At 37.7% G+C, this 288358-nt stretch overlaps 10 protein-coding genes across 25 annotated transcripts in view; 3 read left to right on the top strand and 7 right to left on the bottom strand.

Moving 5' to 3' along the window:
- Positions 1 to 2039, bottom strand: part of LOC306852818 (UDP-N-acetylglucosamine transferase subunit ALG13) — a 2790-nt gene extending 751 nt beyond the window's left edge. Inside the window, exons 1-2 of the mRNA XM_079389914.1 lie at positions 1539 to 2039; positions 1231 to 1393 (exon numbers count right to left, since the gene is read on the bottom strand). Of these exons, the coding sequence (XP_079246040.1) occupies positions 1231 to 1393; positions 1539 to 1619 (244 nt within the window). The 5' untranslated portion in view covers positions 1620 to 2039. The remainder of the gene's footprint in view (positions 1 to 1230; positions 1394 to 1538) is intronic.
- A 1148-nt stretch (positions 2040 to 3187) lies between these two features.
- rap2c (RAP2C, member of RAS oncogene family) lies at positions 3188 to 7772 on the bottom strand. The gene is made up of 3 exons (XM_079391004.1): positions 6552 to 7772; positions 5415 to 5719; positions 3188 to 4177 (listed from the first exon to the last, which is right to left on the bottom strand). The coding sequence occupies exons 1-2, from the start codon at positions 6822 to 6824 to the stop codon at positions 5441 to 5443; spliced, it is 552 nt and encodes a 183-aa protein (XP_079247130.1). The 5' UTR covers positions 6825 to 7772; the 3' UTR covers positions 3188 to 4177; positions 5415 to 5440.
- A 3156-nt stretch (positions 7773 to 10928) lies between these two features.
- mbnl3 (muscleblind-like splicing regulator 3) lies at positions 10929 to 58245 on the bottom strand. 13 transcript variants are annotated; one of them, XM_079390801.1, is made up of 9 exons: positions 57494 to 57761; positions 44144 to 45232; positions 32152 to 32316; positions 31852 to 32052; positions 27000 to 27233; positions 22619 to 22769; positions 19135 to 19242; positions 18089 to 18183; positions 10929 to 14864 (listed from the first exon to the last, which is right to left on the bottom strand). In XM_079390801.1, the coding sequence occupies exons 2-9, from the start codon at positions 44315 to 44317 to the stop codon at positions 14862 to 14864; spliced, it is 1131 nt and encodes a 376-aa protein (XP_079246927.1). In that variant the 5' UTR covers positions 44318 to 45232; positions 57494 to 57761; the 3' UTR covers positions 10929 to 14861. The 13 variants fall into 13 exon arrangements, with proteins under 13 accessions (XP_079246927.1, XP_079246926.1, XP_079246924.1 ...); XM_079390800.1 differs by lacking the exon at positions 57494 to 57761 and adding an exon at positions 58138 to 58245 and having other exon boundaries at positions 11263 to 14864; positions 44144 to 45228; XM_079390798.1 differs by having other exon boundaries at positions 11263 to 14864; positions 44144 to 45228; positions 57494 to 57791.
- Positions 58246 to 58520: 275 nt separating this feature from the next.
- hs6st2 (heparan sulfate 6-O-sulfotransferase 2) lies at positions 58521 to 63114 on the bottom strand. The gene is made up of 2 exons (XM_079390193.1): positions 62251 to 63114; positions 58521 to 60543 (listed from the first exon to the last, which is right to left on the bottom strand). Exons 1-2 carry the CDS (start codon positions 62808 to 62810, stop codon positions 59697 to 59699), a joined length of 1407 nt encoding a protein of 468 aa, XP_079246319.1. The 5' UTR covers positions 62811 to 63114; the 3' UTR covers positions 58521 to 59696.
- Positions 63115 to 64523: 1409 nt separating this feature from the next.
- On the bottom strand, positions 64524 to 101325 carry gpc4 (glypican 4). The gene is made up of 9 exons (XM_079391279.1): positions 100636 to 101325; positions 78801 to 78959; positions 71264 to 71661; positions 69573 to 69738; positions 68813 to 68943; positions 68574 to 68720; positions 68339 to 68463; positions 67228 to 67400; positions 64524 to 67111 (listed from the first exon to the last, which is right to left on the bottom strand). The coding sequence occupies exons 1-9, from the start codon at positions 100787 to 100789 to the stop codon at positions 66891 to 66893; spliced, it is 1674 nt and encodes a 557-aa protein (XP_079247405.1). The 5' UTR covers positions 100790 to 101325; the 3' UTR covers positions 64524 to 66890.
- Positions 101326 to 108647: 7322 nt separating this feature from the next.
- On the bottom strand, positions 108648 to 239313 carry gpc3 (glypican 3; the record flags this gene model as incomplete). The annotated part of the gene is made up of 10 exons (XM_079390647.1): positions 108648 to 108826; positions 116681 to 116908; positions 128653 to 128857; positions 148674 to 148785; positions 157941 to 158066; positions 158320 to 158577; positions 161430 to 161572; positions 174770 to 175458; positions 228871 to 229032; positions 239157 to 239313. The coding sequence occupies 10 exons, from the start codon at positions 239311 to 239313 to the stop codon at positions 108648 to 108650; spliced, it is 2259 nt and encodes a 752-aa protein (XP_079246773.1).
- A 5714-nt stretch (positions 239314 to 245027) lies between these two features.
- Positions 245028 to 246256, top strand: ccdc160 (coiled-coil domain containing 160). Its single transcript, XM_079391270.1, has one exon. The coding sequence runs from the start codon at positions 245266 to 245268 to the stop codon at positions 246178 to 246180; it is 915 nt and encodes a 304-aa protein (XP_079247396.1). The 5' UTR covers positions 245028 to 245265; the 3' UTR covers positions 246181 to 246256.
- On the bottom strand, positions 246250 to 253397 carry LOC306853681 (calcium-binding protein 39-like). Of its 2 annotated transcripts, XR_013782761.1 has the most exons (10): positions 253184 to 253397; positions 251872 to 252040; positions 251627 to 251791; positions 251378 to 251496; positions 250881 to 251049; positions 249871 to 249930; positions 249687 to 249752; positions 249203 to 249346; positions 247338 to 248942; positions 246250 to 247124 (listed from the first exon to the last, which is right to left on the bottom strand). XR_013782761.1 is itself a non-coding variant. In XM_079391269.1 (9 exons), the coding sequence occupies exons 2-9, from the start codon at positions 251986 to 251988 to the stop codon at positions 248751 to 248753; spliced, it is 1032 nt and encodes a 343-aa protein (XP_079247395.1). In that variant the 5' UTR covers positions 251989 to 252040; positions 253184 to 253397; the 3' UTR covers positions 246250 to 248750. The 2 variants fall into 2 exon arrangements, 1 of the variants encoding a protein (XP_079247395.1); XM_079391269.1 differs by having other exon boundaries at positions 246250 to 248942.
- Positions 253398 to 254525: 1128 nt separating this feature from the next.
- On the top strand, positions 254526 to 263214 carry phf6 (PHD finger protein 6). 3 transcript variants are annotated; one of them, XR_013782715.1, is made up of 13 exons: positions 254549 to 254671; positions 256403 to 256563; positions 256830 to 256931; positions 257039 to 257172; positions 257259 to 257305; positions 257386 to 257549; positions 257694 to 257837; positions 258721 to 258825; positions 259468 to 259601; positions 262301 to 262430; positions 262642 to 262673; positions 262767 to 262793; positions 262946 to 263214. XR_013782715.1 is itself a non-coding variant. In XM_079390337.1 (11 exons), exons 2-10 carry the CDS (start codon positions 256432 to 256434, stop codon positions 262428 to 262430), a joined length of 1092 nt encoding a protein of 363 aa, XP_079246463.1. In that variant the 5' UTR covers positions 254526 to 254671; positions 256403 to 256431; the 3' UTR covers positions 262642 to 263214. The 3 variants fall into 3 exon arrangements, 1 of the variants encoding a protein (XP_079246463.1); XR_013782714.1 differs by having other exon boundaries at positions 254536 to 254671; positions 262642 to 262793; XM_079390337.1 differs by having other exon boundaries at positions 254526 to 254671; positions 262642 to 263214.
- A 1010-nt stretch (positions 263215 to 264224) lies between these two features.
- On the top strand, positions 264225 to 271338 carry hprt1 (hypoxanthine phosphoribosyltransferase 1). The gene is made up of 9 exons (XM_079390357.1): positions 264225 to 264344; positions 267462 to 267568; positions 267682 to 267865; positions 268088 to 268153; positions 268857 to 268874; positions 268967 to 269049; positions 269297 to 269343; positions 269943 to 270019; positions 270130 to 271338. Exons 1-9 carry the CDS (start codon positions 264318 to 264320, stop codon positions 270175 to 270177), a joined length of 657 nt encoding a protein of 218 aa, XP_079246483.1. The 5' UTR covers positions 264225 to 264317; the 3' UTR covers positions 270178 to 271338.
- Positions 271339 to 288358: the final 17020 nt, after the last annotated feature.

The raw sequence follows: 288358 nt of genomic DNA, 5'->3' as shown, positions 1-288358 counted from the left end.
CAGATATTACGACACATGTGACCCTGGACCACAAAAACTATTTTTTGAAATTGAGATTCATACATCATCTGTATGAACAACAGCTGGATAAATAATCTTTCTTTCAGTGTATGGTTTGTTATGATAGGACAATATTTGGCTGAGATACAACTATTTGAAAATCTGGAATCTGAGGGTGCAACAAAATCAAAATATTGAGAAAATCTCCTTTAAAGTTGTCCAAATGACGTTCTTTGCAATGCATATTACTAATCAAAAATGAAGTTTGATATATTTAAAGAAGGAAATTTACAAAATATCTTAATGGAACATGATCTTTACTTAATATCCTAATGATTTTTGGCATAAAAGAAAAATTTATAATTTTGACCCATGCAGTGTATTTTTGGCTATTGCTACAAATATACCCCCGTGACTTAAGACTGGTTTTGTGGTCCAGGGTCACATATGAGGCCGGTTGCATAAACTTCGATTTTAAGACAAGTCTTAATAATTAAGACTCAATTTTTTCTTCAAGATTTTTCCTAATTGTTTAATAAAAAGGTAGATTGGTCTACTTGGAATTCGAAAAATAACACACATTACCCCCTTGGGTAACTGCTGGATGGTCAAACTAGTTTTTAAGACACAGTCTTAACATAGTGGCTAAGTTTATGCAACCGGCCTATGATCTAAAACTCATTTGTAGGTTATTATAAAGTCAACAACAACCAAAAATGTCAGATCAATGTTTTTTAATTGTTTAGATACCATGGATCCCAAATATGATCATCCTCATGCGAGGGAACCTCCCATTCTAAAATTTAAAATGCATCTATATATTTTCAAGTATAAAGACCCAATTTATACTGTGAAAAAAAATATTTGTAAATATTTAGTCTACCCCCCCCCCCACTATAGTACTGTTAGATGTATTTATTTTATTTAAAAATACAAAAATGTGTATAATATAAAATGCGCTCAAATATTAATCATGTGACTCTGTACTAGCTTGGCTTGCAGCCACCAACTGGTGAGATTTTTTAACAGATACAATTATTGCAGATATCTCACATTTTAAAGTGAAAACATGAATTTTTGATAATCTTATATTTATATCCGTCAGTATATCAACTACTGATCTGTTATCTGATGATTATTGTGAGTTTCCTTAATTTTCCTGCATCAAAAACAATAAAATGAATTTATGTTTGAACTGTAGTGTTTGGGCCAAAGTTAGCTCTAACCCACCAGCATGACTGATGACCAGATCTGAGTGTGTCATGTCCTTGGCGACCGAGTCTTTGAAACGAAACACCTGCAGTGTCAGTCCTGGACAGCTGTCTGGATCAGGCACAGCCGAGCCTCTGCCAACCTGAAGCACCACGTCTGTGTAGCCACGGTCGATTAATGCCTGCATTCACAAACAGGCATTAAAGTGAGCCAGGCAGGATGCATTAAAACCTCACGGCTTATTGCATACCTATATAGTATTTGTGAAATTCAGCTTTCGTTTCCCTTGCAGTTCTCACGAGGTTATTTATGAATGACATTCTTACCTTCACGGATTCATCTGAAGTCACGGCGACGATCAGATCGTCAAAACTCGTCGTCCCGACAGTTACAAATACAGTTTTCATTATATCAGAGTAGCAGGCTTTGCTAAATGTAACAGAAAACAGATGTGAACAAAAATGAATAGGGAAACATTGAAGAAAATGCAAACATGAAGGGTCTCTTAACACTCCATACTTCAAAATAAAAGTCCTACTGGCTTATAATGGACCAACTAGAGTCATGTGTATGATTTTAACAGAATATAGTGGTATATCAAATTATTTACTATTAGCCTTGTCAAAGGTGCAATTTATCTCTAAAATGACCCCCCCCCCTCCCTTCTTATTCCTCTGTTTTCTTTTTATAGGAGTGTTTATGCAGTTTGAAAAAAAAAAAAAAAATTACAATAAAAATAATCTTTAAATTTACATGACCCATTCCTTCACATATATTAAATTAAACATTGCACTTTATAAAAAATATGAAAATCATATCCTATTATAAAAAAACCACCCTCCCAATTACTGTAGGAGAACATGGGGAGCGTTGTAAGCATGGTTACTGGAAATTAAATTTTTCATAGAAATATGTCCTTTAAACACAGGCATATAAAAGCTCAAACAGTACTGCATAACTCTAATGACCCACTTAATTATTAGAACCTTTTATATTAAAAACCTATTCAGCACCCTTTAGGCAATCAAGTGGTTCAGTCAGGTGCCCTTAGAAAGTTTCCAAGCGGGGTGCAAAATGACTTAAAATTATTTTAATAAATAATAAAAATTCTTATTAAACTGTATAAATGTTAAAATAACTAAAAACATAAGATGTACAGTAAATACATTTAATTATTTAGTTAAAAAAAATTCTTGACATTTCTGAAATCACAAAATAAATTGTGGTGTGGGAGTCTTTGGGTCAAAACAGCTTCAAATGTTCATAAATTTCCTTTGCACACCTGAATTTGGATCCCTAAATGTCTTTTTTTATTTTTATAACTTTATTCTCTAAATCAGTGGCAGACAGGACAGTAAAATCTGGTTGAGTGACCTATGGGCATTCAGAGACTCACTCATGATCACAAGCCTTAAGTGGCTTCTGTCAAGTCACTCAGCCACAGCTATCTGATCAAGTGCTGCAGATGCTCATCATTCCAGCAGGTTTTCCCATCTCCACACAGAATGTTGCAGCTGTTATACTAATCATTTTGTTCTTGCATATCACCTAGACCACAGGCGGGCAAAAAGAATGAAACTTGGTTGCTTAACATTGTTGAACGTTCTTGAAGGCCCTCTCTTTTTTTGTATTTAGTGCTGTCAAATACTTTTGCATCTTATTTCTTTGTCTCTCCATTATGAAAAAATCTCTGCAACAAAGTCCTGAACTTCAGTCAGATGTGCACGACAAAACATTATGCATTTATGGCATTAGCCCCATCCATGTCAAAATGTAACTTTTAAAAAAAAAGCAAATGGAATGTTTTAGTTGGAAAATACCCTTGTCATCTACTTAACTTTGCAAGCAAGCAAAGCCTCTTTCTTCAAGCTCATCACATTTCAGACGTTGAGTGTCACCCACAATAAAACAGTTTGTTGGGAACTAATAATGGCTGATTTCCAGGCAATTTAAAGGTCATTATAAAAAGCCTATTGGAAGGTATTGCATGCATTGATTTCAAGTTCTTTATTTTGTTGTTTTGGTTTAAACGTCTCAAAAATGTCAATGATAACCAACTTTGGCATTTGTACATGTGCTTACAGTGTTAAAAGCCAAAAGTAACATCTGCAATACTGTGCTGAATGGACTGCTGACAATTTAAGTTTATATTGAAGCAGTTCGAAACGTGTCCAAAACAATGTAACTTGGGCACAAATGATATTCAAGAGACATCCTAGAAATGAAATTAAAATACAAGAAAAGAAAAGAAAAGTAAAGTAGAACTGACTCAACAGGGGTTTCAGACTGTAATCATTTAAGGCATCATCAATGCTGTACTTCAGAAACAACGCATACTGTAGTCACAAAAAGCAAAAACAGCCAACAGAATATAAAAATGCAATATTTATCTATCTCGGTAATTAAAGACTTTAATAAATAGAGTATTAGGAGAGAAAGCATACATACCAGTAGTTTAAAAAAAATCAAAAGGGGGGAAAAAAGAAACGTTAGATATTGAGGTCTCAAACCTGCATAATGGCTGTTACAGCTTAATAATTAGATATCAAACTTAATGTTAAAAGAAAAAACTGGGAACATTTACAACGGAGCATCTCCAGGGGTATTATAGCCCTGAGCTGACCTGCTCGTCATAACCCTTTTCCCTATATAAGAAAAATAGCTATTAATAGCCCTGTCACAGATATCCCCATTCCCAAAAGTTTTCTGTGCTCCAATTCTCAAACTTGATTTGTTTCCAGGTAACCAAAACATAACTTGAAGATATTGTATATGTGCTCTACAATCCAGACCCGGTGGATTTGAGTTTTGAAGACCCTGCGATGATTTATTTCCGGACAGCAAAGCCAAGCCTCGGCCAGATGTCTTAGGTGTCAGAGTTCAAGGGGCTCAGTGGCACAGGTGTGGCTCAGAGGGTCATACGATCAGAGACTGGTTCAAGAGAGCGTCCATCTGGATCATGTGTCTAAGAAACACAGAAATGACAAATGTGCTAAAGTCACAAGAAAAAAATTAAAAATTAATCCAAGAGTGGGCGTGGCCATATGTAACTTTAATGTGCTTGGGCTTCATTCATGTCTGGTTACGTTAGCTGTAAAAAACACTATTATTGCAAAATGGTATTTCTAACATTAGTTTAATTTCTTAAATTAAATCATCATTCTTAAAGGGACAGTTCACCTCCTCAAAATATGAAATCATCATTTACTCTTAAGTTGTTTGAAACCTGTATGAGTTTATTTCTTTGTTGAAAACAAAAGATGATATTTTGAAGAATGTTGGTAACCAAACAGTTGCTTGTAGTCATTAACTTCCATTGTATTGAAAAAAAAAATAATACAATGGAAGTCAATGGCTACCAGCAACTGTTTGGTTACCAACATTCTTCAAAATATCATCTTCAACATATCCCTTTAACACACTGATTTGTAGCACAAATGTGTATACCATTTACTGCACTTTATTATTATACATTTATCCATAGTGGCTAATGAATAGGAAGTTAAGCACATTCACAAAAAATAGCTTACTTTCAAGTTGAAAGCGAAGGTGGAAATTATATCTGATACTATGCATTGTCTTTGGAATTTAACTTCCAAATAAATTAACCTGTTTGATGCAAGATGATGTGTTTGACTTAGATCATCTTACATCAGCAAAACATTTCTATAAGACTATAAAAAATTGTTTACACAAAGACACCACTAAAATGGCACATCTGGGTCATCCTAAAATTCTCCAGAAGACCATTTCCTGTTTTGCGACATCACTTTCCATTCAGGATGTTAGGTTTTCCTCTTTATTCACAAGGATTGTCCCCTGTTCTCATGCGCCTGACTGCTAGTCTAGACAGCGCAATCTTTTCATTCTTCATCTCATCGGTATTGGGATTAAGCAGTTTTATTCTTCACGCCACATTCTTGGTGTGATCCAATGATAACAGAGTTGAGTCAGCCTAGATAGCTGCTGTCCTCAATTTTATATATATATATATATATATATATATATATATATATATATATATATATATATATAACCACACACCACAATTTTATGTAAAGATATTAAACATATTTCAATGTTTGTGTGTACAAAAAATCAATTTTGGAAAAATCAATCATCATGGACTCAATGAGATGTGAATGCACTAGAAAGCCTGAATGTTGGTGTTTTTTTTCCCTCATGGTTTTGCTCTCTCATACCTGGACTGAAAGTAAGGCCAGGACGCTCATTGCACAACACAGGCGGTGCAGCACTGCTCTTGCTTCTCGGGCAAAGTGGTGTAGTTCATCTGCCTCACAATCTCAGCGAACAGCTCATCAACCATGCTCTTGCTCTTGGCCGAGGTCTCTATGAAGGGGCAGCCCCACTCTTGTGCGAGGGCACGTCCGTCAGAACCCGCCACCTCCCGCTCGGACTCCAGGTCCACCTTATTCCCCACCAAGATCAGAGGCACCTTCTCAAAGCGCTTCACACGAACGATCTGGTCCCGCATGGGTCTGATGTCCTGCGGAGCAGAGAGAAGGTAATGTATAATATATAAGAAAGTTAAAACTCAGGACTCCAAATAAGTCAGTTTATGGAAAAAATGAACGCTCTTAAAGTTGCAATGAAATGGAAGTGGTGACAGATCTCTTCTTCCATACTGTGACGGATTAACGGATAAGTGAAACGGATTAACGAAAAAGACAAAAGGGCAGGGCCTTTGATTTAGAAAAACATAAGTGATGGCAAATTAGCTTGTAGGGGAGGGGTTTAAGCAGACTAAATGATGGGATTGTATAAACCGTTTTTAAAAATTAAACATTTACAATAACATCAATAACATGCATTTAGAATAGATTTTTTCTGCACTATATCTGGCTTCAAATAGAAGGCATGTTAATAATAACAATCATGATCCCTTCCAGTGCTGTTGTTCTTTACTGAATAAAATGCTTTTCTTGTACAAGTATTACAAAATGTTATGTACCTCATGTGAACAATGTGTGTGTGAATGTGTTGTGAGAAAGAGTTAGATAATAAAGATAAGTTAAAAAACAAACAAATCCAGAATGATACAAAGTGGGTGTGACCAGGATTGGGAATAGTGTATTTGAATATAAGAAGTTTCAACCTGTTGCATGTATGCCATAAACTACTTTTTAAAAGACATATTTTTGATTTCCTGTCATTCAGTTTGCCTAAGAGGGCTAAGGTTTGGTGCTCTCCTAAATCACAGGAGTTTCCTTGCTAGAGTGATTTTCTGACCTTAACTGTGGTAATAGAAGGAAGTATGTCCTAATCTAAACCTCAAGTCTATTGTACTAGCTGAGCCAGACATGAGATGTAATACTCACCTGAAATGACTGCTGATTGACAAGGCTGTAGACTAGAATGAAGCCTTGCCCATTTTTGATGTACAGATCTCGCATGGACGCAAACTGCTCGGTCCCAGCGGTGTCCAGGATCTCCAGCACCGAGGGGGACGAGTCCACCTCGATCTCCTTCCTATAGAAGTCCTCGATGGTCGGGTCATATTTCTCTATGAATGTCCCGGTCACAAACTGGACCGTGAGTGCGGACTTGCCCACGCCGCCGCTTCCCAGCACAACCACCTTATACTCCTTCATTTGGTCTGATCCAGGCTTAAGCTACAGCTAACTTTATCTGCTCAGCAACGGCCATAAAAACATAAAAATACCACAGCACTTCTTATAGAGGCGTTTTATGACCAAAACAACAACGGGGGAACACTTTTATCAGGTTCGAGGAAATCAAAGCCACAGATTCAACAGCGGACGAGAGTGTTTTCTCTGGGTGAATGTCTAGCTAAATCCACAACACCCCTCCATCTGCGCTCTATCGCCATTGGGATCCGTTCATCCGAGAGTTTGTTAGCCACAGAGGCGATGTAAAACACAAGTATTGTGTGCAGTCGTGTCCATGTTTGGCGTTCGCGTGAACGGAGCGCTACATGACTAGCGTTAGCTGGCTAGCAGCTAGTGGTTTTCAAAGAGAGCGATGCTGCACTCGCATAAAAACGGCCCTTTTCTGCTTTAATATCACTTCTGGGCGACGAATATTATCACCGGGTTCAGGTTTCTTGCTTTGAGATCCTTAACTCATACACATCACCTCGGAATCCTGCATTTCCTTCCCTTGTGCCTCTTTTCCCCGGCCCGCCTCTGCATATCGGCCCCAGACAGCGGCGGCGGAGCTCTTCTCTCACTCTAGCGTGAACGAACTGTTCGGCCGAGTCGAATCTTTCTTCTTCTTTCTAGTTCTACGACGGTTGGCATCCGAGTCGAATCTTTTCAGTGAATCGGTTGAATTGATTAACGGAGTACGCGAATCGGACTGAATTGGGCCCAAGTGGTTCTCGGGTAAATTTAGCCGGGATCCGTATATTTCAAACATGTTCAATTTGTAAGAGCATTTGGAAACAAAGTTTTTAATCAGCAAATAGTTGGTTATGATAAATAACTAATTTAAAACTGATAATTTTACTACTGATTAATGTAAACTATAATGTGCATTTACCTTTTACATGACTTTGTTTCATACACTGAATGATGAATGCAACAAACGACAATGGCACACTTTTGGGGACGTTATGACGCAATTACGCTCTGACACCAACGGATAGGTTTTTGAATCGGTTCTTTGAAATGAACTGTTCGAAAGAACCGATTCGCGGAAATGAGGCGGTCCCGCAGAGGAGCTCCTCTTTCTCACACGCCTCAAACTGACCAATAAACATCCGCCGGAAATCACATCACTCTAACAAAAATGTGAGTCAGAGGATAGCAATTTAAAAGAATTTAAATGAGCTTCATTTTTGTGAATCAATCCACTGTCATCTAAAAGGAAATTAGTGGCAAAAACTTGAAATTAGTATATCAGTATGTTTGCTAACTACCGGAATCTAATTAATTATTGCATGACTTATTAAATAATTCATAATAATATTGGTATTTTTGTTTTTAATGACTTTTTAAAAATATAAAACCCTCCAATAAATTCAACACTGAGACTATATTTACAGACAGATAAAGTGTTAACTATTTAGGCCTATGTATTTTATAATCTGAGGCCTCTATAGCTGGAAGGAAACCTAAACTAAACATGTCCAAGACACAATCATATTGTAAAATGAGCTCAAAATGAGCAATCAATGCACTGACTATATATTAATATCACTGGCAATTTAAAGCTTGTGCAATCATGAAGTGGTCAAAGAGCGGACTCACCTTGGGCATCAGGAAAATGTTACAACTAATGAGATTATCTTGGCATGTCCAGTGATTTGAATAGTTTTGTATTTGTACAGCTAATAAAATTAACTTAAGACACTGTAATTCTTAAATCCAATTATTTGTTTTGTTGAAGTCTCTGTAGGGCAGTCTGTTAATACAACCAGGAAAAACACACCAAACACGGTCCAAAACTGCCTTTAAGTGCTTTATTAAAATGTCAAACAAAAAGAACAGAAGTCTTAAGTATGTATATATTCCATACATTTATATATCGCAAAGGGATTGACAAGAAGCACAGTTCTTGAAGCACATACAAGCACAATAAGCTAAATAGAAAGAGAAGCATTTCATATAAAGAGTCAAAGCATTCAGTTTTATCTTGTCCTACAGTGGGAGAGAGAGGAATCTATTACATATGGCTTTGAAACAATGTAGACATTCTTTGAACGGTTCCACACACACAATAGCATTTACACAGGCATCGGCGTCGGTCACCGAACGGCCGCCGATGCCTTTAAAGGGACATAACCTCTGCATCGATGAGCGATTTCATTCGAAACTATACAGCTTTGTACAACATTAATGTGATGCTCCGGTCTCAGGGACTTCTACAGGTTAAAACACGAACCATTGACGTTAGGGTTCCAGTCACAGAAATGACAATGACGTGACTGAATGCAGGGCACAGTTAGGTGGAAGTCTAACCTCAATGGCTTTCTTGACAGACCAGTCCTTTCACATCACACCGAATGTTTAGGCACAGGATAATGGACAGCAGAAGAGTGTTTGTCGATTTTCTCTGTCAAGCACAGTGGTAAAAGGAGCACCCCTATGTTCGCATTCAGCTTCTGGATGCAAGTCGGGACCCCTTAGTCTATGCTAAGTCCTAAGTGCTACCTCAGCTTTACAATCAAAAGGCTGAGGACCATAATCGATTGGTCCAAAGGTGCGTCTATATGCAAGAACCTACAAAAGACTCAGTCTCTCCCTCACTAATAGGGCAAGTGCCATGGCAACAAAATTATTGGCTTCCAAAGCAACTGTAGAGCACAGAATGTACAAGTTTTCTTCAACAGAGGGTTCTGTCTGGCGATTTCACGTCGGATTTTGGAGCAATTTTGATTGAGGATATCCTGTGAGATTTTCAGGTTATTTGTTGGTCTTGGTGAGTGCACAAGAATGGAAAACTGAAACATGTTATTTTGTGTAACCTGCAGCAATGCTTTCCAGCTGCGGTCTGATCCTAAGGCGCTCTTTACGCTGCCCTCCTGGTCTTCCTGTGTAGGGGGCAGAACGTTATTACACCCCTCCCCCTTTTCATCGCGTCCCACGGGACTACACAGAAAACAAAACCGTCCGCATGACGTAGAGGTAACAAGAGAAACAATTTGGCTGTCCTTTGGTTTCTGGACCTCAGGATCAGACGCGAGCGGGCACAGTGCTCAGGTCGCTGCGTTTTTGTAAGCTACGCAAAACTACAAAGCCTTTTTTGACAATTTTCTCCGCAAAATGCAGTATCATGCTTAACGATGAGAACGAGGGCATTAGCAAACAGAACAAACAACAAATTCCTCGACACCCCAGCGAAACAGCATCTATCTCTTTGACAACCCTTTAAAAGGATAACTGTTTACCTGTATTCCGAACGATACAGACATTTAATTTGAATCTGCTCTTCTACATATATATATATTTATTCATCTATGTATATTCAAAATAAATTCTGAATATTTTGAATCAGTTATGTACATAAGTGCAAACAAGGTGAATAACACACATTCGTACACCGATGGGGTGACGCGAGTCACCAGGTCCCAGCACAGCTGGGGTGCAGTCTGGGTGGGCCAAAGGGGGGACAGACACTTAAATCAGGGGGCTCACGTATGGCTGATACCGTCCCGTTACTGACATCACAGGGCCGCGTTGCTTATAAAAACCGCCAAACCTTTTCAGACCAAATATGAGACTAGAAAGTCTCTTTCCCCCAAACTGATCCATCAGATTAGTTCAAAAGCTCAGATGCTGTTTACTTAAGATCTGGTTCTTATCTAAAAGTGATCAGCAACCCCAATAGAAAAATAATAATCATTAAAACAGAAATAACATATGATGTCTCCAAAGGGGCTTTGGACATAAAGTATCTCACAAGTCTGTATATATATATACGTTTATATATAATTTTACAAAATAGTCAATCATCTCTTTTTCCAAGACAACTTAAGAACACATTCCCTTTCTGAATAAGTTAACGTTGTACATTATTTCACTTGAAGTGTGAAAAAATTCACAATTAAGATATACAAAGGTAGCCATGTTGTAGTTTTGTTGCCATAGCAACAAGAACTTACTATCATAGGTAACAATGAATCTATCATTGTAATACATACAAATGTGAATATTGATATATAGATATATAGATTAAGTATTTTTTTTTTTATCTTAAACCACTAACTGCACAAACTATGATGTAGATTATTCAGATTATTTTAATTTCATGCGATGACAGACTTTACGATGTAAGGAAAGGTAAACCAAGTAACGCTAATGATCAAACTCAAACTACCATTGACAGCTGTGTCAAAACAACACACCGTAACATGACTGAAGTCGTGAGGGTATAGCTAAAACAGGTACCGTTACGAAGGTCAATAATGTGAAAAACTAGAATGACGATGACAATGCGTTTGTAATACGTACACATAGATTATTCTAGCTAACTACTTTATGCAGGTATGCACACTTCTTAAAAAGTGAGTTCTTAAAATGCTAAAGCCCCCGATGAGGCACATTGTTTTTTCTTTATCAAGTATTTCGTTGATTCCAGCTGAATTGCAGTTGGAGAAGGCATAATTCTTTATATGAGAGAGAGAGAGAGAGAGAGAGAGAGAGAAAGGAGCTTCTACACCTTGGCTGAATTACAAAACACAATCCAACACATCGATAAACAGTAGAGATCCTTCCTAAAGGAATCCACACGCACTTGCCCCAGTATTTCTTAAAACAACCTCAAAACACATGAACATTATACAGAGATGTTTACAATACAGATACTATTTCAGTTATAACACAGTATAGTATCACCTCGCTCTGATTTTGTCTTGGTTTAGACCACCGCTGTTATGCTGTATGATGTCGTTTTGCTTGTGTTTGGCCTAGATAGTGTGTGTGTGCTGATCAGCAAAAAAGTTGCAATGATGTTTTTAGGTCATAGAATCAGCTTTATGGCTCTCTCTTGGGGTTACGCCGCTGAAACAACATGGCTGTCCCAAAGGAGACAACAGTTTAGAGAAGGGTCTTTGAGATAAGTGACGAAAAACGCTTTTTGTACATCAACAGTGGATGGCATCGGGAGGCTTTCACTTCCTTGATATGTTGAGAAAGGTTGTAGTTTTGTTCGAGAGAGAGGCATCCAAAACCTCTCGTGACATTCTCTCTGTCTTAAATGTCACATTCATATATGCATGTAAAGGCCCGCGGAGGGGCTCGTAAATGAAGCTTTGGCTGATGAGGGCCTTTTCTAAGTGCCCAGTCTGAAAAGAATCAAAATTTCTTTTAACTGTAACATGTCTACACGAGAGCCGCAGCTTTCAGCTCACAGTCCAAATATTCAGATATCACGCGGTCATCTACGCCCTTGCATTTTAGAGTCTGCCGACTTTTCAAAGTAAGGACACAGTCAGTGATTTAAACCTGTTCGCACATGAACACAACAAACACAAGAACAACTTAAAGAGTTCAATCGGCCGTCTATCTTGAAGTCAAAATGGGCAAAGAAACTCCCCTAATGGATTGCAGGCCTCTGTGTATTGTCCGTCTGACAGTTTTCTTGTGTCCTCCATGGATAAACTATCAATAATGTATTACGGCAATAATCTAATAGAGCTCTTGGTTGGCAGAGCCCGGAACTCTATTAGCGGGTGCACACTGATGCAGTAATAAAAACAGCTGTTGAAAACCGCCCTACTGTCAGTTTCCCAACTGTAGGACTCGCCTAATGAATGGTAGCGATAACGGAGATGTTTCAAAACAAAGCGCAAGATGATAGCTTGCTCCAATAGATTTAGATTTGTCGCTTGGGTGGGCACATTTGCAATATTGCAATTTAAATCCATCTGGCTCATGACCTTGGCATGTCAAGGCCTGATTGTGCAGTCTGAGTGATTGGCACAGGGTGACCTGTCTGAGAGTCATTGGCACAAAAGCAGTGCACTTGACATGTCTGTGCAGGGGGCGCATATGCTGCTGAATACAGCAAACTAATGGGAGAGATGCTGGATATTCAAATCAGGTACCAGTTCTTCTAGAAAGGATTTTGCATATCTCCTTGTGATTTTAATGATTGGGATTTAACATATGTGTGCCAATCTGTTATAAACGAGTGTGTAAACCACTAAACATGCAGTTTAAAGAATCATTTTGGCAACTAATGGAGACTGAAAACTGATCTTATAGTACTCAGGGATGCATCAAACATGGCTGAACATACAGTGGAGACGAACAGACTGTCACACAGCAGGTGGGGCAGAGCAGGGATTTTGGCAGAGACAGTTCAGCCATCAGAAGGGGTTTGTCTACAAGAGATAGACATGGTAATAGGGTGAATCTTATGAAAATGTCACATTTCACAAAATTGGATTTTGCATATGCCTCGTTTTGCATTTTCATGACAATTAAACTACATTTCCATAATGCATTGTATGTTTTTGCACCGGAGCAATTGCATTTTTTCTAAATCCTGTGATTTTCACTAGTATAACATAGCAATTATAATATAATTGTTTTTAGTATTATACTTTGTTAACAACAGAATTAGAACAAATATAACCACGATACATTAAAAATGATTTTTGTGTAATTATGTAGTTAATTATTGCACATTATAGTGATGAAAGTGAGATTTGTTGCATAACAATTGTCATAAAAATTTCTTTCAGTTTTTTTTCTTCTGCTTTTGGGATGAAATATGATTTGGAATATGACTTTTTGACTGTTTTCACAAAATTCACCCAATAATTGAAGAAATGCAATATATAATCTAAAAAGCGAATAAACATGACTATTTTTAGAGCATTTGAATATCCAGGACATCAGACAATAAGAAATATTTGCAAGAAACTTTGAAGAACAAAGACCAGCTGGAACAAAAATAAAGTCCATTTCAAATGTTCTCAATGAGACATCTTATACATCCAGAAGTCCTGCAATCAGACATTACATTTCAGTGTGCATCACACTGCGCAACAAGAAGTGCTCATATTTAGTCTGCTTACGGCAGTTCTATTTTTAAAATGGAAGGTATGAGTATGTGAACCAATATTCTGTTTGACCGCCTCGATGTGGAGCTTGAAATGCGAGGTGAGATACTTCAGGCATGAATAGTAACACTTATCTCAGTAGACCAGTTTTAGACTGTTGGAAAGTCATTAAATAAATAATACTCTTTCAAGAAAACTCACAACAACACACATCCCTAAGTAGACGGAGGAACGACACATTGATTCTGAAAGGCTACACAGGTATACTTTCTTAGTCTATGATAAAATGTAAGTACAGAAGAACTGGAGGAAAAAAGACGTCCACACACTTGTAACTCAAAAGGCACGAACAACGACATTTTGAAAACCTAAATTAACGAAAAACCTAAATCAGTATCATGAGAATCAGTATCAGATTATCTTACAAAAGCATCAATCATTTTCAAATAACCTTTTTTTTTTTTAAATGTAAACATGAAATAAAACGTGCCACGTTCATTAATCATAATTAAATGTGAAAGAAATGACCACCACCACAACTATGTAAAATTTCATTAGGTGTCGCTCTCACACACTCTGGGTTTTCACATTCTACGACGGAGAAACATTCTGTCTGCTGATGATCTGCATCGACTCCACCTCTTACCGTACATCAAACAAGTCAGCTCTGAAATCTAATGTTCACCTCCAGAGAATTGACTCTTCTCAGCTAATTGGTTTGCATGTATTCGTATGGCTGTGAGTTACGAGAGCGCTCCATCTCCTGATTCAGCATCTGCGCGCTCCTTGCGTCTCCTTGCATCGAGATGGCATGCTTCCTTAAACAGTTGTAGGTCCAAGCTTAAGTATTGCCTGTTTCAATATCAACAAACCGCTGTTGACGTCAAATGAAGTGGGAATCTCTGATATGAGGATGAATGTATTGCCCGTTAAGGACGTACTGATTAGGCACACGTTTTGTTGCATTCATTTTTCTGTTGTTTGGGCACATGTTGCATGAGAGATGGGCCTGATTAGGTTGTGGGATTGCGGGAGAGGCTTACTGGATTCAGCGTCATTGGTGCAGCCACCAGGAGTTTAGGAACGGGACAGAAATGGGCCTCCATGGGAACGCACTGGAGGTTGATGGGGTCGGCGCTCAGTACCTCGGTGGCGTCTACTGGAAGACAGGTACAAACAGCCCAGAGATAAGGAGGTGAACCTCTCACGGTCAAACAAACAATATGCAAAGAGAATATAGTCAATTCTTATCTTATCTACTCCAACATCAAACACGCGGTTCATTTCGAAAATGAGAAAAAGAATTACAAGAGTATGAATAAATATTGTGCCATATGATCATATAATGCATCAGTTATCTTGAGACAGTGGGCGCAGACCTGCAATTCCACAATCGTAATTTTGCGAGACGTATTTCGGCAAAAAAGCAAGCGAAGCAGGAAATGAGTGCTGACATCTCAGGTCTGTGCAGCGTTATTGGTCTATACCTGAACTCCAGAATTACCATTACATGCTAAACTAGAGCTGAAAACCACACCGAACATTTCGGCAGCGTACATAATGCTAAACACAGGGTTCCTACGCATTTTCCATTTCAAAAATATACACAGACTTCTCTATGGATTTTTCAGACCATACTTCATAGTAAAAAATAAACGATTAAGGGTGCAACGATTAAAAATTCCCAATTTGAATTCACGATTTGATGCTCTCACAAAAACTAGTGTTACCAAAATGTCTCTACTCAGTACCGATATCATAAAAATTTCCTGGTTCTTGGTAACATAGCAAAAACTATTGGAACTATTTTATTTAGCTATTCAATAATAAAAAATATTTAAAAAATTAAACGAGTTAATTATTAATGCTAACAATAAGTAAATACATTAAAACAGCATGTTGCCTTCAAATATTTTAAAATTAAGAAAACATTGTTTTAAAAAGGACAAGTAAAAAGCTACTAATAAAATGAAGAACAAAGAAATTAATTATATAGAACAAGTGGCAAGTTTTCATTTACACTTCAATATTTTTTTTGTCCCGTCCACTGCTATGGTTATTATCACTGTGACAATCACAATTTCAGATTCAATCCCGCATTTAAAAGTGATTGTCACTCCTAAAAAAATAGCAGTGGGTAAAAAAAAGAAAGTTTTTCCAAATCAGGATGAAAAAATCATACTTTTACAAGGAGTTCTGCACTCTTGTGAAAACTCCCATTATAATCATTGAAGATGTCTACACTGCACAATGAATCTCTTATTTACATTGTGTTTACACTTTGTTGGTTACAACAAAAGGATCTGTGAGCGTGCATAATTTTAAGGCAGCGGCTACTTACACTAAGTGCAGATAGCTATAGATTCTATTTACACTATGTTAAAATAGCAAGATTTTCAGCTATTTATACTACTTATTGCAAATAGTGGCAATTATCTGCACCTCAGTATTGATACGATACTATATTTTCAACTTTTTGATTATTTCCTTCATTTTTATTGAAAATAAATTCCTTTCTGATGCGATATGAGATTTGAAAATGGAGAAAAAAAAAAAGTTCAGCAAAAGGCGGGTTCGAACTCGGGTTGATCGCGTCAAAAAGCACGCGCCTTACCATCTACGCCACTGAAACTGATATTGAACATGTGCCTTTTTTAGTGTTGACTATCCCAATCACACGTTGGTGGGCGGAGTTAGTGTAAATAGCCTTTGCTAACAAGGCGGGCTGTTTGCACTTAGTCCATAATATTAAAGCATGCGCTGACAAACAACTCTAGCATTTCGAGCAGTATTAAACTAATTCTCAACTTAAACATGTCTGGCCATTGCATTCATACACTCAACAGACATATCTGTGATTGGCTCAATGCTTCATAAACAATTGTAAATAGAAACGTTTGCCTCTCTTCACAAATACTCCAAGCACATGGGCAACAGATACACCTGAATAGAAATATTAATAATTCTGCTGAGCTAAAAATATAGTCTATAAACAAACTTTTTTCCATACTTTGTTTTCTTTTTTCTATACATATCTAGGCCCGACAATGACTAAAATCAAATTCTATACTTTTCCAAACTGCGTAGGAACCCTGTAAACGATCCACAATGTAGCTCGTTAAGAAATAAAGAGGCAAGCAAAACATGCCCCTTTTTCTGAAAGTTTGACCTGGTCAAGGTTGTGGCTTGCCTATGATTCTGCAGAACACATTACCTAAACAGACTACATGGTGAACTTTCAAATTTAAGACAATGAAGGAAGTACAAACAGAGAACTGTCATCCAAAAACAGACACCCACATCCTATCCACAGAAAAACGCAGAGGACACAAATACCATCTCACTCTAATGTGAGCCACAGAAACAACTTGCTCCAGTGCAAAATTCTTAAAACATGGTGAAGGGGGAAGAAAAGACAATGAACTTTTGAACTTTATCACTTAAAGGGATAGTTTGTTCAAAAATAAACATTCTGTCATCATTTACTCGCCCTAATGTTGTTCTAAATTTTCATTCTGATAAATTAAATCCATACCACTTGAACTGAACTTGAGAATCAAATCAGTCCAATTCTCAAAAAACTAAAAACATTTACACTTACATAAGTCATTTAGCAGAAGCTTTTATCAAATGAGCACAATAGAAGCAATCAAAAATAAAATAAATTCAAAATGAAGTAATTTGAGAATCAGATCAAATAGTTTAAAGAACGGAATCAACAGAAAAAAGATGAATTCAAGAATCATTTAAGTAATCTGGGAATCTAATCAAACATCACTGAAAAGAACTGCCTATTTTATCATATAAGCTAACATTTAACTTCAGAAGACTTGAAGCCAAATTGAACAGTGCCTTTTTGTTGTTTTTTTTCTCAATGTGGTCGCTATAAACTGTTGTTGTATGGAAAGAACTGGCTAATGATTCATTATTAATATCTAATGTTGTGTTCCATGGAAAAAATAACAGCATACAGGTTTGGAACAACATGAGGGTGAGTAATTAATGACAGAAATGTTATTTTGGGTGAACTATCCTTTTAAATGTAGCTATTTGCTCTCTAACACAGTGAAGACACTGAAACAGACAGACAGAGATGTGAACACACACACACACACAGACACATGGTGGAACTGGGACATTGTGCTAAAGAGGTAAAGAGGCTCCTCGCTGGTCCATAGAGAACTCAAAGACTCAAGGTCGTCATGTTCTGCCATTTGGAATCAGAGAACAACTGCATTAACATTATCTTTACTTTTATAACACCTTCAGAGATTGCATTTAGATTTTCAAGTCTACATATAAAAATAAAAGCATTTTTGTCTATGGACCAGAGTTGGATGCCTTACAGCTGTAAAAAGGAGAGGCCAAAATGAAGGGGCAAACCTGGTTGGAGGTGGCTGATTCAGCAAAAGGAACATTGGTGACTGGGGTCGTAGCCGACGAAACAGTGGAAGTGGTGGCACCGTGCATCATGGGAACTTTTTTCAGGCGAGTCAGACAAGAAACAAGGGAAGGGGGAAGGTGGAGGGGAGGAGGAATGTTATGAGTACCATGACATAATATGCCAGAGGAATAGGCTGAGTCATGGCAACTACGTTTTCATGTATTGCAAAGATGATGTATTCACTCAAGTACAAACATGCAAACAGAACTTAAAAACATTTTGTTTCATTACCTTATAGCTTAGAGAGTTTTATCCGATCACCATTACATTTAGATAAAACTATTAAGGGTAAAATAAAAACATGGCCGTCATCAAAATCACAAACATGTGGAACAGACGGGAACGTCTGACTGTCATATTTTGATGGGGGCCGGAGAACGGATAAATATACAGTAAGGAAAAGAAGGGGAATGTAAATATGCAGTTCATTCCCATTCAAATTGCCTTAAAATAATATGACACTTTACTTCTTTGGTTTGGAGGTAACCTGATAATGAATGACACAAATGTTCAACAACACTTGTAAATATGAATTAAGAATTTAATCTAATAAAACCAGCTAATGTTAAAGAGATAAAGGTCATATTATAAGGAAAAATGCAAAGTAACACAGCATGATATGTACACAGCAAGTGCATCACAGATGTCAAATAATGTCATCAAAATACAGTAAATAAAAATACAGGCATGCGCACAGGCACACACTGGCACACTCACTGGTTCAGCACAGGTCTAGTGTTTTGACTGGATTGTTACCAGCTAAACGACTGTTAAGGACAACTTTAACTTGGCCAGCTAAAAATTAAAAAGAGATCATTGTTCGTCTATGGGCATGGAAGTGTGTGTGCAACTGCATTTCTGCTAGGCTTTGTTTGGGATTTTTAACACTGAAAGTGAGCAGGGGTGATTTCTACCCTTCTAAACAGGCAAATGGGAAGTTTGTGTGTGTGTCCATGAAGGGAGGGGACCTAGACTCTACCCTCACCAGTATGTCCAGGCCCTGACAGGTACCGGCTTTGAGGGGCCCTGCAGCTGGTCCAGTCCTGCCTCTCCCAGCGGCCCTCTGTTATTGGGCCTGGGGGTTTGAAAAAGCCTATAATAGATTTCAGGAGGTGAGGGAGAGGAGAGGATGAGGAGGAAAGGGCACAAAGAAAAAGGAACCAGTCTTAATGAGTCACTCTGAAGGCTTTGGCCTTGCTTGTTTGTGCCCGCACTGTGCTGTCAGCTGCACACGAAATCACACGCACACATGCATGCACAAACACATACGACAAGCCGAAATAATGAGCAAATGATAAGAAGCGGTGAAACCAGACAGGTTGGGTGTAAACGCAGTGACAGACGGGATAGGGTTGGGCCTCCAGTTTGAGACCTAATGAGGGAAATGATTATGTAAGGTGCACATGTTAAGCTGTCCTTGTCATTTTCAGTATTGACCATTACATATATCTTGTATTGATATTATAAGGTGTTTCTTTAACTATGAGCACTTTTTTTGTCTTTTCTCCTGAAAGTCAATAGTCATATATTGACTTTAACAGTATTCTTTAACACTATTCACTTAGCAGCTAGACTGAAAGTGCTACACCAATAAAGTTTTTTTTTCCAACTTTTATTTATTTATTTAGTCATAATGTGTTAAAAAATTATATATACGGTTGATTTCAATGAATGATTTGTAATTATTTTCACAATTATTAAGAATTGAAATGAAAATGGTTTATGGTCATTTCGGTTTATAATATTATTTCTTTGTTTAGATTAACCATACATGTGAAATGTAATTCATATTGTTTCATTTTATGATGAAATTTCATTATTTAGTTTGAATGTCTGGGTCAGGTGTAAAACAATGTAATCTACCTATAATAGACATGTGAAAAGTAGCAAAACTGAAGGATGGTAATGTGACGAGTGGGGCGGGGCCAAGATCCGTGGGAGCGGAGCGAGGCCGGCGGACCAGGCCTGACCTCTCTTGTCTTGCACTGTCGTCGCTCCTCCTTTTATCCTTCCGGAGCTCCTCCGTGGGACTCCAGACTGGAGAGTGGCACAGGTGTCACTCATTATCATTAAACTCCACCGGCCTCGCTCCGCTCCCACGGCTCTCGGCCCCATCCCACTCGTCACAGGTAAGTTTTAACAAAACAAAGAAAAGCAAAAGACCAAACCAAAGAAAAACCAAACCAAACCAATCTACATATAATAGACATGTGAAAAGTAGCAAAAATGAAGGGTGGTAAGTTTTAACAAAACAAAGCAAAACACCAAACCAAAGAAAAACTGAAACAAAACAAAACAAAAAACGAAACAAAAGTGCCCACAGTTGAAGAAACACCCACGATACACTGCTGGGAGTGGATCACCCTCCTGTCTGTCACAGATCTGAGATGCTGCTGTAAGGAAACCGCTGATCCAGAGAGACTGGGAAGTGACCTACCAATGCCTCCAGATGGAGCCATGCAGAATACGGAGCCTGCAACACCATGCACAAAGAGCCCAGGAGAAGAGAGACCGAGGAGGATGGAGGAGTGGAAGAGATGCAGAGAAGGGGGAGTGAAAGCAGCATGAGAACAAGACAAAACAACTTTAGAGTTAGTGACACACAGCGAAAGAGCGATGACCATCATTATGGGCGACATGGTGGCGAGATGAAGACATGGCCACAAAGCAGGGAGAAACCAAGAGGAAATGAATCACGCTGGTAGAAAGATCCTCATCAGGAGGGGGATGTTAACCTGGCTGCCAATCCGTTGTTGTGCTGCTGATACACTTTCTTGTCTGTCTCATCAGCTGATTAGCCTAATGCTAACAATTCAAGCCTAATGCTTGATTTTTGCAACAGCATTCACAGCACATTTACATTTCGAAATGTGCCTTATATTGGAGTTAAACAGAAAATTCAGTGGGATCAAATCTAGGACTGTTTTACTGAATCAGGAAGGTGCAAAATATATTAGCTAGGCTATGATACAGCCATTGTTATGTCAATAGAAAAAAGCAATTTTACAAGTAGAGAAAACTATTTTCTAGCTTTAAAATAACATGCACTGCATAATCAAGCATAAATAATTTATTTAAAAAGTTAAAAGGGCCCATTTTGATTTCATGTTGCCTATAAAGACCTCATGAAATGGCAGTTTTCTTTCCTGCGCTGATATATTTCCTACTGAAACTAAATGTTTGGTTGGGGTATTTTTATACCGCCAATAAAATGTAGTTTACGTCACAGCTGTGAAACATTATTTGCTACACGGTAATGTTATTCAACGGCGACATTTTCAATCTAGGGAGCATCTTATTGGGAATAAAATCTGTGTAGTACAAAATAAGTCATCAATTTTATTTTTTGGTTTATTTTTTTTTACAGAAGAGAAAGACTGTACATTTTAAAAGCATATATAGGAAGCACTAGCATATAGCTAATCTCAAAAGTAATCAAGTGCTGCAGGGGTTACATATTTTTGCAGAAAACTAGTTAGCATTTTTAGTCCAGTTTTATCATCCTGGGAGATCTTTTAAGATATGTTGAATAAAGCCACTTTTACTTGGCTTTAAAAAAGGTGGTTAACAAGTGGCTAAATAGGACTACAGTTAACAGTTTTAATGTTTGGGACATTAACCGTCATCACACCGAACAGGTAAACTAATCTACGCACTAGTCTGCCTTTACAGCCTCATTTCAATAATAATCACTCTCTTGCTAGCTATTCAAGCTTATATTGGGGTGTAGTTTATTTATAGCCTATATTTAGCCTTTTACTTCTGGCGATTGCATTTACGCTTCAAAATTCAGTTGTGTTCATTTATGAAGATTATCATGATGAACAAAATGTGTAAGGGTTATATATCATAGTTTGTCACAGAGCTTATTATCTGCAATTGTCCAAAACCAAATGAAAAAACCTATTGGGTTCTTGTCAAGGGAACCAGAGTGATGCTAACTTATGGGCTGGCCTAGAAAAAAAAAGTCAATTACTGCAGTGCTCTAGATTTGGACTAAAAGCCACAGCACTCCTATTTTGATTTCACTAGGTCTTTAAAACTCTCTGCTGGGTGGCAAACGTACTGTAACTATCCACTCTTTATAAGACCAAAGGGTTGCTGCTACAGTCATTTAGGCAAAATACAATCTAGATTTTTTTATTGATTATGTGAGAACAGTGAACATAGTACAGTGCAGCATCAGAAAAAGAGTAGCTAATGCTCAGGTGCAGGTGCATGAGGAGACGTGGGACTGTATGCATCATGGGACTAATTAGCATGACATGTGCATAGGGTGGACTACTACGAGATAAAGAGAGCAAGTGGGCTTACAGGGAGAGAGATGGCAAGCAGAAAAAGTGCTCAAGTCCTCGTCTAGCCGGGCACTTTGTCTTTAAAGTGCTGTATGTATGCAAGCCAAAGTATTACAGGAATACAGTGATATTAGAGCGCAGCTCAGGGGGAATCATCTGTCTGCGTGAGCTCACCTGTGGGAATGAACGTTGGCTGCTGCAGCTGCATGCTGGCTAAAGCCTGCTGGTAGTGGAACATGCTGGGGTTGAAGACGGCAGCCGCACCGTTAGTCTTCTCCAGGGTCTGTCTCTTTGGTAGCTGTTGCATGGCTCCTGGTGGCAAAGCCTGAAGTGATCGGGATGACAAAGAAGAAAGAGGGAAAAAAAACAAAACAAAAAGAAAGATGGTGGGCAGAGGGAACGTTAAACATAGCCATGATACTGAGCTACAGGAAACTTTGTACTGTGTTCATGTCCGTTCATGATAATAAATCTGACATTCTGTGCGTTTGTCATTGTAAGGGTTGCAAACCATGTTTTATAAAGAAATTTATAGAGATATACATTTTTAATTAATGGTATGCTGTGCTTCCTTCTCTGACAAACGTCTGGGAGTGCTTCTCCATTTTTCTAAGCATGCAGCCTTGCATGATTAAGAGCGATATCAGAAAGACCAACTGAGGTGAGGCGTCTTTATCGGCCTCTGATAATTAAACACAGAATGCTCAGTCTAGATGAAGGCATAATGAGGAGGATGTACGGCTGTCTTCCACTGTGTAATTCTGTCTGAAGACTGATATGCAACATGATAAGAGCAAGGTCAGCAGGAAAGAGGATATCTGTGATTCACTAACCGAGGGATGATGGGAGGAGCAGTCCGACTCCATGATTTACAAGAGTGAACTCAATCCCACAACCTAATAATAATGTACTGTACTGCATAGAGCTCAACAGTCGGGCTCCTGAAGTAAAAATCTCAATCCAATTCTCCACAGTGAGACTGATATTAAACAATAATGCATAAACCTTTCAAGAAAGACCACCTATGAGCTCTAAGGTTATTAAGACGGTGGTATATGTTTCCGTAGGTTGCATATGCCAGTGATTTAAACTTCACTGAAAACAATTGCTTAACTTCCGAATTAATTGCAGATGAGGTATTGCACTACCCACAATTCTGTAGCAAGATTCACCAATCAGAAGTTGTTTCCATGGCAATGAGAACCTGAAACCCCACAAAATACTCTATTATTGTTACTCAGCTACTTATCTGGTTAGTTATGAATAGATGTTGCAATGTAAGAGTAAAAAACATGTTTTCCAATAAGGAAACGCATTAAAAAGTTAATTAATCACGCACCCTTATGTCATTCCAAACCTGACTTTCTTCTGTGGAGCATTTTTTGAGAAATGTCTCGGTTTTTGTCCATATAAAATAGAAGTCAATGGTCACCAATACGGTTTGGTTTCCAACATTCAGAAGAAATAAATCCATACAAGTCTGGAATGACATGAAGGTGAGTAAATGATGACAGAATGTTCATCTCTTTAAAACTAAATATTCTTTAACAGTACATAATGGAACAAGTATTCATTAATCCCTCATTAAAAGAAGATATGATATTAAATTCCTAACCAATGCTTATAAGATTAAAACTATTTTCATGTAATGGCATATTTAACCTCTAAAACGCACATGTTAAAATTTTGTCTAAATAAATGAAAAATAAATATTAAAAACTAAAATCAATCATTGGTAGCACTTTATTTTAAGGTGTCTTTGTTACACGTTACATGTACTTACTTACACTTAATTATGCATAATTACATGCAAGTAACCATAAACCTAACCCTAACCATATAGTAGTTAATTAATATTACTCTGTACTTAAATATATAATTACACTGTAACAAGGACACCTTAAAATAAAGTGTAACCCAATCATTTTAAATGCTACAATCTGAATTTACACCACATTATAATGTACAGTATGAAAATGGATATTTATTTTGAGATTTGCTTTTTTTCTTATTATGACAAAGGTAATCTAAATCTATAAAAATAGAAGAAATGAGCATGAACAATTAAATGTCCAATATTAATTAATATGTAAAGAACTATTATTGGATGACAAGCAATATGGAATTCATATAAACTTATTTTGCATCTCTATTAAAGATGCATTCTTGCGTCGTTTTTCAGATTTTCAAAATCTAATCAAATGTTAGCGATTCCTCTCTGAGCTAGTTGGTTTAGTTTCAATTTTCAATTTTATGAAGTGCCTGTGGAGAAAAGTATTGAGAAATCTACTTCTAGAATCCAGACTACAAATGTATTCAGTTTCATTTCACTTCTAAGACAATGATTAGTTTACACAGAGATTGTGGCTGGTTTCTTGCAGCATTAACTCTTTCATCCAAAACTCAATTTGAGCTATTAGAAATGTGCAAACAAAATGAAAAAAGACACAAAAATGGGTGAAATATTAAAGTACCAGAGTGAAAGTTGGTTGCAGGCTGCGCTTCAGAGGACGCTCTGAGGGCTGGGTAAGCGAGCAGTGACCACATGACGATGGCAAACCAATCAACGACAGTGGACATAAACACGAGACAAGAGAATGAGCCGTGAAGGAACAGAAGCAGCTGAGATTAGAGAGAGAGCTGGGTAATAAGCTTGTAGGACAACAAAGAGCACTGTGAGGATGTAAAGACAATCAAGCAGTGTTCAAAAAGAATGACAGCATGAATCGAGAGGGAGTCAAATAAAGCCAACATATAATAAAGCCTCAGGCAGACCAGGTGAACCCAGGAAGCAGAGGAGGATTTTTGGATGAGGTCCCCACATCTGTGCACTGTAAATAAACCTTTGTAAAAATGTTACATGATAAGACTTGGGAGACTGGGATAAAAATGGCACATTATGAAAGGGAAACTGTCTGCTGTACACTCTCAGGTGGGAGGCTGCTAAATAGTGGAGGTTTCCGTGGGAATGAATTGCTTGTTTTTTCCTTTCTTATTGTTTTTCTCTCCTGCACCTGCACTGCAGACACTGTTTGCAACCGATCAGTGAGCCCAGGTCTTCATACAGGAGACAAAGAGCTCGCTTGCAGACACACACACACACACACACCCACCTGCGGGGGATCTGAATTATTTAATACACTCCTGAACCTCACATTGAAGGTGTGTGGAAAGTGAGTTATAAATACACACACCTTCATCTGACACTAATAAAGCTTATTGAAAATGGCATACTGGCCAAAACTAAGGCTGCTGGTCACTTAGGTTACTCTAGTGGGACTCTTCCTGTAATATGTGAGGTGAAAGTTGCCATGGATAAAACCACATGCTAAAATGGCCCAGTATGACATGAGGTGATGAATAACTAGCCACATATAACAAAAAAGATTCAACTCTTGTTTCCACCGAAATGGTGCGGCGATGTAACTTACTACATAACACCGTGCATTGTGGTCTTTGTTTGTGAAACTTGTGAGTTTGAAAACAAATGTGAACATCCCAAGTAATTTAATTCAGTGTTTATGATCATGAGCTACATAAGCTGATGCAAATGTGAGCAGTTAAAATGGAATAAATAAATCAAATAATGCATACACTACTGTTCAAAATTTCGGGGTCAGTAAGTTTTTTTTAAAAGAAATGAATACTTTTATTCAGCATTCATGCATTAAATTGATCAAAAGTGACTGTAAAGACATTCATAATGTTACAAAAGATTTCTGTTTCACACAAATGCTTTTGAACTTCCTATTCATCAAACAATCCAGAAAAAATGTATCATGGTTTTCACAAAAATATTAAGCAGCACAACAGTTTTCTTTGTGATTATAAGATGGATATTAATAAATGTTCCTTCAGCAGCAAATCAGTATATTAGAATGATTTCTAAAGGATCATGTGACACTGAAGACTGGAGTAATGAAGCTGAAAATTCAGCTTTGCATCACAATTACAATGTAAAATATATTAACATTATTTTACATTGTAACATTTCATAATGTTATTTTTATAATTTTACTATATTTTTGATCTATATATGCAGCCTTGGTGAGCATCACAGATTTCTTCAAAAAAAAAAAAAATTACCGACCCCAAACTTTTGAATGGTGTGATAAAATATAATTGAATAATGAATGGTAATCACGAATTTAATAATAATAATAAATAAATTATTCACTCACTCGTTATTCATTTTAACATTCATCATTTAATGTTAAAACAAAGTGCCTTGAGTTTGCAAGTCATGTTTAGATTAAGTCTGATTTATGCCACAACAAGCTTTTGATTAAACGATCAGAAGTTATTTAAATGTGTAACAAATTCAATTAACAGCAATGACTTTGATAAATGATATTTGTAAATCATTTTATTTTAGATGGATGAATAAAATAAAGCATTTTTCATAAATGAAAATGTAGCTTAATTATCAATATGACAACTCATCCATATTGTCTTTACTGAAGGCATCATCTTCTGCACTGTGATGTGTGTTTGTTATAATCATGAGAATTAGTGCTTGTGATGTGACTGTAATGGGATGGTCTCAGTAACTCACCATGGCAGCAGCATTCTGGCTGGCTTGGTGCTGCGCCGCCTTTATCCGGGCCTGTAAGTGAGCCGGAGGGTGAAAGTACTTGCATTTGTCACGGGTGCATCGGCCCTTGATGTAATCCATGCAAACAATGACGGAGTTCTCGCTGCCGTCCACCATGGCGGCTTCCATAGGGTGGGCATAGCGGCAGTCGTTCTCCCCGCGTGTGCAGTTTCCCCGCTGGAATTCTCGACACACCTGAGAGCAGGACAGCAGTGATTTACTACCACTCATTACTCACGCTGAAAATCACACTTAGTGACAGTCCTTTCAATTCTTATCATGGCCCAATAGCATTATAAACTAGATTTTTACATTTGGTAAAAGAAGTGTTACCCTTGCCCAATTCAATGTTGAATGAATGGTTGCCAGGATGTTTATATTAACCTTATAGATTCTTTTAGCATGTTGCTTTGTAGTTGCTAGGGTGTTTGTTAGGTGTTTGCTACTCACTGGCCCAGGTCAAAATATGCTCAGCTCCAAGTCTGTATCATATTCTGGCCTATATTTTTGACTCATTTAATGCAAATCTATAGGATTTTTGGTAACACTTTACAGTAACAGTATATAAATAATCATATACTAATATCTAAATTAAATATCAAAAACGACAACATGAATCATATGAATTCATGTGTGAATAATGACCACTTTGACTACATGCTAGTAGTCAGTGTTGGGTGTAACGCGTTACTGTATTTAAATTACTTATCCACTGAAAAAGTAAAGTAAGGGATTACTGTTAATTTTTAGGTAATTTAATTACAGTTACTTATAAAGTACTTGCATTGCATACAGTAAATAATTTAAACAGTTCTAAAAATCAATATTGAATTTGAAATCTAAATTTACAGTCTAAAGATAAAATTTAATGCAGCGGCTTTAACCCTCCGCGTGCCAGCGCGTTCACTTTCTGATTTTCCTGATTCAAAGAGAAACCTTAAATACTCAGATACATAAGACTAAAATCAATAGAATCTAAAAAGCTTGAAGTGTCTACTTTTAAATGAAAGATCAAAATCGAAAACAAATCATATCTGCTTATACTGCTACACTTACACACACTGCTGCGTGTGCACAATCTCACAAAAAACTCAATATATGTATGTTTACATGCTCATGCACTACAAATCATCCTGCACTGTTCCCCAACCAGCTGCTGACTCAAATGTCTCTCTTTGCACATGTACAGTATTTGTGAAGCATTCGTATAGTTTGTATTTTTTATCTTCTATTTTTTAGTTTGTATAGGGTAATATTTATGTGAAGCATTCGTATAGTTGTATTTTTTATCCTTTTAGTTTGTATAGGGTAAACACTTATATATAGTATACTTATAGTTAAATCTGTTAGTAGTGTATAGGTTTATAGTGTTTTTTTTTACTTCATTGTTGTAATGTCTGTATTTATGTAGCACCGTGGTCCTGCGAGACACGACATTTCGTTCCACTGCATGTCCCCACATGTAGCGGAATGACAATAAAGCTCAACTTGAACTTGAACTTGAACTTATGTAATCCGTATGAAAGCGAGGTACAGTCTTTTCCTTATCTAAAAGCTTGAAGTTTCTTCTTTTAAATGAACGAATTCAAATCGAAAACAAATGTTATCTGATTATGTAATCCATATGAAACTGAGGTACAGTCTTTCCCATATCTGAGCTCATTATATGCAGTCACCTGCGCGCAAACGCCCTCACCTAAGATAAAAAAAAAATAAAGATCAATCTAATTTTCATAATTTTTGAATGTTGAAATGAGGAACTCACCTACTATGAGGAATTCACCTCATACAAACAGCGCGATCTGACATGGCTTTATTCAGCAGAGAAGGGGGGGGGGGTATTATGGGATGAGGGGATGAAAGAATGGATGAAACGCATTTGTCCGTGTTTCACTCCGTCTCGAACCGCGGTCGCGGAAAGCGCTCAACAAAAAGTATCTCTCTTCCGCAGCTCGGTAAGCTTTCAACTCATTTTTTTTAGGTAAGAGCAAGAGACTACGACATTCACGTTACATGATTTGGCTAATATTTACCTAGAGAGCGTGACTAGCGCACCGCATTAAAAGAAATGATCGTTCATGTTTTCATAACCGCTGGCCAAAATAAAAAACGAAACTAAAATTAAAACATTTTTGAGAGCAAGGGGGCCCCTGAAGCTTGCGTATTCTAGGGAAGATCGGCTCTAATTTCTGTCATTTTTTCTTACCTACATTAGTTAACGTGTTATTGTTACATAAACCTGTACGGATTTTACTATTTGGGCTTTTCCTGAACATCTTGCCAAACTGAAATGTATTGTTTAACTTTTAAGCTTTTTTGTTATTCAGATATTTTGCAGAGTATTTCTATTTGTTAACCAAAGAAGGTTAAATTTTTTATAAAAATGTTTAAGTATTACAGTTGTATTAAAGCTAAAAGGCTAAACTATTCTATGTTTGAAATTGAAAGAATAAAGAATTTAATTTCTATTAAGGTTTATAGGGATTTTAAGATGTAGCCTAATTAGCGATTTGAATAATTAAGTTACTTGTTGAGTAACTAAGTTACTTTTCAGACAGAGTAATTAGTAAAGTAATTTAAATACAATATTGATGAAGTAATTAGTAACTGTAATTAATTACTTTTTAAAAGTAATTAACCAACACTGATGCTAGTACATATTTGTTAATTTATTAATTAAAACTTTGGGGTAAGATTCCACACATTAATTCATATGACTCATATTGTAGTTAAAGGTGCACTAAGCGATTTTTTGAAAAACCCTTTTGACCACACCATCGGACCGAGTCCCAAAACACTCTTGTAGCCAATCAGCAGTAAGGGGGCCTGTCTTGAACAGAACGCTCAATTTGAGTGCACAGGACGGATATTAGCAGATCGACTATAGATAGAGATGGCAGATAATAAAGAGGAAAATATCAGAGAAACAAAACATTAAAAAGAAGGGTTACGATCAGGCAAGAAGTAGGACCTGCGTAAATAACGGAGCAGCTTTCCAGTGGTGGAGAGAAACTCAAGGAGCGGAAGGCCTGGAATCAGATGCTGAGGTTGCGTTGTTTCTTCTTCATAGATAAGTAACATTGATTTTGCTTTGTTTCACACAACTTATCCTTTTTGGCTTTTGTTTGAATATGCTTGTGTGTCATCTTCACTTGTTTCTGCGATTGTTGTTGCCATGGTTGTGTATGTACGTGTGGGGCAGAGATTTCAAAATAGGGGCGAGGTCCTGCTGGGGTATGGGCGTGTTTGTTTTGGTGCTTTCAAATATCAACATTGTTCATATTAAAATAATATTTTATTTAGGTATATGATTATTAATGTATTGTTACTGTAAAGTGTTACCGGATTGGTTCACCATTTGCGCTTCTTTTATCGCCAAACATGGTCTAACTATGGTCTGAAGTCTGATGACTAAAATCTGGAATACACTTCAAGACTTTCACACAGATTTTTGCCCTGATTGGCAGTCTGAGTCAGCGATAGATGCCAAAAGTCAGAGCCGGACTGCAGATTTTGGGCAGTCAGATGACAGATTTCACACAAAATTGCATCGTGCATGACGGGCACAGATTTCTTTTAGCTTCAGACAATAATTGCATACAGTCTGAGGATATCAAACATGTTTGATATTATGAGCTGATTTAAGAACACATACTGAATTAATTTGTCATGTGACTTGTCATGTGAGCTTAGAAATCAAAATTCCCTTGATCTTTTGATATATAAGAGGTCATTGTGCTATAAAAATATTCTGTAAGTTTTAGAACTCAAAACTTTCTTGTTAGTCTAAAAACAGCTTATATCGAAGCCAATCTGCCAAAACGACATGTTTTGGAATATGCCACTTTATGATGTAACAGTGTGGCTAAACAGCACCTCCACAGAAGATGATCAACGTCTGCTTCTACATCACTGCCTGTTTAGACCCACCCACTTATTTGCGCACATAATAGGTAAATGACAAGAGCGTAAAATGTAGGTCTACACAGAAACCAAACGATAAACTTTATTTGATGAACTTTATTTTTAATGATCCAGACCACGTCAGTTAAAACTATTTTGTTTTGTCTTTTGTTCACTTCATTTTACCGCGGATTCATTTACAAACAAAGCACAATTCGACGCAGGATTTTCAAAAAGATTGAAACTAAAAGACGATACTGTGCCGGGTATATTGGATCACAAGTGTGAGTAACTCTTTTCATTACGTGATCACTATTGCTTTGTCTGGTAAACAGATCATCGCATTTGTACTGAGAATTTAAGCGTTTTTAACATAAAACACAGCAGCATCTATCTAGGAAGTCTGTAGATTGTATATAACATATACAAGTGTTAACCAATCAATCCACAATCTACAATCTGCCACGCCTATTCAAACAGAGCGTTCTGATGAGGGGGGTGAAAACAGGACACAAAATAGCCTATTACTTCTAAATTATGACTTTTTTAATGTTAAAATCTTGATAACATTATAAGTTGGCCTTAGAGAACAGTAGAAAATAATAAAAAGGCAGTTCATGACCGCTTTAAGCAATGAGGCAAGTTTGTTGCATTTGGAATAACCTCAGTCGTTTAGTGTATGATGCCCAGTTTTTCTCTGTAAACACTAACAAAGTATGCACATGTATGTGACGCCTAGTGTTTAAAAATCTGTTCCTAAAAGTCGTGTAGTGTATTCCAACCTTTAGAAAAGTGACAGCACACAATTTTAAGTCTGTAAGCACAAATGGTTTAGAATGAGTTATATGCCGAATCCATGTTTAGCAAGATATTTCTAGAGACAGAACAAGTTGTTCACTGTGTTTAACACCTCAAGCTTGTCTGTGCGAACATGCTTCTGCGTTGAATTTCCGTTGCCCATGGCGATGCCGGTGGGGCTCCCCGGGACCAGCACGGGGGCGCTGGGCAGAAGCTCGGGCATGAGACTGATGCCCGGGCTCATGTGGCTCAGGTACGGGCTGAAAGCCACACTTGGACTGTTGGCCAAGGAAGGCGTTACTGGGAACGAGGTCTGGATGAGAGACACAAAGATAACAAGGGATAATAAAGCAACATTTTCATGCCGAGAGAAACGGTCGTGATGTTATTGGTTATTAAAATGGGATCTCACTATGGGCTGCAGCTGAGCTCCAGGCAGCATGAACTGCATCTGCTGGGCCAGCATGGCGGCTGCGGTCTTCTGCTGGATCAGGTTGTTCCTGCCGTTTATCTCCAGCTGGGTCTTGAGATGAGGTGGAGGATGCAGGTACTTACAGTTATCACGTGTACAGCGTCCCTTAGAGGGGTTGAAGAGGGAGGCACACAGAGAGAGAGAGAGACAGAGAGATGAATTACATTAAATCTCAGCTACTAAAAGATCCAAGACTGCGTGACAGGAAGATAAGGGCTCTGTGATTGAGAGGATAAATTAAACCGGAATCCCTAGACATTCAAGCTTACCGATTCCAACTTTCCACTACAATAGAAACATGCGAAACCCCATCAAATGAAAAGAAAACAGCGTATTCTCAGGAGTGCTGGAAGGTCTGAATTTCAAACGATCAGAGGAAACGGCAAAACGACAGCACCGGGACACGGGTGGAAAAAAATTCACTACCTCCAAATGAATTGACAGTGACAGCCTTCTCTTTCTGTCTGTCTGTTCGCATCAACAATCTATCCGTCTGTACAGGTGACAGATTATAGAGCCCTTGTGGCTGTTGTACATGCTCATACTACATATGGGTCAGACATATAGCATTATGTTTATCACCCAGCTGTACGGGCAACATGTCGAACGGCGAGCAGCAGACACGGTTAAATAGACACACCAAACGTTCATGAGCGGGGTCGATTAGCTGCGAGACAAACTAAATGAACCCATGGAGCAACGCCACTGTTCTGCAATGCATAAGGTACTGTAATAACCCAATAGGGAAAGATGTCATTCTATCTGCACAGCATATTTCTGCTGATGGTCTGTTGATAAACCGTCTCTATTTCCCTTAACACACTTGATCCTTTAGACAATTTTATTCTTTCTCAGGTCAAGTAGCTCTTGGGGGATAGAGAGGTTTTTTTTCCATTTAAACTCTGTTTTAATGATTAGATAAATTAAAAAATAAATAAATCAAAAAGCATGTCTAATTAATTTAAATCATGAAACTTACACAATTTAACAGCAATTTATTAAAATTTAACAAAAATGTAATTTTTAAGGCTCAATGTAATATATATATATATATTTACACACACATTTCACATTTCCCCCTCAAATTCAGCTTTATTTTGAACAAATTCTGTTTTCCATTAATTTTCTGGATTCCATTGTAACTGTTGCTTTAAATTTTAATAATCAAAAGCATTTGTACTTAATTAACCAAACCGGAAACTGTGCATCGGCACCATTCATTCCCACAGACGCAGAACATGCAGTATTCATATTTCAATTGTATTTTTTCAGCTTAATATTCACAGACACTAGTCCATATCGACACTAGTCCACTAGTCCATATTTGTGACATTATACACAAATGTCATTTTTATGACTGGATTCCGGGATTCCATTCATGTTTTCCACCTCACAGAAAACATAGGGCCCTACAATGGTTGATTAATCGATTAAAATGCAAACGTAATGGCTGCACACTGATATAACGGCTCTGTAAAAAATGTATTGCAACGTATCGACCATCAGGTCTTCGTCAGCCACAGTGCATTTTTGATTAATCAATTAGTTATGAAACTTAAAGGGTCAGTTCACCCAAAATGAAAATGCTGTCATTAATTACTTTATTAATTACTAACATTACTGATTACTGTAATTAATTACATTATTTACCTTCATGTCGCTCCAAACCCGTAAGACCTTCGTTCATCTTCAGAACACAAATTAAGATATTTTTGTGACGTGTTTACGAAGCTACGAGAATACTTTTTGAGCACAAAGAAAACAATAACAATTTATTCAGCAATTCTTTTCCCCGAGTTACCATATTCCGTCATTTTGGAGAGTACACCGTAATCGATGTAATAAGCGTTGTTTACGTTCAGTAGACTTTGATCGTGGTAATATCATTGCTGTCTATGGAGGGTCAGAGACCTCTCAGATTCCATCAAAAATATCTTAATTTGTGTTCCGAAGGTCTTACAGGTTAAGTAATTAATGACAGAATTTTCATTTTTGGGTAAACTATCTTTTTAAAGCTTAAATGATCTAGACTGTTTTTTAATAGTTAAATAGTTTAAGTACAGGGATTAGGAAAAGTCAAAGTCACTGATGACAGCTGAAAAAGAACAGTGTTTGAGAGTTGGAGTGAGATATATTTTGATAAAAATGACAAAAGATTAAATCACACGTTTTTTCTTAAAAGGACAGTGCATGCAACAATAAAAACTCTATCGTCATTATCATCGTCTCCATGTTTTTCTTTATGAACACAAAAGACATGACCTGCTTCTCTTTTACACTCAGTGATAATGAATGGTGTCCAAGGTAATAAAGCACGATTTATATTCAGGTTTAACTTTTGGTCTGCTCCACACAGAAAGCTATCATATGGAATAGAGTGTGCAAGTTATGTTGGAAATTAATTTTGGGGCTTGACAGCTCATGTCCACATTCACTCTGACTGCATGGAAAAGAGCTGCTTGGACTCTGCTAAATATCTCCTTTTGTGTTTTACAAAAGCAAAAAAATCTTACAGGTTTGAAATGACATGAAGGTGAAAAAATGATGGCAAAACGTTAGTTTCATTTAACATTAAAAAAGAAAAAACAGATTTAATGTAGACAATTTATTCTAAAAGAAGATTTGTACTCCTTATGCAACTCTTCTGTGCTCACAAAAACTGCACTGAATGTCTTTTAATGCATTTATATCTTTGAGGGAGGAAGAGCTAAAACACATCTAAATGCTTCACATTGCTCTTGCAGACGTCATCTGCCTGATCACCTGGAGAGTTACGACTATCTGCGTCAGCAGGCATGCACAAGCAACAATGACTTGATTTGCTGTTAAAACTTTTAATTCTTTGTATAATTGGTGGGATAATTGTTACTTATGTCATCGCAGCTTTAATGGTTTGTTAGGCTCACAAACCCAACTGAGCAGCTTATCAAGGAGCGCATGGTTCCAACAGAATGGAATCTGAATGGAATCCCAACGCATTCTGAATGGAATTTGCGGAAACTCTAAATCCCAATGGTATCTGTGCAATGCTAACAGTTCAGACAGAATGTCAAAGTGTCACTCCATATGACTCAGATCTGTAACGGTCCACCAGCTACAGCAATTTAAACAATTGCCTGTGTCTTCAGCAGCCTCAGGGCAGCTTTTAACAGTGATGAAGTCCTAACAAAATTTGAAGTGAGCGAGTGTGGGGGTGTCTCCTTGCTGACCAGTGTGATGTGGTGCACTTAATGGAGATGAAAGTGGGTGACTGGAGTGTCAGCGTGCAGGGACAGCGTAATCAATGTGTGCTGTCGAGGACTTGGAGATCATCCGACTGCATCATTCAATGCAACTCCCACACATGCAGCTCCATACAACAACTAGTCACACGTAGCCAGACCTTTGACTAAATGGCATAAAGTCTGGTCCACTCTGCAGCTGGTTCTGGCCAAGAACTGCCTAATCAAGCGGGCTTAACATAATCAGAGTTGGAGCGTTTCTCTATAATAAAGATAACATTTACTGCAAACACCGTGATAGTGTTTTAAAGTACACCATGGCAATAAGCAATGTTCATCCGTCTCCCAGCATCATCACCTTTGAGAATCATGCCAGTGGTCAATGGAACAGTATGATCAATGATATGCACTGGATTCACACCGACTACGTTTACGTAGACATCAGTAATCTAATTATTTACCTTATCTAAATAAAACTATATTCTGATTAAGGTGTTTACATGAGTTTCTTTTAGAATATTCCTTTCATGTTCCCGTTTTACGTTATAGTACATAAATCGATTAATGGCATGCGTCATTACCTCCCCACATGACGCCATCCAACGTCCCCTCCAGAATTTCACATATAAACATATAGTTTGCCTTCGTGATGATGCCATATACAGTTTTGGGTGTTTAATTTTTAATTTTATAAAAGTTTCAAGTGCCGTTAATTATTTGTTCGTGCATACAGACGACGGCGGTGTTGAAGCTCTTTTGGATTATTGTTGTCCATGTAAACGTACTGTTGTCACTGTTTGCTATCATTAAACTTCAATTTAAAGTCTAATGTCTAAACATTTGAATATTGTATATACACAAACGTTGTTGTAAAATGTATTAAATAATTATTTAGTCAAACTAAATGCATACTAAACTTAGTTTAAATGTAGCAAAATATAGTGGATTGAAATTCATTTGTAATTATATGCTACATTTGAAAAGTTTAGAGTCAGTAAGTTATTTTATTATTATTATTTGTTTAATTTGTTAATATATCTTATGCTCAACAAGGTTGTTTTTATTAAAAATAGTCAGTAAAATCAGTAATATTTTATAGAACTGTTTTGTGGTTTAATATATTTTAAAATATTATTTATTCCAGTCTTCAGTGAGGGATGCACCGAAAGGAAAATTCTTGGACAAAGCCAAAACTGAATAAAATGAAACACTGGGCTGAAGGCCGAATACCAAACACGTGTTTTTTTTTTTGCATTTTTCCCCCACGTATTTTTCCATTGTTGTCACCATTGCATAAATTAAATAGCCAAAATGAACTTTTTACTGTTTTGTCTTACTTTTCAAAGAACAAAAATCAATTACAAAACAACAAGTTCCCAATTTGAACACTTTGTGAATGTTATAATAAATGTGTTAATAGAGCTGTTGAAAGTATTATTATCATTATTATTGTTTTACTTTATTTTATTTTACAGTAAAATTACAATACTAGCATTTATGAATGTTGATGGACTTCTTGCTTTTTCTCAGCGTTTATTTTGGCAGAAACCCACCAGAAGACCTCAGTGCATCTTTTTGTTGACAACACAAGATATATAAATGATTCTCAATACGAATTTGGGAAGATGTTTGACGCATGTATCGCATTATTACATGCCTTGTAAAAATTCATTAAACTGTTACTGAACAACTGACGAGTAACACTGTTTCAGCGCAGATTTTCCTCATGCATTGTTTTTTTTGAACCCTGGCTAACTAGCTAGTGCAGCGCTGTTTGAATACATGCGATTTGTGCATGTATTAGAAAACATAACATTCTGCAGTTTATTTACTAATTGTTTAAGGCCATTTCGCGATTTCAATCATCATAGAGTAACCAGCAACAATCACCTCTTCCTCTTCTCATTGAAGACATGTGATGCAGCGCTAAATAGTTTCTCACTATCAGTGCTTGGAATTATTTTTGTGTCTTTCTCAGACAGTTTTAAATGCTTACACACTGCCAGTGCGCATTAGTGCGCGCCTCTATTTGATTGAGTCACGTCATTGTTCGAAAAATTTACTCTGTCTTCTCGCTTATTCAAATAATTTTGGTTGCCTAACATTTGGTGCATCCCTAGTCCTAGTGTCACATGATCCTTCAGAAGTTGTTCATGCTGATTTGATAATATAGAGAAATGCTGCTTAATATTTTTATGGAATCAGAATAGCGTTTCTTTGAAATAGAAATTTTTTGTAACAAAAATATCTTCACTGTCACTTTTGATCAATTCAATGTATCCTTGTTGAATAAATGTATATTTTATTCTTACATCTTACCCGATTTTTTAAATGGTAGTGCTATTTATGTAACATTAAACTACCATTAGAAACATGTAAATGTTTTAAAAAATTGTAAACACATTTTTTAAATAATATATAAAAAAAATGACAATTATCTATTTTTTCCTCATGCATTTGGCTGTATTAATGTTGGCGATTAATTATTTACTTGATGCCATATTTGAAATGACAATTATGACAATTTCTTAAAGTACGCATTTCTACAATGTATGAACATTTAAACAGAAAACACCCACAAGAAAAATAGGAAAATTTGTATAAATCCCGTAATCATTATTTCTTTCTGAAAAAAGCACAGAAATAACTTTTCTTTTCATCAGATTAGAGCTTGCCAAGTCATAAAAGTACTTTTCTGGGCAATCAGACAGTCTACCAACAGACTGCTGTAGTGGTTAATGGGACGGTCGGTGGGTGTGCCGTCTGAGGCTGATGTCATACACAACACATCGCTACAATACTTCTTAATAAAACAATCACAGGCACTTGCATGCAGAGATGTCACAGATATGTGCAACATTTTTAATTGTGTGCCCTGACACTCGTACGACGCTTTCACACACTGACATTGAGAGCAATTGCATCAGCGGCATGTGTTGTGGGAGTGTGTGGGTAATGAGCAGACCGTCTCAAAGGAGCAGACAGGTGATCCTGCCAAAGCACACATGAGAAGCAGCCTCACAGCCAAGCTTTAACATTCTGGAAGACAGTAAGAACACACTGCTCATTTCAATAGAACACAGCGAAACAAAAAAACACGGGTCGTCACCACAGAGAGATGCGTGAAATATGCTGAGGGCTCTGACAGCGTCCCCATGAGCAGAGAAACACGAGAGATGAAAAGCTGTAAGTCATGTCATGTAGGATGGACTAGGTCAGGGATCTCCTTTGCGTAGTCATGGTAACACACCCGGCAACCGAGAGTAAGTTTTGCCTCATACTGTCTCCTCACTACCGATTGGCCAGAGAGGAAGAAAGGGAAAGGGAGGAAGAAAAAGAGAGAAGGCACAAATGAAGAAAGCAGACTGCATATCTGATTAAATTACAATATCCTTCGATTAAAATCGCTGAACCTTTTCATGGTGAATCTCCATGTACAAAAAGCATAAAGAGATTTATTCCCCAGAATTTTATTTTTCCTTTCCGGATTGTTAGATTGTCAGCCAACAATCTTAGTGCCCAAAAACAACATCATGTTTTTTATTTACATTTTTTAACGTTGTTTAAAGGCGCACTCAGTACTTTTAGTTTACTTAGTGATAGTGACAATATGGTGGTTTTCTAGGACCACTAAGATAGTAGCATTTAACTGGTCATGTGATTTCAACATGACAGCCCCCATAAGACAACCCACTCCATGTATAATATAGTCTCAGCCTGCATATGGCACACAAAATTGGAAACACTTCAGAAGTTTCGAAGTTGTCATCTGATTGGTTGAATTCTACAGGATTTCCGGAAGACATGTGTGTTGCATTCTTTAACGTTCCGTCAGGAAACAAAGATGCTGTGGCGCCAAACCCACTACTGGAAGAAGAAAGACTGTGTTTACAACTGTAACAATGAGAGCTTATCAGGATCAACTTGGATGATGCTGGATTTACAAAGTATGTGAAATATAGACTATTTAAAATATGTCGAAGAGTTTTATACACCGGTCTGTTATGGTGGGGACAGATCCACACACCTAAAAATGACGCGGCACAAAACAAAACGTGATTGGTTGCTTTACCTGTCAGTCATATGGCCTCTTGGGCGGGCCTTGGCCATTCAAAGGAGCCAAGGTTCCCAGACCTTCTGCTGTCAGACTATGCAAGACTACCTATAACAATACTTTACTTTTATTAGACTATTAACATAAGTGGAGTTTGTCTGATGTCAGGGTTGCATCATTAAATATGTTGTTTTAAAAGTACTATTAATTTATAAAATAAAGCATCACAGGGATGCTGGAGTCTATCCCCCCATTTAAAATGATGATGTTAATGTTTTTGTGATGTTAATGTGAATGAACATATGCAACTGTTAAAAAATTTGGGGTCAGTAAGATAATTTTTTTTATTTTTATTTTTTTTATTTATGCATTAAATTGATCAACAGTATAGACATTTTGTTACAAACAATGTCCATTTTCAAATAAACTGAACTTTCTATTCATGAAGGAATCTTAAATAATGTATCACTGTCCCCATGTAATGTAAGCATTATAAATGTTTGCTTTAGTAATAATACAATGAGAAATGTGCTCTGAGCAGTAAATCAGCATATTAGAATGATTTCTGAAGGATCATGTGACACTGAAGACTGGAGTAATGATGCTGAAAATTCAGCTTTGTCATCACAGAATAAATTACATTTTAAAATATATTCAAATAGAAAGCAGTTATTTTTAATGGTAAAAATATTTGAAATATTACTGTTTTACTGTATAAAATGAATGCAGTTTTGGTAAGCATAAAGAGACTTAAATGCGACCCTACATTTTTGAACAGTAGTGTACTTTAATATTCACATGGAGCCTCAATTTTGTTATTGCAAAAGGGCTAAAAGTATCCTGTTTTCCATGTCCCCATTAAATGTACTTCCTGGAACAGTGTCTCTCAGTGTCCATTTAGTTGTCCTATTTCCTAAAAATAGCTTTTCAACTCATGTTCATGTGAATCAGACACCGCCAATGACAGTACCTGCTGATTTAGTTTTTCAGACAGAAGCCTGTGCCAGCACCAGTACACCATCGATAACCGAATCACATTTGCATAGACTACCTGACTGCCTAATTCATGCATCTCAGATACGTTTTCAAGCAAATCAAACCAGATTAATGATCAATGAACAGCAAAAACCAAGAGCAGGGCCTGCTGGAAGGAAGGACACAGTAGCAGCCATTAGGGGAAGTCGATAAATTAGCAGAGATATGGAGCTGTGGAGGGGCGCAGAGGAAAGAGATGCCTGGGGGGATGAGATTGGGTCTGGAAATAAACGTTGAAGATATTTTAACATAAAAAAAACATTGATCATGACTGAATGAGGCTACACTTAACACTTGAGATATTACACAAGATATACATATAAATGTTAAAGGGGTCATTGGATGGAAAATTCACTTTTACATGTTGTTTGAACTGATCCACCCAGTGTTTTTTTTTTTTAAATCCCCAAAAATTTAGGCGTTTTGTTGTTGGATGTAATAATGAGCATAGCAGTCGTCATTTACTCCCGACATCGGAGCCGCTGAAGACGCAGAGGATTACTTTTGTTTTTGAAGGGAGTGTGTCCCTGGTCTATGTGTTTATGTTTTCGCGCGAATCATTCGTGATCCAGCTTCACCTGCAGAAGAAGTGAGTCTAAGGTTTTTTTTAATGAATCTTTGCAATTCGCCTTTCCTAATAATGTGCTAGTTAGCAAGTTTTGGGGCTAAATGCGGCTCAAGTTGACTAAACTTTCTGTCTCTGGTACAAGTCAGAGGACTGCTCATCACCCCATGGAAGAGAGGGCGGGGTGAACAGTAGCTCATTAGCATTTAAAGGGACATGCACCGAAATGGGTCGCTGTGAACAGAGCTGTTTTTGACAAAGTAAAAAGGGTGTTGTTTTACACTACCATTGAGAAATTTTAACCAAAGTTTGTTTTAGACTTTTCACTGAGACCCTAAAGAATCATATCAACTTGTGGAAAATGGGCATCCGATGACCCCTTTAACATACAGGTTTTTCTTGTGCGTGAAAGTCTTAATATTTTTTCTGAAACTGCCACTTAAAGTCACCAAGAAATCAAAATGGACAATTCTTATGCTTTTATGGAATTTTACAGTGTTTGATATAACTTATTTATCCATGCACATCATTTCATGCACTTTTTTTTTACAGTATGTGCAGTTAGTGTAATACCAGGTTAAGGTTCAGTTTAGGGGTTGGTTCAGGGTTAGTACCTAGTTATTGCAATTACTATAAGTAAACAGTATGTACATGCAGAACAGCATTGTAAAAAACTGCTACAATCATATTTTATTCATGTGTTAGAAAACAACAACAATCCAATCAATCTGATTGGAACAGACAAAATCAAGTTCCACCCTATGCTTTTTTTTTGTTCAAGAACCCTTGTCACTCAGATTTGTCACAAAGGAGAAAAGAAGATCATAATTTCCATTTCATGCCGACTTTAAGCGCACCTCTCCTTAGCACTTCAGCAGGCACCATTAAAACTCCTCAGAGACACACACATACAAACATCACAAAGGATTTCTCTCATTTATTTTCTCTAGCTTTATTTGATCTCCCTCCCTCTCTCAGTTATAACGGCAATCTAACTCTGAGTTTTTAGCTGCATTTATACTGTTCTGATAAAACCAATCAAAAAATTGGATGAGCAAGTAATCTACACAGGTCACTGGCGCCCAGTGCTAACAACTGTAACACGGTTCAGAGGGATTACTGTATCCAGTCGGTCGGTGCTGTTGCTAGGCCTCATGTAGCTTTCTCTCTCACTCCTCCTCCTCCTGAGCTCCCCCACACATGCTGCACACAGCCAAAAAATGGCCAAATAATACATTCTAGCTCAATAAAGGAGACGACAGCTGCTGCACTCAGACAGAGAGGGCCTTGTCTGGCTCTTTCGCTGCACATAAACACATACGCAGAGACATAAACACACAAACACATTTGTTGTGCTCATAGCTCAATGCTCAGCACCACGGTTAATGTGAGTCCTGATTGAGCCACAGGCCAAAGTGCTGCTGCTTCCTGAGATTAACATGGACAAATCAGAAAATAAAAGGTACAACAAATGTGAGCTTATGAATTGATAAATCACTAAAATATCTTAATATCTATGACAGTTCATCCAAAAATGAAAATTCTGTCATAATTTACACATTGATGTTCAAAATCTCATTTAGAATGAGAATCTCATTTAAATCTTATTTAAAACTGTGATCAAACTATTCACAAAAGAGATGCTATCTGATGTTCTGTTACTTTTCATGCAATTACAATGAATGGGCGCTGAGGACTGCAAGCTCCAAAAGCATATAAAAACACCATAAATGCATCATAAAAGTAATTAATATGACTTGTGTGTCATATTTCAAGTTTTCTTATGCCGTACAATGGCTTTGTGGAAGAAACAAAATTAATTTAAAGTTTTTTAGATCCACTAATGACGATCAATTAATTAATTAATCATCTTTTCAATGAATCTGTCATTTATGAATCAGACTGATGTAGGTCCTACTCACTGCTCACCAAAGCTGCACTAACTTGATCAAAAATACAGTTAGTAATCTAATGAAATATTACAATTTAAAGTAAGTGTTTTATATTTGAAAATATAATTAATTCCTGTGATGCAAAGCTGAATTTTCAGCATCATTGCAGTCTTCCGTGTCACATGATGCTTCAGAAATCATTCTAATATGCTGATTTGCTGCTCAATAAACATTTATCATTATTAATGTTGAAAACAAGTGTGCTACTTAATATTTGCATGATATATATTTTTCTGCATTTTTGATTAATAAAAAGTTCAAAAGAACAGCATTTATTTGAAACAGAAATCTTTTGTAACATACTGTAAATGTATGTATTGTAACTTTTGAGGCATCTCTGTCAAATAAAAGTAATAATTAAAAAAAAAAAAACTGGTCTTACTGACCAATCTTTCAATGGTAGTATATACTGTATGATGTCACTTTTTGACACATCAAAGCTCCAGTTCCCATTATTTATAACTGCATGGCATTAAAAGGTAAATTCCACTAAATTCTACAAAATTCCTCCTTTTGAGTTCCACAAAATAAAGTCATAAAAGTTGAGTGACATGAGGGGTTAATGATAATGGAATTTTTCAGAGTAAACTGTTCCTGTTCCCTCTAAAATGACTTCATCACGCTTCCAAAGAAAAGCAGTATTTAAACACAAAAAGTACCAAAAATGACCATGCATGGTTTTGTAGATAATCCCTTGACATTAGCATGTTTTTTTTGGATATACCATAAAACACTCATTCATTGGTAGTCAATCAATATGCTTTTTTCAATGACATATTCGTAAACTTTGACATTTGCTATCCCTAACCTCATCTTGAACATTTGTTGACTGTCCCATAGTGCCATCACAGTACTTTTTATCATAATTGACCAATCCATGACCAGAGGTTGCAGAATCTTAGGCTGAATCTGACAGAAAAATACATTCTAAGGCTACTCAGCAAAACAGCCCGGAGGTGTTAGTGATATCTAACAAAATGACCAAACACCATGTGTGAATGATGAAATCTGCAGTAAAACATCAAATAATGCTCTAATGGTTAGTATATCATAGTGCAATAGTAAAACAAACTCAAGTGTCTGTGTGCACGTGCATCTGGGTTACCTTGAGTGAGTCGAAACAGGCGATGACGCGGCCGTTCTCCACGTGGCAGGTGCGTGAGGGGTGAGCGAACTTGCATTCGGTGTCCGAACGCGAGCAGGTTCCTCGCTGGAACTCTCTGCACACCTCCAGTGTAAGCCACTTGGTGTCACGACCCATGGTCACATTGACGGCCATGGCGGTCCCTCGACGAGCGGCGGGTGAGCAGAGGGCTGGGGTGGGGCAGCCAGGCGTGATGAAGAACAGAAGCTGCAAAAAATGAGCACAGTGGCAAGGAGATCCTCAGACTACCAGTCTAGAAATGAAAACCAAACTCTCTTATGGACAGGAAGGGGGCATAGTCTGCTGATCAGCCAGTGAGGAAGTATGACGAGAATATGAGATCAGTTTAAAGTCAGGCAGGGAGAGCGATGAATTGAGCGTGCTGAGGTGGAGTTGGTCAATGTGACATGCTGCGGTGCATCTTCGGCTGCCGCCCAGGAAAACGAGGCATTAAAAGTAGAGTAGAGCGGCACTTTGTATTTGTCTGCAGTGGTCGCCCCACTGTCTAGACTCACCCTCCGGAGCGCTGGGATTAAAATAGCCCTCTTGCATTGAAGTAAAACGGACTTTCTCTAAATTTAGGCTTCTGAAATCCCCTGCCCTGTTGCCATAGGTGCAGCAGTCCCTAAAGATACTCGCATGTCTGGGTCGCCAGGAATGGAGAGACTGCAGAAGTGAAGGGAGAGACACTTTGAGAACCCAAAAGGGAAACTAATCGACTGGCGTCCTTGTATTAAAAGGTGAAATGGCGAGCAGGCGGAGCTGGAATCGAGGAACAGGCAAATGGGTTGATTGACTGTCAGGGTGAAATATAGCCCAAGCCAAGGCCAAGCGCACACGCACGCGCTCAAGTCAGCGGGGAAGAGAGCGCTCTGAAGCGGACACAGAGAAGGGCTTCCGCAGCATCCAGATGAGGCACTTTATGGTGATGCGAGACTTCTTTCACTTGAATCGCTTTCTCATCCCTCCTGCTCTCCCTGCGTCCCTTTTATCGCACTGTGACGTGTCCTCGCGCACTTCTAAGAGAGTCCTTTGCGGCAGGAGACCTGTCTTTGCGAAAAGACACAAAAACAAAAGCAACAAACTCAGTTAAAACAGCTTGTCCCGTTCGAAACACTCTGAAACAAGCGATAAAACGCAAGCGATAAAAGTTCAAAACAACAAAGGAAATGCCTGAAGCCGCAGCTGTTTATGTTGCAAACCTGTAACTGGGGAATACAGAGGTGAGCGACAAACAGAGAGAGGCTGAAAGCGCATGGCAGAAAGCGCGAGTGAGAGAGTGCAAGAGAGGTAGAGGAGGAGTGCAGACGGGAGGCAGGCAGCAATGCAAAGGAAAGGGCAGGCTGTGTCTTGATTAAGAGATACAGGGAGGGAGGGAAAAGAGGGAGGAGGCAGGAAAAGGGACACAGAGAGAGAGAGAGAGAGAAAGAGAGAGAGCGAGCACATGGGAGACAGCAACGTCACGTTACGATTCTGGGGCGACAAAGTCAGCTCAAAACAAAACAGCGAGGCCATAAACTACGCGCTGATCGCACGCTTCCAGAGTTCAGGATCTAAATGTGGCTTTTGTGATTGAAAAAGGAAGTAGAGCAGCCGACAGGAAGGGCATATCTCCATAGCTGCAGCTGCTGAGCACGGAACACTGCAACAGCCAATCAGCAGCTGCGATGCAACCGGCCAATGTGGATCAGCCAATCAGGAGGAGCCTAATATATCGATCGTTTGTCTCCCCACCCTCTTTGTCATTGCATTGCTCCTTGGCTGAATCCGAAAGAGAGTGGCTCTCTTGCTTTCCCGGAGCGTTATCGGGGTACATGCGATCACGGGTGGGAAAAGAAAGGAGAAGTGAATGGATGGTTATCGCATTCGTTCTACACGGGAGGGTGTACGGGGTGGAGATGTGAACCATGGGGGGCAGTGCCACAGGGGGATGTGAGTGGGTGTCTTGGGTGGGTCTGACAGCTGATATGCCGTCCCTTGAGAGAGAGGGAGACAGTACAGTGAAGAATAATCAATGGCGTGATGACCAAGCACTCTTGAACCAATGCGGGAGGGAGGGACGGATAAATGAATAAAAGGACAAGAAAATGAAAAAAAATAAAGCAGAGGTGAACGAGCAGACAGTGAGGAGATTAGAGGAGAGGTTAAGGCAGATATTATCTGTCCCCGTGTCTCACAGCGACAGACACAGACGGAGGAGGCGGCAGGTGGAAGGGGGGGGTGAGCGCGTGATCGGAGCGAGCAGACAGACGGTCCAGAAGGAGAGCAATGCGGTGAGGGAGATCGGGAGAGAAAATGAGGGAGAGAAGATGGAAATTGAATTAATGACACCCACCTCTAAATACAAGAACAAAGGCACTAAATGCAGTGCAACCTAACACCGCGCAAAGCAGAAAGTAGGTTTTACAGCAAGCTGACGTGTGCACCCTCCCCCAATATCAGCCCTACAGTAAGATCGATGAAGACGCCCCCCCCCCTGGGGAACGCGGACCTGCATTGAGCTGTTCGTCAGCACTGAAGTTAGCACATCTCTGTCTCAGAGCTGAGCAGAGCAGAGCAGCACGGTACCTCAACCACACCTGCTTCCTGCACGCAAAGTGAAAGGCCAATTATCTAATTTATATGTAGGCAGGTGAACGGAGAGGTGATCCGTGAAGAGAACGTGTGGCTGTGATGTCAGCTGCTGCGTCTGAGTCCCTCTGCAGATGCTGCTATTACCCTAATGTGTAGTACAAGCGTCGCCTGCCTGACGACTGCTAATCCCACCCCCCCCACCCCCCGAGATGATAATCATCGTTATTTCCAAAATTGGATGATTTTTATCTCCGCGGCTTGTAGAGCTAACGATCACACACTGCCCGAAACAATGGGACCGGTTATAAATAGATGTCTCGAACTGATTTCCCAACGTGATTAAGTAAATTATTAATGCAAAGTACACCGACGAAACACAACCTGACTAGTTGGTGTACGTCTGCCCTGGTTATTACAAGCTGTAGTTACTGTACAGGCATAAAAGCAGATAATGCTAGAAGAAAGGTGTATTGTTTCATCTAGAAGGATGGCTGCATGAAAAGTGAAAAAGCAAAGCACTCTGACAGTAGCTGGCCAAGTCTACTTATAACTGGTTAAAATACAGCCAAGATATTTTATTGAAAAGTTAGTTATTTACACTACAAGTGACTAAAAACAAGCTAACTACAATCAAATTACTTAAATGGGCAAAGGGGCAATAGTTTAAAAAAATAGAATAAGGCTGCACAATATATTGGGACCTCATGGGTTATTGGCTTATACTTTACATGTTTTATTTAGTTTAATAGTATCTGTCCATATTGAACCTATAGGCCATTTTTGGTTATTTACAGTCACAATGAAACTGAAGCAGGGATTTTTGTTCTTCTGTAATGTGAAATACATTAAAAAGAGTGAAATGGATTATTGTAAAAGAAAGAAATGTGTAGGTTGTGGACTTTCCAGTGGTTTTTGTTTGGTTGGAGGCTGATCTGAATGCAAGCTTGCAATCGATTGTAAGAAAGGTGCAAACTAATTAATTGGGGAAGTCCAGCTAAATCACCAGATAAAAGCCTGTCAGTTCACCGGAAGACCGATTTATGACATCTTAATTAAAAATAACAAGGTCAAATTTTTTAATGAAACACACATGGATGAATTGTTCAGATCTGTAGCATGCATTTAGAAAACAGGTAGGTTGAATTTTCATTTTAAAACTTTTTTTTTAATTATTGATGCTCATTTCCACCATTTTAAGAATTGAAAAATAGATTATTTTAATTTAAGTGATCATTAGCTGGGTAAAGGTAATCTATATGTAAAAATAGGGGAAATTAGCATTTACAGCTAAAATGTAAAATCAGCCAATACCAATAAAAAAAAAAAAAACCCTCTAATGATAATTGACATGGCACTGATATATCACGCGCCCCCAATATTTTACTCTAACAAAGAAATACAATGATATCAGGGACTGTAATCAGTTTATTTATGGTTTCATAAACCATTTGAATGATGCAAGAATGAATCAGAATTTGAATTCCCTCAGCTTGCTCAGGCTGAGCATGCAATACACTATGACATTAAAAACAGCAATGCAGCATTTTTAATGCACGCATTGGAAAAACTAGCTTGTTAATGGAAAAGCCACACTATTTTGAAAAGAGCTACTAAAACACTACTGAAAAATTTACATGCTAGATTAGACACAGCAAAACTTGCACTAAACCTGGAAAGAGATGAAAAAATAATGGTAGAAAAATCTCAAAAAACCCTGAAAACCTGACAGACTTCAGAGAGAATGAATATCTCTAACGCACAGACAAGACAAATAACCTTGTGCTCAATGCTAATAACGTCAGCTATATGTAGTACAATTGTTCTAAAGGCTAATGTAAGTGCTGGTTGTGTTTACTTTGATGTTCTACAGCAGGAAGGTGGCTGGGCGGAGGATATACAGCACTGCATACGTGTGTGCGTGTTTCTAGCGCAGATCTACAAAGGAGGCTGTAAATATCAGAAGTGTGGAGGTGGCGAGTGTGTATTGTTTCTCCAAGGTCACTGAGCTGAATACACATTGCACTTGTAGCAGTGTCCTTCAGACGCCGCATGTGTATGCACAAGAATCAAGGAGAAAGTCAATAACTGGAATGTATAGCAGAAGACAAGGCATCTGAGAAACAAATATCTTTTAACGCACTTGGCTGTGGTTTGTAGACACTAGTGTGCTGTTCAGGGCCGTCTCAGTTTGAAAAGTCAACAAAAATCACACCTACTGTCTGTCTGTGAGAAATTAATGATATATTTAATATGACTGAAGTTGGCAAGAAATTCAGTGTATTTTGTAAATGTATGTTATTGATCTTATTGTAAACGATTCTTCTGTGTAGGGCTGAAACGATTAGTCAACAATAAAAAATAGTTGACGAATATTTTTCTTGTCGAGTAGTCAGTCGTTCGATCTGAAATGATACCTAATGTAAGAGCCTGCAATAATGTGGTTTGACCAGTGTGGGACTGTAGCGCAAGACTGTAATTAAGCCATCCTGGATGCAATTCAAGAGAAGAAGGCACAGCGCTTCAGAGCAAACACTGGCCCTGCCCTAAATGTGCACTTTCGGTCTTGTGGACTTACAAGGGCTGCTGTGTGAGCATGTCCGTTAAGTCCACGAGACCGTATGGTGTCCCATTCGTCATTTTAGCATTCAAAAGGGTGGTCGCGAGCACCCCCTTTGCGCCCTCGATACGCACTTCTGCCGAGCCTGCACTGGGGCGAGCTCCACAGCAGACTTCTACCTAACAGTCAAAGCGGCATTACGTTACGAAAGTGCAGACTCAGAGGAAGACCGTGAGGGTTTAGGGTGCCATTTGGGACAGGGCCACTGCCGAACCTGAAACTGCTGAGCGGCGTTTGGATGAATATGTAAATATATGCTGCACACTTTCCTCTCAATAATGCAATAAACACAACAAAAGCGGTGAGAAAGTAGCAGTTAAGAATGCATCTGATTACAGGGATCCAGTCACGCCATTTATACAGTACTGGATGTAATAGATAGCTTTAAATCAAGCAGTATTAAACATGAAAAATCAGAGTCAGTGTCACTTTTAGTTAGAATTAGGCTACAACTTAATTTTGTTGAGCTATAGCTAATGATAAAAATATTATTTCATTAAAGTGATAGCTTGGGTTGAAGAGATCAAAGCTCGATCTAGCTCAGGGCTGTTTTGACTATCATAACCCTATAAGGTATTTTAAGAGAGATTATGGTGGGAATATAATATCTTATCCAAAAATAAAACATCATCACTTACCTTCATTCAGTTACTTTTTCATATAGCTAATTAAATGGTGAATGCAGTGTTTCTCTGTCTGTCATCTCATTTTGTGTGCCAAATATATTTATTTGTATAAATTAATTGTAATTACATAATAGGATTTTCAAAAGCTGAAGTGATTAGCTTTATTTATTTGTTAGAATATGTAACTCAATATTTGAACTAATTACAAAAACTGAATAATCAAAGTCTACTGATTAATAAGAGAAGTAATCAACGATCAGTCGATTAATTGTTACATTAATCAATTATCAAAATAACTGTTTGTTGCAGCCCTACTTCTGTGCATGTTTTGTTTTTTATGAATCGTTTTGACCTCATAATATTTGAGACCCTGGACCACAAAACCAGTCATAAGTGTAAAATTTTCAAAATTGAGATTTATACATCACCTGAAAGCTGAACAAATAAGCTTTCCATTGATGTATGGTTTGTTAGGATCGGACAACATATGGTTGAGATAGAACTATTTGAAAATCTGGAATCTGAGGGTGCAAAAAATCAAAATATCAAGAAAATTGCCTTTAAAGTTGTCCAAATGAAGTTCTTAGCAATGCATATTACTAATCAAAAATTAAGTTAATATATTTACAGTAGGAAATTTACAAAATATCTTCATGGAACATGATCTTTACTTAATATCCTAATGATTTTTGGCATAAAAGAAAAATGGATAATTTTGACCCATATAATGTATTTTTGGCTATTGCTACAAATATACCCCCGCGACTTAAGACTGATTTTGTGGTCCAGGGGTCACATTTAATCAGTTTGATTAAACCCTACATTTTTTTCTCTCTCTCACTAATTTGTTTTACTTCGATGTCCATCACAATACAAAAGAAAATCTAAACTGCTACTTCAGTTTCATTGACATTAAAGAGATAAAAAATACTGTCCATTTATTCACCTTCATGTTGTTCCAAACCTATATGTGACTTACTTTCTTCTGTTTAACATGTTAAAAGTCATCAGTGTCCAAAACAACATCAGATCCCTTTGACTTTCGATGGAGACATTTCTCAAATTGTCTTCTGTTGTGTTCCACAGAACAAAGAAAGTCACGAAAATCATTTACCCATCCTCATTTTTGGGTGAACTATACCTTTAAAACTAGAAAAGCAGTCTCCAGAGTTTGTTGTCTATTCGGGACACACTTGCTGAATGAGCAAGTCTCTTAGATCTTGGAATTATCGATTATACAGATCAATATGACAACAGCTGCCCTAGGTGTAATAATTACAGAGATCACTACAGTAAACACCGTTTAGTGTTCATTTGAGGTCTATTTTAAACATTTTCAAGAAGTCTTTCACTGTAACGCATGTCCCGAATCGACAGAATCAATCATTTGCATGCAATAGGAGGAATATTGAGGTAAACAAACAGACTACAATACAGTAAAAACTTGCTGACCAATATAATTTAATAGCCAACGCAACACTAGTGGCTTGATAAAGCAACATTCTGCAGACGTGTCTTTTTTCAGGTCCCAACAGAGTGCAACATTTTGCTTATGTAAATAAACCAAAGGCCCCGGAGCCTTTCGTATGTTTTATTTTCATGGAAGCTCACAGTCTTGACATGACTCGTGTGTGAATGGGGAAAACAGAACAATGCGGCACTTCCATGCACATAATCATAAAGCTGACCTTGAATTGCTGGGAAGATGACGACGGGCAAACAGTCGCTGCATTCAAACGGCAAGCATTTTCAATACGGGCTGCCACTCGGACAGTATGTGGCAATGAGTTCCCAAATAAGCCCAGACAAGCAAGTGAAGTAACTACATTGGAATGACATGCAGAACCAACGCATGATTGAATCTGGTCCTCTGCCTCTGCCACAGTCGTCCGCAGAGACGCCAGTGGGAGTGTGAGGGTCAGTTGGCAGAGGTCAGGGCAGGAAAGAGAGGAGTCTGCTGTTCCAACGCGCTGCAGCGCTCAGCAGCACTGGAGCGCCACAACATAACCTTCATACCACAGAGCTGACGCATGCAGGCGAGCCCAGCATGACCAGCACACACTGCAGCTCCACCAGCACAGCACATGCTCCCCACATGCATTCTGCTTGCTGCAGCTTGTACTGCAGCATTTCTCGCGGCTAGGAGAGAGTTCAGTAGCTCACAGTTAACCTTTGCATTGCTTCTTAGTGACAGCAATTATTTACGTTATTTACTCACCCTCATGTCGTTCCAAACCTGTACGATATTCTTTCTTCTTAGGAACATAAAAGTAGATATTTTGAGAAATATCTTTTGTCTGCACAATTGAAGTCAGTATTCTTTTGTATTCTGCAGAAGATAAAAAGTCATACAGGTTTGGAACGGCATGAGGGTGAGTCAATGGTGACAGGCTTTTTATTTTTGTGTGAACTGTCTCTTTAAATGTCTCTTGTGCGCCGCTTATCCTGCTGAGGTGAAACCGTAGGCAAACAGATCTAAAGAAGAAGGAGAAATGAAACTGAATCTATACTTATTCTCAGAAATAGAGTCATGCTTTGAGACATTTGAGATTTTAACAAGCTTTGGCATTTTAATATGATTTCAAATAGTTGTTGATTCATCGTTTACTTTATTTAAAGTGACAGAACATCCAGTTATGGCATTATTTTCTCACCCCTCATGTCACTCAAACCTGATTCTCCTGGTCACTCGTTTCAAAAGCAAATGAAGACTTAGGTTGTCAAGCTTCTAAACAGTAAAAAGCATCATAAAGTACCATAAAAGAGGTCTTTTATGTGCACTATATTCTGTAAGTCTTTTGAAGTCCTGGCTTTGAGTGAGGAACAGACTAAAATTTTTATTAATTATTCATGGGAAATCTTCGCATCCACCCTAGGTGTCCTTGGTGTGTTCATGAGTAGTAGCAAAGCAAATTATTCTTATGAGTCAGATCTTTTCAACTAATTTGGCAGATTTGGTTCACAAAACTGGACTTGTTACAAAGCCACTCTCAAGACTCTGATCTGGTTCACAGTGAACGGGAGTGGAAAAAAAAAATCAGTAAATAACTTACATTTCACCCTGTCACTCAATTATTATAGTGTGCAAGTCACATGGACTACTCGATACTTTCAATTTGCATTTTGGAAAATTGGAGCTTGACAGCCTCAGCTAACCTTTAGAATTTCACTATATGTGTACAGGTTTGTAACGAAATGAGGGCGAGTAAATGATGGCAGCATATCATGTTTGGGTGGACTGTTTCTTTAAGAAGAGTTTTGACAAAAAGATGCATGCTTCTTTAAATGTTTGAATCTTTTGCTTTTCTTAAATGAATAGTTCAGCCAAAAATGATTCGTTCATTAATCAGACTGATCCACTTCTCAACATTTGATGTCCTGGCTGCAATAGTTCATAATCCACCAGAATCTTAAGAGTATAATATAATATATAAGACATCAAATGGCTTAATTGAATTATAATACTTGAATCATATAGGCTACTTTAAAGGACACTTTTATTGTGCTTTTGTCAACTTTGGAAATCGACAGCTTTATTTATCTTTCAAAAAAACTCATTTTCTTAGTTCCTTCCTTCAAGAAGAGTTTCAGTCAGTATAAGATGGCTGCATACTACTTTAAAAGTTTGAATCTTATGAATAGAAATACTGTCCTGGCCATTACAGGGAACAAACTGTCTGAATGACATTTAAAAGGACAAGGCTGATCAGTGCAGAGAATCTCATGCAGAAGTACAACCTAAATGTAACCGATATTAAGCCATGTGTGCACTTCCCTTAATGAAAGGAAGCAATGCAAAGTTCTCTGTTCCCCACAGCCAAAACGGCAAGTTCACCATCCAAAAGAAATGGACAGTTCGTACAGCTTAAGTTGGAGACGTGCAGGGCCTATGGAGAGAGGTTTTGAGACTGAAGAGCTTGCGAGACAGGACTGGCAGAGGAGAAAAGCCCCCAGCCACAGGGAAAAATAATTAGGTTAAGTATATATAATCCTTTCAGCCTATTACAGCCCCACTGCCTCCATTCATAAAAACATACAGCTGCCTGAGCTCGCTCACAAACCCACAGCAAGGACAGAGACACGTACGGTCACAAACAATCTCTAAAATCATAGGCTTAGAGCTACATGACACATTACAACAGGCTGAGCCTCTTCCCCTCTGCCCAGCTCAGTGTAATGTTGCAACAACAAACTGGTGAAACAACACAACGGTGAGGAGCAAGTGCACTATCAAAGATGATATATTTTGTTCATAATACATTAACTAATGTTAATGCAACTTAAAAGTATGGTAACACTTTATTTTGGGGACCAATTCTCACAATTAACTATCTGCTTACCCTGTATATTATTAGCATATTGGCTGTTTATTAATACCCTTAAAGCACATATTAATGCCTTATTATGCATGACCATATTTTAAATCCCTCAAATGCCATACAACTTAAACACCTTACTACAGTAGCTATAAAAATGCAGCAAATTAGGAGTTTATGGAGGCAAAAGTCATAGTTTTATCCCCAAACTAAAGTGTGACCATAGATTAGTGTATATAAAACAATAACTTTGATTAATAATGTAAAATGGCTAAAAATTCATATTAGCTACTGCATTAACTCACGTTAACGTATTTTCGACATATTTCAAGTTAAAAACTTAAGTTCAGTTGCTGCCTTAAATTTTCAAGTATAATCAACGTTGTTGTGCAAGTCAACTTAAATGAAACTGACAAAAAGAAAAAACAAGTTGAATTACTTATTTTTTTTACAGTGTGGAGAAACAAGAAATGACATCAAAGATGGCAACTACATCTTTTTATGCAATTATAAACAAGGCATTCCCGAGGCATTCAAAAGCACGTTGACTGCTTTAAATGAAGCAGACTTGGCAAATCCAATTTGAGTTTGTGCAAATGTGCCCCAAATGACTCGGACAAATGGTGCATTGCACTTTACAGAACAGTGGTTAAAAGCTCATTTGTGAGTAACACAATCCAAGGGTGTCATAACCTACTTGCGAAAAAAGAGGGCAGTGGCCATATTTATAGAACCCAACAGTCTAGTTCTTACAGATTCGGTAGAGAACCCATATTTACAGCAAGCCAACTAAATATGACAGCTCAATCAATATTCTGTAGTCGCTCAGCATTTGATAATTTGTAAATGGTGTTGCTTTATCAACCCAGCACCACGTTTTATTGCCATTTCAAAGCATATGGTATAACGTACCACATTTGGTCCAGCAAAGCGGGAGAGGGGAAATGAGGACATGTGCTTTGTGTATACAGTAACCTCACTCTCTGTTCTTATCATTAATTTTATAGGGTGAATGAAAGCGAGAGCAAAGTCCACAACGGCAGTGGCAAACGTGCCGGAACCTGTGGTGCAGTTTCAGCACATGCAGCAATATGCGAGGTGCGAGCGTGTGCACGTGGGACCGTCAAGGGGCTTCCTAATATCTTATTCCCTATTTGCTCCCTGTGTGGTGAAGGGTTATTGCCATCTTAGCAGCTCACCCGATTTAACCCCACACGTTCGACAAGAACAACTTTAATTTTCCCACGTCTGCAACTGCCTGACCAGTCATGACCACCGGGAACTAATGGAGCTTGTCGTCCGAAAGCCCTCTGTCTCACCGTATGTAGGTCTAGTTCTAGTTTAAATCAGGAAGTGAAGGATAAACAGACCCCTCGAGGAGAAGCAGGGTACGTGCTGAGTATTACCAACAAGATATATGACTTGTCAGCCATGTGAGGACCTTTAAATCGCAGACATAACTAAAGGGCAGCGATGCCACTGAAGTCTGACAGACACCAGGCCTCTAAAGCAGCAGGACTCCTGCGACCTGACCTTTGACAGCGCACATCACAAGGTGTGAAATCAAACAGAATGTCAACCGCCACTCACACGACTGCAGGTGCTCTCGCACCATAACTGTAGGGTCCATGTTATGCACTTGACTTGAAAGCAAACGCATTGTTGTGTGCATATAAAATGTGATATTCTTTGCACAAAACCTACGGCCCGTAACCAAATAAGATAAAAATGAATGACATTTTTAATATGAAGCTATTTCTAAGTGCAATGCAACAACTGGCAGGTTCAGCGACGTGACTGTCCAGACCTCAATAGCTCTACGGTTTTAATTTGTGTACAGGTAAATAAAACATACTCAGGGTTCACATCTCTTTTAATAGCGAATTTCAATATGGATCTTCAGAAATAAAAGCTGGTGTAGATTTTCAATGTCAGATGGAATGTATCAATTATATTTTTTAGTATTCAAATGTCTGTTCCTGAGAAAACCTTGAAATTTGAACAGCACAAATGAGCAAAGAACTATATCCAGCCAATGAAATATTTTAAAGTATATCTTAAAATAATGTTATCAACTATTAATGTATAATTAACATTTTTGTGCATTTAATCATTTAGTTAATAACTATACTATTGTTCAGTTTAATTTATATTTGTTCTTAACACATTAACTAATGAGAATGAATGCAACTTGAAATTATCAAAACTAATATTTGTGTATGTAAAAAATGGTAAAATTGCTATTGCATTAGCTAATGCCAACACGTAAAACCTTGCTGTAAAGTATTAACATAAATTCACTGACTTTTAATTAATAACTTGTTAATATTCATGATTCTTACTAAAAAGGTAAGATAGCTTGACAGTGTAAAATACATGCACACATGACTATCGATTTTTATGCAACAACTCAGACATGGATGACAAAATAAACTAAAGCATTCAGCTTTAGACAGTGGTCTATGCTGGCAAATGTCCGATGATGTTAAGGGTTAGTGGGGCAAAAGACATTTAACTCAGCAAGATACAAAACTACCCTCACCCACTTTTCCAGTACCAAATTTTTAAATTTTTACATGTTCCAGGAACCCAAGGACAAATTCAGCTCCTATTGTGGGTGAGCACCTTATGGTTGGGACTGCACCCAGCCCTGGCCATGGAAATTCAAATGTCAGTGTGACAGCATTACTAGTTTTAGATGCCAGACACAAAAATACAGCATCAGAAAAGATATACAGCCCACTGCACCTGATTATAACAAGGGCTCGTGACATGTGAGAGAGTTTGAGCTCCATCCACCCTGTTTACAAACTAGGCGCTGCTCGGGGCACCACAGCATGGATGGGAAGCTCAACAGCTGTCAGCAAGTGTATGATCAATGCGTGACACCCAACTGCGTTACTGGCGTTTTATTATAAGTGACGGCTTGTGCGTTAAGGTCAAATGAGAGACTTGGCTACTAAGCATATTATGGAGAAATGTAAATTCTAGACTTATGCGTCACGGTGCGAAGAGGCCATGTGCGTAAAAGCAAGGTTAGAGATGGAGACCCATAAACGAGCGAGCGTCAGTCGTGACAGCGAGCAATGCATTACACCAATCACATTTGCAATAACATGTGCGGCAAGATTTGCTAAAGAATATGAACTATTGGTCTTTACGAAAGCAGATGACTCACCTGTGCAGACAGCGCGCGACTAGAGCTCGGGTGCCATCAAATGCAGCGCAAAGCGAAATAAAGATTTGTCAATTACTACGTCACAATCACTGGCTGATGTGAGCCGCGCGCTCTGGTTGCAAAAGTTCCCGCGTTGAACCGAGAGCTTTTGATCGCGCGGTGTGCTGCGTAAAGCTTCGGATAATGACCAGCGGCTGCGGGGTGTTTCGAGTTGAACGACCAAGCGAGCGATAGGGAAGCGTGAAGCGAACTTGCTAGCTGCTGCTAGGCAGAAGACGAGACGAGGGAGGGCAGAAGGGAGGAGTAGAGCGAAAGTGTGCACGGCACTACGTGCATTCCCATGTATTGCCTCCATTTTAGGGGGATTCCCACTCGACCTCAGCGCAAACTGCGCCTCATGGATGAGGACACCTATGATGAGATATATTTGACGCAAAGGCTTAGAACTTAAATGCATTCAATAAATACCGTACAGTACAGCGCCTATGTAAATATTTAGACAAGAAGATACCTCCTCACTCTATAAATTATACTTTGCTTGTGAGTAAATGGTGTTTTAAATGTGCACTTAGCATTTTTTTAAACTAGAAAACTTTACACATTAAAGAATTGAATCTAAATATTATTCAAATATGTATACTCACATGAAATGATGAAGCCCAGACATATCATTCTTCTAGAAATGACCCTTTTACTCTACAGGGAGCGGGTCGCCCTCTCGTGGACGCAGCCATGATCACATCACATGACCTGACGTGTCACAAGATTGTCTAATTACTATTGGGGGGGGGGGGGGGCTAAATAATTTACTATATTACTTCAAAACCACTGGTACTTTGGGGGCAAATAGGAACTAAACAAAAACGTAATTTTAATAATTAAATTTTTTTCGGCACATGCATTTTTCTTCTCAGGTTGGCCAATGAAACCAATTATATCCCTTTTTGAAAAAAAATTCATTCACAATTGTGACTAGCTGTCCTTGCTCTATGAGATCCACACATAAAAAAATTGAGGGAAAGGAAATGATAATCTAACAAATGCATTTATTTTTAGATTTTCCTACTGGTCCCAAATTTGCCAACTGAAACCTTTAAGAACCTACACACCCGAAAAATACATTTGCATTATCAGTGGGACTAAAAATGGACAAACAAAATTATCCAACCCCAAAACAAAACGAGCATTTTGTTTTACGGAGCAAGGGAGTAAACAGTGAGTGTTACTTTGGCTCCATCTGCTGTAGAGAGAAAATAAAGCAAAAATTAAGACTCACCCACTCACAGATAATTTAACCAGCAACAAGCAACATGGATTATTATAAAAAAAAAAATTGTATTTATTAGTACTCACAAATTGTATTCATTTTCCAGTAGAGCAATCAGTGCTCCTCAGTACAACCTATGGTGTGGTATAAATTCAGCAGATGAGGTGATTTACAATGGCTTTTTATTTTCAATTAACAAAATATTATGAGCCAACCCATAACCTGTGATTCTATGAGCAAAAATATAAATAAAAGTTATGAGAAAGAAATAAGAATCTACAAAAACATCTTAAATCAAAAAAATAATCCAAAGACAAGTGATGGACTTCTACATAAGGCTGACTTGTGATGTGCATGGGATTGTAACATCTGAGGACACTTGAAAAAAAAATTAGACAATATTTGAAATCTTACATTACAGGAATGTAAATAAAAACATGCTGCCACCAGATTCTTCCTCAGAACAGCAAGGTCGGAAAATGGCATTTCTGAAACTTTCCAGTCTTTGGCTTTCACGATAAGCATATGCTTTTCATCCATAGTGATTTTCAGTACATTAATTGCAGGGACTATTTCCCTGGTGCAACCTGGAGTCATAATGCCCTCTCTCAAGGGCAGAGTGGTGATGGGGCAGTGAATTTTATCATCTTCTCAGTTCACAAAATCACAAGACACAAGTTAGGCTGCAAGACGATAATTCAAATATGATATCTGACAGAGAACTGGTGCTAAAAATCAATATACATGAGAATTTTGATGTGCGTTCCACAAAATGCATTTGTCACAGAATGAGCAACCCGCAAATAACAACCCGTATATGCTAATATTTAGCAGTGATTTGGGCTTAAAGGATTATAGGTACCCCGAAGTAATCAAATGGAATCACCATTTTCTAGTTCGGTATCGAGTTCAACCCTCTTCCCAAATACCTGGTGGCTACCGCCACTGCTCTACGTTTTCGAAATAGTCCAATATGGTTTCACTGTCATCCTCCTCTAACCAGTTGTCCTCTGCCTGTCCTTCTGTCTCGCTCTCCAGCGTTTGTCCAGCATCTGCTTGTTTTTCTTCCGAAAAAACAGGAGATTGTTCTGTCGTTGGTGGCTCCTTGGTGGGTTTAAAAACAGCTTTTCCAGTCACCCCCGACCAAGGCTTCACCTTGGCACGTAACTTGCGCCTCTCCTGCAGGCGTCGCTGCCGGGCCTCCCTGCGCTCCTGCTGTCTGGCATACTGGAAGCGCTGGAGGAAAAGGTCCCGTGCGTATTCGTACAGCTCAACATCCCACTGGTTAAGCTCTCGAATCCTGCGCTGGGTCTCCGGTTCCACCTCTACGCTCGCAGCACGCGTGCCATTGAGCTGCGTGAACGGTGCGATGAAGGACAGGCGGAACGTGTGCTCGAAGAGGTACTGCGTCTTACGCTGATATTCGGTCAGACCAAAAAAGGCCATGTTTCGCAAGTTGCGTTTGGCACTTTCCAATAGCATGGCCCAGCGCTGGCTCTCATTCATGATGGAGAGGTTATAGCAGCCCACCAGGCTGAGGTCGGCCAGCATACGGGTCTGTCTGTTGTTGGCCAGGTTGTAATGACAATCCATGAATTCCTGTAACGAACAACCCGACCAGTCGTCACCATTGTAACAGCTGGGCAGCTCGGACAGGGTGGGTAAATGGCCATCACACATGTGTTTAGAGGCCTTCCAGGTGGCACCTCGCTGAACATGCCTCCATTCACTCAGGTACCGCCACACCGGATCCCTCAAGATCGTGATGTAGTAGTAGTTCCTACTATAGGAGACAGGAAAGAGAAGATTTTAAGAAAAAGCTCAAAATAGTCACAATTGACTTGAAACAAAATGGAATGTAATATAGCGTATGAATCATTAAGTTGGGTAAAGCTGTTATATTTTGTGCATGTTCACATTGACAAAATTATTCATGGCGTAGTTTCGGTTGGAGCATGTCAGGGGAGCGATCTTGATGGAAACGGAATGAATTATTGCTGGTTGACTGTAATTATGGGCATAATGAGCGAATGAGAAGAATCATCTTTCAGCTCACATCCAGAACACTTTCCATATGAATATTAATTAAGACTGTCTGGACAAATGCATTCAACAACAGCGGAGAGAAAGTCTCTGGAGAGCCTAAACTTTTCCTTTACTTACAAGCCAAAGATGAGCCCATGGGATTTTGATTTGATCTAATTGTTTCCATTTGAAAAGCAGTCTGCATATTTAACTGTGCATGCTCATTTCCCTCATTTATACATTTAGACTATATTCTCACCTAATGATAATATTTAAAAAACACTAATAATTTTAAAACACTGTTAAGCTGATCTCAAAATGAATATCCATACTTTACAATGTTAAGTGGTGATGCCCAAATTCACTTATAAAACAGTTGATTTTAGTTTTTAGCGTTTATTTGTAATTTAATTAGATAAAGCATAGATTTTTACTATGTGTCATTCACTGGCTATATCAACCATAACAGAATGAACTAATATAACTTGGGGAACTTGCCAAATCAGAATCCCAACTCATTCAAAGCCTAACCATGAAAAAAAGAAACCATCAAGCAGGGCTCAGAGTAAACTAAAGAGGATTAATGCTTAAATGCATTCATTCAAAAGGATGGGCATCAGCATTCAAAAGATTGGGCTTAGTTTCTTAATGTTATTTAAAGAAGTATACTCACTAGACTGCATTTATTTGAACAAAAAAGTACAGTAAAAACAGTAACATTATGAAATATTACTATTTAAAACAACTTTCTTTTCTATTGTAAAAAAATTACTTCAGACTTCAGTGTTGCGTGATCCTTCAGAAGTCATTCTAATATGCTGATTTGCTGCTTAAGAAACATTTCTTATTATTAATGTAGAAAACAGTTGTGCTGCTTAACAGTTTTGTGGAAACCTTGACACATTTTTCAAGATTTTTCTACGAATACAAAGTCCAAAAGAACATTAATTCGAAATACAAACCTATACAGTCACTTTTGACAATTATTTAATGCATATTTGCTAAAAACACCTACTACACTCAACACTTATTCATCAAATCCGATGCCTCCCAATGCAAACATTATCAAACACTGTTGATCCCATGCTATGGGGCGTTTATTTAAAGGACAAGCCTGAGAGAATGGCAGATGTTCTGGTGCCAGCAGGCTGTCTGCCCTCCAGGGCGTCTGAAAGGGTGAATGATTATGATGATGGGTCCCCTGTTGGAGGAATGCGCTGAATGAAAGCAGACTCTCCGGGGTCGAGTGTGACCTGTTGGAAGCTTTTGTCTCCGCATAATTGACTTGCCAAGAGGCTTCAGCGCTGAACTGAACGAGAACAATGTGAAGGAAAGGAGTGGCAAAGCGCACAAACACATAATGCCATAACAAAAGAAATAAGTTTGTTTATCAAGACGCGTTTCAGACCATTATACACAAAATTAGTTTGATAACGTTACTGATAAAAACCTATTAAACTCTCACCTGGGAGTCCTGCGCCTCTCCTGAGACTCCCGGTTGCTCATGAAGGAAGGCACGCAGCTGGTGAGCTCAGTCCAGTCCGCGTGCAGCCCGCAGCTCCAGCCGGTGGAGAACCGGGAGAACAGCCAGGTGTCCCGTTTGCCCGGCCGGTAACAGGTACACTTCTTCTGGCCCGCATGGCACTCGCAAGGCCTCTCCAGCTGGATGTTGCGGACAAGGTGACGGCCGAACGTGGTCCCCCCGGTTTTCTGAATGTGGAGGAACACTATAACATCGTTCCCCTTGATGTTGAAATCTACAGCGCGATTAAGATCTTTGGTGGTGAAATTAAAGCGAGGCACGAATCGAATCAAAGCACCGTCCTCGGAGCTGTACGGATCTCCCGCACCGGCTCCGTTCATGCGATCCCCGCGTGCGTGACTTCCCAGTCTCGAGGACAATGATGCCAGGTGGAGCAGCTGGCAATCGGACGTAGGGCAGACGTATTGTAATACAATAACCCCGAAACACAGGACCATCAGGAGTGCGATGAGGAGCCGGCTGTAGTAGGATTTTTCATCCATCTTCTCGCTGGAAAAGCGAAAGCATTACTCAGTTGCGCGGTTCCCCCAACGCGTCGCGTCGGCCAGGAGCAATGTTGAACAAAACCTGAGACTCGAGCCTAAGCACATCAAAACATGAACACGCCCAGCGCTCTTTCTGGGTGTTTGTCTGCTCGTGTTAAACGTAGTTGATGTCTACATGTTTCCACGAGGCTTTCCTGCTCGTACTTGCTTCGCACTGCTTTAAGATCTTCAGATAACTTCTGCTGTTTACCTCTGACACAATTTGTACTCGCTCTTCCCCGTTCCCCCAGTAGTCCACACCGCCCTCATTCGCCTTTCCCCCTTCACAATAAAAGCCCCCTTTAGAACCGCTATTTTGGAAATCACAACCTGAGAGATTTTACAAATTCTACACTTCTTTTTTTCTATTTCAAGCATTGATTGCTTATCATATGCACGCCAAACAGAAACAGAAAATCGTGCTATTTATGCGCATTTTTCACGACACCGAGTTTGTTTTGTTTAAAATGCCATGTCACACGTAGCAGCTCACAATTATTTATTGTACCATAAATATAACAAAAAAGTTTCTAACAAAGTTAATGTAATGACTTGTGTGTTTGATATTTGTCTTTATTTACTTTGATTTATGGAGTAATGTGGATTTCTTAACCTGATAAATTAAAGGGATTTGTGTTAAATAGCACAGAACAATGACATTTTTTTTTTTACATCTATGCAAATGCATACATAAAATGTGTAACTTAAGTAATAATAAAATAAATAGTTATTTAGGAGTAGTAACATTTGTACATTCTTACAGTTACAAAAGTGAAAATGAACTTGACAACCCTGGCCCTAAACCTACCCCTCAAACAAAACTTTCATGAGGACATAAATAAATAAATACAAATAATAATAAAGGTCCCACAAGGTCAATATTTACTATATTACTACATTTGGTCTCCCTAACGCAGGGAATACCAGGACCACACACACATCTTTAATTGAATTACAGAATACTGCTTTACAGGCAAAACCAATGTTATTTTTACTGGTTGATATTGTCTTATAGGCTCTTTTATTTGTAAAGCGCTAGGTATATATATTTAGTGCTATAATAAATATATATTCAAAATAACATACATAAATCTTAGCTAACATTGATTAACTACCAGATATGAATTTCAGGTTATTAATGTCCCATACTGGATAAGGTTTTCTTTAATGCGAGAATATTTCAACATCAGGAATCTAAGCAAACATAATATTTCACTTAGAATTTACCATTTCTATATTTTGTGTAATGAGTCTGTGAAGGTGTAGCATTCTCCATACATGTTCTCCATCACATTTATTTTCTGTACTATTGGAAGAAAACAACAAGGGCTGGTTATTTTTGAGATGCTTATCCAATACACATTAATTTTTGAGATGCTTATCCAATACACATTAATTTTTGAGATGCTTATCCAATACACATTAATTTTTGAGATGCTTATCCAATACACATTAATAGTCTGGTGGTCTTCATCTCATCTTGACCGTTTGTTGACTTAACACACATGAAGACTAAAGGAAGATTTAACACTGCAGCTTAATTAATGGCTGTGATTAATCAATGTTCATGATTGTTAACTCATCCTTTGTGTTTCACTAATTGGTCTCTCAGAGAGACTTTCAAAGCATTTCAGTAAAACTAATACTGGTAAAGCAGAAATGACACACATCAAATTTAAATATCTGCAGTCTTTATTTCAACAAGTCTAAGAAATGTTTAATATAACTTTTCTCTTACATTTTTAGCATCTATCTCATTGTTTTGCCCATATTAAGCACATACTCTGAATGGGTCAAATCTGATGAACATCTCTCAGAGACCACTAAAATGACTGCTCATTATTTACAATTTTTTTTCTTTTCTTTCTTTAGTCTCTCCCACTCCTCATCGCAGATGACTCCACTGATGTACAGGGCTGCAGGCCCTGCGATCTGTCCACCTGAAGGTCAACATTCAACCTAAAGATGACATTGCAGAGGTTCATTCAAGAGTCCATGTCATCTTCACACCGACTCGGAGTTGCTTGACATACTAAGCTCAAGTCACTTCCTTTCCTGGCCATTACATCAGAGCCATCTTAACATGTGACAGTGGGAAGCTTTGGGTCAAAGGTATAGAAAACACACACATATTGCTTTCTATTCGTGGAAGCACATCAGACTAGAAAAATACATAACTGATCTGAGGTGCGTAGCATTGCTGTAGAGATCAGGCTCATGAAACCTTGACAATGTCTGAGGACTGGCCATTCATCCATAGATACTGAATGAACCTCCAAACGAATGAAGAACAATGAATGTAAAAAGTATGCATGTTGCAGATTCGATTAAAAGCATCATTTAAAACTCTCTTGCCGTGAGGTATTTGAATGCCAATTAAAAGTGCATGTGACATCAGGAACGATCAAGGACCGATGGCCAGCCCTGTCCTTGCATCAGCTTGTACAATTTTCACAATCCCCTTACATAAATCTATAACGACAAAACAAATGCTTACGGTAGCTCGGTTTACAAAATCTAAATATTATGTAACATGAAATTTGAAGCCAGTATAAAACCATCAGTTAAATTGTGAATTCATTAGAACGCATTCATCTACAGACATAAATATTTTGAATACTGAAATCAAGATACCTAGGAAAGCGATGCTTGCGAATGCCTTTTAAAGAGACATGTGGTTAAATAACTTACTGTACAAGAGCGAGGGGAGCTAGTTTTTCTGAGAAGTGGGTGAAAAGCCCTTGAAGATCGAGAGAGATTTTCCTGTACTTGTCAGACATCTGAATGGGAAATCGCATACATAGCCACTTTTGAAACTAGTGTTGGAGCGCACCGCACACGCGGCCTATTGCTCTATATGAGGAATGGTCTTAAAATGCGTACCGACTTCTATGGTTCTCAATCGGGAATGAAGAAAAGGTTAGACGTTTTATGTTACAAACAGAAATTAAAGTAAGAAAAACCAAAAGAGGCCACCCAACCTCTCATATCAGCACCGTTTGTCACTGTGTAGTGAAATCTGTAGCAGTACCTATTCATACACTTTTATACCTTACAATACACTTCTAGCTAAATAAACACCTCCACATATAAACCTGTGTAAAATTCCTCCAGACGGCTCATTCTTAAGCCATCTTCAGCATACGCTCGTATCCAGCTGGTCCAGTAAAAAACAACTTTACTCAAGCCACACAGTCCACATCATGCAGAATACATGATCATCTTTGAGGGAGCCATTGAGGCCTATTCAATGTATCAACTTTCAGACAGACCGTACCTAACCAAAACTCCTTCATCACACACTATTAAGTTATTACTGAAGACTGTATTCTCAAGTTATATATTACACTTGATGATGGTGATACAGGGGCTGTGAAAGTTACAGGAAAACCTACAGAACCCCCCCCAAAAAAAACGCTTTGTGTCTGGGATCCTCTGGTTTTGACTTCACTCAAAAGGCATTATTTAAAATTATTTAAGGCATCATGAAGTTTTTATCATGCTCTAAAATTCTGGAACATATATGATCTGCAGCCAACCAAAGCCTCCATGCACACCAAATGTATTAAAAAAAATCTGAGTACTTCATACAGCTTTGCTTAAATCAAACGTGTTATATGGGTTGATTAATTGTTTACCTTTTATAAAAAGCGCTCGGATGATATATCAGCCAATCGTACACACCATCCGCCCAAACACACACTCAATCCTTTAAAACTATCACTTATTTAAACCATAACCGAAAAAATCATGAGTCGTCAATGATTCTGGACACTACAGACAAGGAGGAATAAAACCAAGCTGACGTGAAACGTGCGGTGTGGAAACGTATAGCTGTACATAAATGAAGTCCGTTCTTATAAACAAAAAATGCACTGAAGGGAAGTTATTTGAGTATTAATAACTTGAGTGTCTTCCCCAGATGGCAGGCAGACGGAGATCCTGAAAGCAGTGTCTTTAATGTCCAATGGCAGTTTTCTGCTCTCTTGTTCAAATTCGTACAAACACACATCCTCTTTCTCTTCTTCTGGGCCAGTCTTATCTCGTGTGCGGGGCGAGCAGGGCGAGCAGGAGTGCCGTCACAGCCAGTGTCAGGCTGAAAGGTGCCGACCGTGTACCACTAGAGGGCTGTTTGTCAGCTTGAATCTTGATAATGCGAGGTTTAGCGGGTGCTGGGGTGGAGAAGTAGATGTCCCCGTCACTGTCGCAAGGGGGCGAGTCACAGCCGCTTCCACTTTCCTCTCCACTGCCGGCATCCTCTGAAGAGCCAGGGAAAAAAATAAAAAAATTTAAAAAAGATAAATGTTAAAAACAGGCTTGTATGATGTCATCTTCACATTTCATACTGAACTGAACCACAAACGATGCCTCGTACCATTGACAAATGAGATGTCAGTGCCAGTGTAAGCAGCCTTAAGCCGACTGGTCATTTCCTTCAGCACTGCTATCTGCCGCCGAATCACCATGTCTGGTTTGGTGATGTCAACTTCCACATCTGGATTAGACACCTGATTGGCTAAGCCATTGCCTATGACGACAGATTCGTACCTGCATGTGAAGAAAGGAAGGAAAAGTTGAGAGGATGGCCGATGTTGCAGCTTGAGTGAGGAATGAAATGGATTTTACTGTATCTGGGTTAGTGACCAAAAGGGTCTTTTAAAAACTCTTAGAGAGCTCTTAGAAATGTACTCTTTGTATTTATGTTGGTTTCATATGATTTTGAAAAGCTATATACACCATTTTCAAGAAATACTTCAATATAATGCCATGTGGTTTAACAAGCAAAAAGTAACACCTTATTTTCCTTACGCTACAAGTGTTCACACCTTCATTTTCAATGTTTTTTTTTTAAATAAAGTTGTGTTAAAGTAAAATTTGAAGTGCGTTGTACCACATGACCTTACTTTGTCATAAAAAGATCAAATTATTTTAAGAGGCTTATTGACTTTTTTTTTAAAAGATAAATTTTTGGCATTTTTGCCTTTTTTATTAGGATAGGATAATATATGAGATTGGAAGCGAAGTGGGAGAGAAAGAGGGGGGTCAGGATTGGGAAAGGTCTGTGAGCGGGAACTCGAACTCGGGACGCCCGAAGCACAACAGTGCTATTTCTCTTTTATAATGATGACATCATTTCCTTTTAATGCTTATTTTTGCCCCTGCATATTTGTTGCACCACATGACTTTGATTTGGCGAACAAAAAAAGTTTTCCACAATGTTGCTACACTGGTTATTTTTACTGCTTTTCTAAGAAATAATAAAAGATTGTCAAACTTAAAAAATTTCATTCTTAAAACAGGCATAGTGATGGAACAGATTTAGCACTCTGAAGTTTCTGACTTTAGTCATTTTAATTTGGTAACTAAACATGTAATGACGTAAGCATACCTTGCATATGACGATCAAGTATAAACTGCATTTAAAAGCAATTTTGAATAACTTCATAGATCTGTTTAAAAATTGGAGCATCATCTCATTGACCCACCTGCTTTTGGCTGTCCCATTCCAGCAGTCATCGCCGACAGAAATTCGCTCTCCAACACACACAGTGTCAGGCAGGGTGGACCAGAACTTCTTGGCATGCTTCAGTTTCTTCTTAACATCAGTCAACTAGAAAACAAACAGTTTGTGTTACAAACAATACATTCTGATCTGGCAGAATCAATTGACATCACTTTAAAGAAAATAAAAGTGATATGAGTGGAGCCCATTATCCTTACCAGTCGGTCCAGACTAGTGCCAGCGGCAGTGGTGGGTCTGGCATCAGGACTGTAGGGTCGGAAACGCCCAGGGAAGCCTGAATCTTTAGGAGAGCGCCGGGTGCGGAAAGCCATGTTGGGTTTGGGCTGCCCGCATCCCTGAAACACCTGAAACAGACAAATAACTGTCAATATATATGCACCAAAATCAAATCAAATATGCATTACGCATGTGAAATTTTGAAAAATTAAAAACATACCTTCTGTGAGACCTGTATGCTGTTTTCCTGCATGTTCATGATGGCATCTGAAATCTTCACGTCTATGGGATCCATGACTGACTCAAAGTTAAATGGTCCCTCTAGTCTCTCAGCAAGACCCAACATGGCATCTAAAATTCATAAAAATTTAAATAAATGCATTAATAAAAGGAAACACCCTTAAAGCAATTCATGTCATCAATTCTTTCAATTACCCATCCCGTGCCCAAAAAAAAATGCAGTCATTTCCACCACTAGAGGGCAGCATACAGTCATCGGTTCAGGCTAAGCTCGTAAGGAACTGTAGCCTGTTGTGCAAACAGCTAGAGACCTGAACAAGGCGCTCCAATTAAGGTTCCCCCCAAAGCTGACAGGCAGGGTGAGCAAAGCCAGTCCCAGAGTCCCACGAGCCAGAAACACTTTGCGAGAGCGCATGAGAATGTGTAACGGGACCTGAGACCACACGGCCTTCAGAGTCACAAGAGGCCCAAAACACTTCATGAAACACATACAAGTATAAAAACAGAGCCGCTCCCCAGTGTTCACTCCTAATCCAAGTCAATTCCAATTCTGCTTTCAAACTGAGGCTTCACATAAATTGTTTTGGCCTCAGAGCAAGTGGAAACCATTTCAATGTGACCTGTTCATTTTTAATCTGTGCTCATGATACTCCTCTGCTTAGTGTGGAAAACTGGCTCCATTACATTTAGTAACGGTAGAGTAATAAATCAATTACTTCAGCCATTTAACACTCTCTTACCAAGGAAGTTATTCCACTCTGTGTCCAGATCAGCCTGATTGGCCAGGCAGCCTCGCATGACATTGAGACAGTAGTTCTTGCAGGGCTTCAGCGCCACCTGGCCGGTACAGTATGGGCAGTATAACATCTTCATAGCCGCACGCACACAACTTGGAGAGGCGCTTACCTGAATTAGAGGACGAACAAGAAGATTGAGTCAGCAAATCAGACACAGGAGGAAAAGGTTAATGAGTCCGTAACCTAATTCATATGCCTGATGTTGCTGATAAAACTCTGAACAAAGAGCATCAGTGACCCCACCACCTTTTATAAGGTCACTGCTGAAGTTGTTTGTGTTTGCTCAATTTGTCATTGCAGGTTCAATTGCTTCTACTAACTCACTACACACACTGAGAAGCCTTGGCCTCTGATCTTTTAATGCTGGAAAATAAGCCCCGATTGGTTCATCCAGGTGTCCACCTTCACATACTGATAAACCCTATAGAAAACCTTTACTTTCGATCTCTGCTGTCCCTGATCTCTGACTTGCTTAACAAACACAAGTCGCCATGCTATCCACAGTCAACTCTAGGGCGGAGTATTGATGAAGATTTCAATGTTTCAATTTGTTTCTGATTTACAAACTCTTTGATTTAATTCTGTTGCATTTTATTTTATTCTGATTCGCTGGAGTATATGCCAGTTATGATTTTGCTTACATAAAGACATTCTCTGTTAGCTAATGTTTTAATCAGGCCAGTGTTTCAGACTGATTCAAACTTAATTAAACTGACCTTTTTGAACTATTCAATAAAATAATCTTTTCATAAGCAGAGTTATCTTCAACAAATACAAAAAGTAAAACATTTCTGTTAACTGAAATAAGTGAAAAAAAAATTAAATAAGATGCAAAATGTAAGTTTTCAGTTAGCTGCTGGAAATAATTAAACTAAAATAAATATATACACATACACACACATACATACATATATATATATATAAAATAAGAGTCATTCATTTCACGGATCAGGCTTCACTGATTTTTTTATTCCCTAAAAGAACCGACTTGCATCTTCATGAATCAAAACTACATTAGTCATGATTTTTAATTCACTACAAGAAATAATCATAAGTCACTTGTTTATGTATCAGACTACATTGGTAACATTGTAATTTATTTTTATTTTTTTGCGTGCAGCCCTTGAGGACAAATCACATTTCTTGCCATTATTTTGTCTTAGTATTGAATCACATTCAATGTTTTTTTAGGAAAATTTACATTTTTACTAGGGCTGGGTAAAAAATATAGATTCTCCGATTTTAATCGATCTTCAGTTTAACGCAATGATATCGATTCGGGAAATCCCCGAATCGATTCTTAATGCGCGTGCTTCAAGTAAGAGGATATGAATATTCACCTGATCAAGAAGGCGGTTCACCCTGTGTGCACCCTATTATTAATGTAGATGTGTATTTCAGTAAAAAACTTAAGTAGGAGAGTTTCAGTTACCAGCATTTATATCAAAATATGGATCCCATGTCTGCAAAACTAACATTTTAAATGAAATATTGATAGCTAATCGATATCGAATCGAAATCGAATCGAAACCATAAAAATAAGAATCGAATCGCAGAATTGGTCACAATACCCAGCCCTAATTTTTACCCCTACCTAGTCAAAGTAACTTTAAAAAACAAAGACCGCTTCTCACCGTGGAGACTTTGCCCACCACCTCGGGCATTAGCGCCAGGCCGTGGGTGAACGTGCGAACTGCGATGAAGGACCGGGTCAACTGCAGGCGAAGCTTGCGTGGAACATCGCCGAAGGGTTTGAGCTGCTCCATGTGCCTGCTGACACACTCCATGTACGAGTCGCTGAACTCATACTGCACGTTGACCAGTCGGAACATGCGCTCCAAAAGCTCCGTCCAGAAATCCGTTAGCATGTCGTCCAGGTTGACGGCGCTGCTCCCGTGGCTGTAGTAGCGGCGTAGCTCATGGAAGAAATGCTCAAAGAGCTCAGCGTTCTTCACATACATCAAGCCGTAGGTCCGCACGAACATGTCATTGAGAGATTTCTCTGCATTGCTCAACAGCTCTCTGAAGAACTCTGAAAAGAAAGGACAATAACGAGAGAGTTGGTTAGTTGTAAACGTCAAAGGTGATAAAGGCTTTCAAGTGACACCTGCTAGAGTGAATGTTCTGATGAGATGCATTGAGTGTGCATTTGTAGTGTACATCAAATCTTAAATGCATATATATTTTAAATTTAAAATGCACTTCTAGGTAATATCAATGAAAAAAAGACTTAAGTGTACTTAAAGAGTACACTTTCATGAATGTTTCTTAACACACTTAAGAACAAAAATGAACTTTGTAATCATGTCAATTTTTTTAAGCTTGAAGTTTTACTTTATTGCACATGTAAGGTACAAGGCAACGAAATGCAGTTAGCATTTAACCAGAAGTGCAATAAGCAGAGGTACAGGATATACAGTGCCTACAATGTTACATATGTACAGAAATATACAGATAAGGCAGTACTATGGACATAATTTACAAATACTATCAGTATGATATACAGATGGGTGATATGAACATACTATACAGATGGATTATGCAGTAAATGTTACTGCATAGTATGCATACGCATAGTACACTATGAGCAAAAACTATGAACATAATTACAAATTATATGAATAAGCTATACATTAAGATATATAAACACTAGTGCAATGAACACTGAAAGTGCATAGTACATAGTACTCAGTGTGTAGATGGATTTTTATTTTTAAAATATTTTTTTAAACTGATTTAGTGATGGGGAGGGGTGAAGAGCTTGTAGTGGTGTGTGAGGGGGTCTCATCGGGCAGAGTTCAGTAGGGAGACAGCTGTAGGGAAAAAGCTGTTCCTGAGTCTGCTGGTCTTTGTTCGGAGGCTCCTGAAGCCTACTATTAGTCATCTTTAATATTTTTGTACTCTTATTTTGTTGATTAACATATTAAAGCACATGTAAAGTATGTGATTATGATTTTAACTAGTATGTTATTTGATTAGATTAAAAATTAACATTTTAAAATATGCTACATTTCATTTTCATCATTTCAAATGTTTAACTGTCAAACTCCAAAAAGGACTAAAGCCTAAAAAAAAAAAAAACAGATTGACAGTGATTTTTCACTTACTGCAATTCTCAAATAAAACAGTGCAGGTTTGACATTATGATGATTTGTTATGAGATGCTCAAAAACCAATAACGACTGATTAAGTCCAACCTATAAGTTTATTAAAAGTTATTGTCTTGAAAAGAGCTGGAATACAGGCAAAGTCATCCAGACTACATTTACAGTGCTTGTTTGCCCTTTTTGAAAAGTTACAGATGTTACTACTATGAACTGTCAGAAAAGATCTCAATGATTCATTAAAAATTCCATTTAGAACAACATGGCAGGGAGCAGCTAAATGATGGTAATTTTCATTTTTGAGAGAACTACTGTTTTAACATTCATTAGTTGTACATTAAGAAACTTTTGCAAATGGGTATTTTTGGCAAGCCCTCATTTTTAAAGTATTCTCGCATGAGAAATAAGACACAAGATAAGAAATGAAATCTCTACAGCTTATCTTAAAAAGAATGTGCACTTACTGGCCATGAACACAAACATAATAGATATGAATCGGAGCACATGTGTAACATGGAACAGAGTATGCACGCAGAAAGACAGGAACATCAGCTGGCAGCACGTCTGTGACTTTGTCATTGCAATGACGCTCGAGAGACAGCGATTTAGTGCTCCGCAGAGCCCTCGGCCTAACTTGCTCTCACTGACTGGAAAACCTACCACAAGGGAGGCCAGAAAAGCACACGGTTATTATCTAAACAGATTAATGCATATTCCATTTGACCCAACGCAAGGTTTTCACTCGCTACGTTCCAGAAAAATAACTTTTGTGTCTAAGGAGAAAGAGCTGAGAGCGCAGAAAGGATGAAGGGCAGCTAACGTCTCACCCATCAAGCCGGCTGAGGCTGACCGCTATCAATGGCATTTTCCTGTTGTCACATTCCATTTGCTTTTCTTTCTCTCAGCACCGCTCCCGCTCCGTCCTTCAGAAGGCTTTCAATAGGATTACTGAATAATGCTGACCCCCCCCCGAAAAAGGACCTGTACCCCCCCGAAACCCCTCGCACTCGCTGACTCTCTCCTGCTTTCAGTTCATCAGTGGCTTCAGAAGGCTCTCTTCATTGGAGACGGGGAACAATGCCCTACTTCATCCTGAGGAATGTCAGACCCCCTTCCCTCCCAGCCTCCCCAAATAATCCAGCCCCTCTCTCCCATGAAACCCTCTCTCTCTCCCGGGCCGGCAAACCCTACTTTCTTAATCTGAACAAAATGAGAATTCCAAAGAAATGCTTCACCTCTCTTCCCGCGCTCACACGCACTCGCCCCACAAAGCGCGCCATTTGTTTTCCACCTTTGTATCACCTTTCTCCTCTCGCTAAAAGCCTGCTGGCCCGCAGCACAGATGCCCTGCGCATAATGAGTGAGACTTTGAAGTGTTAAGTGGCCATGCATCTGTGTTCTCGTAAACCGTCTTTCACTACCCATAGGCTTCGTCGACACAAACAAGACACCTCGGGTTTATAAACAAACAAAGCACGCTGTGCTGCTGTCAATTCCACCTCAAGCTAACACAGAGCCAGCTGAATGACAAGAGGTGTGTGAGAGAGACGGACAGGGGAATGCGAGTGTATTTGAGGGCTTTTCTAAATGCCCCCATCCTGCTGTGTAACCACGGATACCGGAAACACTGCAGCCCTCGCATTTAGCTCCCCTCCCACGAGTGGCCCTCGGCCCCACACAGGGAGAGAGATGGAAAGCACCCAGCTCCATGCTCCATTGACAGAGATTAAACCTTAAGGGCCACCACACCCGCCTTCCTCCAGATCACCAGGAATGCCAGAGCTGTCACAAGTTTAAAGTCAGGGGGAGGAAAGAACGAGGTGATGATGAGAAGATTTTCCAGGTTTGTAAATCAGTGTGCCATTACCAAAGAAAACACAAATTTACATGAGCCACTTGTTAGAAAACCACTTTAAGGAAGTGCATGCTAAATCACAGTCAAGTTAAATTAATTTCTGTAGTTCTCGGAAGATTTTTCTGCATATGCATCAAGGCACGACTAGAGACAATTATACCCCAGCTATGCAAAAAAACGTTTTGAAACTGCTTATGGGTCGATGGCATGTCACTTTAGTATAGGGAGCAATTCTATCTATTAACTAGTTGCTTATTAGCATGCCTGTTATAAACATATTGGCAGTTTATTAGTGATTATAAATCACATTTTCTGCATGACCATATTGTACATCCCTACTACCTTACTAACTATTAATAAGCAGCAAATTAGGAGTTTGAGGCAAAGTCGTAGTTAATGGTTTGTTAATGGTGAGAACTGGACCTTAAAATAAAGTGCGACCAGTTTTTTAAAAATCTAAATTTAATAAATTACTTAATGCGAATCATGCATGTAGTGATTGCCAGAAAAAAGCACACTTTTAAAGTATTAGTAATAAAAAAAACTAACTAAATAAAATATCTTTGAGACTATCTGCAGATCCTTATGACTGTGTCAAGGTCGCCAAGACTCATAAAATATCAGATAAACTGACCTTTCGATGAGATGAGAAGAGAAGGCAAGGTTAGTTTATTTTGTAAAATGTCAAGGGAAAGACATGTTTGCTAAAAAATAAAATTAATGAATTTTTATTGGAAAAAAAATATTTATACATTCACGTTTTAAAGGCGTGTTAAACATGTTATCACTTTTTATGTCACTTTACAACACGATATTTTTTAACTTTTAAACTATTTAAGAAAAAAAAAAACTCCAACACAACATATTTGTTTTAAATGAGTTTAAAAGATATTCCCTTTTCTTTATCGTGGACACAAAGTTGTGCATAAAGGCAAAGTCAGTCACTCAACATCCACCATCCCCCACACCCTTTCCTCTCCACATCCTTCCCAACAGAACTGCTGAGATTTTGGGACCCAGTGTTGTAAGCGTTACAGTTGGAGGGGCGTTACTCAGGCATCCTACTTTGTCATTAAAAGACACTTTATGATACACGGGAGTCTGCCAACAAGCGGACTGCAGACCTCCCTTCTGATTTTTCCATTAAAACGACCTTCCCGCATCGGTTTAGAAATGTGTGTGAAAGGTTATCCGGGAGGGTGAACTACAGAACCGTATTACAATATCTATGAGGAGGAATGGAAAGGGCTGTTTGGACTCAACAAATGCCTCAACACAGGTCCCAAATCTCCGAGCGCTCAAACATGTTCCTCAGACATCCAGAGGAGGGAAAATTCCTTATTCACCGTCCCGCCCTCCACACCAGCTTATTCCTCTACTCATCCCCCTTTGATAACTCTTCTTTATCCCAGGCAGTAATTGTTCCCCATTTGTGCCAATTAGTTGCTCAGCTTCTTTCTTTCCTTGTGGGATTTCAAACCCCCCTGCAGAGGCGTCGAGGATGAGAATTTGGTAGGGGGTTAATCCTAATTCTTACAGCGCAATCGCAACTCCTCCAGACGGGGTCACCTAGACCCAGACCGGATGCACAGGGAGGAACAAACACACCGAGCTCTAGAGGAAAACTATTTCTGGTAGGGGACTTAATTGCCCGTGACTCCAACCTCGAGGCTTTGAAAGCAAAGGCTGCTTCCAGTGCACACGCACCCAAACTCACTTAAGAGTGTGCGCGCTTAAATTCATTTCATCTTAATGACATCTAGCCGCTGTGTTGAACTTGATAGTGAACATGTTCTACTGCATTTCCTGCCGAACAAGTTGTGTAACCATTTAGTCTTCATTACCTACTATAAATACAATCAACCTCTGCATCCTGTAGGCCTGACCAGCACAGAAGAAACATCTTGTTTATGCGTAAATGAGAAAAATGTGTTCCTTCTACAGCAAAAACACTCTCAAAGACACTCAAGCATCTCATTTACACCTTAGACATTTCCAAAGCGAAGAAAATACTCACGTTCCAATGAAAGAACGCATTGAGGGTGCTTTTTGTTCGCAAGCATAAAAGCTACTGGTATTTTAAGGCCGTTTAGCTCATTAAGTCACATGCCAGGGTCTAGTGCACATTTTACGCAGACTGGCGATTCAGAGCGTATTCCCACGGTAAGAGTTCAAAAGACCTGAGAACCTGGAGATAGAGGAGAAATGAAAGGCATAACAGACTTATGGCAGAGCGAAAAGGGGGAAAACGGGGACAAAAGGCAGCAGAGAAAAAGAGCAGAAGAGGAGGCGGGCAGGATCTGGCCACCGCCGCATTCCGACACGTCACATTCCTGCTCACATCTGGCTGCAATACACACGATCCCTGTTACCATTCACTCCCTGAAGTCTCACTTTCTTTTTACATTCACACAAACAGGCAATCTTGAGAGCCGACCAGGTCACCTCTCACTTCCATCAATGTTCCCTGCAAGCCATCACCTCTGATTCGGTTCCCTTCCTCCACAACAGGGATGCAAAATGGTGTTACTTCAGTACCACGATTCTATTCAAACATTAATGTAATAAATGCCTAATCAACCAATCTAATATGCCTGATAGTCCTGTCAATTATCATCAAACACTGACAAGAAAAAGAAAAACACCTTACACCACATAGCGAAATATGTTATTGCTATTGAAGGCACTCGTATTCAAATGTAGAAAAAAAGTTTTTTTTCCTTGTTAATTTTGTTTAATAATAATAAATACTGACAGAACAATTATTCTTATTATTATCATTAATATTAAACACCATTAAGAAAGACACTGCATTTTTTTTTTATATTAAGTTTCTTTTTTGTTTTTTTATTGTTAATAAAAGTTGCTCAATAATAATTATTGACAACAGAAACAATTATTTTATCATTAATATAATTAATATTATACAAGACAAATAAAAAACATGCATTGCTATAGTTTTGCAAATATAAGTAATGCAAATCTTTTTCTTGCTAAAAATGTTGTTTAATATTAATATGAATTCCTTTTGATAGAGCAATAATAAATTAAACATCAATAGTGAGAAAAAGAAAACACTGCCTTATTTATTTAGTATATAAAATAAGTACTGTATGTATGTTCAATAGCATATTCATTTTTGATTAATAGAGAATTGTGAAAATTTCACTGGTATTGCTTTTGACTATTGAAAATGTAGTATCATAACAACACTAGTCCACACAAATACTCATTGTCATCAGCTGTTGAACATCAGCAACCCAGAACATCATAACACACCCCAGCTCTCGCAAAACTTGCCAGAAAACCGACTGTGTTGAGTCCATTTAAAACCACTCGGCTGCTCTGCCAGAGAAACAGAGCTTTGGTAAAGCTGGATGGCCACATGTGAGTTAACATGGGTCTCAATTAGAAATAGCTGTGGCTCAGAGCAGATGGGTGACAAATCATGTGTGAGTGGAGGGAGATGTGCCATCAGCACTTCATTTATCCTTCCTTGTCTGTCCAGTCAATGACCAATCAATCCAAACACCATCTCACCATTTCATTTCAGAGGCTACAGTCCTTTACAGTCCTGGCTCGAATCTAGATACCCAGAGAGATGTTTTCTTTAAAATGTATCCTTGATGAACTCGAGCTGGATGCATGTGACCAGGCCTTTAGTTTGTCTCACTTTTCCTCATTTGACACACTCTTTATGGCATGAAGAGAAGCAAACACATAAAAAAAGCCTTATAAGCCAGGCGACAATGTGTGTGTGTGTGTGTGAGAGAGAGAGATAGCCGGCAGAGCATTTGTGGGGTTTTCCCTTCCTGAATGAGTCAGCAGTGTCGATGCATGTTCCCATGCACCCCTCTGCCCTGCACTGGGGAAACCTGATCCCGCTCTCCCAGCCTGATATTCACTGCCACATGCATTGCAGAGAGGAAGCCAGGCCTCTGCATGTGTGTGGTCTGTCTGCAAGCCTGAAAGTGTGCGTGTGTGTGTTTGTGTGGCAGATGACTGTGGGATGTTGAGGGACAGGTGGAGAAATGGATGTATAGACTGTGTCTGGCAGGCGGGGGTGTCTGTCAAACTAACTGTAACAGTGTATGGAAGGGATCAACAACTGATTAACTGACAATATCGCAACACATTTTGATGCAAATGACAAGCAAAGCGTTGGGATTTGGTAGATTTGCATGCGTGAACGTATGCAAGAGCTGTACTGACGGTCAAAGTGACGGTGTCTCTGGGTGAAGCTGTTTTGCAGGTTGGAGCTGAGCTGATGAACGGGGGCTTTCAGGTCTGTGCGGCTCTGCTGACTCAGTTTCTCCTCCATCTCCAGAGTACAGCAGGAGAAACCTTGAGGACACACCTTCAGATGATTTCCTGAAAAAGACAGAGTATTGTAAGAAGTGCAAAAGGAGTAAAAAAAAAATTGTTTAACAATTTCATTTTATTAGATGTAAACCAGCTTTTCACTGCTATGCTATGTAATTTGTAAATGAAAAGGCATTTTCAGTAGTGGTCTCAGACTTTTTGGACCCCACTTTATAATGTAATATAACGCTCTGACAGCATAAAGCTGTTTTACAATGCCAATAAAGCGCTTGCATTTTAAATGTTAAAGAGCAAGTCATTTTATTTACTCATTCTTCAACAAATGAATTATGTCTAGGCGTTTGGCAACCTGAAAGCTCAAAATCTAGACTCATTTCCAATACAAATCAAACAAAGAACAGAACTGAACTCAGTGTGCTTACAGTATAAAGTGAGCTGACAAGCCACAGGTATCAAAGATAAAAAGCAAAAAAATGAATATTCAAGACCCTGCGGACGCCTGTTTCAGTAGTTCTAAGGGAACCTGGGCTTTCTTCATGATTCGCCCCGTCAGAAAACAAGTCTTCGCTGCGGTCGTCGAGTGAACGGCACAGATGGACAGCGAGTGGCTGGATTAAACAAGGCGTCACATTAACATGGGGAGTGTGAGCAGGGCGGACTGCGAAGTCGCAGCTGCAATAATGTTTTGTTTTTCTTTCTTTTTTTAATGCGGTTGTTGGAATTCAAGAGAACACAAGGGTCCTTTCAGTGGACTGGACTCCGACCGGCGGTTTGGCTACCCATGCTGCTGTTCAGTGAGACTGGCCACTCAGGATAGCGCACTGCACACCAATGAGAGATCCTCACTCTCAGGCCATTTCTCAATGTGAATATACATTTAGCTCCATGCATTTCATATTTATTAATTGAAATTTAGATGGTTTTGAAGGCCACTGTGTTCCTGTGAGGGATTATCGGGGCACAAAAACAATCTGAAAAGATTGCAACCTTCATCAGCATGTCTCATGAATATTAATTAGGTGACATAATGCTCATCCAATGGTCGTAAGTGACTTATTGAAAAACAGATTAGGACCATTCAATAGACTGATCTAATGGATGAAAGCACCGATCTAAACAGTATAGTGATATTTTAAATATCTCTTCTTTACAAAATGACCAAGCAAAAGTTTAATAAAATTTTTGACCAAAAAATACATTTTTAAAAGCGTCTAGTTATAATGGCTGTATATAGTTATAAAGGTTGGCAAACTTAGGTTTATTCATGCACACTGCTCAGTGTCTGTAACAGGCGCAGTGCATTCATGTGCACTACGATATCTGTGACAACTCGTATCGGAGCATCTGCTGAACACATCCACATGGGTGAAAAGCAAGGAGCTGTTGAGAGCTTACAAATAATCACCATCTCACAAAATATCCAAGAGGAATTGTCACTGACCATTGCCAGGGCTTGTTTTACACAGGCAGAGCAGGAAGGAGAGGCAGCGTGTGTTAATGTGCATGATATGGTCTGCTCTTTTTTAAATAAATATCGGTGGTATTGACTGGGGTGTTAAAAGTCTTACTCAATTTGCCAAAAAATAAATAAAGAGAAGTTATGGCTTCATACATTAGGAGTCTGAAGGAACTGGTCTATAAATTTGCGAAAGAACAGCACCTTCACCCTTCCGCGGCCCCAGACCAGCTGTACCCCTCAACTCCACTGGGACCCCGTCCAAACCACTCACTCACTTTCACACATTTGGCATCAGGTACATACAAGACCTGTACATCATATCTCAGCCCAACAGACAGCTCTTTGTATATGGGCATTTGGAGAGAGCGAGAACCTAACCTGAAAAAGCAAAGCAAATATTCTAGTAAAAACACAGAAAATGGAACCAAATTTAAAGGTCTCGCAAATTACTGAAAAGGGAAAAACAATTCTGAACCTTTGACCATTTCAATACAGACCATTAACTAATCAAAACAATCAACGCAGGGGAAAACGTGATTTTAGTAACGACTTTTCAGCTATGAATAAAAATACAGCCTTCAAATGTAAAGTGTATGATTTCTGGGCCACTAGCTGCACTAAAGGTCATTGGCTGAGTCAAAAGTTGACACATCAGCCTGCTAAAACAAACAGTCACCATATTTAATGTTTTACTCAATAGGTTTATAATCAATGTGTCCATCTTTTAAGAGTCCAAGTCAATACGCCTGCATGCACAAGCTAATCTTGGCAGACGCATGCAGAAGGGAGGCTTCTGTGATTTCATGTTGCTTTAACGCAAGGCCAAACTTTTTGACAGCAATATGATCCATTTCCATGTGATCCTTAGGAGTAAACCACCTGACTATAAATCTGAAAAAGAGATTTGTTATAACTGTCTCCAATAAGTCACTTCCTGTTGCTGTTCTGGAGTCCCAAGAACATTCTGTTTTGCTGACGGAGGAGTGGATGGAAAACCCAGATTAGTCCTGACGCCCCCCCCCAGTCCCCTCTCTCCTTCGTGCCCCCAGCCCCAGACAGACTTCAGCCCCCATAACCCCATGCCGCTAGCCAGCAGGCTTAACCACAGAGTTCAAAGGTTAACAGCCACTCCTCTGAGACAGGCCATGCACTGTGACCCTGCTAGGGTCTGACCAGCAGACCCACCACCCACACATATTACACACACACACACACACACACACACACTCACTCTCAATCACAGGCCGGACCCTCTGAGTCAGAAGTCATAAATTCTCTGGGGGATTATTTCAGGCCGGCCGTCACTATAAATCGCTCTGGCCACCACATCAACATGCTGTTGCCAAAAGAAACAGAGTAATTTAGTAATGGGCTTCCCTGTTGTCTGCCTAATAAGACACATGCGGCAACTTCCACATGCCTGCACGAGTGTCATCAACACTGTCCCTTCTGCGTACAACCATCATATCAGGTGGATCTGAGCTGTGGAGAATCATCATTCGGCTTCTAACATGAAAAATAAAACCCTATTTTTATAGCCATTTCACAGCTCCCCTTTTCCTCAATAGAATAGATTGAAACACATTCTCAAGTCAAAATGCACAATACTTTGGAATGACATTGTTGATGTTCACTCAAAATTTAACCATCTTTTTAATATTTACATAATTAACTGTGATTGGTCTTCATGCATTTATTTGCATACTGAATTGTACTGGACAAACAACCTTAGGTAAATGGCATATTTAATTTCCATGAATAAAAACAAGGCTGAGGGATAGAAGTACACTTCAAAGGGCTGTAATATGTAGCTGATGCAACAATGGAAAATCCTGGTGAAAAGACATCTATGGAAAATGCATTGGATCCTATGTCACATATTTTCAACAAAGACATTTAAACTGACTGGATGTCTGTCCCTCACAGCTTTTTTTTTTTTTTTTAAACAAAGAAAACATGCCTACCTCAGTGTTATTTTACTATTATTAATATAGTATTATAGTACTTTTATTATTTTTTTTGTTTAATTGTAGTACTTAATCTTATTTTCAGTTAGTTGCCAAGGCAACATTTCTAATTTTCAAATTTCAATTCCCAAATAAGTTTACATTTTCAAAAAAAAATTCTCAAAAGCTTTAGTAGTTTCAATCACACTGGCCTATATCCGCTCTAAGGTCAAATGTCAAGATAAATTGTTAAATAATTCACTATACAAAATGCAAGAAAAACAACAGTCACATGCAAAGCTGTCGTCACTGTCCATTATAATTTGAATTAAAATGAAAAATGTCAGTCAGTGGAAGATTTTCAGACTTTAGTCTTGAAAATGTCAAAACTTGAATGTTAAGAGGTTTAAGCTAGTTTAACCGAAGAAAACCCATTTAGTTTGTTTGAACTTCAGTTCTAAGGTGCAAAAAAGACAATTCCTCACAGTGATGGGAGACATTCAAAATGGAAGTGACAACATGATTCACACACTCCTGTGAGAGTTAACTACAAAACAACATGGCCGACATCCCAACACCAGAGCCATCTTTACACAAGCACAAGCTGCAGTTAACCACAGAAGGAGGGGAACTACTATTTGACGAAGCTTTTTTCTCAGTTGTGGCCTGGGGTTCGAGACGGCCCGACCCAACTAAATCAGATGTGTTGTTTTGGCTAGATTTCATAAGAGATAACAACAACAACTTGCAGATGGTGATAAAACATCAACCCTTGAGGGGAAATGATCCAAATGAGTATTGCTTGAAACCTTTGTGGAATGAGCGTTTAATGAGTACACTCCCTCCTTTTGGCAGATGACGCTCATGCATTGCTATTAGCTTTGAAATGAGAGCGGTTTAATGGGATAAAAGGCAGAGCGAAAATGAGCGTAGGCATTGCAGACAGATAAGAGCTAGATATTTGATTTCTAAATCATAGCCTTTCTATTATATGGTAGTCTCCTCCAAAATGTGCTCCTGCTTTCACACCATCTGCATGAAGACAGATCTCAGCACTCCTCTCTTTGTGTGGCCTGAGGCTATCTTTGGACTGTCCATCCTTCATTTACAGACTCATGAATACAGGGCGGAGGAAGCAGAGCTTTCACAATGTCTCCTTCCCTGAATTCTGTCAAATGACCTGAATGGATAAGCGCCTCGATATCATCAAGTAGGAAATCGTGCAACAGCTCTAAAGCATTTATGAAGCACACAAAACTCACTAAGATTTACAGTGCTTTACAAAAACAAAAAGAGCCAGAAAACAGAGTTTTATATTTCTGGAGGCACTCTTGATAAATCACCAGCGCTGGGTGATATTGGGTTTCCACAATATATTTGCTGGCAATATAAAATTAAAGCAACATTATGAGTATCATGATGCCTTATGCACTTTTATTTTACCATTAAGTTTCCAAAAGTGCATTTTATTGCACAAGTCTGATGCAATGCTATTTAGGAACGGACAATCTTTCCTTGTGTCACAATCTACAACAAAATGGTTTGATAACGTCTTTAGGTTTAAATTTCAAAAGCCAGAATGAGCTGGGAAATTCAATCAGCCCATTTAAATAGTCTGACTGAACTATTTGTTTGCATTACATTTATTTTTAACAGAAGTGCCTGAGATGCACTTTTTATATTAAAACATTTTAGTGAAAATTGATGCCTGTGGATAAATATTGGTAAATTAACAAAATATAAATTAAAAATAAAATCTAAGCTTCCAATAAACATTTTGAATTTTACTTGGATGAGAAAAAAAAAAACCCAGAACAAATACAGACACCGATTTAGACCTTTTGTTTTAGCTATATCACCAAGTCTTGGTCACCATTAGCACTGATTCTTTATTAAAATCGAGCCTTAAAATCAAAATGCTTTTTCACTCAACGAGTATGTGAGGCCACAACTGTGTTCATGAAGAAACAGCTGGCGCTCTCTATTAATAGAGTTGTACAGAAGGTAAAGATACAACTCCTCAGGTTTTCAGTGTGTGGTTCCCACCGCAATGGGAGAGTTTTCAAATGGGAAAACTGTAACAGGAACCCATTATTACAGAGCAACTGCTCATATGGCGGTAATAAAGAGGGGAATTACTTTCTCTTTCTCTCCAAATCCAATCCAGCATCTCTCAAACGCTGCTATGACAAGTTTACAACACTATTGCCAGCACAATGATGCCTTTCAGAGACTCGCAATAAATGTAGGACGGCTAAATGGAAATGACAGCAGAGCTGGCCGGTGTGTACGATCACTAAACAAAATGGTGGATGATGTCAAGAGGGTCGTTTTATGGCACTTGGAGTGAAGCACTGAGAAAATCAGGACTCGGTAAGGAGGCACTTAATGCTTACATGTAGGCCATATTGTCCTGAAACATTCACTAGATTTAATGAGACAGTGTCAGTCTAAATGACATTTCCCCCTTCTTAAACAACATTCTACACTTTTGCATTTTAGTAACATGTCAAGTTTTCTTTTTATCAGGACAGCATAAACAATGATGTAATCATGTTTTAATGACTATTTTTGCTTTCACTACAACACAGGCAGTTTCTGCTATTGTACCTGCAAATAAAGCTGAAGTGTTAAAACAAAATATTCGTATGTAACTTGATGCTTCAACTAAAAGCAAGCAATTTATAGGCCGATTCCCTGGAAAAGATTCCCCCAAACACTAAGGCATGATCAAAACATTGCTATGTTTGTTGCAGTTTTAAGACCAGGGTCAGCCAATGCCATGCATTTGAGACAGAAACGTTTGAGAAACCGGTAAGTGGTAAATTCCAATTTGTATATACATCTGTTATGATTATCTAATATGGATAAATTTAAAAAAATTTTGTCAGCCAATCCATTTAAACAAAAAATATTTACTTTAAATAATATTTTAGGTAAATTATTCAATAACTCGCATGTTCACAGTTCTCTGTTGCCAATAATAATAATAAGAAGAAGAAGAAACATTATTATCATAATACCACCTGTTAATTATGTTAATATTTAAATTTGCGTGTTCTCAGTTCTCTGAAACCAGAAATAATAATAATTATTCTTTTTAATATTATTATAATGTTTTTTATTATTTAGTTTTTTTCTTTTCATCAATTCACAACCCCCTGCAGATCCCTCATGAACCCTCAGGGGTTTACGAATCCCCATTTGGGAAGCCTAGTATAAACAAATGCATAAATATGAGCGGTCATATGTTAATACACTAATAGTTCATCATAACCATGATCCATTCAGAATGACCCACTTTTTCCACTTATTTTCCACAAATGAGCTTGATGAGCCTTAGAATTTGTCTACATAGAAGATCAATCTCTGATTCAAAAGAGCAAAGAAAATCCTATTTTCCCCAAACAGGCCAATGCACTCTTGCGTGTTCTGTTGAAGCTGTTAACGGCCCTAACAGGTCTGACTGCAGAGGTAATGTGAAGGGGGGGTGATTCAAAAAGCTCAGAGACTGTGCTCAAGGACACATTCCTCAGGTCTAACACTATGAAAACATTAGCAAAAAACTCACTTCAAAAGGTCTGTTGACCTACAATCAGAGTGATGTTTTTCTAATCCAGCCCCCCTTTCCATTCCTGATATATCCTCCTCCTGCTCCACGGAGAGCACCAAGTATTCCCTGATCCTCTGAGGCCACATTCACAGGATACACTGCTGATCCAAAGCTGGGCATTTTCTATAGTAGGTCGTTTACTTGCTCCATCTGGTTGATCCGTCCGCAGAGGTCACGAATCAGACCTTGTTTGGAATGAGTGCCGCTAATCCCTTTTGCTATTTAATCTGGATTTATGAGCGATATCCTCGGAGCGACATCTTTCCGCAGCCCCATGGGGCAAGTGTCATATTAACGAGGAACTGAGTTAACAAGCAGGATATCCCACGCCAAGTGGCCCAACTGACACTCGTGCAGGGCAGGAAACCCTGTTACAATACGGTACAGTCCAGCCAAGTGGGGACACGCGGGCTCATTCTGCAAACTATGGCCCTTGTGTCCGGTAAGGCCGAAATAAAGGAAGCAACACAAAGAGTGATTAGACAAAACAAAACCACTGCCAGATTACTGTTTGGCCAAAAATATTCAATTCAAATTCATGACAGGACAACAAGTTTAGACTAGACTTTTCCCTCACATTCAAATTGTTAATGGTTAATTAATGGTTTAACAGAGGTTATTGTGTGGTCAAGAATGTGATAAATTTTCAACAGCGGATGATGGGTAGTTGATGATTTCTTAGGTTATTTTATATTAATACAATGGAAAATGCATGTTTTAATTTAAAGGGATTGTTCGCCCCAAAATGAAAATTCTGTCATTCATTACTCGCCCTCATGTTATTCCAAACCCATAAGATCTTCTTTCATCTTCTGAGCACAAATTAAGATGAACTCTGAGAGCTTTGTGACCCTCCATAGACAGCAATGCAACTGACACGTTCAAAGCCCGAAAAGGTACGAAGGACATTGTTAAAATATTCCAAGGCCAATTACTCTCGTAGCTTCCTAAAATCTTAATTTGTAGTCCGAAGACAAACGAAGGTCTTACGGGTCTGGAACGACAAGAGGGTAATTAATGAGAGAATTTTGGGTGTACTATCCCATTAAGTACTAATTATTTACTTGTTTACATTTTAAATGGCCTTGCAGTATATCAATACATTTTTAAAGTTGACATGATCTGTTTTCTAAAAGTATGTTATTCATCTCATTGTGAATGACTGCATGCATTTATTATATATATTTTTTTTTTACCTTGTTCGCCAATTATTTAGTGTATTTTGCCAGTTATTTAGAGTATTTTAACCTTGGCCCTTTATTGCAATGGACTTCAAGCTTGCATTCAGCCATGAATATAATCAACAACTGATGGACAGAACAAAAAGTCTTCCATTTCTGTTACATTGCAACTTTAAAAACATTAATATTCCTTATAGTCTCTAATAAACTCGTAAAAACAGCATTAGAATTATGCATAAAAATAGTTTGAGATGAACTACATTATGTTGCATTGAAGGATGTGCTAACATACCAAAAAAGTATTTCATGTCAACTACCCTTGTTTCAGTAGAAACATCTTAGAAAGAGTTACAGTCAGTGCTACCTACATCTGGTTGCACTCTGAACTCGCATAAATCACATCCAAATAAGATTTAGACCCACAGAAATGTTTAAATCCACGTCTTTCTGATCTCTTCTCGACCCATCTCTTCGCTTTAAAACGGTTCAAAGATTAGGGATTTCATCTGAGGAGAATTAGATCTGAAGACACATGGCAGTTTGTCACAAGGCCAAGAAAAGCATGTGTGCGAAATGATGCTTCCTTAAATTAATCAGGGATTAAAATCTCACACACACAGCTGTCAAAACACCAAACCACCAATATTTTCTTTTCTGATGGCACGTGAGTTAATGAAGAGGAAATAAATGTGCAAAAAAACAAATCAATACGGCTGTTTTCACCAGAAGTCAAGGTCCCGATCGTATCCTACCAAGTCGCAACGCTTGACTCTTAATCACAGGCTTATGAGTCTAGACGTTTGTGTGATCATTAACCAGGGTAAGAGCGCAGCAGTTAAACCATCTCCTGGTCTTCTGTGGTGCACTTATAGGCACAAAGCAACATCAAGACTACACAAAACACAAAACAGATGTAAAGTATGATGCCGGGCAGGGAGCCTTAATACCACATAAATCCTCAAAAACCCTGAATCGGTGCAATGAGACACACATATGTTAGATTGATGTACACACTTGAGCGATCACCCACAAGCTCTCATCCTTTTGTGCCAGTCAATCTCTGATTGCTAAACCAGAGCAGGGCCTCTGGCCAATTAAAACTCCCCACTGGTAAACATTCCAAAAGGCTGCCATCCATGAACATTTACCCAGAAGTCCCTGGGGAGATTCCACAACATCGCTCCGGCCTCTCAGTCCGTGTCTGTCTCCCTCTCCCACCCCAGCGTGCCGTCTCCGGCTTTGTCTCAGCTTACAAAAGCTCCCTGCCTACACCACTTCCCAGGTCACCTCATTGTGAATCATTTAACTTGGACTGGCTCTTTCACAGACACATTAAAAGTCAGGACACTGCATGTTTGGAGTTTAACAGAGGAATCGACGGAGCTCTGTTGTTCATTACTGATATAGTCCTTTCATTAATGCCGGAGTGTGACGTTTCTCATTCAAACTTCATGGAAGTCAGTTAATGACTGAACAGGGTCAGATCTCATGGACGAAACTAGACAAGTGCAACATGGTGATGAAAAGATCAAGTTCAATACATTGGCTTCATAAAAGTATTAAACAATGGTTTGACTGCACGTTAAAATGTTTTGATGCCTGATTTCTATGGATGCGCTGATATGGCTGAGACCAATGGCCGATAATTATTTTTCTTGTTTTGAAGATGATAACCAATTTATGGAACGATATTACATACCAATCTATATTTTAACTGATTAAAGTCACTTAAAAGTTCACAATACAGTCTTATCCTACAACCCTTCAGTCGTCGTTATCCCAAAATCATTTAACAAACACTATAAATCATTGTAATGAAGATGTACACCCATATGCTTAAAAAAGCTACAAAAGTATAAAAAAGATTGAGAGAAAAATAGTTCAACTAGAAATAACTTATCGTCTCAAATATATCAATCAAATACAATAACATTAAAGAATAAACTTTACAAGATCACATGTATTGGCTGATCCTAATGACTTGTGATTTCAACTGGTGCATTTTTGTTGAAAAACAGGCAACATTATAACATTAGCCATCATGCTGTTTAGGCAACATAATTGATTACCGGCAAAATTTTCCATAACAGTGCATGAAACACCAGAGAATATAGTTGATTCATCCCCTTATGGAACAGAGCATGGGACGTGGTGAAGGAGTGGACACACTGGCTCCACAAAATGGAGCAAAGTTCAGTTGGAAGCAATTACACACCCCCAACCAATACCTCCAGCCAGAGATACAATAAAAGACAAATTACAATGAGCCTGTGCGTAAGCAGAGACACTGACAGTCTGGAATGCACCGTTTATTTACTCATGAGGAAAAAGGGGGCAAAAGGTACAGGCCAGGAAGAGACGAGAAGGAAGAGGGGGTTGAAAAAGAGAAGAAAAAAAAACACACGAAAAGCTGATAACACAGCTCACTCTGATGCTACAATGAAGGAATCCTCAAACCCTGTGCACATGTTTGCATGAGGACACACACAGATGGATGACAGCGGAGAGGTTAGCAGGGGGTGGGAAGATCCAACGTGAGAAACTGCAGGCCTGGCTGAGCAGTGACAATACATACATCACCTAAAATAATCAGTCAAATGGTAACAAACGCTCTGGGGGATTGCAGGAATCTCAATTTCCCCTCAAACGGCAACAGTCCCAAACCAAAGCTCTGCTGTAAAGTAAGAGTTACACTAAGAGGTAAACATAGGATGATGCACATCATCAAAATGTAATAAAACATTGCTTGCTGCCACTCCCAAGCACATCTTTTCTTCAAATTCTTCATGACAATATGGAATAAATGAAAGAGCTTTAGATTAGTTGCTATGTAACAAAAACAAACAGCATAAGCGTGCTTTCACTGCTAGATGCGCTTTAAAAGTCTATTGTGAGTGATTAAAGCTGAACTGAATATATTAGCAAATAATAGAAATATTTTACATGAATAGAGTGGTGACTGGCTGTTAATTAACAAACAAATCAATTACGAGTACTCTGAATATACAACACACAAACCTATTAAAAAGCCACCACTTTTCAACTTTTTTAGCATTCAAACCACATGAAGTTTGAGTTGAGCGGATATGTACATCATAACATGTATACAAATAGTCACCAGAAGGACATTTCCCACACAACTCAACTCTCTGTATATTTCTCTCTGTCTGCGTCTCGTACAGTACAGAACGGAGCAAAGAGAGCTCTTTAACTTCAAACAGCCGTAGAAGATCCACACAAACAACCTGAGGTTCAAAGGGGGGCTATATCTAGGTCAAAGCACGTCTTGTTTGGAAATTTTGAAAGCCCACCATAAGCCTCATATGAATGAAACCACAAACACCCTCACTGCATGGCTCTCCAATTCTAGATCCCCTTCATTTTCACACTTATATTCTTCCTGACTCTCAAAATCCGCCTTTTAAAAACAAAACATCTCCTTAACCTTCAGCATATGAAAGGTTTTAACGTATCTTATCCCCTTTGGTAAAGTAAAGCAGCGGAAGCCCGAGCCGTTTTCTGACAGCGTTTATAACCGACATCTAAGAGTGGCTGAAATCCACCAGATGTTGAAACTGACGGACAAACATCGAGGTAATGCGCAAGCTGTGTGTTAGAAAGAAAGAAAGAGGATGGTGAAAGAGAAAGAGAGGGGCCCACGGGCAGGATGAGGTCAGGCCAAAGATCATATTTCCAAGTCCTCAAAGCTACAACACTGCAACAATGATTCTGATATACCTGTTGGGTTTAGGAAACTAGATAGCCGTGAAGTTGGTGGGAAGAGTTAGGGCAATAAGCGATTGTAGCGGGAGTAAACCTACACCGGGATAAACTTACTATGCTTTTGACTGACATCTCGACCCATCTAGGATATTATATATGGACAGGAATGTCAATAAATCAACCAATAAGAGGATCTTCTGCTCTCAAAGAGTGAAAGGAGATCAAATGTGGCCATTTTGAGGTTTTCAGGCCGGTCCTCCATTTTGTTTTTGTGAAATCATCGCTATGACTTTGCCCCACCTCAAAAACGTTCATCCAGGGTCTGTCTGAGTGACTTGTGGCAAACTGAACAGTCATAGTAGAGGAAAAGAAAAAAACAACATAAAAATCGGAGCCAGAGGTGGGACCGGAGCCGAGGCATTTGCTTTTGATGACCGTTTTAAGAGTTCCCATCACCTCGTCAGTTAAATTGACGGAGGTCTGCAAGGGAGCTCTTTAACCGCCTCCGCCCGTCTGCCCAAACACACACCACCTCAATTCTCCATTCTCTCCAAAGGCTTTTTTACATGCGTATGAAGTGCAGAAGTAGGTAATCGAACATGCTGAAACGAGCCCTGGACTGAGAGAAGCTCATCAGGGGGAGTCTTGATGTTGGCCATTGGAGTAATTAGCAGGCATTTCAGGAAATCTGTAACATTCCCAGAGTGGAGGGCTTCTGCCCAAAACCCAAATGAGCCCCTGGCCTACATCTCTCGGCTCTCAAAACAGCCGCAAATGATTGTGAGAGGCGGGAGAAAAACCACAGACATAATATAGTCATAATTATCACTACTGCTTTATATTAAGGCTGTTATGATACAATCATATCACATTTCTGTAACACCTTCCAACTGAGGTTCAATTTGTTAACATTAGCTAATGGATTTGCACTGTTAGTTGATGATTCAATACTTTCACTGTATTTATAAATATTTTTACATATACTAGTACATTTTAAACATTAAACTGCGTAAATTAACATTAAAGTATTATGATTGAACATGAAATGCTCAAAATAACAAATGCTTTCAAAAATTGTTCATTGTTAGTTCACGACAATGCATTAAGTAATGTTAATAGAACTTTATTCTAAAGCGTCACTGACCCAAAATGTATTTGTATGGGCATGCATATTGTTTTGTGTCATGATGACATACTACCCTTTAAAAGTTTAGGTAGTTCAGGAAGGTTTTTTTTTATGTTTTTGAAAGAAATCTCTTATATGTTCACCAAGGCTGCATTTATTTGATCAATAATACAGTAAAACACTAATATTGTGAAACATTTTTACAATTTAAAAACTTTTCTATTGGAATATATTTTATTCTTGGTGGCAAAGCTGAATTTTCAGCATCATATCTCCAGTCTTCAGTGTCACATGATCCTTCAGAAATCAAAATGGTTGTGCTGCTTAATATTTTTGAGGATCCCATGACACATTTTCAGGATACTTTGATAAATAGAACAGAACAGCGTTTGTTTGAAACAAATCTTTTTTAATATTTTAAAAGTCTTTACTGTCACTTTTGATCAATTTAAAGCCTCCTTGCTGAATAAAAGTATTAATTTCTTTCTTTACAATAAATCTTACTGACCATATACTTTTCAACAATAGTGAACATATTGTGATGTACTTATATGCACCAAGTAGCTTGTTTTACATACATGTTTTTGAGACACAAAACACAAGAAGAGAAAGCAGAGCACACCACATCTATGTTAAACCTCTAGTATTTCTCATTTGGTTGTTTATGCAGCTTTATGCAGAATTTATGAAGTGAGGAACAGACCTTGGGAGAAGATCTCTGAGTACTGCTCACTGCTGGAGGACCAACACCAATGTGACTGAAACAGTGAAAGAAAAAAAAGACCACCTCTCAAACAACACACACAAGGAGTTCTGCCGAGGAATGAGGTTAGGGGAATGTCCCAGAGGAGAACTGTATCCCAAAGCTCAAGACTCTAGTCAGTATCTGCTCGAATACTCCAGCACATATCATCCATGCTAATGCCTGATAACAAAGCCATGGGAGGAACAGCAGCCTTCGCTGTAGCAGTCTGTTTTGGTATTAAAATCATCTGGAAAGCTTCCCACACACAGAGCAGATAGGGAGATGAAAAGAGTGGGACAAATGAAAGGAACAGGGGGATAACACTTGGACAAGACTATGTAGAAATCCAGGATGGGTGAAATGGCACAAGGAGAGGGAGAGAGTGAAAAAAAAAAAAAAAGGGGAGAAAAGCTGCTTCGGCACAAACACTTCCTACAAAGCCATCCCTATCCAGCGGGATGCGAGGGAACAGGAACAGACCCTCCGGCCAAGTTTGGGGGCCCAGGGAGTGTCGATTTAACAGCATGCAAATGGGAAGTGTTAACAAGGACCTTCAGTGGCAGCCTGTATCTGCCTTCAAGTGTGGAAAGCCACAAACACAGGGCCAGATTTTACACAGCACCCATCCGACATCACTCTGTACGGTGCCAGATTTACTCAGGGAAAACCACAAACTACACTAACAATGTCACAAGAGAAACACGTCTTGGGCCGAGGAAGTGTGGGGCTTTATTCTTCATGTCTGTGCACATCTGCCCCATTCGGATTGTACAGATGACTCGGGGTGAGTCAGAGCCCACAAATCCCGCCCCGGGCCACATTTCGAAGCGTTCCACACATTCCCCACTAGCGGGTCACACGCTCTCGCTCAATCAAACACAGTGGCAGCTCCTCTTAGTAACATGTTAAGTTGCCTCTCACTGCCGCCCTTCTTCTGTCAGTCAAAACTCCCTCTTTCATTCAACGGTCAGTCAATCCTCTGTTGAAGATCCTCCGGCTGAGTCTTTGTTGCCGCTCCTGGATCTAGGGTCCCAGTGAGGAGGTCTTGGTGGTCCCCTGTGGAATGCGCTAAGGAGGGGGCAGACTTGGGCTAAAAGGGGGCGTCCCATTGTTCCCACACACTGGACTTACCCCCCACCAGGCTGTCGCTCTCGGGGGTTTTTTGGAGGGGGATTGAGAGGAAGCAGAGGAAAAGTGAAAAGATCTTCTCCATACCTTTTCCTTACTTAGACAATGATAAGTCACAGATCATGAAAATCTTGAAAAGAACATGGATGTAACCCAGGATCAGTACTGCATCCAGTAATTATTCTGGTCCAAGCCGATCTTATGAAAAAATTTATCTTTTATATAAAGTAGCAATTTCATATGAATTTGCATAAAGTATGATTTTCAGAAAAAAACGAAAATATCATAAGCATGACGTTCCACCCCTAAATCTAACCGTCAATGGGGCGTAAGCAGATCATACAAAAATGTACCAATGAGATTGTATGACTTCATATGAATCAGCCAACGATCTGCCAAAACCTAAAGTAGTTATGAATTATCATGAGAGCGTGTTGGCCCGTTCGCATTGCACTACTACGTTCTCCTCCTGCCTGCTCATTACCAAATACTGCTCGGGTCTCATTCACTACACCACTTCCTCCTGATAGCCAAAATCAATTACGGGCAGTTATCCACTGGGCTCAGGTCACTGAGAGCACAGCACACAGATCAGCTCCGCTTCAGTCTCTCCCACAGCAGGGCAAACATGCACTGCAAACCCATCTGACCATCTACAGACAGTTTAATAGTTGACATTTCAAACAGCAAAGTCAATGTTTTGCAGGGAGACATGGGACAAAAACTATTTTAAAAATATTTTATCATTTTAGTAGATTATAGAAGCAATTTTAAGATCTCATATTGATATTAGTACATTTAAAAAAACTAATTTTTCCCTACCTGACTATTCAAGCAAACTAGATGAAAAAGTGTTGAGCAAAAAACAAAAAAGATGACTACTGAAATTTCACTATAAACTACATTTCAGTCAGTAATACTTAAAGAAATATTAATAATAGTACTTGTATTGAATTGATCAGAAGTGACAGTCAAGACATTTATAACATTATTTATAATGTAAAGATTTATATTTCAAATAAATGCTGTTCTTTTGAACATTCTATGAATCAAAGAGTCCTGGATATACTTACCTGGCAGGGCAGACACCGTGATCAGGAAGGCGGTTCACCCAGAGCGAGGCTTGGCCATTGCACTCCGGTTGTGCTGACCCCTGCGAATTCCCCAAATGTGGGAATCTCGACTGCATAATTTATGGTAGTGGGGGACTGCGTTTGCGCTCTCCCCTGATTTTAGGGAAGTCGTGGCCTAATGGTTAGAGAGTCGGACTTGTAATCCGAAGGTTGCGGGTTCGAGTCTCGGGCCGGCAGGGATTGTAGGTGGGGGGAGTGAATGTCCAGCGCTCTCTCCACCCTCAATACCACGACTGAGGTGCCCTTGAGCAAGGCACCGAACCCCCAACTGCTCCCCGGGCGCCGCAGCATAAATGGCTGCCCACTGCTCCGGGTGTGTGTTCACGGAGTGTGTGTGTTCACTGCTGTGTGTGTGCACGATAGATGGGTTAAATGCAGAGCATGAATTCCGAGTATGGGTCACCATACTTGGCAGAATGTCACTTCACTCACTGGGGAAAAAATGTATCATGTGTTTCCACAAAAATATAAAGTAGCACAAATGTTTTCAACATTGATAATCAGGAATGTTTTCTGACGGATCATGTGTGGAGATATGATGCAGAAAATTCAGCTTTGCACCACAGGAATAAATTACATTTTACAATACATTAACAGAGCAGTTATTTTAAATTGTAATATCTCAAGTAGAAGGTTATGTGTTACGTTAATGTGCATAATCATTGTAAATCTATTCATTCACAAAATGAAGCATTTTTACTTTAATATTACAGTAACATCTAATTTAATGAGTGACATCTGCTCTGATAATAGTACAAACAGCTATCAATAGTGACAACAAACATGATTTGTTCTTTAATTATCGCACTTGAGTGATTATCCTCTGATTAGCTGGAGCGGTGGGAAGGGGGCCCGCATGCTCTGATCTGACACAGTGGCATACAAGGGTCTCATTAACACGCCATAAATGAACTTCTTACTGGCATGATCAACATCTTGTGACTCTCATCCCATCTGACTATCAGTGGAAACAGTCATTTGTATGCATTTTACAGCTGAATTATATCTAATTTACAATCTTATCTGTAATGCACTGACTGCATACCCAAATCTCCATAATGGATCCATTAACTAATGGATTTAGTCATGGTAAAACAAAAACAAAAATTGGCCGAAAACATTATCAAATTAGCTGAAGTAGTTCATAAACACACAAGGGACTAGAAAAGAGCAGAACTACTTCCTGCAAAGTTCTATGCTCACAAATTCAGTGTTGACCTGCTTATCTATGACGTGACAATCTTTCAACTCTTTATCAAAGTGAAAATACAAGGCAAGCAATAATGAAAAAGACTGGCCTGCAAAAATAAATCTATTACATCCAAGTGCATCCAAGCTACAGGCCAAAGATCAAGTATGTCCAATTCAGATCGGATCTGTACAACATCAAGAGTGAAGTCATCGCCTTTCCGAGTCTCATAATGTACTGAAGTAATTAAGAGTGGGATGAATCTTTCAGGAGAAAGGGGAGGAAACATGTTTGATCTTTGCCATTGTCCATACCTGAGGCATGACATAAGAGCAAACCGCCAATGTAAAGCAAAGCAGATTTCTCCAGAGAGAGCAGGGAAAAGCATTCTGCTAGATTGCTATGAGGAGCTGTTGACAAGGTGAGATACCGATCTGGTGAGAATTAACCACCCCTCCTCTGAAACTTTTGAAGATGGGCCGCCTGCCACTGGGTGAGAGGCACTTGACAAACATGGTTTACGACATCTAGGCCAATCAAACCATCACGAGCAGTGAGGCTTTTTAGAAGGAGGCCAGGCAGTACTTTCAGTTTAGCTGAGGATTGGAGGATACAGGCGGTTTAGTCGTCAGCAGGGATCTATGTACTTCACAGCTTAAAGAACTATGAAGTTTCCTAAGGTTCAATAATCCACAGTCCTCTAAAACTGAGAGGATCCAGAAAGCCACTCTGACCATGAAGAATGATCTTACCTCTGCTTAACCACATGCTCCCTGCTCTCAAAATCTCCTTATAAAACCATGCTTATCCAGCAGAGAAACACACAAAGTTTCTAACACCAATTTCACACCACAAACTCCACCCGAGTACAGCTTGGTTGAAATGCTCGCAAGTGTAGATCGCAGCGAACTTATTTGCTAGGGGTCCAAAATATGATACTATAACTTATTAAAGCCATAAAACTTTCAATAAAAAGTGCCATACACTTCTACCTGGCATCCCACTTGCTTTTAAAGACACAATTAGCTTTTAAAACATTTTGCTTCAAGGGTCAAGGGTTGTAGTAAAGTAACTCATCATCATTCATTAACCACGTGTTGAAAAAATAGCTAGAGGCTATAAGAAGCAAAATTTTAAAGGGATCATTCCAAACCTTTATGCAGTTCTTTATATAAAGATAATACTTTTTTGTTTTTTAAAAGTTGTCAATACAGTGAAAGTCAAAGAACATCCCTCAACATTACATCCCTTCTTACATAAAAGTACATCATAAAGGCTTGAAACAACATAAAAGTGAATAAATTAACATTTTCTTTAGAAATTTGGTTGAATTACCCTTTTTATAAAAGGGTTTCTTCTGAGAACTTCTGAATAACATTTAAAAACACAAATAGCATTACAAGAAGACATTTGTGGTGGAGTTCCTCGTTTTAGGTTTACTTCCACATAATGTGCAAAAAGCCTTTAAGCATAAGATCTCAAGTTAGAAAGTTTAATCGTCTTTCCACTGCAAAAGATACTCGCGGCTGCAGGAAATCTTGTCCTGTTGAATGCCGTGCCTGCAAAATCCATAACATTCTAAACTTCTGATTTATGATACTAACAAAAGCAAAACAACATTCAAGTGAACAGGTCTTTGAATGAAACTGCTGGTTCGAATGGCCCTTCTTGACCAGCATGAATCACACGAAAAACGCCTCCGTGTATACATTTTATAATACCTTTGTTGGAACACAGAAAAATCGTCATGCACAGGATGTAATTTTTACAATTTGCCTGATTAGTGCTGCGTGTAGGACTGGCTCAAAGCATGAGGATGGAACTGAGCTTCACGACTACAGAACAATAAAGAAGACATGTTTTGACTACAAGGTGAAGAGGGCCAGCACTGAAAGCCAGAACCGGGGGGCCACTACCAGTTCAATTAGGTTCTCCTGTGGACCATTTTCTCCCTAGCAACAGGAGACATTGTTAAGCCAAAGCAGAGCTTTTTGTGCTTCCTTTTTTGCTTTCTAAGGACCTCCACCCCTCAGCGACAGCAGACCTTGTCACTTTCTCTATATCAATTATCTCAGTCTCTTATTGACAAAGGCATGCTAACTAAGGTTAGTCTTGCGCAGGGTCCCGACGCATATTGTGCACCATTGTGAGAGGCACACGAGCATTGCACCCAAACCTACCCTCTAAACAAGCCTTTATAATTCATTCTTTAAAGCCATCACAACAGAGATAGAGATTTGACACAATAAAACATGACAAATGCAGGCATGTCGGAGAACACTCAAAGTCTGCAAAACAATGACACCTCTGGGAAGACAATGGACCTGTTGGCTTGGTGTAAAGTACAGGGAAAATTAAACCTCGGTTGTTCCCCTTCACCTAGCTGCAGTCATGCAAGCAGCCTGTTCAATTAAGAATTACAGGAATACACTAGATATTACGCAACAATTCATTCTGGTCCTTAAATTTGATTGAACAAATTTTCAGATATTTAGTTTACATCAAGCTTGCATGTGTTCCCTGCATTATGTATCATGGTATGTGTGCGGTATGTGGCTAAAAGGGATTGATTACAAAACTCAGAGCAGTGATGAGCTCAGATTGATCAGATCACAAATCATATGATGTATCGATGCACAGCATTTAACAGTCAATATATATACTTAAGATTTATGTTTTTTTTCCTCATTACGCTTTTAAAAATAAAGATTCTTCATTAGCATCTAAGGTTCCATGTAGAACCTTTAACATTCTATGGAACCTTTCAAATGCACAAAAGGCTATTTATGGTGATTTTTTTATTTTTTTTATTATTAAAATGTCATTCACATTAAGAAAAAAAATATTTTAAGAACTGACTGTTCACTGAAAGTTTGGAACCAAAAATTATTCTTCTATGCCATCATTGTGTAAAGCCCCTTTTGAAACCTTTATACAGCGTTTGCAATTTTCAGTTCATAAAAATGTAAAATATGCACATTATACTGTTTGCAGGCCCCAAAATATAATCAAATTGTAATTGTATTGTGACATGCTTTGGTGCATAAAGTATTTGCAAATGCTATATTGAACTGTCAGATTGTATTGTGATAAACTGTTCGATTTACACCCCTAGTGAGGAGAAAGCTGTCACTGTGCTCCCTGAACACTCCATAGCTTCTTTAGGGATATTTTCACTGGAAATATACCAACTATTTTTTATCTGAGTTTGTCTCTAATATCTACTTGTATACTGTAAATACCAATGCAGTTGTGCTGATGACCTGAATATCAGCATGGCTGTTATTACCAGCAGCCTCATGCCAACAACAGCACTCTTGCTCATTAGATATGGCCTAACAATTTATAAAGCATACACTGAGCATATCAGTTTCAGATGCAAGTTATCTAGTGAGTTTCCTTCACATCTTTGCATTGGTTTATGAATTTGCACAACTCCATGTAGATTCAATGCCTTAAACACCGAGCATAGAGGAAGGTCTCCTTGATGAACTATTCTGACCGGCGTTCAAGTCGGGAAAACTTTCTCTTTTATTTACGGGGAAATAAGGCAGTGGTTATAGCCAAACTGTGTCCTGAGGCTAGTTTCCCCTCCTCGTTCAGGCCTTGAAGAGGATCTAAAAACTGCAACTTGTTGCACTCCCCCGCTCCAGATAAAATCAGTGCATTTACATGAGCATTAGTGCTTCTGAATGACAATCACTGTCCGATGACTGACTCTCACTTACAATGACAAAGCACGACACTTTGAAACAAAGCCAGCAGCTGGGGGTACAGAGGGGAGGAACGACTGAACACTTGTAACTATAGAAATTAAATCACAAGCTGCATCCCGTTTAAAAGATGCAGTGATGCCTATTTACAATCCGAGGTGCGGTAACTTACACGTTAGCCGGAGAAAGCGACTTAAAGGGACAGTGCATACAAAAAAAAAAAAAAAAAAAAAAAAAGTTTTCCAAACCTCTAACTTTTCCGGGGAGCGCAAACAATTATGTAGGTAGAATGACAGTCCCAGCATTCAATATAATTGCATTCATTTTATTCATTTAATGCAAGCGAAAGGTGACTGAGCCTGTCATTCTCCATAATATCACCTAGTTCCACAAAAGAAAGAAAATAATACATATAAATATGAGGACGTGTAGACGGTATATTTGCATTATATTAAGTAATATGCTAGTCACCTTAATGACCTACTATACCTACCAAAATATTAGAAATGCACGTTAAAAAAACAACAGAAAATCAATATGGGGTAGAGATAATCTAAACAATTTAAACACTTCTTTCTTTGAAAAAGTAGACATCATTTGCAGCCTTTCTGAATTACGTCCTTCATTCTATTTACGTATAACTGTGTATTTACATAACTTGTAAGTTAGTTTTTTTAGTACAAGATTCTTGGAGTCCCGATTTTTCAGAAACATTTGATTTCCAAGCGTCACAAACTATTTTGGGTTAATAAAATCAGTGCAACTCACCATGAACTCCTTTGTTGGGAACATCGTTGACGTTGAAACCTTTCGAGCTGTAGGCAGTTCTGACTTCATTGCAGTTCTTTACCTTCTGATCAGCTTGAGCCGACGCCAAAACCAACACCGACATGCATACAGTAAACACAGCGAACATCTTCATCGCTGACTGCTTGAGCAATCGAGAAAAAAAGTGAAAGAAAACTAAACAACAAGTCACGAAATCTCTTCGATTCGCGCTTCTGGTTTCCTCATGGGGATGCGACTCGGATCTCACGGACTGGATTTTCTTGAGCAATAAAAACCGGGCCTCTGAAGAACAACGAGCGAAACAATCCCGCAGTGTGTAACGAATAAAAAGCGACCAAAAGCGACAACAAACAGTGAAGTGCTCAAGACTTTGCGCTCTTCGTTGAGACTTTTTTTTAACGAAAAACAAAGGCAAATCTGCGCAACGTCCAGCGCTATGCACGCGCACACATGTTCAGTGCTGTAAAGGTAAGGCACTTCTTGACCAGTTTCTTCTTCGGTTGAAGAGTTTCGCGAAGTAGCTTGCTCTGTAGGAGGAGAAGCTTAAAAATTGCGATAAAAAGTTTTAGGAAAGTTTTCTCCTCTTGCGCTGGTGTGCAGTCTGGACGCAGTAGAGTGGAAATCGAGGAGTCGCTTGTGCGCGCGGCGAGATCTCAGAGTCAGGACTGCGCGTGCACGCAGCTGAGTTCCGGACAAAGAGAGCTGGCCACGAGAAACACACGGGGTGGAGCATGACGCGCGCAGGAGGTTACACTAACTTCTTAGAATATAATATAATAATTTGCAGTATACATGTACATATTGTTCAAATCATTCTTGAACTGAGTAAATATATTGTTGACATTTTATAGGAGTTTTTCCACTTTAATTGCTAGTTAAAGGGATATTTCACTCATAAATTAAAATTATATTATTAATTACTCATGCTTATGTCGTTCCAAACCTTCACCCATCTTCAGAACACAAATTAAGATATTTTTGATGCAATCGGAGAGCTCTCTGACCCTTCATAGACAGCAAAGCAACTGAAACGTAGCAACGACATTAGTAAAACAGTCAATTTGACATCAGTGGCTCAACTTCAGTTTTGTGAAGCTAAAAAAACTGTTTCAAGTATTCTCGTAGCTTCACAACACTGAATTTGAGCCACTGATGTCACATGGACTGTTTTACCATGTCCTTGCTACGTGTCTGGACCTGGGAATATTACAGTTGCGTTGCTGTCTATGAAGGGTCAGCGAGCTCTCAGATTTCCTCACAAATAATTTGTGTTCTGAAGATGAACGTAAGACCTATCTATCTAGATAGATAGATAGATAGATAGATAGATAGATAGACTGTTAGATTGCCAGTCTCTTTGTACTACAGTCATCAATCACAACTCACAAGAAGGGCTCTAAACATAGGTGAGAACTTAACCTCAGATATGTCTGCATGTCATGAAATGTGACACAGATCTGTAAGAGCTGTGGTGTGGCTAAAGTCCCAATGGCAGTCAGGAGGAATGGGAGAGAGAGGCCAAAAGAAACAGAGAGAGAGACAGTGAGAGACACACGCGGTGGAATCTCAGCCCTGCTCCCATGACGAGCAACATAACCAAAACATCTCACTTAGATTATGACAGTCCTCAGGGACAGCAGCCCGTCTTTCCAACAATGACACGGGCCATAATTAGAGCGGTTTTGAACTGTGCTTAAGTGTGGTTGTTTTGAAACTCCTGAGACTTGAGCTCTTTCGGAAAGTAAAGATGTTAAACCACATACATTTTTCTGCCTTCTGTCTGAGTACAATGCATAAAAATAATATGTTTTATGCAATCTTTATATAATAGATGTATCTTTATAGTCATAGATGGTTCAGATTGTTCTGTATCATTGCTATCTGCAATGATGCCTGATGTTCTCTCAAATGCTTTTCACGTGGAAATGGGGCCTTTATTATACACGGTGCTTTTTCCTTAATCTCATTCACATTGCTAATCGTTTTCCATTCATTGTTAACCTTGAAGTGCATGAGCACAGAGAGCGCACTTTGACATGTCTGGATGTGCCGGAGCATGTGTATGTTTCCATGTGTTGTTGTGCCCGTGTGAGAGAGTGTGTGTGTGTGTGTGTGTGTGTATGGTCTAGGGGGAAGCTCTTAGCAAACTGACATTCCAACTATTGTTTCCCCACATTCTTCAGCCTACCCCATTCATGCTGTGTGACCAAAGCTGGGAAAGCCAGTGGCCAATGAGAACCTGTGGAGGGGTTCTGGGGTCCGTTGATTGTGGATATGAGAGAGTGGACCGGTGTTACACTCAATAGAAAACAAAAGGTGAGAGCTTTATTTCCCAGAATACTTAGAAACGGACAGATCCACAGCTATGCGAAGCTACTGTGCAGTTAAGATTATACTAATCTATTTCATATTCCTGACCGTTCGTCAGTTCCTAATTGATTACGTGTAAAACTCATTATATTAAACATTTTGCACGATCTTAAATATAATAAAATATAATTTTGTTAGTACATTTTTAAAATACATTTACATCTGTGTTTAACATTTTAAATAAACCGCAGGGAACCACACTTAAAAAAGAATGAACATTTTAAGCATATTTTAGTTATTATTTTAGTTTATTAAATGTGATTAATTCACTAAATACTATCATGTTTTAAATGATTGGTTAGTTCAAACACATTTACCAGCCATTGTCTATTGATTGTATTTTTTTTTTCTGGCATAAAAATATAAATAAGCAAATAACCATATTTTAATTTAGTGGTGTACTGGGTAATTAAGTAGATTAAAAATAAATATAATGCTTAAATTATTTTTTCATACATCGTTTCGGTCTGGATTTAATGTCCTTTACATTATTTTAATTATTTATTATTATTTATGAATGCTGAACATAATTAAGTTCATTTCCATTTTACAAACCTAAATTGATTGCACAGGGTGAAATTGTGATAAATTGTTCAAGATGTGTGTTGCTCTAGCTTGTTTTAATTAATGAAATTTTTTTTTTTTGAATGCATTACCATAGTGGTCCATTAGTATGGAGATGATTTTCACCTACAGAATCACAAAAACAGCAATAAACTAGTAACAATTTCTGTTGAACACAATTAGTCTGACTAAATGTGCCACCCTAAACAAAGAAGACCAGTTGGTCCTAAAAATGGGGGATCCCTGTATAGCCACTTTATTACCCTAAGAAAACATTCAACCTGCGCATTTCAATGGGCCTGTTTGCCCATTCTTACTCGTCCATTAACATTCAGAGTGTAACCAACAGCCCTGCTCAGCCCCTCTGCTGTTCTCTCGCCTGATAACCAGCCTCCCTTCACCGCTTTAGGAGAGAAAAGACCAGAGGGACGCAACAGGATCTGAATCTGTGAAAAACATGAGTGTGAAAATAAGAGCATAGCAGCCTTGAAGTCAGATTAGGTTAGTAACGAGATAAAGTCTGGTGTTAAACACACAGGGTGTGTGTGTGTGTGTGTGTGTTTTTGGGGTGGGTGGGGAGGGGTGACAGAATATAAACACAGACTAAATAAGGTTTAATTTGCAACTGTTGGTGTGAGGCACCACAGGTGTGTCTGACAGCTTTAGTCAGCTGAGAGAAGATCATCAAGACAAAATGGAGATGAGGGGAGTTGATTATATGCTATTCATTTGCCTTAACTTTCTGTAATTAGGTCAGCATGCATTTTTGATACTACTGAGACACTGGATTTCGAAAAGACGCCCCTCGACTGGTTGGAATGAGAATTGCATACAGACATGAAAACATATACACCGCACACACTAGTACGAAACATCAAAAACACACTTTTTTTTAAGACTCCAGTATTTCACCAACAAATTTTTAGAACAACATCACAACTGCAACTTTAACATTTTATTTGATTATCATTTACATGGAAACCTTTCAAATTATAACACATGTACTTTATTGTCACAAATAAACAGCATTTGCACTCTGAACGTTCAGTTTTGAGCAGTATTGACCACCAAACATTCTGTACACTGGGTTAGCCAGAAGAGCAGGTACAGACAGGACAGTTTCTCCATTGATTTAAGGTCTGAGTAACTGTACCCTGGCGTGAATGAAGGGCTTCATTTTATCCCCCTCCCCCCGTCGCTCTGGTTATTGAACAGCTCAAGCCAAGCTCAAGTACTCAAATGTGCCAAATGGCCCCTGAATGCACCCCCACTGTGCAATCAGTACCAGTATAAACAGTATTGCAAAATTCAGTTTAATTATGACACTCAACACATTCCATTACTGGCAGAAGTACATCCTTCATTTAATGCATACTGTATGACAATAAGCTATTTGTTTCAATTAAACTGAGATTTTTGTATATCAATCATTTAGCCATAGTTTGTTTTTGAAAGTTATTTTTTTTCTTTCAAACTGAATGTATTATGCCTCCTTGCAGCAGAGGGTTTATATTACTTACAATTTTATATAAAGCATATTACTGTAAATATCCAGTGCCTTGCGAAAGACCTTTAATTAGACCTTTTTGAATAAATTGTGGTATTTTTATTTGTAAGCACTTAAACTCAAATGTATTTGTTTTATATACTGTGAAATAAAAGGAAAGCTCAAATAAGCAGAAGCTCTGAGTTTACACAGATGCAAAACAATTGCTGCAACCATTGCCTCACAATTGGCCTCTACCTGTGACTCATTAAAATAACCACCACATTTTCTGGATAAAACCCCACAGTTAAGTGATCATTATCTAGGCTGTGAATGTGAAGGGCAGCTGTGAAAATGAAGACAAAAGAGCATTACGGAGAAATTTGAGCTGGAGTAAAACAAATGTTTGAATTAGGAAATCGCCACAAAACATGAACCAAGCGCCTGGATGTCCCAGCGGGCACTGTTGGCGCAGTTCATCAGTAAGTTTCGGCTAAATCCAACCCTCCAAACATTGCCCCAAAATGATTGTCCCTCAAGGCTCTGTGCATGAACAAGAGAGCTGTGAGGTGAGCTACAGAGAGGCCAGTGATCAGTGAAGGTCCACCAGTCAACCATATCAAGAGCTCTGCGTATCACTGGCCTGTTGGGGAGAGGGGCACAAAAGCTCCCATTACTGCTAAAGAATCACATAAAAGCATAGCTGCAGCCTGGCAAAAAGCATAATGTTGACTGAGCTGCAATGTGTGAAAAGATTTCTTAGTCAAGTGAGACTAACATATGTGGCATGATATGTGTGTAAATCACTAAGAAAATACCATTCTTACTACAAAGACAAGTAATGCTGTAAAGTCTGGGGCATCTTGTTAAACTAAAATAATTGATGTTGGAGAATACAGAGAAGTAAAGCAAGAAAACATTTAGTCTGCTACAAAACTAAACTCAAAGTAAATTCATTTTTCAGCAGAACAGGAACACATGATTGAATGCTGTATCATGGTGATGCATACTCAACTCTGCAGAAAACTTTGAATTTCAGCCATTTGATTTTTTAAATGTATTAGTATCAGACAATATTCAATATTTAAAGGGGTAATTTGCAGCTGGCAAGAGGGATCTTTAATGAAACTTGGCTGTTTATAGAAAGGCGAAACATTTTCCGAAATCTGTGCTACATGACTAGAAATTTTTTTTTGGCAAAAACTTCAACACACAATTCATTTTTGATTTTGGTGCTGCCCGTCTGTTAATCCAAGTGTCTTTAGGTGGGAATACAAATATATTATGGAAATGTAATGCATTAAAGGAATAATAATAATATAAAAAAAAATTAAAATGTGTGCTGAAAATGGACTCATCTGCAGGGCATCCAAGATGTAGATGAGTTTGTTTCTTCATGGGAACAGTTTTGTTGAAATTTAGCATTACATCAGTTTCTCACCAGTGGATCCTCTGCAGTGAATGGGTGCCGTCAGAGTGAGAATCCAAACATCTGATAAAAACATCACAATAATCCATAAGTGATCCACACCACTCCAGTCCATCAGTTAACATCTTGTGAAATTAAAAGCTGCATGTTTGCATGAAACAAATCTATCATTAAGACATTTAATATTGCACTTACCAGTGAAAAAGTCCCACTGTCTGAATCAGGAGAAAAATATGCAAAAATCAAACACCGTTTATAAGCAAAAACAGTCCAAAACCGTTCTAAGTAAATATGTTGGTGGATATTTGATGTTAGACAACAGCAGGGGAAGGACTTTATCATTGGAGTAAACATTACTATTGATTATGGACTTGTGTTTCAGCCAGAATTGAACTTAATGATGGAGTTGTTTCTTACAAACACACAACTTTTCACTTCACAAGATGTTAACTGATGGACTGAAGTCATGTGGATTATTGAGATGTTTTTATCAGCTGTTTGGACTCTCATTCTCACGGCACCCATTCACTGCAGATGATCCATTGGTGAGCAAGTGTTGTAATGGTACATTTCTCAAAATCTGTTCTGATTAAGAAAAAAATATTTTAACATCTTGGATGGCCTGAGGGTGAGTCAGTTTTTAAACTGTCTAGCTGAAATGTATATTTTTGGCCACTAGTGATACAAAATGGAATAGCAAAAAAAAAAAAAAACACTTTGAGTCAAACAGTTTTGATCCAAACTCGAGTCTCTGGTTGAATCAAAGGTTGACATGACCACTCAAACAAACAGTGTTTTGAAAAAGCCCAGTGTTTACAATCTTTGAGGAAGTCAATCTACAAATGGATTTGGATGGTTTTCTGGGAAGCTGGGAAAGGAAGCACAAACACACAACAAATAAATAAATACATTACACTCTTCATCTTCAAAATGACTTTGAGTTTAAGTGCTTTGAAATAATACAACAACAGAAAAAAATGTATGATCTAAAATTGGTAATCATCTGAAAACTTGCAGGACACTGTGTATCATTCCAGTTGGGGGACATCTAAGACAATGAAGCTGATTCTTTCAGTTTGTTTAAAACACACGTAACAGATGATGACATGCCTTTGAGCACTGTACAGAGAACAGTAATGAATTACGTCACAGGTTATGAAAGGAAAACAGTGTCCATTTGTAAACACTAGTTTTCGAGTTCTGATCTGAAATGACAGCTTTAGCCCTTTGTATATGAAGATGTCCAGAAACAGAAAACTTTACAGATGCACAAATCCAAGCCATCTTTCACTGAATGCAAATGCTACAGTGACATGCGAAAGGAGGGAGGAAAAAACAGGAAGTTTTGTGGGAGTCCATTTAAGAGAGCGCTTTAATCACACGATTATAATACAAGAATAGAGGAAATGAAAGAAAAAGGAAGAGAGATAATGAGCGACGAAATCAAAGAGAGATTATAAAATACCACAATTTCTGAAAAGGGAAAGTCAGCATTCTAATAAAACAGTTTAAAAGCATTTTTTTGTAAATGAAGTACAGCTGTGTCGTCCTGTAAGGAGAGCGTTTCACAACGACATGCCGATGCCTTGATGTCCTCCACTCCAAGGGTCATTTACTGCACAGGAAATGAGCGGCAGAGGAGAAGCTCACTGCAGTGTATGTATGAGAGACAGCCTGTGCCACTAGAGCGATCGTACGTGTTCTCAGACTCTGTCAGTCACGCTTCCTTCTCCTTAAGTGTGCCCATTCACTCACAAAAGCTGAGCCTCTTTGTCTTTTCAAAAGCGATTTAGCTCCTTTTCCTCCAGAAGGCTTTGGCCTTTGTGTTAAACTGCATGTGTATAGCAGAGGGGAGGCGATGCTCAATGTAAAACACATGGCTGTTGTGTGGCATACGAGTTCGGAGGGGAAGAACATGATTCTTGTATGTATAAGTAATGCTCTTCATGCTGTAGAAGAATGAGTTCATAGTCTGAGCGTTCAGATAATATTGATCCTCAGGTCCACACAAAATATAGAAAACAAGAGGTTTATATAGTAAGACTTGAGGCTGAGAAAAGGAAAGGTTCTTGTCCTTGGCCAAAATCATGGAGCTATATGTACACATGGGCATCAGTAGCGTTTCTCTTCAAACAGGTGCAATCACTGAAGGCCCAACATTATGAAGATGATGATGGTAAAGATGAAGGTTGCACTAGGAACATGTGCCACCCGTGCCGCTCCAGGTACGGATGCGCCGCCGTGGGTGTCTGTGGCCAGTCTGGGAGTCAGGAGCAACTCGTGAAGCGTTAAGTCGTCAATTGCCAAGTTATCCGCCAAGTCTTAAAAGAAAAAGAGAGGGAGAAAAAAAAAATTATGTGGACAGACATGCAACTGCATCAAAGTCTGACTGAGAACTGTAATAATAATGTTGGTTAAATAAAGCTATTATATGGCTTCAGATGAAAAGCCTGTTTTTAGTGAATCAAACATATTTCAAACAATCAGTGTAGTCCAATTCCTGAATTAATGACTCTTAACGAGTTGGTCTTATTAAACACATGCAGCACAATCAATGTAGCCTGAATCCAGAATGAATGACTCCCATGAGTCAGTTCTTTTGAGTAAATCAAACACATGCTATATAACCCAGTGTAGAATGATTTCCAAACAAATGACGTCTTTTTCAAATGAGTCTTTTTAGTGAATCAAACATTGTCTGAACAATCACTGTAGCCCAGTTCCTGAACAAGTGACTCTAATGTTTTACCTGATGATTTACCTAGCCTTATCTCCAAATGACTACAGCCCCATTGACTCCCTCTGCAAATTAACAGTTGGATGTGCCAAATCTTTCTTCAGTTAAACAAGGAGAAAACTGAAGTCATTGCATTTGGAAACAAAGACGAAGTTCTCAAGGTGAATGCATACCTTGACTCTAGGGGTCAAACAACTAAAACTCAAGTCAAAAATCTTGGGGTGATTTTGGAGACATACCTTAGTTTCAGTAGTCATGTCAAAGCAGTAACTAAATCAGCATACTATCATCTCAAAAACATTGCAAGAATTAGATGTTTTGTTTCCAGTCAAGATTTGGAGAAACTTGTTCATGCCTTTATCACCAGCAGGGTGGATTATTGTAATAGTCTCCAAAGAAGACCGTTAGACAGCTGCAGCTCATCCAGAACGCTGCTGCCAGGATTCTGACTAGAACCAGAAAATCTGAGCATATCACACCAGTCCTCAGGTCCTTACACTGGCTTCCAGTTACATTTAGGATTGATTTTAAAGTGCTTTTACTCATTTATAAATCACTGGCCTAGGACCCAAATACATTGCAGATATGCTCACTGAATACAAACCTCAGACCACTCAGATCATTAGGATTGAGTCAGTTAGAAACACCAAGGGTTCACACAAAACAAGGGGAGTCCGCTTTTAGCTATTATGCCGTGCACAGTTGGAACCAGCTTCCAGAAGAGATCAGATGTGCTAAAACATTTAAATCCAGACTCAAAACTCATCTGTTTAGCTGTGCATTTGTTGAATGAGCACTGTGCTACGTCCGAACTGATTGCACTTTACTTTCATTTTATACCATTTTCCTAGTTTTTATTGTTGTGATTATTATTCCTGATATTCATTTTCTATTCTTTACTGTTTTAAATAAATTTTAAATCAATTTTATATAATTTTACAAGTTTCAACTGAAGGCTAAAGTAAGTGCTGTGATGGTAAAGAGAATGTGGGCAAAGAAAGACAAGTGTGTTGGTTAATCAGTTTAAAGTAGGACCTCTGAGTTCTATTTGTTTGGTTTCTGGTTAGGGACAGTCTGTAAGCGGAGGGAGTGTGGGAGGGGGAGAGCGATGGACTCACTCAGACGTGAGTGAGGGACACCAGCAGAAGAAAACTGGTGTCATAATTTAGGTACACCTGTAAGTGTAAAGGTGTACGAGTGCACATCTATAGACTGAGAGATGTGCACAGTCCGGGAGGGACGGCAATTGGTGCATTTGAAGGTATAAATACCGAGAGAATGTGAGACGCTAGAAGGGAGGTTCTAGTCGTGAATCGCTCTACCAACTCTAAATTCCTACCATTACAGACAGGGGCATGCCCCGAGTTTTAGCGAATAGGTCAGATATGATGGTCAAAGTAAGTAGGGGGTGAAGTAGTGGAATAGTTAGGTGTTTTGGAAGGGTATTTTTTTCTGCTCACTTAGTGCGGAAGAGTTTAAACAAAGCTTGAGAATATTTGTCTCATTATTATTAGAATATCATTATTATTACAATTTTTTTAAAATCTTTTTTCAACTCCTTATTTTCATTGCTGTTATCAATATTATTATTTTTTATATTATTATTATATACTATTTTTCTTTCTTTCATGTAAAGCACTTTGAATTACCATTGTGTATGAAATGTGCTATATAAATAAACTTGCCTTGCCTAATGTGGCAGTTCTTCTGAGTGAATCAAACACATGCAGCACAATCAACGTAGCCTGAATCCAGAATGAATGACTTCAATGAGTCGTTCTTTTTTAGTCAAACACATTCCGATTAAAACTACTGCACAAATCATTTAGCTCTTTACAATTCACTCATCTACTATTTGATGTTTATTTTCTGAAACAAATAAATACATTTTTACATTTTACTCAACTGCAACTGTCATTAAAATGTTCAGTATATTTTTGTGACATTTATTATATAGAATGTATGTGAATATACTCTTTTTAAGATGTTCCTAACTCATGATAATAACATGAACATGAACATTTCTAGCCATCTCAGGTATGTGTGCTTACTCAGTCTGGAAAAATAACTGCTTTCATTCTCTAATAAGCAGTCATTAGATGTGTTATGTTGTCGTCTTACTGAGTGAATGAGGAATATGGCAGCACTCCACCTTAACACCATTTAACAATCTTTTTTCTTCACTAAAACATATTTTCATTTATCTCAGCATCTACAGATGAGGTGTTCTGTCTGGCCAATGTCAGCCATGAGAGAGACAGAACTATGAGGTGAAAATTATGGAAAAGGAAAGCGGATATCAGTAATAAAGTCAAGTATGGAGAGGCACGCCAGCTATGTGTCCCCTGTGAAGTGTCCACATAAACTGAGGAGAATCGAATTTGTTCAACACACAGATGAGCTATTGCATGTATATACACACACATGCTCCCCTGCCTTATGTAGCTCATACCTTAAATTCCTGTTCTCAGTCTGAAATAACTAGGCCTAAACCATACAAGCAATATACAGAGAAAACATGAAACACACTAAAACCTGGGATGTCAAAATGGAAATAAAAATCTTCAAAATGAGAAAACTTTTAAATGTAAAACAGACATAAAAAAGAACAAAAAAAGACATCAAGGTCACTGAAATGTACAAATGTTCAGATGATCTCAAAGTGCTAAACATGCTCTTTTTGTTATTTTGTTAATTTTGTTAATTTGTTAATTTTCAAATCATGCTAGAGAACATGATTATCAGAATTTACACAAACTCAGGAAGGGGATCAAAACTAATAGAGACATTCTTAAACACATTAGTTTTTTCTCTGTTCAACTTTTTGACTATTAAATTAGTCAAATTGATTTTTTTAAATATATATATATATATATATATATATATATATATATATATATATATATCACCTTTTAAAAAGTGATTTACAAAAAAAAAAATATATATACCTAAAACAGAACTACAAAAATCAGAAAATAAAGTGCAAAAAACATGGTACATTATTCTCAACATCTTATTCTAGATTGCCCTTATACTTCTTTCAAATATATTTTTTAAATGTTGTATTCTTTCATATATCTATTTTAATCATTTTTTTTTTCTGTAATAGAATCTTAATTGGCAATTATCTGAATTCTTTGAGCTCATTTAATTACCCAAACTCCAGGATGAGACAAGCATTTTCACCTCACTATATATGCATACAGATGCACACACAATAACCGAATATAACAAATGCAATCTGTGTTTATCATATAGTGATTAACTCAACAGTGGTGGAAGGCTGAGCACTTAAAGGGTCTGTAGAAATCAGTTTACTCAACATAGTGGGAGATTTTTAATTATAGACACTTGGTCCCGTCCGTATGATACTATTCTCTGCATCTTGCACTAAATTGACAGGAAAGATGTGTTTAATCTCATCTACTAAGATCAAATACCATATTTAATACCTTCCACACCAGCCTCTTCACATCGCGTCCTTCGTTTGAGGGGAATTTTAACCCAACAGGGAGGAAGTCCACCATTTGGGCCAGTGGCTGCGTAGTGGTGGGATCAACAGGAAGGCATGCGACTTAATTAATTCTAGGCCCTGAACTCAGCATGCCAGCCAGTGAGAACCAGGCCGAGAGCAGGAAAAGAGATTGAGGCCTTTCTCAGGGGGTCCCCTGGATGCCCGGGGGCCCATTTCAGCACAGTCGACTTTAAAACAGAGGAAGGAGGCAAATAAATAAAGCCTCGGCACTGAAACCTCCTTGAGATTTCTGTGCAATTACGACAGAGCTTGAACGCACGCCAGAGAAAAATTAACTTCTTCTTTCCCTCCGTCTACTGACAAGCCAGCGGTTAGACATTCCACGGGCCCTGAAAGGCCGATTTTTCATTGTGACAGCGGCACACTGTACCACTAGTCCAATTAAAGCCGAGGTGTAATTCAATACAGCTTTTATACACACTACACCCTAAATCAGACGTGATGTGTTAGTGGGTACAGGCAGGAAAGTGAGGATTGTGTGTGTGTGAGGTTATTGCTTGCTGTGTGAGTACAGAGAGGTGCGAGTAAAACCTGAACTGTTCATAAAAATAAGAGGATTGGAAGGTATGGAAATGACACCGACCATGTATGCAAACCATGTATAACCCAGCTCCACAATGTGACTAATAATATCCAGTAATAATGAGCCGCGAACACGTGCAAATAATGATGTGAGTGACGGGATCCACAGAATGGCTGACGGTCCGGTTGACTCTTGTTTTGGATCTGATATCCACACAATGGCAATTAGTGGGATGGATGTGTGGAGGCTGGCATGCTAAATATAGAAAACAGACAATCCAACCGACAACGAATGAGCATGAGATAGCCTGACCAATAGCACAAAGGCTCGCAAAGCCTATCAGTTTTCAGCAGTATCAGACTTCGGTGATCTCTGCCATGGAAGCAGAGCTCTGACTGGCTTTATCGCAGAGTTACGAGCTCCACTTACAACACTGGTCAGAGGTCAACAGTCAGCCATTGATTGGTAATGGTGGGCTTGGACCGGCTCAATGCCCACAGTGCAGTACATCACAGGCAGGGCAAACAGGAACACAGAAACAAGCTTTAAATGTTTATTGCAACCCTCCATAGTAAGAATAAGACACTAGCTGACTGCTTTAGAAGACTAGTTTGTTTCAAGACCAGGTTAAAGAAGATTTATAAGCTCTTAGGGTTTAAAAAGAGGCGATGAGGGTGTTTAAGTGCCTCATACTATATGCTTTGCTCATCTAAACTCAAGAGGATCTAAACTTTGTTCTTCCAAACAACTTCTAAACAACAAACAAACTATGCTACATGTAGTGTGTGGAGAATTCTTATTAGGGTGCTTCCTACTATTACTAGGCTACAACTCATTGTTTGGGTTAGAGATTTTAACAACTTAGCCGTATAGCTCAAATAACTTTTGACATTAAAATTACATTTTGTTGATTTTAGCTTTGCCATGTCTGGGATTGTTTTGTTTTTTTTAAGGGAAAGTGAAGTGGTGTGTGGCCAAGTATGGTGACCCATACTCTGAATTAGTGCTCTGCATTTAACCCATCCAAGTGTACACACAGTAGTGAACATACACCCGGAGCAGTGGGCAGCCATTGCTGCGGCGCTCGGGGAGCAGTTGGGGGTTCGGTGCCTTGCTCAAGGGTCTCACCTCAGTCGTGGTATTGAGGGTGGAGAGAGTGTTGAATATTCACTACCCCCACCTACAATCCCTGCCGGACCCGAGACTCGAACCCACGACCTTCGGGTTACAAGTCTAACTCTCTATCCATTAGGCCACGACTGCCCTAAAGTTTTATTTTTTTTTAAAGGGAAGATTTTTTTAATGCTTTTGACAGAAATTTCTAATGAAGTCTCTAAGGCTGCATTTATTTTATTAAAAAAAGTAAAATTGTGAAATATTATTACAAATTAAAATAACAGTATCTGTGGTAATATATTTTAAAATGTAATTTATTCTCATGATGCAAAGCTCAATTTTCAGCATCATTACTCCAGTCTTCTAATACAAATTAATTCTAATATGCCGGATTGGTGCTCGAAAAACATTTCTTATTATTATCAATGTTGAAAACATTAATATTTTTGTGTGTGGATTTTTCAGGATTCTTTGATGAATAAAAAATTCAAAAGAATAGCATTTATTTGAAACAGAAATAATTTGTAACATTAGAAAATCTTAATATGGTCACTTTTGTCCTGGTTTTATAGAAGCATTATTTTCTTTGAACATTTGTGTGTATTTCTGCTTTTTGCAATACAATCAAATGTAACCCCAGAGCAATACTCTGGGCTGGGCAATAAGACTCTGTTTGCTTTGTATCTTAATGTCTGTCAGGAAAGGATATTGATATGAAACATTTGGAAATGAAAATGTCGCCATTTGACACCTGCACAGCACAAAACATGCTTTATTGGTTCCAGACAGCACATCTAAATCACCATAATCACCCATAAAAGCCAAGTCAGTAGCACGGTATAATGATATTTTATGATTTATAATAAAGTGTCTTTATATATGATACTTAAACTGCTATAAAAATAAAAAGATATCTGGAAAGATTAATAATCAGATGTCTGATATCTAAAGGACATTTATATTGAAGGAATGCTCTATTACATTTTTGTCATTTTGTGTGTTTTCATAACCCCGGCTCCACAAATGTAGCAGCAATGTAAAGCAGTATTGGCCACTTTCATAAAGAACACCTGTGTTTGGAGACTGACATTCCGTCCACTTATCTAGTCCTGAAGAACACCTGTAAGGAGGACGAGAGCTCCAGAATAAACACGGCAGCTGTATGTCCAGGTGGAGGTCTGTCTGGAAGTTGGCAGAGATCCTGTGCTGTCTGATGAACTGCATTTCAAATCTTTTTGAATCTCTCTAAAGAGCTATTAGATTTTGATGAATGTCCTGCATGGAGGCTGTATACATTGTTAACTATGTAGGCCAGACTGATGAGAGGCATGTTTTCTTTTTGTGAGTATTTCAACAGAACCATAATTCTATAAGGACTGAGCTTATATGTGTACACTTTGGTGCCAAATGAGCTCTTAGTTTAGAAATCTAGTTATATTACATTTAATAAAGAAAATGTGACTGTCCACCAGTGCAATGATGCTATTTCTTGTGGCTGGTTTGCAGGATGTTACTTTGTTGTTGCTGAGTAGTTGTTTGCTAGCTGCTGCAAGTTGCTTCAAACTTGCTAAGCAGTTGCCAGATTGTTTTGATTGGTTGCTAGGGTACTTTGGTTAGTTGATAAGTGGTTGCCTACTGGCCCAAGTCAAAAGAGCCCACCCCAAAGTGCAGGACATTGAAGGTCATTTTCTCAATGTACATTTTCTTAATGTCCCCTCCACCAGGTAAAAATCACAACTAATTTAACTTCTTTCTTCAAAAAGCCACAAGATTTGAGGTATTTGTCTTTCTTTATTTCCTCTTGAATCATTATGATAGTGATTTGGTATTTGCTATATTGCAGGTAGTATTAGGAGGAAGGACTTCTCATTCTAAAGAGCATTTTATTGGACAAAAATCCGTGCAAAAGAAGAAAGAGAATGCTAATGTTGCTAATGGTTGATTTTGTTAACTGTTAGGAGAATGATAGCATATATACTACCGTTCAAAATGTTGGTAGGAAAAAAAAGGGTGGTGGGGAGGATTAGTATTTTGCAAGGGGACATTAAATTGATCAAAAGTCACAAAAGATTAGATCAATATTACAAAAGATTTATATTTTAAGAATCCTAAAAAAATATCAGTAGTGTTCATCATATATAAATTGGTAGTGTATCTCATATATAAAATATAGTATTTCAGTAGCTTCCACACCTCTGTATATACAAGACAAGATGCCAACACACGTAAGACCCTCTGTAAACACACTCTATGCTCCCACATACAGCACAGAGTCTCGGGCTGATGCTGCTGCTGCTGCTTCTGGTGAGGACAGAGGGAGGAATGTGAGCGTATGTCTCCACACCCATCACCCTGACCACAGGCCCACTCCAGCAGGCAGCCAGCAGCTAGCCAAGAAAAACTAGCCAGCCACGAGGAGGCCAAGACACAGTTCTGAGACACAGCTAAAGCACATCCAGACACAACTAGAGTAGAGACGCCACTACTGCACACTGAGCAACAGCAATGATGTTATGTAGAGATATGCTTGGGATATCATTAAGAAAGGGTTTTCTGGCTGACGTAAGACGACCAATCACAATTGGTATATTTTGATTTTCTCAACAGTTTATTTGCTCTGTCGGTGCCAATAGCAATAGTGCTATTGCGCTCTGGGCATCCTAAGTTTGACCGAATTGGACCAGGTTTTTTGGACCTTAAAATAAAGTGACCAAATGCAGTTCTTTTGAATTTTCTCTTCATCATCCTGAAGAATTCTAAAAAAATTAAGCAGCACAACTCTTTACAACAGGAATAAACTATTTAAAATTGAATAATATTTCACAATATTTCTGTTTTTCCTGTATTTTGTTTATCCAATAAATGCAGCCTTGGTAAGCATAAAAGACTTAAGCATGAAATCTTAGTTTGCTTTGAGAAGTATTTCATCAATATATGGCTGAGGCAGTCAAAAGGTGGGAAAAAGGTGGATTTCTGGGAGGTAAAGTAGGAGAAACTCTTTTGCAAGAACAGACAAACACAGTATAAGAATGTATGTTTGAAGAAAACTGTTTTTTTTTCTTTGTGAACCATCCTAACCCCATGTCAGCATTCCCCATCAACTCTTCAATGGGTGCCATTGTGGGGCAAATTCAAGTCAACACATATTAATTAGCAAAACCCAGGGTGAGCGAGGCCACTGGTGTCAGCTATAGTGCTCCTCTCACTAAATCTGCACATAATTAGATCTTCTCAAACATATTTTTAGCTTTAAAGTTCAGATTAGACACAGAAAGAAATGGACACGCACAAAACAAAGAGGGATCAACGAGATTCAGAGACAGATCTTACCACAGTTGGAATGTGATTTCCTGTGGGATGGTGTAGGCCTTAGTTGCGTATGGTGCAAAGGCCATTTCAATGATGATGGCATACATGAACTCAATGTTCAGAAACACTTGTAAATGCTACTGTTTGCACCAGAAAGGCTGTGAACATGCTGACTGAGATTAAAAGATGGACAAGTAGAACCTGAAATCTCATGAACAGGGGAATGAGGATGGCAGGTCTTTACAAAAATGGGATACGAGAGATTATTCCAACTGTGAGTCGCTCTGTCATTTAATTTTGATGATTAATGCCAAGAAAATGCAAGTCGTGCTTGCATGTATCGTCACAATTATGTGCTGTGCGTGGTTGCCAGGGTGTGGCTATGTGGTTGCTATAGGGCACTGTCTGATGCTTGCAAGCACACAGCTCTTCAACAAGCCACGTGAATTAAGGTATCATTAATGCTCATACAGCAAAGTTTACAACTTCATGTATGAGTGCAACAATCACTGTCCACTTTTGTCAGTCATGGTTCCGGAAGTATTTTTTCCATTCATTTGTTCCATAGGGATTGAAAAAAAATTCAGTAAAGAGTTCCAAACCATGAACCAAACTAACCATCTCTGAGATGAATATCATAACGTTACAAACTTAGTTTTCAAGCAAATAATTTGGAACAGCCCATGAAGCATTGTGTCTTTTATTTTGTAATTCCTCATCATCATAGTCTCGTTCATGGTTTCACGTCATATGATCTGTATCCTGTTTGTTTCCTGGGTCATGTTCTCACTGGTTCATTGTCTTGCTATCTTGTCATCAGTTCTGTCTTCTCACTGGTTCACAGTCATTGTCTTCATATCTTTTTCTATTCTGCCATTGGTGGTTTTTGTCATGTGTTCCCTGGAGATTTAAGCCCTCATGTTTGCCTTGTCATGTATTGAAGAAAGTTATGCTGTTCTGTATCCACGTGTTAGGTCATTGTTTATTGTCAAGCTCATAGCTCATCGATTTGTTTCATGTCTTGGATTAAGTTCATAGTTTGTTTTTGGATCATTATAACTTTAAATAAACCTACACTTGGGTTCTCTGTGCCTTCATCCTCGCCTGCTTAAAGCTTGGAAAGTTACAGAAATACCAACGGATTTATATGTTGTTATCATTAAACAATTTCTCTATGGCGTAAATGAATGGGATTTTTACTTTCATTACCGGACTGTTACAGTCTATAGCGTTGCTTGCCATATCAAACTAACTATGGTGTTTTGGTAAAAACTACGATGATATTTTGTAACTATTTTCCATAAATGCACTGAACAGAAATAACTGTCACTAAGTAAATCCCTATTAGCCTCAAAAGCATCCTCACGGCTCTTTCTGTGCCTCCCAGTTTACGGATGACCCACAGTAGGTGAGACAGTTTGTGTTTCCAGACGTTGTTGTGGCTGACAGACATGACGCAGGAAGATGTCTGGAATCAATTCTGGACGTCAAAAGCTCTTGCTAATGTAAATAAAACTCTTACACAAACAAACACTTTCTTTTGGGAACTCTCAAGCACAAAAATATATTGGATTGAGAAAAAAGGTGTGAAATTTGATTCTAATTGGGTTTTTTTGTAACACAGCTGTCAGGTTTCCTTCACTATCCTCTTACTTTAATGTGACAACATCACCATTGTCAGTTTTTGAAGCCAGCCTACCGCATGCAACAATGTTTGGTGAGACGCCATAAACTCCCAGCCACCATGTTAAGCCTTCCACAATGGGACTGACTGTAGATGTAATCCATCCAGCTCTTGTGCATATCGAGTCAGGCGCTGTTTACACAAATGCTGGTTAGGTATCATTATTTCTCTGTGTATGTGGTTATCTGTTAAGTGCATACAGTTGAGTGTGTGTGTGTGCGGGGAGGAATTGTTGTTTATATACAGAGGAAGAAATAAGGACCCCTTGTAGGAGCCAGATCCACTGGGCTGTTTCTCCTGGCAAACTTCCTCTCTCTGTGATCAGGATTATTTGCAGATGCGATGGTGCCATTGCTTCTTTCTCAAAGAGGAAAAAAACACCATCTGCTCTCTTTTTTGTTTACTGATCTCACTTTTCTCATGTTGGAAACAGCCTTAATCTAACTCTACAGGTCATAAGTGCTGAGATTTGACCATTTTCTGTTGTTAGGTGAGAAATCTTAACATTCTTGAATTCATTTAGAAGTTTGAATGCTTCAGTGCCCATTTATTCTGCTGGTACATTCTTCATAATTTCTCCTATTGTGTGACGAAATGGGCCATACGGGTTGGCAATCTCATGACAGATTTTTCATTTTTGGGTGAACTATAGTTGTGTGCTCAAAGAGCAACCTAAGATATAATCATTTCTAAAGCTATACTTGATGCAAAATAATTAACAAATTAGGAAAGAGAGCAAAGAAATAGAAACAAGAAGTGGCACAGTGGCACACCAGATGGTTCTAAAACTGCATTAGGATGCTAGAGAATGCAAGAAAACATATATTATCCATACACAACCACCATGTTTCTCTGACATTAAAAAGTTTGCAATTAAGAATGCATTAAGTTGATAAAAAAAGTGGCAAGAACACTGGAATTTTAAACATTTGTAATATAAAAGATGTTAAATGCAGTTCGTTTGGACTTTCTATTCATAAAAGAATACTGAAAAAATAGTAAGCAGCACAGCTGTTTTCAACATTATTAATAATGATAAATGTTTCTCAAGCAAATCTGCATATTGTGGTGGTGGCGCAGTGGATAAGACACATGCCTTTGGTGTGAGAGACCCGGGTTCGAATCCACTGTGAGACACCAATGTGTCCCTGAGCAAGACACTTAACCCCTAGTTGCTCCAGAGGCGTGCGACCTCTGATATATATAGCAATTGTAAGTCGCTTTGGATAAAAGCGTCAGCTAAATGAATAAATGTAAATGTAAATGCATATTACCATGATTTCTGAAAAATCATGTGACACTGAAGACTGGAGAAATGATGCTAAAAATTCAGCTTTGCATCACAGGAATAAATTGCATTTACAATACAATACAATTAATATTTCATATACTGTATTTTCGATCAAATGAATGTAGCTTTGGTGAGCAGAGAGAAACATTCTCAGTCTTATTGGTTTCGGTCTTACTGGGTTGATATTCACCACATACAGTGATATCTACTTTACTGTTCCAATACTTTTGGAGGGCACTGTATAAGGGGAAGCTAAAGATAACTGAGAAATTACTTGCTCATTTCCTGAACATTTTGGCCCTGTTCATTTCCAGGTGTGTTTCAAGTTCATTTCCACATTACACTGAGCAGACATCTGTGTTGTCTGTAGCTCCAAGCACCTGGGCCACTGCAGCCAAACATCTGCAGTCCAAACACCACTGAATATGCCCTTAAACACACAAACATGATATGCATTCTCATACACATTCACACACATTACACACTGGTTATCTAAATCAGGACGCACTGTAGACTTCTGTTGTTCTTCTATAAAAACAAAAACATAAAAACATAAATATTGCAGATTAACTCAAACTCTAAATCTATCTTAAAAATGAATGAATGAATGAAATAAATACATTTAAATAGAGGTATTTTTATTTAATAAAGTAAAATAACTTAATGTAACCATGTAAATTTAACCAGATTAATGCTTTTGGTAACACTTTAAAGTTAAGGTTCACTTAACATTAGTTAAAGCAACAGCTAACGTGAATTAATGGAAAATAACAGTAGCATTTTACAATAAAGTCCCATTAGTTATCATTAGCTAATGCATTAAATTACATTAAATAATAACAGGTAAACCATTTATTACAGTTTTTAATAAATCTCAATTTAGTTAATAAATATACAACTGTTCAATGTTAGTTCATAGTTCAGGTCTAATAAATAATATAAACAGATACAAATTTTGATTTTAATAATGTAAACTAGTACATCTTAGCAAATGTAAAATAACTAAGATTAATATTTTTTTTCATTGTTAGTCCATGTTAACTAATGTAGATAACTAATGTTATATACAATATACATTGTTGCATAAAGTTGTATTAATTAACATTAATATATTAAAAAACACAGGAATTAAAAGTATATTTAGTTACATTTTATTTTAAGGTGTGCTTGTTACAGTGTAATTATACATTTAAGTACTGAGTAATATTAATTAACTAGGATTAGGGTTACTTGCATGTAATTATGCATAATTTATTGTTATTATAATAGTAAGTAACGTGTAACAAGGACACCTTAAAAAAGTGTTACCGTTTATTTATATATTAATATTAACTATGAATAAATGCTGTAAAAAAGGTTGTTCATTATTAGTTTATACCTCATGTTAACTAATTGAACCTCACAGTAAAGTGTTATCAAAAACTTTAATTTAGTTTATTTATGAATCATAAGTATGTTTTCACAAAAGGGAGATGTTTTCATATTTAACTAGCTTCAAAGCAGAGCTAATTAAAGCCACCCACTCACACGCATTCACATAAACGTATACTTCCTCACATAAACACAAACTCACAAGAGTTCACACACGAGACTAGGCCGGCCGGCCTCATATGCAGCTTGTTTACGGCTGCGGCACAGAGCGGCTGCAGAAAGCCTGTGCTGTAATAGAAAACGTGTGCTTTGCTCCTCACCTATCAGGTGCTAGAGGTCAGAGGTGACACATGGAGCCTGTTAGCATTCCAGCCTCAACATCAGAGGAAGGATGAAACTATGCTGCGAGAAAAGTGCGCTTGCATTTGAATGCTTGCGCCGGTCGTTTCGCCTCACAAATTCACACCATCCATCACAAAATTTCCTCTCCTCTCCATCTCTCGTACGCTCTCCCTATCTTAAGTAAATCTGTAGCAGAACTGAGATTCGAGCCCTGCCCAGGCTCTCACAGCGAGCTGCGTGTTTCACATTACAGGCATATTTCCACATTGTATTTTGCTAACCCTCGCCTACTGATAAAGGGCCAAAGAGCTTCAAAGAAAAAATGCTCCTCAGCACTTACAGTGACCAAACGTCTGCTGAGCACTGGAAAATAACAAGAGCTCTTTTGACAGGGCCCATGCTGTGCGGTGGAGTGGTCAAGGCTGCACACTTCGACCGGCCCTCTCCAAAATCCCCCGACTCCAGGGGTTTGGCCTTTCGGTGATAGCTACATTCATCAACTCCTCCTGGGCTCCTCCTTGATAAAATGAGAAGGGAACCAAGGAGCGCAGAGAGGGTGGGAAATGTCAGGAAAGCAGCTAAGCACTTGCATCAGATAGGCTGAATGAGATACTTTGTTTGGAGATATATAATGGGGTGATCGTTCAGGGTCTGGATGGAGAAAAAGATGAGAAAGTGTGATAGAAAGGGGCGGAAGCTCATAAAGAAAGAAAGGCAGTGATGACAGCTGGGCACGAGGTTTATGGTTTGGCGTGCTGTCCTAACTAAAAGTGATGAGACTGAGAGAGCAGGTTTATCTGGTATCTCTCTCGAACACTCACCGCCACGCACTGCAGTTTTCAATTCCACTCGTCGAATACAATTTTATTTTGATATTACTTTTCATGTTTTTTAACACTTCAACTGATAAACATGAAAGTATATTTGTTATTATGAACTAATTATGAACAATTTGCATAATATTTTTAAAATTATAATAATATATTTATAATTCTATATATAATATATAGTATAATGTTATACAATATAACTAGAATTGTAGAATATTTCATTAATTTTACTGATCATTATTTTATAATAATTAAATTGTTCAATTCCACTAATCTAATACAACATCATAAAAGCCAAAGCACCATTTCAAGAGTGTTGATATTACTTTTAATGCTTTTTAACAATTTACAGTAAGGTTCATCTGGTTAATGTTAAAGTATATTGGTTATCATGAATGAATTATGATCAACATTTTTTATAATATCTATCTATCTATCTATCTATCTATCTATCTATCTATCTATCTATCTATCTATCTATCTATCTATCTATCTATCTATATAAATAATTATATTTCATATTCATTCACAATACATTAATGTAAAAATAGAATACATTATTTTAATTATACCCAGCTTTAAAGGGTTAAACATGTTCTAGTATGTATGTAGAAATGAACATCAACCAAGATGAATAAAATGTAATATAAAAAAGTCACTGTTTATTGTTAGTTTATAATACCAATTGCATGAACTAATGTTAACAAACCAAACCATATTGTGAAGTATCGAGCCGTTTCACTTTGTATCACTCTAACTGTTTGTGTTCATGGCATTTCAGTCTCTGTGTTGTTCTTTGAAAACACTTGACTCCGCTTTTGCCTTTTTTGCAACTATTTATGTTGGCAGCGAAAAAATAAACTTAATAACTAGCCAGTTATTCAGTTTATTAATGACTTGTTTATAGAACTGCTGTATAAAATATATATCACATTTGGAACAGCTCTGTTGTACAAAGGCAAAAATCAGTCAATTGCACACAAAGAAATAAACAGAACTTTTTAAAAACGTATGTTTAAAATCATGCACACTAACATGAAACCACTTTGAGATCACATGACTCACGAACTACCAGGCACTGACCGCAGAGGACAGGATGGATTCCGATTTTGTTATACACTTATTGTGATGTATACACTTATTTTACAAACAGTTTAAGCAATACTGACATCAATATTTCAGTTTTAAACAACTACAGTATCTCATATGAACCCTTTCTCATGAAGCAGCATTAAATATGTGATAACAGCACGTTTGATTAGTGCTGGACTGCACCGCCGCTCACATAATCTTGTCCAAAGCGGGTGGCTGACATTAAAGTGAGTGTGGTGAGGCAGATGACACGACCTCAGTGCTGGTTGTATGTATCTCGGGGTGTGTGCACAGGACACACACGCCTGTGTCCTGGAATAGCTCTGCTGGCCTGGAATGCGTGGGTCGGTATGGGGGTTGGGGGCAGTCCTAGGGGGCGAGGAGGCCTGGAATCTCTGCCCAGAGCGAATGACGATTTATCAATCAATCCGGATCATTCAGAACATCCACAAAATTACTGTCCAGCTGACAGCTTTGATTTACGGAGGGGTCTGGGCCCAAGGTGTGGCCTGTCTGCACCTAGTTGTTGTTTTGTCCGTCACGCTCCCCAGGCCCCTGCGCAGGACCGAAACCGTGTCTCTTTTGAGAAACCAGATCTACGTCGTCCATCTCAGCGCACCAGGCACAGACAGGACTTCCATTAGTAAACCTGCCTATGGATGACCTTCTGCATTCTGGCTTCCTGACCCCTCCCCGAATGACCAAAATGGGATGAAAAGACAGCAGGGCCGAAGCGTGTTTTACTGGGTCATCTGCAGCTATCTGCTATTATCTGTGTACCTGTTTCATCAGAGGCCTAAAGGTCTACACTAAAACAAACACACGTATTTGAACAGTACTTGAGCAAGAATATTGGTCAAATATTGAACAACATATAGGTATGACTGTAAAATGCATAAGTATGACAAAATGTAAAACTATAAACATAACATTGGCCAAATAGGAATTTTGTAAATGCATAAACAGCAGAACAGCAGAATTGATCACCACTGTTTTTGAAAGTTAAAGGGATAGTTCACCAAAAAATGTAAATTGTCTCATGATTTACTCACCTGCAAGCCATCCTATATGACTTTCTTCTTTCAGACGAATACAATCAGAGTTATATTTAAAAAAGATGTCCCGGCTCTTCCAAACTTTATAATGGTAGTGAATGGGTGTCGAGATTTTGAAACCCAAAAAAGTGCATCCATCTATCATAAAAAGTGCTCCACATGGCTCTGGGGGGGTAATAAAGACCTTCTGAAGTGAACTGATGCATTTGTGTAAGAAAAATATCTATGGAACGCCACTTTCTCGGGAACGTGCGTACGTTAGCAGAAGCTAGAGATGATGGTTCATAAAATATAAAATATAGATATTATTCTTACAAATATGTATTGATTCACTTCAGAAGGCCTTTGTTAACACCCCGGAGCCGTGTGGAGCACTTTTTATGATGGATGGATGCAATTTGCTTCAAAATCTCGACCACCATTCACAGTCATTATAAATCTTGGAAAAGTGAGGACATTTTTTATATAATTCTGATTGTATTCATCTGAAAAAGAAAGTCATATACACCTAGGATGGCTTGAGGGTGAGTAAATCATGGGGTATTTTTCATTTTTGGGTGAACTATCCCTTTAAACTCCCTTGTTATAGTAAACAGCCTTCTCTGATATTTAAACATGACTTAAAATGTCTTTAAAAATGTAGCATTCATGCCTTTATGCTGAAAAAGCAGCAATAAATGTTTTTTTGGTAACACTTTAGAATAGGGAACACATATTCACTATTTACTGAAACCTTTCCCTCAATAAACTCATTTGCTTAACAAAGGTAGTTGTTAAGTTTAGGTATGGGGTTGGATTAAGGGATACAAAATATGGTCATGCAGAATAAGGCATTAATATGTGGTTTATAAATACTAATAAAAAGCCAGTATGCTTATAATATGCATGCTAATAAGCAACTAGTTAATAACAAGAATAGGTCCTCAAAATAAAGTGTTACCTTTTTTCTGATTACAGTGGAAAGCAGAGTAGCTTAATACAAAAACATGTTCTGTATGAAACATCCTTAAATGTGTGTACATTTTACCACTGTATGCAATTTGTAAAGAAAATGTAAAAACTGTAACTTGATTGCAATGTAAGTCGCTTTGGATAAAAGCGTCTGCTAAATGCATAAATGTAAATTTGTGCAGCCTCAGTTCAGTCATTTAAACAGAAAAACACAATACCCAGGAATTTGGATGAAAGATTTCCCCAAGCAGATTTCGCAACAGGTTTAGGTTGGTCACTAAACATTGCCAAGCTGACCAACGGAAAGCTGTTTAGATAAAAAGTGACTTTTCAGCTGTGCTTCATTACACAGCTACACTATTGACAATTGACAATGGACCTTTTTGCTTGCATAATGTTGCCAAAACACAGGGCTAAAAATACTGTATTAGCATTAGACATATTAGCTAATTAACTTGTGCCAAAACCTCTAAGTTTGCACAGCCTTTGACAGCAACAATAAGAGATATCAGAAGTGATTTCTCCTCCCTTCTAAGTGTCTTAACCTGAATGATTTATGGTATGGTTGTTTATTATTATTATTAGCATTTAGCATTGTTTTGCCCTGCTGTCCACAACGCTATCAGAACAATCCTGTGATACATTCTTCAGTCGCGACCCACCGACCTAACACACACACACACACACACACACACACACACACACACACACACACAAACAAACAGAGAATGAGAGAGGACTGGAGAAGAGGAGCGGGATATAAAATTCCAAGACAGGAAAGATATATCGCCAACTGTTCATCCCAGCGCCCAAAACGCATTCTCTTCATTCTTAATAATTAAAGCAGTAAATCTTCTGCAAGAGGGAGGGAGGACACACACACACAAACACCACCGTCTCAGAAGTTCAGAGCGCTTTCAGACCTCAGCGCTTGATGCTGGATGTTTTATCACTGCTTCACTTCCTCGGTGTAAATTTGAGTGCTGATATGTGCGTTATCCTGTCCTTCCACATGTGCTTTATAAGTGGGATTCTCAGTGTAACCCTGGGCCCCTTGCGGCGCTACCCTGAGAGCCCAAATCTCTGCCACAACAACACGACCGGGATGACAACTCCCTTTGTTGTGTTTGCTCAGCTGGTCCGGCTTTGTCAGTCAGAATCAAACTCCTTGTTCCTGCCCTTCTACTGTTATTCTTTGCCTCTGTTTAGTTTCTTTGCACTAACATGGTTTGTTGGTTCTTTTGTGCTTTGTTTTGCATCAAAGGGAACATCTCCCATGTACCCTGTTTGTTCCCTCGGACAATGATAGGGTCATGAGGTCACTGATAATACACAGCTACCTGTAACCTGTGAAGTTGGGGCAACATTAAATTCTGTCAATTAATTACTCACCCTCATGCTTTTTCAAACCTGTAAAACCTTATTTTTGATGAAATACGAGCGCTTTCTGACCCTGCATAGACAGCAACACAACTGACATGTTCAAGGCCCAGAAAGGTATTAAGGACATCGGTAAAATAGTCCATGTGACATCAGTGGTTCAACAGTAACTTTATGAAGCTATACAAGAATACTTTTTGTGCACAAAAAAACTAATATTTATTAAACAATGTCTTCTCTTCCGAGTCAGTCTTTGATAAAGGGGTCGTTCACGTTCTGTTGTTGGATGTAATAATGAACATAGCAGTCGTCATTTACTGCTAAAATCTGACCCACTGAAGACGCAGTGGATTATGTTTTTTTTTTTAAGGGAATGCGTCCCGATCCACTTAAATGTGTCTATGTTCGCGCAAATCATTCGTGATCCACCTTAATCTGCAGAAGAAGTGAGTGTAAGGTTTTTTTATGAATCTTTGCAATTCGCCTTTCCTAATAATGTGCTAGTTAGCAAGTTCTGCGGCTAGATGCGGCTAAAGTTTACAGTTTCAGAGAACGGCTCGTCACCCCATAGAAGAGAGGGGCAAGGTGAGCAGAGCTCATTAGCATTTAAAGGGACATTCAACAGAACGGGTTGCTGTAAACAGGTAAAAATTGTGTTTTTACACTACCATTGAGAAATTTTAACCAAAGTATGTTATAGACTTTTCATTAAGACCCTAAAGAATCATATAAACTTGTGGAAAATGGGCATCTGATGACCCCTTTAATTTGTGTTTCAAAGAACAACATGAGGGTTAGTACTTAATGACAGAATTTTCATTTTTGGGTGATTTAAAACTTTAACATAGATTGGGCAACAAAATTTACAGCACCACCAGTTAAAAACTCACTGACACTAAAAATGAGTTCCAATGGATGTTATATCACTGACCTGCAAAAATGCGCAGGCGTTTGCGTCTCGGAGGCGGCCCGAGTCCAGAAACACCAGTACACTCATCTTCATCATCACAATCCCCACTTTCTAGACCCTCCTCATCCTCGTCTGCCTGGCCCTGTCCGGCAGGGTTTCTCCTCGCAGCGCCCCCTCCTGGCCGAGCCCTCCATCGCTTTTCAGGCAACGTCACCCTCCGCAAAAGCTACAGAGAAAAGACCGTTAGCATTGAGTGTGGTGGAAAAATAGAAAAAAAACATTACACTTCTAATGAACAGATATGCTATAACCGCTATTGGATGCTACGCTAGGACAGGGTTTCCCAAACTGGGGTGTGGAAATGGGTTAAATTTTTGAAATATTAACTTGAAAACTCAAGGGACACTTCAAGTAAATATTTTTGGTCAAAGAGGTTCGGTTGAAAAACGTTTTGGAATCCCTGCTCTAGAACATGTATCGTATATCAGTATGAGATCATAATCACACTGTAGATGAAAACTGTCAAACAAAGTCATGGTGAAATTAATTTGTTAGTGCTAAAAGTCAAATATTTTTTCAGAATACTGAGAAAAATGGCCAACACGATGGATGGAAGCTGCTGGATAGACTCTGAGAGATGACTGTGGAAGATAAAAACAACAGTACAAATAACAACAGAATTTGGTTTTGAATTTTATTTGTAGTTATGCTGTTATGATTCTATATTAATAAAAAATACAAGGTCAATTTATACTTTTAAAAATTCATTTCACCCTCTGCAGGACTATTTAAAAAAGTGAAAATTTGTAAAAAAAAAATATATATTATTTTAAAAAGTATTATTTTTTAACATCAAATCTAGTATGCGTCCACCGATTATTTAGATTTAATTTTGGGTTAAACAGATCAGCTGCTTCCTGACAAAAATTAAATTTCATAAATTGCTTCATATGCATTATGTGTGGTATGTGGCATATGTGGTATGTATAAAACTTCACATTGAGGACTGATTTTGAGCATGATAAGGTCAAATATATGATCTCATCAAGCAATTTATTTCCAAAATACTTTTTCATGTCTTTCCTTTTAAACAGAAATAGAGTCAGGATAAAAGGATAAAAGGATAAATGTTAAATGAGTTGATTCCTACATCGACCGCTGCTGTGTTTTGCCAAACTATAATTGCTGAAAATTCCCTCGTTCCCTTCCGTCTTCTGCTTTTCCTTTAATCTTTCTACTCTGTCTCCCTCTTTTATTGATTTCCTTCCGATGTGCGGACACAAGCATGTGCTTGTTGTTGTTGGGTTTTTTTCGTTGCTGTTGTTGTTTTTGTCTACAGGAGAAAATTGAGATCAGATGGGTCTGGCTATGGATGGCTTCGCACCGAAACAAATCATAGGGCAACAGCTTCTGACCAGCACACAGCTCTCTCTCTCTCTAAAAAATTAATAATTATTATATTATAACCCTCAGAAGATAAACAGGCCTTACTAAACATACAAACCCCTCCATCTGTGATTTAATGTCAGCACATTCTCAGGAGGTCAGCAGGGAAAGTCATACAACATGTTCCACCAGATCTCCACACAGGCCTCCACTCAAGCCTGAAACACGGGAGGCACAGACCGCCTCTGTTTGAACAAGTCCGCAGGGCCGGTTATTGCAGTGACAGAGAAACTGATTCATTTATGCAGTTTGCCCACCGGCAATGACACCAAAAAGCAAAAACGGACAAAAGACGCCTGATAACGGTGTGAAAATGAGCTTGGGATAGCGCCACCTAGTGAAACCGCATTCCCTCAATGACTTGTGCTGTTCATATAACTGAAATAACAACAAACGTGCCTGTTTTCCCTGCGTGAGGAATGGGCCTTTAATGCACTCGGCTCTCTTGTTTCAACAGCATGTTTTTGGAGAGCTGTATGAGTCTAAGCCCTAAGCACATTTACTGAGGGCTCTGAATTCCTTGCTGAAGACCGTTGCCCAGTAACGATGCGAGACGGGCCGTCCCCACAAACCATTTAAACTCTGAAAGCAAACAGTCGTAAAGAGAAAAAGAGAGAGAGAGAATGCGGTCCAGGGTATTTTAAAACAAACTCTAAAAAAGGTAGAGGGAGAAAAGAAAAGAGAAAAGCTTAAGGACAACTGTTTGGCTGCCCGTTTGGCACTGGGTGTATGAAGAGTAGGACCCCCCCCCCCACACACACACACACACACTCACACACACACACTCACACACACACACACACATGTGCAGTGGCCAGCTGAGGTAGCAAAGGATGCTTTGGTTTGGGCGGTTAGAGTACATTTCTGGTGCCACTGTTACAGTGAAGGAAAAGGGGAATTTATTCACGCTTTAAAGCAATAAACTCAGATTGCATGCAAGGGCAGTATGCATTTATTTTGCTTACCATGTTAACAGATTACAGCATTCACACTGAACACAATGCTGTGTAACAGAGGAGCATGTGCGACTGACGACTAGTATTTTGGAGTCTATTTTTGTCACACATTGTGTGCTGAATTCAGCAGGAACACTATGAAAATGCACTATAAACCTATTTAACAACTCAGTGTTTTGCAATATAGGCTTTTATGAAGCTATATAAAATAATGGAGTGAATTACTCACCTATTGTTTGAAAAAAGACATCTGTTATTCAGTGACAGGCTCACAAACACTGTCTATTCAGGAAGTCAGGCAACTTAAGCAGTATGTAGTCTATGCTCTAAACATTGGGTTTGGTTCCTTGGTAAATGTGCCCTCCTCCTTATGTAGATGAGATTTTATTGAGAGCAAATTTGTAATAATCAGAGGTGGAGCTGTGGTCTGACAGATAGCGTATATCAATACCGAATGCTGGACGATGGTCGGTTAAAATAAAAAAAAATAGTATTTTTTGAAAGAAGTCTCTTATGCTCACCAAGACTGGATTTATTTGATCAAAAATACAGTAATATTGTGAAATATTATTACAGTTTAGAATAACTGCTTTCTAGTTGAATATAATTTAAAATATTATTAAAATGTAATATTCCTGCAAAGCTGAATTTTCAGCATCATTACTCCAGTCAAGATTTATCTATAATTAAATAATTAAAAGTATGCCTTTGCTCATCAAATGTAGAATATACATGACCCTGGACCACAAAATAGGATTGGACAATATTTGGCCGAGATACAGCTTTTTGAAAATCTAGAATCTGAGGGTGCAAAAAAATCTAAATATTGAGAAAATCGCCTTTAAAGTTGTCCAAATTAAGTCCTTAGCCATGTTTTGATATATTTACGGTAGGAAATTTACAAAATATGTTCATGGAACATGATCTTTACTTCATATCCTAATGATCTTTGGCATAAAAGAAAAATCGATCATTTTGATCCATACAGTGTATTGTTGGCTATTGCTACAAATATACCCGTGCCACTTATGACTGGTTTTGTGGTCCAGGGTCACCTATAAAAGTTTGCATAACATACAGTGTATCTTTCAGCTGACCTTATAAAACCCTGTGCCCTATGTAATAACTATGGTAACACTGATAAATATTTTCAGTTACTCATTATATTAACCCAGAAATCACTTTTATTTTCTTAGATCAATACTGTCAGTGTGAGGACACAATGCTATGTGTTAGATGCAGTAACACTGCTGCTGTGAAACAAGCTTGGCATGTACTGGAGAGCCTCAAGGAAGCACAGAGAACACAAATAAAACAAAATATGCTTGATAAATCAAGAACAAGCCTCATACTTGAGGATTCCCCTCCTCCTCTTTCTCTCTGCGGTCCAGAGGCTTCGGGAACACAGAGCTCATGGAATGCAGCGGAGCTCAATGCAAAAAATGCAATTAGTGTCTGTTCAGCCATGCGATCCCTTCTTTCGTTTACTGCTCAGAACGCAAAGGAAAACTCAGCTCACAAACTCACAAAAGGCCAACACATGGGAAAGCGCTCAGTGGCAGTGACCACAGACCTGTCGCTGAGCCCCACACCAGGCCTGAACTCTGCTCAGGGTCAGCACTCAGAGCAATATAGTAATGCCACATGGCAGTTTACTGTTTAATCAAGCAGACAAGCAATGGAGCGTATAAGAGGAGAAAACTCACAGACGGGTTTCTGGAAATTATAAGACCATGACTAAACAATGATTAGCCCAGTGCAGATCTCATCCATAAAACCTGCTGCCGCGATGATATGGTCTTGTGGGTGAGTGTTGCTTTGGGGTTGCTAAGATTCTGTAAATAAATATATACCATGTTTTTCTAAATTCCCTTACAACCCCTTGAAAACCCGTGATTTGAGATACATTATTTTTAGCATAAACATGAAGAGTACGTTATACAGTGAAGTATAAACTTAAAGTTAGGGGTTTGTTTCAATCTTTAAACTGAAGTTTGAACAATTATAATAGTTATTATTGTATTAAAAAGCACTTTGAATATGCCTAGATTACCTCCATTTTATGAAAGCCTGTTTCCACCACAAAATAGAAAATGTGACTTTCTATCTCACAAGACAGGTTTTTTCCTTTTAATTATGACTTTTTATCTTACAATTTAGACTTTTTTTCAGAATTGCGAGATATAAACTCAGAATTGCAAGATTTAAACTCAAAACTGCATGATATGAATTCAAAATTGTGAGATGTAAACAAAAATGTCAGAATCGTAAGATAAAAGGTTGCAATGACCTTTTTTTGATTCCATGATGGAAACTCAAAAACAGAATTGCGAGATGTAAACTCGGAATAAGCGCAAGAAAAACAAAAATCAGAATTCTGAGAATTTATATCTTGCAATTCTGATTTTTTTCTTATAATTTCATGTAAAAAGTCTGAATTAAAGTAAAAGATACAAAAAAACTAATTGGATTTACTTTTTTTATTTCTTTATTTTTTGTCGGAAATGTGGCTTCCATTCCATCCCTTTCCATTTCCTCTCTAAAACAAGTTTTGCAGCAAAAGTTCTCTTTTGATCGCTTCCCTTAGTCAGTCCTACAATACATCTCCAACACTGACAAAAAAACAAATCCACCTACTGTGGAGAAAACATGAGAGGACAAGACTTTTTTTTCTCCGTCTCTCTTTCTGGTAACCACAACACACGCTGTGGGGCGGCAGTGAGCAGCTGAGGGTTGTGTATGGCCGGGGTATAAAGACCCCAGAGGGGACGGAGATAAAGCCTGTGGTTTGGCCCTTGCGCTGCAGCACCATATCCAGCGTGTCACCGCTCTGAAGTGAAACCCAAACAGGGTCAGTACAGGGACACGGCTTCTCTTTACAGCAGCTTACATGTTTATGTGTTTGCGAGAGAGAGAAACCGAGAAAACCGGATGAAATGTAGCGAAGACTTTTTTCCATCCCACCTCTGATTAGCATCATACCGTGTATTGTGCCTGTTCAAGAGGAAAAACGAGCATGTCTGGACTTGTGCCGTAGCTTGTGGTCTGTTCATATGGTGCTCTGCATGCTGCTGCACTATATATGAAACAGCTCCACTTACATGCACTACAGTTCATGTAAGTTTGCATTAAGATTTGTTCCTGGAGAGAGAGAGAAATTACTTTTATTCAGCAAGAATCCATTAAACTGATCAAAAGTGACAGTAAAGACAATTATAATGTTACAAAAAATGCGTATTACACAAGAATGCTGGTCTTTTGAATTTTCCATTTCAAAGAATCTATCACAGTTTCCACAAAAATATTAAGCAGCACAGCTGTTTTCAACATTGACAATAATGTTTCTCGAGCAGTGAATCAACATATAAGATTGATTTCTGAAGGATCATGTGACACTGAAGACTGGAAAATTCAGCTTTGCATCACAAGAATAATTATATTTTAAAATATATTCAAATGCAAATCAGTTATTATTATTATTATTATTATATTATTTTTTGCTCAAATACCTGCAGCCTTGGTAAGCATAAATTTCAAAAACATAAAAAAATCTTACTGAACAGCACTGCTGCGCTTTAATCTGGAGCACTATGAACACTCTCAAATGCTCGCAGCGCACATCGATCTTCAGAAAAGAATCTGAATAATCGAATAAGCCTGGTGCTTAACCTCAGTGTAATTTAGTTTGAATTGTAATTTCCTGCATTCTTAAAATGATTGCATTATGACCTCTGCCCTACATACAGCGCTTTTGAATTTCCTAATTTATATGAAAACAACCAAAGGTCGCACACACAAAAACAGCCACAATGAGTGAGTGAGGACCTTACAGCCACTTTAGTTGTTGTGGTTCATACTTGAGGAAAGAAGGGATAAAACTGGTACATTTTCACTGTGTGAGTCATGGAAACTCCAATACAATCCCGCATGCGTGCACGTTTCATGCATTACTCAACATTTATTGAATCTGAGGTGATGAAGAGGGGGGTTTTGTGGACCTTTATTCCCTTTCTCTGTCCTGGCATCCCCTCTCACCTGTCTGAAGCAGAGGCAGTCACGCAAGACACAGTACGTCTGAGACAGATGAAAGAGACAGATTCATTTCCTAGAACTAATACCTGTTGGGACAGGAGCACAAAGAGCAGGCCTCCTCTAGCGGCCTGGGTGTGGGCTTCTCCAAAGATGATTTATGAGTGTTTTACCACATTCGTCTGAATCGGTTCCTTTGCAATCTAAACAAGCCTCTGTAGTAGCTTCCCCAGTGCTGTAACAAGGCCATTTATCAAAGAAAGCAAAACAAATTACAGATTTGTGTGCCTTTGAACAAAGATATCTGTTGAAGAATTGATCGTTTGAAGACAAAAGGGAGGCAAAGCTACACAGATTCAGAAAGGTGGGCTTCATAGTTATTTTTGTTGTTTATGTTTGTATAAAAATATGTGATGAAATGAAATTTATATATGATTCATCCTGCAGTGTTCACAATAAAAAAACAGGAAGTCAAAGGAGGAGAAGAGAATTCGCAGTACTTTTATCTAGCAGTGTTAATGTTGGCATGTTTGCAGTAAATGCAGGCGATTGTTTGACAGAGCAGTGGGAGCTAAAAGAGTTTCGGATACGAGGGCTGCTGGCTAAATCTAATTAGTGTCTGAGGACAGGCTTCGCTTGTCTTCTGCTCCAGGGCTTGACATGTTATCGCCATCGTTCCCAGAGTCATGTGGTCTGAAAGCAGTGCATCTCATATCACCATCTGATTCCCAGCTCAGCATTCTCTCATGGACACACATTGTGTGCTTTAAAGCAGTGGCTCTCAACTAGGGAGCCGGGGCCCACTAGGGGGCCTCAGCAAACTTCCAAGAAGACAAAACAATCATTAAAACAATCAAAAATTACTTATTTTAATTCATCCCCTCAATATTTTTCTTTAAAGAACTAGGGTTCCCATGGCCTTGAAAAACCTTGATATATGAGGGAGCCTAATTTTAAAAGCGTGATTTAATCGCATATATTTCATCCTCATGTCACACTAAATCTGTATGAATTTCTTTATTCTGTGGAACACAAAAGAAGATATTTTGAAGAATGTGCTGGCTGCTCTTTTTCAATACAATGTGCAAAAATGCAACATATATGTGTTATCATGTGCTACATATATATGCACTAGATGCAAATAGGTTTGTGTGAGAATTAAACTGATATTTAAGTCCTTATTTCATCATAATCTTCCCTATTAGTGAGCTGAATTCTGTGAAAAAAACAGTCAGTTTCATAATTTTAATTACTGACTGATTATACACATCACATTAATTCTGATTCAGTTAGATTTTAAATGAAAATAAAGTTTTTTAGCACAAATTATGTGTATGATTTTAGACAGCTTCAGTTATCTAGCCAAAAGAAGTGTGTGATTTTTTCTTTTGCTTGTCAATATTGCTGTTTTTTAATATATTAAAATATTTTAATAACCTAATTGTCAGTAATTTCCCATTAAATGTCTTTTTTTAATATAACACCTCCCTATTTCCAAAAAGCACTCCGTATTATTAATTTCATAAGTACAGCATTAGGCCCATGTTATCTAAAATCCTCTTGTGTTTCGCATAATTCCTCAAGCTCCCTTTGGTTTTAAAATGAATCTGACAACTCCGACCTATAACCTCACCTCTTTTTCACATTTATGCAGACAGATGTAAGAGTTAATGTGATCTATACAATCAGCTTGAAAAGATCCATACATGCAGTCTAGAAATGTGTGTGTGTGTGTATTATCAGAAACGTCCCAGGTCTCGCTGAAGGCTTATCTTAAGCACTGACACTGAGCAGTACGCCACATGTGTGAGCGCTGCCTCCTTCCTCTTCTGTCTTTCTCGCATAATATAACTGCTACATTGTAGAGACATTGATTTGCGCTGTGAGGCCCCTGTAACAAAAGGAAAGAGAGACAGAGGAGACCCTATGATGACCCTGCACGGAGCGGAAACAGGAAGTGAGACCTCTGACCCCCCAAGAGGCTCCTGTTGTGTTTTCCAGCGATGCCGCTGATGGAGCGCCGCGTTTCTCTGAGGTTCCTCTCTCGACTCACGCTGGGAGATACGGACGAGTCATGAGAAACAGCACATAAAGGCAAATCTCACAGAGAGCCCAAGGGAGGCTTGAGTTTCACTACAGCCTGAGAAACAACACGGCCATAACCCTTCCACCTGTAAACCTCTCTCCCTCGAACACAATCACATCTCGATGTATTCAGTTTACAGCGCTCATAAGGCAACAAGAATCATGTTTGTCAGGAACACTGACCCCCAGATGCGAGGCATGGCTCCTGGTGGGGCGACAGAGCATAGACCAGGGATACTTTCCTAAACCAAAACTACTCATGTAAAACCAAGCTTAAAAAAGTTAAATTAAAAACTAAACTGACATAAAACTAACAACAGTTAGTTAAACTGTAAAACAAAACTACACACACACACACACAAAATAATAATAATCATCATCAAAAATAATATAAGGTTTTCATAGTCATTAAAGGGGTCATCGGATGCAAAATTCACTTTTCAAGTTGTTTGAACATAAATATGTGTTGGAAGTGTGTGTTCACATCCATATTTTAGGTACTCAAATGTACTGCATACTTTAGGTTATCCAACTTTAAGTATTCATCATTTAGCAGAATAATCTGCATGCTTTTTTCTAACCAAAATAACATGCTTTGCTAAATTTCCACTGCTTACTCAAAATATTCAATATACCCAACTGTTTAAATGTTTGGGGTATGTAATAGTTTTCCTTTTTTTTGTTTTTGAAAGAAGTCTCTTATGCTCACCAAAGCTTCATTTATTGGATCAAAAATACAGTAAAACTAATATTATGTAATATATTGTTACAATTTAAAATATTTTTCTATTTTTATATATTTTAAAATTATTGTCACATGATCCTTCAGAAATCATTCTAATATAATGATTTGGTGCTCAAGAAACATTTCTTATTATTATCAATGTTGAAAAGTTGTGCTGCTTAATATTTTGTAGAAACATTTGCTACGTTTGATATGTGATACACTTTTTTGATGATTTTTTAAGTAGAAAGTTCAAAAGAACAGCACTTATCTGAAACTGAAATATTTGGCATCATTATAAATGTCTTTACTGTCACTTTTGACCAATTTACTGCATTCTTTCTGAATACAGGTATTAATTTTTTAAAAGGCAGTATACATAACTATTCAACTTTTCCTCTTACTTTAAATGTATTAAAAAATGTGCCTTAAATGCAAGTCTTAAATTAAAGTGTCTTGCTTATTTTAGATTTAAATGACCCTGGAAGTGTTCTGGTAATTCTTCAAGTAAAACTGCTAAAATCTAAATATATAAACAAACCATTAATGAATCTAAAATTAAACTGAAATTTAAAAAAAAATTGAAAACAATATCAAGAAATTACAATAATCTTGGACACTGAAAATGATAATAAATATATAAGTTTAATTTCCTGAAGAGTTTGAGCAGTTCAACATTACATCGTCCAGCTCAACCAATGGCATGAGACTATCTGTTTATCATCTGTTTATCTGCACAGCTGTAGATGAGGTGATGCAGGTGTTTGGGAACACTTCAGCCAATACATGCACTTTTGTTTATTTTGCATCCCTATTATAGTAAGTACCGTATTTCTGGTTGGTCAGTGGTTCAGGAAGTGCCCTCTGTAACATTTCCATGTCACAGGAAGTCTTTCCAGCAAATCAGGATAACAAACATGTCCTGTTAGTAAAAAGGTTTGCCGGTGACCATGTAAAGTGTAGCCCGTTTCCTTCAGCACAGATGAGCTCTGGTTATAGGGCTGTTGTTGGCTGGCTGTGTGGTAATTGTAGCCAGTGGGGCGGCTGAAGTGGGTGGGGGTAGATTGGTGGCAGTAGGGGGCACAAAACTTCTGGCCCGCGGGGATGAGGGGCCTTTGCTGAGAGCACTGCTGGGAGGAGGGTCTGGGGGCTTCAGCCTCATTAGCAGCTAACTAATTGGAAGGAAAAGACCTCTCATGTGCTCCGTCTGACCTCCTAGACAGCAGGGGAGAGAGGAACAGATAGATGAAAAAGAGAGGGGGATGGAGGAGAAGGAGGGAATGTGAGAACCTACTATAGAGGGAACGGCAGTGGAGAGATGTAAGAAAGTGCCCAGAGGTTGCCCGTTTCAGACTTCATGGGGTTTTATTTAACTATCAATTTTGTCTCAGATATTTCTTTTAAAATTCCTCAGAGGAAATAAAAATAGACATCAATGAGACAATCAGAAACTACTTTGAAATTAGTTTTCAAACTTCCCTTTTGAAAAGTAGTTGAACTTTAACTACACTGCATGCTACTAATAAAAAGTGGGTAACTACAGTTAACTAAGCTTTTAAGGCAGCAAAATCTCTAAATCTCTTACTTCACAGAACTTTGGTCTCTCTATCGTCATCTGTGGTTGAGACATGAAAGTGCATGATACTTCAAAAGTGTTTAAGCACTGATTTCTGTGTGAATGAATCTGATAGTTTTAGTTATTGTAGTTGTTTCCCTGTGATCAACATACTGGAACAGATTTGTTATTCTACTACAAGGCCTGCTAACAGGAAGAAGAAAGTCCTACAACAATTTTTTTTGCAGTGATGCCATTTTAGGTTCCTCAAAGAACCTTTCATTCAACAGCTCTTAAAAGAACCATTTTTTTCTTAGTGTGAAGAGCATTTTATAATCTAAAGAACCTTTTGTGGAATGAAAAGGTTCCACTGATGTTTAAAGTTCTTCATGGAACCATCAATGCATGTAAAGAACCTTCATTTTTAAGAGTGCATGTATAAAATAAACCTATATTATTACAGAAATCAAGTAGCATATCTGCTGCCACAGACCTTTTTTCTCTCTTTATGCATATGACGGGACTAGTGTTGTCACGATACTGGAATTTCTAACTTCGATACGATACCTTGAAAAATATCGATACTCGATACCATTTTCGATACCACGGTGAAAAAAACTGCCACAATATTAAGGGGGTAATTTTTTTAATTTAAAGATAAATGTAACAAGTCGAGAACATGCGGTATATTTTACATGAACAAAAAAATGTCTTGAGGTACTGCATTTGTTGATTTATTTATTAATCTTTTATTAATCTTAGTTAAATGTTAATTGAAACTAACGTTTACTAATACATGTACTAATTAAAATCCAAAGTTCTATTTGTTGATATTCTCATTTGCTTCATAACCAAAATATTTCCAGATATAGGGCCCTATGAAATCCGTTTGATTTTTCCCCAAATTCCGTTTGATTTTTTTCTACATTCAATTTTTTCCATTTAAATTTTTCTGGATTCCGTTTTTTTCCGTTTGAATTTTTCTGGACTCTTTTTTTTTAATGGTCAAATGAAATGCTATTAATCTAAAAACATGTCTAATTCATTAAAATCATGAAAATTATACAATTTAACATTTAATTTATTAAAAGTGTAACAAAAATGACACGTTTAGGGCCGTATGAAATGTTTTATTTTTTTCTCACCTTATGTTTTATTGTTACCAAATTCTGTGTTTTAGCATGTCTATTAGGCTATTTGAATGCATACAAAGTATTTTTATTTATTCTTACAGTAGCCTTATGAAATGTGTTTTCCCCCTCAGAAATTCTGTGTTGTGTATTTAAATTTTACTGGATATCAGATGAAGGCATAAAACAATTTTAATTAATTTATATTTGAATGAATGAAAATTAAACATTTACATTTTTGGCAAATGAAGGGGATTTACTATTAAAATTAAAATATTTTGTGATTATTTCTTTAAAAAAATTAACAGTAGTAGTAAGTAGTAGTATTATGTACATTCTACTAAATAATAGTAATATAGCCTATTTCTGGCACACGGTCTTTAATAGGCTGTTAAACTGAACTTTTATTTTGACGGGTTGCCGTGAATACCTTTAAAGTTCTGTGTGTGTATGATATGACGCTAGTTTTACTCAAATTAAATGGTAAAATGCTCGTAAAGTGCCTTTCAGATCAGTTCTGGAGATATTGTTGATGTATTTATGTCCTCATTGAGACGGCAGATGCTGAAATCACCGCGAGCGCCACATAAACAAAACCGCAGGTGCAGCACATTCACACAGAGACGCGCAGAACATGCAGGATTCATATTTAAATCCACTTTTGCAGCTTAATATTTACAGATACTAGTCCATATCGCGATTTGATTTAAGTGTAATGACCTACTTTTGATTAATTCATCCAAACTTTGACAAATTCTGTGACATTCCGCGTTAAACTGTAAATTCCGTGTTTATGACTGGATTCCGTGGCGTTCTCTGCATCGCGGAGATCATAGATCCCTACAGATAGCGCTCCTGCTGTGTTCTTTAACAACCAGAGCAGTCATCTTTCTATTCGCTTCACTTTTGCTATTTAACCAGAGCGAAGGAGACGAGTGCGGTCACATGTGGTGCTTGTCCACGCGCCTTTGGAGAGAAGTGAAAGTGACAGCTCGGCTAGTATCGGTGTATCGATACTTCGGGAAATTAATATTGGTACCGTTCAGATATTTCAGTATCGATATTTATCGAAATATCGATATTTTTGACAACACTAGACCACATGAGACACATTAAGGTTGTCCGAATAAAGAAGACTGCATTAGGACATTTTCTAAAAGGAAAGTTATCTATTTGGGAGTTTTTGGTGTGAGGGCCACAGCAAATCAAGCCGTTGAGAACAGAGACATGCAAAGGCCATCAGGAGCGGCGCTGGGATCGGGGTCAAACGCAGCCCCCACTCTACTCTGGATTTATGGAGGTCTTTCTAGACTGCTTTAATGTCAGGTGTCACAGTTTATTTGAGAAACCCTCATAGTCGCACACCTTCAAAAAGACCAGCATCCACTGAAACACATTAAGCTGCTATTTGAAGTGTGTGTGTGTGTGTGTGTTCGTGTGTAGATAATTTGCCTAAATATGTGTTTGTGTACTTAGACTCAAGCAACCATGGCAGGATTCATTTAATAACCTTCAAACTACCACCCACAGTTAAACCTCATGTACTTCACAAACCATCACAGAAGTTCAAGGACTCAGATTAAACCAGTAAATTTCATATTATAAATAGTACAATACAGATACATTTGGATTGGAGGTTGGCTGATTTTTAAAAGACGTCTGACTAAGCTGACCAAGGCTGCATTTATTTGATTAAAAATACAGTAAAATCAGTAATATTGTGAAATGTTGTTATAATTTAATAGAACTGTTTTCTAATTTAATATACTGCAAAATGTAATTTATTCCTGTGATAGCAAATATGAATTTTCAGCAGTCATTACTCCAGTCTTCAGTGTCACATGATCCTTCAGAAATCAATTTCATTCAAAAGATTCTTTGATGAAAAGAAAGCGCAAAAGCATTTTTTGTAATATTATAAATTTCAATTTTGATTAATGTTGATGCATCCTTCTGATTATTTTTTAAAAGTTTTTAAATAAATAAAAAATCTCCATCCCCAAATTTTTGATATATTATTTTTAATATTATTTTGATATTACTAAAAAACTAATAATTGTTACCATGCCCAAATTCAAATAAAACCTACAGCATTGTACAGAGTAAATTTGTCAACCACTGCCATCTTTTTTTTCCTGGAGTAAACTTGGTTTACATTCAGATAGACGACTACTTGTTTAACTTTAGAGTGCACAGACATTTTTTTTAGTTCATGTCTGATGTGAAGAGGCCTTTGGAGCTTGGTACTTTTTTGCACTTTTTACTTGAGTAGATGAGGTGTGGAGTGTACAGCTCCTGGTGGAGTCAGCGGCAGCAGGACGCGAGGCTGCGTGCTGGAATGTGGAGCTCTGGTTTGTTTTGCTGTCTGCTCTCCTGCCTTACCTGCGGCCCTCCCTCCCTCTCCATCCCTGCCGCTGGATCTAATTAGAGCGAAGGAGGGCTGCGGGACTGGAGTGTGTCACATACAACTCAACACAGTCAGGAAGGAGAGCGGGAAAGAAAGTGGGATTAACATGGGAGAAAACGCATAAGAAATGTAGGGTGGAGTTCAAAGAGAGAGAGAAGAAGAAAGTGAGGGCATTAAGCGGGGAAAAGAAATGCAGAGAAAAGTTCCAGTCAGGAAATGAGAGAAAAAGTGAGTGTGCGTGAATGATCTAGCCTAGAGTTCTTTCCCATAGTACGTGAAAAAAGAAAAGCAGAGCATCTAATTTTTCACAGAACATTCCACAAATCTAGGACAACATGAGAAGTGACATGTAATATATGCTCACCTCTCTGCCCTACACATGGTAGACACATCTCAACGCTGGAGGGAACTTCTATAATCAAAGACCAATCAGATAATTGCAGTGTTTCACCACTATCCCCTGAGCTCCACTGGGAACGGGCTTTTTTGAACAGTAACTCAATACCCTGGAAAGTCCAGATGGTCCTGATGACGGCACTAGCGGAAAGACATATTTTCCTAAATATGAAAATCTAATTTAGCAATATGCGAAAATTAAACTATATATGTGAGGTCGATTTTCTAGACCTCTGTCCTTGGCACTCCAACAATATAGGTTACTCCAAGTGGTTACAGCTCTGTGTTTATCTCCATAATGTCACCAAAAAGCACATTATTTCAGTCAGATTATATCTAGATATCAGATTATAGCTTCATTCATTAGAAATATCAAAACAAATAAACACTGATATGTTTGGCCTTACACATATCCTATGTCCTATCCAGGCACAACGTGTTTTTTCTCAGCTGCTTGGTTTCTATTTCATTCTAGATAGCCTCAGTGGTCTAAAATAAATGTATAAACCTTAAACCTCTAATATATTCTGATTGTGCAGCTTGTTCGTTTTCATTCTGGACAGGGAAATTACTTATGTCTATCTGTGGAAACTAAAAGTTTCAGCGTGTTAGTCCTTAAAAGTTTAACGCAGGGGGATTTTGATCCGTAGACTGATCTGAGGGAGATTTTACAGATTTATTAAGGTTAATTTTTAAGAACAAATTGGAGGTTTTGTACTTTAACAACTCCCCTCAAAGAAGTAAACTGTCCACAAATGACGCACTATTCTTGTATAAACACGAAGAGACGCTGCAGACTTTACAGATCAGCACGAGTGAATGTTTGACAGTCATGGGAACAAACACAAACACACATGAAGACAGACGGAGGGTGTGTGCTATAAGAGCTTCATCTCTGAACATCTCTGCCATTTCCGCCAGGCATGAATACTTTAGATGGCTGATAAACACTAGCATATTATGTATGCACTAGCACTATATAGTATGTTTGAATTTAACACTTGCCAACCCGAATCCAGAGGCTGTTTAAAATCCTGCAGCACAACTCATTAACAATGATTTGAGACAAATATTTGTAACATTTTTCAATGGATGTCAATGGAGGGAAAGCTTCAATACATTATCATTATGCTGACTTTTGAGAGGAAACAGCTGATCACTTAATGAATTGACAGCCATTAATCTTCCATGTGTGTACAATTAAATATTAATTTGGAAATTATAATGAAATAAATGCTGATTTATAAAATAAGACATAGGGATTTTTTTTTATGGTATTCCCAAACTGTGATTGACTGTCGTAAAACTGAAAACCATTTCTTGATTCAGAATCAGATTTAATAATACATTTAAATCTAAGCAGTGTTTTGATAATCTGGCTTAGTCTTGATATTTTGTTTATATATAGTTTATATATAAGTTTTAAATGGCCAGTAGTCAAACTGGTCAGTGAAAAAGTTAATAAATAAATGTTTTTTTTTATTGCTTCATTTGATAAATACTGATTCTGTTCATTAAAGAATCAGGAATGCATCACGTTTTCCACAAAAGTTTAAGCAGCACTGTTTTTAACATTGATAACTGATAATTACTACTGAAATGTATTATTATTATTTATTAAAAATATTTCACATATGAAAAAACATGTTTTTATATCAAATTTACATTTTTTTCCTTTATGTGTGTGTTTGTTGCAAATCCTCATATTTGGGAGTCCTTGGCATTAAACATTTTTTTAAACTCCTGATCAAATATCTGAAGCTTTAGTGTTGGCTAATGTGTTAACTCGCATACATTTAGGCCTGAGAGATCTGTCTCTGACTGAGTCATGTTTAGGCGTGCAGATAAGAACACACAGACTCTTTGAGCACTTGCCCAGTTGGAATAGCTGGAGCACCAAGTCATTTTTTTCATTTATAGAGACGAGCTTACTCTAAACTTGGCCCCGCGCAGCCATTACATCAGCCACATTAGGCGTGAGAAATCAGGGTCTGCAGAGCTGAGGGAGGGTAAAGTTTTGTCTTCTGGTGTTCAGTGCGCTCCCCGGTGTCTCTCTTTCAGAAGAGGCCCAAATCTGAGTCAACAAGCCATCTCTAGCACCGCTACGCTAACGCTCTTTGGGACACAGGCTTGTCACGCTATATACTCCGGGAACAGAAATATTTCAAACACTGTTAAGAACTTCCAAAAACCTTATTGCTCCATAAAATCAAATGGGTCCACACCCAAACTGTTTTATAGAACTACAACTGCTGGAGAACCCTTAGAAAATGTAGCACATACTAAAAGTAACAAGCCTCCCAGGCTAGAAGATGAGATCTTGGCTTTCTGAAATGCAAGGAAAAGTCTGATATGAGTGTTCTGTCTGTCCGCTCTGGGAAATAACTCAAACCCCCGGCTATTGGAAACAAATGAGAACACAAATTAGCACGGTGCCAGATAAAACCAGATGTAAACTATTATCACAGGGTTAAGTTAAACTGAACATTTGATTAAAACATTTTTGCGTTCCTGCTGGTGAAGTAAAGGAAACACTACCAGTCGCACTAAAGCCTCAATCGCATTGACATAATCGACGGAGGTCAAGAGACAGACGTGCCATTGAGAGTTAGTAAATAGCATGCCACTTTGTTTTCACAAGGAATCAGTTTTCTTCATGTTAAGTGAATGTTTTGTAGGGAAAAGTTTTGAATATAAATAGCAGCAGCATGAACACGATGAGAGGGATTATCAATGCATGAACCAAAAACCATTGGTAGAAGCTGCTTCTTTGCATAAAGTTAAAGTTTTCTCAACTTCGTAGACTCACTGGAGCTCCATCTCCATCAGCCGGAACTCTAACTGAACATGAATTATTAAATAATGAATCATTTATGAATGATTTAAACAGTCTCTGTCATGGTGAAAGGGGCTTAATTAGGTATGTTTTTGATTTCTGTGAAATCGGCTAGCGCTGTTGCTTACTGTATGCCGTTGGAAATTGTTGTGTCTTGTTCCGTTCTGTCTCATTAAGGACATTGTGCACTGATTTGACTGCAGTACTATTCTCGTGTTTGTCAGAGACTGACATAGTAAAGACATCTCATACGCGCACACAGTTTAATCAACAACCCACACAAACATCTTATCCTACATGACTGTACTTGTGAGGTCCTCACTGTTCAAAAAAAGCCTCAAAGTGAAACCCGTTGCACACAGTTGAACCTGTTTGACCTCGCTAATTTAAAAAGCTTAGAAATTAATTGGTCAAAACATGTATCACTAACCTAAAGAAAACAATGGAAGTCTATGACATAATACAGTGAAACAAACACTACATACATCAGCATGAGGTTCATAACCATGCTGCTATTCAGATCAGCTGCACAATTTTAAGTGTGACATTGCTTAATTATGTTTTTTCCTCTCTTTCTAATACAGATGGCAGAATACAATAGAGGTCTAGGGTACATCTTCATTTTGATTGTGTGTAAATTATTGTCATGTACATAAATTATGTGACGTGTCTCTTGAAACAACAGCTGGACACTTCACAGGAGCTGCGCAGGAGGAAGAAACAGATGGGAAGAAGGTCACAGTGAGTCTTTCACAGGAGAGGAGAGGAGAGGAGAGGAGAGGAGAGAAGGTCTGTTTGTAGAGTAACTGAGAAAACGAGGGCCTGTCCCATGGCAGGCGTGACCTCACAGCCCTTCTCCACAGCCTGAGGGCAGACGAGACCCACGACTCATCTGAGCTGCTCTGATGTCTCTGTGGTCTGTTTAAACAAGAGCGCTGCGCTAATCCGCTCAGATGGGGCCATTGAGCAAGAGGCCGCAGTGGGTTTCACACACACACACACACACAAAACTACACGCAAAGCAACACACATACATATCATCCTAGTTTAAGAATTGTAAAATTAAAGAATCAAAGAAATTAAATTTAATTAACAAGACTAAATAAAAAAGATTAAATAAAAATAGTGCAAAGGGAGTTGATATGTAGTATTAACAGAGAAAATAAAATAAAGCAGAACATCTAACAACAAGAAAAAACAGTCTATGGTAACAAAAAAAAAAAAAAAAGGAATACACAAAACAAAATAGGACAAAGCAGAAACAAAATAAAATAGATTTAACAAGTAGTAATAAAACACTAAAAGCAAACAAAACAAAACTATAATAAAAAAAAGTCTATAATAAAAAAACAATAAAAAAACAAACCAAAAAAGTAGTTAAAAAATAAATAAAGCAGAACAAACAAACAAACAATCAAAAAACATTACAATACAATTCAATACAAAAATAAAATAAAAATCAACTGTCTAAAGTAAATTTGAAATTAGGAAATTAGAAATGTGGGAAAACTAATAAAAGGAATAAATGACAAAAGTCTCATTAATTAAATGAGTTATAAAAGAGAACTTGTTTTATTTTTATCCGAAGTTGGGTTTTCAGTTGAGTTTTTTAAGTCATCTTTCACCATTTTCACTAAATCCCTCCCTGTACCTGCCTTTTCTACGTTGAACTATTGTTATCACTTCTTTCTTGTTGTATTCCTCATAAGTTGCTTCTGATAAAAGAGTAAATGAATAAATGTATCAAAATGTAAATGTAAAATGGATAAATGAAATGTGAAAAATCAGGGCTAAATGTGCCAATAACACACACACACACACACTTGGATTGAGCATTACTAACTGTAGCCTATAGCCATTCACAAAGAGGTTGCATTGCAGCATACATTTAAACCCAGCCAAAAACACACATCCTGCAGGTACAGAGGAAGCACAGAAAGAGGTGTCCTTTAGATCGCCCGGTGAACTTCCTGTGGATGAGCCAGATGCTGTTCTCTCAGGATTACGAGAGTATATACACAGAAAACCCTAAAGGGTCAAATATCACTGTGGGATCACAGTCACAATAGGGAACGAACTGTACATGAAATATAAGCAGACACACCCTGACTCACTCACACACACACACACACACACAGTCAAGGTGATACAACACGCAGCTGCTGTTTTTTAAAGGCAGGCAGGAAGAAAGTGAATGAAAGCCTCTGCTTTGTCTGCATTAGCGTACAGATACCGGCAGCCCCTATCACACATCCTGATAATCTACAAGACTGCACTGCCATAAAACAGCGTGCAGACATGTACATCTGTGTGTGTGATGGTTCTGACGGAGTTAAAGCAGAGGTGATGAGTTTATATACAGCTGTATGTCTGTGTGCTGACTGAAAGCATGGCAAGCGTATGATTATTGACCGATGTGCACTGTGAAGTTCACATGTAAAGTAGTGTGTGCATGTTTTCTGCTAAACAGTAACTCACCTGATTGATGTGTTTGAGTTTGTCGATGATCTGGCTGATGACAGGTTCAGGTGGTTTTTGTCTGGATTCTGAGCCGTGTGGATGGACTTTCTTCAGCCCTGGACCTGGAAACCTGCAAAGTATAGACACAAATGTCCATTAGTCATATTAAAAACAAAATTACAGGTTTTAATGCACTCTGTCCATGAATTGAAAGTGATATATGGAGATTGGGGTAAATTGTCGCACCTGTATACAGTAAATATTTTTGGGGTTATTTTTAAAAGGCAATTTCTATGTAAGCACACACATTAGGGACTTGGCCTCAAAAGCAATTAACATTTAAACTGTTACTGTCCAGAAATTTTTTTTTTAAACAAAAGTTGAACGGTCACTCTACAATATAAAATACTATTAAAGTTGTCATATTGTATATTATATTCAATTATATTTTTAAAAAATTCTGAAGCATAAAATTGTGTACAAAAATAACTTTATTTGTATAATTTTTACAAATATAAAATAATATATATGGTTTTATTATAATCAAAAATACAAACAAATTCGATTTTGAATTTAAATGTTTTAATTGTTATTATTATTATTATTTTTTCAAATGTAAATTTTAGTTTAAAAGAGAAAATTCACAAACAATAATCTGAATTAGGACAATTTTGAATCACATGTCAGAAAGCAACATACTAAACCACTGCTAGAGAAAACATACAATTGTGTAACTGGACTTTTGACTTGAAACCTGATAGTGACTGAGATGAAGCCCTTTCCCTTGTGACAACTAGCCCCAATCTCCTGTATATGAGAAAAAAAAATATTCAAATGAATGATCTCATCTTAATAACTTATTTCATATTATCACTATTCAGCAGCAGTTTCTGGTTTTCAACGGTATTCGACCAAAGCTGCTATAGATGCTGTTCTTGTGAACGGTCAGAAGAATAGGATCACTAAAATTGGCCTCTACTGCCACCTAGATGCAAACATGTGACCATAGGAATTACATTTGAGCTAAGATTAAACATAATAAACCTTTAAATCGATTTTTTTTTTTTTACAATTCAGCACACATTCAATCATGCTGCACAAGGACATTCAAAGATTTCAAATGCACTTCACAACAAAAAATCACCTATTTGTAGATACCCTTTTGAAGATATTGCTTTTGTTTTCAATTGTTCTAAATTGTTCAAGGCTTAAAAAAAACAGAGCATAAATATGAGTGGTATCTAATAGTTAGTCTAATTCCGCACTATGCCCCCCCCCCCCCAACATTCCTGTTTTGTTGTAGCTCTTATTATAGCACAGATACACACACTTAACCCAACAGTAAAACCGCACAACTGGGTCAGACATGTGCTGGCATCTGAATGTTTCTGAGCAACTGGAGCATATGTTGGGCATCATCAACTGCTAAAAATGTGTGTGTGTGTGTGTGTCCGCGCCCAAGTGTTCCCCGATCCCCCCCGGGCCCCTTGGACTCATGTTCCAGTTAATTACTTCCTATTAAAAGCTAATTAGTGTTGATGCACACGGGCATATTGGTGCAAGCACTGAGGCGACAGAGAGACAGTGAGTGAAGGATCCGATGCTGTCACAACACCAACCTCAACTTATCCACTGAAGCCCATGCTCATTGAGAACATCGAGAACACTGTACGTTGTGTTGTTTTTCAGTAAAAAAAAGTATTAAATATGTTTATATAAAATATATATGTACTTATATATGTACAGATTTTTACTGAAAAACAAGACAAAAAACTAATTTATATATATATATATATATATATATATACACACAATAAACTGTATTTCACACACACACAAACACACACATATATATATATATATATATATATATATATATAATAAAAATAAAAATTAAAAATAATAGTCTCTTCCTACACTGTATATTAATTGTAGTTTCTTGTCTTTTATTTATTGTATTTGTTTTATATTGTGCAAAAAGAAATAATAAAAAAAGCTAAACTAATTCTTGAAACTAAAAACAATTAACTCTTCTGTATTATATTTATTATATCAACATGCATTATTATATGTTGTTTTTAGCACTTTTAAGGACCTTTTAGTAAAAATAAATTAAGAAAAACTATGATTTTTGCAGTCCTGTGAGCTTTTAGATGTATGAGCCAAAGATATGACCTCATGCTCCATTCTTAGCGATGACATAATCCTGAACAATTCTATCCAATCATCTTTCACGGCGCCTTATTTTACATGCACTGCTTATTCATTAAGCCAAATTACATTTCCATACTTATTTATTCTCCTTATTACTCCCGTTGGCAGCTCACCTCCCGCTTTTAATTATCACATTAATAATACAGACATGAGCTCCATTAGAAGGAGGAGATCAGAAGACATGGGCAGCATTTAATGGAGGATGAGATTAGCTGGAGCTTCATGCATGAAGCGCCCACCTGTGTGCTGACCAGGGTCGAGCAGCATCAGGTCAGCTCAGTCCTGCGTGCCTGAAAAACTCAGCTTTGTTCTCGTTAGGATGGTGGGCATTTGTGGGGAAACAGTGGGAAGATACAAAATTAATCATACTTTAATTCAGAAATGTAATACCACACTGATCGGCCTCATTCAGGATGGTGACGAGTCTGCTTACAGACAGGAGGTCTTAACAACCTGAAGCTGAACACGCTCAAAACTGTGGAGATGATCGTGGACTTCAGGAGAAACCCCCCTGCACTCCCCCCACTCACCATCATGAACAGCACTGTGACTGCAGTGGAGTCATTCAGATTCCTGGGCACCACCATCTCTCAGGACCTGAAGTGGGACAATCACATTGACTCTATTGTCAAAAAGGCCCAGCAGAGGTTGTACTTCCTTCGCCAGCTGAGAAAGTTCAACCTGCCACAGGAGCTGCTGAAACCGTTCTACTCCGCCATCATTGAATCCATCCTCTGCACTTCTATAACTGTCTGGTTCAGTTCAGCTACCAAATCTGACCTCAGAAGACTACGGAGAGTAGTCCGGACTGCTGAGCGAATCATTGGTACAACCCTCCACACTCTCCAAGAACTGTACTCATCCAGAGTGAGCAAAAGGGCTGGTAAAATCACTCTGGACCCCTTACATCCAGCACACAACGACCAGACATAGGAACAGTTTCTTCCCTCAGGCAATCCATCTCATGAACACTTGACAATAAAACGCGGAACACACAACTATTATACATTATTTATTCACCACACTTACTTATTTTTTATTTACTTATTTAATTTCAAATTTGCACATATCAGACCTGTACACACGTAATTGTCTATATTATATATAGTGTTTTTGCTGTTTTGTACATTGCCTATTTGGATATTATTCTTTTATTATCTGTGTCCTGTCCTGTTGCTGTCTTTCTGTTGCACTGTGGAGCTTCTGTCACTATAACAAATTCCTCGTATGTGTAAACATACTTGACCAATAAAGCTCATTCTGTTTCTGATTCTGATTCTAATGGGTAGCTGAAGTGAGAATTTTTTCAGCACAAAAACATCTTATGCATTTTAATTAGACATGTTTTAAATGAAAGAAAATATAACTCTAAAACAACAGAATCAGTTCTATTTGGCCAATCACATTGCAGCACTGAAATACTGCACAATGTAAAATACATTTTATTTGAAACTTTTAATTGAAAAGGCAACACATATTTTCTTCATTTACACAAATTACTTAAAATGCCCTTGTATATTGAGTCTTTGTTTTATGCAAATTGGGAAATAAATAAATAAAGTACAGTGTAGTCTGTTCTTGTGGCTCATGGATTCTGAAGCTGATTTTAGTATTTAAAGATTTATATAAAGATGTTCATGTTATATTGACATATTAACATGTAAGCATCACACAATATAGATTCTATTTACATTTATAATAACTAGAGATGTACTCTGCATGAATGATGCCATTCAGACCATAATAAGTCATTTTTGTGGGAGACTTTAAAATTAATGCACAAAAGGAAATACACTACTGTACAAAACGTTTGGGGCCAGTAAGATTTTAATGTTTTTGAAAGAAGTCTCTTATGCCCAGTAAGGCTGCATTTATTTGATTCAAATCTATAGTGTAGTGGAATAAATGTTTTTATTCCTGTGATGCAAAGCTGAATTTTCAGTAGCCAGTACTCCAGTCTTCAGTGGCACATGATCAGAAATCATTTGAGTGAAAGAACTGCATTAATGTTGAGTTCACTGTCATATTGCATATGTAAAAAATGATTCAAAGTAGACAGAACGCAGTTGGCTTTTTCTGCTTGTTATGAAGTAAAATTGACTTCATTGTATCCGCTTCTTTATGACTTCAACATTATGATTCCTAAAAAAAAACAACAACAACACACCACAGGCATTAGGGTACAGCGGGAGCACAGGCAACCCAACTGCTACTACAGGAAATGACTAAACACCCTGTGGATGTACAGTCTGGACCAGCTACTCATGCTGAACCTGCTCAGACTCATGATCCTACTGTGCACCCCTCAGAGATCCAACATGCCCCACTGCCCAAACCCGCTGGAGACGGCGGGAATCAATCACGAGCATCTTCAGCACCAAGAGCTGACTGAAGGAGAGGGGGTTATTGAGCACGAGGAGGAGCAGCAGGAGAAGCATTCTGGGACTCGGAGGAAGGTTTGCAAAACATCTTAGATATCCACCAATCTTGACCTAAATTTAAAGACTTCTCAAAGTTAAATTAATTATTAAACAAGCCTGTCTGCCACAACCTCCCTTCAAACATAAAGATTCAAGATTCAAGATTTTTATTTGTCACATACACAATTATACAGGGTATAACCAGCAGTAAAATGTAGGTAAAGATGAAGAGGTGAGGTGGTGTAGGCAATAACAGTGATTCCTAACCACTCGGAGAACTTATATAAATTTGGAGTTTTTATATTATTAGGATTGTCAAAATATTGTTAAGCAGTTAATTAACAGCTTCACGCATTCTGCTACTTTTTAAGGAAAGAAAACAAAATAACAGGCCTATGTTTAGTCAATCTGTGTGGATCTTACTGTACAACATAAGTACACATGTAAAAACAGTGGAAGATTTCTGTGACTGCTGTTTAATCTCACTCGCACCCAGGAGTATAACACTTCATCCTATTTTCTTCCCGTAAAATGGCTCAGTCAATCAAGCTAATATAAATTTTTGTTTTAGTGGCACGTAAAAAAAAAAAATTCTAAGATTACATGATTCAAGCCAAAATATTTTGAGAATAAAGTAGAAATATTTTGTGAATAAAGTTGAAATATTTTGTGAATAAAGTTGAAATATTTTGAGAATAAATAAAAAATTACGAGAATAAAATCTAAATGTTTTGAGAATAAAGTCGACATACTTTGAGAACATAGTCGAAATTACGAGAATAAAGTCAAAGAATTTTAAGAATTAAGTCGATCTGCTTTGAGAATAAAGTCGAAATTACGAGAATAAAGTCAAAATATTTTGAGAATAAAGTCGAAATTGAGAATATTAAAAATATTTATTTAATGTGGCATAACAGATTGATGTATTCACCTCAGTTTAAGCTGCATGTGAATCAATAATTTCAAAATATTTTAACTTTATTCTCATAATTTTGACTTTATTCTTATAACTTTGACTTTTTTCTCCAAAAATGTTGACATTATTCTCATAATTATGACTTTATTCGATGAGGGGCTACTTGAGTCAAACTGAAGGGCCTGTGGGAGCACATAAGAAAAGAACAGTTAGGAAACACCAGCTAAAATGAAGGCGGCAGATATTCAGGATGCTAAAATTGATTCTCGAGAAGGCAGAAACCTGTGCCAGAGTTTTGGTGACTTGATCCTTGACATTGAGGGCTCCTCTGCACTCCCTCCAGTACAAGAGAAAAACTCATTTCAAGCAAACACCAGGGATAGTAGGAATGAGCTTTACTATCAAATCATCTTTTGCAGTAATTGTTCATGAAGTAACATTTCGATGCAGTTTGTATTTTGTATGAACGTATGAGCAGAAATGTAGTTGTAGCTGCTCAGAGTGTTTATGTGACGGTGGCATTTAATGATTTTTTTTATGCTTTGACATTTTTGAGTCGACTATTTAATCTATCAGGGCCACATAAACAGTGACATTTTTTGGCACAATCAAGATGGCTTTCTTCCCAGCACAGAATGTGAAGGATCGCTCCGTCTTCAATACGTCACGTAAAATGAGTCTGAACGCATTCCAGAATTAATTATGATATTTCACTAGAAGCCAAGGAATGACATTGAGATTCGGCGGACATTTCTGGCACAGCATCGTTATTCTCATTCTCTCTTCCCCTATCTATTTCTCTCTTGGGTCCTAATTAGCTCCTGAGGGCCCGAGAGTCCTCTGACACAGCTGTCAGTCCCCTAAGGCCAACTGTTCACTATGCTGTTGTGACCAGGCCATTTCACCCCCATTTACTCCTCAACTGCACTTACTGGAGAGCTAACAGTGCATAATGCAGTAATGTTGACGCATACACTCAGACACACACCTTCAGCAATTACAAAGCAGATACACTAAACAGACAGGGCAAGAATGGAAAATAGGGGGATGAATTAAATACTCACATTACAACACTCAGATGCTCACCTGTACTCCGCTATGTATGAAATGAAAAACACTTACAAAACATGCATATGAGATCCATAAATATTTACATTGCTATTGCTCACTTGATTTAGTTTTATCTCTTTAGATATGATGCTACGGTGTCTTGGAAGTGTGCCTGAAAACCTTTTTCTTTAGTAAGTACCTTCATGCATAAAGCACCACCTGTTTAGTGACTGACTGACTGGATTTTTTAAAAAATTTTTTTGTTGCTTAGGACATTAGTTGATGGACTGGAGTCGTGTGGATTACTTCTGGATTGTCGTGATGTTTTTATCAGCTGTTTGGACTCTCATTCTGACGGCACCCATTCACTGCAGAGTATTCAGTGGTGAGCAAGTGATGTAATGCTATTTTTCTCCAAATCTGTTCTGACAAACAAACTCATATGCATCTTGGATGGCCTGAGGGAGAGACTTTTCTTTTATTATTATTTTATGTTTTACTTTTTAATTTAATTTGGCCCATGGCATCAATTCTCAATTAAGCGTGTGCCTGAAAATTGCATTTAGGTTCTAATGCAAGACCACAAGATTTTTAACAGTTTTTTCAAAAAATAATTTGCCTATGAAAATAGTTCCAAACAAAGCAGAACAGTTGCGTCTCACAGCAACACTGAGTGGTGTTTCATTTTTTTTTTTGGTGTTTTTGAATGAAAAGTGATTCAATGACCAGTTCTTAAATACAGAGGTCACTTGCTACATTCATGAATGAATCAGCTGGTTAGAATGCATAATTAAATGAATGATTATGTGATTCACTTATTGACACTTGCCAGACTGGAGTACATTTGCAGCAAATTTTCACTCTTGTGTGAACTATTGCTTTAATAGTGCTGAGTTGTATGCGTAATTCTTTACCAAGAAATTCTAATAAAAAAATCTCACATAAAACTGTTCATTTTTTTATTAGGCTATGCAAGGTACTGTATGTGAACATCTAAACTTCCTTGAAACAATCTCTAAAAAAAACAGACACGATTCTTCAACGTCAACTCATTTTTGATCTATAATGTGATGCATTTCAAAACGAAAAAAATATTAATTGAGAAAATGTGGGGCGGGAATCCATTTGATTGTAAATAGTGGCCATTTGATATTAGAATGGAGCCGGACTAAATGAGAGTTTGCTAAAACAATGGCTAAATAGCTATTTGGCTATTGGTTAACATTATCCAATAGACAATTAAGGAAAAAGGAACGTAGTTTCAGAGGAAGCTATTACATTTTGATTAAAGATTCAGATTTCTTTTGAATAATGTGCACTGATAAATCGTTCTCACACAATAAGACCAGGAACAGGCATTAAGACAGTAAACAGAATCCATTTTGATTTCATGCTGACTTTAATGATCACTTCAGCTTTGAGCTGATATTTCCAAGTCATTAGGATGAGATACTGCAGCTCTTAAAGCTTTTCTGTTTGGGTCAGGGATGCACTGATTTATTGTCATTTGCCAACCTTAACTTGATTTGGACTATGAGAGAGTGAGAGAGTTATGGGACAGAAGCATGTGGGACATGGTGCACTGAAATATGACAATTTTTAAATTGGGTTCCAAAGGGCGCATGGAAAGCCAGGCACAGAGCGAACGACGGAAAAGAGCAATTAGCCAAGCACAGGGAAGCCACCACATCACCACCCAACATCAGTTACCCCACAAAGACCACATCACAATTCACACCCTGTTGCCTGTCAGATGGAACTGGAGTCGGCCAAACTCATTAGATACACACACACAAAATCATCCGCTCAGCTACCAGCCACTTACGCTGTCTCCGGTTTATTCAGAAAGCTTTTTAGACTTCAAGATTTGTGACAAGCTCAGGGGCAATATGTCTCTTTGGGGCCATTTTGAGATTGTAGTAATATTGGAAAGCATTTAGGAGGCTGATTCTATTGTAATATATGCTACTTTTACCCACTTAGCAAAAACTGTCAGAATAAAAACATTAATAGAGAGAGTGCATGGGTTGTAGAGAGATAAAAGCCTCTTCCATTTTGAAATAAGGTACATTATAGGAGCTCTGAATGCTGATTGGTCAATATAGCATTCCAGCCATCCTAAAATACACAAAATAATCCTTAGTGAGGCGAGACGCCATATTTAATCTGGCACAAATGAAAACAAGGCTACAAAGGAATAGCTGTACAGTCCATTCAATAGGTTGTACTGTTGGTCCCTTGATGCCAATCTTTCGGCTGATAAAACAATGAAAAAATGTTTCCGGTGGACAAAATGCTCTGGGAAAACACGGGCTGTGAAAATTAAACGTGACCTGGAACCTTAAGACAGTACAACTTATTCATCAGGCTGTACTTGCTCCCTTGTGCACTCATTTTTATTCGTATCAAATTAAACATGCTGTCTACCCTGGCAAGGGTCCATAGTAACCGCAATGATGCAAAACACTTGTTCTGCAGCACAGCACCAACTATTAATCTTACTCTACATGTCAGAGACTATATCTGAAAGTAGAATGATGCCACTTAATGAATTTAATTAACGTTTTAATGAACATTTACATCCTTATTATACGCTAATACACGCTATATTGTGAATATATAGTCTAAAATGGAAGAACACAGTATTAGTATGTAGTTACATGGTCATCAGGTCGAAACACTCACTTGTCTGTCATCTCCTGTCCGTTCCAGCAGAGGGAACTGTTGAGTGCCGCCGGCTCTTTGCTGCACAGAGCTTCTCCAAGGCCACTGTAGAACTGACTGAAGCCCCTCAGACCCGAGATAAACTCCCTGCGGCAGACAGAGAGGAAATTGAGAAAGTAAGAGAGCAGCAGAAAGAAGAAAGAGAGAGAAAGTGGACTCAAAGAAAGATAAATTAAATTAGATGGTGTGCACAAAGAGGCAAGATTAAAAAGAATCTGTGGAACAAAGATACAGGGATTTATGGGAAAATTGAGGGGCATGGAGAAAAAAAGAGAAAAATCTGAAAAATGAAAATGGGCTTGGGGTCAAACGCGGTGTGAAACATGATCTACTCCATTACTTGTCGTTTTCTGACAGGCTAAGTTGATTTGAGACGCTTTGACTGTTAATTGACATTATGCTGGAGAAGAAACAGCCCACTGTGTTTGGCTCGGCCGCTCTCATCTGTTCAGCAAAGCGAGGGAGAGTGGAACTGCACAGGACAGAGGGGGCAGAAGGCAGCTCAATGTCACTCACACGGCAGGAGACAAAGCCTGTGTTAATGAGCATCTCTCTGTCACCATCAGCCTGAACACACATACACACAACCACACTGCAACTAACAGCACAAATACACAAACACACTGCAAACACACACCTCCACCCAGAATGACTCATGTGCCAGAGACCAACTCGTGTAAATGTAAATATCTTGGTTAAGTATTACTTCATGTAGACTATATCATTCAAAAGGTTGTGGTCATCAATGGTGCATTAAATTGATCAAAATTGACAGTAAATACATTTATGATACAGAAGATTTTTATTACAAATAAATACTTTCGTTTTTTCAAATTTTCTATTAATCAAAGAATCTTGAAAAAAAATGTTTCTGCAGTACAACTGTTTTCAACATTGATAATAATAAGAAATGTTTTTTGAGCAGCAAATTAGCATATTAGAATGATTTCTGAAGGATAACGTGAAAGACTGAAAAGAAAATTCAGCTTGGCATCACAGGAATAAATTATATTTTCAAATAGTTAATGACTATATTTTTACATTTAGAATGTGTATATACTACACACATACATATTAATAAATACAATGCATTAAACATAAATCAAGTCAAAATTTGAACTCAAACTCACTCAAGTACATTTTTTTCTAATTTCTTATCTTTGATGTTGAAAGAAGTGGAAGAAAAGTAGGCTACAGAAATAGAAAAAAGGTGCATGTCGCCCCTGCACACAGCATCTTTCAAATACTCAAAAGCACAGAATAGTTTGATTTGGTTGTAAGACCCCTAAAAAGGTCAATGAAGATCTACACAGAGAAAACATGAAGGAAGAGAGTGAGCCAGAGGTAGAGATAGTGTGAGTGCTGAAGTGGAGAGTCTATTATAGCATCTCAATGCACTCCACACAAACAGCATCAGAAGATGTGAGCTGTATGAAGAGATGCATGAGCACGGCATTATGGTTGACTGCAATTCCTATTTCTCAGATTTATTATACAATCATTAGATTTTCACTGAATTGACTCGCTGTCAATTCTATAGCAGCAATGCTTTGCAGTCCTCTTGGAGTGTTTAGAGCACTTGAAGACACAAGAAAATTTGTATTTTCAGCTGCCGATTGACATTTTTAAGAGGTGAGGGTAAAGAGTAGTCAGGTCATCCTCATGTTTCATTACGGCTGAATAACAAGGTCAGCCAATTAGTCAGGCAGTTGAGCTCCAAAAGCACAGTTAGTGCCATAAAATGTCCATTTATTTCAAGTCAACTTTGAGTGAGAAACAGACTGGAATTTAATTCATTGTTTGTGTTCAGCCTGTCAAATATGGTTTTGTATGGTGCTGTCAAGTATGGAGCTGTCGCACAAGGTCTGAAATCAGAATATTTGGAAGTGCAAACAGGCATGTGCACAGCCAACCCCAAAGTGATGCACAAACACCTGCCCTTTTGGTCTTTGACTTTTTTTAATATTAGTTTTTAATTAAATTTGGCCAGTGGCATCAATTCTCAATTAAGCGTGTGCCAGCATTTAAGTTCTGATTATGCAAGATCACGAGATGATTAACTGGTTTTGCAAAAACTATTTCACCAACGAAAATAGCTTGAAACCAAGCAGAACAACTGCATCTCACAGCAACACTGAGTGGCATTTCATTCTGTTTTTGAATGACTCGGGTAAGTCAATGATTCAATGACCAGTTCTTAAATACAGTGGTCACTTGCTTCATTCATGAGTGAATCAGGTGGTTTGAATTAATTATTAGGGGTGTCGAAATGAATCGTTGCATCGCGATGCAGACTTGGACGATTCTGCATCGATGCAGTAATAGACCATAATCGATTATAGCCTATGACGTCTTTCGCAAATGCGCTTGTCACGCGAGTATTAAAAACGCACTTGTGTGCGCTAGAGACAAACGCGGCAGGCTTCATTGCACAGAATATGCGCGGAGACACGTGCACATTGCTAGTGCTTCTACTCGCTGTTATTTTAATCTTTTACTTTAGATATGCTTTAATTTCTGCCGTTTGGTATGCAGTACGTAATAGATGCCCGAAACTCACGTACTGACAGAATTTTGCGCGTGAATGCAGTCTATTAAAGCTGCCAGTGTCTGTTATTTCATCAGTAGGCCTAATAATCAAATGGCAATAAGACTGAGGAAAAAAAGAAAAGCCCATAACTGTGATTCTCTGTAAACTCAGATTCTCTGATTCTCAGATACTGAAAGTGCTTTTTGTTTATCACTTGTAATTGTCTTTTCCCCCTTTATTTACTTTATATTTGCTTGTATGTTTTGAAGCTATATTTACTTTTAATTCTTAACAATAATTAATTATATAGTAATTAATTAACATAATCATTTTTAAAAGTAGCCTGCTTATTTAATTTAATAAAAATGTACAAAATAAATTTGATATAATCGTGATGCATTGTGATATTGAAATGAATCGAATTGTTGACATGATAATCGTAATCGAATTGAATCGTGAGACCAGTGCCGATTCACACCCCTATGAATTATTAAATTAATGATTCAGTGACTCACTCATTAAGACTTGCCGCAACCTACTGGCAGTTTCATATAAATAATAGTATAATTAAATTTTCCCAATATTTTCAGGTAGATTTAAAGTTGTGCTCTAAGGGAAGTAGCAACAGGCCTTATCTTTCATTTGTCAACTTTTTCAACTTTTTTATAAAAATATAACAAAATTCAACATTCTACTCAACTACTTTTAATTCAAGCTCAAATTCAAGATCAAGTTCAGACATTTTAATTTAAAAATATATAATTTCGTGATTTAAAAATAATTCCAAGCTAAAAAAACAAAAACAAATGCACAGCTTAATCATTCACAATAAGATGCATTTAGAAAGTAACTTTAGGACTTGAACTGTTACTCTAGGAAATAATCACTTCATATACAAACTTTTTGAATTATGACATTACCTGCGGCGTCCAAAGAGGGTCTCATCGGGGTCAAAGGTCACCATAGGACGATTGTGAGGCACCGGTGAGGCAGCTGTGTGTTCTGCTGACAGCGCCGCGGCACGAGACACCCGCGGGGGTGCGTGTGCACATATCCCGCTCACCTGTGAACAGGAGAAGATTGGAGGGCTAAATGTGATCACTCTTGGACACAGTCCTGGAAGACGTCCAGCTGAGAAAGCAATTAATGAGACAAACTGTCCCTGCAAAGCTTCCTCCCCATTCAACTAATTGTCTGGCTGATGGTGTTGCATTTTCCTCCTGTTTGTTTGTTTGGGTTTGATGACAATAGGATTTACATAACAAAACGAGGCATTGTTGAGTCTGTCAGACACTCTGGCTGCGCTCTTTCAATAATCATAACCCTTTGCAGACGCAGCGAAAGTAAACAAGCCTCTCGTTTCCTTTCTCATGAGCGCTAAACACTATTGTTTTTATACGGGACAACATAGTAATAGTAATACCCCTCTCCCACACTGGCTGTGTGAGATAATGGAGTCTTGCCATTCTTTCAGGTGCAATAAAAATGCAAATGCCTCTTAATGTTTAGTTTGTGGTTTAATGATTTGCCGTTGGTTTAATTTCCCATGGGGACTGGTCCAGGGTGTAATTTTGCCATGTAATGCTTGTGGCATATTGTGCCTGCTTGTTCATGAATGAATATGTGTTTGTCTGGGTAAACAGGCTCTGGAATTCTGATGGGATCTGGGACAGGAGATCAATAGTACAAGGACGTCTTCATGCGGACTGTGGGATCGGTCACTGTGGCTAAACATAACAAGATGATAAACTTTTGAACATGTTCTGAAACATCAGTGGGTGGGGTGATCGGATTCACCCTACAGTCATTCATAAAATTTGCACACACACCAACAAATACAGCAACAAACCGCTGTTGAGCTAAACGACATGATTATCAGAGTAGATCAATAGAAGCTCTTTCTAGCAAACAGCCCAAGGGAGGGTAAATAGATACTGTTAATGTGCGTGAATATGTGTGTGTGTGTGTGTGTGTGTGTGTGTGTGTGTGTGTGTGTGAAAGAGATTAAGAGAAAGAGCAAAACACAGAACAAGACAGAGACAAAAGCGGTACGGCAAAGATCAAATCAGAGCGCCTCGACACAAATGCAATCCTGACGCAACATATTCCAGCGCTGCAACACTTTCTACCGTTGCTTTTCTGTATTTTTCTGTGGTTCCTTGGGTAATATGATATCTCACTCAAACCCAAGCTATTTAAAAGTGCAGGTATCGAAATTACAAACTACGTTATACAAAAATAGCCAAGCTATGTTCAAGCTACAAAAGCATGTGATGAAAAAAGTGGAAAAACATCTTACAAGTGATATGTAATATTTTTTATTTTATTATTATGCTTATTTAAAAAAAACATCTTAAGGTAATTCAATGAACAAGAACATGACTCGAGTAACTTACATTTGAGTTACTTTCAGTCACTATAGTTACACTATGAAGGCAGATCCTTATGAATCAGCGTTTTTAGCAAATCAGTAGAATGAATGATTCAATGACTCGCTTTCAAATAAAATCACTTGCTTTGTTGCTGAATGACTCAGTGTTTTTGAACAAATCGGTTGAATGAATGATTAATTGCCTCACTCTGTGACTTGCTGCCACCTTTTAATGTAAATGACTTTTTTTTTTTTTAAATACTTAACAGGCAAGCGGAGTTATAAAAATATTTAAAAGTCCCAGTGCTTTTTGAACGCCGATATAAGCTATAAACAAGCAGATCAACCACAATTCTTCCTCCTTAAACCCTTCTAAAATGTATTTTTGGATGCAACTCATCATATTAATATAGTGCTTACACTAGTTAGCAGTAAACCTGTTGTTGTCTCACCTGAATATTGCATTGGATGTCTGTGATGTGAAAAGCAGCTTTATCTTCAGACTGCAAAATATATATTCAAATATGTTCCCTCCTCCCTGCATATGACAAGTATTAGTATAATATAATGTATGTAGTACTGCACAATATACAGTAGCACATGGATGAAAACACAAAACTTCTCTGTGCAGTTTGAAAGAACCATTGAGGATCTCAGCAAATCATTTAAACTGCACTCTAAAAAATGCTGGGTTCAATACAATCCAGAGCTGGGTTAAATATTGGACAGAAGAACACACATGCTGGGTTGTTTTCAACCAACAGTTGGGTTAAATGTTTAACCCAACCTTCTGGGCAGTAACCCAACCGCTGGTTCTAAACAACCCTATCGCTGGGTTCATGTATATTTTACCCAGCGCTGGGTTGTATTTAACCATTTTTTAGAGTGTGGAACAGCTCCTATTGATTCTAACTCAAATGGGTGAATTGTGACTACAATGATTCAGACCTATTGAAAAGAACCGATTCAGAAGAGTCATATCGTAATGTAAAATCAATCATGCCAATAAATTGAAAGTCTTGTTTGCTCAAATTTTGTCGTTTCAGCACTACTTAATAAAACAGCATGGCTGCTGAAACACGTCATGATTTTTTTTAAAAACCAGCAATGGTACTATTTATTAAGCTAAGCGAATTTAGTTAAACTAACAGCATTGCCACTTTTAAGCAATGGTACTGCTTAAACCTGGATACATCAAACGCACTCCTCTGCTCATGTTAAAGGGATAGTTCACCCAAAAATGAAAATTCTGTCATCATTTACTCACCCTCAAGTAGTTCCAAACTTGTATGAATGTCTTTGTTCTGCTGAACACAAAGGAAGATATTCTGAAGAAAGTGGGAAACAGAGCAGCTCTGGGGCACCATTGACTTCCATAGTATTTGTTTTTTCCTATTATGGAAGTCAATGGTGCCCCAAAACAGCCTCGTTACAAACTTTCTTCAAAATATCTTCCTTTGTGTTCGACAGAACAAAGAAATTCATACAGGTTTTGAACTACTTCAGGGTGAGTAAATGATGACAGAATTTTAATTTTTGGGCTAACTATCCCTTAAACACTCATCCGGATGGATTCTACTCTAACTATCAATTGCAAACCTGCATGTACACTATCCACTCTAATCCCAGACACCCACACATTCTTCCCTAATGCTCTCTGTGGTGTGTGCTCATGGGAAATCATTAGTGGCCGGTCTGAAACATGGCTCTTTCCTACTGTAATTTACTCTATGTTGCGGGTCTGTGTCCCTACGGCCTTGATTAATGTGATTGGGTGTGTGTTTGTCTCTGTGTTAGTGTATGTGTGTATCCAGGGCCCTTGGGGAGCTGTGGCACAGGAGTATAGAGTGGGTTTGTGTATGTGAGACTGTGTGATTGTTTCTCTCATTAGAGGGGTATTAATATCAGGCAGGCGACAGAGGATGTGCTGGCTAACAGTAACACTGAGATAAGCGGCGTCTCACAGAGAAGCTCTTTAAATATCCAGCGCCTTTTATCTGTACCTCACACACCCCTGAGAGGAGCATTAGGACCAGACACACACACATACTGTACACACTCATTAATATAAATCAAATACACTCTCACATACACTTCATGACATCAGTGCGCAATGTTTAATACAGACATACATCCTAAGATGAAACAATGGCTTATAAGCACAGCTGAAAATACAAAATTAATCATGTGAAGTTTAAATGATAAACAAGGCCCAAGTAGAAGACAATGCTGGGATTTCTGCTGAGATACTAAAGCAATAAGCCATTCAAGACCACATGATGCGAGTTAGCGATTCTGATAAGAGTTAGCGATTCTTGAACAGGGGCCCGGTGCCCACTAGGGGGCCTCAGGAAACATCCAAAGGGGCTGCAGGACGATTTAAAAGTATTTAAGTTAATTATTATTAATAAAATAAATCCATCAACAACAGAGAAAAAATTTCAAGCACTTGCATGCTTGACAATAACTACTATTAGGCAAATAAAATACTTTCATTTCTAACTCTAAATTAAAATGCTAAAAAACACAAAATCAACACGTGGACTCAAATCATGTTAGATTAAACAACTATTGTTTTTACTGAAGAACACGCCGTTGTAATGTGTGTTGAACAATTGGGGCCTTTAAGTAAAAAAGGTTAGAGTAAAGAGGAGTGCTGAAAAACCCACATATGTTAATATAACTAATGCATCACCATTGTTTAATACTAATCATAATCATAGCCAGATTTAGCCAGAAAATGGGAGTGGTGAAAAACTTTCTAGCACTAAATTGCTGATTAAAATGCTGCCAAATCCAGTCGATGTGTAGCAACAGGTGTGTGTGCATGGGCTATGGTATCTATCTATTATCTAGGGATAAAAGATTTAGCTTTGGGTGCCTATAAAACAGAAATCGTTTTGACAGAGCATTTGATGTACAGTAATGCGTAAGCTGAAGGTGTAGAAAGAGCCATGTCAGATTGAAATTAAGTAAGAATACAGCGATTTCCTGGACCCGTCTTTCACGATTCAGAGTGGCTTAGAGAATATGTTTTAAATGCCAGAGCTTTGAATCTTGAGCTACTAAACAGTTTTTAAAATAAATTAAAGCAACTGTTTGTCAGTAGATTTATGTCAGTAACGGTGGTATTTTTGATTGTATTTTATTTAGCAATTTCGTGTAGAAAACACTGCTGAATGGTGAGAAGAATAATACATGGCAGTTCACCCAAAACTGAAAATTCTGTCATTATTTACTCACCCTCAAGTTCTTCCAAACATGTTTGAGTTTATTTCTTCTGTTGAACATAAAATATAATTGGAAGAATGTTAGTAACCAAACAGTTGCTGGTCCTCATTGACTTCTATTGTATGGAAAAAATACTATGGAAGTCAATAGGGACCAGAAATTGTTTACTTAACATTTCTCCAAATACCTATTTTTTTTGTGTGTTTAACGGAAGAAAGAAATTCATACAGGTTTGGAACAACATCAGAATATCCTTTTTTTGGGTGAACTATCCCTTTATATAACAAACTATTTGTTTTCTAACATTAATTTACTGTTAATAATAATCAAGCAAAACAAAGACCTTTCTAGATTGACTTTTCCCAACAGATTCATTCTTAGATGCTGCCATCGTTTTCCCCAACGTAGACAATTTTTATATACCATATTATACAAGGTATGGGGTCAGTAAGAGTTTTTTAATTATTTATTTAAAGAAAATAAAAGTTTTATTCAGTGAGGACACATTAAATTGGCCAGAAGTGATAGTAAAGATGTTTATAATGCTACAAAGTTTTTTTTTTTAATGTATTTAAAAAAATGCTGTTATTTTAAAATGACTATTCAAAGAATTCTAGAAAAAAATGTATCACGGTTTTCACAAAAATATTGCAACATGATAATAAATGTTTCTCAAACACCAAATCGGCATTTTAGATTGACTTCTGAAGGATCATGTGACACTGAAGATTCAGCTTTGCCATCACAAGAATGCCATTTTACAAATAATATTAAAACAGAAAAGGGTTATTTTAAATTGTAACAAGATTTCACAATATTAATGTTTTTACTGTATTTTTAATCAAATAAACCGAGCATGAGATTTGTCTAAGAAATCTTTCCGGCCCCAAACATTTGAACAGTGTAGTGTATGTTTTTGATAAGTTTAGATGTCTATGTCAGATCTATTGGGAGCTGTCACAGTCGCTCACTCATGAAAAGAGAGATTTTCCCCCAGGTGTTCAGTCTGAGAGTTTGGAGGTGCTATAGTCGGTGTGAAACAGCGCAGGTCTGTTCTGTTCTCGTCCTCGGTGTCAGGTGAGACGTAACTACAGCAGAATCTGCCTGCACCTCCTCGTTTACAGCTGCGAGGTCAAAGGAGGAGGAGCTCCAGTCCCTCAGGCACACATCGGCTTCCGGAAAACATATTTCTGCTCACTCCATCACTTTCATGCACCCTTAAAGTATGCTTTTCAATCTTGTTCTTTCTTCCTCTCTCTCTCTCTTTTGTCGCCATTGCTCCCTCGCTTCTGCTCAGTAACTGGTAAAAATAGTTCTTCATAAATCATGCATTCTTTTCCAGAGCAAAGAGAGAGGGAGCACACTTTAAAAGGAGAAATGAGAGAAAGAAAGCGCACATTCAATGAGAGGTTTGATGAGTGAGATGTCACACTGCTAGATAGAACATGGCCACAGGGCTCTTCACTCTGAGATGTAATATCATTGTTTTACAGCAGAATTAGATTCAGGTAAGAACAAGAATCAGTCTGGAAACTTCTGAAGGTGCTAAAGCCAACAGAATGAAAAATGGTTAACAGGTACCAGAACAGACACCACTGAAAAGATGTAGGTTCAGGTTTAATCAAACTATATGATTAATTAATTAATATTTCTACAGCATTTTTCATCTTTATTAATGTTAATCTCAACATTAATACATGTTTAAGCAATAGTTAATGCACAGTTAATATTTTATCAACTAACAGCATCAAAGGTTAAAAATGCTGTAAAAATTTATATTGCTCTTTGTTAGTTAATGCATTAACGAATGTGAACAAATGGAACCTTTCATTTTAAATATAATTATTACTTATTAATTTTTAATTTTATTATTAATACCTGCTGTATATTATAGTTGCAGGAACAAAATGTGAATGTTTACACTGTGTTCAAAAAAATTGAAATGCATCAGACCCAGTTTGTTGTGATATAAGGCCAGATCAAATTTTATTCAGAAGTCTATGATATTATAAATCTATCTGAAGGGTACAAATACATTTTCCTGCAACTGTTCATTCTGACAGCTGCTATTGCTAGAAATATTCCTAAGGATTATTTAGCAGTCTTTTAACTTTAGCAGAGACGTGTCCCTATCGTCCATACTCAAATCTAAACCCATACACCTTTGCCTTAGCAGTGGCATTCTGACACATTTAAAATGTCAGTCTTTCTTGAATTAATTCCTTCACAGACCATCCTAGAACACAGATTATGTCTAGGGAGGACAATCACAGTCAGTCGGCTCGGATCAGGCCTGCTGACGGCACTTTACAGCCAACTGACAGACAAACACACATGCACAAACACCATCTTCAGCCTAATTGGCCATTCTCCCTGTGACATGTCCTTTGTATCTGGGTCGACAGATGTTTATCATCGAGAAGGGAGAAAAAAAGGATAAGCGAAGGAAGGAGTAAGAGCACAAACCCCCTTTTCTTCAGCATTGTTCCCTTGAAAAGAAAAACGCAAACAGAAAGAGCTTAAACACAGATAATCACACCCTGAAGACTTCACTGATAATCAGTGAAGACTGGCATGGATGTCACAAAGTTTCTGATCGATTCTTGACAGAAGCCAAGCTCTATAGCTGTTGAACTCAACTAACGACTTTACTATTTGTGAAGGTTTAGCTTTCAAAACTCAAAAACTGCGTGGAAAGGCCACACACCTACACATGTGCTCTAACCATAAGTGTTAGAGAGTATAGATAAAAGCATCAATGCCACAAACTTAACTACATTTTCACTAGTGTCGGTACTTCAGCTGTTTTCAGAGTACTGTAGAATACTTTTCTAGTAAGTAGAAGTGTAACATTATAAAATTAAATTTTTATAACATTATAAATGCTGCTTTTTGTTACATAGAATCCCTACAGTAATCAAATACTGTCTGTCCTGTTTCATACAAACTCATGAATCAGTTTGTTTGATTCAAAAAATTATTCTCAGTGTTGGGAAGTCAGGTGTATTACATAAATTAATCTGTTCAAAATAATTCACTAAAGTGTAGAAAAATCCTGTTTGTGATTGTATTTTTGAGCTAAATAGATTCAGTTGTTTCTAGATTAACTACTATATTTACCACTTTACCAATTCATGTTCAACGCAGTCACCCAATCCACATTCTTGTTATGCCAAATAAATACTACTATGACTGTAAAAATAAATATCATCTGATAGTTTTATATTTAAAACTATATCGTCTATTATTTAATGCATTAAAAATACTCCGTTTCAGTTTAAATCATAAATAAATTCACTGTTAAGTATTTTAAATTATGAGTAAATATTAGCTACATTTCTAAGTTTCTTCCTATACACCATTTTTCCATCTTGAGTGTGAATTTATTTTATGAAAAAAGTCAAAGCAAAGGGACTTTCTGATGCACATCAATAGGAATTCATTTGTTAAACGTGTGATATGTAATGTGTCATGTGTAAAGCTTCATATTTGTGCGTGTCTTCTTGCTAAATAATACATTTAACCACATCAAGTGCATGCAGTTTTTTTTATTTGAATTTGAATTTTTGGGATTTTCTTTTCTTTATGGAAAACTATTGTTTATGTGATGAATATAATACATGGATCCCCACCTAGTGCTAAACTCAAACTTGAGAAACTCTCTCTCCATCACACGCACTGTCCTGTTATTAAGCAATAAAGTACAGAACCAGTTTCACAAGCATCAGTGTCAACGGCACTTTACACTGAAGGATGCATTACCATATATATGGAGGTCTGGCTGAACATACAAACACCTGTACTGAGTAAACACAGACTTTAATAATCGCATCTCTCCCACATATCCGGAGCATAGATTTACTGACCGTTTCTAGAGCACAGATATTTAGACAGAGACATATGCAGGAGAAATGTGGACATTTAGATGTGGAAACATTATCATTCTGTGCGACTGCATATATTTACAGCTTATGGCAGTGTGTAGTGAGGTTATTTTTACTTATGCATCACACTGTAGTGCTTTAATGTGAGGTCACGTGGCCAAAAGTATAAGAGGTAATAGTTCCTCCAGGACCCTGCTGTTAAAACTTCACAGGAGCCCCATCAAGCAGCTCGATTACCCCTTTAGGAATAAATAACATGTTGGTATTCCTCTTATCAAAGGCCTCTCTGATCTCCACAAATACTGCGTGAACCAAACACAACCACAGTTATAAACACACACTTACTCACACACACCCACGCTGTACCGGCATGAACCTAAGGTGGAGTATTTTACACACTGCGGAGGAGGGGATAAGTGGAGATGTAGCTTTGATGAATAATGTGAGTGCATTATTCGTGTAATGCACTCACATTGAATAGTAAGCGTGTGTGTAAGTGTCTCACGCAGATGGGGAATTCAGTGTTAAAGTGAAAAGTTCAGCACGTCATCCCTGTCATGCTAAAGCAGTACAAGCTCCACCATTGCTCACGTTCAATATTTCATGAGCACTTGCCCTCCTGATCTCGCTAACGTACGCAACTGGAGTGTGTTATTGCTGTTTAAACTCCTACTGCCCCTGCGAAAGGGCCATCAGTGAGAAAGGTTCATCGGTTCCTGAGTAAATGTTTGGGTAAAAATTATCTTACGCAAGATGAACATCTGAAATGGTTACAGAAGGAAAATTAGGGGAGAACTGAACACTCTTCCACAAATAAACACCTAACCTGTGATGAACCTTTTTTGTAAAAGTATTGATTTTTGCCGATAAACTTTGCATTTTCTCACAAAAGCATTAAATTACAATTCTTCTTTTCAACTTCATCACCAGTTTTGCACTTGCCTGCAAAATCGCTAAACTTCTGTGAGCAAACCGTTTTTTGGGCAAACACAAAGGTTTTTGAGTGGATGCAAAAACATTGAAACATAATTTTCACTCCTATGTAAATTTTTCCATTACTCTTACTGGACTCTGTAGTTTTTTGAAAGCTGTTTTAAATAATGTAGCTGTTTTGAATAATAATTATACATGTATTCTAAGAACCCCAACCAATTTTATGTACTACAACAATTCTTCATTTGTTTTATATATAAATATGAATAAATGAAGTGTTACCAAATTTTGTTTAGATAGTAGGCTAGTAATACATAGTCAATTAAAGATCAATTATAGGATTGCATTTAAACTGCCTCTAAAAACACTTAAAAGTCATTAAAAAGTCTGTGCAAATATTCCCTTTTAAAACTGTAAGTGAATTAAAATATCTTGGGATCACTGTCCCTAGACATTATAAAAGTTTGTACGAAACAAACGTGTTGGTCGTGTTAACGCAATCAAAATGGTTTCTTTACCTAGATTTCTTTATTTGTTTCAAAACGTTCCCATCTTTTTAACCCAGTCATTCATTAAAACACTTGATACTGTGATCATGCCGTTTATCTGGGGATATAGAGCTCATCGTATATCTAAAGCGCATATTTGTAAAACAAAAGTGGTAGGAGGCCTAGGTTATTAATTGGTGGATTGCATGCCCCGGGAAATCGAACGCTACCATTCCTGCTTGGCTGGTTATTGAGAAGGATATGCAGGAATCCTCCCTCCCTGCTTTACTTTTTGCACAAAACAAACCTATCAGAACATTTAAGAAATGCAACCCTATTGTTGTAAATTCTCTTCAAATTTGGTATCAGCTCAGGAAAACCTTTAAACTCCCTCAGACTTGTTCACTTACCCCTATAGCTTGCAATCATGCATTCCCTCTCTCACAGACGGATATAACTTTTTTATCATGGAAAGAAAAAGGAGTTCTGTCTATAGGAGATTTATATATAGACAATGTATTTGCTTCTTTTGCTCAGCTTAGACAAACATTTGGGCTACCTTCCTCTCTTTTTTTCAGATATTTACAAGTACGGAATTATGTTAAAAGTAATATCTCTAATTTTGAAGTTTACAAGTCCCCTGAATATCTTTATTTATGACCTCTGAACTCGACTCGAAGGGTCTTGTTTCTAAATATGTTGAATATTTTAATAATTCTAGAACTCCTTCAATGCAATACTTAAAGATGTCTTGGGAAAAGGACTTGGGGATAGATATTTCAGAAGATAACTAGATTAATGCCCTCCAAGGTATTAGGTCTTGTTCCGTCAACTCTAATTTGCAGTTGATTCAGTATAAAGTTGTCCATAGATTACACTACTCTCGTACCAAATTACATTCCATATATCCCTCTGTGTCATCTTTGTGTCTTAAATGCAAGTCCAATGAGGGTACACTGGCTCATTTATTTTGGTACTGCCCAAAAATGTGTAAATTTTGGACTGAGGTTTTTTCTTTCTACTCAAAGGTACTTAAGATAGATTTTCCTCATGACCCTCTTATTGCAATATTAGGCTGGGCCCCCTTCCTAGAGAAGTATGCTACCAACCAGATCCAAACAGTTCAATATGGGATGACCATAGCAAAAAATACAAATAAGTTTGCACCTAAATTTGAAACATGGCTCACAGAGCTCAGTAATGTGTTACATATGGAAAAAAATTAGATTTGAGATTGCGGCTAAACCAAAGAGATTTGTACAGATTTGGAAATCCCTCTTTGAATATTTGGAAGGTGACCCATGATAACTGAATTTAACCTTTTTCTTGAAGTGGGGTGGTTAATTTGATAAAATAGCAGTGTGTAACAATTATATATTTCCATAATTGGGTATTTATTGGTATAAGATGTTCCTTGTGTTATTATAATTTTTTTTTCAAATGTGTATATGGAGAGATGGCTGTATATGCCTTTGTATTGGTACACGAGTATGATTGAGGTGTATATGTATATTATATATGTATGCATATGTGCATCAGTTCATTGATTACAATGTCATTACAGTTGTAAATTTTTTATTAAATTTTTTTTATTTAATTTATTTTTTCCCTTTGATTTGCTGGCATGGGGGATTGTTCTCTAAAATGTGAAAAGCTTAAAATTAAATATAAAAAAAAGTCAATATTTAGCGATAACTTTTCTAAATGTATTTATTTAAAATATTAAAATGTTCAAATATTTATTCCTTAAAAGGGACCTATTATGCCCCTTTTTACAAGACGTAAAATAAGTCTCTGATGTCCCCAGAGTGTATATGTGAAGTTTTAGCTCAATATACCCCACAGATAAATTTTTATAGCTTGTTAAAATTCCCACTTTTAGGGTATGAGCCAAAGCGCGCTGTTTTGAGTATGTTGCTTTAAATGCGAATGAGCTGTTGCTCCCGGAGAAGAGGGCGGAGCTTCAAGAGCTTGAGCTCCCACATTAGCAGTGCTAGCCTTTGCAAATAAATATTGAACTATTAATACAAAGCTGTTATCTTTACAGAAAACTACTCTGTTTCAAAGTCAGTCATCTGATTATACTGTGCATATTAAATTTGCATCTATGAATTACACAGAAGGGGAGCACAGCGCAATAAAAATAACAACATAGCTGGTCTAATGCTATCACAAATTTTATAAGTCCCACTTCTGATTATGAACTCAACAACTTCAAGCGATCGACTTTTAACTACCACATCTTTTAACTATCACATTCCTATTCACGATCATTCTGGAAGCACTTGAAGGCAGCATCAGTGAAAACACACAGAGACAATGATAGCTTTAGCAAGTAGCCTTACAGAGTGCCAAGAAGCTCTTTCAGAAGGTGTCCCCCCGACTTTTAATACAATCTAAACTCTTCCCCTGCACTCTTTCTCGGTCAAGTGTGTTAAAGTAGAGGTTTTCAAGGGGCAGTGTGAATAAATCTAGATTTAAATTAAAAGAGAAAAGATAGTCATATGAGAAGTAATAATAACTCTTGACAGGCATCCGGCTATCGCTGTAGTTAAGTTGAATAACAAACATAAAACTTAACAGATGAAACTTGAAGACGATATGTGTTTTTCAAGTCTTCTCCAGGTAATATATGAATGATATGAATATGAATGATACAATGGTAATTGACAGCATTAATTACAGTACAGAAGCTATAAAATATATTTTCTGCCTTATTCTGTGATAAAAATTCAAAATGTGTTTGTAGTATATATATACTGATTGTACAATCATAACCATAAAACTGACATTAGTAAAATATTTATAAAAAATATTATAGAAGACAAATTATTGTTATTGTCCAGCAGTGTATTTTATTTCTTAGCCAATTAAAATTAAGAGATTTGTTTTGGTCAATTATACATACATACATAAATATTATTATTATTATTATTACCATATTTTATATTTCTGTCCCCCAAAAGACCAAAATGGCTCTTTTGATGTTGAAGGTTGCAAACCCCTGTGTTAGACAGACAGATGAAGAGCTTGGCTATATTTAAGCATGTAAATGTATAACTATATATAACTATACTGAAAGAGGTGCACCGAAAAATCTTGATAGCTTTTTGATTTTTATTGCCCTAGGCCCTGTTAACAGCCAATCAGAAAACTAGCCAATCAGTAACACTCTTTCCCTGTGAATCATTTTACTCGTTCTGGTCCGCTGACACTGGGTTTGCTGACATGTCTTTGGAGGTTGAGGTTGAGGAACGAGGGTGTTAGCAAAACGGGCTGAAGTTGGCAAAATGGCTGGAATCGCCTACAGCGTTCAAATTTTCACCCCGTTTCTGAGACCAAGTGTCACTCACCTGTGCGCTGACTTTGCTTTTGGCCGCCACAGCTTGTTTGAGAGCCTGTCTGATGATGACGTGCAGTCTGAGCACCACAGCCTCGATGTCCTGCTCCCCCTTCATGGCAGAGGCAAGTGACCCTAGTTCCTCCACGTACGTCCTCCAGTGAGGCTGCACCTCCGCTGCTCCCCCCAGACACGCCCCCATGGTGCTGACACACAGCGGGCGGCACGGCCGGGCCTCCAGCAGGCCTTGACAGTGCGGGCAGTACCAGAGCTTCAGCAGCGAGCGCCCGCAGTCCCTGCCCGCACGCAGGTGCTGGGTGGTGTTGACCACTTCGATGCCCAGGTTCAGCGCTTGCAGGAAGACCCGAGTGGCCAGGAGTGAGCGAGACAGCCGGGTCATCATCATCTTGGGAAACGATCCGAACGCAGAGGTTCCCCTCCAGGCCCCACGGAGGCATTCTTCAGAGATGACCGTCACCGCCCCGTTTCCAAGCAGACGCCGGTAGGTGAAAGGAAAAAGGCGGGAGAAGAAGGTGGAGACCATGTCGTTTACGTTAGCATCCGAGCCCAGGATGTAGAGAGACATTTCCAGGAATAACTGTGTGACGGCTCCGCTGGCTCCGGCCCCCAAACCAGGAAACTCCTCCCGTAACAGAGTCAGAGTGGAATTACGACCCAGACGGAGGACCATGTCAAAAGCCTCTGAAATATAAGAGAAAAAAAGATATGAATGGAAGAGTGATGACAGAGTCTATAGGTCTGTCCACTAATTCTCATAAAAATGGTACAAAAGCTGTAACTGGGGCTGTACCCTTTCAAAAGGTACTAATATGTACCATTTAGGTTCTTAATGGTCTTTTGCACCATTAAGCTTAGTTGAAAAATAGTCTCAAGTATAAATAAAATGTTTGCAAAAGCCACAGACCAGAAAATAAGGGTTGGACCAAAATGGCAGACAATTGGATTATATAAATGATATTGTGTTTTGTGTGACAGACTTCAATCCTTAAAATGATTTGGACATTTACGCTCGTTTACATGTTAAGAAAGAGAACTTTATATGAATAAATGATTTCTTAGTGGCTCTAAAGCATGAAATTGGTCTAAACTACACATTTTCCTGTGTCCATAATGCCAATTAAAATAAGTAAATGTCTACATTTCCAGTTTAAGTGTTTATCTTGTGCCACTGACTTATCTTAGATGCAGCTCCAGAATATACATTATTTAAATTTAAATATAATAATTTTATGATTATTTAGGTATCATATTTCAATGAGAAGTTGAAAGTTACAGTATGTAAATAAAAAACACTACTGCTCAATACACTACTGCTTTGAACTTTCTATTCATCAAAGAATCCTGAAAAAAATGTATCATGGTTTCCACAAAGACATTACATAAACACTGATAAGAAGAAGAAATGTATTTTAGAGCATTAAATTTAGCATATTTGAATAATTTCTGAAGGATCATGTGACACTGAAGAGACAGTAATGATGCTGAATAAATTCACAAGACATTTAAAAAAATTTTTTAAAAGAAAACTATTATTACATTTTGAAATGTAATAATATTTAAAAATATTGTGTTTCCAATAAAATAAATGCAGCCTTAGTGCAAGAGGCTTCTTTCAAAAAAAAAAAAAAAAAAACTTACTGACCCCAATCTTTAGAAAGGTAGTGTAGTTTGAAACACTAGCCCCGTAGCAAGACAAACTGACACCAGAAGCAACATCAAGCAGGTTTGCTGGAGCAGGCTGAAGCTGAACTCTGCAGGAAAGTGGCCCTCCAGGACCAAATTTAGACACCCTTGAACTGAGGCACCAAACCTATTCATTGACGCTCTTAAATTTTTTTTACTGATACAGAGAGGTCACTGACAAAAAAATGAAAAGAAAAAACCTTGGATACGCAATAATCCACAGAATCTCTTCCTCACAGATGCTCACACAATCCTAATCCATGAAAGACGATAAACAGTGAGAAAAAAGGAAGATGGAATTAAAGCTTCCCCTCTAGATGAAAACCACGATGTCCTTTTAAAACAACAAGGGTGTTTTTCAAGAGCCTTATAGCTTTAAAAGGCGTTCAGTCATCCGTGCCGGATGCTGTGAGAGAGATGCCGAGATCTCCAGAAAACAGAGCACAAAGCGACGAGACATAATCAGTGACATCTGAAAGCTGTCAGTGAAGCCTTATCAGCACGCAGGCAAAGAGGGATTGCTACTGAACCCACCCAGACTAACGGGGAGACCAGAGACGGGAGGCTGAGGGGATTTGGGAGCATGTGGAGAGGAAAAATGAAGGCTACAGGGAGTGAGGAAGAATGACAGAGAAAAGAAAAATGAGTGAAAGAGAGGAGAGAAGGGCCTTGGGTTCGTCATCCAGACAGTGTGAAGGTGATTGAGAGGTGGGGAGTCTGCAGAGCTGTGATATAAGCATGCTGCCGAGCAGACTGTTCACAGCCACATACGTGAAGAGCTCCATCCATTTCTCCCAGGGAGTCCGGCTCTCAGGGGCACAGGATATTACATCAGCACAACACGCTGGAGGAGTTTATGGATCGCACTGATTGAGATGAGATAGAAATCACTTAGCACTATATCACAGAGCAGTTAAAAGTCTCAAGGTGCTCTTAGACAACCCGGAAATTCATTCTCAATGGCCATGCTCGGAATAACGTACTACATACTAATTTTTAAACACATGATATCTGCAGTATACAGTATGCATGTTGTGCACTGTTTGCATGGAATAACCAGATGACCTTTCACTCAATATTTAACTGGACTATTTTTCCAAAGGCTTTTTCTAAGTTTACATAAAAGAAGGTGACACTTTAATTTAGGGACCAATTCTCACTATTGCTTATTAGAATCCATTTTACAAGCATATTGGCTGTTTATTAGTGCTTGCAAAGCACATATTTATGCCTTATTCTGCATGATAGTGTTTTAGTTCCTTTAATCCTGTGCCATACCTAAATTTAACAACTACCTTACTAACTATTAATAAGCAGCAAGCAGGAGTTTGAAGTCATATAGTTAATATTTAGTTAACAGTGAGAACTGGTCCACAAACTAAAGTGTGACCAAAAAAAAACTTTTACTTTTTTGATGATAAATGGTCTCTAAAATGTACTTCATGGCATCATTATGTTTCAGAATAGTAGTATTTGACATGTTTATTCTGCATTATTAATATTAGTACAACACTATATTCTACAGTTCAAAAGTTTTGTGCTTTAAAAATAAATATTTTATCCCTTTATCTGCATTTATTTAATGAAAATACAGTAAACCCATAATATTGTGAAACATTATTACAATTTAAAATAACTGTTTTCTGTTTGAATATATTTTAATATGTAATTTATTCATGTGATGCAAAACATGTCACATGATCCTTCTTATTCATATTAATATCATTATTAAGAACAGTGTAAAATATGTGGAAACTGTCAAACTTCTTTTCAGAATGCTTTGATGAACAGAAAGTTCAAAAGAACAGAATTTATTTGAAATAGAAATAACATAAATGCTCTACTGTCACTTTTAATCAATGCAACGTATCCTTGCTAAATAAAAGTATTCATTTCTTTTAATATAAAAGTTTTACTGACCTAATTGTCTCAAAAAACTAAGTGAAAGAGCAAACAGTACTTAACAAATAAACATTTATAATACATAGCTGTTATACGACCTCAACAGTAAGTGGAATCCAGTCATATTAATCTCCGGAACAAATGTTTATTTCGCATTTTAATCCCATTTTGAATGAAAACTTTTGACAGTCTGATAAAATGATGAGTCAAGATGGAGGTTAAATATCTCAGTTAATATTGCCTCGGGTTCATTTGTCACACTGGAAATAGAAGGTCAAGTGGAGCGGATTACATTGTGGGAGACAGCATCTCACGCTGTGCGCTCTGCTTGCACACTGTAAGTTTTGCCAAATTCAGCAGGTCACCCGGGTATTCAACAGCCTACAGGAACATATTTACATACTGTGCGCAATATACATACTGCGTACTGCACACGTTGTATGCCATTTTGAGACAAACAACAGCAAAGCGGCTTAGAAATCGGCCAGCACAGACATACACAGTCAGTGAATGATGCTGGGGTGTGTTTTGCTGAGATTTACCATAGCAGGGTGAGTAATGTGGTGTTTAGGGAGACAGTGTCTAGTGCTGTGTGCTGATGTTAGCAGTAACACAGCGTCTCGGCAGTGTGTGCTTGCGCTGGGGACAGAAGCGGGTATGTCTGCGGCTCACTGTGAGTATGGACTGTGAGTTTACCCGCCGAACAGATGCACACACACTTCTCTCTGTGAACAAGGAGCTCTCAGACGCACTGAATGCCAAGCAGGATGCTCAGAGAGACACTCTCACACGTTAAACAATAACAACAGACACACATACAGAATGTCACACGCACGTCAATTCATATGCAAACACATTCATCATAGCGCACCAGCTCATGCTGTTTGCAAAAGCACAAGCATAAATAACTCATGCCTACTCATCATATGACAGACAATAGCGTTCATATTTATGAACAAACATAGACGAAATGTAAAGAGAAATCACAATGACATGAGCTTAAAACCAGTCTCTATATATCAAGAGTTGGAGTTAAGATACAGATCTAGACCCAATCCAAAACCAACTCTCTCAAAGCCAAGATCTAGACCAAAACCTGGTTCCAAGACTTGATTTTTCAAGAAGCAGGATGTTCATTTTACCGAACACTGGATACTAGGCTTGCATGATTGTGGCAAAAATCATATTTATATTGGCTAGTGTGTGTGTGTTTGTGTGTGTATACACTGTATATATATATATATATATATATATATATATATATATATATATATATATATATATACACACATACACACACACACAGTATATACTACAAATTTTCTGTGATTGTTAATTTTTAATTAATATAATATTTACATTAAAATACCTTTTTTGTTTTGGGTAATTGCATGCTATATTCTTTATATAAGCTACACATCTAAAGCTAAATGAATGCATTGCTGTTTATACATCAGTAAAACAAGACAAAACAACCCTCTTAGCAGCATGAAAACAAAAAAAAGTCAAATCTTGAATAAATTATACACAGAAAGCGAGCATGGTGACAATATTAGAACGCCCTCATTACAACAAAATCCTTCAGTCAGTATACAGTTTCAATTGACTGCATATGTGCCATCACTGACAAAAATTAAACTTTGGTTGGATTCCATTTAGCATACTTTTATGCAATGCTGAAACATGCATTTATGGATCAAACTTACACAACCATTATTATTGATTGTGGATAAATTAAATTAAAACTATCTAACTGGCCACTGCATTTACATGCTCAGCAAACATGTATGTGATTGGTTACAATACTTGCTGTTGCAAAAAACACAATATTGAAATTCTGACATAAAATGAACCGTTCTAAATGGAATGATGAAATCGACACTTTTTCGCCATTAGTTAATTGTAGAAACCATATTTTATAAATGCAATTAATTATTAAAGTAAATTAAGTGATATTGTTCAACAATGTCATTATCACCTTTAGTATGATGTAAATGGACTATATTCTTGTCTGAGACCACAGGTTAAGCCCCACATCCAGACTAAGAGTCTATATTTACCCCCGGTTTCACAGACAAGGCTTAAGCCTAGTCATAGACTAAAATGTAAATCTGTTTCAACTGAAAGAAACTTGAACTGACTGATTTTAAAGATGTCGTGCCTTAAGATGCACACCAGTAATGCTTTTATCTAAGGCATGTTTATAAAAATTACTTAAATGTCCTAATTAAACTATGGCCTAATCCTGGTTTAGGCTAAACCCTGTTTATGAAACCGGGCCTTAAAACCCAGACCAAGGCCTCAATTAAGTGTTCTTAACAGATCTCAAAACCAAGATTGCAAGATCTCCATCTCTAACTGATCTATATGACTGCCGCTCTCGAACACCATAACGCAAGCCATCAAATGCATACAATCACACAATTTCACTTTTAATCATGCATACACAAAGACTATATCCTGCAGCTCTGTGCTACTAATGTCTTGAGGTGTCTCCTCCCAAGCCACCAAGAACAAAAGATGGAGAACGAGAGAGAGAGAGCTCTGCTTCTTTTCTCTCTACTTCATCAATTTCTCTGAAAGCCTTGTGTAAGGCAGACAAAAGCCGCTGTATCGCTTACAAAGCCATAGTGGGCTTTAACAGTGGGAGAGAGTGGTTCGCTCTTTTAATGCAATGCTGTATTTGAGCAGAGGGGTCATACAGATCACTGTTGAATTCAGGCTGCTCTTGTTTCCTGCGTCTGATCTGGGCTTCGGGTCCACGGGTGAGTCTTGTATCAGGTGTCTACTAATGGGGTGAGCATAAATGTCTTGCAAAAAAAACAGAGCAATGGTGAATATGGTGGTTGTGTTTAGTAGACTGGTCCAGTAGTAGCCCGACAGAAAATCACCACTGGATGAGAAATCCGTCTGACAAGAGTTTCTTATCAAGGTTATAACTTCATGAGATGTTCAGTCAGTTCCATCGTTTGAATATGCTTGAATTTAATCTGCTTTGTGCCTTAAAATGTGCATGATCCTTTTACTATTTACTCATGCTGTTTCAAATTATTACAGTTCCTTTCTTCTGTGGAACATAGAAAGTATATATTTTCAAAGAATCAAAGAACTAAAACAACACTAGATCTCACTGACTTTCACTGTATAGAAAGAAAAAAGCAGAAAGACGACGAAGAAACATCTTTTAAACATTAATTTACTGTAGAAGTATGCGTATTTTCTTGTTAAATATTAAATAAATGTAAATAATAAATTATGTGATCATTCAAACTACAGTATATATTTCCAAAATATTTGTCTCCCGTTTTATTCATATTATTGAATTTAAAAACTATCTGCCAATTAATTATTTCTCAGGCTGCTTCAGTATCTGTAAAACTCACTTTTGGTCGACACTGCAACAGAAAATCCAATTGCTTGTGTCCTGCTTTTTAAGGCAAAGCATTATTGCCAAATATACACGACATTGACAAAGGATGAAGCTGTGTTTAAATTTTACATATACATTATGTCTGTTCTGTGTTGTAAAGAGGAAAATGATATATCCTTTCAGCTCACAAACTAAGCACCTCTTCAATCACTGTTAAGAGTTTAGATAAGAGTTACTCTGCTCTAGGATGTTTCACAGGTATCTGATTTCCAACCACTCAGGTGATTTATCATTAATGCCAATGGATGTGTAACCAAGGAGCTCTGATGGTGCTATATTTATGATCCAACAGATAGATGAACGCAAGCCAAAACCGTTCAGTCATAGCGTAAGGAGTATGCATCAACGAGGGCAGGGAGAGTTATGACATTGCAGGAGGCCAAACTTATTAGTGCAAAGTAATTAAGAAACTCATAAATATGCATGATATTACATTTAAGTCACTGTATATGATTTGTACGCTGGCGAGTATCTTAAACACTAGTTACTAGAAGCCATTTGATAATACACAAATCAAACAAACATGCTGCAAACTCAGTAACTGTAAAAGCTTTGTATGTTAAGCTTGTTTACCTTCAATAAATGTGTTTGATTATGTTTATGGTAGTTTGGTCTGTGTGTATTGAAGGGCATGTGAAGGTAGTATTGCAAAAAGGCAGCATTGTGCTTCTCCAGCATCAAACCAAGACCAAGCACAAAGTGTTTTCAAGGTCCGAGAGACATTCCCATCAAGACACTGACCACATGACCCTGCACCTCATGACCCTTTACAATAATGGATGTCTGTACTTTGAAGGACATCATTTTTCTCACTTCCTTTTGTGCACTTTAGAGGAATGGGATTTCATATTTTCATTTGCAAGAATGACTAAAAATAATATTTGCAGTAATGAATACAATAAGGTCAGTGTCACAAATGTTATTTGATTATCAACCATGAAGTGCAGTAGTGTAGAATTTTTTTTATTATTTTCTTATTCATTTCATTATTCGATATTATTATTATTTTTTTAAATCCTAAAACTTCCAGGTTAATTTCTGGGTTAAAATTAGATTTCTAAAGAATTCTGTGTAGTCTCAGAATCTTGGACCCGACTGTTGATATTAACATGAAGTGGTCTACATGGGTTCTCTCTGATCTTTAATTAAAAAATAAATCAATATAAATTATGATATTATTAATATTAATACAACATAACATTATCAGAGTTTTTTTTTCAAAACCAACCGGACTGGATAGATGGATGGACAGAGAGACAGCCAGTCAAATAGACAGACGGACGGACAGACAGACAGACAGATAGATAAACAGACAGACATAGACAGACAGACAGATATATATAGACCGACAGAGAGACAGACTATATGCGGGCGGACGGACGGGCGGACAGATGGACAGATAGATATAGATGGATGCAACCCGTATCATTCCTTTACTCCCTGTTTTTATCTTCAGAGAGGAAGCAGAACTGCACTGCTCCCGCTCCACTTTCTGCAGGCCCTACAGCTATCAAAGCAGTCAGTTTGAAAGGTGAACATTTATAGAAGAGTATTAATTTAGATTAGACTTTAATCAATATATCAATCCAGCGAGTGCTCGCTCTAAACCAGTTGCGTGTTCTGACATATGCAGGGCCGCTGCGGTAATTCAAGCTGCTCAGAAGCTCCGCTCGGACATCCATCAGAGGCCCATAGACTCATTATCCCCGCCAGGCGCAGATCATCAATAAATTAGCCATGCAACGAGCCCAATCAATTTCCCTGATGGAGTGTCACCTCTAGTCGCCGGAGAGAGAGATGGGGGGGAAAGCAGTGCCACCTGGCCCCTCCCCCGCCAGACCGCCACAGAGCCTGGAACCATCAACGCTAATAAAGTCTCTATCTGCCAGACGCAAGGCGCGCTTCATACATCAGCCATAAGTTATGTGCATTCAGAACGGCTCCATTGATTAGGGCCGAGTTTGTTTGCCATACGAAGGATGAGGGAGCCACACCTGCAAAGAGGTTTCAAATGGGTGGTCAGGGTTTGGATGCCAGGGGGTGATGAAGTAGCGTGCAGTAAGCTGTAAAAGTGCAATGGTGGAGTGGTAAGAGGAGGATAATATTTCCCGTAAGGGAGGAGAAGGATTTCTGGTAAGGTCCCGATAGTATCGCTCCGGCCATGGACTGGACGGCATTGGGTTACCAACACACTCACTCTCCTCTGCCTCTCTCTCCACTCCTCACCCATCTCCATTGCCTGAGAGACCTCTCTCACTCACTGACAAATGGACTTCTGGGAAGACACCGATGACTAACCATAGAACAGGAACTGCTCTCCTTTGCTCCTAGATCTTATTATGACAGAATCAAAGTGGGCCATATAATGTAGCATGTGCACATACATGTGATATCAACTTCATTTCTGACTCATAAATCCATTCTGAGCATAAATCCTCATTGTTTATTAAATGTTTATAAAAGGGTCAGTGGATGTAGCATTCGGCGCCAGGAACACGGACAGAGTGACCACAGTGACCTTTTTTTGGAATGGATCACATTGATTTCCTGCTCTGTGACTTTACAGGGGACAAAGTTGAGTCCAGACTCCAGAGGGAAAAAACCACAACCTCTGTGCTGGACTGCAGCTGCTAAGCTCTTTAACCGTAGATGGCTAATCCCATAGGTCCACACACACAAATTTTTGCTTTATACAACAACCTGGCGCCACTTAATCTAAGTCTCAGTATGGACTGCATTGATTTCTGGATCTCAGAATCTCACTCTAGGTCACAATTTGAATAAAATATTATGTCACATTTACATCACAATGCAACAAATCATAAAAAGGCATCAAAAGCATCATACCCAAGACAAAAAGACAGACATGTACAGATAGACAGACAGACATACAGATAGATAGATTGATCAGGGCAGTTAGTGAAAAATATTGCATTTTCTTTCTGTAAAATATATACTTTTGTGATTTTGAGGTGAAATATGACCCAAAACCAAGAGATTTGCTCACATGTGTGCAAAATGACAAGTTAATGTGTAAGCGAGAGGTGATGGGACATACAATGCCCTCAATAAGTACTGGATCAGTAAAGACAAAATTGCTCTGTTGGCTATGGAGTCAAGACATTTGCAAATATGATTAAAAGATGAATATAAAGACAAAACTACAGAATGTCACATTTTATTATTAGCCGTTTCAACACCTACATGTTTCACCAAATAAAAAGAACAGCACTTTTAGAGTCACAGCAATCACAGCAGTGAGTCTGTGACCCATAGACATCACCAGACTCTTGGTCTCATCCTTTTAAATACTTTTCCCAGCCTTTAATGCAGCCAATCCCAACTGTTGCTTGTTTTGGGGAGTTTCTGCCTTTACTCTCCTCTTCAGCTGGTGAAATTCATGTTCAATCAGATTTAAATCTGGAGATTGACTTGGGCAATCTAAGACTTTCCATTTCTTTGCCCTTATAAATTCCTCGACTGAACTGGCAGTGTGTTTTGGGTCATTGTCCTGATGCAATATGAAGCACTTCCCAATTAATCTGGTGGCATTTTCTTGAATATTGGTAGGCAAGATGGTTTTGTACCCTTCCAAATTCATTCTGCTACTGTCATCATACATTAAGTCATCAGTAAAGTTAAGAGGGCCTGTTCCAGAGGCAGCCATGCATGCCCATGCCATGACAACACCTCCACCATGCTTACAGATGAGGCTGTATGCTTGGGATCATTTGCAGTTCCCTTTTTTTCCACATTTTTGCTTTCCCATCACTTAGATAAAGGTTCATCTTTGTCTCATCTGTCCATAAACACAGGTCCAAAACTCTTCTGGCTCACCTTTGTGCTTTTTTGCAAACTCTAATCTTGTCTTTCTATTTTTGGTTCTGGTCAGAGGTTTGCATCTTGCTGTGTAGCATCTGTAATTCTGTGTTAAAGTCTCCCGAGAACAGTAGATTGTCAGAGCATCACCCCAGCTTTCTGGAAGTTGTTGGTGATTTTACAGACACGTCTTTTAAGGTTAATTTTCACAACTTTTATGATTTGTCTGTCATCAACTACTGTCGTTTTCTCAGCCGATCAGGTAGTTGTTTGTTGCTGGTGTCGCTGGTGGTTTCCAATCTCTTGATTTTTCCATGCCCTTTATTTTTGCTATAGCTCTAATTGACTTCCTCTTTTCTTTTAGCATCCAAATTGCTTGCTTTTCTCTCAAAGTCAGCTCGCTCATCTTATTCCTGGTTTGTGCGTGTCATCATTGAATGCAAGATTCAGAATACAGAAGTAATGGATATAACTGATACGACACATTCCCTGCTTTTAATATCTGAATAATTAATGCAACAGGACACAGCTAATCACTTAGAAAGACCTGTGAGGCAACTGTTCCAATACTTATGCTCACATCAGATAGAGGGATGAAACTCTAAAAGTGCTGATCATCTTAGCTGGTAAAACATCTATGTGTTGAATCACCCAATAATAAAATGTGCCATTCTGTACTTTTGTCTCATATTCATCTTTTAATCATATTTGTAAATGTCTTGACTCCACAGCCAACAGAAGAATTTTGTCTTTACTGTTCCATACTTTTGGAGGGCACTGTACGTAGACGGGTGGGGAAATGGGCGGTATGTGATCTGGAGGAGGAGAGGAGAGCAGGTGAATGAAGCGCTCAGAGAACGTGCCAGTTCATGTGGAGAGAGACACTCACAGCCTGATCTTTGAAGCTCTTATCAAAGGCTGCTGGAGTCAAGAGATGGCAGCAAACCAGACACATGAAACACGTCCTTGCGAAAATCCACCAAAGTCACCACTGTGACGAGACCTTGCAGCTAAAGCTCCTCAAGACCTTGGAGTTACAAACAAACAGATCTCTCAATTTAACAATACACGAGGGTCACTGTTAATACACTCCCACTCAAAACCATTTGAGAGCTGTGATTGAAATACACACATCGTACACAGCACATATCTGTCAGACACTTGTCCCTCTGTTATCACGAGCACAGAGCATTCCATGTGTTTTAACAGAGTAACACTTAAAGAAGGATAAATGAATACAAGAATGACTGAAAGAGTAAGCAATGACAGATAAGCTGGAATAGGCATCTGCTCATAATCAAGATTCCCCTCCAACACACTGAAACATCTCTCCACGCATGACCTGTATGGCAAGCCGTTTTGACTTTTATTCATTCTCAGGATATGAATTCTTGATATCAACAATTCAGTTTTTACTAGTTAAAATGTTCATTCTTGATATCAACAATTTAATTGTCACGAGTGACAATGTTAATTTCTGATATCAAGAGTAGACATTTTTACTAGCAAGAATTGTATTTCTGATGTGAAATTGGAATTTCAACTAGTAAGAAATTAATTCTTGATATCAACAATTGATTTTGAATGGCAGCCTATGGTGACATTTACCTAGTGAAAATACAATTACAGATATCAACAATTTAATTCTTGATATCAACAATTAAATTGTTCATATCAAGAATTAGCATTTTAACTAGTGAAAATTTAATTGTTTTAAAAAATTAAAATTTTTAGAATGCAATTGCTGATATCAAAAATAGCCATTGTTACTAGTAGAAATATAATTCCTGATATCAAGAATTATCATTTTAACTACCAAAAATTTAATTGTTGATATCAAGAATTAATATCATGTGAAGGAATAAAAGTCAAAACGGCTTGCCATAGACCTGTGGCTGCAAATAAACAGAGCGCTGTCACTCCACACCGCTCCCATACTCTTTCCCATCCTTCTTCCTGCTACACACCCCTCCCTCTGCCCAATTATCCTCCCTGCTCAATTCCTACACAGTCTGATTCAGAAATTTACACAAATATTGGCCGCTGAATGCATATTAATGATGAACCCTAATAATAGCAATTCACTGATAATGAATGGGAAAAATTCGTTCCTTTTTGAAGTGAGGTTTTAAAGCGGATAGACAAGCGAGGGGTTGAATTTTTAAGTGGAGCAGCGAGGGGATAGAGATGTGGTTTGAAGTTCTTGTTCCAGATGTGAGCGCGAGCGAGGGAGTGATAGACAGTGAGAGGAAAGAGAAGAGAGTGAGCGATGCACAGAGACTGGGAGAGACACTTTGGGGTCATCTGTACTTTAAATGTGTTAAATGGAGCACCAGACGCCCTCAGTCAAGTCTGAACTCTTTACACATGGAAGAAGTATAATACCTTCAGCTGACTAACAGATTATCAGTCTCATTCTGATGGACAGTAAATTTAACTTTTATCCCTATAATCTCCATATTAAAGGTGTTTGGTGTGGTATAATGCACTCTTGAGAATTCAGTTAGGGAGTGTTTGTACAGATTGTTTCATGTCAAGTAAACAGTGACATACTACATATCTTAGGCCTGTGAGGAAAGAGATGGGTCCCACCCACAAATGTTGACGTCATGTACAGGCATTTGTATCAGGGTGCAATAATTCATGTTACAGTTGTCTAATGTGGATATATAAATATATATGGATATAAATATAAATATAGCTGTTAGCGGGCCGAGCACAACAAAATGAAGAGCTAAGGAGATGTCTTTAAAGACATTTTTTGATACAGCATTTTACCATAAGAAAATGAGGTATTGTTCGATTCGGTATGCTGCTTCGAATCTAATGAGACCGATTTTTGATTTTTAGCCAAACTGGTCAGAAGTTATAAGCAAAATTATGTCATTATTATATATTTTGACCAGTAGGTGGCGCTGCGCCAAAACTACTCATGTGCCCTCAGTTCATGCTTGATAAAACATGCATCAAGTTTGGTCAACGCTTTACGAGAACGGTTTGGTCTGTCAGAAATCTTTTGATTTCTTTTTTAAACTTTTTGCTGAAACTTCATTGTCTGAAGATGATCTGAAAATGATCTGAGCCAATTTTGGTTAAAATCAGAAACGGCAAAATTCAAAATTGCAAAACATTTTGACCTGTAGAAATTTAAATTTTGGTATGCATTCGACTCGGAATCAAAGGAAAAATAGGAAAAAGAATTTTGCTTCTAGACCATAGTTCAAAAGATATAAGCAGACATAGGAGTGCAAATTTGGCCTTTTGGTGGTGCATAATATTCTCGCAAGTGGTTCTATGTGCAGCCATAGACTTCCAGAGCAGAAAACGAAGAAGAAGAAGAAAACAAAGAAGAAGAAGAAAACGGTTACAATAGGTGCTTAAGCACCTTGTGTGCTTGGACCCTAAATATATACTTATAAATTAATTATGTCTCAAAAGAGCACCAGTTGGTGCTTCAAGAAAAAAATTAAAGCAATACAATAATGAAAGGAATATTTTTTTAAATTATAACAATAAAACGTTTGTATTCTAAAAGTTATAATATCATAAAAAGATCATTCCTATTTCTTATATAATTATAATACAAATTATAATAAAAGATAAATATTTTGCAAAATTAAAAAAGAAATTAAATGATATTCCACCAAGTGAATTTAAACTAAATTTAAAATCATTGCAATGTAAAGTAAATAAAAGATAGATATTAAAATCTAGGAAAAAGAAATTAAAACAAAAATAAATGCAGTGTGAATGCAGTGTGAAATTAAGATTAATTTAGAATTATTAAAATGTACAGCATATTGCTTTTGAATTTGATTAGCTGGGTATTATGCAGTTTATTGCCCCTTTCAAAGTACAATTTTAAAAGTTTCAGTACTTTTTCAACATATTCTCAAAGGATGTTTATTACTTTTTTAATTCCCTTTTTCTATTCATTAAAAAAAATCAATACAAAATATTGCATGTGTGCAGTTTCATTTAGAAAGCATAAATCCAGTGAGCTACAGCAGGTGTACCTGTTTTAACCAAACAATGAGTGACATAAATGAGAGGGAACAGATTCTATTACTCCAGAATGAAGCTCCAAGCTTAAAAAACTGTCCTTCACATCAAAGTAAAGCAGTTGGACTGGCAAAGGCTCTTGAGGCGTCTTTACACCACCACTCCGTCATGTCAGTCAGCATGTGTCTTGTTTTTGGTTCGCTGTGCACATGAATCAATAATCAACATTCCAGCAGCTAAAATGCTGTTTCCGTGATGGTGACTGAACACCGTGAGGGGGCCCCCCCCCCGCAGTCATGAGCAACTGGAAAAGAAACACAATAGTCTAAATGACTGGTTTGGAAACTTCCTCTGCTGTGTGTGCAGCTCACACCCCCGCTGCTCGGCTTTGGCACGGCTTCAAGAGACACCGCAAACACATGTGGCAATCAATTCCCACCGCTTTCCACGATCTAATCAGATTTCTTTCTGAGGCATCCATTAATCTCCAAACTGCAGATAGATCAACTGAAATATGATCGCTTCAGCAAACTCTAAAACTGCCTTACGGTAAAGGTTAGATATACGGAGCAGCTTGTGCCTCATTTTGTCTCAGGACACTGTGCAGAGATCTATGGATCAGTGTTGCTATATCAGCTCTGATTCACCGCTTGCTCACACAGCGCAGCGGGAGTCCGTCCGACTGTCAGCCAGGCCAGATGTTAATTCTGCTCTGTGGAGCAGCACTGGGTAATGATGTCCAGACAGGTGAGATCCATATCAGTAAACGCGTCTTTGACAGACCTAAATGTGAAGCACACAGACTCTTCGCAGGTGTGGCAGTAGATCAAGAGGCCCACTTTTTTCTACTTCAATTAACTTTACAGGAGCTCAGTGGCAGAGCTGGGATCAAACCGTGTCTTTTTTGGCTAGATAGCGGCGCTGGAAAAGGCTGCGGGCTGTGACTATCAGGATCTGGTATAAGATCTTACAAGGAGTTATAACTCACTGTTAAAGAGCGAGATTGCTAGCGGTGAGGCGTTTTAGCGTAGATGGGGGAACAATGTTAGACCTCCTTGGCCTCAATCATCATATCATCAGCATATTCTTCTATATTTGCATCCTTGTAATCAGCATGTCTAATCCTACAGCTTCAGTCAGCTGTTCGCAATGTGTCGTTTATCTTTTCTAAAGGTCATTCCTCCACAATCCCTTTAGCCAAACAATGTGGTACATTTTCAAGGTTTATGCTGATGGGCCTGTGGAAGCAAAGCACAATTTTCACCTCTTGGCAGAAATGCGGCAAATAAATGGCATGTTCTCCCTGTGAGTCTCGGCTATTTACAGATGATGCTGTGGAAGAGTTTACACTTCTTTCCCCTTCGTCCTGTCTGACGCTGAGGGGAGAATCTCATTTCTGTAACTCCCAAAAAATGTCAAAGGTTACCTGCTTTGTGGGAATGGAGATCCCGGTTTAGGTAGAAAAAAAAAAAAGTCTGCTGGCTGTGAATTGCAAGGCTGGTTAAGAAAGGTGTAGACGGGTTAGAGCAGGTTTGGTGTTGATCTAGCTGATAATGACGGGAAGTGACTCATTTCTGTCATTATGTGGTCCCTGACTTTAACTTTCTGTTCATAAAAGAACCCATATGACCCATATGAAGCAGAAACAGCTGTTTTAAACACTGATAATAAGAAACGTTCCTAAAGCACCAAATACTAAACTGATTTTTGAAGGATTGTGTTACACAAATGTAGATTCAAATATAAAATAGCTTATTTAAATTGCAATAAAATTTCACAATATTATTGTTTAATCAAATAAATGCTGCCTTGGTGAGCAACAGAGATTTACAATGTTAAAAACATGAAAAACAAAAACGTACAGACCCCAAACTTTTTAGCAGTTGTTTGATTTTGGTTTTGGTTATGGTTTTTAAATACGATTATAGTCATTTCTTACATTCCTCGTTTTATTGTCATAGTTCAGCACATTAAAACAAAGTCAAACAAAGAAACTACATATAAGCATTTACATTAAAGAAACACATTAATAATCATATTAATATTAATTTACTTCTTTTGGCTGAAACATCATTTAATCATTTTCTTATTTGACAGATATCAATATGTTTTAATTTATATATTTAAATTATTTCATTAAAATTATTCTATATTATTATGTTTTATGAAAATTTTGGTCACTTTATTTTTAGGTCCAGTTTTCACATTTAACAAACCATTAACTACAACCTTTGCCTCAATAAACTTGCCTTACAATAGTTAGTAAGGTAGTTGAGTTTAAGTGTTGGTAGGATTAGGGATGTAGAATCTGCAGAAAATGTGCTTTACAAGTACTACTGAACAGGCAATATGTTAATAATATGCATGCTAACAATCTTAATAGTGAGAAATGGTCTGAACATTTAAACTTGCATGGAATGAAAACATGACCAAAAGAGAGGTTTTGGTTCAATGAGTTGTGAGTCGATGACTTGAGAACCATTCAGTCTGATTCATTGAAATGATTTGACACGCATTATGATTTGTTCCAAAATCATTTGTTCCAAAATCTGTGTCGTCTCCTAATGGACCAGTGAATCCACCAGCACAGACGTGATAAAACTGTCTAAAATAGTTCATCTAGTGAACATCTGCAGGTCTTTCAACAGTGATACCAGCAGCCAGGCCTGGGGAAAATTCTAGGAAAAGCTCTAAATTTAAACATTTCCTCTTTAAACTGAACTCAAAGCTTTTCAGAGCCCATCTTCTGCTTTCGCTGTCACTGCAAGTGTGTTTGTGCAGAGGAAAGAGATAAGAGAGGTGTGCCACCCACTGCTGCGGTGTCTGCTCAACGATGGACCTCTCTGTTAGTTGGTTTGTTTTTGTCTCTAGTTTGTTAGCTCTGTCCTTGATGTGCATCACACAGAAGTACCCTGGAGCCTCCGCCGCATCAGGTGCTGCTCTGATCAAAGGCTGACGCGAATGCCGCGCTCCTCCCTCTCCATCTCTTACGATTGCTTTTCATTCCTTTCTTCTTATGTCTGTTCATTTGCATCATCCTATTCTCTTAAACACGTACTACGTTTCAGGTCTCATAACTCCCATTTTACCTTATTTCCCCTACCTTTGTTCACAGACCAATCCTTCTTAAGAGAAAACGTCGCCTTTGAAAGGAAAAACAAATGTGGTAGTGCAAAACACATGCTGAGGGAGGTTATAAATCGAACAACTAAAGGCCTGTTCACACTAGGGGTGATAACTATAAGAACTATTATAATGTTTTAAATAATCTTCCTAAATCTATGAGAACATAGAGGTATGATATTGTTGAAATAGTTATCAAAATGATTTTTTTCTAGCTTATGAACTGTAAAAACATTGACAGCCAAGCACAATCCATCGGACTTTAAGGCCTGCTCACACCAAGAACAATAACTGTCAAGTTAACTACGTTAACTATATATCCATGATGCAGCTGTTGTATGTTCTGATTGGCTGTATGTTTCGATCAATGTTTCGCTGTGCTATTATTGTTATAGTTGTGGTATGGACTCTGCCACTCCTTTAATGATTTTTTTGTTACATTTATCATTCTTGGTGTGAATGGAACTTCACACAACTCGGGCTCAAACCTGCATGTGGCATCATCTCTGCAAAATAATATTTGCATTGCTTCTTGAAATATTTGTGACACTTTAAAAGGCTCACAAGTCTGGGATAAGCACAGCACGCTGCTAACATTCCCACCACCTCTACTACATGTGTTTCTCTGCACAGACCCTGTGCATCCAGGACGCGATCTTCCCAGATGTCCTACACTCCGGTGCCGGGACGCCACGGACCCTGTGTGCACCAGCAGCGGAAGACGCGAGCCAGGCCCCGGGCGACGACCTCTCCCCCTCCGCTGCCTCCGGTCTTCGAGATCTCCACCCGGAACCGCTTTGCTCCCCTCCACGAGACGGAACGCGATGCTGTGATCGTCGGAGACTCCATCGCCCAGCACGAAGGTAAAGTACACACTCACTGTTTCCCCGGTGCTCGTGTTCTCGATGTTTCAGCGCAGATACCCACGATCCTGAAGGGCGACGAGTGCTGTCTTGCTGCACGTGGGGGTTAATGACACCAAGCTGCGGCAGACGGAGACACTGAAGAGGGACTTCGGGAGCCTGATCGAGACGGTACGCAGCATATCGCCCGCGACGACAATTATCGTGTCAGGACCGCTTCCCACATATCGACGAGGACACGAAAGGTTCAGTAGACTGTTTGCTTTAAACTAATGGTTATTGTCATAGTGTAAAGAAAAGAAACTGCTCTTTGTTAATAATTGGAATCTTCCTAGGCTTTTCCGTGCTGATGGCCTGCACCCCAGCAGAGTCGGAGCGGAACTCCTGTCGGACAACATCTCCAGGATGCTACGCTCCATCTGACTAGTAAGCCAATTCTCAAATAACTACTATGACTTTTGTTCTACCCACTTAAATGATAGAAGTACTTGCGTTGTCCAATCTATACAGACTGTGTCTGTTCCCCGAATAGCGAGGTCAAAATATAAATTTAATGCAGGATCTAGAAAAAATCTGATCGTGATTAAACCAGAAAAACGCTAAATAAATGAACAAAAACTATTTTTAAAGCTTGGGCTCCTACATATTAGATCACTCGCACCCAAAGCAGTTATTGTAAATGAAATGATCACAGATAATAATTTTGATGTACTCTGCCTGACTGAAACCTGGCTTAAACCAAATGAATATTTTGGTCTAAATGAGTCTACTCCACCAAGCTACTGTTATAAACATGAGCCCCGTCAGACTGGTCGTGGCGGCAGTGTGGCAACAATGTATAGTGATATTCTCAATGTTACTCAGAAAACAGGATACAGGAGGTTTAAAGCATTTGAAATACTTCTGCTTAATGTTACACTGCTAGATATGCAAAAGAAATCTCTCCTATCTCTTGCTCTGGCTACTGTGTATAGACCACCAGGGCCATATACATATTTCCTAAAAGAATTTGCGATTTCCTCTCAGATCGATTAGTTAATGTTGATAAAGTGCTAATTGTCGGAGATTTTAACATTCACGTTGATAATACAAATGATGCATTAGGACTTGCGTTTACTGACCTAAAAACTCTTTTGGAGTCAAGCAAAACGTCACCGGGCCCCACTCATCGTTTTAATCATATGCTAGATTTAATTATATCGCATGGAATTGATCTTACCGATATAGATATCGTACCTCAAAGTGATGATGTTACTGATCATTTCCTTGTATCGTGCATGCTGCATATTACTGATATTAATTATATGGCTCTGCGTTATCGTCCGGGCAGAACTATTGTTCCAGCCACCAAAGACAAATAACCTGCCTGATTTATCTCAACAGCATATCCGCAAACTCATAGATAATAACCAAAACAATCCAAGGTTCTTATTCAGCACAGTGGCTAGATTAACAAATAAACACACGCCACCCGATCTAAATATTCCCTCACAGTTTAATAGTAATGACTTCATGAATTTCTTTACTGATAAAATGGATACCATCAGAAATACAATAACAAATGTATATTATACTGCATCTAGTATTTCAGCTTCATTCATCGCACCCAAAGAAAAACTGCAGTGCTTTACAACTATAGGACATGAAGAGGTAAATAAACTTATCAGTGCATCTAAACCAACAACATGTTTATTAGATCCTGTACCCACTAAACTACTGAAAGAGTTGTTACCTGTAGCAGAAGAACCGCTTCTCAATATTATTAACACATCGTTATCTTTAGGTAACGTCCCAAAACCATTCAAGCTGGCGGTTATTAAGCCTCTTATTAAGAAACCACAACTAGATTCCAATGAACTGCAAAATTACAGACCCATTTCAAATCTTCCGTTTATGTCTAAAATTTTAGAAAAAGTTGTGTCTGCTCAATTGTGCTCCTTTTTGCAATAAAATGATCTCTATGAAGAATTTCAGTCAGGTTTCAGGCCTCACCATAGTACAGAAACTGCACTTGTTAAAATTACAAATGACTTGCTTCTTGCTTCAGACCAAGGCTGCATCTCATTGCTAGTATTACTTGATCTTAGTGCTGCGTTCATTCATACCTGTCCGATCGCTACCACTGTTCATTTAAATGGGGAGTCATCTCAATTATCACCAGTAAAGTATGGAGTACCACAAGGATCTGTCCTAGGTCCTCTGCTATTTTCAATATACATGTTGCCCCTTGGTAATATTATTAGAAAATACGGGATTAGTTTTCATTGTTATGCTGATGAACACCAGATGAAGCTTCTAAACTATCTAAGCTAATAGATTGTGTAAAAAATATAAAAGTTTGGATGACCAAAAATTTCCTCCAATTAAATTCCGATAAGACAGAGATATTACTTATTGGACCAAAAAACTGTACACAAAATCTCTTGTATTACAATTTGCAACTAGACGGATGTACTGTTACATCCTCTAAAGTCAAAAATCTGGGTGTTATATTAGACAGCAACTTGTCCTTTGAAAATCATATTTCCCATGTTACAAAAACATAATTCTTCCATCTTAGAAACATTAACAAGCTTCGAAACATGCTACCTGTTTCTGATGCAGAAAAGCTAGTTCATGCATTCATGACCTCTAGACTGGACTATTGTAATGCACTGCTAGGTAGTTGTCCTGCATCTTCAATAAACAAGCTACAGATAGTCCAAAATGCAGCGGCTAGAGTTCTTACCAGGTCAAGAAAATATGATCATATTACCCCAATTTTACAGTCTCTGCACTGGCTACCTATTAAGTTCCGTATCATTTACAAAATATTATTACTTGCCTATAAGGCCCTAAATGGTTTAGCTCCTGCGTACCTAACTTGTCTTCTACCACGCTACAATCCAACCCGCTCCCTAAGGTCGCAAAACTCTGGACTTTTGGTAGTACCTAGGATGGCAAAGTCCACTAAAGGAGGTAGAGCTTTTTCACATTTGGCTCCCAAACTCTGGAATAGTCTTCCTGATAACGTTCGGTGTTCAGTTACAATTTCTCTGTTTAAATCTAGATTAAAGACACATTTCTTTAGCCAAGCATTCACATAATGCATCTTATGATCTTGTACTGCAGTTATATCTGATCAAATGTACATTATTATTATTCTTTAGCTTGGGTTGAACAAATCATTTTTGCTTAGATGGAACAGCAGCTACGCTAATTATGTCTCTATTTGTTTAACATCCCGTGGTAACTAGGAATTACAGAAGCTTCAGTCTGGATCCAACCCTTAAATGATCTGAGATGACCGAACACCTGAGAAAAGATGATGCCAACCCCTCAGAGGACCTCAGAGGATGCCAAAGCTCAGACAACATACAGAATTACAAAATTTTGCCATAAGTTAAATATATTAAGGTTCTGCAATATATAAATATATTGTGGAAACTTAATTTCCTGTAGAGCTGCTTTGCAACGTTTTGTATCGTAAAAAGCGCTATACAAATAAACTTGAACTTGAACAATAGGGCATAATATGTACTGTATAATGTTAAGGAATTTTTCTGTATTTATTTTTCACCAGTATTTTGAATTTTACACTGCATTGCATTGTGTTTTAGAGTTAACAGAAATGTTCGTAAAATGAAAGGATAATGTCCTGTGTAATAAGCAGCCAGTACTATTTCTGTTATTTTACGGATTTATTTTTTACAGTGAGATGAACATAAATGAAATATTTTATATATATATAAAATGCATTTACTGGAGAAACCATGCCATTTTAACTTGTCTCTGTGTGTCTTTACCAGGTGAGCTACCGAGCAAGTTTACTATGTCAGAAAAGCCATATATATGGAGCTGGCTATGTGATGTAAACGTCAAAAAAAAAAAATTCACAAATCATGCACTAAAAGCATTTTGAGCTCATAACATGACAGTATTGTGCAAGGAATCAGTCTGCCCCTGTAGTTGATTGGAAAGAATAAAAGTTGTTGGTGTGTAATTTCCACTAGTGTTCCAGTACTTTATTTCAGTTTTGTAAAAAAATAAAATAATAATAAAAAAAAGCAGGTACGCTTTTCCAGTGAGCCTAGGTTGGTTTGTCCCCTGTACGCCTCAAATCCCCTGGAATTCTCCTCGACAGAATGCCCCAACGTCCCTCATTATGTCCTTCCCATCGTCCCCGAGTGCTCACCTCAGCAATACATACATTATTATGAAGACTTCTGTCAGCTACACAATAGAAACATATTTTAATCATAGCCCCAGCCAGCTGGGAGAGAGCCTCCTTCACCCCTCCACCCTCTCCTCCCTTCTCATGTTTCTTCTTTTTTCTTGTTCTATCCATTCATCTCCCTCCCTTTCTCTCTCTCTCCCAGAAGTCGTAGTGATGAATAGTTCAGCGCTGGCATCTGATGCCCACCAGCAAGAGGCAAGGCCCTTTTCAACAGCTCTCCTGGATCAGGAGGGGAAAAGAGATTAATTAATCCGGCAGACTGGGAGGCAGGACACTTTGGGTATAGAGTTTGTGTGTGCGCACGGAGGCTGATGAGCTCTTTAAATAAACGCCACAAGGGTACACACCAGAGCAGCCAGAGGCAGGGCATATGAGACCGTCCTTGACCTCCCAACACACACACACACTCCCAAACTGTTCCCTCAGAGACTCCTGCCTCACAAACCCACAGTCCACTGCTGATTTTCAGCCCAGACTTTGGGGGGGAGGGTAATGTGCCTGGGTCTGCTCTTAAATGCACACCGTGCCTCTGTGCACCTATTACCACGCCATATGATACTGTACGGAGGAGGTAAATGATGTCATCATTCTGACCGCTGCCGCGTCCTTCAGACGAGCTGAACAGACGTGTTTACCTGCCGCTGACGGAGTGGTAATGTTAGGAGATGTCATTCTTTACAACAACAACAAAAAATGCATTGAGTCCTTATCTAACCTAAACATGCACTGCAGTGATGGTGTTCAATGAATTTAACATATAAGAAACTCCAAAAAAGAACATCATGGTAATATCATGGTACACTATTTTATATGATAGTCAGGTAACCAAAAGTTTAATGTGGTAACATCTAACTCTGCTCAATGGTCTGGTTTTAATTTGTGTACTTTGCACTTTTTTACTATGCTAATCAAAAAGTGATGAAACATATTTGATAAACCTCTGTGGTCTGGCAAATTATTCAGTGTGCAAAACAAGACATTTTGAAAAGCGTTTTTGTCCAGTATATTATTGTAATTTTCTTTTACAAAATATCTTATTTTGTGTTTCACAGAAGAAAGAAAGTCATACAGGTTCTGGAGTGACATGAGAGCAAATGATAACAGAAGTTGAATTTTTAGGTGTACTGTCTCTTTTAGAATGAATTTTTGAATGTGTAAATGATCTTTATAATAGGATCAAAAATACTGATGCAATATATAGAGATAAATGATGGTAATATCATGGTACTTAATTACTGACAAAGATACAATATATGAATATATGATGGTAATAGCATAGCACTTTAAATAAATATTGATAGAAGGATCTGTATTGCTGCAATATCACAATATATACACATACAATGGTAAAACCATGATACTTTTTAAATAAATATTAAAAGGAGGATGTATGAATATTGATATTGACTGATATAGCTATTAAATAGACATTTATTGATATTGACATTGTATTTAATGCAATATTACCTTAAATAATAAATAAATAAATAGAAAGGTCTAAAGCAGGGGTCACCAGACATGGTCCTGGAGGGCCGGTGTCCTGCAAAGTTTAGCTTAATTACCTTAAGTATACAAGTATGCAATATCACAATCTAAAAATATTTTGTATCAATGCTTTTTGTTTTTGCTGTTGTTGTTGAAGAATCTAGAGAAGCTAGATAGCAGGTGCAATTTTTCACATCCAGATATGAAATCAAATTCAAATATGACTTCACAACCTAACCCCTAAAAATACTATTTGGTGTTTTTACTTGTCATTTAACAGATGGCTTTCATCCAATGAGACTCACTCTAGACTAATTTCACAGACGGTCTCATTGGAGCACCTGTGGTTAAGTGCCTTGCTCAAGGGCACAATGTTGATAGAGCAGGACTGTGATCTAACAGGAACTATTGAGTTTCTGGGTCATGCTACATGAGACTGAACCAGCAACCAAGTAGCAGCTCAGATCATTAACTATTAGGGTACCAGCACATCGCTGGAAAACCAATAGCACATCTGCAGCCCTAAAATGTCCAGCGAACAGGCCTTGTAATCTAGGCTATGATGTTCAACAGATATAAATCTACAGTCTCCTCTGGAGACACAGGAAGAGACACAAAGGAGAGGAGGACCTGGGGAAAACGGAAGGCAGGAGTTGAGGGAAATTCCCATCTGTCTCCCACCCTCATGGATGAGTGCAGTGACCCAAATAGAGGGGACGGGAATAGCAACAGGGTAGAGGAAGAAAGGAGAGGAGGAGGAGTGCATCAGAAAGAAAAGGGCAGATAAGATGAGAGATGTTCTTCCTTCTTTGCATGTCTTCTCTTGGGCATATCATCAAACAAGATCCACAGAGAGAGCTGAAGTACTGGAGGCAGGTAGGCATGAAATAGACTTGTGAGGGGAAATAAATAGACATATTTTACACTGGTTAGGTCAGTTCGTACTTTTCGACTAAATAAATAAAATGTTGATAGAAGGATCTAAAGTATTGATGCAATAACTAATATATATATATATATATATATATATATATATATATATATATATATATATATATATATATATATATATAAAGGTTATGATTACAGGCCGCTTTTAATTATCACTTTCAATTATTACAGCAAATGCTCATATATTGGAGTATAACGAGTCAGGTTTATTAAGGTGTCATTTATATTGGTAGACTCAAGATCAAATCAACATGTAGCAAAGAGTCTTTTGGACAAAACAGTGAAGACGTCTTGCTTCAAAAATTCAGATAAAATCTGCAGACTCTGTGGCCTTGATGAAAAATGAAATGAAACCTTAAGTTTAAAAAACAAGGACAAGTACACCGCACCGGATAGGTCACCTCAGGCCTCAGCTGCTGGATAATTGGATTTGCGATTCAAAGGCAAAGTCTCACTCTTTTTATATTGTACAATTTTTCCTCCCATCACTTATCTGCTTTATTCTTTTGTGAGTTTGAGCCGAACTTTTCATCATGTAAAAGCAAATAAAAAGCAACACATAATAAGAACAGTCAAGACAAAAAGCTGCTGAGTCCTTCTAAGAAATAGGCAGAACAATATACTATTGATGCTGGCGGTATAAAGAAATCAGATCCAAATTTCCAATATGCACCATGATACTTTGATGCCTCAGAAAAACACATGAACCCCACAGGATCAGAGTGTGCTTTCTGCAAAGATAAAGAAGACACAGGGATGGGTTTGGAGGATGAAAAGCTCTAATCACAAAAAGGAAAAGCTAATCTTATCATTTTTTATGTTTAAAACAGTTGTGGAAGCCATGATACTTTTTTTTAGGATTCTTTGATGAATAGAAAGTTCAAAAGGAAAGCTTTTTTTTTGGTTACAAAGTAAAAGCCTTTAGAGTCAATTTTGATTAATGCATCCTTGCTTAATTAAAACATTAATTTCTTTAGAAAACTCTCACTGACCTAAAACTTTTAAAAAGGAGTATATCATATTCTCATATCAAAAATGCATTGCATTATTAAACTATGTTGTTCTTAGTTTAAACATCTGATATTATTTCAAAGTTAAAAGTAACCCGTTGTCCCCACCATAAGAGAGAAAACTGACAATCTGATCTGAGCAGAAAATCTAAAAAATATCATACAGTACATATTTAAAAAGACATTAAGTCATGAATCTTATGGTTATGACATTTTATCAAGTGATATTGATGGGGTTCTTTAAAAGCACCTAATAGAGTACCCCAAAAATGATTAAACTGTAAAAAAAAAAAAAAAAACATTTTAAGTTATAGAGTTCCCCAACAATGGTTAAACAGAACAAAACAAATAATAGCTTAAATTACAGCTTTATGGGCAGCTTAAAAGTACAGTTCACGCAAAAATGGAAATTCTGTCATTAATTACTCACCCTCATGTCGTTCCAAACCTGTAAGGCCTTCGTTCACCTTCAGAACACAAATTAAGATATTTTTGATGAAATCCTAGAGCTTTCTGACCCTCCATAGACAGCAACACAACTGACACGTTCAAGGCTCAGAAAGGTACTAAGAACATCATTAAAATAGACCATGTCACATCAGTGGCTCCACCATAATTTTATGAAGCTATGAGAATACTTTGTACACAAAGATGAACAAAAGTCTTATGCGTTTGGAACAACATGATGGTAAGTAATTAATGACAGAATTTTCATTTTTGGGTGAACTATCCCTTTAATAAAGACAGCCTCATCCTCTGTTTTCGCTGCTTTCAGCTGAACAGAATGTAGCCCCTGAACTCACACCCAGTAAATATCTCAGTCTGACCCATTTGTGCATGAACCACAGTCATGACCCAACGGCTCTGCCAAGGAGTGTCAGACGCTGCACCCACATGTGACCCATGAGGCCAACTGAGTATTACCAAACAGGAAATACACTCATCAGTTATAGCTAAATATACAGTAAGTGTCTGTCCACCCACAGGTCCAGTGGGTTATTGTAGAGCTCTTACACTGACTTAATGCTCCGTCTATTGATTCTGTTCTCACCCAGAGCCACATTATCATTATCCTTCACCATTGTTAGGACATTAACCCGTCTGGTGTATCATTACAAGAGGCCTCAATGATAATATGCCAGTTTTTATACCATAACAGAAAGAGCATTGCTATGAATATAATGTTTCTAATTACAGTAATTTTGCTAGAATCGGTCAATCTCACCAATAAAACAAGTCACTATTAAAGTCGTCGTTGGAGCATTCATCTTTTACATGGGGCAACAGCTAATTATGATGAGCACAAGGGCTTTAGCGCTCCCTATAGGAAGAGTCTGACAGCAAAAAAACAAGGAAGCCAAGAAAAAAACTAGGAAAAATCTTCACCATCCCTTCCTCTCTGTATTTCCCCTTTGAAAAAAGAGATGGCTAATAAAATATTTATCATGCCAGGCAACAGTTTGTGTCAAGATGAATACATCTCTGACATTAAAAGCTCAGGAGGTGGAATAGAGAGATGAAATGAGAAAAGGGAGAGTGAAGTATATATGATTTCATTGATGATGCTGAAGCAGTGGGGGTGAGAGAGGTATGGGGAGGAATGTAAGAAATCAATGTAAAGACAGGGAGAAAAGGAAACGAGGGAGAGGTAGAGGAAAGCATGAACTTTAATCATTTAAAGAGGTTAAGAGAAGGTTAAGAGAGTGTGTTCAAAAATTAAATACATTAAATGAAGAGTCTGAGACACAGGAGAACGTGTAGGGAAAAGCCAGAGGTGTAGTATATTTCAGCTGAACACGAAATAAACAACCTAGAATTTCCTTTAAGCAAATATAAAGCAGTGCAATGTAAAAGGATAGGTTTGAGCAAACCTTATAAAACAGACAGACACGTTTAGAGCAGCTGTGATCTCACGCTTTATATTAATGTGCCATGTAGCTTGGTTACTATCCTGGTCCTGGAGAGCCAACATCCTGGTAAGTTTAGCTCCAACTTGGCCAACGTATCTGCAAGATTCTGGTAATTCTGAAGACCTTGATTACATTGGTTCAGGTGTGCTCATTCCTTCCAGGAGAAGCACTAGACACCCCTGATTTAGGAAAACTAATTCTATTACTTGGAGGTTTCACTTTAGATATTCCACTAAGTATAAGTATAACCACGTCAACCACCAGTTATTAGATTATTAGTAGATAATTAGAAGACGCTATACATCTGCTAGCACTTCATTATGATGGCCTCTGAACAGACATTCTACTGATTATCAGCAACTTTGCAAGTACATGTCTTCCTATTATTAACTATTCTACTAATATTCTAATGAGAATTAGTTGACCTGTAGATGCAAAGTTACTTATAGTGAGTAGAACTGGACTACTGAAATAAAGTGTAAAGATTATGAATAACAAATTTGAATTAATAAATACATTTATAGTATTTTGGTATTTTTCCCATATTTATATTATCTTCTAAAATCAATAAGCCATGGCGTTGCATGAATTTCTGCTTTATGAAACACCAAGTCTTCTACAACTTATCAGGAACAGTGCAATCATTGTATGTACATTCATTGTATATTATACAAGATGAAACCTGTACAAACTGCGTGCAATAAACAAACAAAAAAAGATTTCTAAATATATAAAAAGAGAAGTAACACTAGATTGACTATGTTAAGACATTTAAAAGCATTGCAACAAGATTAAATTTCTTTCAAATGTTACCGGTTAGCACATTAACTTTGACAGCCCTAAAATGCTAAAAGAAAAAGAAAAACAACATAAAATAACACTCTAGAAAAATTCTAATTAAATTAAAACTAACAACAACAGAGGGATAACTAACAAAAATTTAACTAAATTGAAACTGAAAATAACAAATAAATATTAAAATAAAAAATGTAGGTAGCACTTTAGCATAGGGTCAAATTCTCACTATTAACTAGTTGCTTATTAGCATGCCTATTATTAAAATATTGGCTGTTTATTAGTACTTATAAAGCACATTATTCTGCATGTCCACACTACTAAGTACATACTAAATATTAATAGGCAGCAAATTAGGAGTTTGAGGCAAAAGTCATAGTTAATGGCTTGTCAATAACGAGAACTGGACCTTAAAATAAAGTGCAACCAAAATGTAATACTTTAAAAATTATAACTTCAAAACTGATAATGGTAATGTGTTTCAATATTGATAAAAATGTGCACGACTGAAGGCCACACACACCTCCTAAATCTATGTTTAGAATCACGGGAGCTGTCCATGGTGCTGAATCATTTGACAAGTAAACCACCAGCACATAAACACCCTCCTCCCACAGAGATGTGTGTGTGTGTGTGTGTGTGTGAAAGAGAGAGAGGGAATCAGAGTAAACATCACTGCACGCTGACAATCAGCGCCGTCTCTTGCTGTCTTCATAACACCACTGACATGGCAGATATCAGTGAAGTGAAACTGAGGACCCCAAGGACACAGGGGCGGGTGACACAGCTAAAGGCATCGAACCTCGTGAGTGACAGGTCCTCGGTATGAACGCATGCCACCTAAAAGCCCTACATCTGAGCCCTGAGCGACACACGATCGCTGCTGCGAGTGAGTTGAGGAACCAAAAGTTCAGCACCCAGCGGGAGACCATCCCAGCCCTGTCTACAGATGCGCTCTCATGCATGCCGCAGTATCTATGCCTACAGCCCTGGCTACACATCTGGCACTGACACTAACACGCTCTAACAGACTCAAGAATTGCAGCCTGTCACAATGGGCCATTAACCTCCTATAGGGGAATCCCAAAGACAGAGTGAGGCCAAGCAAGAGGCAGGCCATCACTAGGCTTGCCTCACCGAATGCTGCCTCGGGGGGATCTCTGAGGCACTGCATTTGGCAAGGGGATATAGCGCTGTTGGACACAGGGGGCCAATACTGTGAAAATATGTTTGAAGTGCCTGGAGGCTCTTTCCTGAAGAGCTGTAGCGCTGACCCAGTACAGTTTGCAAGTGACAAAGGGTCTGCGGCAAGGTGGATGCATTGTTGTTCACAAATAAGAAAAATGTCTTGCATATAACTGGTTGGGTTAAAAACTAACCCTGGTAAAGATCTATTTAAAAAATTAGAAAATAAATAAATTGTTTTCTGACGACAGGGAGAAGCAACTCTGACAGATCCATTTCAATTTAACGCAAAACCTAAATTGACACTATTTACATTTATAATTTCGTTTTATTGCTTCTTTTTAAGAAATTAATACTTTATATACATTTATAATATTAGAAAAACAATGACATTTCATATAAATACTATTGTTTGGAAACTTGTATTAATCAAAGAATCCTGGAAAAATATTATGATTCTAAAAAAAAAAAAAGAAGTAAAAAATAAAATAAAGCAGGACAACTGTTTCCAACATTGATAAAACAAAATTTTTATTAAGTAATATTGAATAATATATAAAACTGGAGTAATGATTCGGAAAATTCACCTTTGCATTAAAATAGAAAACAGCATGTATTAAATGCATTAAAATAGAAAACATTAATTTAAAATTTTAATAATATTTCACAATACTATTGTTTTTACTGTATTTTTCTATCAAATAAATGTAGCCTTAATAGCAGACTTCTTTTAAAAACATTAAATCATTTATTATGTCACAGAAAATGTCTTTTGAATCTTTTATTAAATGATCCATCTTTGAAAATACTTTTATTTTTTGGCTTGATGCAAGAGGGCAACTGATTAATGTTACTCAATAGCCAATCTAGCTAACAGTTAACACAGTAGTTCTGATCGATTTTAATGTTAGAAAGTTTTCAGCAATGATAGGAAATAAAGTTAAGAACTTGAGAAAGAAATTGTACCATTGTAATATTTTGTGTTCTCTATTTTCAGCTTTCACGTCAGTGTTTTTTCACAGAGGCAATTAGTCCATGACAATCTACAGTAAACTTCAGGTGTGTCCTGCCATATATTTTTATTTTTAAACATCTATAAATATGCAACATTACAGGAGTAAAATGGGTTGTGAATGCTGTTTCTTGTTGACTTTGAAGGGATATTTCTGTCATCATTTACTCACATTCTGCTGTTGAAGACAAAAGAAGATATTTTGAAGAATGTTGTTACCAAACACTTGATGGCTACTGACTAATACTATGAAAGTCAATGGCTACCATCAACTGTTTGGTCACCAACATTCTTCAAAATATCTTCTTTTGTCTTCAACAGCAGAAAGAAATTCATACAGGTTTGGAACAAGTGGAAGGTGAGTAAATGATGACAGAATTTTTATTTTTTGGGTTAACGATCCCTTTAACTAGAGAAGGGGAGAGGAACAGGACAGCTGAGGTTTTGGGAAAGTGAGGACCTGATATGAGCGTAATTGATTATATTTGAAATTCTGATGACAACCTCCAGTAGTGCCTGGCAGGACATTTGTCTCTAGTTGAAAAGAGAAATCAAGACCATCCCTGTAAGATAGAACAGCTGACAGAACACATTATACCGCACTATTGTTACAGATGCACAGTTCCAGCCAACACTGTGTTCTACACGTCTGCCAAACGGTCAAACATGAAAACTCCCAACAATGCCTCCTATGCATGCTGTCACTTATTTGTAAAACAAAAATGCAACAGGAGTGGACAGAGCCATTCAGCCTGTCCTAAAATTCCAAAAGATATATCAGTATATTTGTAAAGGAAATTACAAACTCACTGCCACGTTCAATCAAAGTGAAAAGTATCAGTAAAAGTATTAGTAAAAAGCATCGCAGTCCAAACTGCAAATTTTACGCATCAAAGATTTAATTGCTCTCTAATGACATACACAGGCAGTCTTAGCAATATCTCCCAACAGAGATCCAAGAGGTCCTCTGCATTTTCCCCACGTGTCCAACTGAGCTCTAATGAGGCCAATGAAATATCAAACCCAGCATGGAACCAAACACATTCCCATGTTCGCTATTCCAGTTTCACACTTTGGAGAAAAACAGCAGATCAACAGATCAATACTGCCTTCAACACACATCCATTTTGGTACCAATTATGTTTCGGGGGCACTTGGAGGGTGTTATTACGGCTGGCACTTTGCTAAGGCAAAGCTCGGTAATGTAGTTTGTGGGGTGCGAATAGATGTGAGGAATATAGCGTTACGTAAGACACCGAGAGGATGGCAGAAAGGCTTTTGTAATTATGTTGGCTGGCTTTGATCCAGTCAGTCAGGCCTCCCTGATCTTGCCTCCTGTTGGAGTGCAGATCCGTCTGAGGTAGGTTAATTAGATGGACTGGAACGACCTCTGCTCAAGCAGACAGACCGAAAACACACACATGACGGCAAACGTTACTGTCAGGTTCATCAAATCACAAAAACAAACACACAAAGTACCACACACAGGAAACGGGCCCAGCAGCACCTGCTTGTTTGCTCTGGCACTGCGAGACTAATTTGAGATGCTCACTGTACTTGCATCTGTCTAAGCAGCAGCAGCCGTCTGGCTCTATATCACAGCATTCAGTGGTACTGAGAGTTGAATTATCCTCTAAATCCGAGGATACATGCGAGGATACTTTTGCCCTTCTGCATAAGTTGTGTGTGACTGTCACTGAGCCCGATGTCCTTGGTCACAGCAGGACCTTGGCATCCTGGCACTCAGCTGGGACACACTAATTCAAAGACATCCAAACGCACAAATGTTTTTCTTGCTTATGCTGCCTTTCAAAATAATATTCACAAGGTCAATCAGAGTCAAAACCAGAATGCACAAATGGATTTACATACATACAAATGTGTATATGATACATTATACATGAAGATTCACACATATGGAATGAGACCTTGACAGGGATGGGTGTAGAGAGAAGAATAAATACGAGTGAGCACCCAGATAGCAAGATGTCAGTAATTTAGTGTTGAATCAAAACTGATTTCAAAATTAAATATTCTAACTGAACTAAAACTGAGCTGAATTGTGGCTTCTGTGTGTACAAGGATAAACCAATATTGAATAGGTAATTTTATAACTTTCTTATTATAATGTCATCATTTTTTTTATGTGAAAAACAGTGATATTTTAGACATTCATGGCCATTTCATAGTCTTTAAGAGTCATGTCTATTTTTTTCCTGCGTTCTGCTCCTTCTCATCAACAGCTGAATGTTGAAGTCTATTAAATCGTTTCCACAAAAATATTAAGTCGTTTTCAACATTGAGCATATTAGATTAGATATTAGAATGCTTTCTGAAGGATCATGTGACACATTAAAACTGGAATAATGGCTGCTGAAAATCACATGAGCCAATATTTTATTCACACTAGAACATAGATAACATAAATATTTAAACTGAGAAATTTTACCATTTTATGCACAAAATGAGCTCATTTCAAATTTGATGCCTGCTACAGGTCTCAAAATAGTTGGGACGGGGGCATGTTTACCATGGTGTAGCATCTTCTCTTCTTTTCACAACAGTTTGAAGACAACTGGGCATCAAGGTTATGAGTTTCTGGAGTTTTGGTGTTGGAATTTGGTCCCATTCTTGCCTGACATAGGTTTCCAGCTGCTGAAGAATTTGTGGATGTATTGTTCGTTTAATGATGCGCCAAATATTCTCTATAGGTGAAAGATCTGGACTGCAGGCAGGCCAATTCGGCACCCGGACTCTTCCACTACGAAGCCATGCTGTTTTAATAGCTGCAGTATGTGGCTTTGCATTGTCCTGCTGAACTACACGTCATCTGGAGGGGAGCATATGTTGGCATCAAATTTGAAATGAGCTCATTTAGTGGAAAAAAGTGTAAAATTTCCCAGTTTAAACAGTTGTTATGTTATCTATGTTCTATTGTGAATAAAATATTGGCTCATGTGATTTGAAAGTCTTTTTGCTTTCAATTTATTCAAATTTAAAAAATGGCCCAACATTTCGGGAATTTGGGTTGTATAATATATTTCACCAGAAAACAGTTAATGTAAATTGAAGAATATTTCATAATATTACTGGGGGTTTTTTGTTTAGTTTTTTTGTTTTTTAACTGCAGCCAGGGTGACCACAAGAGATTTCTTTATCCACCCCCACCCCAATAGATAAATAAATAAATTAATTAATTTAAAAAAAGTTAATTTTTTCACTGAATGCACTATGTTATTTCAGACTCAGCTTTAGTGTTAGTTAGTGCTTAGTTAAAATAGTCTTTTCCAGCTAATTTTCAGTAAATTATTTCTTAAAACTACAGTATACAATAACATGATTTTTCATGATATGACGCCTTTAAACAATACAGATTATGTAAATGAAATTAATATTACTGCATTTAGAATGTAATTGAAAAAGAGGCGGTATTGATTCAATCAATATTGATTTAACGTTGAGGATGTGAAATTAAGCACTCAACCCAGCTGAAAGCAGGAATGTAGTCATGTAACAGAGAGATTTGAAGCTCTCACAAAAAAGAAACCAGTGCAGCTGGTGGGAAACAAGAGACAGGGGAAGGAAGGAAGACAAAAAGAAAACCGTCTCTCAAAGACAGCAGGGATCCAAAGCACAAGGAGGTTCAGTCAGAACAGAGCCTGAAGTTATAGCAACAGAGCAGAGGAAAGCAGAATCCCTTGGACAGGAGGAACAGAACATCACTAATGCTCCTCTCCTCTTAAGTTCTGTGCCTTTGATCTCTATGTCCAAAGAAAACATCTCAATGCTGTAGAAATATTATGCTCAACTTGGATTATGACTAAAACCCAAAAGATTCAGCTCAAATTTAGCTTAAAACAACATCAGACCAGTTCTTAATGGAATATTCCTCACATTTTCAACAGGAGAAAATGTTCTTCAGGTCCAATTAATGCAATGCAAGACAGTCTTCTCTTGTGTTGGCTATGAGGCATTTCTCATTAACAGTATATGCTCAGTGAGGAGCGCCGCTCAGTGTGCTATAACAAACATACTCTCTCTTAACACTCCATCAAACCTGTCTGACACATCTTTAAATTTTGAAAAGTTACAGACAGTCCAAGAGCCCCATACAGAGAGACTGGAGAAGTTAAGAGATATGAGAGCAGTCATTCTCCATGAGATGAACACTGGTGATCCATCACAAATACTGTCATCTTGTGCTCACGTTACATCATTTACTCATCATCCAAACCCGTATGACTTTCTTTACTCCATGGAACTCAGAAAGAGACATTTTGCAGAATGTTGATCCTGCTTTTCCTCTACACAACCAAAATAAATGGTGATCAGGGTTGTCAAGCTCCACAAATGCCGACAAAAAGTACCATAAGGGTTTTTTAAAAGTAGTCCATACACTGTAAATACATAAATAAAATGTATATATTTTGAAAAACAAAAGACTATAAAAATCTACGGTAAATGAAATAAAATGAATTGAAATTGAGTTGAAAACTATTAAATCTAAAGCAAGCTTTCAGTAAAACACTGGTAGGCCTAAATTTACAGTTTTTGGAAGTCATCTTATCATTTACAGTGGAAATAAACATGAATTTACATTTTTTTAATTAAACAGCAATGTTTCTCGCTTTTTCTTATTAGTTAGGTACATCTGGGTTTTATGTTACATCTTGCGTAGATAAATTAATGTTTATTGCATTCTTTTCATGTCATGTATTTTATCATGTTGTGTTCTGTATTTGTGTCATTCTCATGTAGGTACATTAATATTATATCAGTTAATGAAATAAAGTTTTACTTTAAGTTTAAGTTCAATCCAATCGCAATTTTTACAGTAAAGTTCTGGCAACCACATCTGTTTTTTTTTTTACTGTAATTATTATAATTATTATTTGTTTATTTTTTTGCAGCGTACAACTTAGTATATAGGTATGTCATATTGTATCAGTGGACCTGGAATACAGTGCACTTGTAGTATGAACATTTATGATACTTTTTGGGGGGTGTGAACTATCCCTTTAAAATAGAAGGTGTGCTTAGGATAGGCAGAAAGCTGTATGATACCTCATAATGAGCTTTGATTATATTGCCTGTGGTACTGCCTCTGTCCTTAATGAGGATGACAAACACGAGCCAACTATTTACTTGACCATGAGTTGAACATTTCCCAACACTCACATACACACAGCCCAGCAATCAGGTCATTAAAACACTCAGATGATGCCAGGAAAGGACACAGGCAGATACACAAAGGCTCTCAACCGCTCTTTTGCTGTACAAACAACAGCCAATTAGGCAAAGTCACAGATGAATAGAGTGGATCGAGAGAGAAGAGATGAAACAATGATGGCGGGAGAAGAAAAAGACATGACTGAGAAATGAGTCACACTGGGAATTTTGCACTAGTGGTCAAGTTTCAACTAACTATTAGTCTGAGCTTCAGATGACACACTGAGACTACATGGTACCATGATACCATGATACCAAAGCTGCAATTTCATCATCATTACTCCAGTCTTTAGTGTCACATGATCCTTAAGAAATCATTCTAATATGCTGATTTACTGCTCAAGAAACATTTCTTCTTACCAAGGTTGAAAACAGTTCGTGAAGATATTTTTTCAGGATTCTTTGATGAATAGAACATTCTACAGACCAGCATTTATTTAAAACGTTTTTATAACTATGTAAAGGTCTTTACTGTCACTTCTGATTAACTTAATGCAATTCATTGCAGATTATTAAGTATTAATTTCTTTATAAAACAAGACCATACTAATATTAAAATTTAAATAAATGGTAGTGTATATAGTCAAGTTCTGTATTATTATTTAATTATTTATTCATTACATTAATAATTAATTTAAAAAACATTTAATTAAATTAAAAGTATTTGTAACAAAATGTCTTGTAAAATTACACTTTAATCAGCTATACAAAATAAGTCATTAGAGTAACTGATTGAACATTAATTTAAAGGTTAGAACATCATTAATCTCAGCGCAACTACACAAATAACATTTTAAATTAGTAAACTTTTTCAACTGAAAATAAATCCTAGGAACCCCTGCTCTCTGGGTTTAAAAGTAGACACAAACAGACTACTACACACACACACTGACGCACTCAGTGCATGCCCTCTGAGGGCACAGGTGTGTATGTGTGTGTGAGGTGTGAGGTGTGAGAGGTGTGTACAGTGACAGATGGAAAGGGGCTGGTGGGGACAGGCCACAGGAGCAGGATGGACTGAGCAGCTCGGCTGACTCAAACAGCAGATACGCTGTGGGGCACGGAGATTTTCCCTCACACCTACAGGAGGCCAAAGCGCTCTCAGCCAATCAGAGAGCAGGTGAGAGGGGGAGGGACAGGAGACAGGATGGAAATAAATTAGGGGCTACATGGCAACAGCCTCATAACAGATCCCCTCTCAACATGAGACAGAGAGAGTGAGAATGAGAGCCAAGCAAGAAAATGAGAGAGGGAAAGAAAAAAGGAAAGACCAAAGAGGTTGTGAGAGAGAGAGAGGTACGTCTGAGGAAGAGGACTAGGTCATGGCAGCACTGAATGCTTGAGGGTCTCTCTGATCACCATGTGGCTCTAAATTATTCACCCCACAGGTTAAAAGAGTAAGCGTGCATTAGCTGTGGACTCCATCTTCACATTCAGGGACAGCTGTAACATACCACAGAGAGAGAAATTGTATAGAAAATAGAACAGCAAAAGTGCAAAAGGAACAGGATAAGTGTGAAAAAGAATTAAACATGTGCTAGACACGCATAGGGAAAGAGAAGAAGCAGGAGGGAATGAATCCAGGATGAAGTAGGTTCAACAATTAAAACTGCATGAACTCCTGACCTTCCTTTGACTTCTCACCATGTAGCAATACATGAATGTGAGAGACCAGAGGGCCGCTGGGGAGCCAACCCAACACATTCATACACATCCGGAGATGTTCAAGGAATAGTTAACCCTCATGTCATATCATAAATCAAATAATTTAAAAGCATTTAAAGAAAGTTTTTGTCAGAGCCCTTGTTATTCTTAATTTTGACATTCATTTTCATTTTTACACCAGACATATATATCGGTTCAAAATATCGGTTATCGGTCTTCTTGATCTGTAATAATCGGTATTGGCATCGGCCCTGAAAACAACATGTCGGTCGACCCCTAGATTGCACAAACCTAAAGCCGTGAGTAAGATTTTCAGTGAATAATAACTTCAACTTCTATCTGTTCTCACACAAAGTTATGATATGGCTTCAGAATACAAGGAATATAGTGCATTAGTCATATATAAAATGCCTTTATGATACATTTTCAAAAAATGTGACGAACATGGGGGGGGGGGGGGGTGTTGGGGATGGGGGGAAAATTGGCCACCAATTGGACAAAAATGCCTCTGCACAATTAAACTAAAGTATTACTGTCATGAATAAAGTGAAAATGAAATTAAAAGTGACAGTGGGATTAAATTTAGATGTGCTCATGTTATTTCTTTTTACAAGTTTTTACAATGTTGCACATTATAACCAATCACACGTGATTCTTTTGAATTTATGAATGCAACAGTCAATAATAGGCCAGAGATTTGTTCAGTGCTTGCTGACTGAATTCTGCACTCTGGTGAATTCTCTCGTCATAAACAACAAAGTTCAGATGTACATATGCTGTAAGTGTAGACAGCTCATTGAATACTGTATAACGGGAGATTTATTTTTTTGTGTGCTTAAACTTAATATAGATATTGCTCTAAAATATTATTAGCATCCTTTCTCTATATAATGTATTTGTTTAGTTACTACAAATTCGTAACCAACAATATTTTTTATTAAATTATGATCATGTTAAATACAATTAATATTTTATGACATGACACCCATATCTGTTATTTGCCTAAAAAGACAGCTTTAATATGTCATATTTCTTATTTCTTAACAGTCTAAGTACAAACAACATATGCTAAAACAGCAAGCACCACAAAACACCACTTTCACTATCACTTTTTTCTTTTTTTTTCCTTTCTAATCTACAAAAAAAAGGGAACGGATGAAAAATAAATTAATTGGTCAAAATGGTACAGTGGTACACAGCACATGATTTAAGCTGACCTACAAAGCAAATACATCAGCTGACAGTGAAAATAGTGCATGCGTGTGTGTGTGTGTGTGTGTGTGTGTGTGTGTATGACTGAGGACTCCAACTGTGTGTTCAGCATGAGTAAACAGTTGATATAGCTGGACATACTCAATTGTTAATACAAGACAATTTACTCAGCTGGCCAGAGCAAGGGATCCAATGCACAGCAGATCACCCTTGACCCTGACAGCAACTATCCCTCACTGACATCTGCCCACACGCATCAACCAAGAGCCCCTCATTCCTCTTACAATGCCATAGCGGGTAGACTGACGGCCTTGTGTTTCACAGACTGATACATGCTTTCAAAGTTCAGAGACTTACTTCCTCATTAATGCTTGTCAACAAGATTATCCGTGACAGACTATAGCAGGAATGACCCAAAGGAGAACACTGCCTCACTGCTATGCACTGTGAATCTGTTTCTAAATTGACGTAGACCTATATTGTATATTGCTGCAAAAACTGTGTGCTACATATAGTGGAGTCTAAATTAATTTAATGAACTTCAGAATGTTTTTGTATTTAATTTTTCTCTCTTTTTCCTTAATGATAGCAGCACACCAGTTGCATGAACTCAACCAGTATGTGTTAAACATGATGATCATGTTCTCCAGAATTTAACGAAGAACATCTGACTGTCTGTATAAAAACTTCACTAATTTGACAGTCACAAACTTGACTTCAAAATAGCACAAACTTAAAGAGTAGTTTACTCAAAACTGAAAATTTACTCTTCCTTAGGCTATCAAAGATATAAATGAGTTTGATGCTTCATTAGAACAGATTTGGAGAAAGTTAGCATTACATCACTTGCTCAACAATGGATCCTCTGCAGTGAATGGGTGCCGTCAGAATGAGAGACCAAAAAGCTGATAAAAACATCACAAGTAACCCACACCACTCCAGTCCATCAATTAACATTTTGTGAAGTGTAAATCTGTCTGTTTGTTAGAAACAAACAGTGTTAAAAGCACTGCTTCTGGGCCAAAATGGTCTATAATCCATAATAACACTTCCTCCACAGAAAAAGTCCATCTCCTGTTGTCCTCTCACATCAAAATTAATTTGTTTAGACCAGTTTTGGACTGTTTTTGATTGTGCTTATTTCGCTCCTGGTTCAGAGAAGATGAGTTTTTCACTGAAAAAAACAATGTAATGAAAAAATGTCTCTTTTTTTTTTTTTTTTGCCAGAAAAAAACATTAACAGTATTAATGATGGATTGTTTAATCCATAGTTAGTTTTGACTTCACAAGATGTTAATTGATGGACTGGAGTGGATTACTGTGATGTTTTTGTCAGCTGTTTGGATTCTCACTCTGATGGGCACCCATTCACTATAGAAGATCCACTTGTGATGTAATGCTAAATTTAGTAATTTCTCCTAATCTGTTCCGATGAAAAAACAAACTCATCTTGAATGGCCTGAAGGGGAGTACATTTTTAGCAAATTTTCATTTTTGGGTGAACTATTCCTTTAAATACCAGTATTTTGTTCATTTTGTCACTACCCTTAAATTTTTTTACCCAAAAATATTCTATTTATTTGCGTGTTTAAATTAGAATCTTCATCCCAGATTTTCAATGAGGCCTCAGACTTTTAGACCGCACTTAATGTATTTCCTAATGCCCCTTTTCCTTTTTATTAGAAGAAATGCCCTGTCTCACTCCTGCCTGTCTATCACTCATAACCCTCCCTGTCTGATTGATTTGAGAGAAGAATGAATTATAAATGAATGGGTGCTCAATCTGGGCCAAATCAATACTAACAAGGTCCAAGTTAACTGTGCCGGCACGGTGCTTTCCCTCAGTCTGCCATCCCGCCACACCGCATACACACAAACACTGATCCAGTCTACAGAGACATCTCACCCTCTTTGCATGCAAACTATCAGCAGGCCGGGCAGCAACCGAGCCGTTTCAGCAGATAATGAGGATTGCTTTTCAACCGATGCAGCTTTTCTCTGCAATAACATTCATGCTCGTAAATGAATGGAGAGAGCATTAAATGCCTCCTCCTCCACTCCTCCAGCGATCCATCTATCAGCACGGGTGGCCAGCGCTGTCAGTCAGACAGAGGGGTGGGAGGGGACGGTGATTGAGCGTGGCAGAACCTCCTTCATCATGCCACTTAGCCTCACAATTCCTCCCAGGGATCTACACTGCCGAGACGGGGGATTGATGAGAATCTCGCCAAGTCCCTCTGTTCTCTTTCCCCACCCAAACATTTCTCCTCACATCAGCTCATCCAAGCAGAGAGACCCTCACTTACCCTCCTGTTTCAGCTGCCCCAATCTCCAGGGCATCCCTTCCCCACTTCACAAGCTCCTGCTGGGCTGACATATCCTCGCAACACGTTACCATCTTAAATTATTCACCTACACTGCTAGGGTTCACAAACCCTGCCATAGACGAACAGGAACAACGAATTGTTTTAAAGCCAAAGGGTTTCTGCTGAAGGGTTTCATTTCTGTGCCACAATTACAATGAAATGGTATTGAAAAAATAATGTCATTTTTAAGGGGTCAGGGTTTGGCTGGTTAGCATGGCCCCGTATGCTTCTGCTGACAAATGCATCAACATCAAAAAACTATTTTCTCCATTGACAGCCACTCAAAATTAGCCGTGTATTGTGATGGAATATTTTTTTTTTTTTTTTTTTTCAAGCAACACATATTGCTAATATTTTATTATATGACAGCAGAACAGTAGATGTGATTTTTCAGTGCCTGATTTGGAAAATTGTGAAAAATTAAGGTGCAAACCAGTTTCACATAATGCCTCAGGAGAGAAAGTTGAAAACGGTCACTGAAAAGAATTGGGGTGAAACAATTTTCACTTTGAAATTGCTAGTACATTTCACAAATTACAAATAAATGGAAAGTAACACTGAATTAAACACGTGAAACAAATTGTGAAATAGAAAGAATGGAATAGTTTTTGAGTGATTAGATAGATAGATGGATAGATAGGATAGATAGGATAGATAGATAGATCTAAATCATTTACTTCTAGTGCCAAGTGGTGTTGAGATGATAGGGAATGCTAACAGACAGTGTTCCACAGCTATAATGAAAGGCAATGTTGTTGGTCGGGGATGCCCAAAAAAGCAGAAATGTTCTGACAGCGCCAGAGTGTTTTTCAGGAACTCAACCAACAAATGTCTTTCTTATAGTTGTCTTCGAATAATACGCTTGGACAGGAGAAAGTATTTTACCATAAGAAAAAAAAAATGACACACTTCAGGTTTAAAAGACTGGTTGCCTGCCCAGGTTAACAGTCACGAAGTCTTGATGGATGGTTTAAAGCAATAATTCACTAAATGGTAATGTAAACACATTTAGAAGCATTGATTTTGTCAGCAGGTGATATTTGGTACGTCTGATCTGCCGATCTTACTCCCACATGGGCCGAGCAAAAGAAGCCTAAAACGAAGACATGGAAAAGCAGTGAATTAGAGAGTTAGATAAGTCAAGCTCTTCCACTCTGCTCTCAGGACTTTTACATGGCCGTGGCAGAGTTGCACACATTACGTATTGCATAAGCTGCTCAATAATGCAAGGCACTGAATGAAAAATACTTTGAATGCGCAGGCGTTAGTGGGGCGCCGAGAGCCTCACGAGGGCAGGTTTAAGATGACAAACACAACCTCCTACATGCAAAAGGACGAGAGGTTAAAGAGAGACAGTTGCGGAGAGAAACAATAATTTATGTATTTCACGGCTGGTTTTGTGTACGCCACAATTTCAAATCTGCTTTTAACTGATCAAGTCTCTTATGAAGGTTGAGACTGTGACAAGACTTTGAATTCAAAGCTTCATTGACATTCAAGTCAAAATACATTTTTCAATCTCACACCCACCTTCTAGAATTTGTAACAATTTTACAAGAACATCACACAAATGTTGCAGCACTGGAAGAGCAGAAAGATATAAAAGACGGGGAGAAAGCTAATTTGAAAGAAACTGCTCATTAAGGATAAAAATATAATAATTAAATAAATTATATTTGAAACATTAATTTAGTCAAAGTCAAATAGCATTATGTTAACGATCTACATACAATATGTATGTGTATGTGTACGTAGTGTGTGTATGTGTGTGTGTGTGTATATATATATATATATAATATATATATATATATATACACATATATAGTTTGTTGGCTTTACTTGTTGGCTTACCTTTCAGTAAACACTTTCCAAAGATAAAAAAACTTTTACTATTTACTTTTGAATATGCCCAAAATGAATTTTTTTTATAATTTACTCACTCTCAAGTCAATCTAAACACACACAATTTTGGTTAACCTTTGATAAACAAATTAAGATTTTTTTATGAAACCTGCAAAGTAGCGACAACCTCTCTCTCTCCACTGAAAGTCCTGGTAACCAAAACTTAAAAGACTCAAAAAGATCATAAATTGAATCTTATACAGAAGCTTTTATGTGCATGCTAATGACACATACATGAGCTCCCATGTTTAGCATATTAGTATGCTCCATGTATGCATGTTTATGTGAAAAAAGTGTAAATTAAATTTGTTCATGATATAAAGCAGTCATATCTCTTTAAAAGACATCATATTCATCTTAAGATGTCTTTATGACCTTCTAAGAACATTTGATTACCTGGAATTTCATTAAAACCTCTCAGGTTTAATTAAAAATATCTTAATTTGTGTTTTGAAGATTAACCAAATTTTCTGGGTTTGGAATGACATGAGGGTGAGTTAATTATGGCAATCATTGAACAATCATTATCAATTATAATTAAATATGGAAACCTTTTTACTTGTACTCAAATATGCTTTTAAATTGATAACTTCCTTCCTTCACTTATGTTAAATTTCCCAATATTTTGCACTTTATTCAATAACAAATAAATAAATCAGCTTCTCTGAGACCTCCATTTTGTTCGACATCTTTGGTGTATTGTGAACGCTAAACCCAAGTGACTTTAATGTGTCTGAGCCACTTGAGAGGTTCCTGTGGTGAAAGAGTGAGTGCTGTAAAGGAGCGTTGTTTTCAGGGAGGATGGAAGGGACTTGAAAGTGGTGCTCAACTGAAATGCTACTATTTCAGAAAGCTCTTTGATCCAAATACAGCTCTTATTTGTTTGTTTTCCATGATGAAATATCTCAGCACGGGAGTCATGCAAGAATTTGGATCATTAGCATAGCGTAAACAGGCACTGCACGGGACAGAAAATAGTGACGGATTACTCCTTAATATAATCCGCTGTTTCTTCACATCCACTAAACCGCGTTCTCAAATAACCCGCCCGTCATCAAGTCTACTGAACTGTGACATTTATGGCGGCAGATTGTACATTTGTGAGAGATCATTAAGCATAATTACTAAATGTTCCTTGCTCTCGATATCACCGAGACAAACAGAGCACAAACTTACACCTTACGGTGCTGAAAATGACTTTGCGGTTTTGCATGATTAGAACAGAATAGAGCTGAGTTGGGGAATCGTGAGCAAGATATAAAGGCCTTACGCATTCATCATTGGCAGGAAAAACCAGCCTGTATTAGCACGCGTATACAAACACTGCCCGTGAGATTCAGCATTTAACAGCAGCTCTGAGGGAATACGAGGTGAGACTAACAAATCCCATATAACCTACTGCCACATTGATATAGTGTCACGAGGCCGGAGGAGCAAACCAGCGCTAATGCCCTCCGTAGTGCATATCTATGAGTGGGTGGTGAAGTTTATGTGAGAACGCAAATAGAAAACAAAGAACGAGAGAGAGAAATCGGAACATGTATAATTCATGTCCATTTAGCCCATTGTTAGTCATTTGCGACTTGTCCCATTTCCTTTTTTCCAGCTCCACAGCGGCTTGACGGGCCTTCCTAGCCATAAAAAGTCACAATAAAACACGTCTTCATCAAAGTAAAGAAATAAGCCTTTGTCTCCAGCACTGCACGACACTAGAAGGAAATACCACGCTTCTCACTAAATTGAACTCTCGGAGAGTGGTTCGCTTTTCTGTCTGGGGCGATAATGTGGCCGCTATTGAAGATTTCCCGAGCCACGGCCACAATGAAAATGCAAATACACCCCATGCAGAGCAAACTGGATGCCACACTATCAACAAAGAGACAGCCGCAGAATTTGGGCAAAAGTGTGGTCCAAATCAAACATCAGGAGGATGATTAGAAACACACAAACCCAACAGGACAAAGCGCATGCTTGAAAGCAAAGCAGGGGGAAATACTTGTACCTCAGGGGATGCAACCACAACGTTAAGCCACTGGAGTGGGTGACAGACAGGAATAAGCTGGTCAGGGAGGAGCCGAAGGTGTAAATGGGGGCTTTAAACATGTTGCAGAAGGATTTGTTATAGTAGACTTGCTACATGTGCTTGTGACAGAACTGGGGCACAAAGGAACTTGGGTGTAAGGTTGTAATGTTTGAGATTTCTGGGCCAGAAATGTGTGGGCGGGTATTAGAAACAATCTGCACGAAGGAATATATGATGAGCTGTTGCCCTTCCTCCTCGGCGCTGATTTTCCCCTCAGCTCGCCATCTCTTCAGAGCTCGCATGGACACTCAGGAGGTCCTTCTCCTCGTCACCATCTGCTAATTCAGGGCCAGACTCTAATCACCTGCTCCAATGCACCACTCTCATTCACAAACACCAGGCAAACCGTCTGCCACCTCACAATGTAATTACTGTCATAATCAAGAGAGCACTGCTACCTCATAGCTTTACTCATGTAGATGCATGCTAATGTATTAGCGACAATTAGACCTCAATGGCACGGTCATCATGGTTAATGTTCAGATGCGCATTTCTACACAGTGAGTCATGATGTCTGATGAACTTGTTGTGAAATGGTTTTATACTTGTTTGTTTAGAAACATTATGTAAATTTGCTTTAACTGCAGTATCATGGAAAATTTGATTTTTGCTGTTCTTTTGAAAGGAAACTAATCTGGGTTGTTCAGAAAGCATCATGGAATTGATGTCACAAGCCTGAGTGACATATGCCATACATTTTTGCATATCAGCACTCGCCCACGATTCAGCAACTTGGTCACCCTGGCCTGATGAACAGCATTACACATCAATCCTAACTCTGGTCATTTATGTCATTAACAGTACAGCAGCAGAAACAGGGATAGAGAGAGAGTTGGATAAAATACATTAAAAAATAAAATACATTTGGAAAAAAAAATCTAATAATACAACATAAGATATCTTCTATAAACATAATATATAAATATAATACAGTAACATAACATATAATATAATAATGCTCCTTAAACTGATTTGACCAAATAATAAATACATTATAAATTAAATATAAACTACAATATAGAATTATACTAATATATCATTTATTTTTTACAAACATAACATGTTCCCTAAAATAGATTTGACCAAATAATATTATAAAACTAATATTAAAACATAAAAAATAATAAAAAACTTAAGTGTAAACTTAATTTAAGTGTAAAATACTTTTTGCTTATTTACTTATTTAAAAACATATTATATAAATATAATATATAATGCTCTTTAAACTGATTTGTCCAAATAATAAATATATTATGCAATAAATATAAACTATAATATAGAATTATACTAACAAATCATTTAAATTTCAAAAATAAATAATAATATATTATAATATAATATAATATAATATAAACATAATAAAAACATTTGAACGCAATCTATAATATATGGCTCTGAAAACTGAATAATTGCCTGAATAATCTGAATAATAGTTGAATGCATTCAGTTGCTCGTAATGATTTTCATTCTACAAAGCTAAATGATTACAGAAAGAGCCTGAACATTCAAAGTTATCTGAGAAAAATAATGCCCTTTACTTTCAATTCACCATTAATGCTTAAGGAAAACACTTTGTTTTAACACCTCAGAGCTCTTGGGCAGTTACAGAGAAGTGCTTAACTTAGAAAGCAATAGATAACTGACAGCATAAGGCTCCACAGAGCTTCACTAACTGCACTGTAGTTCAGGCTCATCCTAAGCAAACTCTATTGAAGTGTGTCTCTCCAAGAGAGTCAGCAGTCTGAGTCTCCACTGAGTCACTCTTCAGAGACAAAGTCGTTCTCTAAGCTGTTCCTTACCCTCCAAGCTTTTGGTCTCTTTACCACAGCACAAAGTCTGGGGAGAGAGATCACTTTGAGGATTACACCAGGCTGGATCATTCTCCACTAGACTCTGCATATTCAATCGAGCACCAAAGACCTCGACGAGCCTGTGCGCCCCTACGACACCAGCCCATAAATATCCACAGAGCCCGTGAGAGAAAACTAATTATAATTGCGAGAGAAAGATGCGGTGATGGCAAGTATATTTTCACTCATCAGGCAAACGAGGCACAAAGGGCTTGTTTGCGAGATGGCACAGACATTTCTAACCATCATTAAGTTATTAAATTTGCCCTAGGCGGTAAGTAAACAACTTCAGATGGCTTTCACGGCCGGTCCAGCTCTCTGTCAGCCAGGCCGTTATTGGGTTATGGCGAAACTTCGAAAGAGAGAGTGGAGCAGACAGCATTAGAGAGGAGTATGCCAGGAAAAAGCGGGACGGGGGAAAAAAAAAAAACATTGAAACTAAGACCAGACGCCTAAAGCACTTAAGATCGAGCAGCACTAACAAGGTTGGGATGAGAATTGGACATGCAGCGTTGACTGAAATAACCTTTGATTACTTGCTGTCGCACTGGATAAAGTGGCTCATTGAGGTATTGAAGCACTGAATTGTGCGAGACTATTGCTACATTTTGCTCGGGACCAAACAAACCACAGGCTGGCATAATGTCTATAGCAACCAGACATTTAATTCAAGGACGACGAGGGATGATGTAATGCTTGACTGAATATGACTTATAAAGTCTGAACTTTAGGCATGAAATGAGCATGCAGTCTGAGCTAAATGTAGTCTTAATGGATCCTCTACTGTGAAGTCTAAAGTACTTGTGCTACTCTAAAGATCTGATTGGGTTAAAACTAGAGAGCCAGTAACATCTGTTTTGTCTAGAGCCGTCAGAAAGTATGTGTGAAAGGCTATCTTGCCTTCAACGGCACATAAAAACAAAATGAGCTGTGATTTACATGAAGAGATGGTGAATACATAGTCTCCCCTGTTACTCTGCTGATAAAGTCTGAGCTGAATAAAAAAACAAGCTAATAAAAATGTATAGTAGTCTACTATATTCATGTATTTACATTGTGTATGATGCTTAAACTGCAATGACAAATAATCAACACTGACATTTACTACTGTTCAAAAGTTGGATTTTTTTTTGCAGGAAGTCTCATATGTTGTTCAAGCTTGCATTTATTTGATAAAAAAATACTGTAAAACAGTAATATAGTGAAACATTACAACTACTGTTTTCTATTTTAATATTTTGTATCTAATTTATTCCTGTAATTAATTTCCAGCATCATTACTCTAATTTTCAGTGTCTCACGATCCTTCAGAAATCATTCTAATATGCCGATTTTCTGCTCAGGAAACATTTCTTATTCAATTTTAATGTTGAAAACAGTTGCGGTGCTTATTTTGTATTTATTTATTATTATTATTTTTCTGACAGTTAAATTTTTTTCAGGAATTTCAATAAATAGAAAGTTTAAAAACAGCATTTATTTGAAATAAAAATATTATGTAACAAATGTTTTTACTGTCACCTTTGATGCTGAATAAAAGTATTAATTTCTTTTAAAAAAAGACTCTTCAATGGACTACAGACTAATATAATACAGTGTGCAAACTAATACATAATATAGTGTGCAGACTAATATATAGTGTGGGAAGGGCACTCAAATATTCAGCTGAACTATTAATATTGTATTTTTATTTAATACACATTTTCTTTTTTTTCCACAAATATTTGTTCGAGATCAAACAATAAGTTGCAGACCCCCTGCCGTGCTGCCACAGACCCCCTGTTGAAGACCCCAGATCTAAACTACTTTTGAGGCTCAGTCTCCATTATACGATGATATTAAAACCGTAAACAAAGATTTACATTGTGTTTTCCATATAATTTTTACTAGCTCTGTCCTACAGCAGAACGCAAAACAATCATTTTCTGTGTGTGTGTATTTGTCTGTTTGTGTCTTAAAGCATCGCTTTAATTTCCACTTCTATATTGTTTGCAGTTTTATGATAAGCTGTTATTGGTTTGAAAAGGCACTACTAATAAAGTTGACTTTTATCTTATTTTGGGGAGAATTTGTTATGCAGCAGACACACTCACCCAGAACTCATTCTGGCTCTCTGTGCTCACACACATCAATACCTAAAGCATGTCTTTCAAGGGTGGATCTGAGGATGAGAAAATTGATAAATTAAGCATGCCTCTCTTTTTATATTACAGTCTTTGAAATGGGGATTACCTGTTAATTTGTTTCCTAATAAAAAAAAAAAGAGTCGGTGTCATTTACATGCTGTGTACCTTCCCAAAGCGGTTAAAAAGCAGCTCTGTGTGCCGCTGCAGATCTCGTTCTGTCCTGCTAACAGGAATTAGTTGTCTGTCAATCTGGATGACATGAGAGACCAAAACACCTCACCTGTTCTCTCTTAACATCATATAAAGAACAATGTCTTCTTCATCAAGATGTCATTCAGTGACGCTCAAAACATATTCACATAATTCATAAAAGTTCACTGAAATTAACTTTTCCATTAAAGTCCCCATTTACATTTGTGAGAGCTATTTTTATTTAATTTCACCTTAATAATTGTATCTGTGTTTACTTTAATCTCAAATACTTGAATTTAACCAACTACTTCAATCAATTAAAATACTTAAACTGCTGCTAATAACAACTGACTGTTTAAAATTGTATCTGGATTGTATGTTTAAAACAGGAGCTAGGCTGCAATATTATTATTGCTCTTAATATTGTAATAATGATTGATAATAATATTGATTAATAGAATACATATAAAAACTTTGTTTTGCGTCTGCATTTTGGAGAAATAGCTATATTCTAGCTCTGTCCTCGCAAACAAACATGTCAGACCATGACGTTAGTCTAGTCTAGTGCAAGTTATGCAAAAACTCCCGTCATAATCATTGAAGCACAGTGTTGTTTATGATAAGCCAGTCAGTTCATTATGAATTCAATTGGCGAGCGTGTACACGCAACAAGAACTCCAGAGTTTTCAGCGCTGACTAATCTAAGCCTCTCTGATTGGTCATTGCATTCCTAAGCTCAATGGAAATGTGTGATTGTGCTACAAAAAAGCAATGCGTAACATGCAATCTGAAGACACTTTTCATTAATTTTCACAATTCTTTTCAAATCGCGACAGCCGTAATCGATTGTTTAATTGTGCATGGGCAATTTTAGCCCCTTTATCTTAAATTTGCGGTGCGTTTTTGCCACCAAAATTTCAGACCCTGGTTCATCATCCGCACGAAGGAAGGTGTTTGTCTGCGCTGTTTTTTTAATTGTTTTTCTTGATAAATATGGACTAGATAAATGCTTTAAACAAAAAAGATATAATTTCAAAATATTAAAAAACACTTTGGTTAATTTCTTAATGTTTTTTTTTTTACTCTGTCAAAAAATGTTTTCAAAAAAGCAGTTTTTTAGTCCATGTCGCTTTAAATGCTAATGAGCTCTGCAGACCCCGCCCCTCTCTACCGTGCGGTGACGAGCAGACTGAAAACTTCAGCCGCAAAACTGGCTAATTAGCACATATTAGGAAATATGCTAAACTGCTATATTCATTACCACATCCAACAACAAAACACCTCAGTCGCTTAATCGGAGACGTCTCATCTTCCCCTGCACCGGAGTAGACACAATGGTGGACGAATTTTGCACCTTATTTACCCTTAAAGGATGCATATTAGTATTTTAACACACATTAGTACCTTTTGAAAAGGTACCGCCGTGACAGATTTTATAGCAGATGCTGCCACAGTTATATTGCGTCTCATTTTTCAGATTGTTTCGGAACTCCTGATTTGTAGAACAGACTGAATCACAAAGTGAAGTCTCAAAAAACTTCCTCACATGCCACATGTCTCTCTTTTGTCACCCACAGGCTGATTGCGTTTAAGATCTTAGAGGCTTTTAACCAAGCCATTGACATGAATCAAAAGAGACACACTGTGACTAAATGCGATATGAGACAGATGAGAGGACCCGAAAAACTGGCGCACGGCGCTCATCACTAGATGCCCTGAAAAAGTCCCTGTGACAGAACCTCTTAACTTTTATGATTGTTTGGCAAAGTTGACTTCAAAGAGCCAATTCTTTGGCGCTGCTCGCGGTGTGTGAGAAAGCCAGGCTAGTGTGGGGAGGTGCAGCAGGGGCTGATGGGAGTTGAGTGAAGGGAAGGGATGGAGGATGCTGGAGTGGAGAGCAAAGCCCTTTGATCTGTGTCAGCCGCAAAAAGTACAAAAGAATCAAAAGCAATGGGGAAAGCAGCACAGAAGATTGCAAACAAGGCCCGCTCGCAATTCCCTGCGGGAGCGTGCCGGGGAAAAACACGACGAGACAAGAGCACATTTCAGAAATTCTGCAGGCTGTTTGGGAATTTCTCTTAGGCCTAATGCTGAAGCAATTAGCACTGAACCACCTCTCTGAACAGACAGGGGCTAGCTAAATCCACCATGCTAACATTGTTAGTGCAACACAATTAGTGGAGGCGACCCACTGATGCCAAATTGCACGATTCATTAAACTGACCAATCAAGAAGATCCATTTTTCAAATCAACGTGAATGCTACTTTCTATTTGTAATTGGCTGTCCATTTGTAATCAGTGCTGGGGAAGCAACTTTGAAATTAAATAAAGGTTAGAAGGGACAATTTACCTACAACAACAAATAATAGGCCTGCTAGAAACCTAATCTACACTACCACTCAAAAGTTTGGAATCGGTTATCTGTTTTAATATTTCTAAAAGAAGTGCTTATTTGATAAACAGTACTGTAATATTGTTAAATATTTTTACAATTTAAAATAGCTGTTTTCTATTTTAATATATTTCAAATGTAATTTATTCTTGTGATGGTAAATGGTATTTTCAGCACGCTTTGAAAGTTCAAAAGAACAACATTTATTGGAAATAGAAATCCTGTGTATCATTTTCCATTTCTTTACTGTAACCTTTGACTAATTTAATGAATCCTTACTGAATAAAATTTTAATTTCTTTAAAAAAAAAACTCCCTAGTCTCATGGCATAAACGTACCTGGGGGCACTTTTTAGCGAGATGCAAAATACCTACCAGTAAGTACATAATTACTGCAGTTTCCAAAAGAAATGAACACTAGAGGCAGTAAAACTCCAACGCCTTTATTCCTTTTCACACAAATTTACAGAGTTTTGATTAATAAAGCGTAATTTTCACACAATTACTTGAAGAATATCACATTAGGACTTTTGAAAACTGATGCTTTTGAACATTAGCATCACACATATCCAGCTTCATATCTATGGGTTTTCATAGACGGTAGGTTTGTTTGGTAGCTCAGGAGTATGGAGACGTACTTGAGAGGTGAGGAGCTCCGGTTCGAATCCTGTGTAACTATGGTTCGACAAAACAGTTCAAATCTGCGTAATATAAGGAAGTTCAAATAACATGGTTGCATCAACAAATGTGTTTTATATCAGTTTTGCATTTGTCCACACAATCGGGTAGGTTTAGGGTTGGGTTTGGTGTAGGGCATATTTCCAACACGACAGAGCATTAATTTTTAGCGACTGTCCCCGGATATTTGAATTCTGAACCTCCGCAATACATACCTATATCAACATAATAAAAACATGCCAGGGTTTACGTATTGAACCCATGTTTTAGCGCCATTCAGTGGACATTTGTCTTTGAAACTGCGGCGAAACGTGCAGTAAAGTACGTAAAAACGGTCTCACTAAAAAGTGCCCCCAGGTACGTTTATGCCATGAGACCAGGTTGAAAAAAAAACTACTACTGACACCAAACTTTTGAATGGTAATAAAGTCAAAAACAGTGATGAATAGCAGAATTTTACTGTTAAATATACTTCTACAAAACGATAATAAAATGCTACTGCCATTTGTATTAGAGTGTGTATTGCTGTAGTGTAGGTTATTTGTTAGGGGTGTTTCATTTATTATGCAACACCCCTACTTGTTGAGCAAAGCAGTTTGTTACATTACTGGAAAAGCAACAGTGTTTAGAAAACAGCTAAACTATTGTCACACTGCTGAAAGTGTAGTTACAACCGAAGACTAGATAGGATTCACTTTGAAAGACATTACTTTATGAAGTAGACAAAAATTGCATATTCAATTTCAGTTAAAAGTCCTGAGCTGCTTAGTGTCATGCTCAGACATTTTATTTATTGCCTTTGCAATAAATATACAGTAAGCCTATGATGCCTGTTTAATGAGGAACCAAAAGGAGCAAACTGATAACGTAATCAACGAACACTTCACTGTTACACTGCTGACTCCACAAACACTTATTTCTTAACTTTTATATCTGACATAAAAGACTAATCAGCCTTGCACTTTGAGAATTAGGATCTCATATCGTAGAATATGACTAGCAAGAAACTCACCTTGAAAGAGGGCGGCATTCTGAATGATGAGAACTTTGAGCTGAGCGCTGGTGGCCTGGAGACTGGACTCCATATTCTGTTTGGCAATGAGCAAGTAGCGCTCCTCCATTTTGCGAGAACAGCAGGTCAGGCCTTTCGGCTGGCACACCTGCAGATCTGAGCCTGAAGAATAGGAAAGACACACGAGATTTGGTACAGCCTTCGCAATAAACAAGTAAACAGACCGCGGCACTTAATAAATTCCATCTGAAAGCGTGTTTGCTTTATGAGTCAAGCTTCAGAGAGAGCTGGAGAAAACCGTTTGTTTTATAGAGCACATTGTTTACTTTACCTACTCAAATCTCAAACACAACAAAATGAATACCTGCATGCCTCTTAACTGAAACATGATATTTAATTTCTATGCATTGCATTTCATCCTGCCAAACTGATTAGCAGAGAACAAACACTCATTAAAGGAAAACAAGATAATCAGGGAGAACGTTTCGGTAAAGACAGACCCCAGGAGACTACTACTATGCAAAATCAGTCCATTTAAAGTCTGAAGTAGTGCAACTCCCATTGTGGATTGGATGAAAGAGACACGGATGAACAGAAAAAAGTGAACACATTGACAGGAACGTCTTGTTGAAGTGAATGAAGAGGTGACGGGTGATTTGTTGACACCCGTTATACTAGAATCGAGGTTTGAAGGTTATCTATCAAAGAGGCATAATTGGATTTGCTGGGAGAGAAAAGCCTATTGAGAAATACGCTCTCTGGATGAAGGTGCTTCAGTTCGTGGTTCACATATGAATAATAATCTAAAAATGTTCGTGCCCTGTGGGGAGAGAAAGAGAGCGATGCTATCTCTGCTGAATCAAACAGCAAGGATACAGAAAATAAAAATGACCAATGCCTGATTAAGTCCCCCATGTGTTAAATTTGATAGCTAGGAGGTGGATGTTAAAAAAAAAAAAAAAAACACAATCGAAATCTTACAGAGGTTCATTTTCACATTCATTTATTTATCAGCTCTTTTCGCAAATAAGCATAAAACATCAAATCTCCTTACATTTTAAATGTTACTTTGTGAATTGCAAATGCTTTCCTACTGAAGGAGGAAAAAACAATATTCAAACAACACACAATATTCACGTCTCATCTTGCAGAGTCTCAGCCTCCAACACTGAATAACACATGTAAAGGGTTGTTTTGGGCAGAGTGCATTGTGGGATTCCATTGCATTCAGGTCAAACAGACCTCTCTGCATGTGAACCAGGACTAGGATACAGCTGCTGTGAAAATCAGTAGGATTATTGCAAATGTTTTCCCCGGGGCCGCGGATCCACATTTGGAAATGTGGCCAATTATCTTGCGATTACACATGCAAGGAGAAAACTTACACTCTGCAAATCCTCAGCCCTTTCAAATGTTCATTTCCATTATTATTTTGAAAGAGCATCTTACATGCAACTTTGTTCTCAGTCACTTTGCTTCTCTGTCATCTCATGCATCTCAGAGCAGCGCTGTTAAACCAGAGCCAAATTAAGTGTGTGAGTGTGTGTATGTCAGCTACCTGAGGGGGTGAAGGTGGCACTAGGTTGATTGATAGTGCTGTAAACAAACTTCAGAGGAGTCCCAATGCTCCAGTTCACACAGACATAGAAGATGATGATGGGGTAGAATAGGAGGGCATAACACGATCTGGGCAGAGACGAAAGTGTCACTGTTCTGTTTAAGAGAGGCTTTTTGCTGCACTTTGGAATACTGTCATAACTATTGTAGAGCGTTCGACTAATAGGGACAGGATAAAAATAAAACAGGACAAATATTCAGTCTGATGCTCTCAGATAGCAAATTTCCTCATGGAGGAGACCTCAAGAACATTGATCAACAGACAGAACCGAAAATGGTGGTAAGGAACAACTTACTTGCGTTCAGATTCAATCAGGTTTGGTCTTTACTAGGCTTTAGAACAGAGAAATGGTTCCGTTTTTACAAAAAATACCACATCCAAATGATTTTTTGCGACATTCAGTTTTATTAGTGGTATTAAAATTTACAATCTTCCAATAGGATTAAATATATCACTAAAATTGTTCCCTCCATTGGTATTCAGAGCGAAACATACAAGCAGTGAAGACCGATTATTGAGATAATGACTCTTATGAGCTGGTTCATGAATCAAAAACATAAAGAGGCCTACAAAAGGATAGATAATTCCCATTTTTGCATGAACTTTGTCATCATTTACTCATCCTCTATTTGTTACAAACCTGTTTGACTTTTCTTCTGTGAAACAAAAAAAAAGATATATAAAAAAAGGGGGGGGGGGGGTCAAAACAACACTGGACCCCAGTAATTTTTAATTTTTCAAATATATTTCGTCCCACAGAAAAATCTCAGAGGTTGAACATGAGTCAATAATGACTAAAAAAAGTGTTTGGGTCAGTATCCCTTTAAGGCCTAAATTGGTGTAGTTATTGACTAGTTGTTCATATGATAATGATAATTATGACATTCTGTCAGTGGTATTTTATAAAAAATTAAGGACTGAATTAAATATGACCATATTTTTTGTTCTTAGTTGTTACACATTTACTATGAAAATGATCCAAATCACTTGGCAACAGAATTGTGTTTCTGCTTTCCAAATATTTTCTTCTCACATTTAAAAGAATCGTTAATGGAACTGTTAGGATTCAGAACCGGAATCATTCAATTCCTTTCGATTCTTATACTGAAAGGCTGCTGAATAAATGATCACATTTGAAATGTTCAATCCTTGCCAGTTCATCATCGAAGATGAGAAAACAAATCCAACAAGAAGTCCTGAAAACATACTCTACAAGTTTGTTGATTGAAATAACTTAATAGACCATGAAAGAGATTAAAATGCAGGAGATTTAAGTGCTGCCAAATTTTAAATCCCATATGAAAATGTGAAGACAAAATGTCAAAGAATTTGCCTTAGGGGAAAGGAAAAAAGGCTGATCTACTAAGCACACAGCGCCTGTTAGGAATGGGTAAATAAACCCATTAACATCACATGCCATCAAATACCAACAACAGCAAGAAAAACCCAACACTTTCTGATCTGCCCCAATAGGGATATGAAACAAGAAATCATGGGCAAACCTGCCATATCGTGCAGATGGCACATTTCATATGCGCACCGACAGGCTTAATATCCAAAATCAATACTTGCAAAGGACCGGCGACAGATACGATCGAGCTAATTTCAGATTCCAAGGCAAATTTATTAAGCTGTCAATAGCCTAGCAAGTGGAGGGGGAGGGGGAGAGCTGGCAGAAGGGAACAGGTATGAAAGGAGAAAGAACTCAGACAGATTTAGTAATTATCTTCAGCAAAACAGACAATTTTATCGGCACGTCTGCTATTTGCAGATGATAAATGTACTTTATTAGAGAAGTTGCGAGCTGTCAGGGAAAAGTGAAGGACTTTACAGGAGGGAGATTACTCCCAGCAGAGAAGCATAAACAAATATTACATCACAGTCTCTAACTAAAGACTGCTCATAAATACGACTGATTAGATTTTTTGTCTTCTGAAAACGGAACAGAAAACATTTGTTCGGAAAGAAAATGTAGATGTCTCAGTCTGAGAATGTGACCATACAGACGTCATTTGTTTGTCTTGCTCTAGCAGCAGTTTTCAACTCCAGTATAAAACAGCTATACCCACTTACATATAATATTTTATAATACTTTTATTAAGGGATCAATGACGAATAAGAGTGCCAAAGATAAAGAAAAAAAAACTTTTAAAATCTAGTTCAAAACATGTACCAAAATTCATAAAAATATTACATTTGACACGGCTTTGAAAAATCTTTTAGACCATTTTAAGCAAAAGTAATACATATTGAGCAAATGTAATAACATATTTTCCAAAGTATGAATGTACACATCTTAATCATGTTTTTAAATAAGTATCTTTCACAAATACCATAAATGATCAATTCATAAATATCAGTAAATTTTTGGGGAGGTTGCATCATAAGACCTTTTAAAACCTGAACTAACCAGGTCAAATTCTATGATATTTTAGAAGATTTATTAACCTTTTCTAAGACATAAACGTGAGAGATACAATCAAACTACTTTATTTCATTTTTTAATGAAGATTTTTAATCATCACGATATGAGGGCAGTTGTATCGCCCTGATATTTGACTTTATATCCTCCCAAAAAATATTAAAATTTTCAATTAAAACTTGCTTATCGTAGAAATATTCAGTTCATAGCATTTATATACTGTGAGTTAAATAAAAGTACAATCATGTCACTGATCATAAGAACATTAACATTGCTAGATTATAAAATGCTTAACAGATTTTTAATTAACTAGAAGTTAGAAAGAAAACCATGGCTTGAGCCTCTATATAGATACGACCTCTTCCATATTCATTGTCCACTGAGTCATGACACACTTCCTTATCGCCTAAAATTTCTAGAAACTCCTAAATTCCCCCTCTCTCCTGCAGCCTCACCCAAAGGCCTCAGGCGTGTGAGTATCCCTGTTGGAGCCCAGATGAAAAAGACGGCTCTGACGGAGACATGGTGAGCACTGTGTACACATTTCAGCCTCACGCTCCTCCTTAACAAGCCTGAAGACACAGAGCGCAGCCAGATGCATGCATAAGCGTGATCTTAAGAACCATTTATAAAGCTATCAGCATGCAAGTTTAATGGGGGCTGTGGGGAAAACATGCTGTGTTAAAATACAGAAAATGTTAAAAGGACGTTATTAGAAGCATGAATTATAGAGCAACGACACAGGAATTATGACGTTTCTTTCTAGTCTCGCTTCAAAGACATCAATATGTGTGCACAATTAAAAGAAGTGGAAAGTCAGCGGCCTGATGAAAGTATACGAAGTATATGATTATGAATCGGGCTCCTCTGCCAGGGAGGCAGGAGAGTTAATGGACTAAAGCAAAGCCGTCTGTCGCCTTACAGTGCCATTGGAAGTATTTAATGAAAGAAAGTACATCAGACTTCCACAGCATGGAGCACACAAGGGTGAGGTTCGGTTTGGGAAAAATACAGTAAATAACAGCACAATAAAAGCCAGCAGCTCGCACAAACACACTGTGTTGCTCTGTTTCAATCAGCCCAGGAAGATCCCAGATATGTGCATTAATAGAAAGTCTGACCACAGTCATTAGTAGAAACTTTCATGGCTTGTGGGCATGTGATCCCTCACCTTCAACTTTAAATGGACTACCAGAGACATTGACCTAAGCCATTATCTCATAATTACAGAAACTGTGTGGGCATTTATCAAAATATGAAGGTACTTCACTGCCCAAGGCACTGTCTATTGCCCCTCGACACTATACGAAAGTCTCTTAAGGACTTCACATACTGCTACGAAAAATTAGATAGATCCTTCCAAGCATTAAATATGTGAATATATGAAGTCATCACTGCGTATGGAAATTAATATGCACATTCAAAATACATTATTGTTATATAATAATAATAATAATAATAATAATAATAATAATAATGCTTCAATTATTCTACATAAAAATAATTTAAAATATACAAAAAATAAAATACTACAATAAAATTTAAATAAAACACTTAAATAACATTTAAATAATATAGAAAAATATTAGAATTAAATTATAAATGTTAAATTATAATGCAATTATTAGTTTAAAAATAAATACATTTAGTAGAGAAAATAAAATATGTACTTTTAAAGTAGAAATATGTACCTTTAAGGTACTAATATGTGAATAAATAATAATAATAATAAATAATGATGATAATCAGTTTGATTGAATATTCATACATATATCTTGAGTAATGTTTTCAAATAATATATTTTTAACTCATGTTTAAAAATGCAGTTATAAATCAACTGAACACCAATTAACAGTGAATTTTCTATGATAAAATACTATGATCAAATCTCAAAGACAACTATAAGTAATCCATTTGTAGATTGATTTCCCCCCGAAAGTGTAAATACTGTGGTAACTTCAAAACATTTGAGCATCCAGACACAGGCTCAACCGATGAGATTGAAACAGGACTTGACCAACCAATGGCAGACGTAGTTTCCCTATTTACAATTCCCTTTGTTGAAATAAGACGGCATGCTTAGCGAGGTAGTTTATCATTTCTACAAGGACTTGCTTTTGATAATTGGAATGACAATGCAGTCTGCACTGAGAGGATCTAGCCTTTGATGGGGTGCACAAGTGTCTCTGAAATGCATTCTGCCATTAAAATAAGCGGCACAGAAGCCCCTTAACAGCCTCTAACATGGGCTCTTGAGGGAGGTCAGTGGCACTTCATTAGCTGGATCTCATTCGTGAGTACCAACGGATACCAACCTACGGCTCCCTCTCATCTGATGTTGATCAGAGAGACTGCTGAGAGATGGACCCTGACTTCACTTTGTACTCAACCCTCCGAACCCCTCATTACTCAGATGCTCTCTTCAGCAAAACCAAAGCAACGACAACGAACTTTGAGTTTAACAAAGGTCATCCTTATTTGAGCGCTCATTATCTAATAAAATATTTGCAGGGGACGCCACATCAAAACGTCAGATTGATGTAACGACTGTACGTGCGAGCCAGAGTAAAGGTGCCTTTGAGACTACAAAGACAGTCAGCTGTCTATTGTGCTTTGACATTCAGCTCTTCCTCTCGGGACGAGGAGGCTGGGATGAGTGAGAGAGACATCAACAAAAAAATGGAAAAGACGTGCCAGTGGAGAAAGGGAGAACCTCTCATTGGCCTTTTTTGGTCTTGTGGCCCCCTGGCATTACATGCGGTATGATTAGAATTCAGTTCAATCTTCCTGCGGGCTGCATGTCTCGGCTTGGCCTCCTTGTATTCCATTGTAGATACATCAGTCATCACATCCTCTCTTCTCTCTAATGTTAGTCTATCCGTCTCTATCTCTCTCTCCCTGCTAAAAATCCTCCTCTCTCCAACCCACTCACAGAAGACAGTAGAGATCACATTTGGCAGCTGAACAGAAACTCAGCGGTTGCATCTATCACAAATCAACCCATATATCACCACGAGTTTAAAGCCCACCACTGGGTTTACTGGGGTCACAGGGCAGCAGATGCAGCTGCCTGTTGCGTGGTTCAGAAAAAGGGGTCTCTGAAGGTGAATGCCGCATATAATACTAGAAACAGACCAAGAGAAATACAAGTTTCTGTAGCACAGCAAGTGTGAACTTTTGAAAACAAACTCGCAGGAACTCAGAACATGAGATGCGATACAAATCAAGCAAAGCATGAAATCTGCAAGCAGGCCGGGAGAGAGAGTAAAAAATAAATAAAACCACTAGGTGACAGAGATGCTATACGGCCCGAAGTCGTTCCCATTTCCAATTAACATTAAGGTTGTCTACATTCATTTGCCACTTCAAGGCCAGCGACGTGCACTGGGTTCGGAATAGATGCTCAATTTGAAGGAAAGTGGATGGCTCTTTTTGCACAATGTTCTTTGTGTACATACGAGGCTTAACAAAATCATCTCAAACTTTCATTAGATTTTTTAAATTATGATGTTATACGAGTGGACTTATATAAACAGGGACATTATATGTCTTTAAAAGGGAAAAGTTATTAAGTTCACCTCTTTCCTTCATACATCTGTAATGATAACATTTTTCTAAACCATATGCTTCTTAAGATGCATTTGCCCAACACATAGATCAATACCAAATAAGGGGGGCAAACAATTAACCTCACATTCTTTCATAGTCTGACATAATACAAGGACACCCAATTAAGGTTTCTGGCTACATATGCTGGAGCCGCGTGGTATCAGTTCATATAATGAATCAAAATGAATAAAGCCAAAGGCTTCGCCGCACCACTAATTACTGCACCAGGCATAAAGTCCAGAGCCCGGTGCCGCTGGGATTATCAGGACTCTACATCGCCTCCGGCACACGAAAGAAAAAACTCAGTTGGTTCTTTCTCTAAAGAGCAATTTTTAGGTTTCAAAAAACTAGGGCTTCAAAAAGGCTTTTATTGCAGGATTGTACCCATCAGTACATGAAGTCCCATACCACCTACCGAAGAGGAGCGCAACCAACCCAAAATGCTTTCGAAGAAATTCATAAGAAAACTGCAGCATATAGGGGTTTCATATCTTATGCATGGAATCTGGTAAGTTTTCGCAAAAACTGACAATAGCACATTTAATTTAAAGTATACCAGATAGTGGATGCAGGTTCTTGCAGTCCAGTAAGATATGCAATGCAATCACTCTGTTACTTTTCTTAAACTCTGCTAAAGGTTAAAATGTGTTCCTCTGACAAGGCAAATGACTGAGAATCACTCCGTTCCTTGTCCTTAACCCAATTGCAATCCATTTAAATTGCAAATGCGAACTCTGAAAAAATGAACAGCCCCTCTGATTAAATGGAACTGGGAAGGTCACTTTATATCTTCTGAAAGCAGCTGAACCATAAGGAATCACTCGGGTTTTACACTCATGCACCTACGAGTCGAATCACATGGTGTTAGAAAGACTCATAATGGTTCAAATTAAGTAAAAAAAAAAAAAAAAAGTTTTTTTAAACAAAAAACAACTTATTTGTCTTTCTAAATTTTAAAATGCAAAACTTTTAATGTTAATTAACTTAAGTGCAAAAAACTAATGACTGGGATAGTTATGTACGTTTATCTAGTTCTTTTTTAAGCAATTGCTACCACTAGGGGAATAAATGAAGATACTTGCACACAAAGCAGCCTAACAACAAAATGCAGTCACTGGGGAAAAGCAAGATCCTTTTCAGCAGAATATTTGTTGTGAGGGCCAAACAAACTCTCTACCCCACTTCTCTCCAGCCTCCAGTTGAGACAGAATTAAAGCTTCAAGCAGCTAAGGGGAGATGTCAAGTGGAGAACCAGTCATCCATCCTGTCATTCATCTCAACTCATCTATCTCCTCAGCTCTCCGCTGGGAAATGTAGCAACCTCAATAAACAGACTAACACAATTCGCCTTCTCCAGCATGACAGGTAATTCACACTAGTTATAGCTAAGAGAAATACATTTACAGCTCTCCTCGGGCTACTTCTGCAGCCACCGCTCAGAGCTGAAGATGACAATCCAGCCAGGACACTTATTTCATCTTCAACCTACTGATAGAGCTTCACATCACGCAAAGGCTGAAAATAATATCCCATGAAATGAGCTACAGGAAATGCAAACATAAAAAAGGAATTGTATGGCAAGTCATTTTAACATGTGCTCTTTAAAAATAACAAGTATGTGCTTTTCTTACTAGCCTATCCTTTTCAATTGCACTACAGAAATACTTCAGTTTAGAAGGCTATTAATTAGCCTATTCATTTGCTACTATAATCACTTTTCCAATACTGAAAAGTAAACTATACTTGCAACAAATTTTTTTTAATTGAATTGGGGATTTGTGGTTCAGATATAGTCACTTTTAAGCAGTATGCATTCTGGTTGTTGCTGGCACCTACTAGTAGTGTCTATCTCGATTTGTACGAAATGAACAGACACTAGTATTCATATTACAGACTGTTACAAGTAACAACTGGCATACATGGTCTCACAGATAGCTGTCTAGAATGTAGCTATTAAAGCTGGAATATATAGTCCAATGTGACATGTTTGTATTGGAATATAGATCCCTATAGAATTAGTTATCAAAAAATGTGCAATTTGTTCAGTTACTAAAACAATAACAACTAGCAACAAAAGTATACACACTACTAATGAACAAATAGCTACTAATTGGGAGAATATGCTAATCACAGTTGAATTACTTACTAATAATTGAAAAGCACAGCCTACTAGTTAAAGGCAAGCCATACGTTTTTCTTTTCGTTATGACAGAAGTTTAATACAGAAAGTTTATCAATTGTATTCGATTACTCTTGGGTTTTTACAGTATTGCAATGCTGTACAACTGGAATATGGCTCAATCGTATTAATGCACATTTTAAATGAAGGATTCTCAAATTTACTTTGATTTACTTTTATACTATGCGAAACGTTTTTACGTGGAAAATATCAGGTTAACAACAGAATCATAGGCTATCGCACTGTATTTTAATAGGTTACATAAATCCACTCAATATCTAAAAGACAATAAACTAATTAAAACCACACACAAACACAGCATCACACATTATGTCGGGTTTAAAAATATTAGTACAAGGCAGGTAAAACTTTTGGACAGTGTTTAGAAACCTTTTTGGACATGCATTTTAATTCACATAGAAAGATACTTAACCTAAGGTCTGAATAGCTCGGTTTACCTGAGACTGGCGTTTCTGGGGTCCATTTCATCCCCGGGTACAAAAACTGAAAAGAGGAGCGCACTTCGCGACAGTCCAGCACCTGACTGTCCGGCCGAGAGAACTGCAGCATCAGGACGCACCAAATCAGTGCACCGTTCAACTTCAGTCCAGGCATTATGAATCCAAATGCGCTGAAGTAAAGAGATATGTGGCGCAAAAACGCTTCCCGGTGATAGATTTGATTATAAGCGCAAATGAAGAGAGCAGGAACGATCTGCGTCGCCTGAAGTGAGCAGAAAGCGATGTGCTGGACTCAGCGGCAGCATCACTGAAGTGAGTGAGAGGAGAGACATGAGGAGCTCTTCATCTCCACCTAATCATTAGCAGACACAAACTTCATGCCCACAAATCAAGGTCGATTTACACGACTCTTGCATTATTTAAATGAACCGGTTACAGAAGCCGCCCGTTTGGCATTTTACTCTTTCGTTGATATTAAAGTTATGATTATGAACAGGAGGCGCGTAATGAATCCCAGTCATGCGCGCAGAGACCAAGATCAAGTCTGGGCAACTACACAAAATTCAAATGGACCCCCCACCACATATCACTCACGTCTTATGCTAATTTAATTGGTTAAAAATATGAAATGTGGTCATATAAGCAGGGGATTGGATTCCAGGCAATGTCTATGTTACGTGATTAACAAATGAACATTTGAATATGCAGCAAACAACAAACACAGTGTCACATTTCCAGCTATCTGCTGCCATCTGGTGCTGGTGAGGGTTATTGCACCATACAGTCACTAATAAATCTCTGAAATTAATTTCATTCTAAGAGGGGCGAGGTAGAATAATAAATAAAACTTTATTGAGAATTAAAACAATTTAAATAAGCACAGTATACATATTCAAAATGAAAAAAAAAAAAAACATGCAGGTAATGCAATCTAGCGGATTACAGATGGATACCGTGCAATTTTTGTTGGAGGATTTTTGCCACTATTAAAATTGCAGAATCATCCACCCGAAAACAGCAAGACATATTTATATGAACAAGTATAAACAAATATGCAACTATATTTTATACATACGTTTCGTATCTCGTATTATTAAAGTGCTGCCCTTTATCAATATAGAAATCTATGCATCTTACATTTTTGCTCTTTTGATATGTCTTAGAATGACAGTGAATGAAAGAAAATGAAAGAAAAATAAACTTCTTGCTTACTAACTGCATGTATTTGTAACAGTTGGAAATCATCATCATTGTAGAAGAAGTTTGTCTCTGGTGCAGCGAGTTTTGCATGGATTTGCACAGCATGTTGTAACAAAGCTGGATGCAATCCTGCAAAACTCACCACGCATAACAGGGCTTTTCCATAAGCAGCATCATCTAGCACAGCTCCGGAGAGACAGACAGAAGGCGACCGGCAATACTTGAAGTGCAAACACTGCAGTAGATTCACTGGCACTACCTGCACTGTGAGCACTTTGGAACTGCCAGGACAAACTAGATATCGTGCAGATTAATTAACAGAGTAATAATGTCAGAGATGAGCATGCAAACAAATCAAATAACAAATGAACTTGGGTTTTGCTTCCATGTGCTGAATATACAGCTCCTCCTGCCAAAAGGAGCATCTAGCGCAGTAGATACTATACTACTTCACTAACTACACAAGATGCACCTTAGCAGGAAGGCCATATTAAAATAATGTTACATTTGGGAGGCGTTCTGGTCCTTCGTTTCAGGGAAATGCTTCATTAATCTTCAACACGCCTAGGAGGGGGAAAAAAGACAAAACAATCAACAATCTTATAATTATGCTTTCATTCCTTAATTAAAACATCTGGCTTATCTAAAGAATCAATTCATTAAAATACACAGCAACAGAATACAGCTTTACAAATCTCTATAAAATGTTTACATCCATTTAGCAAGTTAAAATAATTTCTGTACTTTCTGCTTGATTAAGGCATTGCATGGTTTTCTACACATGCAAACTGATTTTTAAAAGTGTTTCTACTCATATCTTTGGGTTAAGCTGGCATGTTTAGTAAATTGAAATGCTTCACAGTATGTTTTGAGTCGTTTATTCTCGTTATTGGCACGCTTTGCTCATGTTTCACTGGGTTTCTCAAAATGGAGGATCTTCAACTCAAGATTGAAAGCTCTTTAATCACTGCTGTTATATATATATATATATATATATAGATAGACTAATTAAATAGCCTAAATATAAGGTCTATTGCCCAAAGTGTCAACTTAAACACCTTTAAAATGTAATTCCCTCCACGCCATGTTGTCTAAATATTAAATTTTTTAGATGCATTTTAATGCGTTTCATAGTCAGAGAAGGCATTAGGCTTTATTACGCATTATTTCCAGGACTGACTGAAAAACGCATTAGATGAATAAGTTAAAGCAAATATTAACTAGGCCTTGAGGTCGGTGCTGTGTGGCCCACAAGCTTTCCTTTCAAGAAGGCGACAAGCTGAAGTTTAATCAACCCTTCAATGATAAACACGTTTATTACGACGCAAAGCAGTAGCTTGTTTACATAAGAGTGGGTGTTTTCAACAGGAAATGAACTCCTAGGATCTATAAGAGATGAAAACAACAATAAAACTGGGTTAAGTGTGAGGAAATTTTAAACGACGGCTATTTTCCAGAAAATATTTGCGTTAAATGCGTTTTTAATCTAACTAAGTTACAGTTTCTCACCTGAGTTTGGGTTTTATAGACTGACCCTTGCTATACACCAATACTTTCAAGCATGAGTTTGCGTATTAAATAACACGATATTTACATAATAACGCAAAAGTCACCGAATAAAGACATTTTTAAGCGTCAAAGTCTTTGAAGTTATAAAACTAGAGATGGATTTACTCAGCAAGGTAACGTTACACAAACTTTTAGTAACACTGGTTAAATATTAATCAGCAAATCGTGTCAACACAGGCGTAATTGTTTAATTTCCTTTCCAAATAATAATCAGAGCAAATGACTTTTATAGTCACACATTACATTTCCCTGATACAGTCATCAGAAGTTGCTAGTATCATTATTTTAAAAACGAATTTGACTTACATGTGCTTAGTTAAGACAACCAAACACCTCCAAATATAATATCTAAGCGCTCCAGAGTCTCCTGCATTGTCTGTTAGCGCCCAGCTGCTCCACAAACACAAAGCCTGTCCCACCGACAAACACTGGCACTCTTTCAAAGTTTCCACTATCATTTCTCGCCCCACGCGTGAACGCTGGTCACGACGCGTTTTAGGCCTCCGCCGAAGTTATTAGGATCATCAGGTTGGAGAAGGTTTACGAAAGAGGCGCGAACGTCTCGTCATGTGATGATGGGCCTCCTCCTCCCCAACTCAACTCACTCAATCCCCCCACGACTCACATCCGCTCTCCTACACTTACCACTCTCACAGGATTTGGTCTGGCTGCTAATTTGTATTTTTTTGGCATTGAGGATTTATAAAGCAATTAAATAAGAAAGTGTTTACGATTTGTTCTTCTTGGCGAAGCTTTACTTGGGACTAGCAGAAGCAAGCACATTTATATAAGATTGGTGGCAACTCAAAAACAACACTTTGGGGAGGAAAGGAATTTTAACTATAATGAATTTAATATGAACAAATACAATTGGTCTTAATGCATAGTGCATTTATTTAACACAGACACTTGTGACCCTGGATCATAAAACCAGTCATAAGGGTCCATTTGAATTGAAATAATTGAATAAATAAGCTTTCCATTGATGTATGGTTTGTTATGATAGGACAATATTTGGCTGAGACATATCTATTTGTAAATCTGAGGGTGCAAAAAAATGCTTTTGAAATTGTCCAAATGAAGTTCTTAGCAATGCATATTACTAAACAAACATTAAGTTTTGATATATTTACGGTAGGAAATTTACAAAATATCTTCATGGAACATGATCTTTACTTGATATCCTAATGATTTTTGGCATATTATAGATTATTCTGACCCCTGCAATGCATTGTTTGCTATTGCTGCAAATATACTATGTGCTACTTATGACTGGTTTTGTAGTCCAGGGTCACATTTGTGCATTCATTTTAATAGTCCACATACCTGATCATGGCAGAAGTGAAGAATGAGGTGAATGCGTTTCATCCTTAAGGTTTTACCGCGCAGAAGTTTCATGTTCAACCCATGTTGTCATGCATGTAATTGTAGAGCATCCTTTTTTTCTTGTTGGGGGTGATGGAACCAAATCCCTCTGATTATCATGTCTTAGCTCTAGAAATAACTGGAGAACTGCTTATCAAAACCGGTGGGAATCCTGGAAATGCAAACCTCAAGACATTACACATGTCATCAAAAATTTTGCTAAAAATAGTTTGAATGTAAGACACTCTGGCTCCATGGGAATAAATCCTATGGTCAGTGAGAGACAGAAGGCTTCGGTGACCTCTGACCCCGGTTCACTCAGCCCCCACTATTCCGAAGTGGGATGTATGTGCACCATTGTATTAGGCTTCAAAGAGAATTTCCCTCAGCATTCCTGCGTCGTGTTATCCACATCTTCATCTTATTTGTTTTTGAGTATGCTTATTAAAAAGTGGATGCAATCAAATTTAAGCTTTTTTTTTTTTTTTTACTAAACACTTTAGAAACTTTAACATGTTCCCAACACAGTTTTGAATAAACATCTGCCATACCACTCTCTTCTTTAAATAGGAGATCGCTGAGCATCCTTTTGAACTTTAACCTACTTTTCTCTCTCCAAGGCACAAAGAAAATGACCAGCATGAAAAAAAAGGATGTAGGGTGTATGCATTTACTTATGCTAAAGCAGCTCCTGACTAACAGATTAAACTAGAAACATTGACTTGAAAATAATGTTACTTGTTTGTAAACTAAAAAATAGATTTGTTTTTGGTTATGAGTTTTTTTTTTTACTAAACTAAATGGCAGTACATGTAATTAAACCGATACAATTTTATACTTTATTATATAATTTACGTGTATTTTTAAGAAAAAAAAATATGAAGGGGATCTTCTGAATTAGTGCTGCAAATTAAAATTGATCTCTGAAACGCATTTCATCTTAAAATTAATCCCACTTGCAGCTTTCCTCTTGATATAAAACAGCTACAATTCCAAGATAATATTCAAAAACTTTTAGACATCCAATGCATTTAATCAGTTTTCATATTTAAATTAAAATTCTCATTGATTGTTGTCAGCTTTAAACTTAAGCAAATATAAATATAAGCCCTCAAGTTTCTCTGTATTTTATATACAAAGAATTTTACACATTTCGAATAAATTCGTAAGCTGAAGGCAATGCGAATGTAACCCTGGACCACAAAACCAGTCATAAGTAGCACGAGTAAATTTGTAGCAATAGCCAAAAATACATTATATGGGTTAAAATGATTGATTTTTCTTTTATGCCAGAAATCATTAGGATATTAAGTAAAGATCGTGTTACATGAAGATATTTAGTAAATTTCCTACCATTAATATATCAAAACGTAATTTGATTAGTAACATGTATTGTTAAGAACTTGGACAACTTCAAAAGGTGATTTTCTCAATTTTGATTTTTTTTGCACGCTCAGATTCCAGATTTTCCAAATATCTCAGACAAATGTTGTCCTATCCTAACAAACCATACATCAATGGAAAGCTTATGTATTCAGCTTTCAGATGATGTCTAAATCTAAATAAAAAAAAAAATAAAAATAAAAAAAAACTGACCCTTATGACTGGTTTTGTGGTCCAGCGTCACAAATGGAAAATGCACGTACATCGATGTAATAAGCGTTTCAACCAGCAGGGGGCGCAAAGTGTTCGCTGCGCTCTCCTACAGGAAAACAGGAAGTTGTGCTCACTGGACAGAGACTAGTCAACGACGCTGATGTTGCAAGTATGAACCGCTAATATAAGATGTATATAGAATCGATTTGGCACGTTTCATCAATGCCGGACATTAAAAAAAAACTCTTAACTGTTTTAAACGACCTGGGTTTGCTTGTAACTGGTGAAAGAAACAGGGTTTGAAAGTTAAGTGCCCATAAATAGTACGCTGTTTCTCACATTTTAATAAAGCTCAAACAGTTTAGTCACGAGGAACATGGAAATCACTCATCAAAACACTGCAAACGAGTCCAGCTCCAGAGATGACCATCACTGGGTGGAGAAACTCTTCCCTCCTCGTTTCACTTTCCAAAACCTGCTGGAAAACCAGACTAACACAAACAAACAATGCAGCAGCTCAATGAAACCACCATCCACCCTCTCCACAGACATAGATGAACCCCAGAGGAGCCACAGAAGGGAGATATACCTGAGAGCTTTGAAAGAAGTTCAGCAAACTGAGCGACTGCGAAAGAAGGAGGCCCTAGCGAAGAGAATTGTTAGGCCTGTCGATGAAGAAGAGATCTCTGACCAGAGCGAGACTGCGGGACAGAGGTGCATTTGGAATGAGAGGGACATCACCAAACTGCGGGCTGGTTTTGAAGAAGTGGAGAGGGACAGATGGCGACTAAAGCGACAGCTCAGTTGTTCAGAGGAGCTGCTTAAAGCAGAACATGAGGAAAGGATGAAGCTGCAAGGCCTGGTGGAGAAGCTGGAGGAACAGTTAAGCCTTTCCAAAAAAAGGGCTGCGCGTCAGGCCCTCATGATAAATGATCTGAAGTCAGAGAGCCAAAAAATGAACGCTCAGTTACATAAGCTGACTATACAAGTCAAGGAAACGGAAGAAGAGGCAGACAGGTGGAAGACAAGTCTGAGGAAAGCAAAAGAGGACATGCAGCAGATCGCGCAGGAGCGCTCCAACCTCACATGGGAACTGGAAAGAGCGCAAGCACAATGGAAATCTGAAGGTGACAGACTGGAAAAAGCGGCTCAGATAGAAAATGAGGCTGTGCTCTTGAGGCTTCAGAGAGAGGTGGAGCAGACCCGAGCTGACCTGTGCGCAGAGAGAGAGAGTCATGCACGGAGCCGCACAGCCCTCGAGCTCTTACGCAGACATTTTAGCAGCCAATAATTAGTTGCAATAATAAAAATGTGACTTAAAATGCAGCCATTTAAATCATTTTTAAATAAAGACAAAACTGATGTTACCGCACACAAGACGTGCCACTGTTTATTTTATTTTCAATATGCTTCCACACTTACTCTTTTGTTTAAAATAAAACTTTATGTACATATATATAATCCTCTCCCACAGTGAAAAATAACAGAAAATCTCATAGGAAAATGAGTGAAAACAGTGAAAAGCATAGCAAACATTATCAGTCGAACTGCAAATAATAAAGGTGTATGTAATCCACCATAATAACTTACCAAAGATCTAACATATTTTGAATCTCTTTGTCAGAGATCACTATCACTGCACGGAGAATCTAAAGCTTCAATGAGCTTAAGGACAAAAACCCTGTTAGCGGAATAATCACATTTGGCCAAACACCCATTCTTGTACATGTGGTATCAAGTGACATTTAATGAAAATGGTAGAAATATTTGGTTATCAATAGCTGTAGATCTTTTGGGGAAAAGGCAAATGAATCAGTCTAGGCCACACAAAGGATTTGTGAATTTACACATGATGCTGTTTATAAAAGCAAATAAAGGCAGCTCAGAAGGTTTTTCCCATCCTAAATACTTACAATAAAGTTCCACATGCACAAGTCATACTTTCACAAAAACATTTGCCTCTGGTGATTAGTGGACTGAAACGATGTCAAAGCACAAGCACGCATTGACATTTGGATGAATCCATTAAAAACCTTTTACAGCGAAACTGTGGCTCATTTACTTTCCTCACACTCCTGACATTCTATGTACTCATTAGCAAACTAAAAAATTAAATCGCTTCTCTTGTAGGTCCCATTCAGCATTACAAGACCACAACTTTGGCATGAAGTAAGGTCTTATTTGAGCTTGCATAATTCAAGCTACCGTCCCACATCCAAAATAATACCAGAAACACTTTACACTAAGGTTTGATTTGTTAACATTAATGCATTAGGTACATGAACATGAAGTTAATGTAATTAATAATAAATATGCTTTATTCATTTTCAAAACAGCTAATGTTCATGTATGCAACTTAAAATGTAATAACCAAAATTAATAAATGCATTTACTAATGTTAATGAATTAAACCATATTGTAAAGTGTTTCCACAATATCTATTGAAACAAAGCCGGGGGGGGGGGGCACTTAGGAATTTAAAACCTATGAGGTATATAAGAAAGGAACTTGTGCAAACAGAGTACATAAAATATATTCAACTTAAGATATAAAGACTAATGGTGGAACCTTGCAGTAGAATCCCTTTCTGCATTTTATCTAAAACTTCCAAGAGGTACTGAAAGAAAGAATCCATAGGAGAACCAAACTCTAGGTCTGTTACATGCGTTACCACAGCTTTGGCTCATTCAAGTTTGACAGTGCAGGACATAAGAACTGTGATAAATGCTTTTTCCTACTGCATCCATGTTTTAAAGGCTTAATTGGCTTGTCTAAGCTGTCTATCAAAGCGCACCTGAGGAATGTCATGACATGCCCCAGCTCTAGCATTTCACATCCTTTCAGTGTTACAATGTGTGTGTGAGTGTGTGGAGGTTATCGTGCCTTGCACTGTAATTGTGTACCATGTACTGAAATTTATGAACCCTGAATTCATTTCATGGTTCATCTAAACTGAGAAAACTTTAAATTCGTTTTTTTTTAATCATTTCATATTTAACTAAAACTAGCCCTCCTAAGGTGTTAACCCACGCAAAAGCAGAATAATACTACAAATCAAATGTTATAGATAAATATAAATGTAACAGAAGACCCAGAAGCTACTTAAATAAGGCACCCAGCTCAAACGGAAATTGAGTGCAGCATCCAACATACACCACTAAACTCTACAGGCTATTTTTTTTTTTCATAGGATTTCACTTGACCACATGACATTTTCAGGCTATAAAATGCTTTAATGTCCCTTGACTAGTTTAAATGTGAGAATGTCCAGATGAATTTGTGTTTGTGTACTGAAAGAAGGCCCCTAAATAATGTCCTGTATTTATGCCCTATTGTTAATATTTGGTTTATGAACTGGCACTAATGGCCTATCTGGAGCAAAGCTACCAGATTTAGTGCAAATATGCAAAGCCACACCTGTACCAATATACATGTTCTAACTTTTAAAAATGTTAAAAAGGCCCGAGCAGGCTTTCAATATACTTTTCATTCTGATCAATTTGAATACATTTTTTTATCTAAGACTTACCATCTAAAAGGTAAATCAACTGTACTTTTTAAGGGCAGTGCTAAAAATGTACTGTCTATACTGTAGGTTTAAATGGAGTGCTTGGGTTCCACTTGCTCCTTCTGCAACAAAAACCTGCTCGCCCCCAAGTAAAGGGACAGACATGTGTTTGCACATCCTGACAGCATTTCTCTACCTGTTTCAGAAGTTGGATGTCAAGAGATTTATTCAGAGTGATGCCAGCCTTTCTTTCTGTCTTTGACTTATTTTTTTCCTCCCATCCAATTCTCACCCACATAATCAAACCACATCACAAGCCGAGCTCCCCGGTTCTACACTCCATGTTTCCTCAATTAGGACTCCTCTGCAGGTGCAGGCCGCTTGAGATCCCGGATCTGCTTAATGAGATAGTTCTTCTCATCGCAGAACTGCTCGTCTTCAGAACGGTCCGTTTGAAAGTGGCTCAGGAAGTCCACCAGCTTGGACTGATTCTTGAGGAGGATGTCCATCACAGGCTGTGTCTTATTGGGGTTAGCCACAAACACCTGAGAGGACACAAGAAAGCCGTTAAAAGTGCGGTCCAAGTCACTGAATCCACCTTCATGCGTTCTGAACTACAACTCACACACTAGTGACTGACCCTGACCTGTTTACATTCAATAAGTGAGGCCAGAACTGGGACAGAAGACCAGTCAGCTGCCAAGTGTGGAAAGTAATTGGAGTAGACAGAGGGAAAGGCAGACAAGCGAAGTGCCAAATCCAAATATATTGTGTTACATGAAATGCCGTGCATATAAACACATACCTTAAAGACATGGAAGGCTTCAAACTGGATGTTGCGGCTGTTGTCTCTCAACATGTTCATCATCAGCTTTAGGTTCTCAGCTCGACTGATGTATTTGCTCATGACTGTAAAGTTGTGTCTGTCCAGTAATAGTTCTCCTAAGAGCTGGATATCATTTGAAAGTCACTTATAACTCACTTAAGAACAATAACAATACTATGTAGTGAGAATGAAGCCAAACCACCCAACACATTGCAGCTTTTATTAAACCAAGCAAGGTTTGTCATAAAACATTCCTATGTGATGACAAAGTATGTGGCTATCCTATTAAAATATGTGGCTGTTCCATTTAAAGAAGTGCTTTTCTGAGAACTCTTTTCTTCGGCTATCTTACTGTCTTTCATGTATAAATCCTAGCAGCTTAATCTCCACCTCAAGGGTTTGAATACCATTACAGGCTTGAAGTATTGAAAATATCCCTGTGAAAACAGCGGTTTATGCTCACCTTCAGAGACTGCCGCTTAGTGACATAATTTTCAGAATGCAGCAGCTTTTCATACTCTGTGAACACCTAAAAACAGTTACGAAATGATCAATCATTATACATTTGTCCATAAAGTAGAGCAGCCAGAAGCACTTATATACAAAAGCACTTGCAAATGAAATCTTGGGAAACAAGAGTAACTCACTCTGTCATAATTTGTCTCCAAGAAATCTGAACACATGATCTTGTGTCTTGTCAGCAGATCCTAAAAACAAAGTCTTAAGGTAAATGCACTTTTGTCATTTTCTCTTATGAAAGGTTTTCGATTCCTTGATTTAAAGTGAATCAAACAAAAATTTCAATTCTGTCATTATCATACAAATTCTGCCTCATTTCTTTATGTACTTTTTGAGACTTGAAAATGTTGACCCCATAGATGCTCAAATGGATGGACAAAATTGAAAATGGGTTGTCCAAAAAAAAAAAAAAAAAAAAAAAAATTGTGGCTTCTGCCACATGACCAAATATTGTAATAAATAAAGTTTGTTTTTGCGAAGTATGACAGTGTGGGATTGTTCCTTTTTTTCTCTTCCTAAGTTTGTTGTACACAACCAGTGTATTTTTTTACGGTTTCATTTAAATGGAAAATAAATAACTTTAAAGGTGCAGTAGGAGATCATGGAAAATGCTAACTTTAGCCTGATAGCACTGAAAGCGAACACCCCAGCCTCCCTGCAAATCATCGTCCAAAGCCACACCCCCTGAATGCACACACAGACCAGAGAAAACATTACTACAATACATCATGTCATTCACCAGTGAGAAACCTTTATAGCACAGTTAGTAAAAATACTAGGAAGGAAGATCAGGTCATTGAGGTTTACCACCGGAACGAGCGTTTTGATTGGACCAACATTTCTTGGTTGTACGCCTTCCACAGAATATATAAATACATTTAGACCACTTAACTTAATGATTGCTATCGGGATGCGAAGAGACTTTCAACCAGCATAACAAAAAAACGTTTCTTTAGACAATCTCCTATTGCACATTTAAATAGTCTTACGGCATTACCTCACAAAGATCTCAGATGATTAAATATAGAACATTTTGCTATAAATTTATTAGTGTATTGTGGCCTTTTTTCATGTTCCTAAGGCAAAGTTTACAAGTCAAAACTTACAAAATGGATGATACTTTGTGTAAATTTCATACCTTAAAAGAGGCGAAAGCATCAGAGGCAATGTCAAAAGTAGATAGCTCCACATAGCGAAAGAAGCAGTAGAACTCCTCAGTGAACAGAACGATTCGGGCCAGAGGTTCATGACGCAGACATTCCCTCAACATCATGCCACAGTTAAGGGCCACTTCTGGGGTTTCATAGCTGTGTTCAAGAGATAAATAAATAAATAAGCCCAGTTATTTCTCCAATGTGTGAGAACCACATTTGTTTGTATATACGTATACATAAAACCACATAAGTCTTCATTAAAACATAATATCACACCAAAGTGTCAATAACTAGATATGTTTGTGCTGTAAAAGTGAAATGCCATTGGCAGCTCATCCACGTGGACAGGATATGGGAAAATTATGGTCCTAAAATAACCATACAACCACAGTCTCCCATAACATCAATTGGAAAGGCCAGGCTAATCAATGGTTTCTGATAGTGTTGATCTATGACTATGCCCTGGGGTCTGGAAACTCACCCTTTCAGCAGCATAAAGAGGATCTGTGAGTGGGAAGAGATGTACTCCACAGTCGGGGTGCGAGCGCCAATCTGGCGACGCACTATGTTGCTAAACAGATGCACCACATCCTTCTTTCCCTTTGATGAAAAACGTGTTAAAAATCAAAGAGAGCAAACACCAAATGTGGGGTTAGTGCACAGAGCAATACATCTTAAAGCAAGACAGAAGTAGTAGTATTTCAAACATTTCAAAAGCGATGATATGCACCTCGAAATCAATCCTCTGTAGGTTTGCTATGAGGGAAATGAGTAGGTTGGTGTTGTAGAGCTCTTGAGCCAGTTGAGCCACTGCCTCAGTCTGAGGCTCCTTGTCTCCAGTGCCACTCAGCACCTCTTTCAACGATGCAAGATTTTTTGATACTTCCTCTGCAACCTACAGGAAAAACAGTGAGTTTTTCTGACTCCGTCACAGTCCACAATTTGCATCGAGATGTTGACATAAAAAGGACCAACCTTTTCACATTTCTTGCTTTCAGATGACTCCAGCTTCTCCAAGTATGCTACATGCTCCTTCAGACTCTTCACAATCTCTGCAGGGCTCTTCTGAGACTTCCCAAAGGGGAATGGCATGGTTTTAGCTGGGATGTGCGTTGGACGTCGAAGGACAACAGAAATGATTCACCTTTAAAATTTGAAGAACAAATAGCGTACAACATTATACCAGCAAGTAAAGAATAAACTCAAAGCAGTAATGACAAAAGGACAAAACCGGCCTTTTCAAAGCAAGCCAAAATTAGTTTTATACACTTCAGAGACACTGAATACAATGAAAATGGCTTGTACTGTTATCACTGCTAATACAGTTGTATAAGAACAAAAACACTTGTTAAGAGAAAGGTCTCTATCAAGAGTACTCGGACATACTGAAAACAACATTGCTTTTTGGTTTAATTGCACTACATTAATTTACAGACTTCATTCCTTATGACTGTTTGGTTGTTGTTTTATCATTACTGTGCAAGTATTACCCAAGTATGTTATGAAACACCTTCTAAACTTGCTCAACACTGCCAAGCACAGTTAGAGATAGTGGAGATAGTTCAACACGTGTGAAATCATGACACAAAATAGGTTAAGGTACAAAACAAGTCACTTCGATGAGCAACTAGGCAATTTTATTCAATTTGAAAAATAGCTAGCTAATATCCCGATGAGCTAAGCTAATCTCCACCCAGCACTTATCGATCAACGCTTCTCAGGAACTCAATATTACTCATCAGTCACTTTATTACTGGGTAGTTTGTCACCCTATACGGTCTTAACATGAACCCGTAAGAACTAGCACAACTGTTCACAGGAAGAAATAATATCCACTTTTTTAATCTTTCAGCTGGCTGGACGTGTAGCCATGTAGGTTAGCACGTTGGCTAACTGACTGAATAACTCAAACCAGGAAACTAACCACTTAACGTTAGATAACTTATTTTGTATCTTGTTTCCATCTATGTAATCTGTCAGAGTTAGATTTTAGTCATATGGGCCATCCTAAACCCGTGTAAAATTAGTTTGACACGCAGTTTAGAGCTGAACCTTTCAACTTTTCAATTACATTTTTGACAGTTGATCAAGTTGCTAGTATTCTAAACTGATCTTTTATCCTTAACAGAAAAACAAATGATTGATAAACTATTTAAAAAACCATAAATCAACATAAAACCCAGTTGAAATGTATATTTGAAGTGCGACCTAGAGTGGAAAAAAAGACAGACATGTCAGGCTAAGTGTATGTGTGTTAGCTGAAGGTGGAAGGAAGGCAGACACTCACCGCATTCACCAGACTCAGCGTCCACTTTAAAACCCGCGAGGAGGACACAAGTAATATAGAGTTATTAATCCAGTTCAAACTATGTCGAACATACTATTTACCTCCCCCAAAAGGAGATAATTCTTGCGGTAGTAACTGCGATTAATTTACAGCTGGTTTGTCGCTCGTACACGGCAAGCGTCTGCCGCTTTACTTTAACAGGGAAGTTGAAGAGAGTTTTTGAACGCCCCTTTTTTTAATTGACGTACACGCTGACCAATCAGAACACGCGCTGGGGCGCACACCCTGAACAGAAATCGAACTAAATGAAGATGAATTGAGGCAACAAAACCACTGCAAGCAAAGCTGGATTATGGACCAGGCCAAGAGGCCGCTGAAGCCTAAAGTAAGCTAAACACCGGGGCCCTTGTTGCATACAGCACAAGCTGACCACTAGGGCCCCTGACTACTATTTTTAATTCATTAATATTAGCATCCAAAAACACAAGGTTTGTCATTTTTAGGCAAGTCACTCTTGTTTTTTTTCCATTCGTGCCTATTCTGTTTCACTTTCAATGTGTTGTTATATTGTTGGGTTAGCTTGTTTTCATGTTTTAAGGCCTGTTCACACCAAGTAGGATAACCATAACTATGAAGTTTAAATAATCTTTATAATTCTACAGTAGAGAAGTGAACACCACAGCTATAAAGATAACACAGAGGAACCATTTTCTTCCAGATGATAAACAATAAATAAATAAATTGATAGCCAAACGGAATCCTAATGTAATTACAGTTATCTTTTACAATAAGATTGAAGAATTTGTCCAGTACACAAAAAAAGATGTAGATGACATAATAATAATATAAAAAAATCTATATACAAATGTGGTTATGCAGGAGAATGTGAATAAGAAATGGGCAGTAAATGTTAAATATTACAGTACAAATTGTGTGTTGCACTTTTCTTTTTTATCTCTCTCTCTCTTGTGAATGGATCTTTAATGTGTTAAAGGCTCGTGTTTTCCCAAAAAGATTTGCAAAGGGGCCTCATGGTCACGTATTGGTCATTTACATTTAGCTCAGCATTTTGGTAAATATGCAGGTAGGTATTTAATTAAAGGTTATGTATAGCCATTTTCTTCCTTAACTTGCTATTTACAAAATTGCAAAAGGTTAGGTTTGGTACAACAACAACAACAAAATCATTTTAAGTTTAAAATAATTGTGCGTGTACAAATCCAAAATATCTACATTTTATAAAATGTTTATTCATGCACGATTTTGTCAGTGCATTCATTATGCAACTCTGTTTATTTGCTAGCCAAAGCCTATTCCTCAAGCTATCTTGACTGTGACCACAGTACGTTTGGGGCGTGCGCGTTTGCTTCAATGTCGGACAAACTTGCTTTTTGCAGCGAGCGACGTCACGCAAACGCTCTCAAAGCTTAGCGAGAGGAAGAGCGAGAGCACGCGCTCTAAATCTATCCCCCATTCAACACAGCAGCGGTAAGAGCTTACAATATGTCACACAGACACCGCAATGCACAGCTTTAGAGCTAGAAAAGGAACGGGATGAGTGGAGCAATTGTCGGGACTAGCTAGGTCTTTTTGCAGCGATATGTAAATTAATTTCATATGGCGGGTCTCCACATGTAATCCTGCAGCGAACAATGTGTTATAAAAACCAAATAATGGTTCACAGTCATCCCCAGAAGTTCAGATTGTTTTTTTTACGCACATTTGTGCTCCTCGGTATTGTTGTAGCCACCATATAATGTGGGCCTTCATAGGGTACACTTATATAGATGTACACATCATTATTTCATCTAAAGGGGGGCACCAGATTTGACACAGTCTTATAGTAGTTCATATTCACTGGAAAGTGAAAGAGTTTTAAAGAGCAAAACAAGCCCTTTGTCGCGGGCCTGTATATCCTCCTCCTCCCTTATTTATGAAAACGTCGTGAGGGATGCTGTGTTTTTCCTTGTGCGTTTTGGAGAGGTTTGTTGAGACTTCTGAGCAGGTTGTATCAGCTGTTCTGCTGGATACAGTGTTGCTCGGTCATGCGTTGCTGTTAGTGTTGCACCGCGACGCTTCTCTGCTATCATGGCAGCGGAGCGCGAAGGCGGGTAAAGCCATCGCGACTCTAAACAACACGCTATCCATCTCCGAACGAAGATGATGGATTAATAATCGTACGAGATAAATTTCGGGGTTTTTTTTCGCTTTTGGATAAAACTGGTGGGCTAGCCATGTTGCGCGAGAGGTGTTTTGTGAACTCGGTCAGCGCTTCCTATTGGCATTGCAGTGTTTCAATACGCCACCCATGTACTTTTCCTACATTATTTTTTTGACAATAGAAGTGTATAGGCAAAAAGATTATTTTAATATAGGTTTGTGTGACTAAGTCTGTGTTTTATGTTAGAGTGACATGAAATCTGAGAGAGAGATTTCTCTTTCAACCATGGATAAACTTGTTAAAAATATTGAAGTATTTAGACCCCCAAACAGGATTGGCCCCCTTGCCAGGGGACCCACTCCTAAAATATGAAGGTGGCCATATATCCTCATGTTTTGTAAGCTTGCTGTTATACAGACTTATATTACCAATAATATGCTAATGTATCTTAAGTAAACTATATTTTTAAAATAAAATATTGTTATTGTGTGTAAAAAAAAGACCTCATTTAACCCTTTTGTGGCCCCTGGTGCTCTGGACCTCAGTTTAATTTTTTTCTTTTGTACTTCCTGCTTAATGTCAAATTGGTTGCATCTGTTTAGTTCTAAATTGAAAACACTGTTTTTCTATGTAGGGTGTTTCTATGTATAATTTAAATGAGTATGCATTAGAAATAGCTGTCTATTTATTATTTATCAAACAATTTTATAGTTATAGACTCTTTTGTAATAAAGACATCTGGAAGTATTTGGTCACGTATTTGCTTTTTGGGGAAAATTTTCAACCAAACAAATACCTCAATGGAACAGAATTGCATAAGCAAACTAACCACAACCATCTGTCTAATCTATATTATATTTCTACCATATAGATTGATTCAATGACAGATGTAGGAGTCTTTAAAAAAATACTAACATGCATTTTAGCCATCTGTTGCTCTGTACACTCACACAAAGCTAAGAAGCTTATTTTTTCACTGATCTGAACCACAAAAAAGTCTTCCCTCTTCCTTCAAGTACACTGCAGTTCAGTTACAATGTTCTTTGTCTTTAAAACAGAGGAGAGGTGGAGTGTGTGAAAACTGGTCATGTCAGGACAGAGAAAAGGAGCTTCAGCACGTCTTCGAAAATGTGCCTTCTGTAGAACCAACCGGGACAAGGAGTGTGGACAATTACTGGTGTCTGAGAACCACAGGGTGGCAGCCCATCACAAGTGCATGGTACATCAGCTGACCATTAGCTTGCCTTCTTTTATAAGTGTTAAAATGGGTGAATAAAGCTCTAATTTATACATGTATTTATTTTCCAAATTTCATGTTTATTCTAATAATATATGATAATATCATGTTTTTTTATGTTCACTCAATTTATGAATAGAGTGCATGACAAGATGTGATATAAAATATTGGTGTATTATAAAAAGTATACAAAGTATGTTTTTGACATCTTGTATATCTAACATTTGACACTTGATTGTTTTACTCAGCTTTTTTCATCAGCCTTGGTCACATCTCACTCAGACAGTGAAAACATTGGAGGCTTTTCTATTGAAGATGTAAAGAAGGAGATAAAAAGAGGAAATAAACTAGTAAGCATCCAGACCAGCAGCTCTCATACAATTCAGTTCTTCATTTAGGCTGAAAATAGAGAATGAACATACAGCTTTTTTATCTCATGTGCTGATTTCCTGTTCAGATGTGCACTTCCTGTCACCGGCCTGGGGCGACCATCGGCTGTGATGTAAAGACATGTAGGCGGACGTACCACTACTACTGCGCTCTATGGGACAAGGCCCAGACGAAGGAGAATCCCTCCCAAGGCATCTACCTGTAAGCAATATAATGATGCCACTTATCGCAAAACTGCATCTGTTTTAACTCTATGACTTTAAACTTCTTTTATTTTTGCAAATTAGGGTTTACTGTCGCAAACACAGAGATTCCTCTCGAGATGGCAGTGATGGTAACTAGCTGTCTCTACTTGGATGTTGGATACCTGCTTGTGAATCATTGCGTTTATTAGGGATTTGCTCTTATTCCCAGATGAACAGGGAGTTGCGGCCAATGACTCGGATTCATCTCCACCGAGGAGCAGGGGCAGGGGGCGTTTCGAGAAAAGCAGAATTAGAGGTGTGTCACGCGGACAGTCAGATGACACTCGGTCCACCTCATCGCAAGGCAATGATGACACAGAGAGCTCCTCACATGTAGGTCACTTTATCTACTTTTTCTGATATAACCCATATTTAATCCAAATGAGGGATTGCAAGTGATTTGACACCAGCTTCAGAGTATCAGTGGTTGGTGAAAATCGATTAATGCTAATTATCGTGTGCTTGTGCGTGCCGCAGCGGGACCGGTCTCCTCTGAGAGGCAGCCCCAGTGATTCAGGCCTTCGCTGTGGCTTTTGTCATGCTGGTGAAGAAGAGAATGAAACGCGCGGTGTGCTCCACTCGGACAATGCCAAGAAGGTTGCTGCCCACTACAAATGCATGGTAAGGCTTCTTCAATCCTGAAAAACAATGAGTCATTTAAACAACAAACGAAGAGTTTTATTTCTTAAAGGAATAGTTCACCCAAAAATGAAAATTTACTCCCCTTCAGGCCATCCAAGATGTAGATGAGTTTGTTTCTTCATCGGAAATGTAGCATTACATCACTCAATGGATAGATGAGTGGCACCAGAATAAATTCAAAATGTTGGTAAAAACGTCACAATAATCCACAAGTAATTCACACAACTCCAGTCTATCAATTACTAAGATCTTGTGAAGCGAAAAGCTGCATGTTTGAAAAAAAAAAAAAATAGACATCATTGAGATGTTTATAACTTCAAACTGTTGCTTCTTGCTAAAATACAAGTATTCTATCAATAATATTGCTAATTCTAGTGAAAAAGTTATCTTGTCTGAATCAGGTGAGAAATATGTACAGATCAAGCAACAACATTCGCATCTGCTGTAGACACCGTCTCATTCTGACGGCACCCATTCACTGCAGAGGATCCATTGGTGAGCAAGTGATGTTATGCAAAACTTTTCCAAATCTATTCCAATGAAGAAATAAACTCATCTACATCTTGGATGGCCTGAGGGTGAGTACATTTTCAGCAAATGATCATTTTTGGGTGCTCTGTTGAACTCTTTGAACTGTTTTGAGATAAATCAGATTGAAACTTTATATTTGTAAACAAATATCTTAAATATACAAGATATTTAGTATTGTAAACATCATTTTTTTTTTTTTTTTTCATCTGTTATTTTTGTATTCTAGGTTTGAAAACGTTTGATTCTGCCTGATCTGTTAAAACATATAATCTGATAATATATAATATATATTCTTATATTCTTTCATTCTATTCTATTTCTCTTGTCACAGCTTTTTTCTTCGGGTACCGTCCAGCTAACCACCACCTCGCGTGCCGAATTTGGGAATTTTGACATTAAAACAGTTATCCAGGAAATCAAGAGAGGAAAAAGAATGGTGACATTTTGTTTTTTAAATTTTAATTGAAATAAATATTACTGAACCTCGCACATGACATGCAGGGGGAAAAAAGTAATTTCTTCATTTGAAGTAAATCATGTACACAAAATATACATAATAATTCATGCCCTCATTTTAAGTAGATTGTATGCACAAAGTAATTTTCTACGACTGATATAGATGTCTTAATTAAAATGATTCCATGCAGTGCTGCAAGGCTTTTGAGAATGTGTATATACCTCATTCCAAAAGTAAAATAAAACCCAGTGTCTCTGTCCATAACATACTGTAACAGCAGAAACAGGTTTATGAGAATGCAGAAACGAAGTGGAACAAATTGTTTGCACGATTAACTCAAAATCAAGGAACAAATTAACAACTTTTGTGCACAATTTACTGTTTTTTGTTTTTTTTCCCCTGCATGTCATGTGCCGGCTCTGTTAAATATAATTAATATAATTCTGTATTAGTTTAATTTAATAGAGTATTTGTAAACTATATTGCTATAGGTTTACACCAAAATATATAATATTTTTTTATATTATTCTTTGTTTTCACAGTGATTTGGGTATATTAATTCATATAGTAATGTGTTTCATTCACAACCTAATGTGTTTTGGTAATTTTTGTTCATTGCAGAAATGCACGCTTTGTGCCCAGCTTGGAGCAACCATTGGATGTGAGATAAAAGCCTGTGTAAAGACCTACCATTATCACTGTGGCCTGCAAGACAAGGCCAAATACATAGAGAATATGGCTAGAGGCATTTACAAGTATGTTTGTTTTCATTTATACAAATGATTAGTCTGGCAAGATTATTTTGGACAGTTTTTTCCAAATGTTTTCATATTTTATATACATATTGAACAGGCCAGCTATCACTTAAGATAAGATAAGAAGATAAGATAAGAAACTTTATTGTCCTGAAGGAAATTTGAGTTGGACACATACAATGCGATATCTGCTGTTTTACACAAATAATATACTACGTACATTTAATACCTACAGCAACCCCCTCTCTGCCCTCCCCACAATATATAGTGAACCACTAAACTGCACCCTTCCTATTGTGCAACACACCTATAATCATCTCAAGTTCATGAACCTATAATCATCATGTTTTTCATCCATAAAGGAAAAAAATTAATAAATAAAATTTTAACCTCTAGCTAACTTATCATTTAATAGACAGTGGGACAAAAGAGTTCTTAAAACGGTTAAGCCTACACTTAGGAACTCTGAAACGCCTTCCCGAGGGAAGAAGTTGGTACTCAGAGTGAAGGACATGAGTGGGATCTGAAATAATTTTTGGAGCCAATATAGAAACTGTTTCTTCAAAAAGAGCCTGAAGTGTGGGATACTGCTTAACTCCCATAATTTTCATGGCTCTCTGTATTAGCCACATAATCTGGGCTTTCAAATGCACACTAAGATTTCCAAACCAGGCTGAGATGCCGTATCGCAAAATGCTCTCGATTACAGCATGATAAAAGAGAAGCAGCACTTTCTGGTTAACGCCAAAGACCCTCAACCTGCGAAGAAAATACAATCGCTGTTGGACCCTAATGCAGACATTTTCAACCTGGACACTCCATGTCAGTTTATTATCAATGTGAATGCCCAGATATCTGCAAGAGTCCACCTGGGCTATATTCTGACCATTAATGACCACTGGTAAGTGGTCACCAATGGATTTGGGGTCAAACATCATCTCCACTGTTTTTTTTGTATTAATACTAAGAAAATGTTTATCACACCACTGAACAAAGTTCCTCCTGAACTTGTGCTTTAGTTTTACAGTATAACACAGGGCTGTACAGTGTGACATATGTTTTGCATGTTCATAACACAGGCGCTTAATAGTGTGATATCGTTGTGTGTGTGTGTGTGTGTGTGTGTGTGTTTGAGACTGATTATACTTGGTAGTTATGGGTGTTCGATATGACAATTTTTGATCAAGGACGATTAAAATGTCTCCACAATCTGTTTCAGAAGAAATATCGTAGTATCGTGCTACAGCGCACATTCAGCTGCAGTTCTGGCGCCACCGTATTAATATGCTGTACAATGCGACATACATTCACATCAAATGTTATCTCAGCAGTAGAGTTACACTTACGGGACACAGCACTTATGCGCAATCACGAAAGTACATTTTTGCATGTGCTTTAAAGCCTTGCCAGTTAAACATTTAATTCACGTGCTCTTCTGACATGCAAACACACTTTCAAACAGCGCCTGATTACTCAAGTTTAAGATTGAACTCAACTTAAGTTGTCTTTCGCATCTGATTGATTTCATGTCTAATACTGTCAAAAGTTCACAAGGTTTACATGCAGTTAGTTATGTCTAAAATGAAAGTAAACAGTTGAGAGAAAAGGATGCGTGCAGCTCTTAAAGGGATAGTTCACACACAAATTAAATTTATGTTGTTATTTACACACATTGACCCAAACCTGCATTAATGTCTTTCTTGTGCTGAACACAAAAGAAGATATTTTGAACAATGTGGGTAACCAAGCAGTTGCTGGTCCACATTGACTTTGATAGACTTTGAACATTCTTTAAAATAACTTATGTTCAACAGAAGAAAAACTAATTCAGGTTTAAAACTACTTGAGAGTGAGTAAATAATGGTATAAAAATAAAACACTATGACAGAACTGAATAAATTTTTTGGGCAAACTATCCCTTAAATATTCATAAAAAAAAAAAGAGATCAATCACTCACTGCTCATGACTGTTGAACTTTATTACAGTTGTTTAAAAAAATTAAATTGATGTATATAGTGTTTTATTTTAATATTTAATGTTACTGCTAAATACTGTACCTGAAAAATAAAGCACTGTTTGTTTCAGTGGTTCCCAACCACGTTCCTGGAGGCCCCCCCAACACCGCACATTTTGCATCTATCCTTTGTCTGACACACACAATTCAGGACTTGGACTCTCTACTAATGAGCTGATGATCTGAATCAGGTGTGTTTAATAAAGATGACATGGAAAACATGCAGTGTTGGGGGGCTTACAGGAACGTGGTTGGGAACCACTGGTTTGTTTTATTTGTAATGTATATCTTTTGTTCTCATTTTCTAATAACAACGATAAAATAATAGCAAAGATTTTTATCTTCACCCACTTTGGCCTATATGTCTGCCATTCTTTTTTTATTTTATATTTTGTTACCTTGGAAGGCTTTGTTTTTAGAATAGGGAAAGTAGATTGGCTGTGCAGCTCAGGCAATTTGCAAAATAGTAAAACCAACATGACAAAGAATCATGATAAATTCATGAATGGTGATATTCCTGAATAAAATGGTAATATGATATTTTTGCCATATCGCCCACCCCGAACTTGTGCTACAACTGTTTGGTCTGTGCTACAAAACATTCAACCTCTGTAGCACCAGTGCTATGTGCAAAAAAAGTTAACGTACAGTCCTGTAACATGAACATTATGTTGTTCTTACCAGGCTTTATTGTAAGAATCACAGTGGAAATGAGGAAAGGGATGAGGAAGATGAGGAAAGAGAGAGTCGCAGTAAAGAGAAAGCTGCTATTGACAACAGAGCAGATCCTCCACCGCAGCTCAATGGCAATTAGGTGAGATTCTGCATACAGCATGTGTCCTTGGAAAGGAAATTCATGTCAACACTAGTTATTGTACATGATACAGTGATTCATTTGGATGTTCTTGTTACAGTGTGATTTGTTCAGTCTGTCATGACAGAATTTGATAATTATTCAGGACCAGGCAAATGTGATATTTTGATCAGTGGACATGAGGAAGATTAAAGTACTATCTTTTTTTCAGATGGTGCATGAAGATGGAAGACATGATATGAAGCGGATAAAAGAAATATTTTTGTATAATCCTCAATTAGAAACTGGGGACCAGCTCACAATATCTGACCATTTCAATTTTCCTCTCTTTGACAGTATTTCATGGACATTGTGAATGAGAATGTAAGTTCATTATCAAATGCTATCAATATGTTCTTGCAGTGTAAACCATAACATAGCTGGATAGGTTTTAGTTAATCATATGGTATATTAATACTCAAACCATATGATTGGACGGCTGGAACAATGTCATCTGTTTGTGCTTGCACCTCCAGTTTCCTTTGGCAAACTGCTCTTTGACTGGACCCACTTTGAAAAAGACTGCCCTCCAACTGTTTATAGTGCATCTCCTCCAGATTATGATGTTTAATAAGCCTTCTCCTTCATGAAACTCGCTTTACCTCTTTTTTTCTCTCTTGCAACATGTATTATATTTTATTACTGTATTATACTCATGAGTACTATTGGATATCTGTGGTTTTCTTTATAGTACAGGTCAGGATTAAAGATATTGGCTAGCATGCACTTTTTTTTACCTCATTTTACATGGTGGTCTTTCTTGCTTTTTTCAGTTGTCCATTCAGTGGCAGTAATTCAAAATAAGAGTCCTTCTGGAAGGCAGATGCTTTTAAATATAGTTGAAGTTATTGTTTGAGGAAAAAGTTTAATACAAAATATATTATTGATTTTATTATAATGATTAGATTTAAGTGGATTTAATGAGTCAGGGTTTCACATCGGAATGCAGTTGTTGCTCATGTCAAGGCATTTTAAAGTCAACTGCTTGATGCATATTTTCAAGCCTTGGCTAAACTAATTTATTGAATGTTTCCACTGTTACTGCTCAGGAAGAAAACATACAGTTGGGTAATTTGCCATTAATGAGAAGATTACACTTTATCTTAAGGTGTCCTTGTTACAGTGTAATTGGACATTTAGGTACTGAGTAATATTAATTAACACATACTATGGTTTAGTTTATGGTTTGTCATGTAATTATGCATAATGTGCTAAATACTAAAAGTGTTACAGACTTTTTAATTACCATTTAGGTTATAAAACAATGAGAAACAAAAACAGATTAAATGGGTAGCACAGAAATGTCAAACCAATGCTTTGGCTTACAAATATTTTGGATATTTTTAGATTACATGTGGCAATCCTAATCTACTGCTTGTGATATATCTTATTCTTAATATAGTGTTTGTTTTATGTGGGTTATTGCGTTCTTGTCAAAAGCTGAAGTGTAAATATTATAAAATAATTCTAGTGTTGAGAAGAAATTGAACCCAAAAAAAGGTTTTTCTCATGTGATGACTTTGTTTTTTGTATTGTTTAACTGGGGCTTGACGGATATATCACTGTTAATATTTATTTTAATTATGCCCTTGCTCATATTAATGCACAATACAGTGGCGGGTCTATCACTTTAAAATTAGAACGTGATTCGTGTGCGTCGTCACTGCTGAACGCTGATTGGTCGACAGGCTCTAGTGCTAAAACACCCACAGTGTAATGTGCGGAAGATTACGGGATTGTGCTCCCTCAGTCCTTTAAAGGTGAAATTGAGAATAGAAAGGACTACAACTACGCCCTGCCTTTCTCATCAGAATCGAGGACGTCTGCAGCAGCTGAGACAGGACGGACATGGCGTCTTCCAGCCCCAGTGTGGTGGTAGGTGTTACTGTACACCGGAGCGCGACACTTGATTACTTAGTCACTGTACCCTAACGAATAATTAAGAAGTGTGTTTTAATATAAAGCTATATATATTTTTTTTTTTTGCTGTGAGTTAGCCCTTTTATCCCAAGTAATTGTCACGTTTGCATACATAGTGTATTTAGCAATTAATAAATAATGCCGTGTAGGGGCCTGGAGGGAAAGCACGCATGGCGTATGTGATGCAGCCCATTCATTTCTGCACAGGACCTGTGGAAAATAAGCAACAGACTTTCGCGCGAGAAACGCTGCACATGGTTGTATTTTAGTTTTATGCTTTACCAGATGCCCTGATGAGTGGGTGGAAATGGACGATGAAGTTATGCGTTCAGGTCGAAAAGCGCTGTTCGTTTCCGTTTGTTGTAAAGTAATAAACGTAACGGGTTTTGTGGGCAGGATGCTGTAGTAGTGAGCTGAAGAAAATGACTCACAGCTTTGTTCAAAGAGACTCAGGGGAGTCAATCATCTTCCTCCGCCCTAAATTAAGATATTATCTTGAGAGTATAATTTTAGACGGACCCATCTTGCGCTTTGTAATACGTGATTGGATTTATTAATGAATCAAAAGATGCGCTACTCCCTTAAAGGGACAGTTTAAAGAGAAAATAAACTATATCGGCCAGTTCTGACCTAAGCCTCATGTTGTTACAATCCAGTATACCTTTCCTTTTTCCTGCAGTTTTTAAGCGTGTCCTGGTCAGCATTTTTCATGGGACACTGGCTGCAGGCGACCTGAAAGCTTCAAATACACGTGTTCTGTGTCCAAGTCTTCTGAAATCACAACTTTAGGGACACATAATGTCTAAGCCAGTATTCGCTGAAAATAAATACCTCTGGTTAGCTGTTAACTGGTGCAAACAGAGCTTGAACATGAACCAAACCATTTTGATTTTTGAAAGAATCATTCAGGACTGTTTTTCCTAAAGCATTGTAAAGGGATAGTTCACACAAAAATGAAAATTGTCATCACCCTCAAATGTTTCAAAGCTGTATGGGTTTCTTCTGTTGACTTCCAGTATTTATTTATTTTCACACTGGAAGTCAGCAACTTCTTGGTTACCAACACACTTCAAAATATTCATGCAATAAGAAACTCATACAGATTTGGAACAACTTGAGGGGAAGTAAAGACAGAATTTCCTTTTTTTTGGTGATCTATTCCTTTAAGCCCAAGATCGTAGAAACTATTGGCACCAGCAGTCTCTAGCATGCTTACAATGCTTTTGGGACATCAGTTTTGCAAACTGGAGAAATTATTTATTGAGTAGATATACTGTTTGTTTATGGAAAGGACATAGCTTTTCTCACGTACTATAATGAACTAGAATGGATTTCATGATCTTCAATAGAGAGTGGTTTAAGTTTAGGTCTGTTCCTCATACAATCTCTATTGTATGACTTCAGAAAGTATGTAATATAGTGCACAAGTCATGTGGACCATATTCATCATTCTTTTCATGGTGATTTTGCATCCTCCTTTAGGCATGTTCAGTCATACTGTTGACTTAAGTGTCTGGGAATTCTGTTACCTGAAGAGGTAAAATAATAAACACCAATTTATTTGCCTCAGGCAACATTATGGTTCAATGTTCTGATACAGCTGAGAAAAGGCATGAGATGCATGTGAAGTCTAAAGCAGGAATTGTATTGGTGTGAACTACAGCTCACTAGACCTGACAGCACACAGACTTACGTAATGCATGCTCCAGCAGCAATATGAGAAACTTAACTTTGGCATGCAGTCATTGCATACTAGGATTTAAAATGCATGTCTTATCACAGCCATGTCTATTGATGTGGATTGTGCTTTGGGGTTTGAATCTTGAGATACCGGCACCAGCGGTAAGCAGAGAGCGGAAGCTCCCAGACGAACCTCTCCTGACAGCTGCACGTTATTTTTCTGAAACTCCTCCAAGGACTGCGTGATAACACTTATGGGAAGAACAAACACAGAACAAGCTAGTCTACTTGCACTTACCTGGAATTTATCTGCTTTTGCTTGTACTTCCATTGTGAGGAGCAGTAGATATGTCCTTTTTAAATATTTGTATATTACATATTTTACAAATTACCTTGTTGTTTTGAAAGATTTCCAGTCATGGCTCTTCACAGCTCCACTGACAGGGCAAGCTATGCTCTTTAATTAGATTGTAGACACTATATTCTTCATTCTTCATCGAACACAAGACTTGCTTTTATGCTGTTGTTTTTTACGTAAACAAATGCCTGAAAAGCAGTGGTAAGGAGTTTAGATGTATGAGTTTGTCTATTCGAATGAAATGGGAATCTAGAAACACAGTAACATTTTAATAGTTCACCCAGAATTGGAAATTCTGTCACAATTTACCCTCAGTTTGTTCCAAACTTGTATGAGTTTCCTTTTTCTGTTAAACACAGAAGATATTCTGAAGAATGTTGAGAACCAAATAGTTGCCGGTAGCTATTGAGTTCCATAGTACGGAAAACATTCTATGGCTTTCATTCTTAAAAAATATCATCTTTTGTGATTGACATGAGGGTGTATTCCTTTTTATTTCATTATTATATTATCGGCCAGTACATGTTTGTGTACAACACATGCACATTCAGTGCAGTTAAGCACACTTATTTTTCACTAGGGAAGACTCTTCATCTAGCTTTTATTTACATACATGAAATGGTGCAAAAATGATCTTCACCCCTTATCATCCTTGTTCACTTGCACAGCTTGTCTTTCTCACTCAGTACTGCAACAGTATTTGTATTCTTGCATTAGTCTATACACTTCTAGGGTGTATGCTTAAGAAACTGTCAGATAGATAATTTATGCACTTTTTTTTTTTTTAAGTCATTTTGGTTAAGGATGTTTCTGCCGAGAACACTGTTGCAAATGTTAGAGACAAATGCAGCCACATTAACTCACCAGTGGATTTGAGAGCTTGTTAGGCAATAGGATATAATGTTGAAGTAAAGGTCACCTTTCCCCTACTGCCCTATTTCAGGTTTGTCCTTCTGTCTGCTAATGTTATCCGTCAAACAGACTGCTGTTCTTTGCCCTATCAGGTGTGATATGATGTCATTTGTGTATTTTAGATCAGTGATGAGGAGCAAGGTTATGACCTGGACCTCTTCTGTATACCAAAACATTATGCGTCTGACCTGGAGCGGGTGTATATTCCACATGGACTCATCATGGACAGGTACGGGCCACATCAGATTTTCTTAGCCAAGAGGTCTTGCCTAATGGACCCTCAAATTACAAATAACATGCAACCTGAAGACTGCTGACATTGGCTTCTTCTGACTCCCACAGAACTGAACGTCTGGCTAGAGATATCATGAAGGACATGGGCGGGCATCATATCGTGGCTCTGTGTGTGCTCAAAGGGGGCTACAAGTTTTTTGCTGACCTGCTTGATTACATCAAAGCTCTTAATCGCAACAGCGATCGCTCCATTCCCATGACAGTGGACTTCATCCGCCTCAAGAGTTACCAAGTACGGCTATTAAACATTCATCCTATTTAATGAATGTTAAATTCAGTCTGGCCTGTGTGTGGCACTTACTCCATTCTGTTTATTACAGCGTGTATATTTAATTACTATGACAACATGAATGAAAATTGATGCTTTGCGATACAAACTTGTTTCAAAGTTAAGTGTTATGTTACCTCAGTAACTAGAAAACACAAACAGATTCTCTGCCTTTAAATACTACAGAATGACCAATCTACTGGTGACATCAAAGTGATTGGTGGAGATGATCTGTCCACACTCACAGGAAAGGTAAGCATGTTCTGTAAATTAAAACAATCCCCACTATGTCACTGTAATCTTTTATGCAAATGTCTAAAATCACATTCACTGACTATTTATAACATGCTCTCAATTACCAGGAAACATATTTACTGTTTGTAAAAACAAACAAAAAATCCATCACTGTTACATCTCAAAATTAATTTCCGTGCCAGTTAGATTTATTTATTAGAAAAAAAAACATTATTCTGTGACGATGCATCGAATTGATCAAAAGTGACAGTGAAGACATTTCGAATTTTATTAAAATTCTATTTAAACTAAATGAAGTTCTTTTTCATATTCGTTCATTTAAGAATCTTGAAATGTATCATGACTTCCATAAAAAAAATTATATTTAGGACCACACTGTTTTCAACATTGATAAGAAATGTTTCTTGAGCAGTAAATATTAGAATGATGCTGATAATTCAGCTTTGCCATCACAGGAATAAATTGCATTCAAATAGAAAAAGCTCACATTCAAAAAAACATTTCACACTAGTATTAATTTGACTGTATTATAAAAACTTTTATCAACCCCAAACTTTTGAATGGTAGTGTAACACCCCCCCCCCCCCACACACACACACGATTTACAACTGGTAACTGATGAAATACTGTTGTTTCAGTCTCTTAAACATGTTAAAACTGTTTCTCCTTTTCTCTTGACATATTCATTTTGACACCAAAGAACGTCTTGATTGTTGAGGTATTTAAATATTTTCTTACATTTATATTTAATACAGCTCATATTATCCAGCAAGTGTTAAATATGTATGTGACCTTTACTCTGTTTATTAGGACATTATTGATACTGGAAAGACAATGAAGACCCTGCTAGAACTTCTCAAGCAATATAATCCAAAAATGGTCAAAGTGGCCAGGTACAGATGAATATAATGAATAAAAATGGAGGTAACAGTGTGTCTCAGATTGTTCTCGTCTTGTAGGTATTGCGCCAGTCTTTATAAGCTGTATGTAAATATTAATCTGTAAGCTTTGTACAGTAACTCCCTTGTCTATTATTGATCACTAGTACAACAAATGCCAGAAACTCCTACCTACTTTTGAGTTTATAAGCTGTATGGCCCTGTATACTTGACATATTCCTGTCATTTGTTTTCTTTGCAGTTTGCTGGTGAAGAGGACACCAAGGAGTGTTGGCTACAGACCAGACTGTGAGTGGATTACTGAAAACGCTTTCCAGCCTTTTTTGGCATGTATCTTTGATATAGTTAGGATTCAATTCACTTCTCACAAGTCATGTTTATAAATGGATGCATGCTGATGATTTCTCAGGGTTGCACAAACAGCCTCAAAAGACTAAAGCTTATTGATTTTTGTAAAGAGAATCAAGTCAATTACTCTGACCACTCCTATTGATCAGTCTAGGCTATTATTGTGGTCAATACACAGCTTTGCACAAGGTAGCAGACTAACATTTTACTGTGCTGAAGTAAAATCATTTTCAGAGTTACCACAAAAATACTAACCAGAAGACACTGATAATAATAAGAAATTATATTTTGCAGCAAATCAGCATATTAGAATGATTTCTGAAGGATCATGTAACACTAAAAACTAGAGTAATGACTGCTCTATAAATTACTTTTTAAAAAATATATTCAAATAGAATGCAATAATATTTCACATTATTACTATCTTAACTTTGGCAAGCATAAGAAATGTCTTTCAAAAACATGAAAAAATGTTACTGACCAAGAAATCGCCTGTTCATAAACGTTTTTCATTAACTTATCCTCCCTTTCTCCTCTAGTTGTAGGATTTGAGGTTCCTGACAAATTTGTGGTTGGATATGCACTTGACTACAATGAGTACTTTAGGGATTTAAATGTAAGTAGCAACATTTAATCATTTAGAATACGTTTGTAATATTAAAAACAAATAGTTGCCTGTCATAACACACATCTGTTTGATTGAACTTCTCTCATTTTGACTTGCAGCACATCTGTGTCATCAGTGAAACAGGAAAGGAGAAGTACAAAGCATGAGAAGCCCTGAACTTCCCCCTCTAGCTGTGTATCATTTGTTTTTAATAGGTGTTTTTTTTATTTGATAGCCATTTTGTATTTTTTTCAGTTGCACAGCTCACCGCAGGTTAGCAGGTCCTCCGCTCAGGGTGTCTGGTGAGGTGTGTGCTGTCAATCAATGCACCTAACATTTACATTAGCTTATACCTCCACACACACATTAGTAACCACAAACACTTTGTAGTTCAGTCTCGGAGATCAGAGGTCTCAGAGTTAGACTGCTGCTCTTCATTAAAGTGGGTGTTTTATACAACCTTTAATGTAAGGGCTAGATTCCCTTTAATTTATTTTAACCTTTTTTGTGCAAGACATTACAGATAGATGTTTTAAGATAGATTTTAGGTCGTCTTGCTTTGCTATTCAATAGCAAAAAAGAGCATTCATGTTTCCCAAAGACTATTTGCAACTGTATTGTAAGCCCTGATTAAAATCAGTGAGTATTGTGATTATATAAAATGTTGAATGCTTTTACATGTGAATGTACTTTAGCATCAGGGCAACCTGGTTTTCCAATCATATTTCAAATTTATTGACATTTTAAAGCCAAATATCACCACCTTGTTTTTATTCATTTTAATTTGTATGTTTAATTCTCCTGTCAAAATATTTATTTGTGTCCACTTACTGTAGTTTTGGTTACTAATTATATTAATGAGATTGAAATGATGGGGGGGGGGGGGTCTTATGGTGCCTTGTTTGGTAATTTGTATAAATACGGTATGAAAATGAATGAAAAACTGATGAAAGATGTTCAAGTGACTTCACCATTGTTCAGTCGCCTGTCAATCGTAAATTTAATTAAATTATTCAAAGAATTTTAAGTGTTCTCCCAACTTCTCTTTTCAAAGTCACGACTAACACTGTTGGACAGGGTCACATTATCAGGTAGTATATTTTAGGAATAAATAATATAAGAATAAACTTGCATTTACAGTATTTTCAAGAAGAACCAGACACACGCAATGAAATAAGATCATTTAGCTCACTGCTGATTTTATTAGACAGCATTGTTTATCTACAGTACAGACAGGTAGTGTTTTTCCATCACATACAGGCATGGCTACAGTCGGCTCTCGGCCAAGGATCTGGTGTGGCTCTTTGGAGTCTGTAAGTGCTGACAGGTCTTACTACAGCAGAACAGCAATACTGGATAACACCACATTCACCTCCAGTATTTATGTGCTGCTATAGTACATTCCCTTCACATCTGCAGGTCTCTTTCGCAGGGCTACTCAAATGTTGCTGGTGGAATAGAGAGCAACAAAACTCTATCCATCATCAAAAAGCATGACAAGCTGCTAGTGTTGTCACAGAGCATCTGACATGTTTAGTCTCTTTTTCTCAGTGGCTTCAACTTATTGATATGACCATTTTTTTAAGCGTTCTTGCATTACATAAAACTAGTGTTAAATGTACATATCAGCTATCACAACGCACCTGTTTATATAATTATGTAAATATTTATTTGTGTTATTATGGTTCATTAAGAGGACGCGCGCCCCCTGATGGCTCTGTGGGGAACAACTAAAACATCAGCGTATTTACGACGAGTCAAAGTAATAATATAACATGTAAAGATGATTATATAAATTATTTATTAAATATTATGCACAGGCCATGCTGTGGTGGTAAGAAAAACTCCAGAGACGCACATTCAGCTGGATGCCACATACAGGGTGTAGTTAACTGCTGCCTACTCAGCATTTATACAACTGTATTTAAAACAACAGAAATAGCCAAGTGTACGGAATCAAAAATTAAAAAGCATAAAATACATATTTCCAACGTAAATGCAAGTTGCCGGCCTCCTTCGAAAACTAAATTCCCTAAATAGACAACTTCGTACTACTAATAAAAGAGGATGTTGGTTGAGAAGATATATTGAGTTAAAAACATATATTGAGTTAATAAACTTTTTTGATTGACACGCGTCAAAATGAAGCGTCTTGAGCATGCAGACCAAAGTTACATTGAAGTGTGATACTTTTCTCTCCTCGCTCAACTCGGCACCGTTTTCAAACAAAGACTCAAAAGTAGTGAAGGCGACTCAACGCAAGAGGCGCGTTCAACACCTCCGTCTCTCTCGGAAGGTCCGACGCTTCAGAAATTAATGCACAACACACAACCTGACAGCGTGAGAACAAACAGGGAAAAATCCTGAAAAATAATTCCCCAAAAAATCCAAACTTACCTCGGGTCCAATCGAAAATGGCGCCGAAATGTAAAAAAACGCACCAAATTGCATTGCATGGTCTCCTGCAAAGCTTTGTGTGAGCGCGAGCTGTTCGACATCCCCGTAGAGTAACGGAGGAAGAGTGCAACTGCAGCGTCGTGGCACGTTTTAGACACACTGTATCCCCTCAGGATGTTGTCATGCCTTTTGAAGCAGCCAACTTGTTCTCAACAGAGTTTCTGATTTGAATTGGGTATATTTTAATAAAACCCACATTAGCCTTATAATTAAACTTCATAAATGTTTCCATACATATTCAATTAATGCTCTTTTGTTGGTTTTGATTGCTTATTGCCATCATTTGTATAAAGGCATCTGCTAAATGATTAAATGTAAATGTTTTTTAGTAATACAAGCTTAATGCAAACATTTAAATCTCTTTGCATAGTAGTTTTGTTGTTATTATTATTTTAATAGAGGTAGATTTCTGTCTGCTAAAGTCAGCCCAAGTTACCATCACCTGACCTGTGTAATGACCTTGCAGTCGAAATCTTGTGTCTCTCATTAGAAGAAGAGAAAAGAAACATTGTCTGCTGCCACAGAAGAGGCCTTACAGTGAGCTGTAAAGAAACATGTGACTCTGATGATGCTCATTGCTGTTCTGTGCAAAGCCATTTATGCAAAATAGGGTTCAGGGTGGAGAGTGTCATCATACAGTGATGTGTAATATTGTAGGATGTGTTTAGATGTAAGTTAAGGTCTAAAATGCAGAAATGATAAGTAAAAAGTGATGCATGTTTCCTTATGCTTAGCCTATAAAGATATTATATTTTTATGTTGCCATTTAAAATTGTATGCTTGTGGGTCAAATTTTCACTAAAGGTTTATTTTCATGACTTTAGCACTAAATTTGAAAAAGTGTATTTTTTTGTTTTCTGAAGCTTCAAATCTGTGAGAAATCAGATGTAAAACACTGTACACAAGGACACTGTTTATTTTGGTGGTAGGTGGTGGATAAACAAAACACCAAGGCCAAAAGTGGATTCTGAGGCAGTTTTCGAGTTACTGCAATTTATTATATTTAAAGACAGTTTTTTATGCATTCTAGTTATTATTAAACATAATTCTGTTGACAAGTTGGAAGTAGTGAACAACTTTTAAACACCATAAATGTCCTATTTATCATGTACATTTTAAATATCCAAAATATTACATATGCATAATGTTAACTGTGGTGTACGTATATCACAAGATTTAATGTGTCTTCCAATTTCAAAAGTGTTTAAAGTTTGGCTTACTTCAAAGCAACGAAGAGCGTGCGCATGCGCAGACGTGCCTAGGAAGCGTCTCCAGGAAGTGTGATTCCATTGGCTATTTCCACATTCAAAAAGGAACGCCGGTGTTGTGCCGAATTCCGACTCCCTGCCAGGATCTGACTCCCGTCGCGTGCACGCGCATGACGTCATACGATGCCGCCTATTGCGAAAACAAACAGACGGCGTAAGTAATACATTGCAATTTGTGTGTTGGTGTTTGATCGTGTATTTATTTCTATTTATCTTTGATCATGTACTTAACTAAACTTGTACGATTTACAGCAAGGACTGTCTAGCTGTGCTTTTATCGTTTGTGTGTTATTTACTACATTTACATTTAGTCATTTGGCAGACGCTTTTATCCAAAGCGACTTACAATTGGGGAATACAAAAATTACACATTCAGCAGTGCTGCCAAAATCATACCCCCCTACATTAAATGCTTATTATTTAATCTGAACACTTGTGCTTTTTTGCAGGTATTCTACAGGATGAGATGTGTCTCCAGAATGATTTTTATGGGTCTCTGACCCAGCAAACTGGAAATCATGGGGGGGGTATGATTTCAGCAGTGCTGCCAAAATCATACCCCCCTACATTAAATGCTTATTATTTAATCTAAAAGCTTGTGCTTTTTTGCAGGTATTCTACAGGATGAGATGTGTCTCCAGAATGATTTTTATGGGTCTCTGACCCAGCAAACTGGAAATCATGGAGGGGGTATGATTTCGGCAGTGCTGCCAAAATCATACCCCCCTACATTAAATGCTTATTATTTAATCTGAACACTTGTGCTTTTTTGCAGGTATTCTACAGGATGAGATGTGTGTCCAGAATGATTTTTATGGGTCTCTGACCCAGCAAACTGGAAATCATGGGGGGGGGTATGATCTCGGCAGTGCTGCCAAAATCATACCCCCCTACATTAAATGCTTATTATTTAATCTGAACACTTGTGCTTTTTTGCAGGTATTCTACAGGATGAGATGTGTGTCCAGAATGATTTTTATGGGTCTCTGACCCAGCAAACTGGAAATCATGGGGGGGGTATGATTTCGGCAGTGCTGCCAAAATCATACCCCCCTACATTAAATGCTTATTATTTAATCTAAAAGCTTGTGCTTTTTTGCAGGTATTCTACAGGATGAGATGTGTGTCCAGAAGGATTTTTATGGGTCTCTGACCCAGCAAACTGGAAATCATGGGGGGGGGTATGATCTCGGCAGTGCTGCCAAAATCATACCCCCCTACATTAAATGCTTATTATTTAATCTGAACACTTGTGCTTTTTTGCAGGTATTCTACAGGATGAGATGTGTGTCCAGAATGATTTTTATGGGTCTCTGACCCAGCAAACTGGAAATCATGGGGGGGGGTATGATTTCGGCAGTGCTGCCAAAATCATACCCCCCTACATTAAATGCTTATTATTTAATCTGAACACTTGTGCTTTTTTGCAGGTATTCTACAGGATGAGATGTGTGTCCAGAATGATTTTTATGGGTCTCTGACCCAGCAAACTGGAAATCATGGGGGGGTATGAATTCAGCAGTGCTGCCAAAATCATACCCCCCTACATTAAATGCTTATTATTTAATCTAAAAGCTTGTGCTTTTTTGCAGGTATTCTACAGGATGAGATGTGTGTCCAGAAGGATTTTTATGGGTCTCTGACCCAGCAAACTGGAAATCATGGGGGGGGGTATGATCTCGGCAGTGCTGCCAAAATCATACCCCCCTACATTAAATGCTTATTATTTAATCTGAACACTTGTGCTTTTTTGCAGGTATTCTACAGGATGAGATGTGTGTCCAGAATGATTTTTATGGGTCTCTGACCCAGCAAACTGGAAATCATGGGGGGGGTATGATTTCGGCAGTGCTGCCAAAATCATACCCCCCTACATTAAATGCTTATTATTTAATCTGAACACTTGTGCTTTTTTGCAGGTATTCTACAGGATGAGATGTGTGTCCAGAATGATTTTTATGGGTCTCTGACCCAGCAAACTGGAAATCATGGGGGGGTATGAATTCAGCAGTGCTGCCAAAATCATACCCCCCTACATTAAATGCTTATTATTTAATCTAAAAGCTTGTGCTTTTTTGCAGGTATTCTACAGGATGAGATGTGTGTCCAGAAGGATTTTTATGGGTCTCTGACCCAGCAAACTGGAAATCATGGGGGGGGTATGATCTCGGCAGTGCTGCCAAAATCATACCCCCCTACATTAAATGCTTATTATTTAATCTAAAAGCTTGTGCTTTTTTGCAGGTATTCTACAGGATGAGATGTGTGTCCAGAATGATTTTTATGGGTCTCTGACCCAGCAAACTGGAAATCATGGGGGGGGGTATGATCTCGGCAGTGCTGCCATAATCATACCCCCCTACATTAAATGCTTATAATTTAATCTAAAAGCTTGTGCTTTTTTGCAGGTATTCTACAGGATGAGATGTGTGTCCAGAATGATATTTATGGGTCTCTGACCCAGCAAACTGGAAATCATGGGGGGGGGGTATGAATTCGGCAGTGCTGCCAAAATCATACCCCCCTAAATTAAATGCTTATTATTTAATCTAAAAGCTTGTGCTTTTTTGCAGGTATTCTACAGGATGAGATGTGTCTCCAGAATGATTTTTATGGGTCTCTGACCCAGCAAACTGGAAATCATGGGGGGGGTATGATTTCGGCAGTGCTGCCAAAATCATACCCCCCTACATTAAATGCTTATTATTTAATCTAAAAGCTTGTGCTTTTTTGCAGGTATTCTACAGGATGAGATGTGTGTCCAGAATGATATTTATGGGTCTCTGACCCAGCAAACTGGAAATCATGGGGGGGGGGTATGAATTCGGCAGTGCTGCCAAAATCATACCCCCCTAAATTAAATGCTTATTATTTAATCTAAAAGCTTGTGCTTTTTTGCAGGTATTCTACAGGATGAGATGTGTGTCCAGAATGATTTTTATGGGTCTCTGACCCAGCAAACTGGAAATCATGGTGGGGGGTATGATTTCGGCAGTGCTGCCAAAATCATACCCCCCTACATTAAATGCTTATTATTTAATCTGAACACTTGTGCTTTTTTGCAGGTATTCTACAGGATGAGATGTGTGTCCAGAATGATTTTTATGGGTCTCTGACCCAGCAAACTGGAAATCATGGGGGGGGTATGATCTCGGCAGTGCTGCCAAAATCATACCCCCCTACATTAAATGCTTATAATTTAATCTAAAAGCTTGTGCTTTTTTGCAGGTATTCTACAGGATGAGATGTGTCTCCAGAATTATTTTTATGGGTCTCTGACTGGCATTGTGGAGAATGGTTTGCTATATCAGGACTTTTTGCTATCCTAAACAAATGGCCAGTGAAAACAGGAAAAAGTACTAGGATAACTGCTAGACACCTTAAGGCCCATTTACACTGATCCAACTCCAGCTAACTCCAAAAAGCTCCAACGCATTACAGTTTGTTGGATCGATCCTCAGTATTACACTGGGAAGAGACATTTCCACTGGTCCATAAAGTTTCTCCTTACCACCAAATCCCATCTACTGTTATTCCTGAGGTTCAGGCCAGAGCAACCATAAAACTTCAAAAATGAGCATTGACACTTCTGACTTCTCCACTGCAGTAAGGCCCTTGCCTTATTAGTCGAAGATGTCACCATCACCAGTAACGTGACTGCATGGAATGTGAATATTACTAACCAAACCTTTTTTTAATGTATATTGTCAGTGTATGTTCTTGTTAACATATGATTTAACATTTCAGTTTATCAGATTTTTAAGAAATTGCTATTCAGTTTTTTAAATTACAAATCAGGTCTTCACCCTATTACATATCAGAGAACATTCCGCCATACACAAGTCACTTGGATTTTCTGTACTCCATCTTTACCATTCTTTAGCATTGCAGTACTCTTTAGCAGGTTTTTTTGTTTAGTACTATAGTATTTGTATTAGTTGTGTTGTAGTAGTATTTTGTTAATAAAATAGTTTTTATAACAACTGTCTTCCTTGTGTTGGAAATACAGTAAGGTACCAGGTGATTTCCTCTCTCTAATAGAAATGCTTTTTCGAACAAAATATTTTATATTGTTAAGGTGCATTTCCTTAGTTGGTGTCTCGAGATAGACAGGCTGGTGCACACTCTCCCCCCCACACACACACACACACGAGGTGACATGCGACTAACAAACACCTGTGTGCTGCATACTACACTATAGGAGCCTGTGTGAAGATGACTATTTACATTACATACAAAACATTAAAGAAGAGTGTTGTATATGTACTGCACTCTATATATTTAGAGCTTATTTTTTTGGTACTACTAAATTGGTCATTGTTTCCATTTGATTCCCAAAATAATATGCATAATGAGCCTCTACAACCTAATCTCATATGTGCTACAAATGTATAAATACTGTATCAGTATCAGTTTTATTCGCCAAGTGTGTGCAAACACATGAGGAATTTGTTGTGGTTTTGAAGAAGCTCTTGGTACATACATGCATACATACATATCTGACATGAGAACAGAAACATTTAAATAAGACTTAACAATAAATAATGTGTATGAACGTGGAACAGAAGATTTATGTACAGATTTGTGCATTATTTACTCTAATATACAGCTGTATAGATAATGTGCTTATGTATTTACATAGTTCTTGAGAGAGAGGCAATAATTAGTTCACAATATATTTATATGTATGTTTTTGGTAGACACTTTTCTGTGAAAAGATGTGTTTTTAGAATTTTAATGCATTTAACATGATCTGTGGATACCTACCCTTATGCAAATTAACCATGGTTTTACTTTAATAAAATAAAATGTAATCAATAGGCCAAAAAAAAGCCAAAAGTAATCCAGACTAAAAACAATGGTTACTACACTTTTATTATGAAAAGAACCATGGTTAATTTTCATAAGGGAATACTTCCACTAAACTAAAGGGAGACCACTGTTGTGCATTTAAGCTGGCAGATATTTCTTGATTGTGCTGGGTTATTTTGCTGAATTTATTTGGTCAATAACATGGATCCTGCCATATACAGACAGATATTAAATTATAAAACAAATGGTTCATACCCTGATGGGTATTCCAAAACAGAGAAAGCTAATTTTAGGAAAAAGGCCAACACTTTTGACCTCCAAGGTAAGAGTCATATAAAATCTAATATTCATAATTTTTTAAAATTATGTTATCAGTTCTCTTCTTAAAAATGGTGAAATTTGATGTTAAAATTTGATCTCCTATGCTAAAGGTCAGGCCAGCTGAATATGCTTTATAGGCCTGCTTTTAGTGTTCGTACGTTACTGTTCAATATAGTTTGGAATATAGCAGTTTATAGTTGCCTGGAACGTATCCTATCCATTGTGAGGATTGCATGATTAAACATGGCACACATTAAGAACTTATGATCGTTGAAAAGTTGAACCAACACCATCAATAAAGGTCCGCCTCATACGTGTTATCTAAAAAAAAAAAAGTATTATATAAATATAAATAGTAAGCTATGGGCTAGACATTTTTGAGGTAATCACCCACTCTTTCCCATTTATTGCATTTATATTCGCTAGCAGTATAAATTACTTGAGTGATTAATAGCATAACACTGTGCCAATAGGTGTCACCATAACTCACCATAGGTTTCACCAAATGCATTTTAAAGCTTACATATAATCAAAATTCAAAAATGTACCATCGATATATATATATATATGTGTGTGTGTGTGTGTGTGTGTGTGTGTGTACAGTGCGTGCATAATTATTAGGGACATTGATATTCTGATCTCTTTTTTTTGTCAGGCACATTTTACCAATTCCAAACCACATCAATTTTAAGAACTACTATTAATTTTGTATGTAATCATTTATAAGTAATATATAATTATAATTATTATGCCATAATTATAATATAATTATTGTAAGTGAAAAACTGGAAGTGAACAACTCAGATTCAGGTGTGCAGAATTATTAGGCAGGTTTTCTTTTACAGATAAAATGAACCAAAAAAGAGATTTAACTCAGACCTGAAGTCAAAAATGATTAAATGATTCCCAATGAGAAATATTCAAAACCAATGCAATAAAGAAATTGCAAAGTTAAGACGTGTCCATTGGACAGCAAAATACTAATTGGGTCAGCGGGGTCAGAAAAAAGCAGGTTGAGAAGAATTAAAAATAATGAACTAATAGTTATTGCCTTACTTACCTAGTTGATTGATTCCATTGATAATTGCAAACATTTTTTTATTTCAAGTTTTCTCAAATGTTATGTTTAAATATGCAAATGAGGCCTTATTTAATTAAATATACGCTAATTTGCATACATTTTTAGTATAAAAATCTAAACACTGGATGAAGTCAGTTTCAAAATTCTTGTTTAATTTTTTGACATATTACAGTCAAACTTTTTTACAGAAGGAATTTTTGGTATCTCATTTTGTCACTATTCAGAAAATACTTAGAATAGACAGAAAACAATATATTTTCACAATTTTGGGGGGAATAAAATGTTTTATATAATCAAGCAAATTATATATGAACAAATCCCTCTGTACAAACCTTCAGGATATAGACAGGAATAAAAATGTAAAGTTTGGTGTGTGTAAGTGCTACTGAAGTGGAAATTTATGGCTCAGTGTAGGAGAAAAAACTCATTTTGAGAAATCGGCCTTTAAAAATATGTATTGTAACCAAAAAGCCCAAAATCTCAAAATTGACAGGTGCATATTTCAAAACACATCAGCATGCTATTCTTATTAAGTGAGGGTCATTTTTAGAATTGTTTACCCAAGCAGAGTCTCTGAGAACCTGACACCTGTATTTCTGGAGACTCGGGTAGGTTGCACTTCTGGAAAATGGTGGTGTTGGAGACTAAATGGTTCCTGATGGTTTTACACCTGATTCTTCACATTAATTCTTAATTATTTTGCAGTTAACATGTGTCTTTTCTTCACCACCTGTTTTTTTCTGACCCCGCTGACCCAATAAGCATGTTGCTGTCCAGTGGTCATGCCTTAACTTTGCAATTTCTGTATTGCATTAGTTTTGAATATTTCTCATTGGGATTTAAAAATTTTGGACTTTTCAGTCTGAGTTAAATCTGTTTATTGGCTCATTTTATCGGTAAAATAAAACATGCCTAATAATTCTGCAAACCTGAATATAAGGATTTTTTCACTTCCAGACTTCATGGACAAATATATATCACTTATAAATACAGTAGTTATTAAGACTGGTGTGGTTTGGAATTGGTAAAATGTGCCTGGGAATAAAAAATTTGATCAGAATATCAACATGCCTAATAATTATGCACACACTGTATGTATATATATATATATATATACATACACTATGTCTTTTGTCTATTTTTATTGTATTTGTCACTTTGTCTATTTTTCTTTTCATAGATGGTGAATTGTATTACATTCGCCATAAAGGCACAAAACAACAGACGAAAGTAAAAGTTGTGTGTGGAGCAGAACAGGCAAACACAATTTTTGAGGAGTTCCATGCAAGCAGCCTTGGAGCTCACACTGGACAAAAAAAAACACGAAACGCAATATCTATAAGATTTTACTGGCCTGGCATGTCAAAGGACATTGACACCTGGGTAACAACATGTACAGAATTACTACTTTTGCAATATGATAAAATGGCAATAATTTCAAACATTATGCTGTTTTGATCACAGGTGGCACAGTGTGGACCATGTCAGGCCAGCAGATCATCAGTGAAGGAGCAAAATGAATGCACTCCAATTGTGGTATGCCTTTCCATTACACATTTATTTATTCATATTTGTTTTGAATTTAATTTAGAAATAACAAGTTATAGAATTAAATAAGAACAGTTTGATCATTCTCAAAAAATATGCTTCTTAAAATTCAAGTATATTATTTTGTTTCTATTTAATTAACTCTAGGTTACACAGCCTTTCGAGCTTGTGGGGATGGATCTGATAGGCAAATTAGCATTGACGGACAATGGCAACCAATACATTTGCGTTATCATTGATTATATGACCAAGTGGCCCCAGGCTTATCCCCTCAAATCAAAAACTGCAAGGGAGGTTGCAGATTGCCTTTTAAAATTTGTGCATCAGTTTGAGGCACCTAAGAGAGTCCTCACAGACCAGGGAAAAGAGTTTGTAAACACAGTAAGTCATACATATTCACACATAAAAAATTAATTATAAATTATTAAACTTTTTAGCAACTTTTTTCAATATACACACCTTTCATATTTTCCCTGAGAACTTTAATAAACTGTTTTCTCTTATAAAATTGCAGCTGAACACTCATATCTGCAAAGTTCTTAACATTAAAAGGTCATTGTGTGCACCATACCACCCACAGACCAACGGACTTGTGGAAAGAATGAACGCAACAATACAGAGGTATAAACAGTAATATAATTCTAATTCTCTTCACACTGAACACAACATTGCAAAGAACTAGATGATAATTGCCTGGCTGGTTCCTGCATAAGCCATTTTATATATTTCTACAAGTAGAGCATGATGATAGAAATGCAAAATTCATGGGTTCAGTTCCTAGCAAATGCACATAATGATTATGTACACAATGAATACACTATTAGTTAAGTGGGATCAAAATATCTACCAGATGCTTGAATGTAAAGGCTCTTTCTTAACTGCTTTGAAACTGAAAATAATGTTGTTATATTGCCAGATCCCTTTGCAAGCTTGTCAAAGACAAGCCCAGTGACTGGGACAAGCACCTGGATGCCGTCATGTTTGGGCTTCGCACAAAGCGGCAGGTGACAACAAAGTACTCGCCATACTTTTTAATGTTTGGAAGAGAGGCCCGTTACCCATCCGAAATACCTGAGCACTATCGGGTAACTACAGATTACAGTTACATTATTCCAATAATTATCATTAATGGTAAGTGGGTAGCACTTTTTAACAGTATTGTCCTGCACATTTTCAGATTGACAAGAGTGTGGAGGGCACATTGTCAATTGAGGAGCTAACTGAATCGGCTATTGCCATCAGTGAGGTTTTGACTGAGGCTCAGGTAAATACAAGAGCTTCTCAAGAAAGGCTTAGGAGACAAACAAAGCAAAAGAAAGCTCTGAACAAATTCAAAGTTGGGGACAGAGTGTGGAGACAAAATATAAGGAGCCAACAACGAAAGGGTGGCAAACTGGAGGCAAACTTTCTTGGACCATATAGAATCACTTCATTGGAAGGCAAAAGTGCAGACCTGGTAGATGAGAGGGGTGTAACATTCCCTAAAATAAATGTAGACCATTTGAGGCTACATGTTGAGGAATTACCCCGCATCCCACATAAACTAAATTCTTCATCACCATCAGCTTCAGTTCCTGTGGTCTTTGCATCCCCTTCCTCATCACCAGCATCTCCGCCACCAGAGCCAGAACTGCCTCCAACCTGCTCCTCACCGGCATCTCCACCATCAGAGCCAGAACTGCCTCCAACCTGCTCCTCACCGGCATCTCCACCACCAGAGCCAGAACTGCCTCCAACCTGCTCCTCACCGGCATCTCCACCACCAGAGCCAGAACTGCCTCCAACCTGCTCCTCACCGGCATCTCCACCACCAGAGCCAGAACTGCCTCCAACCTGCTCCTCACCGGCATCTCCACCACCAGAGCCAGAACTGCCTCCAACCTGCTCCTCACCGGCATCTCCACCAACTGTGCCATCAGCTGCATATCCACAGTCAGTCCATGTGGTCTATTCAGCCCCCTCTTCACCTGCATCTCAACCACCAGAGCCAGAACTGCCTCCAACTTGCTCCTCACCAGCATCTCCACAGTCAGTTCATGTGGTCTCTTCAACTCCCTCCTCACCTGCATCTCCACCACCAGAGCCAGAACTGCCTCCAACCTGCTCCTCACCGGCATCTCCACCAACTGTGCCATCAGCTGCATATCCACAGTCAGTCCATGTGGTCTATTCAGCCCCCTCTTCACCTGCATCTCAACCACCAGAGCCAGAACTGCCTCCAACTTGCTCCTCACCAGCATCTCCACAGTCAGTTCATGTGGTCTCTTCAACTCCCTCCTCACCTGCATCTCCACCACCAGAGCCAGAACTGCTTCCAGCCTGCTCCTCACTTGCATCCCCACCAACAGAGCCAGAACTGCCTCCAACCCCTTCCTCACCTGCATCTCCACCACCGGTGCCAGTACTGTCTCCAGCTTGCTCCTCACTAGCATCTCCACAGTCAGTCCATGTGGTCTCTTCAGCCCCGTCTTCACCTGCATGTCCACCACCAGTCCATGCCACAGCATCCTCAGACGTTGTGACTTCATTAGGGTCCAGCTCAGATATAGAATCACGTATGTACTTAAACAACAATTTAGACAGTTATAAGAAGACAAGTTTTATTTGACAGTGTGGCAATAAAAGATAAAAAAAATAATAATGCAATTGTAACACATGGATTCACCTGTTGTGAGTAAAACCATATCATAATTTAAGATAGACATGTAACTTCAACTGTGTTTTTTCTTCAGTGTTTCATATTCTGTCTTGACAGGACTTGTCTTTGATATTTTACAGGTGTCAAAGAAGCCTGGGGAAGAAAAGGTTTATATGTGCTGATCTCGAAAATAGGGCCATTCAAATTGTTTTACTCTGACATTCAGCGGACTGCGCCCACACAATATTTTGAAAGTGAGGTGAGTTGATCCCTTTAGAAATACTCACTCTGAAATTTTGAGCTGAGCTCTGCTTTTTTTTAAGTTTAATTACTGTAAATGATTTTAAAATTATTATTATTTTTTTTTACTTATACAAATGTTATTATAGTATAGTACTATAGTAATGTGAGATTTAACAGTGGGTTTGTTTATATTTTTCTGAGATAAGATTGAACTCACCATTATGTTGTTTAGTGTTTCTTTTAGTTGGGCTCTTGTCTCTTGGGGTTTAGTGATAGTTTTTTATTTAGCCAATAAAATAATGTGTTTGTAAAACATGTTATGTTGGCAAAAAAAGCAAATATGAACAGAAATATGGCTCTCATGAATTGGCTTAGTTTGCGGATTGTGTTTTCCACACTTTTTTATTATTACTTTATTATAAATTATAGGATCATAAGTGGTGACAAACGGGAATGATTCAGTTCATGCAGCTGTACATGCTGGCATGAGATTTTCATGCTGTACCCGGCATATATGTGATAAGTGATAACTGCATAATAGAAATACTCACTGATTTTAAAACTTTAATGGTTTAAGATCATGACTTTTCTGAAATGGTTTGAGTTTTCTTATCAATTTCCACAGTGTACACATCATGGCGAAAGGAAAATTATATCCAAATTTCTAAATGAAAATGAAAGTGTCCATTTTGAGGAAACATTAAACATCATTAAACAGCTCAAGTCTGTGAATATTTTTTGTAATGGGAAAGTAATATGTGTTAATTTATTCCTCTCAGGTCATGAATGCTTACATGTACCATTTGGTACAAAAATACAACAAGCATTCAACAAAAAAGGCTGTGTGTATTGATTCATACGAAATGAGCAACATCTGGCAATATAAAAGGGCAAAGGTCAAGGTTAGTACACAACTTTTTTGCAAACTGCAATCTAAATGTGATTAACACAGATTTAAATTCTTTAGTGATCTTCACACAAAGATGAAAGTGATCCACACTCGTACAGATTCAGCCAAAAAGGCTTATTTGATTTATTGCTCAGAGGTCACAAAAATGTGTGCAAAAAGGTGCAAATGTGCAAAGTTGCAGAACGTTTTCGGTTATTAACCCTTCCTCAGTGCCATGTGCTACTAAGCACCACCTGCGCTCATTAAAACATGTATTACTGTAATACAACTGATATCACAAAGTCTTTATATACAATAAATAGACATCATACCAAAGTACTTCATACCAAGAGGGTGTAAGATAAAATCCCAGTACTTCTGCATTAAGTGTTGAATTTATTTTAACTGAAATTTCAGATGGATCCAAACACATTCACATATATCTTTGGGGTCATTAACGAGCATCAGCACTGGACTCTGACGGTACTGTTTATGTGTTTTATAAGTGTTTTATAAACTTATATCTTAGTTATCTTTTATTTTCATGTGGTTGGGTACAATAGTTTTTTTATTTAAAGTTTTGTTGTAATCATTTGCAATATCTTAATTAAGATTATGATTCCACAAGAGAAGAGGGCTCTGTATCTGGATCCTCTAGGGGAGACCACAACAAATATTCAAAAGTGTCAGAATGTGACAAGGTAAATAGTCAATAGTTTAAACATAATATTCTAAAGTTCTAAAGGTGTTTCTTAATATTTTCAATTTCATTTTTTTAATTCAAGATTTTTATTGTCATATGTAGCTATGTACGATGTAATTCTTATTTTGTTTTTACTACCTAATCATAACTCATAAATATTACAGGTCCTTCATGAGACAGAAGGGCTACAATGTGCCCGGATGGGCATGTGACAAGCTACCACACTCATGCCAACAGGATGGCAGTTCCTGTGGGCCTTTTGTCCTGAAAGTAAGTTAAATGGATCATAATGCCATATATGACTTTCTTTCCTTAGTATAACACCAGAAGTAAACATTAATGGAGATGGTCATCCTGAATGGTAAATGGATAATAATGACCCTGTTTTTTTTATATAAAACTATTGAAATTAATGGTGACTTCCATTGAAAAATAACACTAGGAGATTTTAGGAAGAGTGTTACTGCTGACAATGTAAGTCATGGGGGACTTTCTCGTAGTAGTGACATGATTGTTTAGGATTCCCTCATTTGTATTTTAATAAATAAGGATAGCCTTAAAACACCATCAACAGAAAATAAAAAATATAAATAAAGAGAAATATGTAAATAAAGAGAAAATTGTCATTTTGCAGATAACTATGCATTAAAAACACATTTGACAACCCCTTGGCAATCCCTGTGACAATTTTTTTGAGGTGTTCCAACAGCTGTTGACAATTTGTTGGATAATGTAAAATTTCAGTTAGCTGAACGGGTAATTTGGAGGAAATACATTCAGCCTGCTGTCCACTACAAATGCAACCTTTATTGCACCATAAATATTTTTTATTATATAGCAACCCATTGTTGTAACTTCTTGTAATAACACATTGTTTACATTACAACCATATCATTCTCAATTATATACTCACTGTTCTTTTTTAGTTTGCAGAATGTTTCTTAAATGATGAGCCGCTTCAGTTTTCCACATCTGAAAAAAGTGTGGCTGCCCTAAGGATGACTATAGCTGCTCGTCTCCTGCAGAACACTGGTAAGTTTGAGAGACTTGTGCTTGTTTCAAATTACATTAAAATATTTCAAATATTCATTCTTTGGTACCCTAACATTTAAAAGTGTTTGTAAAAATGGGATATATTTGCTTATATATAAATATACTTGTGATGTTTTAAGAAATTGTCTTATGTACTCTGTTCATTCTGTCTTGGCATGATATCTGGCTAGCTAACCTTAAGAACCTGTGCCATTTGTGTGGGGAAAGAAGCAGTGGTCAAAAATTGACCAACTGGGTAAGCATTTCAAAAACAACGTTGTCTTTTATCAAATGTCCATATTAATTGAAGGTGACAATGTTCATTTAAGTATTTTTTAAATGAATTACAGAAATACCTATGCTTGACTTCAAAATTTGTTTGTCAACATGTTTAGATTGGCTGTGATGTGTGCCCACGTTGGTTCCACTGCAACTGTGTCCAACGCTCAAGGAAACACAGAAGTTACATCTGCCCCGTTTGTGAATCTTGATGTGCATTCACATGTCGATTTACTGCGATCATTTATTTTATGTAATGTGTTAAGTTTTATTTCTTTTACAGTTTTGTTATTGTAAAACATTGTTTACTTATTGCAATTTATATGTAATATTAATACTAATACTGTAATACTATTAATGTAACACTATGTAAACTGTTAATAAAAACACTTAATGATTTTCCCATCTCATGTTATTCACAATAAAACAGTGAAATCATTAGAAAAATACGATGAAAAATTGGTACTAAAAGTACACTGATTAGGATTACTGGCAAAAGATCAGTAACATGACATTCATCGGGGTTGTGTATATGGGTCTGTGAAGGAACGTGTTAGTGGCAAAATGAAAATAGTGCTTGTCTGAAATCAGTTCGAAATTTTTCAAATTGATATAAATTTACCTAAAGGCACAGGGTCATCAGGACACTATAGTGCATAGTCAGAGGTAGCAGAAAGATCTTTATTGACAATATGTTTGCATTAAAAAAGAATTAGTTGTAACAGAAAGAGCTTTACAGTACACAGAAACAACAAGAGCAGTACACTGAGCCTATTACACAGTACAATAAAATACACAGATAGTGTATGCGCATGTATACTTCATACAGAAGAACAGAATATAATTGACATAAAATACATCATATTTGACAGCATATTATGGCAGCACTGCCGAATTCATCCCCCCCCCCCCCCATGATTTCCAGTTTGCTGGGTCAGAGACCCATAAAAATCATTCTGGACACACATCTCATCCTGTAGAATACCTGCAAAAAAGCACAAGTGTTCAGATTAAATAATAGGCATTTAATGTAGGGGGGTATGATTTTGGCAGCACTGCCGAAATCATACCCCCCCC

Source organism: Barbus barbus (assembly GCF_936440315.1).
Source record: "Barbus barbus genome assembly, chromosome: 33".
Lineage (NCBI taxonomy): Eukaryota > Metazoa > Chordata > Actinopteri > Cypriniformes > Cyprinidae > Barbus > Barbus barbus.
The sequence above is the reverse complement of the archived record's forward strand: the minus strand, read 5'-3'. Positions and strand labels throughout refer to the sequence as shown.

Coding starts and splice junctions, on each gene's coding strand:
- rap2c (XM_079391004.1), bottom strand. CDS start 6,824: ATGAAGGAGTATAAGGTGGTTGTGCTGGGAAGCGGCGGCGTGGGCAAG. Junction 5,720..6,551: donor TCAATCAGCAGTCATTTCAG/GTGAGTATTACA, acceptor TCTGCTCCGCAG/GACATCAGACCCATGCGGGA.
- mbnl3 (XM_079390794.1), bottom strand. CDS start 44,317: ATGGCCGTCAATGTGACCATGGGTCGTGACACCAAGTGGCTTACACTG. Junction 27,234..31,851: donor TTCGCACAGACAAGCTTGAG/GTGTTAAACACA, acceptor TCCTGCTCTCAG/GTGTGTCGAGAATTCCAGCG. Junction 19,243..22,618: donor GCCAACGTTCATTCCCACAG/GTGAGCTCACGC, acceptor AATCTATTATAG/GCTTTTTCAAACCCCCAGGC.
- hs6st2 (XM_079390193.1), bottom strand. CDS start 62,810: ATGGATGAAAAATCCTACTACAGCCGGCTCCTCATCGCACTCCTGATG. Junction 60,544..62,250: donor GAGAGGCGCAGGACTCCCAG/GTGAGAGTTTAA, acceptor TGTCTCCTATAG/TAGGAACTACTACTACATCA.
- gpc4 (XM_079391279.1), bottom strand. CDS start 100,789: ATGAAGATGTTCGCTGTGTTTACTGTATGCATGTCGGTGTTGGTTTTG. Junction 68,944..69,572: donor AGAGTGGAATAACTTCCTTG/GTAAGAGAGTGT, acceptor TATGAATTTTAG/ATGCCATGTTGGGTCTTGCT. Junction 67,401..68,338: donor AATGGGACAGCCAAAAGCAG/GTGGGTCAATGA, acceptor CTTCACATGCAG/GTACGAATCTGTCGTCATAG.
- ccdc160 (XM_079391270.1), top strand. CDS start 245,266: ATGGAAATCACTCATCAAAACACTGCAAACGAGTCCAGCTCCAGAGAT.
- LOC306853681 (XM_079391269.1), bottom strand. CDS start 251,988: ATGCCATTCCCCTTTGGGAAGTCTCAGAAGAGCCCTGCAGAGATTGTG. Junction 249,753..249,870: donor TGGAGACAAATTATGACAGA/GTGAGTTACTCT, acceptor AACTGTTTTTAG/GTGTTCACAGAGTATGAAAA. Junction 248,943..249,202: donor AAGCCTTCCATGTCTTTAAG/GTATGTGTTTAT, acceptor GTGTCCTCTCAG/GTGTTTGTGGCTAACCCCAA.
- phf6 (XM_079390337.1), top strand. CDS start 256,432: ATGTCAGGACAGAGAAAAGGAGCTTCAGCACGTCTTCGAAAATGTGCC. Junction 257,838..258,720: donor CTGCCCACTACAAATGCATG/GTAAGGCTTCTT, acceptor CTCTTGTCACAG/CTTTTTTCTTCGGGTACCGT. Junction 259,602..262,300: donor ATGGCTAGAGGCATTTACAA/GTATGTTTGTTT, acceptor TGTTCTTACCAG/GCTTTATTGTAAGAATCACA.
- hprt1 (XM_079390357.1), top strand. CDS start 264,318: ATGGCGTCTTCCAGCCCCAGTGTGGTG. Junction 269,344..269,942: donor TGTTGGCTACAGACCAGACT/GTGAGTGGATTA, acceptor TTTCTCCTCTAG/TTGTAGGATTTGAGGTTCCT. Junction 270,020..270,129: donor AGTACTTTAGGGATTTAAAT/GTAAGTAGCAAC, acceptor TTTGACTTGCAG/CACATCTGTGTCATCAGTGA.